Source organism: Amblyraja radiata, chromosome 29 (assembly GCF_010909765.2).
Source record: "Amblyraja radiata isolate CabotCenter1 chromosome 29, sAmbRad1.1.pri, whole genome shotgun sequence".
In the NCBI taxonomy this organism is placed as follows: Eukaryota; Metazoa; Chordata; class Chondrichthyes; order Rajiformes; family Rajidae; genus Amblyraja; species Amblyraja radiata.
In genome coordinates, this window is record NC_045984.1 from 16,843,270 (window position 1) to 17,131,627 (window position 288,358).

At 42.2% G+C, this 288,358-nt stretch overlaps 3 protein-coding genes and 3 long non-coding RNA genes across 8 annotated transcripts; 4 read left to right on the forward strand and 2 right to left on the reverse strand.

Annotated features, from left to right (window-relative positions):
• Positions 1 to 14,211: 14,211 nt before the first annotated feature.
• On the reverse strand, positions 14,212 to 162,347 carry zbtb7a (zinc finger and BTB domain containing 7A). Of its 2 annotated transcripts, XM_033046695.1 has the most exons (4): positions 162,216 to 162,347; positions 123,780 to 123,918; positions 33,810 to 34,952; positions 14,212 to 23,050 (listed from the first exon to the last, which is right to left on the reverse strand). In XM_033046695.1, the coding sequence occupies exons 2-4, from the start codon at positions 123,869 to 123,871 to the stop codon at positions 22,570 to 22,572; spliced, it is 1,716 nt and encodes a 571-aa protein (XP_032902586.1). In that variant the 5' UTR covers positions 123,872 to 123,918; positions 162,216 to 162,347; the 3' UTR covers positions 14,212 to 22,569. The 2 variants fall into 2 exon arrangements, with proteins under 2 accessions (XP_032902586.1, XP_032902587.1); XM_033046696.1 differs by lacking the exon at positions 123,780 to 123,918.
• On the forward strand, positions 45,083 to 50,451 carry LOC116989370. The gene is made up of 3 exons (XR_004416229.1): positions 45,083 to 45,118; positions 45,653 to 45,655; positions 50,439 to 50,451. It is a non-coding gene; the product is annotated as an uncharacterized LOC116989370 (long non-coding RNA).
• LOC116989369 lies at positions 156,599 to 170,208 on the forward strand. The gene is made up of 3 exons (XR_004416228.1): positions 156,599 to 156,745; positions 163,370 to 163,374; positions 170,197 to 170,208. It is a non-coding gene; the product is annotated as an uncharacterized LOC116989369 (long non-coding RNA).
• Positions 170,209 to 185,997: 15,789 nt separating this feature from the next.
• Positions 185,998 to 235,372, reverse strand: map2k2 (mitogen-activated protein kinase kinase 2). Its single transcript, XM_033046700.1, has 11 exons — positions 235,104 to 235,372; positions 221,692 to 221,902; positions 219,484 to 219,630; positions 211,588 to 211,665; positions 208,950 to 209,001; positions 201,249 to 201,373; positions 199,779 to 199,992; positions 198,727 to 198,791; positions 193,934 to 193,995; positions 190,058 to 190,103; positions 185,998 to 189,407 (listed from the first exon to the last, which is right to left on the reverse strand). Exons 1-11 carry the CDS (start codon positions 235,193 to 235,195, stop codon positions 189,297 to 189,299), a joined length of 1,203 nt encoding a protein of 400 aa, XP_032902591.1. The 5' UTR covers positions 235,196 to 235,372; the 3' UTR covers positions 185,998 to 189,296.
• A 270-nt stretch (positions 235,373 to 235,642) lies between these two features.
• LOC116989373 lies at positions 235,643 to 239,432 on the forward strand. Its single transcript, XR_004416230.1, has 2 exons — positions 235,643 to 235,732; positions 239,276 to 239,432. It is a non-coding gene; the product is annotated as an uncharacterized LOC116989373 (long non-coding RNA).
• Positions 239,433 to 241,991: 2,559 nt separating this feature from the next.
• On the forward strand, positions 241,992 to 287,126 carry creb3l3 (cAMP responsive element binding protein 3 like 3). Of its 2 annotated transcripts, none has more exons than XM_033046697.1 (10): positions 241,992 to 242,522; positions 267,358 to 267,504; positions 268,855 to 269,137; positions 271,070 to 271,188; positions 272,185 to 272,292; positions 276,040 to 276,146; positions 277,909 to 277,977; positions 280,450 to 280,534; positions 283,853 to 283,949; positions 285,365 to 287,126. In XM_033046697.1, exons 1-10 carry the CDS (start codon positions 242,493 to 242,495, stop codon positions 285,718 to 285,720), a joined length of 1,401 nt encoding a protein of 466 aa, XP_032902588.1. In that variant the 5' UTR covers positions 241,992 to 242,492; the 3' UTR covers positions 285,721 to 287,126. The 2 variants fall into 2 exon arrangements, with proteins under 2 accessions (XP_032902588.1, XP_032902589.1); XM_033046698.1 differs by lacking the exon at positions 241,992 to 242,522 and adding an exon at positions 254,659 to 254,798.
• The last annotated feature ends 1,232 nt before the right edge of the window (positions 287,127 to 288,358 follow it).

The window sequence follows — 288,358 nt, forward strand, 5'->3', positions numbered from 1 at the left end:
GAAGCATATAAGATTATTTAGGATTTGGACACGTTAGAGGCAGGAAACATGTTCCCGATGTTGGGGGAGTCCAGAACCAGGGGCCACAGTTTCAGAATAATGGGTAAGCCATTTAGAACGGAGACGAGGAAACACTTTTTCTCACAGAGAGTTGTGAGTCTGTGGAATTCTCTGCCTCAGTAGGCCGGTTCTCCGGATACTTTCAAGAGAGAGCTTGATAGCAGAGTCAGGGGATATGGGGAGAAGGCAGGAACGGGGTACTGATTGGGGAAGATCAGCCATGATCACATTAAATGGCAGTGCTGGCTCGAACGGCCAAATGGCCTACTCCTGCACCTATTGTCTATTGTCTATTGCCATGCTGTGTGACTATGACTCCACATCTTGGAAGATGCCAAATTATTCCTTCCACACATTGCACTAATTATGACTCCAGAATCATAAGATATTTTAATTAAAAAATGCCAATGACAAGATGTAAATGTACTTACTGTCCAATATTAATTATTATTCACCCTGGCATTTCTCATTCTGAATAGATTTCAAATATGCTTATGGGTTTTATTATTTCCGAGTAAGTTCCTCACTGTGGTTTCATCCAGCATGACGACAGCTCTTCTTTTTAGGTTGGGCGGACAGGAGATAGCTACAGACAGTTCTGGCCCAGGAAGAGTTGCTTGGCAACTGCAGTATCTCAGGCTGTGGGACATGGATAATCTTTAAGACAACACTGAGCAATCCATTTGCATCTATACATTTGCACTCTGATTGTAATCAAATATGAGGTCAGTCAACAGCTGGATGGGAAGGGTGGATTTAATGAGGACTGGTGCGCCAAGTACTGCGCTACTAGTCAGTTGTTTGTTCTTTATAGGGCCATGGTATGTTTGCTCATGTAGCTGCAATTAATGTAACTCGTTACTGCAATATACTCTGTCCACAATATGTTACATGGTTCTCTCCCTCCAAACCCATGACCACTACCAGCTAGAAGGACAAGGGCATAGGAAATCGCTACCTTGGAGTTGCACTTCAAGATGCACACCGTCCTGACTTGGAAATAAATCTCCATAGTTGGATCAAAATCCTGGAACTCTCTCCCCAACAGCATGTGGGTATATCCCGGTCCAAGGATTGTGGCAGTTCAAGAAGACCTCCCCATCACCTTCTCAAGGGCAACAAGGAATGGGCAATTAAATGCTGGTTTAGCCCACATGTTTTTTAAAAAAATCATTGGTCAAGGAGAAAAGAAAATATGTAGGAAATGTAATTGGCAGAGGCATTCAAGTTCCCACAGTTACGTGCTGCTTTAAAGAATACTCATAACGACTCTGAGTATCACATTTGAGCAGAAATCAAACTGCTGGAGGACTTCGGTGAGTCAGATAGCATCTGTGAAAGGAATTAGAGTACATTTCTGAAAAAAGGCATGAGTTACTCAGCAGGTCAGGCAGCATCTCTGGAGAACATGGATAAGTGACATTTCGGGGGACCCTTTTTCAGACTGATTGTAGGTTTGGGGGGGGGGGGGGGAAGCTGGAAGAGAGCCGCATTTCTACGCACAGATTACGTTTCAGACCCTTCTTCGGACCTCTTCAGGGTGTAAAGTTTATTGATGCAGTTTGTTGGTATATACACATGCATTGGATGGTCTTTGGATGTTTCGAAAACCTTGGGCTGGCCATGACCCATAAATTGGAATTAGCCACCCTATTTATTCAAAATGTTCTCACTCGTCATAGATGTTCAGTGCATTGGCATTTCCAAATTAAAGAATGTATTACTCTTTCCTGCTGTATAAGGGAGGGCAAAGCAGGCACTCATTATCCCAGTTTGCATGGTTACCGTGCGGGGAGGCAGGCCACCTCTACAGGGACTGCCCTAAAAGAGCCTGCATCTACGCACAGAAGAGGGGCAGTTGACAAAATCCCCAGTGCCTTGAACTTGAAGTTGCCTCCTACCACTGCCAAGACCCCAGCAAAAAGAGAGAACAGGAGTGACGACAGCCCGGCCACTTCGAGCCCCCAACCCCGGACAGTGACCTCCAGGCCCCTATCAAGAGGGAGAGTCGATGGAAGAGGGGGAACAGGAGGAGGCATGGCAGGTGGTGAAAAGGAACAGCAAAGAACCAAGGCTGGTGGGAACGGGCAAATCCAAGAGTCCTCTCCCAGACCGACACCAGCAACCTCTCCTCGGAGGATGAGTCGACATTGAGGACCCGACGACAGAGGAAGAAAACGGATGAGGAGATTGGAAAGGGAAAGGACACGCCTGTGGTTCCCCAGCACCAGGAGACCGGGAGAAGAGCAGCCAACAATGGGCCCCAGCTCCGTGAGACAGGGAGCAATGAATCAGCCACCGTACATCAGCTACAGGAGACAGAGGGGGGAGGGGGGGGGGGGGGGTGCGCCCAGAAGAGGGAGGAACAAGGAGGGTCCCTCCGACAACATCTCCAGCTATGCCAGAGGAGGACCCCCCCCCCCCTCCTTGAGGAAGCCAGCACCCAATACCTGAGCCCTGAAACGGTGCTGCAATTCACCAACGCAGTGGGCATGAGAGGACAGGATGATGGTCAGTGACTCCAAAAGACAATGGAGATAAAACTGGCATCTCTAAACGTGCGCAGTGTGAAGAACTCTGCGTGATGTGCAAACGCCTTGCAGTACCTGCCCAAGGTCAAGGCAGACGTGGCTTTTCTGCAGGAGTATGGGCTGCCACACCTCCATTGCTATCGGAGGTGGTCGCGATGATGGCCCCAGGGACTGTCGGTATGGTGGGGGGGCAATGACTATCGCACTTCCAGTCTGGCGATCTTGCTGCGGGGAGTGAGCTTCGCCATCACTGAGGTCAGGGAGGTGGTTGGGGGGCGTCTCCTGGTGGTGGACGTAATGTACCGTGGCTCTCCGCTCCGGCTGATTGATGTGTACGCCTCACCTGTGCGGAGCGAGCGGCTAGCCGTTCTCCAGCAGCTCCCACCGCTGCTAGCCATGTCCCGACTGCTCGTTCTGGCCGGTGACATCAACTGCATCATCAATGTGGCTGGACGATCTGGCTGTGCCGACAACAGACTGGACAACATTTCCAAGCTCCTGATGGAGACGGTCAAAGACGCAAAGCTGCGCGACGTCTTCAGCAACCCCGCAGGCGGGTCCCAGTCGCGGTTGAGACCGGACGGTTCAGCCTGGTCCCGGATAGACTTCCTCCTCACGTTGAAGGCCATCACGGTCAGACACACTGACCACTTCTCGGACCACTGCCTCCTTCAGGCTTTCTGTCACCCACAGGAGGACCGGAAGGCAGGCAGAGGGACGTGGAAGTTCAATGTGAAGCTGTTGACCCCAGAGAACATTTAGGAGCCAAAGAGGGACTATGCATGTTGGAGAACTGTGAGGCCCCTCTTTGACTCCCTGACACACTGGTGGGAAGCAACCATCAAGAGGTTCTTCATATTTAAAGAGAGATAGGTTCTCTCTCTCTAGAGAGCAAGACAGAGTCATTTGTCCAGACAGATTTACAGAAACTGCTCCTTCTGCAATCGAGAGGAGTGGATGCGAGTGAGGAACTTAGAGAGTTGAAGGGCCAGCAAGCTCGGCTCTTTACATCCGAATCCTCCAAGAACATCTTCCGATCTAGGGTCTGCCACGTGGAGCAGGATGAGACGTGCTCACGCTTCTTCTTCCATCAGGTTCACAGGGGTAACTCTGTGATTAACAACCTTGGGAGGAGGGCGGCTCGGTAACATCCTTGCAGACGGAGATGCTGAGGATCTGCAGATCCTTTTTATACGGGTTTGTATGACAGAAAGGCCACAGACAGCACCGCCTCCCAGAACTTCTTGTCCCCTATCACGGAAGTCTTGGAAGACAGCAAGCAGGAGAGTCTGGACCAACCACTGACCCTGGAGGAGTTGACTGGCTCCATCTGTTCCTTTGACTCGAATAAAACTCCCGGAAGCGATGGCTTACCAGCCGAGTTGTAATTGGCTCTTTGGGACTGGGTCGGCCCGGACCTGCTGGAAGTGTACATTGACATGCTTCTAGCCGGCAGCATGTCAGACACTATGAGGAAGGGCAGCATCACCATAATCTATAAGCAGAAGGGGGAGATGAATGATATAAGACCCATCACATTGTTTAATGTAGATTACAAGATCCTGTCTAAAGCCATCGCCAACCAAGTCAAGTCTGCTCTGGGACGGGTGATCCACCCGGATGTCAGACAGACAGCTCGGCACTACCGAGAGATAACATTGCCTAAGTGCAGGACGGATGGGTGGATGCCTGCCTGGTCAGCTTGGACCAGGAGAAGGCCTTTGACAGGATATCGCAGACGTACATGAGGGACGTGCTCTCCAAAATGGGCTTTGGGGAAGGAATCAGGAATTGGATCCAACTGCTCTACACCGATATCTGTCGTCATCGTGGCTATCCCTCGAGGTCGAGGATGATGGTCTACGTTCTGTTGTTTTTATGGACTCTCAGGTGGCTTATGAGTCCAATCCTGGCTTTGCAGCTCACAGAACGAAGGCGCCTGTGCGTGTGTTTGTTTAACGTGTACTTGATGTTGCACTCCAAGAAGCACACGGTCCTTCACAAATCAATCAACTAATTCCAATAGTAAGGGAACCAAGACGATTGGAGCTGATAGATCTGTTGCAGCCTTCATCCGCCTTCACAGCCGTTGAGTTCAAGAAAACTTCATCCGCCAGCTCTGCCCTTGAGGTCTTGTAGGTTGGATTGTTCTTAGTCTGGACCCTCATCCTCGACCTTACCGCCATGGGAAGCTGGTGCTTCCGACGGCATCGCTCTTGGAATCATGGGGTCACGTAAGCCTCTTCACCACGACCAGGTAAACTATCCAAAGAGGTCGATATCTGTAGTGCAGTCCAAATCAATAGGTGGGAATCAGACAGCTTCCCTGTCAGGTCTGGAGTCAGGCAGGGTTGCCTTCTCTCCCCCGTCTTGTTCGTCTGTTGCATAGAACCTTTTGCCGAGCATCAGGAAGGATGTGAGCATAAGAGGAGTGACATTGACAGGCAGTGGGGGCATTCCCTTTACATGGACGATGTCGCCATCTTCTGCTCGGATCCAGGGTCGGTCCGCAGATTGATTAGCGTCTGTGACCAGTTTGAGTTGGCCACGGGAGCCAGGGTGAACTGCAGGAAGAGCCCTTCACCATCAAGCCCGACTTCTTGAAGGTGCTGGGGAACTGGTTCGGAAGGGCTTGAGGCGTGTGACAAGAATTGGCTGGAGGAGACAGCCAAGGTGGGGAAGGAATGGGAGCTGTGGAAGCAATGCTCCTTCTCTAGAACAAGGAAAAAATTTGGTCATCTGGTGTGAGGTGCTCTCAGGGCTACTGTACTTGGCGCAAGTGTGATCCATACCCCCCTCGTACGCCACAGGGATCACCCAGGCCGTCCGGTGATCATGGATGGACGGTGCGACGGGCCACAATGCACAAGTCGGCAGACAACGGGGGTAAAAGCGTGCCCAACGTCGCCCTCACCCTGATGGATGGCCACCTTCATGTGTGGCTGCATCTGGCGGAGCGTAGAGCCAAAGCATGTGGGCACCAAGTGTCATTACCTGCTGAGGTTCTACCTGTTCCCGGTGTTGCGAAGGATGGGCCTGGCGCAGTTGCCACGCAATGTGCCAGTCAGCTGGACATAGCCGCACCATCTGTCGTTAGTGGAAAGGTTCTTTGGACCAACACCTTTGACCACAAGTCCATCAGGCGGTGGTCAGCACGGAATGTCGGAAATGCCTCCATGGATCCCGTGACATGGTTCCCAGAGCAGACAGCCCAGCTTCTCTGGCGAAATGCCTCATCGCCAGAACTCACCAACAAGCACCAAGACCTGACTTGGCTGGCGGTGAGGGGAGCACCTCCCAGTCAGATCCTTCCTGCACTGTCAGATCCTCATTACCACCGCACACTGCCCTCAGGATGGCTGCTATGGAGAGGAGATGGTTGCCCACCTCTTCTCAGAGTGTGGATTTGCAAAGAGAGTCTGGAGTTGTTTGCCAGGGTCCCTGTCACGATTTATTCTGAACTGCTCCGTCACGGAGGACTCTGTGATTTACGGACTGTTACCAGGGACGCATTCAGAGACTGAGACCAAGTGCTGCTGGAAGGTCTTCGACTGAATCGGTGAATGACATTCTTTGGTCTGCCCGAGCTTTGTTGACCTTAAGCGGAGCTCGGAGAAGCAGCAAGCGGAAGCAGAGAAAATAGACTATTGGCTTGAAAGTCCATGAGAAAGGTGAGTGACAGGGAAAGACAGTTTAAAAAGAGCGCCAAGACCCGGTCCTAGTCGGCAGCGGAGCGGCAGGTGAAGGAGGGCAGGGATTGGCTGTGGAATTTAATTAGCCAATTGGTAAATTGGCGAATTAGGCAATTAATCAGTCAATATAAGCACGTTTTGCTCTAGGGGAGCGGCCTTTGGGTAGTGGCCTTGTCGAGGGAAGTGCCTTGAGAGTTAAGTGCGAATTTTTAGCTCAAGTCTTCGGCGAGGAGGCTGAGGCAAGGAGGCTACACTTGATCGAAATTTGTGATTTTTGTCCACTGAAGAAATGGCAGGCATGTTGGTGCAGTGTGCTTGCTGCAGGATGTGGGAAGTCAGGGACACAGCTGGAGCTTCTGGAGACTGCACCTGCAGCAATTGTGTCCAGGTGAAGCTCCTGAATGAATGTGTTGGGGAACTGGAAAAGCAGCTGGATGACCTCCGGGAAAACGTGAGTTTTGTGAACAGGACCAACAGTGAGGTAGTCACGCCAAGGATACAGGAAGAGCGAAAGTGGGTGACTGGGAGAAAGGGGAGTAACCGTGGGATGCAGGAGACCCCAGTGGCTGTGCCAAATGAAAACAGGTACACCCTTTGGGAGCTGTCGGAGCAGACGACACCTCCAGTCAAGTTCAAGTTCAAAGTTCAAATTTTATTTGGTCACATACACCTTTAGGTGTAGTGAAATTCTTTTTGCCATGCAGCACATAAAAAAGAATACAACATGACAGTAATAGATAGTTTCAACATCAAAACATCCCCCCACAATGGTTCCCATTGTGGGGAAAGGCACAAAGTCCAGTCCCATCCCCATGTCCACCCATAGTCTGGCCTCCTTACTCGAGACCGTGGCTTCCAGAGCCGACAGGGCCGCGCCGAATGGAGCTCAACTGGCGATCTCATCAGGAGATCCCAGGCTCCCGATGGAAAGTTCAGCGCCGCCGCCCGCAGCCGCTCCACAGACCCGCAGCTCCGCAACGGACCCAGCTCGTTACCGGAGTTTCAGCGAAGTCACTGCCAGCCCCGCAATGGCGCTCCAGCGCTGCACCGCCGTCCTCCGACCCGCAGCTCCGCCGCCGCCGAGCCGGTACCGCTGCCGCCGGTGCCGCCGCCGCTGCTGAGCTGGTGCCGCCGCCGCCCCCGATGCCTAAGCCCCAGACGGTCCCCTCAGGAGATGCCGCTCCAGGCCCGCTGGTAGGCCGCGGGGACGGGTCGAAGCTGCAGCCCGGAGAAAAGCTGCATCTCCGACCAGGTAGGAACCCTGAAAATTCCACCATCAACCAGTCCAAGCGGCGCACAGGTTGATGGCTACAATCCTAGCGATGAGGCTCGTCTGGCGAGACCGACGTCAGGCACAGCTATAGTGATGGGTGACTCCACTGTCCGAGGTGTGGACTGGAGATTCTGTAGCGGCAGGCGAGACTCAAGGATGGTCTGTTGCCTCCCTGGTGTCAGGGTTCAAGATATCACGAACCAACTTCAAAACATCCTCGAGAGGGAAGGTGAACAGCCAGAAGTAGTTGTGCAGATGGGGCACAAATGACATCAGGAAGAAGTGGAAGGAGGTTCTACAACGTGAGTTTAGAGAGTTATGCCCCTGTTCCACTTAGGAAACCTGAACGGAATCCTCTGGAGACTTTGCGCCCCACCCAAGGTTTCCGTGCGGTTCCCGGAGGTTGTAGGTAGTGGAAGCAGGTAGGGAGACTGACAAAAACCTCCGGGAACTGCACGGAAACCTTGGGTGGGGCGCAAAGTATCCAGAGGTTTCCGTTCAGGTTTCCTAAGTGGGACAGGGGCATAAGGAAGAAGACTGAAAAGCAGGACTTCTAGGATTGCCAGATTGGATACAGGACTTCTAGATTGCTTCCAGTACCTTGTGCTAGTGAGGGCAGGAACAAGGACGAATGTGTGGCTGGGGGGGGGGGGGGGGCTTGACAAATTGGGAGTATAAAGATGGAGTTAAAGGGGAAGTGAGTACAGGAAAAGTTACAAAAGACACCCGAATTATTGGGAAGGAAAGTTCGAGAAGGGATAAGAGAGTCAGGTCAGGGCCAATAGTGACCGATGTGAGAGGGGAGGTGAATACCAAAGTTAAAGTGTTGTATATGAATGCATGAAATATAAGAAATAAAGTGGATGAGCTTGAGGCTCAGTTAGAAATTGGCAAGTATGATGTTGTGGGAATTACAGAGACATGGCTGCAAGAGGACCAGGGCTGGGAACTGAATATTCAATGGTATACGTCCTATCGGAAAGACAGACAGGTGGGCAGAGGGGGTGGCGTAGCTCAGTTGGTGTGGAATGAAATTCAGGCCCTTGCGCTGGGGGACGTAGAATTAGGAGATGTAGAGTCAGTATGGATAGAGCAGGAATTGTAAGGGTATAAAGACCCTTATGGGAGTTATCTACAGCCCCCCAAACAGTAACCTGGATATAGGGTGCAAGTTGAATCAAGAGTTAAAATTGGCATGTCGCAAAGGTAATGCTACGGTTGTTATGGGAAATTTCAACATGCAGGTAGACTGGGAAAATCAGGTTGGTACTGGACCCCAAGAAAGGGAGTTTGTGGAGTGCCTCCGTGATGGATTCTTAGAGCAGCTTTTACTGGAGCCTACCAGGGAGAAGGCAATTCTGGATTTAGTGTTGTGTAATGAACCTGATTTGATAAGGGAACTCAAGGTAAAGGAGCCATTAGGAGGTAGTGACCATAATATAATAAGTTTTAATCTACAATTTGAGAGGGAGAAGAGAAAATCGGAAGTGTCAGTATTACAATTGAACAAAGGGGTCTATGAAACCACGAGGGAGGAGCTGGCCAAAGTTTACTGGAAAGAGACCCTAGTAGGGATGACAGTGGCAGGTATTTCTGGGAATAAATCAGAAAGTGCAGGATCAGTTCATTCCAAAGAGGAAGAAAGATTCCAAGGGGAGTAAGGGGTGACCGTGGCTGACAAGGGAAGTCAGGGACAGTATAAAAATAAAAGAGAAGTATAACATAGCAAAGATGAGCAACAAAGATGAAACTTTTAAAGAGCAACAGAAGATAACTGAGAAGGCAATACGGGGAGAAAAGTTGAGGTACGAAGGTAAGCTAACCAAGAATATAAAGGAGGATAGTAAAAGCTTCTTTAGGTATGTAAAGAGGAAAAAATTAGTTAAGACCAAATTTGGACCCTTGAAGACTGAAAAAGTTGCGGGGGTGGCATTGGGGGTGTGGGGTGGCATTGGTGGGAGTAGGGTATCGTTGGGGTGGCATTTGGGGGGTAGGGTGGCATTGGTGTGTCGTTGGGGTGGCATTTGGGGGGTAGGGTGGCGTTGTAGGGAGCTGGGGTGGCGTTGGGGCGGTGTTTGGGGAGGGGGGGAGGTGAGAAGGGGAGGGGGGGTTTGCAGGGGAAGGGGGGAAGACTCCACTCAGCGGCCACCGGCCGCGGCACCACACAGCGACTTTCCCGACACCACACAGCACATCCCGACCACACAGCGGCTTACCTGACTCCACACAGCGACTTTCCCGACACAATACAGCACCTCCCGACCGACCACACAGCGACTTTCCAGACTCCACTCTTGCGGACTCAATCAGCACTTGTGGACTCAGCCCCGCCTCCGGGACTTTATTCTCCAGCGGGTGCCGGAAGGGGCGTTACCTGCATGGTGACTGACAGGCGAGAATACCAATCTGCTGATCTCACGATTTTTTAAACCTTCATAACCTTTGTAATCTTCCACCGATCGGAATAAAACTTGGTGTGCTTGGAGGAGAGGAGAATGGTGAGTAAGGTGGCGAAAAAATCCTAGCGATAAAGGGCACCGTTTTTGTGCAGATTTTTTTCAAAAGCAAACTTTTCAAAAGTGGTCAATATGAGAGTTTTAGTAATAGTATAGAAGATGTATGGTATATATTTATTTCTAGAATAAAGTCTATTTTTAAATTTTTTTAAAAGTTTGCATGGTTGCTAATGATCTGTGTCCACTGACTAGCAAAATCCTTGCTGATTTCTTGGATATTGCTGTAAATGTTGGGAGAATGTGCTGGAAGCAGAGTGGTGCTGCGGCACTGCAGTTAGTGCTGCTGCTTTACAGCTCCAGCGATCTGATATCAGTTGTTATCTTACAGGAATTTGCACCATGCACTTCCCTGGGTGCTCCACTTTCATCTACATCCCAAAGTTATGTCGGTCACTGCAACCTATCGCATAGTAGGTCAGTGACAAAAGAATCAATGAGAGTTGATGAGAAAGCAAGGAAGTATTAACTGCAGGCTTCCAGGGAAGTAAGGGGAGAGGGAATAGAGTTGATGGGATTGTATTGTCGGGAGCTGGCCTGGACAATGGGTTGAATGTCCCTCGTGTTGTAATATGTAATATTCAATCACACAAGGACGACAGGAAAAGCAGATTAACCCAATTACTTCAGCACAATCTGGAACATTTCAAAACATGAACTAAAAGTGGGAGCCACACAAGATCAAAAACATTTTTTTTTAAATCACACAAACACAGCTTGAGGAAACTCAAGTCATCTATTAGTGCAAAAAAAACATTTCATTTAACAAGTTACAGTACAATCTTCAAAAAGTAACATTGAGCCTTGATTGCTTTGCAAAACTAACCCTGAAGAGGAGTGAAAACATTATATTTCTTTATGAATGGGTTTGAAATCTGCTCGGTGCCTGTTAATGAGCCTTTGACCCTGTCTGCAGGGATTCAGTTTCCTCTGTTACACCCTCGGCACCTTGATGGCTTGGAGTCAATCAGACAGGAACCACTGAACTGGGGAGCACTGAATGCCAGCAAAAGCGACTAGGAATTAAACATTTTAAGGAAGAATTCAAAATATACATAAAAACTTGTCGGCCTCATGACGGAAATTTAAAAAAATGCCAATGTTCATTCATTCTAATTGCCTTCACAAATCTGTATTAGATTTCTTTGAAGGATTACATAAAATGTTTCTTGAGAGTTTATGATTGTCTGAGATATTCAGTTCTCGCTCCCACCCGAATCATTGACATCAGCTTTTGGGAGACATAATTTCACATTTTCCATTGGGTACAGGAAAGCTGGACAAGCCCCCACGTCCCCTCCCTCCCTCCCTCCCTCCCTCCCTCAATGGCTGCTGCTGGCCCGTTTGCACACGTAGATGTTGGCCCGTGATCAAACATCCGGGCTAGACTCGTTATGTGCCCCACCAGTAGTATCAAGCCCCATTCAGCAGTATCAAGATGAAGGCAATCCATTAATTGAAGGAAAGCAAATGTTTAAACAGCAAAGTGACTGTGAAATCCACTGCAAATCAGGACCATGCACTTTGTTTTTTCTTTGTCTCTACTGTCCCATGTAGATTCATGCTCGACAAGGGAATTTAACTAGAGAGACACTGCAAGTCCCAATTCAACTCTATGCCTGTGCAGTTAGTACTTGAAGCCTGGGCAATGGGATGATTAATGTTAGCACCAATGGATCAGGAAGAGGCAGTGATCTGTGCTGAAGTTTGTGGGTGTAATGGAATGTCAGATGGGGGTAGCTGTAAGTCTGATTTTCATGTTTCTCATAGTGATAGTGACGGCAGCTTGGGAATAAGATGATGTGCTGCTGGTGGTTTATTTCAGGGTGTAAAGTTTATTCATGCAGTTTGCAGTCTACCCATTCGAAAGACAAGCTTTGGTTGGAATTACAACGGAGTGACGGTCATTCATGCGGCACACTGAAAATGTGACCAGGCATTTCCTGGCATGAGTTGTGCCTGCCTCTCTGATGCAATGTCAGAGTCAGATGTACATTGAGTGATGGCACATCTAGTGCGACGCTCCTTGGAGGAAGTCTCCAGGGAGATTGGATCATGTTGCTTAAGGGTGACTATCTTTGCTGTTTCCAGGATGTTTTCATTGTTTAATGCTGGATTGGGATCACAACAAATCTCACACTTCCATCCTCCAATTGGCCCAGAATCTATTCCCTGCATTCAACTGAACCCTCATTGACTCAATTTTGCCTTAAACTGCCAGAAGCCCCAAGAAAGCCTTGGTCCCTGCACCCAAGTAAGCTTCTGATCATTTACTCTAATTCAAGTCTCCCAAAAGCCCAGACTGACAGCCCCTTCACCTAATCAGTGACAGCACTCACCCCCACCCACACCAACTCCGATCCTGTGCTTCTATCATCAATGCTCCCCTTAAATCCCAGACTCAATCACCAACCTGACCCACCACAACCTCGCAGTCTCCATTAAAGAACCCACCTTTCCTTTCTGTCTTCCATTCCCACCTTGGTCCAGGAAGAACTTAGGATGTAAATGAGTTCCTGGCTCAGGGGATGGCTGCTTTACCATACAGCCACCATATAACATGCCAATAAAAGACTACTTTTATCAGCACTCACTGCTCAATATAAGTCTGTAGGAACTGCAGATGCTGGTTTAAACCGAAGATAGACACAAAATGCTGGAGTAACTCAGTGGGACAGGCAGCATCTCTGGCGAGAAGGAATGGGTGACGTTTCAGGTTGAGACCCTTCTTCAGACTGAGAGTCAGGGGAGGGGGGGGGGGGGGTGTATCTGCTGGGATACTGGTGAATCAACTTAAATCTGCAAATTAGCCACAAGAGGGGAGTAGAGTGCAGTTACTGTTTACATAACTAAGGGCAACACAGGCCTACAATGTCTGTGCTGAACACAAACCCAAATTAAACTAATCCCTTATGTCTGTCCTCCAGAGACAGTAAGTGAAAACTAGGGGGTGAAACAGATATTGCAATAAATTAATGAATAATCGAGTGAAACTGGTAAAAAATAGGAACATTTCAATGGATTGTAGGTAACTGAAAAACTGTACATTTGCATATCTTCAGACTGGTGTTAACATTCTCCTGTGTGAACAGATGAACGATCATGTGGCTGCCTCATCGAACCAATGTCCCAGCAGATAGACACCTCCATTTACAACAGGGGATCTTGATCAGCTTGGGTCCATGACTTCCAGCATCCGTGTCACTGTTCGCTCCATTATGCTGATGCCATCAGCCCGGCACCAACACATCACTTGCTAAATGAGAAGAGATGGGAAATTTACAGCAAGTTGGCTGAGCTAATTGAATGGGAACCCCCCACGTTTCAATGCTATTGTGATGCCAACAATCAGCAAAGAAACAATGGCTCAGAGTCCACATTGGCTGCTCTGCTGGTGGTGAGGAATTTGGCGAGGAAGTGTCAGGAAGGCAGAGATGTAGAGAACCTAATTTACAGCAAGTAGTTCCCTCATTATGAATAGAATTAGACTGGGACTTAATGACCACCCAAAGGTTACATCAAGGCTCTAATGCAGGGCACGGACATGTACACAGTTAATCCAGAAGGAGACAATAGTACAAACAGGAGGCAGGAAGAACCAAGGGAAGGGGTCTTAATATGTATTTCCAGTCTTCAGGGACTGATCACTGTAGGTTGTGAATGGAAAGTATCAGATTCACCAGGCAGAAGGAAAAATGTTTTTAATCATGCAGTGTTCACATTTGAACTCAAAGTGCAGCAAATTTTGCTGTGTGATTCTAGCAACTAGAAATGTGAAACGTGTTACGAGAGAGAGAGAGAGAGAGAGAGAGAGAGAGGGAGAGAGGAGAGGGGAGAGAGGGGAGAGAGGGGAGAGAGGGGAGAGAGAGGGGAGAGAGGGGAGAGAGGGGGAGAGAGAGAGGGGAGAGAGGGGAGAGAGGGGAGAGAGAGAGGGGAGAGAGGGGAGAGAGGGGAAGAGAGAGAGAGGGGGGGGAGAGAGGGGAGAGAGAGAGAGGAGAGAGAGAGGGGAGAGAGAGAGGGCCGAGAGAGAGGGGAGAGAGAGAGAGAGAGAGAGAGAGAGAGAGAGAGAGAAAGAGAGAATGGCCTGGAGCAACATCCCAAACAAATCAGAAAAAGTAATTACACAGTTCGTACTCATATTATCACAATATACAGAATACAGCTTTTATTTTCATACTAAATTTGGAGTAACTTAAAAAAAGACATTCAACGTATTTAAATAAAAAACTTTACACTTTCAGGCTACACCCAAGGAATATTTCTTTAAGCTCTATGACAGAATTATTATTTTTTTTAAATCATATATTTTTTTTAAAAGATGAGATGCAGGTTTGGTAATCGAAGTAACCAAATTAATAAAATAAATATAGTTGCAGACAGTTCTTGTCGTGCAGGAGTTATTTTGATGGGCGGTTTTAGGGAGGGTGGTGGAGGAGAGGGCGATAATTGAATGCTCATCAAAATTTCTCGAGCAAATTTCAAACCTTGGATCCCACCCTATGATAGAACCTGAGAAAATACCCATCGTCCATTACAGTACAGCATGTCATTACACAATGATAACAGTAAGGCATTGCATCATTCAGCCACAGCAAGCAAACACAAGGCTTTGGGATCTACTTGACCTGGTTTCCTTTCCAGTACTTGAGCTCCAAATGACATTGGAGAAACAAAATAGAAAGGGCAGATACAGTCTCTAGAATCTAGCATGTTGAAGAGTTTAAAAATAATTTTAAAATCCCAGTTATTTAATTTCAAATTCAGAACTTTGTTGTTTTATATTTGATACTTGAACAATAAAGGTATTTATGCAGACAATCAGGGCAGCAGGTAGCAATGCCAGAGAGGGCAACTATGACTATAGAATGGGAATTAGATTCTTGGGGACAAAGATTTTATGCATTCATACATCACTCCTTTCTTCTATGTCTTTAGCAGAGGCGTTAATCCATTTGTAGTAATTTAACATAGGCCCATGTTAAAATAGGAAAGAAACAGGAATGTCAAACATATTCAGCATCTGATCACTAACACTGACATCACAGATCACATAAAATGCCAAAAAGTTGCTTCTTAAACAGCTTGGGATATATGTTGGATTGTGGACAGGCATTCTCAAACAGACTCATACTCAGAGCCAGGATCCACCCTTCCTCCTGCATAACTACAAAGGGTAGTGGTGCTGACAGAACTGCTGGGTCATATGTCTGTTTCCAGTCTCCAAACAGACGCTGTACCACACACTCCCTTTTCTTATACATGTCTACAAGGTATTTCAAGAGATTTAAGAAAATTTCACAGCTGCCAACACAAGAACCAGGTCAGCATTATCCAGCCATGCTTGTGAATTTCTTTCTAGCTTTAAATTAATTGCCTTTAAGGTAATTCTTACAGACTTCAACAGACTTCTGTTGGTGGTTTTTCTGTTCCACATAGAAGCCTTCTGAGATATTCCGTGGTCTTGCTAGGTATAAGCTATTGGGAGCCACAGAACAGTGCGGTCAGATCATGGGATTCTGTCCAAGGTTGTGTGTCCAGTTTTGTTAATCCTGCTGCATTATTTTAGGGAGGGGGGAGTGGGAAGTTGGCAGAGAGATTGGGGAATTTATGTTGGGAGGAGGGGAAGATAAGATGCAGGAGGGTCCCCCACAGAGGAAACGCAGAAAGTCCAACATAAACGCAATGTTCTGCTTTTGAAAGGATTAAATATTATGCTAATGAATATGGTAAATAACATCATTCATCAAGGTAAAAAAAAAACTTTAAAATCAAAAATATATTACAGATAATTCAGAATTTCACTCATCAGAATGATTCTCACAAAATTAGCTTCAAGAACTGACAGAAACAGTTTCCACAGATTCCCAAAGCCCTGCTTTTATTCCAAAGCGCATTATTATAAATACAAGTCTCCAAACATTCCCAAGCTGCCAATTGTGTAGAGTAAAATCCTGTAATCTTCACATGCTCCCTATTTTGCTTGTGTGTTTTATAATTTAAATGTTGCCTGTTGGATTTCTTTGTTGTAAAATTTATAAGGTTGTGCAGCAGTCAAATGAAAGATATGAAACTTAAAACTGGAAAAAAAAAATAATGGGCAGGAAATTTCAAAGTGTACAATAGATGCATAACAGTTCTCAATTTCTTTGGATTTTTCAGTATAAAAAAAACTATGTATTTTGGACTATGCTGATTAATTTAGTGGTTTTATTTACAACATGATTTACCAATAGCCCAAAGTGCAATTTTTATATTATCTTTTTCCCTATACCCAGCTTCAGATTCGATGCACACAAAGTATGGAATGTTCCCTCGGTGCTTTGGCAATGTATTACGCACAACATGCCACCTTACAACTAAGCTCCTTTGCTTGGATTTTGGAATAAAGAAGGGAAACTCATGAAACACAACAGTTAATTTTTTTTTAATCCCGTGTAGCTTCCACACTTTCTCAGATGTTAAATAATAATTAGGAAGGCTGAGAAACTTTAAACACAGGAGGTGCAGCAATGCCATCAATCCCAATAAAGATCATTTTCCAAATACATTGACTCTCCTGGTGTTGCATCCAACTGTATCTCAAAATCTCTCAGTAGTTTCTACCTCTCACATTGCTTCAGACAGGATCTTACAAAACATTGTCATTCTGAGCTAATAGCTTTATTTTCTGGTCAAAAATAAAATGACGACTCATCAGTTTCTACTGCTAAATGATGAAATTGTTCTGACGATGGGTCCTGGATCTGAAACATTAACTGTTTCCATGGATGTTGTCTGACCTGCAGGATGTTTTCAGCATTTTCTATTTAGTGATTTATTTATTATGCATTTTATTGTGACTTTAGGCTGCAAACACTAAGATTTTCTAATCATTCCTAATAGCCTGTCCACTTTTCACGTGTAGTCAGTTTTGTTGCACCCCCTGCAAAATGCCCATTTGGTTTTTTCAGATCATTCAAGCTGATTTTTCAGTGAAACTTCCAAATGATAAACTGTCAATGTGAATTAAATGTATTCATTGTAAAATATGATATAAATACACTAGACAGTATTTCTTGTGATCGCAAATTCTCATGTCACTGTATGCCAGAGAAAACATTTCAGGCTGGAGGGAGATTCTAAATGAACGTGATAAGGAATAAGATATTAATTTTAAACTGTGGTAGCATTTCGAACGTTTGATTACATTGGGATATGAAGTGGAGGGGCAAGATTCAATTCCCAGGATTGGGTAAAATGTACAACATTTTAAAAGGTTAGACTATTTTCAGAATTGAAACAGAAATTAATTATATTAATTGCTATTTTGTGATCAAATCAACCTCATTCTTTCACTTGGTGTTAGGGAGTATGAAGCAACACTTGGTGCTTTTAGTGACCAACAGGGGGAGATCAACCCTATAATATTTCCAATGTATTGTGCCAATGTTAGTATAAAATACTTGGAAATAGCTTGTAATGTTTCAGTTTCTGGATTCTAACAAATCAAACATTGTTAAAGGTTATTAAATGTCAGTCATTATCAGTGCACATTATGGTAAACCAGGATTGGGAAAAGGTTAGCTTAACAGTGTGCAAAAAAATGTTTTCGCTAATCCATCTAAAACTCATTAGAAATAATAAAAATTCCTCAACAGAAATGTTTTCTGAATTACTATTCATGTGGCGCCAGTAAATAAAACCTAGCAACTACTTACAACTGCTAAACGGGTTCATTAGTGATCTTCCAAGGAACCACAGCTGAAACTATGCCAAAACAGAGGCTTTTAATAGTTATGGAGCATGTTTACACTACAGCTTAATTTTAAAGGTGAAATATAACTCTGGAGTTGGAGCCAATCTGATTCTGGAGAGAAACATTCAAATACCCTGGAGGAGGCAATCTCCCATCTGATGCTGATCAAATATAAAGTGACATCAAACTCAGTTTCCCCAAAGCCTGGGCAAGCCTTGTTCAGCCTTCTGATCAAATGAATTGGCATAGATTTAAAATGTTTAAACCGAAAGCGGCTGCATGTGCTGGTAAAGCAATCCTGACCACATTTAGCTGAAGGGGATGTATTCAGGATCATGTGATATTAGCACTGGTGGATACCACATGATCATCATTCGTCACTTCCTCCAGCACAGACTTGTGGGTTCCAGCCCCCGGGAGCCCAATTGTAATTGGCACTGCCCTGACTTGTATCCACCCATTTTTGAAATAGGGCCGTCAACTTTTCAAAACTATTCTTACGTCTCATGGGATTAACGATAAAAAGTGTGCATTTTTCATTTTCTTGAGTAATTTTATTTATTGTTATCATTGAGCATTATGATGTATCTCCGCCTTTATCACATCCTTAAAATGTTCAAGGAGTCAGAGAGCAAAACTGAACATATTAGTCAAGCTTTGTTCATGTATCCTAATGTCTTAGTATCCTAACATCTCTTCAAATAATTTACAATCAAATTTTGTCTGGTTACAAAACGCATGGATGTGCTGGGGTGGGGATAGATTACCACATGAAAGGTGCTATACAATGCAAGTTGAGATGATCTGTTTGGCCAGTTTGTGGTAGTTGGTATGAAGAAACTCTCCAAAGCATGCTTGGCCAATTTGGTGACCCTATACCCAAAGAAGCACCATGACAGACTGAGGCAGTTACCTGTCACAGCATCTGCTACAAGTGCGGTGCTGGCTGATCAACAGAAATCTGAAAGTTCATCTCATGGTCTGCAAATCAAATGAGTTGGCTGGGGTAAATGTGATTTCATGATAGATACTTGGATGAAATAGCTCCTGCAATGTATAGGTGAATCTAATTATTTATTACATATTTAGGGAGAGGAGGAAGTAGAATCTGCAGCCACCAGAGCCGCTGCCTCAATTCGTTTTTTTCAGCTGCCCTGGTTCAAATCTGACCTTAGGTGCTGTCTGCAGGGAGTTTGCATGTTCTCCCTGTCACCACGTGGGTGTCTCCAAGGCGTTCTTGTTTCCTTGCACAGTACAAAGATGAGCGGAGTGCTAGGTTAATTGGTTGCTGCAAGTTGTCCCTAGCGTATTGGCGACTGTTAGAATCTGGGGCTGAGAAATAGTGGGAATGTGAGGTGAATAAGATGAGACTCATGTAGGATCCGGGTATATGGTTGTTTGGTGGTCAGTGTGGATTCCACACAGTGGCTAAAGAGCCTTTTTCAGTCTGTACGATTCCATTTCTCTAAATAAATCTTTTGGTCATTACCATCACTTTTAGTTGCCAGAACTTTCTGTTTATGTTAAGTCTATGCAGTTACAGTGTTTGACGTGAGACCCATGTTCCAACTAATGAAAGATGGTTTTGTTTTGGGACTGAGATTGGCGGAGTCTTCCTCAACACACTGGAATCCATCACCACACACTGTGGAGAAGGTAAACACCCCAACTTCATTTAAGCAAAAGTGGATGCAACAGCTAGGTGTCTGGTATATGTAGATCTTCCTCAGGATACACGTCTTGTGCTTAAAGAGAAAAAGCCATTCACAACCTGGGATCCAACAGCACCAGAAACCCAATTTTTAGTTTCCTTCCGTTATCAAGAAACAAAAAGTTCAACCGACAATTTAAATGTTAGTGTATGGCTTCAGTAGGTTGAACGCACCAAGGGGGTGGTTATGATAGGAGAGCATAATAAAATCAAGATCAAATAAAACAAATTGCCAGAACAGGAAGGAAAGCAGGCGGAACAGTTTATAATAATCCAGTGATTTGACATAGCTCCACAGGGATAGAGATTGGATGGATTAGGTCAAGGGAAGTAGAAAAGGAGAGGTTTAATATATTATATGTACATTTGTAATTAATTACCCCCATTTATGTGGCTATCCACGAAACTCTCTGCTCATTTAAAATCTACTAAGGCCAAGGGGCACAAGTATTTCCAAAGGATATGCCTCTCATCCTGACTTCAAGTTATAGCTACTCAGCAAGTCCAGTTTAATGGTGCATACATTTCTAGACCTCCACAAGTACAAAAGAAAGAAAAACTGATGCTGTGTTTCATGAGAATTCCAAATACAATGTTAGTCTATGATTTATATGACAATTCATCACTGCTCATTGGGATAAAAGGAAGATTACAATTACCTAACGGGCCTTTTAATTTGAACACCCTCAAATGTACCACATTCCTGCATAAAATATGCATCTATTTTTTTGAAAAAATTCCAAAGTAGTTTCCCTATAACTGAGAAACCATATTTTAAAACAAAAATTTAAATATAAAGAGAGCTACCAACCCCTTTCATAGCACACACCTTGTTCAAACACATTTTATACAACTCCCAAAGATAGCTTATTGGAGAGCGTCTATGCCGTGTATGAAAATGACAAAATGTTCTGAACCCAACATAAAATTGAGCTTTGACTTGGTATTTTGACCTTGCTGACTATTCACTAACCAGAAATGCATGCAGAAGGCATATTCTGCAGCTAGCTGTGCCTGCTACTGCACACTGAAATCTGTTTTAGTGCAAAAGGAAGGAATGTGGTAAAGATTGCCTGTAGTGGTGTCTAACACTCTTTTCCCTCTAAGCTCTAACACCTCCTTTTTCATACAGTGCTGAAATACACAACCTGCCCCACAAGTTCACTATCAAAAAGTAAAGGTCAATCCATTAAATAAAATCTCATTAAGTGAAATACATATTATTTACAAACCCACACTAGGACTTGGTAGCCAGAACGATACACCCAATGTTGCTTCAGTTCGCCGTATGAGACTAGATATGATTCGGAGGGAAATAGCCCTACTACAGCAGGTTTTGTGCCACAGCTAAACAATCAAAATACCAGGCAGATGAAGAGGTCATTCAGTTGATTACTCAATAGAGATTGTGAGCTTTCCTCCCATTATAAGCTCTATTATTGAAAGTTAAGGGTTTAATTACAATATAATTGTAAAAATCTTGTTCGAACTCTCCCCTTCTAAACGCCCACTTATCGTTAAAACTCAACTTTCAATAAAGGGTCAGTAAACTCTCCTAATCCAACTGTGCTAGGATGATATGAAATACTTTTGTAGGGTGTGTTTGGCTACCTTTGGCATTGTACTTGGTAGTAATTGTTTTACGAGAATTTGAGTAGTCATTACAGAAATATGTTTCATCTTGGAGGGTCACAATCAAACTTCAACAATGGTCTTCACCTTTTCTTGGCTGGGTGCATTCTGACAAAACCAAAATTGTTTGAGGGATGTCAGTCCAGGCAAGTGTATTGTGTGGCTAACTTTAGTTAGTTGAAAGCAAAATCCATGTGAATATTAATGATGAATTGGGATCAAATATATTTTTTCATAACACATTAGGCCTTTAGGATTTCTCAGTATCTCATGATTTTAAAGAGGGAAAACCATAAAATTTACATTTTCTGCCTTAAACTTAAATAAAACCTGATTTCTTAAAGTCACTTTGCAATCTCACTATTGTTTCCTCCTTTCTCATATGGACCAAACTGATCAACACTGGGCGAGGGCTTTGTATGACCCAGCCCAAATTAAGCTCTCGGCTATAAGTGCAATGAGCTTAGAGGGTCTATATAATTATTATGTTACAAAATAGAATTAGTAGTTTTCTCACCCTTTCCCTTTCTCCATATTTGATTGATTAGGGATATCTCTTGTAAACATTTTTACAAAGGGTCCTGATCCATGTATGGTGGAACCCTCTGTATAAAAGTGCTAGGCCTTCCAAATTTATTGCTCACCTGAAAAGGTATAAGCCCTTCCCATACCATCTCACTCCCGAATCCTTTCAAATTCGCTACTGTCACACACACCATACATTCAGTAAACGCTCTTTTAAAAATGACTAAATTCTTAGATTTCAAACAGTTTGCAAAATTAGCAAAAGGTTTTTGTTTTAAAAATAAAAATGACTTGGAACCTGACTTTTGAAACAAAAAGCTACATTTTCTTTTAAAAATTCTTAAGAAACTTATTTCACCATCATTGTTCTCGTTACTGCTGTTCCTGTCCTGTGTTTGTACTGTATAGTCATACATTTGAACATTAAAAAGAGTTACTTACACCAAACTATGAATTTTTTCAAAATCATAATTTAACGTTACTTTCTAGTTGATTAATATTAGAAGTTGACCAATGCTAATACTGGGAACCTATGGCATTGTCGAGATAAGTACCTGTATTAGCCTTCGTCGCTGATACATTTATCAATTAACAGAATTTGCACTGACAGTCAGCAAGCATCTCACTTTGTACCATGGATCAATACTCAGCAGTAACCAGTGCTTGAAGAGTGTAGCATAGATCAACTCCCACTTAAGATTCTAGCAGTGATTTCCTTTGTCTAAACTGTAAAACAAGAGGTCTAGCACTGTTCTACTAAGCTATTTCTGAATTAAAGTAAAAAAAAATCCTTCTTGCCCATTTTCGTTTAAAAAGGATGAGGAACTACTAATAGAAGAAGATTTGTGCCCCTTTACCTTGCCCGTCCCACCCATCTTCCTGTTACCATCATTTGGTTTAGCTTTCACACAATTGGCTTTTGCTTTCCGCAAATAAATCCTCATTTACATTCAGCCTCTCAGACTCTTCATTCACCAAAACCTTGGAACAATTTTCTTCAGGTTGGTCGTCAAAGTGCGGCGGGTTGCTGTTTTCTTCCAACTCCATGCTTGTGTTGGCGCCCTCTTCCAGGTTGCCCTCTCCGCAACCAGGATCGTTTGATCCTTCGGACACAAGGCCGCTGGTGTCCCTCACCCGAGGCTTGCGCCCTCGTGTGGAGGGGGTGCCATTGCAGCCATCCTTTTTAAGGTGCCTGTGCAGGTGGTCTGAGCGCACGAAGGTCTTGAAGCAGGAGTCGCACTGGTAGGGGCGGAGGCCTGTGTGGACGCGCATGTGATTCTTCAGGTCGTAGTTATGCGCAAATGCAGCCCCGCACTCAATACACAAGTAGGGCTTCTCTCCCGTGTGCTTCCTCATGTGAACTTTCAACTTGTCCTGTCTGTGTAACAAAACAGAAAGGTTAGAAAAGCAAAGAGTTTTCAACACAAACCTAAAAGAAAGTGATCAAATCTCTGGACTATCTATTTGACAAGTTTCATTTGATCCATTTACTCCTACTTTACACCATGAAGATGGGCTTCAGTCTTCCCTTTAACCCAATTCCGCAGACTCAGCATCAGAGTTGAGGCATGTTACATGAGATGATTAAATTCTGCGGCTTTTCTAAACAATAAAGTTTGTTGGGCCTGTTAAAGGATGACATCACATTAATAAAAGTTTGATAAAATACCAGAAATTCCAGATAATAATGATTTAAGAAAATTATTTTAATAGACAATAACTAATATTCAGAGTAGAAGGGCAAAGTTGAGATGGGACCACCATCTCAATGTGTGAATGGGGAGAGGTATTCTGACAACAGGTTCACACAGAACATTACAGTGGTGCAGCTGATAGAGCTGTTGCCTCACAGCACCAAAGATCCAGGTTCAAACCAGACCTTGGGTGCTGTTGTGCCGATTTTGCACATTTTACCTATGACACATGCGATTCCTCCCACATCCCAAAGATGTACGGGATTGTAGGTTAATTAGCCTCTGTAAAATTGCCCCTAATGTGTAAGGTAGAACTAGCGTCAATGGGTGATCGATGGTTGGCTTGGACTTAGTGGGCCGAACAGCCTATTTCCATGCTCTATCTCTAAAAACTAAATTACTGAAACTACAATTGACTGCTTGTGCAAAGCCTCCAACGGCACAGTAAGCAAGATCTCTGCCCATATTTCTTCCACTTGACCTGAATATTCTTGATCTCAGGCTTTTAAGTTTTATCTGGCCCTTTAAAAATGTTTGCCAGTTTGAGAATTACTGAAGCTGCTGCCTCACAGCTCCAGTGACCAGTGTTCAATCCTGACTCGGGTCCTCTCTGTATGGAGTCAGCCCAATTTCCCGGCTTTCCTCCCACATCCCAATAAACATGTGGGTTGGTTAGATTAATTAGTCACTTTCATTTCCCTGCAGTGTGCAGATGGCTAATAGAATTTGAGGGAAGGGAGGCATTAATGGGAATGTGAGGAGAATAAAACAGGTCGGGGTAGAATTTGTGGAAAAGTGGGTGTTTAATGGTTGGTGGAGACTATGTGGGCTGAAGATTTTTTTAAGCAACGTAAAGTCTCCTGGAGAAATGCAGGATGCAGTCAGCTACCAGTTCACAGGCAACACACTGGCAGATCAGCACAGTTAAGTCAGGAATTCTCTTCACGTGTAAATGAAAACTCAAGCTATCAGAATAAATAGAAGCTGCAGTTCCAAATGAATTTCTGGAGACGCCTATGGGTAGAGATAATTAATCTAAGTAATTTGTACATAGCCCATTCTCAGTAACATTTTACAGTTGACTGTATTCCAATGACTTCTGCAAACATGGTTGAACAATACAATGGCTTGTTCCTCGTCTCCACCCGCTCTACCCTCTAATAGGCACGTTTTCTCAACACATGGGAGTAAACATTGCGTTATGTTACCAAACCGGTCACACATTCCTGCCTAAGATCCTTACTCCCACATTGTCTTGACTCAAAAATTCAGTTGTTGATGTGACAACACTAGAAATATTCTTTAGATCATTTCTTTCATTTTGCTGGATTTCTGGTTCTGGGCATCATGTTGAATAAACAATTGAGTCTCCAGAAGGGGGAGGAGTTGTACAGTTTGTCTTCAATAAAGCTCCAGAAAAAAAACTATTTAATTCATTAAATTTTATTGCTCAACTTGTTTGGTGAAATCGGTGCCCACGAAAATGTTCTAAATTACCAGTAAATGGCGGTTCGGTGGTGCAGCTGGTAGAGCTGCCAACTCACAGTGCCAGAGACCTGTGTCCGATCCTGATCTTGGGTGCTGTCTATGTGGAGTTTGCACTTTCTTCCTGTGATACGTGGGTTTCCCCTGAGTGCTCCAGTTTCCTCCTATAGAATTAATGATCGAAGGTCGGCATGGACTCGGTGGGCAAAGGGCCTGTTTCCATGCTCTCTCTCTATGTACAACACTGCTAAATCTCAGATGGACCCAAAAAGCTGGAGTAACTCAGCGGGGACAGGCAGCATCTCTGGAGACAAGGAATGGGTGACGTTACTGCTTACTCTTGGCTACGTGTCTTACGATAAGATACAACTTTATTCATCCCAGGAGGGAAATTGATCTGCCAACAGTCATAAAAAACACAAAATACATAAAGATGAAATTAAAGTGACGAGTGGAAAGGATTGGGATGTGCAAAGATTGGGGTCAGGGGGAGGGGAGTCAGTCTCAGTCTACCCCACGACAGAAGGGGGAGGAGTTGTACAGTTTGTCTTCAATGGGACCTTTAGGAAAAAATTTATCTTGTGAAGTACCAGTTCTCTTCAAACCATACTCGAATTCCCTCCAGTATGAGCAGTAGAATGCAACATAATCCCTTGATCAGTGTAGGACAACACACCATAAAACCAACTGCTCCAAATCCATCTCCACTCCGACTGCTGGTTATAAACACTAACGGGAATCAGCAACTTCTCTGGGGTTGTGTGAGACAGTTTTCTGATTGTTGGCACTTTCGCTAGACCTCACGCAGCTAATGTTTACCACAACAAATCTGACAAGAAGCACGCCAATAAGAGCAAATCTATTCATCAGATGAAGACCACACTATACAAAATAATACAAGCATGAGAAAACATGACTTATTCCACTCATTCCATAATAATCTGAATACCGTTATTGCCTGCATATTACAGCTAAAAATCTTGAATTGAACTGAATGGGACCGTCACTCAGAGTAGAGATTGAAGCAATGGAGATAGCAATGCTCTCTATCCGCCCCCCCCCCCCCCCAGGTATGTTAAAGATCATGTAATTTTCATTCAAAGATTAAATTAAATCAAAGTTTAGGCATGATTGTAAGAATTCTAAAATATTCCGATAATATGACACATGCTTCACTGATTTATGAAAATAAGATGAAGTTTAGAGAAAGAGCGGAAACAGGCCCTTCGACCCACCGAGTCCGCACCGACCAGCAATCTCCACACACTGACGCTATCCTACGCACACTAGGGACAATTTACTATTATACCAAGCCAATTAATCTACAAATTTGTACATCTTTGGAGTGTGGGTGGGAACCGGAGATCCCGGAGAAAACCAATGCAGGTCACGGGAAGAATGTACAAACTCCGTACAGACATGCAACTATCACCCGTGGTCAGGATCGAATTCGGGTCTCTGGTGCTGTAAGGCAGCAGCTTTACTGGCATGCCTCCGTGCCAGTTAAAGTTTATTTTCGGTAGAATGCTAATACTAGTAATGATATTCTCATTCAGTTCTGCACCCAATTAATGCATTGAACGAGCAATTCCCCAGAAAGTCTTGACTGTGAATCCTCCATTGCGACTCATATCAATATGATTCAATAAAAACAGAAAATGCTGGAAACACTCAGCAAGTCAGTCAGCAATTGTGGAGAGAGAAATAGAGTTAACATTCAGGTTGAAGACCCTTTGTCAAAACTGACATTTTGTTCCTCTCTCCCCAGAAGCATCCCAACCCACTGAGAATTTCCAGCATTTTCTTCAGGTTTCTAGCATCTGCAGCATTTTGATTTTCAATAGTACACAATATTTGGATGAATGAGAAGGTCCGTCCGGTCCACAACATTGGCAATAATTGTCCTTCCACAACGGAAGCTTCTTAAACAACATGGACACAGTACAGGCCACATAATGGTGAATCACAAGACAAGTCACCCGCTAACCCATTCGTAGTCTAGAGAGCCAAGGTCAGACATTAGGCAAGGGAATAACAGAAAGGTCCCAATACAGGATGGAGTTAAGATTGAAAGAACAATGTTAGTGGAGTCGTTTTCTGCAGACATTTCAATAATTCTGGGATGACTGAAAAGGCACAAATTCTGAAGACCTCATCCATTTTCACTTTAAGCAAAGAGGAGAAATCAATTCATGTTGCCCGATGGGAAACGACTCAACAGGTATTTCACTTTTGGTCTTGGACTAATCTGTTGCAGAAAGCACACTCAACATGGCATCCACATGAACCATAAGAGATAAGGTCAAAATGGTGTGATGAATCCAGGAAATAGGCAGGGAACATAACATGAACATGCACAGAACATCATATTCACCGTAACAAATAAAGGAGGGGTCTTAAAAAGTGGCCCAAAGAAGTAAATTATGCGTACTTGAAGCAAAAGACAAGGCTGATTCCATTGTAAATATTCTCAGCCAAAGATCCGAGTTGCTGCTTTATCTCAGCTTCCCCCTGAAGTACCCATCATCATAGTTTGAGAGATCATTTTTAATCCACAGCCGTTAATATCAGTTCTGATCTGAAAGTGGAAACTTGCCAACAAAAAGCAAACAAACAGAGTGCTGGGGTAACTCAACAGATCAGGCAGCATCTCTGGAGAATGTGGATTGACGACATTTCAGACTGAAATCCAAGGAGGGCAGAGGTATCTGCTGATCGAAAGACAACGGATTTTGTGCCAGGTTTAAGGACTGGATCTTCAAAAAATATATTCCTCAGTTAACCAAAAGCTGTGCTGCCTTCACTTGTAAGTGTCTTCTGAGGTATAGACGATGATCCTCATCTTCCACGATCTGGCCACGAACATTTGCGGTCGGAGGGTAGGATGTAGGATGTTAGCGGGGCTGGAGGGCTTGAGTTATGAGGAGAGACTGGTAGGCCGGGAGTATTTTCTTTGAAGCTAAGGAGGCTGAGTGATGACCTTATAGAGGTGTACAAAATCATGAGCAGCTTAGATAAGATGAATAGTCAGAGGCTTTTCCCCAGGCTTTGTCCTGCCCCATCTCTCTTCCAGGTTTCTTTACCCGTCCCCCACCTCTCCCACTCAACCACAATCATTTTTAAGAAGGGTCCAACCTGAAACATCACATCCACATTCACCAGAGATATTGCCTGATCTGATGAGTTACTCTAGCACTTTGTGTCTTTTTTTGTAAACCAGCATCTGCAGTTAAATGTCTTTCATTTTCTTTTAATCCACTAGTTACTAAAGGTGTAGTAATGACAGTCAGTGGAGTGATATGCTTCCCCTGTGAAATGTGGGGGATGAGGGAGGGTCAAGTGTTGCTGATGACTACATTTGTAGGAAATGTGTCCAGCTCCAGCTCCTCTTGGACCACATGGATCTGTTGGAGTGGCAATTGGACTCACTGAAGAGCATACAGGTGGCAGAGAGTGTCTTACCAAGGAAAAGGACATGGATGAAGATGAGATCAGGGACGGGTATGTTGCTAGTCTAAGGCATATTGATGACGGAGGTGTTGAGTCTAGAAGGTGGATAAGTCCCCAGGGCTAATGGAATGCATCCCATGATGTTGAGCGCAAAGGAGGATATTGCTTGGTTGGGGGGGGGGGGGGGGGGGGGGGGGGTGACCAAGATCCCACAGGCAAGGTCCAAAAAGATTGGAGAATGCCAATTCTGTTCTTTTGTTTAAGAGGGGTTCATGGTAGGCCGGTCCTGATGATTACACCTATGGCGAGTTGATGTTGGATTTAAGATTGACTTGGTCATAGAAAACAGAGGGTAGTTGTGGAGAGGCATTTCTCTGATTAGAGGTCTGTGACTTATTCCTCAAGGATCGGTGCTGGGACCTGTGTTATAAATGATCTGGATAATAATGTGAAATAAACAAAGTGCCAGATGAACTCAGCAGGTCAGGCAGCACGTGTGAAAGGAATGAATGGATCAGGATCCTTCTTCCTTCCCTCCACAGATGCTGCCTGACCCACAGAGTTCCTCCAGTACTTTGTTCGGGATTTGAGGCACTGGTGACCATGGGGATAGTGGATGTACTATCAACGGTGGAACAGGCCGAGGATGATGGCTGACTTTGGTGGAGCGTCACAACGACTGGGAAGGCGGATGAAGGCTGCAGCAGAAACGGGTCCCCGGTCATCTTGGACTCCATGCCACTGGAATCTAAACCAGATCTGTCAAGGACCGTGTGGTGGCTGTCTGTGCACCAGTCTCCCCACGTTAAACAAAGTCACGCACAGGCGTCCTCCATGAGAGGACAGTCATACTCGTTTCAAGTGATGATGATGAGTGGATGAATCCTTTCAAAATTCCATAGATCCCATAAGATTAGAAGGGCAGCAAATGTAACTATTATTTAAGAAAGGAGAGCAGAAACAGGGAACTATGGATCAGTTAGCCTGACATCAGTTGCAGGAAGATGCTGTAATCCATTATTAAACAGGTGGTAACAAGATACTTGGGAAAGATTAGTGCAGTGCAAATTAATGAAAGGGATACCATCTTTGACAAATCTGGTAGAGTTTTGTGAGGTTGTATCTAGTGGGGTAGATAAGAGCTAATAATTTATATTGCGTTTGTGGATTTGTATAAGGCCTTTGAAATGGTGCCATGAGAGATTATAGACAATATCCAGGATAATTCTCAACAACAGTGCTCTGCAGTGATGTGTTCTCAGTCCCTTACTATGCTCCCTATGCACTGATGACCAAGCAGCCAAATTCTGTTCCGCTCTGCTTCTGACTCCGCTCTTAAAGATAGCAGAGTCAGGGGATATGGGGAGAAGGCAGGAACGGGATACTGATTGGGGATGATCAGCCATGATCACATTAAATGGCGGTGCTGGCTCGAAGGGCCGAATGGCCTACTCCTGAATCCATTATCTATTGTCTATAACTCCTACATATTCACAGATAACACCACAGTCGTGGTCCAGATCTTGAACAATGAGAGGACTGATACAGGAAGGTATTAGAGTACTTAGTAACATGGTGTCAACACATCAATGACTCCCTCAAGGTCAGCAAGATGAAGGTGCAAGTTAATTGGCCCTAATCAACAGTGATGAAATAGAAGGTACACAAAATTGCTGGGGAAACTCAGCGGGTGCAGCAGCATCTATGGAGCGAAGGAAATAGGCGACGTTTCGGGCCGAAACCCTTCTTCAGACTCCACATACCTTGACTCCATCCTATCCCCCTTGGTCAAATCCCTCCCCACCTATGTTCTAGACACCTCAGACACTCTCCGCCGCCTCCATGCATTCCACTCTCTGGGCCCTCACCCCCTCATCTTCACCATGGATGTCCGGTCACTCTACACCTCCATCCCCCACCAGGATGGCCTCGGAGCCCTCCGGTTCTTCCTCGACCAGAGGAGCAACCTATACCCAGCCACTGACACTCTCCTCCGCTTAGCGGAGTTGGTCCTCACCCTCAACAACTTTACTCCGGAGACAGTGATGAAATAGAGCTGGTTTGGAACTTCAGGGTCCTAGGCCTAAATATCACCAACAACTTGTCCACACACATTGAATCTACCACGATGATATCAAACCACTGCCTCTACTTCCTCAGAAGGCTTTGGAAGTTCGGCATGTGGAGTCATAGAGTGATAGTGTGGAAACAGGCCCTTCATCCCACTTGCCCACACTGGCCAGCATGTCCCAGCTGTACTAATCCCACCTGTCTGCGCCTGGTCCATATACCTGTCCAACTGCTTCTTAAACGATGGGATAGTTCCAGCCTCAACTACCTCTTCTGGCAGCTTGTTCCATACACCCACCGTGTATACACTGTGTGAAAAAGTGACCCCTCGGATTCCGACTAAATCTTTTCCCCTTCACCTTGAACCTATGTGCTCCGGTCTTCGATTTCCCTGCTCTGGGCAAGAGACTCTGTGCGTCTTCCCGATCTATTCCTCACATGATTTTGTACACCTCTCTAAGGTCACCCCTCATCCTCCAAGTAATAGAGACCCAGCCTACTCAACCACTCCCTATAGTTCGCACCATTTAGTCCTGGCAACATCCTCATAAACCTTTTCTGAACCTTTTCAAGCTTGACAATATCTTTCCTATAACATGGTTCCCAGAACTGAACACAATATTCTAAATGTGGTCTCACCATTGTCTTATACAACTGCAACATGACCTCCCAACGTCTATACTCAATACTCTGACTGATGAAGGCCAATTTGCCAAAAGCCTTTTTGACCGCCTTATCTACCTGCAATGACCTTCAAGGAACCATGCACCTGTACTCCTAGATCCCTCTGCTCTACAACACTCCCCAGAGGCCTACCATTTATTGTGTAGGTCCTGCCCTTGTTAGACGTCCCAAAATGCAACACCTCACCAATTAAATTTCATCAACCATTCCTCAGCCCACCTGGCCAATCAATCCAGATTCTGCTGCAATCTTTCGCAACCATCTTCACTATCTGCAAAACCACTCACTTTTGTATCATCAGCAAACTTGCTAATCTTGCCCTGTATGTTCTCATCCCAATCATTGATGTAGATAAGATGACAAACTAACGGGCCCAGTACCGAACCCTGAGGCACACCCCTAGTCACAGGCTTCCAATCCAAGAAGCAACCTTCCACCATCACCCTCTGCTTCCTTCCATGGAACCAATTTGCTATCCATTCAGCTATCTCTCCTTGGATCCCAGGCGATCTAACCTTCCAGAGCAACCTACCATGCAGAACCTTGTCGAATGCCTCACTGAAATCCATGTACACAACATCTACAGCTCTGCCTTCATCGACTTTTATGGTCACATCTTCAAAAAAATCAATCAAATTTATGAGATTCGACCTCCCATGTACAAAACCATGCTGACTATCCCTAATCAGCCGTTGTCCATCCAAATGTCTGTATAACCTATCCCTCAGAACACTCTCTAATAACTTTCCGACTACAGATGTTTCCAATAACTCTTGCCAACTTCTACAGATGTCTCATAGAAAGCATCACAGCCTGGTTTGGCAACATTTCTGCCCAAGACTGTAAGAAATAGCAGATTGTTATGGATGTGACCCAGTCCATCACATAAACCAGCCTCCCAACCATCCAGTCCATGTACCCTTCAAGCTGCCTTGGGGAAAGCCAGCATAATCAAGGACCATATTCACCACGGTCATTCCCTCGTCCCCTATCTCTCGTTGGGCAGAAGATACAAATGCTTGAAAGCACGTTCTAACAGATTCAAAAACAGCTTCTTCCTTGCTGTTATCGGACAATGGAAGGTTCTCCCCTAACCTAGTGTGTAGTCCCGATCATCTAACCCATCTGTGTGGACCTCGGACATTTTCTCTGTAACTTTAACACAAACTGCTTTAACATTATGTTCTGCACTCTGGGTTTTTTTCTGTGTTAGTCATGTTGTACATGTTTGTACTCATGCATAGTATCATTTGTTTTGGCTGGATAACATGTAAACACATTTTTTTAAAGTATATACGTGAGAATAATAAATCAATTTCATTGCACAAAATTAAAGCATATACGTATTTGTGGGTATAGACTGCGGATTGATTATTTCTACAGGAAATCGAGTGTGTAACTGGATCATTTTCGAATTGGGAGGCTGTGACTAGTTGGGTGCGAATGTTCATAAGCTATATCAGTGACTTGGATGCGATCAAGTGTAATATATCCAAGTTTGCTAAGAGCATGAAATGGGATGGAATGTCAGTCATGAGCAGCTTTGGGTTTAGGGGGAGGTGGGGGATATTGACCGATTAAGTAAATGGGCAAGAATATGACAGAAGGAATACAGTGTGGAAATCTGAGAGATCATTAAGAGTGCAAAGTTTAGTTTAGTTTAAAGACACAGCATGGAAACAGCCCCCCCCCCCCCCCCCCCCCCCCCGACCAGCAATGACCCGTTCACTAGTTCTATCCTACACACGAGGGACAATTTACAGTAGCCAGTTAACCTGCATCTTTGGGATGTGGAAGGAAAGAAAGAAAGAGCACCCGGAGAAAACCCATGCGGTCACAGGGAGAACGTACAAACTCCGTACACAAAGCACCCATAGTGAGGATTAAACCTGGGTCTCCAGTACTGTAAAATAGCAACTCTACCGCTGTGCCAGCGTGTCGCTCCAAAGACTTGCAATAGAAGGAATGCAGTAGTTCTCCAGATTAATTGATTATTTCCTGGGATAACAGGATTGTCGTACGGGAAAAGGATTAAGCAAACTGGACCTACAGAGTCATATACCATGGAAAACATGTTCTTCAATCCAACTCATCCAGGCCAATCAAGCTAGTCCCATTTGTCCACACCTTCTCCCTACTCTTCTGAGTTTAGATGAATGAGAGGTGATCTCATTGAAACAATCAAACTTCCTGTTGGACTCAACAGGATAGATATGAAGTTGACGTTTCTTCTGGCTGGAATGTAGAAAGCAAACTTTTAATGCATAATTGGAAAATAAGGGATTGGTCATCCAGGATGTAGGTGAGAAGTTTCTTCACGAGAGTGTGATGAATCTTTGAAATGTACTATGCAGGAGTGCTATGGATGGTCTGTCACTGAGCATATTCAAAACTAAGATCAAGCCACATTTAGGCATTAAGGGACTCAAAGGATATAGTGTCAATGCGGGATATTGGCGCTGAGGTAAAAGATCTTATTGAATAGCACAGCGGGCCTAAGGGGCCAAATGACCCCCCTCCTGCTTCTGTTTTTAATGCTCTTACTAAGCTGACCCAGTGATCAGCTTCCCATTGAAGTAGTGAAGTGTGTAACCTCAGCCAGTTAGTCTGGGAAATTGTCTCGATGTTTAGATTAACGAGAGATTAAAAGTGGCAAGGTTCCTGCTTTCAATTATCATAAACCACACGAGGAAATGAAGGGATAAAAAACACCAAGTTTAGGAACACAATACTTAAAGCAATACATTGCTCTACCTTGTGAAGCGGACACTGCATATGTTACACTCGTATGGTTTTTCTCCTGTGTGAGTCCTGATGTGACGTGGCAGTTTCCCAGCTCCCTGAATCACCTTCTCACAGATCGGACACTTCTGGAATGCCTTTGCTCTCACTTTCTTCTCGCCTTTTTTAGACCAGGAGGAGTAGCCTTCAACCGCGAGGGAATAATTCAAGTATGATTCAAGTTCATTCTCATCTTTTGGCAAGTTCTTGGTGTCGTATGTTTCATCAACCGAGTTTATGATCTGCTCGAGGATGGCTCTGGAGGAAAGGGCCTCGTCGTCTTCGTTGATGAGCTCCGGTTTTACCTCTTCAGCAGGCGTGAAGTTTGGATGCATAGCTGGGTGATCCAGAAGCCCTTCTTCTTCCGGAACATGGAACTCACCATAGTCTCCATTCTGTGAGGGGGAAAATGAAGGGCCGGTGACATCCTCTCTCTTGAGCCACGCCACCGGTTTGTCCACCATTTCCGTTGGCTGCTCATTTTCCGTCATTTCATCGTAGGCCCCTTCAGGCTTATGCCCCAGCTCCTCACTAACTCCGTTTTTAAAGTGCACTCTTGGAAAGTCTTTCAGTTCTAGACCTGCCCATTGGCCGTCAACATGTCCATTTGCTGGACTGCTTTGGAAGTACTCTAGATATTCTTTTGCTCGAAGGAGGTTTTGCTGATCAATTTGATCTACGTAATCTGCCATCTCCTTGCTGGTCAGGGCATTCGATACAAGGAGATCATGGCAGACGTTGCTCACACATTGGATCTCCAGTAGTCTTGCTGCATTTAAAATCTCATTTACATTCGAAGTGCTTATAGTCAGGGTTGCCGTGTACGCAAATTCCAAGAGTGCGGAAAGCGCTTCTGCCGAGACAAAGTCTATTTCGTAAATATTCTGTTGGTCCACAATAGCTCCCAGTGTGAAAAGCTTCTTGAAGTACTGACTGCAGGCCGCAAGGACCGATCGATGGGTCCGAAATTCCTGACCGTCCACGATGATGATAACGTCACAGAGATAACCATAGTTCCTCTGCTCATTAAGACAACTGAGAATCTCACTGCTGTGATCAGGGAATGGGATACCTATAGGGCCATCTACTCCATTGGCCATTTTCATGGACAAAAGTCTGGAAGAGAGAGAAATTAGAAAAAAAATTAGCAGCAGAATTGTGATCATATGCAATGTTACAAACATTAATAAAGTATTAATATCTATATAAGACATGCAATCATACAGTGCTTTTAACATAAAATGTCAACATGTTTAACAGATAATGAATTAATTGTGGAGTGAACACATGGTTGTGAAGAATTCGGCTCCTCTGCACAGAAGTTGGTCACACAAACAGCACTGTGATAAAAAACAAATAATGTTCCTTTTCCCAAATTATGTTGGCCTGGTAACCAGGAAGAACTTCCCTACTCTTGTAACTTTTGGGATCTTTTACATCACCTGGGAAAGCAGGTTAATATTTCCAGATCAAAGATGGCAACCTGCACATTTCTAAATTAAGAACATGGCCTCTTCCATGGCCAGAGTGAGGACCACCGTAAATTGGAGGAGCAGCACCTCATATTTCGCTTGGGCAGTTTGCACCCCAGCGGTATGAACATTGACTTCTCTAATTTCAGGTAGTCCTTACTTTCTCCTCCCCTTCTCAGCTCTCCCTCAGTCCACTGGCTCCTCCTCTTCCTTTCTTCTTCCCGCCCCTCCCACCCTCACATCAGTCTGAAGAAGGGTTTCGGCCCGAAACGTTGCCTATTTCCTTCGCTCCATAGATGCTGCCTCACCCGCTGAGTTTCTCCAGCATTTTTGTCTACCTTCTCAATCAAGTGCTCTATTGCTATGAACCGAGCCTTGTCTGAAACCTAGATAGCAGACCTTTGGCATGCTACAGTGCTGCACCTGTTCCAAAGAGCCCAACTTCATAGAAATAATACCAGATAAAGCAGAAGGCTGAGATAGATAACATCATTCTGGGAACTGTTGAGGTGCCTCTCGAGAGCTGTTATTGCAAATAACTACCACCAGGATTGCTCCTTCAAATTCTTCAGAACCTGTGAGCTTCAAATGACACTGACATGTTCATATGTGTCACAAAACACAGTACTGAAGAATAAAAAGCTTTAGAGCAGATACCAGCACTAAGGAGTTGCAATCACTGAATCAAGTTAACATGCACACCTTAAAGAAGCAAGAGATTAGAGGAATCTGGAACCATAGCCCACCTGAAACACTCTGGAGCCTTGCAGCTGATGCCAATGGTGCATTTGATTTCAATCCTGCCGCATGCCTCCTCACCCCACCCCTCAAACCTGCCAGTCGGTTAAGGCAGTTACCTGGCTAGATTGTGATGGTTATGATTCCTGTGTTAGAAAATAATCGTCCTTCCACTGGGGACGACCAGTCATATGGTTTATCTGCCTGCTGAGACAAGACACAGTGAGAGGCTATTCAGCCCATCGTGTCTGTGTTGATCAAGGCAGAGCTGTGCAATCTACTCTCACAACTTGGTCTGTAGCCCTGTATGGGTCTTTAATTAAACATCCAAGTCCTTTTTAAGGTGGTGAGGGTTTGTATTCCTACCACTTTCTGCATGAAAACAATCTTCCCTCTAATTTTTCCACAAATTATTTTCACTCTGTGTCCCTGGTTTTTGACTCTTCTCCTACAGGAAACAGGGTGTTCCTCGTTACTCTCTCTCTAAGCACTCTTCATTTTATATACCTCAGTTAATTTTTTTCCAGCTTCCACCATTCTAACGGAAACCAACTAGCCGGCAATCTACGCTCACTGCCACAGTTTTGCAATGATGGCAACATTCAAGCAGATCTCTGCTCTCCTCTTCCACCATAATCACCTCCCATGTGCAACCTGGTGACTAAAGCTGTGCAGTAGTGGGCATTTTGAAAATTCTGCTAAACATTTCATTTTGTGACCTTAAAATGGACCAATGATTACACAAATCTTCTTTTGTTGTTCTTTAGCGCACAATATACTGCATTTAACAGCCTCAACGAGTTGTTTATGTATCCACAATAGTGCAGAGGGTCTTCAGAAAGTTGCTCCACAGAGTCACCTCATGGTCAAATCTTACTACTACATCATGGTAGTTGATAGAGCAACAACAATGAGTAAAGACACACAGTGCTGGTCTCAGAGCCTCAGCGGGTCAGGCAGCATCTCAGGAGGACATGAATGGGAGACATATTGTGACAGAACCCCTCACTCGCAACAATGAGTGGTCAGTTATGGTGCAGCCATTTGGTAAACCTGAACAAGTACAATCATAGAGAGATATAGCAAAGGAGAAGCTTATTCCGTCAAATGGGCCCACATCAGCAATCTATCCCCATTACAATGCAATTTGCCCTTCCAATATTTATTCAATTCTCTTTCAATGATTCTATCACCATTTCAAACAATGCATTCACAATAACCCATTGTTCTAAGAACAAAATAACAAATTGCTGGAGGAACTTAATGGGCCAGACAGCATCCGTGGAGGATTGGCCTTCTGAAGAAGGGTTGCAACCCGACATGCAGATGTAGAAACAAGGACCTGCAGATACTGGTTTACCAAGGAAAGACCCAGAACATTGTCCATTTTCCAAAATAGATGCTGTCTAACCTGCTGAGTTCCTCCAACAGTTTGTTGAAGATTCCAGCTTCTGCTGTCTCGTGTGTCTTCACTGTAAGAAGAAATTTCTTCACATTATATCTGGAAATTTGCTAATCACATTAAATTGCACAAAAGCTAGAAATCTGCTGGGAATCTGAAATGAAACATAAAATGCTGGACCTATTCCCCAGGGGCCATGCAGCCTCGGCAATGAGAGAAACAGAGCTATGTTTAAGGTCAATGACCTTTCATCAGAGCCGGGAAGACCTAAGGATAATACAAGTTTTGATATGAAGATGCAAGGGGGGGGGGGGGGGGGAAGAGGGAGCACAAAAGAAGGTCTGTGATAGCATGGAAAACAGGGAGAGATTAAATGGCAATAGGACGATTGTGCAGAGAGAAGGAGGGTGGTAAAGGGATTTTGTGAATAACAAAAGGTTGATTGACCCAGAGGAGGCATAAACCATTGAAACAGAATAATTCTGTGAAATTATCTGACAAAAAAAACCTGGATTGTGGAAATGTAAAAAGCAAAAACTGGAAAGGCTGATTATCTAAAATGGTTGATCTCAATGTGGGATCTGGAAGGCTGTGGATGCCAGGTCAGAAGACAAGGCGCCACTCCTCAAGTTCGGAAAAAAACCCCAAAGCTGAAGGCAGAGAGATCAGAGAGGGAGTGGATGAAGCATTAAAATGATAGAGAACTGTAATTCGGGATTCGCACTTACAACTGAAAGGTGGTGTTGCACAACGCATCCACCCAATCTGCATAGTTTCCCCAACGAAGACATGGTGGATTGAAGGTGAAGACAAGGTTACTACAAAGAAGACTACAAGGTTAATTCCCGGGATGGCGGGACTGTCATATGCTGAGAGAATGGAGCAGCTGGCCTTGTACACTCTGGAGTTTAGAAGGATGAGAGGGTATCTCATTGAAACATATATAGAAACATAGAAATTAGGTGCAGGAGTAGGCCATTCGGCCCTTCGAGCCTGCACCGCCATTCAATATGATCATGGCTGATCATCCAACTCAGTATCCCGTACCTGCCTTCTCTCCATACCCTCTGATCCCCTTAGCCACAAGGGCCACATCTAACTCCCTCTTAAATATAGCCAATGAACTGGCCTCAACTACCCTCTGTGGCAGAGAGTTCCAGAGATTCACCACTCTGTGTGAAAAAAGTTTTTCTCATCTCGGTTTTAAAGGATTTCCCCCTTATCCTTAAGCTGTGACCCCTTGTCCTGGACTTCCCCAACATCGGGAACAATCTTCCTGCATCTAGCCTGTCCAACCCCTTAAGAATTTTGTAAGTTTCTATAAGATCCCCTCTCAATCTCCTAAATTCTAGAGAGTATAAACCAAGTCTATCCAGTCTTTCTTCATAAGACAGTCCTGACATCCCAGGAATCAGTCTGGTGAACCTTCTCTGCACTCCTTCTATGGCAATAATGTCCTTCCTCAGATTTGGAGACCAAAACTGTACGCAATACTCCAGGTGTGGTCTCACCAAGACCCTGTACAACTGCAGTAGAACCTCCCTGCTCCTATACTCAAATCCTTTTGCTATGAAAGCTAACATACCATTCGCTTTCTTCACTGCCTGCTGCACCTGCATGCCTACTTTCAATGACTGGTGTACCATGACACCCATATGATTGTTAAGGGCTTGGACACGCTAGAGGCAGGAAACATGTTCCCGATGTTGGGGGAGTCCAGAACCAGGGGCCACAGTTTAAGAATAAGGAGTAAGCCATTTAGAACGGAGACGAGGAAACACTTTTTCCCACAAGAGAGTGGTGAGTCTGTAGAATTCTCTGCCTCAGAGGGTGGTGGAGGCAGGTTCTCTGGATGCTTTCAAGAGAGAGCTAGATAGGGCTCTTAAAAATAGCGGAGTCAGAGGATATGGGGAGAAGGCAGGAACGGGGTACTGATTGGGGATGATCAGCCATGATCACATTGGTTCGAAGGGCCGAATGGCCTACTCCTGCACCTATTGTCTATTGAAGGTGAAGACAAGGGAACCCTTTGCTTGTTCTGGGTGAAATGAGATGGGAAGAGATAGAAGCATGGGAAATGTTTACTACGTTGGAGGGAAAGACGCAGCTGAGGACTGAAGACATATCAGAAGCACCGTTGTGAATGGTGGCATCATCAGAGCAGATGTGACAATATAAAGACATAGAAAAGATGCAAAGTGACAGGGATTTATCTTGTCACAGGCGTGTTGGGGTTTGTAGCTTTTTTGGTGAAAACAGGAACCAGAAGAACCTGCTTCTCTGGTTCAGCAGTGAAAGCTAAACTCTGACCATTTCAGAGAAAGCTTCTCTGAACTAAAAGTTCATTTTAGTCACACAAAATGAAGATGGGCAAGTCAAGGAAGTGATGGATTGTAGACAGTGGAAACATCGAATTGCAGATGCCGCCTTACAAATAAATACCCAAAGTGCTGGAGTAACTCAGCCGGTCAGGAGAACACGGATGGGTGACTTTTCAGGTTGGGACCCTTCTGCAGATTGATGGCCAGGATGCAGAAAACAAGGTGGAAATTTGTAGTAAAACTTTGTATCCTTTGATCAGAAATCCATTGCACAATAACAAGTTTCTCCTTACTTGCTTGAATGAAACCATTCCAGCTTTGACAAATCTCCTCTGGATTTTTTTTAACTCAAATTAAAATATCACATTCTTAAATGAAAAGCCTCATTACGATCCAATCTCATAAATCAATTCTGGATTCTCTCCAAAGCACCAAAGCCTTTTCTAAACTTAAGAGCCAGAACACTATATTCCTGCTTAGGCCTAACTATTGTTTTCTAAAGATTTAGCATAACTTCCCTGTTCTTGTACCTAGCGCTTCTAAAAAGTCAGTCTACCTCATGGCAAAAGGGGGAGGAGTTGTAATGTTTGATAACCACATTGATATCAGAGTCAGCTTAAGGTCCCAGTTGAAGGCGACTTCAATTGCCCTTCCCATTGCCAGAACAACCTGTCTGTCTGTCTTCTGTTTCCTCCATTGCTAGAATGAGGTCATATGCAAACTGGAAGAACAGCACCTCATGTTCCACTAAGGTAGCCTACAAACTAACGGCATGAACGATACGATATGATACAATCCAGATAACAACCGCCCCAACCCCCACCCCTAGTTCTGATCTCCCGGCTCCTTCTACACACCCCTTATTTTACCATTCCCCCGCCCCGCCATTCCACCCAGTTCCTTTCTCCTTCTCCTTCTGCTCATCACTCACTCCTACCTCCTCGCAGTGTCCTATTTTACCCCATTCCCATCTATCCACCATCCTTCCCTCTGGTTCTATATTTCACTCCCCACCTTCCTTTCTGAACAGATTACATTAGAAGGGTTTCGGCCCGAAACGTTGCCTATTTCCTTCGCTCCATAGATGCTGCTGCACCCGCTGAGTTTCTCCAGCACTTTTGTCTACATTACTGTAGCCTTTGTTTTCTCCACTGGTCACCTCCCACCAATGTGACTATCTCCACCCTTCTCTCCTCCAGCTGACTCATCTGTCAATGAACCACTCCTTAAATGGACCCACCCATCGCTTGCCGGCTTTGCCCCACCGCTTCCCCTCACATCCTTCTACCAGCTATCTCCTCTTGACTCCATCAGTTTGAAGAAGTTTATTTTTTGCTTAAGATTCTAGCATCTCGTGACTTTCATCCATCTATCTCCCTGAAATTTCTCCAAAGGCATGGATACAAAGTTTCATTATTGAGTCGAGAGTGTTTTATTGTCATATGTCCCAGATAGAACAATAAAATTCTTACTTGCACAATAGAATGTGTGAACATATTACACTGTAAACAATATAATAAACTAAAGAGAAAAAAAAAGTTCAGTGTGTGTGTACATATACACGTACTTGCAAATACACATATATATCAATCATAAAGATAGACATAAAATACTGGAGTGACTCAGCGGGACAGGCAGCATCTCTGGGGAGAAGGAATGGGTGACGTTTTAGGTCGAGACCCTTCTTCAGACTTAATATATATATATACGCACACACACACACCCAAAAACAAACAATAATGGTGCAATAATAGCAATAATAGTCCATGTAGTTCAAAGCTTATTGGAGGTTGTAGTGGTTGCAGCGAGATGTGATTACAGCCGTTAAAAAAAGTGTGCTTTATGTGTGAAGATAACAAAGGATGTCCGTCCGGGTTTGTGCCCTGAAAGAGCAGCTTTAACTGTTCTCTGCTCCTATACTGTGCCATCGGCACCATGTCAATTATCACATCATTTAGTTACTTGACAGCAGTGGCACAGCATGTTTCAAAACAACCAGACCATAATGGATGGTACACAAAATTGCTGGGGAAACTCAGCGGGTGCAGCAGCATCTATGGAGCGAAGGAAATAGGCGACGTTTCGGGCCGAAACCCTTCTTCAGACTGATGGGGGGTGGGGAAAGAAAGAAGGAAAAGGGGAGGAGGAGGAGGAGCCCGAGGGCGGGCGGATGGGAGGGTGGGAGGAGACAGCTAGAGGGTTAAGGAAGGGGAGGAGACAGCACGGGCTAGCCAAATTGGGAGAATTCAATGTTAATGCCATAAGGACGCAAGGACCCCAGAAGGAATATGAGGTGCTGTTCCTCCAATTTCCGCTGTTGCTCACTCTGGCAATGGAGGAGACCCAGGACAGAGAGGTCGGATTGGGAATGGGAGGGGGAGTTGAAGTGCTGAGCCACCGGGAGGTCAGGTAGGTTATTGCGGACTGAGCGGAGGTGTTCGGCGAAACGATCGCCCAACCTACGCTTGGTCTCACCGATGTAAATCAGCTGACAACTAGAGCAGCGGATGCAGTAGATGAGGTTGGAGGAGATACAGGTGAACCTTTGTCGCACCTGGAACGACTGCTTGGGACCTTGAATGGAGTCGAGGGGGGAGGTGAAGGGACAGGTGTTGCATTTCTTGCGGTTGCAACGGAAAGTGCCCGTGGAGGGGGTGGTGCGGGAGGGAAGGGAAGAATTGACGAGGGAGTTGCGGAGGGAGCGGTCTTTGCGGAAGGCAGACATGGGGGGAGATGGGAAGATGTGGCGAGTGGTGGGGTCACGTTGGAGGTGGCGGAAATGGCGGAGGATTATGTGTTGTATTTGCCGGCTGGTGGGGTGAAAGGTGAGGACCAGAGGGACTCTGCCCTTGTTGCGTGTGCGGGGATGGGGAGAGAGAGCAGTGTTACGGGGTATGGATGAGACCCTGGTGTGAGCCTCATCTATGTTGGCGGAGGGGAATCCCCGTTCCCTGAAGAACGAGGACATTTCCGATGCCCTGGTATGAAATGTCTCATCCTGGGAACAGATGCGGCGTAGGCGGAGGAATTGGGAGTAGGGGATGGAGTCTTTACAGGGGGCAGGGTGGGAAGACGTGTAGTCCAGATAGCCATGTGAATCAGTGGGTTTGTAATGTATGTCGGTCAGGAGTCTGTCCCCTGCGATGGAGATGGTGAGGTCAAGGAATGGTAGGGAAGTGTCGGAAATCATCCAGGTGTATTGGAGTGCCGGATGGAAGTTGGTGGTGAAGTGGATGAAGTCAGTCAGTTGTGTGTGGGTGCAGGAGGTGGCACCAAAGCAGTCGTCAATGTAACGGAGGTAGAGGTCGGGGATGGGGCCCTGGTACGTCTCGAACAAGGATTGTTCAACGTGCCCGACAAAGAGGCAGGCGTAGCTGGGGCCCATGCGTGTGCCCATAGCTACGCCTTGTGTTTGGAGGAAATGGGAGGAGTCAAATGTAAAGTTATTGAGGGTGAGGACCAACTCCGTTAAGCGGAGGAGAGTGTCAGTGAGCTGGGTATAGGTTGCTCCTCTGGTCGAGGAAGAACCGGAGGGCTCTGAGGCCATCCTGGTGGGGGATGGAGGTGTAGAGTGACCGGACATCCATGGTGAAGATGAGGGGGTGAGGGCCCAGAGAGTGGAATGCGTGGAGGCGGCGGAGAGTGTCTGAGGTGTCTAGAACATAGGTGGGGAGGGATTTGACCAAGGGGGATAGGATGGAGTCAAGGTATGTGGAGATGAGTTCGGTGGGGCACGAACACGCAGAGACAATGGGTCTGCCGGGAGAGCCGGGTTTGTGGATTTTGGGGAGAAGGTAAAAACGGGCCGTGCGGGGCTGGGGAACGATGAGTTTGGAGGCTTGGTCAGGTAGGGCGTGGGAATTGATGAAGTCGGTGATGGTGCTAGAAATGGTGGCCTGGTGCTCGTCAGTGGGGTCATGGTCCAAGGGTAAGTAGGAGGAGGTGTCCGAGAGTTGGCGCGTGGCCTCAGCTTTGTAGAGATCGGCGCGCCAGACTACCACGGCACCTCCCTTGTCGCCACAATGGATGATGACTTTACTCTGCACACTGCCAGGGGGCATTCTGGTGAGGTGAATTCCTGACTTCAGTCACTCCTACGTGGGTCTCTTAATATCAGTCGCTTGTTCGTAATTTAAAGTAGCTCCCATGTTGAAATTATTTGATAAGCGAATCGGTCAGATGAATGATCCTGACCTGAAACATCATCTGTCCATTCTCCTCCACAGATGCAGCCTGATCCGCTGAGTTCCTCCAGCACTTTGGGGTTTTTTTGTTACTCCTGCTATTCTGAAACGCCGCTTCAAACAGTCGAACAGCCAGTCATTGGGATACAAACCGTACTCTCCTTCAGGTTTAGCACTGCACTGTTGCAGCATCCAAGCTACTTGTACTGTACCTCAAGGTATGTTTAAAATGCTTCATAGAGTCATAGAGTAATACAGCGTGGAAACAGGCCCTTTGGCCCAACTTGCCCACAGCGGCCAACATGTCCCAGCTACACTAGTCCCGCCTGCCAGCATTTGTTCCATATCCCTCCAAACCTGTCCTATCTATGTATCTTCAGTTTAAATAACTAAATTAAGACAACGTGAGGCAGGTTACTTACGCGGGAAACTGCATTTACGCAGCCTCCCAAACAATACTAAAACCTCTCAAGCCTTGAAATGTACCAAGGAAGAAGAAGGAGCGTTTTTTATTGATGTAGTACCTGGTGTCCTTTTAGAGTTAACCCAGATTTAGAAAATCAAAAGACTACAGATGCTGGAAATTAAAAATAAAACACAACATAGTGGAAATGCTCAGCGGGTCAGGCAGTGGAAAGTGAAACACAAATAATGTTTCAGGTCAAAGTCTTCGACCTAAATCTTTGACTGTTTCTTTCCCCATAGATGCTGCCGGACCTGCTGAGTATTTCTCGCATTGGCGGTTTTTATTAAGCTACATTTAGGCCCATGGCAGGTTGTCCAGATGGTTCCACAAACCTTTGCACATCCAGAACCGAACAGGGAAATATGATAATTGGGACAATCTTTCCACCTTTTCCCCAGAAATGTAAAGTACATTTAGTACAGGTCCACCACAGATTTTCCAGTACCTTTGCTTCTAGAGCCTTTCTGAATTATCCATTTTGTTAGACCAACAGAGGTCACAACCTCTGATAGGAGTCAAACGGTACCTGCCCTGGACGCCGAGTTATCGTCATGCAAAGTCGGCCTCAGAAGTCGTCTATGCAAATGCAGCTGCCGGCTCTGGCAGATCCAGACCCCCAACTACAGGGGGCAAATTTCACCCACCGATCGGCCACGGAAGTCCCGATGAGGTAGAGATCAGCTGCCTCACCCGGCCTCGGTGGCACATTTTCAGTGGGACTTCCAGGGGGGATTTCACGTCTCATAATTTTATCCGGGTTAAAAGGAGGTGCCGCAAAATCAGTGGTGGACCTGTATACTATTTGAATTGAACTGAAGAACAGAGACGAGAAAAAAAAATTTCCATTCAAAGGAGAAATATAACACATAATCATTATTGAAATGTTTCTTTCCGATGCTCTAATGTATTGAGCTTTGCTTTAAACTTGACTATGGGGGATTGCAAGTGCAGGCCTGCCCCAACTTGCCAATATACTTTGGCCACTTTATTTCCTAGGCCCCAAGAGGTTGAGCCAGATCTCGGCCGAATCCATCAGGAATAATGCAGAGAAAATGTGTAGGAAGGAGTTGCAGATGTTGGTTTACACCAAAGATGGACACAAAATGCTGGAGTAACTCAGCGGGACAGGCAGCATCTCTGGTGTGAAGGAATGGGTGACGTTTCAGGTCGAGGCCTTTCTTCAGAGACAGGCAAGCCTGGAAGCCATTGGAAGTCTGGTGGAGTCAGGTCCAGGCAGTGAATGGACAATTATGCTTCCCCTGACCACAAAGAAACCTTTCTGAACAAAAAACAAATTTCTTTAGTTTACTGTTGTTCCTTGGCACTGACTGATCTTGGCTAGTCTGACATTAAACAAAGATGCAAAGTTAAAATAGAAGCTGGTTTGAATGATATCATTAGACTGGTGATTTAAGCATCTAAATGGGGCTCTTAGTTGCTCAGGGGTAACCAACTCAAATACCTTCTACCTAGCAAGTAGAATGTTACTGTCATTTTAACAGACAACACCACTGCCACGGCTCCATCTAGATTGATAAAATCAGATTTTATATATTTTGATATGAGGATTATATCAGAGAATGATTCTGGGCAGGTCACCTGTTTCTCCTTAGGTCAAACTAATGTTATCAATGATTTGAGAAAATGACAGCAAGAAATGATTATAATTTCCCATGGTTGGAAATGCTGGTTCCTAATTAGCTGAAGCACTGAACCTAAGCAAGCCTGAAAGCCACTGTCATTGTTACTGTAGTAACAACCTTGCACCTGTCGGTCAAATGTTCCGCCACAATCGATTGAAGGACATGAGGAGAGAAGGACAACTGAGCTTGCTCACTTACGGCATGTGTTAAGATGCGGCCTATGAAGCGTCTGGTTACCTGCCTAAATTTAGTTTTAGTTTTTTAGTTTTACAAATCCAGCGCGGAAACAGGCCTTTCGGCCCAAGGAGTCCGCACCGACCAGCGATCCCTGCACACTAGCACTATCCTACACACACACTAAGGACAATTTACACTTATGCCAAGCCAATTTATCTACAAACTTGTATGTCTTTGGAGTGTGGGAGGAAACCGAAGATCTCGGAGAAAACCCACGTGGTCACGGGGTGAAGGCACAAACTTTGTATTCTTAACAATGCAAATATGTTTGATTTCCACACTGCATATCATGGGTTTATGACGTGACCAGAGCCCACAAACTTAGTTGAGGATTTATGTTGTTGTTTACAAGATCTTGCACTTCAAAATAAACCAGTGAAAATAACTGTGAAGCAGCCTGGATGTCCTCAGGACTGTCACATTTTCAAGTAAGTGTAAACTAGCTTGTTTTTCTCAACTACAGATGCTGGAAAAATCAAATGTAGATAAAAATGCTGGAGAAACTCAGCGGGTGAGGCAGCATCCATGGAGCGAAGGAATAGGTAACGATTCAGGTCGAGACTCTTCTTCAGACTGATGTGGGAGTGGGGGGGGGGGGGGGGGGGGGCGGGAAGAAGAAAGGAAGAGGCGGAGGCAGTGGGAGAGCTGGGAAGGGGAGGGGAAAGACGGAGAAAGCAAGGACTACCTGAAATTGGAGAAGTCCATTTTCATACCACTGGGGTGTAGACTGCTCAAGTGAAATATGAGGTGCTGCTCCTCCAATTTACGGTGGGACTCACTCTGGCCATGGTGGAGGCCCAGGTCAGATAGGTCGGATTCGGAATGGGAAGGGGAGTTGAAGTGCTGAGCCACCGGGAGATCAGGTTGGTTATTGCGAACTGAGCGGAGGTGTTGGGCGAAGCGATCGCCAAGCCTGGAGCAAATCACTGATGTAGAGCAGCTGACACCTAGAGCAGCGAATGCAATAGATTAGGTTGGAGGAGGCGCAGGTGAACCTCTGTCGCACCTGGAAAGACTGTTTAGGATGGAGTCAAGGGGGGAGGTAATGCGACAAGTGTAGCATTTGATGTGGTTGCAAGGGAAAGTACTAGGGGAGGGGTGGTTTGGGTGGGAAGGGGCGCATTGATCAGGGAGTTACGGAGGGAGCGGTCTCTGCGGAAAGCCGAAAGGGGAGGAGATGGGAAGATGTGGCCAGTGGTGGGGATCCCGTTGGAGGTGGTGAAAATGTCGGAGGATTATGTGTTGTATGCGATGGCTGGTAGGGCGGAAGGTGAGGACAGGCGGGACTCTGCCCTTGTTATGAGTGGGGGGATGGGGAGTGAGAGCGGAGCTGCGGGATATAGAAGAGACCCTGGTGAGAGCCTCATCTATAGTCAAAGAGGGGAACCCCCATTCCCTAAAGAATGAGGACATCTCCAATGCCCTGGTTTGGAACACCTCATCCTGGGTGCAGATGCGGCGTAGACGGTGGAATTGGGAGTAGGGGGATAGAGTCCTTACAGGAAGCAGGGTGGTAAGAAGTGTAGTCTAGATAGCCATGGGAGTCAGTGGGTTTGTAGTAGATGTCGGTCAGTAGTCTGTTACCTGCGATGGAGATAGTGAGGTCTAGAAACGGTAGGGAGATGTCGGAAATTATCCAGATGAATTTGAGTACCGGATGGAAGTTAGTGGTGAACTGGATGAAGTGAGTGAGTTCTGCATGGGTGCAGGAGGTAGCACCAATGCAGTCGTCGATGTAGCGGAGGTTGTGTTCGGGGATAGGGCCACGGTACGCCTCGAACATGGATTGTTCGACGTACCCTACAAAGAGGCAGGCATAGCTGGGGCCCATGCGCGTGCCCATAGCTACGCCTTGGATTTGGAGGAAATGGGAGGAGTCAAACGAAAGGTTATTGAGGGGAAGGACCAGCTCCGCTAGGCCGAGGATAGTATCGGTAGAGGGGGATTGGTTAGTTCTGCGGTCGAGGAAGAAACGGAAGGATTTAAGACCCTCCTGGTGGGGGATGGAAGTGTCGAGTGACTGGACATCCATGGTGAAGATGAGGGAATGGGGGCCTGGAAAATGGAAGTTATGGAGGAGACGAAGAGCGTGTGAGGTGTCTTGGACATAGGTAGGGAGGGATTTAACCAGGGGGGGATAGGATAGAGTCGAGGCATGTGGAAACAAGTTCGGTAGGACACGAACAAGCAGAAACAATGGGTCTGCCAGGACAGTCAGGTTTGCGGATTTTGGTCTCTGTTGGCCAAGCTTGGAGTTCATTACTGCTGGTGTAGGAGTCAAGTTGTTGCTCCACCTCTGATAGCCTACCTTTTGTTGTCCACATACTCGTTTTGTCATTTCCTCCTTAAATCTTTCTTCTTCCCTCTACAGAGCTGCCTATTATAATATTTTATGACATTTGATTGATCACATGCAACTTTGGATAATGCAAGAAACCCTTAACCCAAAATGGCTGGCCCTCAATTAGATGTTTAAATCATTTTCTGATGGCACCTTAGGCTCTCTCTTCAATTGCCTGTTCTAATATTAACCTCTTCGATTGGTGTCAACCTCTGTTTAAAAAAGCCCTGATGTGTAGAGTCATGGAAAGTTTGATGACATTAAACACCACTAAGAAGGTGTTCTTCTTCACTGCTGACTAATTTTCACCAATGCCTGGTCACTGATCTGTGGTCTCTGAGTAGCTGATGGAGCAGCAAGGGAATGGAAAGTTTTCACTCAAGGTGATTTTGTGGTCCCATCCCCTGGGTATGTCGTCACCAGTGACAGGAAGTTGCAGAGTAGGTTTGAAGGCTGCCGGAGGATGGGGGCTTTCATCCTCTCCTCTAGGCTGCTTTAAACCCAAGCAGTGTTAATGTAGCATTGTAGACGTCCCTTTCCATTAAATTAAATCTGCTATATGCATTTATCAATCCAAAACTAAGATGGACACAAAATACTGGAGCAAATCAGCTGGACAGGCAGCATCTCAGGAGAGAAGGAATGGGCGACGTTTCGGGTCGAGACTCTTTTTCGGGTCTGAAGTAGGGTCTCGACCCAAAACGTCACCCATTCCTTTTCTGAGTTACTCCAGCATTCTGTGTCTATCTTCGGAGTAAACCAGCATCTGCAGTTCCTTCGTACACAATCCAAAACTAAATTGGGACAAGAGGTAACTGCAAATAATTTCATTTTTGATCTCTTTCCATGCTGGGGAAGGTGGTGGTGTGGAATGGATTCATCAGCCATGGGTCCTGCCTGGGTCACTATCCAGTAAGTGCATGCCCTTGGTGGATGAAATTCCTTATGAATGCCTCTTTACAAAATTCACCATCTTGCTGAATTTATAATAGAGAGAACCCTAGGTAACAATGGACTTTGGTCAGTGCTATAACATATGCTCATGCACAAGTCGATTCTACTCAGCGAGCTCCCACAAAGGGCAAATGACAATCAGATATCTGCCCTTTGATTTTGAAAGTGGTTTTGCCACAGAGATATCACACCAGGGGTAATGCATCAACTCTTCCTCAAATTATTGCCTAGAAGATAAGTTATTTACATTTCAAAATAGACTTTATTCAATTAATAAATATATACAATACAGGAACCGTGCAAAAAAATGTGTCCAACACACACTGTTTAGCTAAATCACAATTTTACCCAACACCCTTGCCACTCATGTGGCCCACTGGCGTGAAATGCCTTCCCTTATTTTGAGTACTGTCTCCACCACATCCTGCCCCCCATATCCAGCAACGGAAGGACCCTAGACTGTCACCCTCCCCCATAGAGTCTTGGTGTAGAAGATAAGTTATGTCCATCTGAGAACACCTTGGTTTAACACCTGAAGTAAAAATTTCCTCAGTAATGCACTACGTCATCCTTCCAACAAGCTTCTGACTAGGGTGAGAGTGCAAGCACTGAGCCATAGCTGATGTCCACCATGCACAACCCATAGTCTAAAGGAGAAGGGCTCGATTTGCCTGCTGTTCCTTCTCTTCCTAAGATATTAAAATCTTGCCTCCCCTGCCCTTTTGAATTCAGAAGATAAGGTACTCATTATTTGCTAATCACAGTTTGGCAGATTGAGATGTGGCTTAATGCTGTTAGTGCTGTAAGCAAGCTTTCACAGGTAGATGGCATCCAACACCAAGAGCCACAGTCTCAGGCCAGGGGTGGGGAACCTTTACATTGTGGAAGGCCACATTAAGTTCGCTGTAATCTAATAAGGCCGCATCCAAGAAACTTCAATTAGATATGCTTCAAAATGTACATTATTTTGTTAAAATACCCCTCATGACTTACTAATGTTTTAATTGTGGCCGTCAGTCGGGGAGGATTATTTAGTTGAATCTTCTTTTACTCTTTGGTATTTTAAATACGTTCATTTTAAGATTAAAATAAAAATAATAAAATGAACAAAAACACATTAATAATAATAAAAAGATTTATTCGACAAAATTTGGATTCATTCAAAAGGCCGCACTTAATGGCTTAGAAGGCCGCATACAGCCTTAAGGCCGCAGTTTCCCCACCCCTGGGCCAGGCATTTAATTCGGAAATGATGAGAGAATTATTCTCTTGGAGAAGATTGTGAACGTTTGGAATTCTCTAGCCTACAGTAAATTGGATACTGACTCAATTATATTTTATGTCACATTGTACCTTGGTGCAGTGAAATATAACTCAGTCAGTACATTCAGGGTTGTGGTAGATCTTTGAGTTATGAGGGACATCAAGGGGCATGGGGATCTGGCAGGAAAATTGAGGCCAAAGATCAGCCATGATCCCATTGAATAGCTACAGGAAATATGGAAACAGGCCCTTCAGCCCACCAATCTGTACCGATCATCAAGCAGCACCCATCTTCACTAAACCCACTTTACTCTGCCTACTTTCCCCTCTGCTTCGGACCTCCTGATTGTTCACTCACCTCCACACAGTGGGCAATTCACAGTGGAAGTGATGTTTATAGTACTGAACACTGTGGAATAATGTAGCTTGGGCTTGCCTTGGATCAGTGAAAGTGTGACATAACAAAGTCAGAAAGTATTCACATTCATTAACAGCACGCAGTATATTTCTGTGAAGGCCACTTTTGAAAGAAATTCTCAACAAGAACTTGCATTTATATGATGCAGTGTAAACAACTCACGGTGTTTCAAGGATTGTACATAAAGTCTGAAGAAGGGTCTCGACCCGAAACATCACCTATTCCTTCGCTCCATAGATGCTGCCTCACCCGCTGAGTTTCTCCAGCATTTTTGTCTATCTAAACAAAAACCAAGGAGATTCGGAGGGGTGCGAATAGACAGGAATGCATGCAACATTGAAAGATGTAGCCAGAAGGTTAGCCGAAGAAGAAATCTATTTTAAGCACGTAAATTGCCTCAAAATTCGAGTGCATACACAATGGTGCGTAGTATTGGTGACGAATGCTAATGATGATCTTGTTGGAGGGACCTCCATTGCTAATTCTGGGGGAGCCGAATGGCTGTTACAAATTAGTTTACTTCAGTTTAGAGACACACCGTGGAAACAGGCCCTTCGGCCTACCAAGTTTGCACCGACTAGCAATCCCCACCCACTACACTATTTTCCACACGTTGGGGACAATTTTACTGAAGCCAATTAACCTACAAACCTGCACGTACCAGAGATCTCAGAGAAAACCCATGCAGGACATGGGGAGGACGTACTAACTCCATATAGACAGCACCCTTAGTCAGGATCGAACTGGGGTCTATGGTGCTGTAAGGCAGCAACTCACCCGCGACACCCAAATTGTTGTGTATGAGAATGATCCAACCGAGACAGAGGGCAGATTCAGGGAGGGAGGGGGTGGGTGGGGGTTTTGTTGAGGATGGGGATCCATAGGCATGCTTGCCAGTTGGGTTAGGAGTCAGCGGGTGAGGAATGGAAGCCATATTGGAGAGGGGAAATTGGGAGGTGACTTGTTTAGAGGACAAGCTAGCAGAATCGGAGAGGCAGCAGCAACATTGTGAAAATGAGACGAACAATTGGTGCAGAGGTGGGGGGGTGTCAGTCGAAAGGTGAAAGGTAAATTAAGGGACTCATTAGTACTAATCCAGTACCATGGCACAATAATTTAGTGGTAATAGAATCAATCAGCATGGAAACAGGCCTTTCAGTCCACCGAGTCCATCCTAACCATCAACAGAAATGTTATACTAATCTTACGGTAATCCCTTTTTTTTTTAACGTTGCACGACATGTTCCAGAAATGGTGGTTATTGCTTTCACCCTGACAATAAAAAAAGTCAATTTTTAATCCCATAATGCTGAAAAATACAGTGACATGAAATTTAATTTCAAGGCAATTATGTATGCATGCCTGCTGCAAAATATCAGCAGCAACTGCTCAGCAAGTGGACTGTTTTTTAAATCCAATCAACTCTCGCTAACATTTGTGTAGGAAGGAAGTGCAGCTGCTGGTTTAAACCGAAGATAGAATCAAAAACCTGGAGTAACTCAGCGGGTCAGACAGCATCTCTGGAGAAAAGGAATACGTGACGTTTCAGGTCGAGACCCTTCTGAAGGGTTCTTTTTCTCCAGATATGCTGTCTGTTTTGTGTCTCGCTAACACATTTCTCACTTCTGCAGGTGGATTTCAATTACAGGCGACCTTCCTTTCATCCGGTGGACAAAAAATGGGTTGAAAGGATTTCTCTCTGTGTTGTAAATTTTCTATGATTCTAAAAAAAAAATCTAAAGCCATCATTTCTTTTACTGGCGTATACAGGCCAGACTGTTATAATCTTATATAACCAAATTTAAAAACATTTCTATACTATGGTTTCCTATATCTCAGTAAAGTCCTGAATACCTTCAGAACTGAATTACTTTGACCCAATTACTTAAGTGGAAGTAAACAACACAGCTATTTTTTTTCTCCACACAACAGCATCCCACAAGTATGACAAACACTATGACAAATGATTAATCTCTTGCTTGGTCAAGCCAGGAAAAAGACCGTCTGATCATCTTGCTAAGGTCTGTGTAAATCATCATGACCCCACATGTCACATCTGAAGAAAAGAGAAATCCTCAGTGCATTGAAAATCTGCAGCTTGAAGATGGAACTTGAGTCATTTCTACTTCTCCTGCTCACAAGTGCCAAGATGGGTGGAGATGGTTCTGAGATTACTGGTTTAGGTTTATTATCGTCACATGTATCGAGGTACAGTGAAAAGCTTTGATTTGCATGCAGTTCAAACAGATCAGATATGCCATACATAAATACAAACAGTTCAAATTCCAATACAATAGAGCGAAGGGGAAGACACAGAGTGCAGAATATATTTCTCAGCAGTGTAGCACATTGTAGCGCATTCATTTCCTCAGACCAATGTCCTTAATGGGATAGAGGTGAATTGGACAGAGCCTTAGCTTGTGGAAGGACTGTTCGGAGGCTTGGTAATGGAGGGGAAGAAACTGAACAGGGGCATAAAATATGGTTCAAAATAAGACATCTTTAGAGGCCTTTTGCCCCAGTGATTTAACTCAGGAAATCTCCGCTAATACTGTTCATGCTTTAAGATCGCAAGTTGCAAATCACAACTGCTGCAAAAAATATTCTGATGATTTACTCCGAGATTGTCGTTGGCAGTTTTTCCACATTGTTAGGAATGCCAAGATGTAAAATATTTAAGAATGCAACCCATTAACGTGTCAACTACACTGTTAATCTTTGCAATAAAGCGAGCAATGTAACATGAGCTGAGGGAATGGCATTACAAAATTAAGTGTAATATAAACAAGAGAGGGACAGGTTCTGTACTGCGTCGAGCCTGCCCTTGTCAGGAGATCGAACCCACACAGGTTTGGGTATGTGGATGAGGGGCGAGGTAACAGCTCAACGTCCCTGCTCGATTGGCAGCGACACTTAACCTTGTTATACATCACTTTAATAGACGGATTAAATTGCAGGGTGAAGTTGAGAGAAATGTTGGATTTTTTTTTTGTCTCTTCCCATAAGTTTCAGGAAAATATTTGCCTGCAGTGTCAGAGATTAAGGCTGAGCCTGGCCACATTCTCCTCCCAATGAAAAAATATGCATTCATTGCTCCCAGTCATAGTCATAGAATAATACAGTGTGGAACCAGGCCCTTCGGCCCAACTCGCCTACACCGGCCAACAATGTCCCAGCTACCCTAGTCCCACTTGCCTGTGCTTGTCCATAACCCTCCAAACCTGTCCTACCCATGTACCTGTCCACCTGTTTCTTAAACGATGGGATAGTCCCAGCCTCAACTACCTCCTCTGGCAGCTTGTTCCATACACCCACCACCCTTTGTATGAAAAAGTTACCCCTCTGATTCCTATTAAATCTTTTCCCCTTCACCTTGAACCTATGTCTTCTGGACCTCGATTCCCCTACTCTGGGCAAAAGACTCTGGGCATCTACCCGATATATTCCTCTCATGATTTTGTATACTTCTATAAGATCTCCCCTCATCCTCCCACGCTCCATGGAATAGAGACACAGCCTACTCAACCTCTCCCCATAGCTCACACCCTTCAGTCCTGGCAACATCCTCGTAAATCTTTTCAATATCTTTCCTATAACATGGTGCCCAGAACTGAACACAATATTCTAAATGCGGTCTCACCAATGTATGGACATTATGGACTGTCATTACAGACTCCCCAAAAATACACAGGACACCAATGTGATTTGATTAATCAATTAGCAAATACTAATCACAGCAGATTTGTAAAATGTAATTGTTAATGTTTTGGCTGTACGTCAAAATTCTGCCAGAGTCCAAACTACCAAAATACCAGTCTTACCTTTCACTTTCCAGACATTATTCCTCATTCCTATTATTGTCTCATTCCTACATTATATTTCAGATTTCCAGCATCTAAAAGTTTGTTTATCATTTCTAGTTGTTCCAATTAATTTTTGTCCTTGTGGGAAAATGTATGTTTGCACTGGATGGCAGTGTGCACCATCTACAACATTCACTGCCTACCTGCCTAGATTACTCTGAGAGCACTTCTCAATCTTGGGTGTCCAGCACCATGGGGAACAAAGCCTTCAGATGCTAAGGAACTCACCATCTGCAGGTTTCCCTCCATGTCATGGACAATCCTGACCTGGAAATGTATAGGAAGGAACAACTGCAGATGCTGGTTTAAACCAAAGATAGACACAAAATGTTGGAGTAACTCAGCAGGACAGGCAACATCTCTGGAGAGAAGGACTGGGTGACGTTTCGTGGAGAAGGGTCTCGACCCGAAACGTCACCCATTCCTTCTTTCCAGAGATGCTGCCTATCCTGCTGCGTTTCTCCTGGAAATATATTGTCAGGCTTTCATTGTCACTACCTGTCATTCCTGGAACTCCCAACCCTGCACCATGGTGAACTACATTCACCATAAGAATGACAATAAAACCTGGTGTTACCAGCAACACCCACAGTTTAAAAAAAAAAGGATATACCGGTACTTTTAAAATATCTAAATACCTAATGGCTGCAGAGGTAAAATGTATTATTTTGTGCAATGTTGCATGATGTAATAAAAAGTACTTTCAGCAGAATGAGAAATGGGGAACAAGATTTTAATAATTGACTAATACTTTTTACTGAAGTTATTTGGTGAGTTTAGTGGCTTTTTCTGAGTGGAAGATAATGGACAGATTTTGTAAAACTCCTGAGCTTTTAATAACCAACATGCTCTCATATTATCTATTTCTCTCACATTTTCCTGTGACATAGGAGGCTATTAAGTCCATTGTGCTGGATCCCAAAGCAATCCATCAACCACCGTCCCTCATTTATTTGCCTGCAATCCATTCTCTTTCAAACACTCATCACCCCACCTTAAATCTCCTACCACTTAGAGGACAGGTACTTAACCCTAACGCCCAGTACATCTTAGGAAAGAGGAAGGAAACTGGTGCTTCTGGGGGGAAACTATGTGGTTCGGGAGAGCATGCAAATGGTAGTACGTGCTGAGGGACGCACTGAAGCTCGGTGCAGCCAACGCCAAGGCTCGGTGGGGGAGGGCCACAGTCTAGGGTCCTTCCGCTGCTGGACATGGGAGGCACGGTATGGTGGAGACGCCCCTCAAAATAAGGGAAGGTATCCCATGCCAGGGGGCCACATGAGTGGCACGGGTGGGGGACAGATTTGTGAAATTTGAAAAATGTATAGACTGTATTGAACAATTTGTATAGCCTCCGAAAATGTTGGATTAATTTTTCGCACGGTTCACGTATTGTATATATTTATTACTTGAATAAAGTCTATTTTGAAATATTTAAAATTTTTTTTTTAAATGCAGACTGCCCAGAAACACTGAAGGGGGCAGGGTCGAACCCTGATCACCAGAGCTACAAGACAGCGCCAATGTTTCTTTAACATGGCTAAATGTCCATTGGAAGTTTAACAAGCACAACCTGAAACCCAGCCAAGACTAGGAGAGCAAAGGCTTGGCAAAGATGTTCATTGTGTTCAATGATGCCCATCATTATATCACATTAAAAAGTGAAATGACAAAGGGAAAGGTGGTGAGGTTTGGAGAACAATTTCCACAGATGCAGACACAGCCTCCCAGGCTGACTGATTAAATTCAAGGACTGGAGGAATGCAGGCATTTAGTGGTAGTTACAGGGATGGAGATAATTACAAAAGGTACAAGTGATACTTTCCAAAACTTGGGGGGGGGGGGGGGGAAATAAAATGAGAATGTTAAATTTGAAGGTGAACATATAAATGGATTAGAGTGAATTGGGACGCAAGTACTGGTGTTTTGGATAGCCTCGAGTCTGCTGAGAGTAGAATGAGGATGGAGTCAAATGAGGAGGTAGAATGAGGAGGTCGGCCTGCCAAGAAGGTAACCTGTTTCCAAAGCACTAGATCAGGAAGACTGGAGGATCATTCCAAAGCCATGCTTCTCCATGGAAGGTTTTACTGCAATATCTTCTAAAGTTATTTACAACTGTGCTAATCAGGGTCCACTGGCGCCCTGGTTATTTTCTCTTCTCCCGCTCAATATATGGCAGAAAAAAATAAAACTTGAAATCAAGTATCACCATATTCACCACCAGTTTCTGTCCCCGCCATTATCAGACACTTGTACGGACCTTTCATATACTAAAGATGAATTCCTGATCTCTCAGTCTACTTTATTGTGGCTCTTACATTGCTTTTATCTACACTTTCTCTGTAGCTGTAACACTATATTCTGCACTCTGCTTATTTTGCTCTCTTGCATGACCTTTGCTGTGTGGTATAACTTGCCTGGAAAGCACACAAACAAAGTTTTCACTGTATCTCAGGAAACGTGACAATAATAAATCAGTAAAAGGATATAGTTACTTATTACCCTGGTACAGATTCCTTTTTGTCATACTTTGCTACCTTATTTCTCCAATATAGTGTTGCAGTTGTTGATCTTTGCCCGGCATCACCTTGGTAACCAGAGTGCGAAATTTGGGGCGGAGGTCTTGGCAACAAAAACTAGTCTTCATTTATTACAACCCAAAGTACTTCAGTTGGTTTTACTATTGCGTGCATTTGATTAGACAGGTTTGAGTGATTCTCGTAGTGATTGGGAAATTATGTGCGGGAAATCATAGATGACTCTCACTGTGGTCCAGTGGTATTCAACACGTTGCAAATAAATTAGCTGGCTGTGGAGTTCAAATGAGCTGCAGTCACAATGTAGAAGTTAAAACAAAAAGCTGAGCAGTGCCACTTCTTTCTAATCAATGTCTAATGGTCGATCATCTAAACTTTGGTGGCCACTCTTCTTTCCTAATTTTAGGCATCCATTGTCAACAGCTAAAGGGCCTGTCCCACAAGCAGCGACTGCATGCGGCAAGCGCGACCAAACCGGAAGCGGGGGTCGCGCGGAGGTCGAGTGATCCCCGTACAGGGCCGCTCCCACCAGCATGCGACTGCATGTGGCGAGCGCGACCAAACCAGAAGCTGGGGCTGCGCGGAGGTCGAGTGAGTGATGTGAAGTTCGAGCGAAGTCCGTGGGAAGTTTGCGCATGACGTATGGCGTCAAGGCGCTGCGTACGGCGTCAAGACGCTGCGTATGCCCGTTGAAGCGGTGCATACGGCCTTAATGTGGCTGTGGGCCGGCAGGCCGTTGTCGAGCGGAATTTTTGAACACTGTCAGTTTTCCGGAGCCCCGCGCGATGTCGGGACCAGCTCCGCACAACTCCATACGGCTCCGGCGATCGAAATGAGACTGGCCCCGCGAGGCCGTACGGCTCAAAAGGCCACATTAGGTCGCGCTTGCCGCATGCAGTCGCATGCTCGTGGGACAGGCCCTTAACTCTCCAAAAATCATGCCTCAGTTCCAACCTTGGAAGGCATCCCCTATTTCCTCTGTGAAGGTTTTGTTATTGCTCATGCTTGCCATCCCGTGAAATATTGGTGATCTTTGGTACAAATGAACCTAGGTCCAAAGAGCTAGTATTTATTCCATCATCATGTTCATTGCAATACTTCCTTCTATAATAAGAAAATATAAGCACACGCACTCGCTCAGTGTTGAATCAAGCTGAAGTGCGACATTTTCCAATATATGGCCAAATATTATTACCCAGGTTCCAAACAAGGACAAGAAGGTAATAGAGGTTTGACAACTTCCCTGGAAACATGTCCGAGCAAGATGTAGATCTGCCTGGAACATAGAACAGCAACTGCGGATAACACTAACCTATAATAATAATAATAATAAATTTTATTTAATGGGCGCCTTTCAGACATCGCAAGGACACCTTACATAGTAATCAGAATAAAAACATATAATCGGAATAGAACAAGTAAAAAAGACATCACAGAGACACAAATTAAAAACAGAATTCAATCCAAAAACAGAAAATCAAAAACACAGTGTGAAGAGAGAGCAGCGGCAGCCAAAGCGCGCCAGCGTCCACTCCCTCTTCACGGCAGCCATCTTGGACACAGACCTACAGGACTACAATTATGGAATGCTTGGAACACCATTAAGTCAACAAGTATAGTATAAACGGCAATGTTATCAATTATCTAAAAAACATAGGAAATTAATCCAATACGCTGCCAGGGAGCTGTAGTCCAGGATATTACTGCTGGAGTTCATCTGGGCAGTGCCTGTGAATCATATAACAAGCAGTCTCAGGCAACAAGATCTTGTCAACACTTTCTCATGAGGCAATGAGTAACAAACAACTTCCAGCACATAAATTCCAGGCAATGAGCGTTTCCAAATCAAGGTCCAACTCTTCACCCAGATAATATTGCGCCTAATGGCCCTGTCCCACGTTACGAGTTCATTTCAAGAGCTCTCCTGAGTTTGCCCTGATTCGAACTCGGAGATTTACGGTAATGGTCACTCGTCGGTACTCGGGGCTCTCGTGGACATTTTTCAACATGTTGAAAAATCTTCACGTGTCTTCCCGAGCTTATCTGCCGTTAGCGAGTTTTCCTGAGTACCTGCCGTTAGCATTACGAGCCGCTAAGAGATGTCCCCAAGCTCCGAAGTACCCGCTACGTTCATTTTCCGTGCTTACCATGAGTTTGATTTTTTTTAAACTCGGGAGAGCTCTTGGAATGAACTCGTACCGTGGGACAGGGCCATAAAGCTCCCCAGGGGTTTGGCCCAATGTAGGGTTTGCTGATTCTGCTGCTTCAGAGCTTCATTTGATTTCACTCTCTGTCTGAAGACATGGCAGCAGCTCACACTCTGGTATTAGGCTAAAAAATCCACATTGCAAGTTTCCTCCCACATCGCAAGGATGTGCGGATTTGGTTGGTTAAATGACCACTGTAAATTGCTGCCCCTTGTCCAGTTGGCTGGTAGACTCTAGGGAGATTTGATGGGAACATGGGGAGAATAAGCATCGGATTGTTGTAAAAGGGTGCCATAGGCCTGTTTCTGTGATGCATGACTCTACAAGTTGCACTTCAGCTAACCCATCCCTGAGGGAAGCCAGGCCAGCATAAATTGTGCAGTGTACATTATTGCATTATATCATGGGATAGAAACATGTCTGGGCTAAATGGGTCTGAAGAAGGATCTTGACCCGAAACGCCACCTATTCCTACTCTCCAGATATGCTGCATGTCCTGCTGAGTTACTCGAGCATTTTATATCTCTCTTGGGCTAAATGCATGATGTGGTAACATGTGCAGAAGAACATCTTGTGCTATGCATACACTGATGGTGGAGGATGAATTTCCATTCACAGGAGGAGGCCATATTTTAGCCCATGATAATTATGTGATGTCCGGTTCATTGCCCACTGATGAAGTTCATTGTGCTGTATAGACACTGACATAAGCCACTCAAAGAATAGTGTGCGAATCTTCATTGGAATACTCTATACAACCTTTTATTGCTTGGAGAGCAGTTGCTCACTTGACACAATCTTTAATGAGCCTTAGAGCAACAGACCCTGTAGTTACTATACTATACTGCTTTTTTTACCAAACAAAAAAGGGGACATAAAACTGATTTAACATATGTCCAAATGTAGGTAATGATTTTATCTTGAACACTAGCTTGGATTACAAAGACAATCCCCTGTGGGTAGTTTGGTCATGCAGTGTTGACTTTCTTCGTCAACATTAAACTGGACATAGCTTAAGTGGACTTAATTGAATGAAAACCTTCACCCTTTCCAATTGAGTGTATAAATCGTAAATCAATTTAATTGGGGTTACTTTCAATCTCGAGCAAAAAAACAAACTGGTGGAAGAACTCAGGGGGGTCAGGCAGCATCTATGGAGGGAATGGACAGACAACGTTTCGGGTCGGGACTCTTCTTCAGATTTTATTATCTCCACAAAGATGGATAGTTTTATCACTCCTGGGTATCACCAGAATTCTATCGCCAATCACTCTGTGATTCTTTCTCCAGTACCTTGTCACCAGTTCTGCACTATTCTGTTACCTATACCTTCATTGCACAAGGTATAAATCTCAACTTATAATAGATTGGTTTGGCATCTAATTTTCTGCATGGGCTTTTTCATTTTTATCCCTGTGAATAAATCATTACGCAGCCAGACATTCCTCCAGTTAGCATGATGTATTCTTATTAAATATATTTTTCCAACACATTTTTAAACCCCTCCACCCATGTCTTCCCCATTAGAACCAGGTTGTTCACACAATCAAATATGCATGGGGCAAAGGACTTCTTCTATACCATATACCTCTAATCACCAAAAGTGGCAGCCTTGCCTTGTGACCCTAAGACCATAAACTCCAACAGAATTAATATTCCCAAGTCTTGCCAGAATATGTTCTCAACTTTAAGGTCTATATTATTAACAACTCTTTCCTAAACTTCTTATCATATGTGTCCTTCCCTTAATGGAGCAGCTTGTCTCATAATAGCATCTTGATTATTATATTTTATTTAACCTTGAAATCGTTGTTTAATTTAGTAGCATTTTTGATATTTAAAATGCACTCCTCAGATTGCTATGGGTTTTCCACTCTAATTGATTTTCTTCCTTAGGGAGGCAGCTTGACTAACATTACTTCAGCCATTATTCTGTCTTGCCCTGCGTATACTGGTTATGTGTCATTCTTTCTCCAGTTGCAACATCTTGTAAGCTGGTGTTGACTCTCATTACAATAGTAGCAGTGCTACTACCTGGCCTAGGTTTTTCTGAGATGAGTTGATTGTTAACCTATAGAAACCAGGGGGTCAGGAGGTGAATACAACCCTGTCCTCATCAACTGCGCTGCTGCTCAGATGGTTGACAACTTCAAGTTCCTTGGCATTCATATCCTCAGCAAATTTACTGGGTCCATGCAGTGGTGAAGAAAATGTATTCAGCGTATTTAGTTTCCTCGGCATCTGAGAAGATTCTCTCCAACTTCTACAGATATGCTACAGAAGGTATTCTAATGTGTGCATCTTAGCCTGGTATGGTATCTGCTCTGCTCTTGACCACCTAAAGAGAGTGCCTTCAGAGAGTGGTGAACACAGCCCAATCCATTAGGCTCATCACTTCCCTCCATGCAGTTTATCTTCATGTTGCATTGAATTAGGAAAGCTGGAAGTATCTTTGAGGATAACTGCCACCCTGGTCATTCCTTTTTCTCTTTTTTACCTTCTGGGAGAAAATCCAGAAGCTTGAAAGCCTGGACATCTAGACTTAAGAACCGGTTCTTCCCCATTGCTGTCAGACTCCCAAACTAATCACCTTTCACACTGTCTTCCCAGGGGTGCTGCCATGTACTTTACCTCATTTGGTTATTCCATTACAGTATTTTAGTATTCTTTTGCACAACTTGCACTACGATCTATGTATCATTCTGCTGCTTGAGCTCATTATCATATTTATCATTATTGTTCACATACTGCTTACTCTGTGAGCTTCATGCAAACAAGGAATGTCATTGCACCTTGGTGTACACGGCAATAAATCTAACCTACATGATCTGGTCTCGACATTGGAGTTCCTATCGTTGATCAGTATGCTGTGTTTGTCCTAATATTCTATGTTGATTAAAATGCCTCAGTAATTTGGGGCCATTTCCATTGTATGTCTGTTTATGTTGGAATGACCCTACTGAGAAACTTGAACTAAATATGTTCAGCTGGTAGACTACACACAATCTTATCTTACAGCGTGCCATTCAAGAATGTGCTGAAGTTGTCATGTTATTACAGATTTTTTTTTTAAATGACTATGTAATTATAAATTATCTCTTTTGATCTCAGAATATAGGTTTCAACTTATGACTTAATTTCCCATGGCAAGGTTTGAAATGGTTTTGTAGCTTGTCTATTACATTACTAAATGAGACATGACAAACTTACTTGCACTGTGGGACTAGTAATCTAGCCTTATTCATCAATGTACATACTCCAAGTATTCTTTTCACACACATACCTGTCACGATAACACTGTTTTGACAGGATATAACTATCTTATGGTAACTCAATATCTTTGTTCATTGTTGATTTTGATGTTTCCTCGAAGCCACTATAAAGGTTTTAACCTTTAATAAAGTCTGTTGCTCTATGTATTTACAAACTGACATACAGGAGACCCAAGAAACTCCAAAATGTTTGGTGTAGTTTATTCCAAGCATCGTTGTCCACTGCTTCTGGAATTTTCTATTTCCATATCGCAAATGAGAGGGCAGATGATAACAAACACAAACCTTAAAAGATGACGGCGTTAAAGCAACACGATTGGCTGAACCATACCACATTGTTTGATCTTTGAGGAACTTTCAATGAGTTCCGTTCTCCTTGTTCTTTTCCCATAGTCCTACAATACATTCCATAGTCCTAAAATACAATACATAGTCCTAAGACTCTAACCGATGTGCACGGGGGAAGCAGAGCATTATTCAGGAATGTAATGGTTTTATCTTGTAGTGGAATCTGGAGACATTTGAGCTACACTTTCTTGATACATTTTCAATGGCAAAGTTCTTTTGCTTTAAAGAGTCATCAAAAGATACTGCACGGAAATACTTTGATCCACGAAGCCTGCATCGACCATCTATTTGCATTAATCCCATTTTTATATTCTCCCCATAACTTCATCAACATCCCAGATTCTATCACCCAACAGCAGAACAGAGGCCAATTGAGTTTTGGGGGAACTCACACTGTTGTGGGGAGAACACACAAACTCTACAGACAACACCCAATGTCAGGATTAAATCTAGGTCGCTGGCACGGTGACTCTAACTAACTGCATCACTGTGCTGTGCCGCTCACACATTCTCTGGGGATTTATATATTGTACCCAAGCATTTGATAAATATTAAAAAAGATAACCTTGAAATTGCATCAGTGCCTGGGATATCCTCCAATAGTAAAATAATAGCAATATACTAAGAATATTTAGTTCACAAACATGATTTTTATATGTCTAGTGTAATTTGAGAGTGTTTCTTGCAGTAAAAATCTCATGTTCGTATCAATGTACTTTGTATATAATCATCAAGAATCATCTTGCTGCATCACCTGCCATGAGATGCTGCTACTGTTCAGATGAATCCTGGGGTGGGAGATTGCAACCTTCACGTGGTCTGCCCTGTTTCGACGAATGCAATCAACCTGGCGTGCACAATCAAGTAAGATCAAATAGAACAAGTTGTCCTACAACTTTAGGCTGTGCATGCCATACACAAGAAGAAGAAGATGAATCCTGAGCCTGCATCAAGACGACTCCCTAGACAATCGGCACTAGTCCCAGATGAAAATAGTTTTTTTTTTAAAATAAAATGCATTAAAAGTAAAATATCATGGACTTATTTAATAGTTGCAATGATCTCGTTCTTCTTTGTCCATAATTGATTTTCAAATCTTTTTTTCATTTCTGATAGTTTGCAACAGGTCAGTTTAATAATAATAATAATAATAATAATAAATACTTTATTGATCCCCTCAGGGAAATTCAGATGTCCAGAAGCTCCCAATCAACAAACCCACAGATTCAAAACGAACGCAGACAGAAAATACATAAAATACAATGTGGACACTACCTGAGAGCAATAAATACTTAAAAAGACCAATAATTAACAGTTAAAAATTAATAATTGCAAAATGCATCCCCCTACAGCCTAGCGGTCCGAATTATAAAATCTAATGGCTGCAGGGGTGAAGGATCTCCTGAACCGCTCCGTTCTACAGGGCAGGGAGAGGAGCCGGTTGTTGTTCCGAGTGCTCTTTTGACTCTCCAGAATGATATGGAGGGGATGCCCGGGGTTTTTCAGGATGACCTGCACCTTGTGCCTCATACGCCTCTCAAGCACCTCCATCCCAGAGTCTACTCTCCCCTCCAGCACTGAGCCAGCTCGATTAACCAGTTTGACCAGCTTCCTATTGTTTTTTGCACTAATGCTGTTGCCCCAGCAGACAACAGCGTAGAAAATAACGCTTGCAACCACTGTGTTGTAAAACATGTGCAGCATATCCTTACACACATTGAAGGATTTGAGCCTTCTGAGGAAAAAGAGTCTGCTCTGGCCTTTTTTGTAGAGGGAGTCAGAGTTGACAGACCAGTCCAGTTTGTTGTCAAGGTTTACCAAGGCCTCCATCTTCCTTGAGAAACCCCAGGCAATTAGACGCTGGGATTTCTCTTGTAAATGTCACCATTTAGTCTCCTGTTCCAAATCAAAAGGTATACACCAAAAATAAGCCCGTGTCACACATCAGAGGAGCCCGGAACTGCCCACCCTTTGATTTTGTGGTGCGTGGTATCATCCAATGCCCTCCAATGTACTAAAGCTTCCTGGCCATACGCTCCCACCTGCCGCCACACGCACCTGATGATGTGGTGCTTTAGGGACCAACTTGTTTTTGCACTGCTGGCAATTAAGAAATACAAACTCCTGTGCTTAAAAAACCACTGCAACGTTTCCTCGACACCTGGGAATGCTCATATTATGCATCAGGACACAGGCAGATTAAATGGCAGAAGCAGCTCACAGTGTATCCCCTTGCCTTCTCGAACAGTCAGTTTTCCTGTGGCTTTCTGACAGCCAGGCAGGTGGCTTCTAAACAGAGACACTGAGACCAATCCAGTGACAACTTCTTATTGGAAAAGCAAACAAGGATGTCAGTGCACAGACAGTGAGTGTCTCAGGTAGCTTATATAGTAGATCAGAACTCAGCTTTCCTAGATGTTCAGCTTATTAAAGTTGTATCATAAATAAATATAATACAGTAGCCGACAACATAAACCATTAAAAAAAAAGATATTCATTTTCCGCAATGTGGCTACAGATTATTTTCCCCATAGGCTTCAAATGGGAATAAATATACGAGGTGTGGAATTTTCAGTGATTATACTCATCACCTCACTACAATACAAGTTTAGGCCTGTAATAGAGAAATGGGTTTCATTCTAAAGTTAATCTTTAACAGTCGAACCTTCTCAGCTACCCTAGGATCATAGACCCTCAGGGAGCTTCATTTTAACAGTCAATAACCATCCAGAGTGGAAACAGGCCTTTCGGCCCTCCTAGTCTGTACCAAACAGCAATCACCCAGACACTAGTTCTGTCCAATACACTAGGGATAATTTACAGAAGTCAATTAAAAACCTGCATATCTTTGGAATGTGGGAGGAAACCAGAGAACCTGGAGAAAACCCACACGGTCGTAGGGAGAATGTACAAACTCTGTACAGACAGCACCCGTAGTCAGGATCGAACTCGGGTCTCTTGCACGGTAAGGCAGCAACTCTACCGCTACGCCACTGTGCTGCCCCTATACCTTGCCAGAGTCTGGGCAAGAGAAACTTTGGATGGAAACCAGACCATCAACAAATCAGAAACCTAATTTTTTAGCCAGGTACTTATTCTACTTAACTCTGGAAACTCTCCTGGTGAAGCCTGTCAAAAATTGTCCATTTCTTGAAGGCTAATGGGTGCATTCCATGATGGGAGTGAGTCCACTGATCTTTGATTTGGTGGTACAATGGTGAAGCTAGTAGAGCTAGTGCCTCACAGCATCAGACAGCCTCATCCAAAAGACATGCAGGTGACTGGGTTATTTGGCTTTGGTTATTCGCACTCAGCAACCCAGTGCACACAACTGGAAACAAAACGCGGGTTCAATCTATTAAATGTTACACCGTTTAAGCTCAGTCACAGAAGGAGATTGACAGGTGGACAGAAGGACACACAAACATATATGTATATAAATATAAATATATATATATATGTGTATGTGTGTGTGTGTGTGTGTATAGATGTGTGTGTGTGTGTGTGTGTACGTGTGTGTGTGTGTACATGTGTGTGTGTGTGTGTGTGTGTGTGTGTGTGTGTGTGTGTGTATAAGCTCACATGTATGTATGCATATATTTGATACATTTCAAGTCTGCAACATTTTGTGAGGTATTACTTTAAAGATACACATCACAATGAGCATCGATGTCCTAACGCTGGCTGCTTATTTTAAGACCCCGTGTCGTCAACCCAACTTTGTAAGACATTTTCTGACACATTCCATCACCAACAGGGAAGAAGATGAGGTATGAGATTGCTTCTCTGGGTACTGGCAGGGATCCAATGTGTATTTATAAGATATCCATCTCATCGCATCTCGAAGGAGGATAGATGGTGGATTGCAACAAACAGATCGCTGAAGCGAGGTGCCATTCCTAGCAGCAACAGTCCACCAGCTGCACGTCCTGCATCATGGCACCCTTTGTGCTAGAAGCTGCCAGACTGGTCCACCCTCTGTGGTGTGACGTCTGGCTGCGTTGCAACAGTAATCAGTTCTTTGCCAAACACCCTAGTGTTTGCCAACCTATCACATCATCATTAGACACTTTTTTTGATTACTTCTGAACTGTACTGTCAACAAATACATTCAGATGTCAGGGATAATCCACTTATAGCTGTAGTGCAGAACAAATAATATACTTTGGTTTAGTTTTGTCTAGTTTAGAGACTCAGCGTGGAAACAGGCACTTCCTCCCACTGAACGTGCCAACCAATGATCTAGTTCTATCCTATTTGCCACTGCGCCACCCTACCTCAGGTGTATGAGTGGGTTCTGCCAGCTTCATTTGGTCACAAAGAATGTCGCTTGGTTTACAATACGTGCAAATACATAATAATTAGATGGTAGTATTTTCATTGGAGTCATAATGTACAAATACAAATCGAGACACTGGGGTGGATTTAAGGTGCAATTTATATTCTCCAAGATATCCGTTTCTGACGGACCTGTACCAACTACAGCCATCACTGTCCTTTTTATTTTACAAAAATAAATGTAATCAATTACTGCAAGAATAATACATACAATACAAAACAATACCAAACAAACCCACCGCCATAATACACAAACACCCAATTATCTAAACAAATATACTTAAATATCAAATATCAAAATATCAAACACTCTTCAACAACTATTTCACCATCCTTATTAACGATGCATTCCACACCCCGCAGTGCCCAGCGGACCCGCAAATCTCCCAGGGCATCACCGTCCTCTTGGGTCGACACACAAGAAAGTTACGTGGCAATTTTTGAACATGAGCAAGGAATCTTCCTTTGGCTCTGAATTCCATTCATTTCTCAACCAAACCTCTAACAGATAACTTGATTGTTCATTTCATTGCTACCTTGGAGAGCTCATGCACAAATCGATCCACTTCTTGCATTACATCAGCCATTGCTCTCAAGACCACCTTTTTGCCAAGACAATTTGGATGCCAAAGTGCTAAAGATAATGCAGCATCATCAAAATATGGACAATGCCCATCAGTCCAATTCCAGTTGTGAGGAGCTCCTCCCTGTTGCATTTACATTAATTACACCCAACTCAGTTGTGGGTCAAAAATAACTTCGGTGACAAAGTTGGTAAATCCACGTTGGGGGCACACGTAGCTTTTCCTCTTGGGGTGCAGCTGAAGTTTATTTGGTACACAAGTGCTGCGGGGTAGCCCTTTTAAATCACAAAACTCAACCTGTGTCAATCCGGGAGGTTCTCCTCATGACCCAGTTGTCCAGCATGGAACTGAATCCTGCAAGCCAAGATCGTCATGACTTTATTTAGTCAGTTCCTCTGGGTCCTGGGCTGCGCCACTGGTTGGCAGAACTAAACAAACAAATATCCCTCTGGAGAGGCCAGAATGCAGATTGCTTTCTTTCAGCTGGAAGAACGTTTCAGTTTAACTAAGACAGAAAATTGCTGACTTTCAAAATAAATATACCATTGAGCCTACTCTGAAGCAGCTTTTGCTTTTAGCTACAGTAATGGAAATCATAAAAGCCCCCTAATTATGTCCATTAGAGCCTACTAAATATTTCATGCTATATATCCTTTAATGGCAGTTTGTGTCTGTGATCAGCCTTTAATGTCCTACTGACAGAGGCTTTACTGTTTGATTGTGGTGTTCTCTCCAGGGACCACCTCACTACAGCACACATTATAACTGGTGAGCAGCATGCACTCAAGAGTCAGGAACAGGCTGGCGGTGTGTAATAAGTAGTTTGCCACAGGGATCGGTGCTGAGTCCATTAGCCATATTAACAATTTTGATGTGAATGTGGGTGGCATGGTTAGTTTGTGGATGAATCTAAAGTCGTAGTGCTGTAGTGGATAGTGAAGGTGGTTGTCTAAGATTATAATGGTATCTCGTTCAACTGAGCTAGTTGGCCAAGCGATGGCAGAGGAATCAGATAAATTCATTTTGGCAGAGGAATCAGATAAATGCATTTTGGCAAGACAAACCAGGGCAGGACTTGTACAGTAACTTATAGGGCCTTGCTTAGTGTGGAACAGACAGACCTGGGCGGATGGAGTGGGGTGTGGGGGATAGGTAAATAGTTCTTTGAAAATGGTGACACAAGTGGACAGTGTGGTGAAGAAGGTGTTTAGTACAGAAGTCTGAAGAAGGGTTTCGGTCCGAGACGTTGCCTATTTCCTTCGCTCCATAGATGCTGCTGCACCCGCTGAGTTTCTCCAGCACTTTTGTCTACCTTAAGATTTTCCAGCATCTGCAGTTCCTTCTTAAACAAGGTGTTTAGCATGCTTGCCTTCATCGGCCAGGTTAAAGAGATCAGGAGTTTGGACATTGTGTTACAGCTGTACAAGTTGTTGTTATGACCATATTTGAAGTCCTGTGTACAGTTCTTGTTGCCCTTCTATGGAAAGGATGTCATTAACTGCTTTAAAAAGGGACCTGAACAGCATCTTTATCACACAGTAGGCGATGCTTATCTGGAATTAGCCACCATAGAAAATGATAGAGGTAGAATTATAACATTTATAAGACACTTGGACAGGTACATGGATAGGAAAAGTTTGGAGGGATATGGGCCAGGCATAGGAAGGTGGGACTAGCTTGGTTAAGGAACTTGGTTAGCATTAACTAGTTGGGCTGAAGAGCCCATTTCCATTTTCTCTCGCTCCATGACGCTATTTTGCAAACAATGATTTGAACTGTGCTACCGCTGTGTGTGTGTAGAACAATCATATCCGATGCAGACTCTTCAGAAATCCCATTTTCCAACAGTTATGCGTGTGATATTCAGTCAAAGGCCTACTTCTGCCTAACTAAGCAAATATACATGCTCCTGTTTTGTGAATATAATCAGCTTGTGTTCTACATCCAAGACGTAGCAAATGATAGTGAGTCACAATTCTAGTGGGTTAAATATAATGCCAGAGTGGTGTAAACGCACGCTTCCAGTAAAATAGTTATTGTGCCGACTTGATTAGCGATTGTTACTATAACGTGCATTTAGATGGCACTTTTCTTTACCATTTTGTCAAACATCCTGACTCACAGTCAAGTCAAAGATACTTGTACAAAGTCAAGATACTGTACAAATATTAGGAGAGATGACTAAAAGATTGCCATCTGTTCTCTCAATATCACATTCCAGCTATGGCTGAGTGGAGAAATCCCGCTGAATCAGAAAGCTACAGTTTTTTAAGTATGGCTGTATGGTAAATCAAATATCACTGTACCTTAATTGGTACATGACAATAAAAGACCTTGAACCTTGAGAGTTGCAGGCAAACACGAGTGTAGCATTGTGAGACTGATTCTCACTCAGTGACAGATCTTCAGATAAAAAATTAAGATAAGGTCCTATTTTTGATGGTGAATATTAACAAAATCCAACAGTATGATTTCATATGATTTCAAAGAAGATTCTGTGAGCTCGCCCTGATCTCTGGCCAGTCACCGCCATTAAAAGCCATTATCACACCTCTTTGTGGAAGCTTGTTCTGCATAAATATTTTCTGCATTTCAACAGCAACTGGACTTAAGAAGTACTTTGTTGGTTGTGAATGCTTTGAAACATCAAGATCTCGGAAGATGTTTTTTATTAAATGAAAGGGGAAAGAAAGCAACACGAGTTTCTGATGAGAGATCAGCAAACTTAATGGGGCTTTTTCACGGGGCGACTTGACGCAAGAGTTAACCAGAGTTTAACATCGTGGGAACCTCGTGCGATAACAGTACGGCATTCGTGGACCACCGTGGACCACCGTGGCGCTAACGGCAGGTAATCGTGTAACTTGGTGACTCGGGAGAAAATTCAAGCAATTTTGAATTTCTCCAAGAGTGACTTGTACACTTGTGGTTGAGCATTGCAACATTATATGAACGTAGTGGCCAGTGCGATATCCGTGCGATATCCGTAATAACTCTTGCGGTTACCGTGGGAACTCCTGCGAACGGTGAACCCGGAAGCTGGACAGAGGGGACAGAAGGTGAGTAAAAATTGTCTTCTGTGGGATTGAATTTAAAAAATAAAGATTTGCATCCGCATATGGACATCAACTTATTCATGAGTTATGTTAATGAGATTCAAGAAAATAACTATAATCTTTAAAAGGGACTTTAAAAGGGACTTTACTGAAAGGTCCCGCATTTTTATGGTCTGTGAGAAATTTTTCACATGTACTTCTTTGAGAGATACAGCTCGGAGTCCTCGCCGACTAGCGATCGATGCCTTTCCGAAGCAGGGTCCGGAACGCTACCAATCAATGTTCTCCAGAGACTCGTGTAAGGAGTGAACTGCACATGCTGGTTTAAACCGAAGACAGACACAAAAAGCTGGAATAACTCAGCGAGTCAAGCAGCATCTCTGGAGAAAAATAGCTGATGTTTCGGGACGAGACACATCTTCAGACTCAATTCCGATTAGGATGTCTGAAGAAGGGTTCCGATTCGAATCGCCACCTATTCTTTTTCTCCAGAGATGCTGCCTGACCCGCTGACTTACTCCAGCTTTTTATGTTTTTCTTCCCAGATCTGACTTACCTGCTGAGTTACACCAACATTTTGTGTCCTTTTATGCGTATTAACCAGCATCTGCAGTTCCTTTAGACATTACCTAACTTCAGATTTTAGAGATATAGCGCGGAAACAGGCCCTTCGGCCCACCGAGTCCGCGCCGACCACCTATTCTTATCCGGCTTCAGAACGGTTCTTCCTTCCATTCGTTTGGGCACTGACCCGACCTACCAACCTACCTCAATGCGGACATTGGACTTTTTCCCCCTGGAACTGTCCTGGAAACATATATTCTGAACTCTGGTATTTTCCTCTTCGCTCTACCTGGTGTTCTTGTGCATGTGTCGGAAGGAACAGCAGATGCCGGTTTAAAGAGAATGCTGGAGTAACTCGACGGTTCAAAATGCTGGAGTAACTCAACGGGACATGCAGCATCTCTAAAGAGAAGGAACGGGTGACGTTTCGGGTCGAGGCCCTTCTTCAGACTGTACGTGGCTTGGTTATATTCATGTATAGAATTATCTGATATGATTGTATAGCACGCAAACAAAAGTTTATTCCCTGCATAGAATCATACAGCGTAGAAACAGGCCCTTCGACCCAACTTGCCCACACCGACCAATATGTCCCATCTACACTAGTCCCACTTGCCCGCGTTTGGCCCATAACCATCTACACCTATCCTATCCATGCTTCAGTCTAATGCGTCTTAAACATTGCGACAGTACCTGCCTCAACTACCTTAACGGATAGCTCATTCCATACACCCACCACCCTTTGCGTAAAATAGTTACCCCTTAGGCTCTCATTAAATCATTCCCCCCGAACCTAAACCTGTATCTGCTGGTTCTCGATATGAGACAATAATAACAAACCAAAGCGAGTTAGGACATCAACGGGGAGATCCTGGATAAAACCAAGGTAGCCACAAAATGGAGGAACTCAGCGCACCAGGCAGCATCTCTGGGGAGAAGGAATGGGTGTCATTTCGGGTCCAGACCCTTCTGATATGCTGCCTGTCCCGCTGAGCTACATGTTGTGTCTATCTTTGTTTTAATCCAGCATCTGCAGTTCCTTCCTGGCCGAACCCGATTGAAAGATGAGAGGCTGGGCGATAGAGCACTGGGTGTGACAAGGGTCAGGCTTCAGTAAGCAAAGTAAAGAGAGGTGGCAACGTTATGGAAATGAAGCGGGTAATCCGAGTGATGGCGAGACGGTATCCTCTAATGTGTCGGAAAGAACTGTAGATGTTGGTTTGCGCCGATGATAGACACAGTAATACTGGAGACAGACATAAAATACTGGACGGGCAGCATCTGGATAAAAGGAATGGGTGACGTTTCGGGACGAGACTCTGAAGAAGGGTCTCGAACCGAAACGTCACACATTCCTTCTCTCCAGAGATGCTGCCCGTCCCGCTGTGTTACTCCAGCATTTCGTGTCTATCTTCCGTATGCTCTGTGATGGTCATCTCGGAGTCAAGTGACAACTCTGGTCTGTAGACACGAGGAACTGCAGATGCAGGAATCACGAGCAAAACACAGAGCGTTGGACGAGCCTGACCCTTTGAGTTCCTCCATCACTTTGTGTTGAAGTCAGGTCTGGACATTGCTTGGCTCAGTCTCAGGCGCCGGCTAACTAGGAAGGTCGAGTCAAAGTCCAGCACTAACACTCAAGAAATAACGTTTGCGGCCTGATGTTCCCAATATTTAATTGAAATCATTAATAAAGTAAATAAATAGATACCGGTCTAATCAGTATCTACGGGATTGGACAGGCTAGATGCAGGAAGAATATTCCCGATGTTGGGGGAGTCCAGAACCAGGGTCCCAGTTTTACAGTCTACCGTGGGAACTCTTTAACTCAGTAAAGTAAAGTAAAGTAGCCTTTATTGTCATATCAGCGCACAGGCAGCAGTTGATTGTTGCTCTATTCAGTTTCCCAGGGGGTCGGACCGGGACTGGAGTTGGGAGGGAAAGGTGGGGGAGTCGAGGGAGGGAGGGGGAGACAGATGGGGGTGTCTTCATTTACTGGCGGCGGGTGTCTGCCACTGAAACAGGCAGGTGAGATTTCACATCCACCTTGTGTGTGCCTCTCTCTCTCTCTCCCTCCCTCTTACACAGGCTGAGAGACTCTGCCTCTGTGAGTGTACGTCTCTTTCTCCCCCTCTCCCACACACAGTAAGACCGAGGTACTGTGCTCAGTCCATCTGTGTCTCCCACATACACAGTAAAACATGTCTCCAAATGAGCCAATTCAACCAAGGGAGGATATTTATAGTGTGTGAAAAAAAAGTGACATCAATTGTGCCACGTGATGATTTACCAACACTTCACAATGTTCATTCAAGATTTAACGGGAAAGCTCGGGAGACGGACAAGTCACTCGCACAAATAACAGAAATGCCGAGTACCGTGGGAACTCTTTATCTACCCCCCGTTATATCGTGTGATATCGTGCTAGACCACGACCACTTCACTCTGGTTACATCTTGCGTCAAGTCGCCCCGTGAAAAAGCCGCTTTACTCTTTCTCTCTCCTCAGTTGCTGCTTGACTTGCTGAAAAATTGTAGCAATTTCTCTTTCAAATTTCAGATTTACTGCATCTGCTGTTTTATTTCCGTGAATAAAGTAAATACATTTCTAGGATGTGAACATCATTTGCATGGCTAGTGTTATAGTCCATCCCTAATTGTCTTTAAGGTAATGGTGAGTCACTTTCTGGAATTGTTGCATTTCTTCTGGTGAAGGTATTTCCATCATCAAGGGTGTTGGGTTGTTCCAGGAATTCTACTCAATGACGAAAGTGCAATTTATTTCTAAGTCAGAATAGGGGAGGAACCTGCAGGCACTTCCATGCACCTGCCACCCTCGTCTTATTTGATGGTAAATGTCACAAGTTTGTTATCGTTGTCAAAGAAACTTAAGGAAGAGCCAGGGTGCATTCATCAGTGAACAACCTCACTTGAGAACTTACGAATGGAAGGCCTTTCATTGATGGAACAGGTGAAGATGGTTGGACAAGGCTTTGAGAAACTCCTGGGGCAAGGGCAATTTTCGACCAAGATACTTGATGCAAAATCAACTTCAATGCCGCCTTAAATATCAAGGGCAGTCACTATTGCCTCGTTTCTAGAATTCAGCTCTTTGGCCCATGTTTGGATAAAGACTGTGATGAGATAAAATCCAAACTGGCCATCGGTGGTTGGGTTAGTAAGTTGCTTGATTGCATTGCCATTGATATCTTATCACTTGGTAACTGAGGTAGACTGATTGGGATTAATTAACCAATTTGAAATTATCGATTTTTATTGTTTGGTAAAGGGGATTTATATGAGCAATTTTCCACATTCTAGGTATATGCTCGTGCTGTATTTGTGCTGGAACTGACTGGCTAGAATTTCACTGGTACTGGGAATCATGCATTCAGTGTTGGTATATTCTTATCATGTGCACAGAGATACAGTGGAAACATTTGTTTGCATGCTATCCAGTCAAATCACATTAAACACAAGCATAATCAAGCCATTAAACAAGTACAAGTAGTGCAAAGAGAAATATACCAGAGTGCAATATATAGTGTTACAGTGTTATACCGTTACAATTACAGAGAAATTGTAGGGAAAAAAAGGGCAAAGGCTACGATGAGGTAGGGTGGGAGATTGTGACTACACCGTGAGTTTATGGGAGATCCTTTCAGTTGTCTGATAACAGCGGGGAAGAAGCTGTCCCTGTTTTCAAGCTTTTATATCTTCAGCCTGATGGGGAGATGGAAAAAGGGGGAAAGGCTGGAGTGTAAATAATCCTTAATTACGCTGGCTGCTTTTCCAAGTTAGGGCAGTTTAGATGGAGTTGATGGTGGGGGAGGGGGGGCGGGTAGGGGGTGAGGCTGGTTTGTGTGATGGCCTGGGCTACATCCATACTCTAGGCAGTTTCTTATGGTCTTGGACAGAGCATTTACAACCTATTATAACCAGGGTGTTGTTACCGTATGATAACATTTAGTACATTCAGGGTTCCCAGTTGTTTATTGACAGCACATGAAGTGAGTAGGTGGAAGACTGGTATCTCGTCTCATGGGCATTCAGGAAAAAAATGAGGTGGACTATCCACTCTACATGATAGGCCCAACATGGTTGCAGAATCTTCAGCCTTATCTTCAGCCCTTATGTATTGGGCTTCACCATTGTTGAGGTTCTTTTTAAAAGATCATACCTTGACATTTGATTAGCAGCATTGGCCAATCGTGATTTTGGCTGAAAATGCAAACTCAGGCTTTTTTAAATTACTCTCTGAAAATCATTCCTTTAATGGACAAAAGTGGTCCTGAACCAAAATCGCATCTGATTATAGGGTGGGAGTAGTTCTGAATCACAGCCCATGAACGGATAGATCTTGCTACTCACCACACCATTTTCTCAAACATTATGGACTGGGCTGTTCGAGGCCACCTTTTTTAGTTACTCACTGCACATGAAGTACACACTCATTGACAAGATTATTTGCGGAGCAACACAAGTTGTCTCCAGTGACCCAGAACAGAATATTCTTTTGGATTTGCTCCATTATTTTGCACTTTCCTCCGTACTCTTTCTGTTACTTTCTTCCAATAGTAAAGGGCAAGATTGAATTTTGCTGAGATTACTTCAGTGGGCACCGAGGTGAACACGTTCCATAACTTATTAGCAACAGTGCAACAATGCATATTACAAGTTATTATTTTTCCTAGATAGCAGCATTGCTCTGGCATGTGGAATTTAAGTATTGAATTGACCTTGGGGAAATTGATTGGAGTTTCCCAATTGCATGAAAGCTACATTTTTTTCAAAACTGTTAACACTGGAACTTTACAGAATCATTTTACTGCCTTTTGGATGAGACATTAAATGGAGGCCCCATTAACTCCTGGATACGTCCCTTTGAACTATTGAAAAAGTTAAGTAAATAAATCTCCTGGATTCACAAGAGACTGCAGATGCTGGAATCTGGAGCCAAAAAAAACCGCTAAAAAATAAAACAAAAAATAACATCAATCTGGGCTGCCCTGATGAAGGATCTCAACCCGAAGCCTTGACTTCCCATTTCCCTCCACAGGTACTTCCAGGCCTGCTGAGTTCCTCCAGCAGATTGTGTTTTTTTAAACATCTCCTGGTGTCCTTCCCAACACTAATCTAAGCCAACATCCCTTGAACCAACCATCTGATCATCTCGTGTTTAAGAAGGAACTGCAGATGCTGGAAAATCGAAGGTACACAAAAAAGCTGGAGAAACTCAGCGGGTGCAGCAGCATCTATGGAGCGAAGGAAATAGGCAACGATTCGGGCCGAAACCCTTCTTCAGACTGATCCGATCTGATCATCTCGCTGAGGCTGTTCAGGAGAGCTTATTGTGAACATATTTAGTAGCACTAAAAAAGATACAACTGGATGGTTTGAAATATTTGGAAGTCACAAAATGCATGTTATTATTGCAAATTGATTGTTCAATCTCATTGACCCAAAGATGGCAGGAGAATGTTCAATCCCAAACAAACGCAAATGTATAATGTGAAGCTAACATTAAATCCAACACGAGTGAAATATTTAAAATACGTGATGGGATGCTATGCTCAGGGCTGGGCCACTGAAGTGCACAGATCTCTCAACCTATCACAGACGCTCTGGAATTCTCCCAAGTGCTAATACTTTCTTCCTGCTAAAACTATCCTAAAATGTTTTGCAGAATACCCTTTGTGTAGATCAAATATTAACAACCAATTATAGCATTAATTGGCCAATAATCCTATAAGATTTCTTGAGTATCCTCTACAAACTGGGTTCACAGCATTAATATTTATGATAATATTCATAAATGTCATCAATTTTCATCCATTAGACACAGTTTGAAGCACAAAATTCAGTATGTTCCTTAAAAACTGGGTTTATAACAGCAACAGTATGATGTAAAATGCTGAGAGGAACTAAACCTCAGGAGGTTGTTCACTAGCCAACGTCATCCATGTGGAAATCCAAAGTATTGATACCTAATCTGATTATTACCAGGCGGATTGGAATACATGGTGATTTGCTTATGTAGCTGATGCATCACATTAAAATTATCTTGTAATTGTGAAGCTAATCAAAATATATAAACCAACACATTCCCACGTGGATGTTTTGGTGAGGTCGCCAAAATTAGTTACTTGCATTTTTGAAGTTTGCATGTTGAACTGCTGCAAGTTATAAACTTTCAAAAGTGACTCTCCCTAACCGCCAATCAATTTTTTCTCTTCACCGGTGGTTGGTGACCATTGAGAGGAGAGAGGAGGCCATTGTTCTTTCCCTTTTAAAAGGGTATCTTCACAACAGCACTTTCCATTGGAAGTTTTCAACCGGTCCTAAAGTGTCGATCTCTACTTCTGAAGCTCAATGCCAGCATACAAACGAAAAAAGGATTGCTCCTGCAGAGAATGTTATTAATAATGTAAAATATCATTTGAATGAGATATGGTACTGTTTTTTTTAAACCAGAAATGTTACCTATCCATCTTCTCCAGAGATGCTGTGTGACCTGCTGAGTTACTCTAGCACTTTGTCTCTTTTCATATAATTAAGGCCTAACTTTTCACAATGCCCTCTTAGGGATAGTACCGTGGCGATTTTACCTGGTCTGTCCTATTGGTACACAGCTCAGGTAAACAATTCTAACTTGAACTGAACCCAAGGACTTCTCTTTTTTTTCTCCCCAGTGCTTGCCACGGGGCAACTATCATAGAATCCTATCCCAGGCATGCAGCATGCAGCATGCAGCATGCAGTACTCCTCCCTGCATGTAGAGAAAAAAGACTTGCTGAGATGTAGTTGCTGTTTTTAAGCATGATAAAGTACAGAGCCAGCTGTGCTCGACCTGAACCAAGCACCATTTTCGTGCCCAATCTGACTCAAAATTTGGGGCTCATCCAGCAAGTCAGCCTTCTGTGGCCAATTCTTCATTGCCTTTTGAACTGATCAAATAAGTCATACAACCGAGGGACAGACCTGAAACATCAGACTTGCTTGCGGCACGTTAGCCCAACAATTAATTGTGAAAGTGCGTGTTGGCTCCTGGTAATTAGAAGAGCTACCTTTAAAGATGAGGCTTGGAAACAGGGTCTTCGGCCCACTGGCCACCCATTCACGCTAGTTCTATGTTATCCCAATTTCTCATCCACTCCGCAAACATAAGGGGCAATTTTACAGAGGCCAATTAACTTACAAACCCGCACATCTTTGGGACATGGGAGAAACCGGAGCAAATCCACACAGGAAATCCACAGTCACAGGGAGACTGTGAGATATAGTATATCTTTTAATAAAACTCAACTGACAAGTATTTAAAGATGAGCATCTATGGGATGCAACAGGAAAACTGAGGGGCGGGGGTGATCAGTTATGCCCCCAATGTTTGCTGTTTACAACTACAGGATCAAAAGAGAGAATGAAGATCATGTTGATTTTAAATTGAATGTTAGCTGTGGCAGTATAGATATTTCCACTTCTTTTTAGTTTTACTTTAGAATGCAGCACACAATGAGTCAACTTCCACCCTCGGGGTGGTACACTGTATAATTTCAGGCCTCTGCCTCTGGGGTTCTTCCTGCCATTGTTTCAGTGTGCGATTTTGGAGGATAATATCTGCGGTCTGTTTTCAGTCACTCACACAACAAAATGCAGACTCAATGTTTCAGTTTTTTCATGAGCCGACAAGTCTTGTCAACCTGAATACGGGAGCAGAATTTACCAATGAGAATAGAAAACTGGTATCACCAAAAGTGACCAAACTGTCCCCAGCTATGCCTGCCTTTATGTCGATTGCGTTGAACAGTCTTTGTTTCAGGCGTACACTGGCCCTATCCCCCAAATCTTTCTCCGCCACATAGACAGCTGCATCTAGGTGGCCTCCTGCATCTGTGTATAACTCATGGATTTCATTAACTTCATCACTAACTTTCACCCTGCCCTCAAATTCTCCTCGCCTATCTCGGACACCTCGCTCACCTTTCATGATCTCTCTGTCTCCATAACAGGTAACAGACTATCGACTGATGGCTATCATAAAACTACCGACACCCACAGTTTAACTGGACTACACTTCCTCCCACCCAGCCTCTTGCTGACACTGTTCTCTACTGTCAATATCTCCATCTCCATTGCATCAGCTCCCAAGACGAGGCTTTCCATTCTAGGACATGCAAGATGTCCTCTTTCTTTAGTAACTGTGGTTTTCCCCTTTAGTAACTGTGGATTCCTCACACGCATCTCCTCTGTGTCCCGTAGTTCTGCTTTTGTTCCCCCAGACGGAACAAGGAGAGAGTTACCCTGGTCCTCATCTTTCACCCCACATGGCTCTGCATTCAAAACATCATCCTCTGACATTCCGTCACCTCCAACTGATCTCACCACCAGTCACATCTTCCCATCTCCACCCCTTCCCGCAGAGACCACTCCCTTAACTCCTGGGTTCACTCATTCCTTCCCACCCAAACCACCCCCTGCAACTGCAGAAGTAACACCTGTCCCTATATCTCCTCCCTCACCTCCATCCAGGACGTTCCAGGTGAGACAAAAGTTTGCGTGCATACCTTCTAACCTCATCTACTGCATCCGGTGTTCCTGACGTGGCCTCCTGTACATCGGTGAAACCAAACATAGCCTCGGCGACCATTTCGCTGAAAACACTTGTGTTTGGACAATCAAGTCCTACTGGATCCCCCGGTTGCTAACCATTTTAACTCTCCTTTCCATTTGCACACTCACATTTCTGTCCTGGGCCTCACTATTGCCAGAGTAAGGCCACAGGGAAACCGGAGGAACTGCACCTCGTATTCTGCTTGGGTACCATACAACCCCGTGGTATGAATGCTGAATTCTCCAGGTTTAGATAACCTCTAACTAAAGCATTCCCCCCCTTTCTCCCCCACCCCTTCCCTCTCAGGCCCCATCTGGGCTCCCACCTATTTCTTCCCACTCCCTGCTACTTTCCGCCCCTTCACAATCTGCAACTCCTCAAACCTGTGTCACACATACTGTTCTTATCTCTCGCATTTGTTCCAACCATCTGCCCGTCAAAGAACACCCCTCGCCTGTGTTGATTACAGGCCACACTTAGACCTGACTCTTTCCTTTTCCAGCTTTCTTCCTCCCACCCCTCCTTTCACAGAATTAGCCTGAAAAAGAATCTCGACCCAAAATGACACCTATTCATCTTCTCCAGAGATGCTGCCTGGCCTGCTGAGTTAGAGTTACTCCAGCACTCTGTGTCTTTTTGCATAGATCAGGTCTAACTGGTTCACTAATACCCTCAAGTAAGTAAACTATGCTCATTAGTAAACTGCTCGGGTAAACAATCATAACCTGATCTCAACCCAAGGACCTCTCCCCCCCCCCCAGTTCTTGCCACAAGGGCAACTATCCAGAGAATCCTGGCCCAGGCAGGCAGCTTTCCTCTCTGCATTGTAGAGAAAAAAGACTTACTAAAATGTAGTTTTAGTCTGAAGAAGGGTCTCGACCCAAAACATCGCCTATTGCCTACGCTCCATAGATGCTGCCTCACCCGCTGAGTTTCTCCAGCATTTTTGTCTACCTTCGATTTTCCAGCATCTGCAGTTCCTTCTTAAACATACTAAAATGTAGTCGGTGTTTTTAAGCATGATAAAGAGCAAGCTGTGCTTGACCTGAACCAAGCACCATTTCCGTGTCCAATCTGACAAAGCTCTGGAGCTCATTCAACAAGTCAGCCCTCTATAGCCAACTCTTCACTTTCTTTTAAATTGATCAAGAAAGTCATACACCCGAGGGATAGACCCTAAACGTCAGCCTTGCTTGTGGCACTTTACCCCAAGAATTAATTTTAAAAGTATGTATTCGCTTCTTGGAATTGGAAGCTTTGGAGATACAGCTTGGAAACAGGGTCTTCGGCCCACTGAGTTCACGCCGACCAACGATCGCCATTCGTGCTAGTTTATGTTATCCACCTCATCATCCATTCCGCACATATAAGGGGCAATTTTACAGAGGTCAATTAACTTACAAACCCACACATCCTTGGGACATGTGAGGAAACAGGAGCACCCGGAGGTAATCCACGCAGTCACAGGGAGACTGGGCAAATTCCACCCGAGGTCAGGATCGATCTTGCGTCTCTGGCACTGCGAGGCAGCAAAGTACAAGGGTTTGTGATATTAAAGAAGGCTTTAAGTCACTTGTCTTCAACTCACTCTGGTGAGTAAAGGTTTGGATTTTCCCAGCACAGCTCCAAAATCTAGGAAACATCCCAACAAGGCCAATGAAGCACTTTCCGTAATGTAGAAAATGGGAATTTGAAAACAGCACTGGAATCATGACCACATTTTCCAAAGAGAGTATGTTGCTTGCAAGGTTTGGCAGGAAAGCAGCATTAACCCGGTCTTGTAGTGGAGAAAGGAGCAAGTTATACAAAAGTGTTAGCTGTATATGGCTAAGAATTAGTATGCCAGAGTCCTTGACTGATAATTCATTGATAGGAGATCTATCCCCACCATGGATGCAGGGGATTTTAAATTCAGTTCATTAAATTTCTGATTATTTAAGATAAAAGCTTGCGTCAATATCGATACCACGAAACTACAGAATTATCAGGCAAATCTAACAGTGGTGGTTGGGCAGTGGTGAAGAGAATGTGCAGGCCTGTTTGCCTCAGAGTCCCATGAAGTCATGTGGTAGCACGTCATACAAGCACCATGCAGACAAATTTGCAGACACCATTTTAACATTGAGAATCCCCTCCCATGTGTTGTGTGACTTTGCCATGATGTTAAGTGGGATTAATTCAGTAGGATCTGAAAGCCCGAGACTAGGCATCCACGAGGCATCCACGAGGCATGGCGGCCATCAGCAGCAGATGAATTGTATCCCACCATTGCCTGACGTACCCTTCTCTCCGCTGGTACCAATCAAGCAATGGGAACAGACCTGGTTTAATTAGTGTATGCAGGGATGGCATTAGCAGTACCTCCTTGTAGATATTATCCTGGTAAAGCTGCACAACAGCATGCATTGGATGAAGCCGTGCTAACCCTCAACCAACAGATCAGATTGAAGCTCTGCAATCTTGCCACAGCTATTCATCAGTAATGGTGGATGATGAAACAAACAGCAAATGAAGGCGCCAAAATTATACCAATCTTCAATGATGCTAACACCTAGAATGGCACTGCTAAAAGATTTGCAGTCATCACCAGTCAAAGTAGTAATTTCCACCTGTAATTCCTTTGGGAAACCAAAAAAAAAAAATCACAGAAGCCAATGTTCAAAGAGTATGATTTATTCTTGGTGACCAAGAAGTATGGTAGCTGAGCTCATTGGATACAATGAATGCAATGGGACCACGTCCTTGTGTTCAAGACTTGTATCCAAGACACATGCAATCTATTCCAGTAAGGTTAAAATACTGGCATCTAGCCAACTCTGCATAAGACTGTTCCCATACATCCTGTTCGTGGAAAGCAGAACAAATCTCAATCAGCCACAAAGTAAGGAAGGTATTGTTGTCTGCGCAATTGAGTGACACAACCAAACACATGCTCAGTTTGGGTATTGTCATGAGCACATGCCTTAATGAGCCATGCCACATGGCTACAGAACTGTGCCTTGACATGGTCGTGAGCAACACAGGGGCCCCACAGGGGACGGTCCTCTCTCCCTTCCTGTTCACCATATACACCTCGGACTTGGACTCCTGCCACCTGCAGAGGTTTTCAAATGACTCTGCAATTGTGGGCTGCATCAGTGAGGGGAGGGTAGCTGAATACAGCGGTGTAGTCAACGACTTTGTTAAGTGGTGTGGGCTGAATCACCTGCAACTCAACACCGACAAGTCTAAGGAGTTAATGGTGGGCTTTAGGAGGAGAGGAACACCCCTGTCTCCATCAATGGTGTGGATGTGCTGTTTACCAGGAGTTACAAATACCTTGGGGTGAACTTGGACAGTAAACTGGACTGGTCCAGGAACGCTGAGGCCCTGAACAAGAAGGGACAGAGCCGGCTGTAGTTTATGAGAAGGCCCCGTTCCGTCAACATCTGTAGTAAGATGCTGCAGGTGTTCTACCAATCGGTGGTAGCCAGCGCCATCTTCTTCGCTGCCATGTGCTGGAGCAGCAGGGCAAAGGCCTCGCTCGCCAATGGGATTAACAAACTCCTAAGGCAGGCTGGTGGACGGAGTTGGATTCATGGGAGATGGCCTTGGAGGGGAGGATGCTCCTCAAACTGCAGAGCATTCTGGACAATGCAACTCACCCCCTCCATGACACACTGGTCAACCTGAGGAGTACCTTCAGCAACAGACTGGTTCCACCAAGATGCAGGACAGAACGCCACAGGAGATCCTTCTTCCCTGTGGCTATCAAACTGTACAACTCTCCCTTCCCCCCCTTCTGTCGTGGGGTAGACCGAGACTGACTCCCCCCCCACCCTTTATTAAAAATAAAGTTCTATTGTGTCGTAATAAAGTTATAGAGCAAAAAGCCAAATCTTAGGGACAAAGTGGGAGACTGCCCTTGAGGTCAACAACATTTGACTGAATGTGGTATCTTGGTAAAACTGAAGTCAGTGGGAATCAAAAAGGATACTCTCCTCGCTGGCTGAGCATTTTCACAAGCTTGGACAGATGGTAGTGGCTTTAAAAATCATCTGACTCAAGGGACCTTTAGTTCCTCAGGGCAATGGCTTGGACCCAATTAACATCAGCTGCTTCATCAACTAACCAACTTTCATCGTCAAATTAGTTTGCTTTTGATTACACAACGCTTAATTGCGTTTACGACTCAACAAATGAAGCAGACCCAATATGAGGCAAGTAATATTGAAGTTACCAAAGTTCCAGATAATGACCATCTCCCATAAGAGAGTCAGACCATCTAAGCTTGACTTCCAGTAGCATTACCTTTGCAGCATCCCCATCATCAATATTGGGGGTCACTGCAAAAACTTAACTGGAGCAGCCAAACATTCTGTGATTACAAGACAGACCATTCACAAGTGGGTCGCCTCTGTCCAAAGTCTTTCCACCATCTACACACAAATATGTTTTGCAACTTTATAATAACTTGAACATTTTGTATTTAAGTGTTTTTACAAGTAAGAACGTCACATTTTGTGCAGTAAGTAAAGCTGCCGTTTGTGATTGTGACTTCTTTTTATTTAGGAAAATGACACCAGAAGGCATTGCTTTTGAGTTGCAGAGTATCCACATATCTTGCTTTTATCAGGCGAGGAAAGAAGTTGAGAAGCACTAAGGTAGATAATTTGTACTCAGTAATGCTGATTTTATGGATAAATAAAGACTAGCCATAGCAAAGAGCCTATTTCCATCACAGCGTTGTTGCAATGTTTCATCAGAAAGAAAAACATTGCAGCACTTCTTCAAATGGAGCAGGAGAGTTGGCTGAGGATTTGGTGCTCAATACTTTGTATAATAGCTGCAAACTTCTGCCTTTTTTACTTTATTACTTTACTATATATTGTATGTTGGAGGAAAGAGGCGCCTTGTTCTTGTGTCATATCAGGAGCACTGCTGCTGTTTGCCAACTGTAGAAAAAGTATAAAACATCCCCTGCTGATTTTTGCGAGATTCAACTGTCAGTGAAAATCCTCCCCAATATTATGTGAGTATGTGCGCTTGGTGTTTTAGGATATAATTTATTGCACGAGTTACCTTTCTGGCTTGTTTCTATGACTAAGGCAGAAGGCACTCTCATTCAGGCAGTAACCTCTTAATTTTACCATGACACCCACAAGCTTCATCTGCCCAATGCAGATTACTGACAGATTAATCATCATTACATTCTCAGTCATTTTTAGTTCCTTGATCAAAGACATGCAGGTTTTAAATCAAAAATCAGCTCCTTCTTGGAAATGAGTGGGCTCTTGTTGGAAAAACAAGCCTCTATCAGAACTTCAATTCTTTGAATGAAATCGTGCTTTTTCCATTATAAATCAGGATGGATTAATACAGGGCTGCAGTTGCCAGAAATATAGTTAACAGGAACTTGACCCATTTTTAGGTTTCACCTCTGTTCCCACAAGGGGAGTTACCCATCTCAGGTGGACAGGAAAGAGTGGGTGGATTCCAGGCGTCCTGCAAGTCATTTGGTTTCAGCTGATCCTCAAGTGAAAAGAGCACACGAGGTTGGTGTCTGATGCCAGATAGACAACTGGTAAAGCAAGCCACATTTTTTTTTGTATAATTTGCTCAAAATTTTATTTGTGTCCTCAGCACGATGATGCACGCTGAAAGGAGCATCAAGTTGAAAGGTTTGTTGGAAAGAAGGAAGGCAGCAGTAGAAGGAACATAGTGGAGGCCTTGCTGGTACCTACACGGATAAGCACATCATATAATTTTTGCCATATAATTAATACCGTATTTCAAATCGATTTGGATCACATGTTACATAAATGATTAATAAATGTCAGATGCTCCTTAACAAACACCCCAATTACATACGGCCTGCTGTAAATGGCAGTCCATGAGTAGATCACCAAACAGTGCACCCAATCATCATATCCAAGAAGTCAACCAAGTGTTGGTTCAGCCGGCTGCTAGCAACTCTGTGGACTTGCCTTCATAGATTGGAGAAAGATTAGCTCCAACAATCCTTGAATCGTTGCAAGTATCCTTGCAGCATTAAACAAGTGGAATCACTTTGGGAGTCTGGACCAGTCATCCAAGAAACCAAATTCAAATCTCACCATGGCAGCTTGAGTTGAGAACTCAATTAAAATGTTTAGGGAAAGAAATATATAGAAAGCTGGAGTCAATAAGTGACCACATCAATGTTATGTTGTCGTAAAAGATCCACATGATCCATGGACGTTGTTTTGGGGAAGGAGACGTGCCATGTTGGCTCACACAAGGCTTCAATAAAACTAAGTGATGCTGGATACTGAACAGAATTACCTGGCAAACACCGTGTTATATCCAAATGCTTGGGCAATTTGGCATGGACAAGGAGCCTTATTTTGCTAACTCACCTTGAATTTTAAAAGAAATCAATGCTCACTACCTCAGTCATTGAGTCACTCAGCGAGAACCACACGACTACTCCAGCTCAAAATAAATACATACAATAGAGAAGAATTCACAGAAAACACCAAAAGTCTTCAACAGGCTAGGCAGCATTTATCATAAGGTCACGTGACAGGAGCAGAATTAGGCCAGCCGGCCCATCGAGTCTACTCCGCCATTCAATCATGGCTGATCTATCTCCCCATCCTAACCTCATTCTCCTGCTTTCTCCCCATTACACCTGACACCAGTACTAATCAAGAATCTATCGATCTCTCCCTTAAAAATATCCATTGACCTGGCCTCCACACCTTTATGGTGAGAAAAATAGAATGTGTCATGTTGACGATTCTTCATCAAAACCAGCAACATTTGATGAAGGGTTATGGAATTGGAACATTAATATTTTTTGTTTTATTTCAGATATTGGTATCTACAATTTTTGGATTTTTTTCCAAACCCATAATATAGAAAATGCAATTCAGGGATATAATTCTCTTTTTGCTTGGGTAATCGCACAATGCAATGAGTCGGGAAAATTACCAAAAACAACCTGCCATATCACTTTAAACATTAACTTACTTACAATTACCATGAAAGGTCATCTTATTTCTCGCTCCTTGAGTATTTCAAGCATTTCTGTTTTAATAGCACCAATTTCCTGTGAACTAACTTGAGGCTCCTCTGAATGAGCAGAGGGAAGTTACTCTCATTCAAGAAATGTTCCTTTGAATTTCTACAGCCGCACGGCAGAGAGCATATTGACTGTTTCCACCACGACCTGGTTCAGTAACTTGAACGCCCAGGAACGTAGGAGATTATATAAAGTGGTGAACATGCCCAGTCCATCACAGGTATTGACCTTCCCACCACTGGAGAAACAGTCTCAAAAAGGCAGTCAGCATCATCAAGGACCCACAGCCATGCTTTCATTTTACGTCTTCTTCGCCATTGGGAAGAAGGTTCAGGAGTCTGAAAACTGCAACGTCCAGGTTCAGTTACATGGGAGTTTTGGGGGATGTAATTTACAAGCTGTAATGATGAATTGTGATGTTGGTGTCAATGTATACTTGCTACCTGTGTGGAAATAGGGATGAACAGGAACAGGAGATGGGGAGAGAACAAAGGAAATACTACAAATTGATGAATTGTTGGTGGGAAAATGGCATAACAACCATCAGGCCATTGAACGCTACATCCGAACTATGAGCTGCCTTGATTGCACTAGGGACTTTGGGCTTTTGTTTTTTTTTTGCATAATATAGTTTTTTTATCCATCGAATATTTTGTTGTGTTTGTCTATTATATTATCTATTGAGTGCCGTGTTTACAAACCTGTGGTGCTGCTGCAAGTAAGAATTTAAATGTTCTGTTTCTGTACACATGACAATAAAACACTCTTGGAATTTATATTGACAACTGCCGTGCTATCTTTGGACCAGTTGTCAGTATTCTTGCCTCCTATTGTGTGTTTAAATCTCAATCTCTGAATTGGAGTGGCAAAATAATTTTGCCACCACCGCCATCAATTTTGTAGCGTTTCCTTTGATCTTTCCTCAGTTCCTTCTCCTGTTCGTCCCTATTTCCACACAGTTAGCAGGCATACATTGATAACTGCACCACAGTTGATGCAGTGTGTAAACTACATCCCCCAAACCCCCCATGCACACTCATACTGTGGGCTGACATTATACTTTACGATAGAACCTTATTTAACCCAGGAGGGAAATTGATTTGCCAAGTCATAAAACACAAGATGCACGAAACAAGATTCATGAAACACACACGGTCCATGAAACACCACAAGATACATGAAACAACATTGTATGTGATGTATGACATCGGGATGTTTCACAGAGGAAGAGGACTTAACTTTCTGGTGCCTTTCCCCCGCAGTGGAAATGTTTTGATTCTGCTGTGGGGGGATGTTTGTGTTGAACCCTGTAATATGTTGTGTCCATTTTTATTCATTTTAAAAAAAAAACCTTTTTCTATGGTTTGCAATGGAACTTATTATTATTTAAATTATGTAAAGCGCTTTGGGGTCAATGCAAATTGGCTTAAAATGCGCTATATAAATAAAGTTTACTTACTTACTTACTTACTTACTATGACTAAGTTGCCGTGGCATTTTTTGAAAAACAGGGACTCTATTTATCCCTCAATTGATATTAAGAGAACAAATTATTCATGAAATAGTATTTGTCGGATCTTGCACAATGAAAAGTTGGCACTTTTGACTACATTTTTTTTTGTTTTTTTTGTCTAATTGTAATCCTGTAAGTCTGTGTCCTAGATGGCTGCCGTGAAGAGAGAGTGGACGCTGGTGCGCTTTGGCTGCCGCTGCTCTCTCTTCACATTGTGTTTTTGATTTTCTGTTTTTGGATTGAACTATGTTTTTAATTTGTGTCTCTGTGATGTCTTTATTACTTATTTTATTTTATTCCGATTATATGTTTTTATTCCGATTATCTATGTAAGGTGTCCTTGAGATGTCTGAAAGGCGCCCATTAAATAAAATGTATTATTATTATTATTATTATTATTATAAACAATGCTGACATTTTAATGAGTACTTCATTGGCTGGTAAACTCTTTGAAATGTCCGGTATTGTAGATAGTGAAGATGGTTACAGAAATTACAGCAGGATCTTGATCGCTGGGCAGTGGGCTGATGATGGAGCTTACTTCAGATGAGTGCAAGGTGCTGCATTTTTGGAAGTCAAACTAGGATAGGGCCTTCATAATGAATGGTCGGACCTTGGGGAGTGTTGTAGGACAAGGGATCTAGGTGTACTGGCGCATAGTTCCCTGAAAGTGGTCTCACTCGTACAGAGGGTGCTGAAGAAGGCTTTTGACACGTTGACCTTCATCAGTTGGAGAGTGAAGTAGAGAAGTTGGGATATTAAGATGTAGCTGTACAAGATGTTAGTGAGACTGCACTTGGAGTACTGTGTTCAGTATTGGTCACCCTGCTGTAGGAAAGCTACAAAGAGTGCAGAGAAGGTTTACAAGGATGTTGCCAAGACTCGAGGACCTGAACTATAGTGAGAGGTTGGGCAAACTAAGCCTTTTCCTTGGAGCGCAGGAGACCGAGGGTGATCTTATAAAGGTGTATAAAATCATGAGGGGAATAGAAAGGGCAAATGCAGTCTTTTTCCCAGGTTAGGGGTAATCGAATACTAGGGGCCATATTTCAGCTGAAATTGGAGAAATTTAATTTCCACCACAAGGGAAATGTTTTGACACAGGCGGCAGTGGGTACATGGAACAAGTTGCCAGATGAAGTAGATGAGGCAGGTACAATAACAACATGTAAAAATACATTTGGATAGATACATGGATAGAAGAGTGAGAGTGATATGGGCCAGGCATGGATGGGGCATCTTGGTCGGCATGGACAAGTTGGCTGAAGACCTATTTCTGTGCTAATTGATCCCAAAGAACGTTCATTTTAAACATCACAATTTCCCAGATTACTTCATTTTGTTCAATTAAGTATTTTAATCACAGGCACAGTTGTAAAGCAGGAAATCTGACAGCCACATTTTATAGAGTAAGATGCTCTAATGTGCTGAAATAACCAGGTGTTGTGTTTCAGAGATGGATATTGGGATATCCTAAATTCATGCAAGACTTTACACAAACATTTGGACAGTGTATGGACAGGAAATATATAGAGAGATACAAGTCAAATGCTGCAATTGGGACACGCTTACTTGGGTACCAGATTGGACGAGTTGGGCCAAAGGGTCTTTATTCATGATGTATGACTCTGTGACAAATGGTTGCTTCCCAAAGTCCTGCCTACTTCATAAACTAGGGAATGGGCCAGGGTTAGCAAGCTCAATCCTTTGCCTTTGACGACTTTACCCACATTTCTGTATGTAATTTGTCATAAACATAATGAGCAAGATGTACCCATGACAATAGCACATATATAGGTTTTCATTTAGAAATTGTGCCTCAGGGGAATTAAAGGGTGGTGTCTAAATTCAGGACTGTTCGAGCAGGCCCCACTCCCATCACATCTGCCAGGGGAGTGAATCAGGCAGTTGTGCTGCATGCTGGGCCATGTTCTGTTCTAATGTCTCCCAGTAAAAGCATCCTGAATAACAAGGAAAAGTCTCCTTCACTATCTCAATTACACATCCCTGCAGGACAGAATGAGGCCATTCCATGCATTGCATGTGTTAGCTCTTTGAAAGAGCCACTGATTAGCTCCACTCCCCTGCTGTTTACCCAAAGCCATTCAACATGTTGCTTTTGCTTTTAAGTGCTGCTGACTTCGTTTCTGCCAACTTTTCAGGCAGCGGATTCCAGATCGTAACTGAATGTACAAATTAAGATTTTCTGATCTATCACAACTTTTTTGCCAATTACCGAGGACGCAATAATTGACACTTCTGCCTGAAGAAACAGCCTTTCCTCATTTACTGTATCAATGTGGATTTTCAATATCCATTAGGTTTCTGCACGATCGCTTCAACATAAAGTACATCCCCAGCAACCTCGTTACTCCCAATAATTATATAGAATAAACATTTGCGGTGGAATGCAAAACAGTATGCTTCACAATATGGCTCAGCAATCAGTGTACAAGCAGGCATGCGTGAAAGTCTGCAGAAGGATGGATCGTTTTACCCCATAGGATCGCTGGAGCACCAAACCCACACATCCAGTGGCGTGATCAGAGAGGTGACTGGACTGTGGGTGAGCAGGTGCAGTGATTCCCCCAGTGTAATCCAAAGCTAGAGGTGGGGCTTTATCAGCGAAGCATCTTCAGAAAAATAAAAAATAATAATTCAAAGAATTTAAAGTTAATTAAAAGCACTTGCAAAAGAAATAGTACACTGAGGCAACATAATTTAAAATATGTTTACCTTCTGTTTGCTTTTTACAACAGGTCTAGAAATCATGGTTTTGTGGACTCTGGGCCAAGTTTGACCTGGTATAGGATCAAAATGGCAATTTCCTTACATATCACTGCTGGTCTCAGATAATAAGCTGTTATTGACGAAGGCCTAAACTTGTGCACTTAAAAGCCACTTCAAGTGTAGTGCACTGACAGTTTCTGAACTCAATTTTTGCCCCCACAGAAACTGTCTGATCAGAGGGTTTCCAGCACAAGCTTTTATTAAAAAGCAAACATAGACACAAAATGCTGGTGTAACTCAGCGGGACAGACAGCATCCCTGGACAGAAGGAATGAGTGACATTTCGGATCGAGACCCTTCTTCAGACTGATGTCAGGGGGGAGGGAGATAGATAGATAAGGAAGTGTGTAGGTGTGAAAACAGGGCAAAGGGAATGGAGATCAAGGAAAATGTAGAATTGATCATTTTTAGCTGGGAGAAGGCAACAAGAAAGCAGAGAGAACGTAGTCAGAGATAGTAAGACGGGTCGGAGAACCGGGAAGGGGGATGGATGGAGAGAGAGGGAAAGCAAGGGTTACTTGAAGTTAGAGAAGTCAATGTTCATACCGCTGGGGTGTAAGCTGCCCAAGCGAAATAAGCCTCCTCCCTTTTTTTTCTTTCCTTCTTCCTGCCACCCCCTATCAGTCTGAAGAAGGGTTTCGGCCCAAAACGTTACCTATTTCCTTCGCTCCATAGATGCTGCTGCACCCGCTGCGTTTCTCCAGCATTTTTGTGTACCAAGCGAAATAAGAGTTGTGCTGGGTCTCACTCTGACAATGGAGGAGACCCAGGACAGAAAGGCCAGTGTGGGAATGGGAGGGGGAGCTGAAGTGTCCAGCAACCGGGAGATCAGATAGGTTCAGGTAGACTGAGCGGAGGTGTTCAGCAAAACGATCGCCTAACCTGTGCTTGGTCTCACCAATTATTAAAAACCAATGTTGGGCAGAACGATCTTAGTAATGTGGCCTGTATAAATTCTTAAGTTTATCCTATTGCATAAAGTTTTTAGCCCACTCTGCATTAGTTTCGTACCCTTTCTAATCTTCAATGCAGATTCACAATGAGATACAAATAAGAAATTCAGACTAATATTTTTCCATTTGATTAACACAAACTATGAGCAGACATTTAGAAGCCTTTAAACTACTTCTGATTAGTACGGGTGTCAGGGTTATGGGGAAAAGGCAGGAGAATGTGGTTGAGAGGGAAAGATAGATCAGCCATGATTGAATGGCGGAGTAGACTTGATAGGCCAAATTCCCTAATTCTGCTCCTATAACTAATTAACATGAAAATTAAGATATCATGGAACAGGCAAATTGAAGGAAATACCATAGATGCTGAAAATGTTAGCCAAAAGAAATACTGGAAGTACATCGCAGAGAGAATCAGAGTTCATGTTTCAGATCGAAGAGACACAAAAAGCTGGAGTAACTCAGCAGGACTGGCAGCATCTCTGGAGAGAAGGAATGGATGACTTTTCGGGTTGAGACCCTTCAGACTTAAATCAATTCAATGCTGCTCATCAGAACTCAGTCAGCAACCTTAAATAGTAACTTAGTTCATTAACCCCACAAATGCTGTCAGAGCGGTTATGCAGATGGAAATTACCATTTCCGGTAGAAATGGAATCTAGCTCCAGATCTAGAATGGGCGTGGATGGTTTGGAGAGGGTGCGGAAGAGGTTTACCACAATGCTGCTTGGATTAGAGGGAGGTTGGACGGACTTGGATTGTTTTCTTGGGAACACCAGAGGTTGAGGGGAGATCTGTGAGGTTGATAAAATTATGAGAGGCATAGATAGAATAGACAGTACAAACCTTTTTCCCCAGGGTAGAAATATCAAAGATTAGAGAGCATAGCTTTGTGGAAGGGGCAAAGTTTAAAGGAGAAATGCGTGGCCATTTTCATTTTACACAGAGGGTAGTTGGTGCCAGGATCGCGTTTCCAGGGATGGTGGTGGGCGCAAATTCACAAATGATCCATATCTCTCAATTCTCTGCATATTCATGTGTTTACCTGAAAGCCTCTCTTGTGAATATTGGCTGCATGAATCTGAATCTTCATTTACTAGGCAAAAAAAGTGCTATAAGAAAAGCATGCTTATGAAGGAAATCAGGAAACAAATTTTCACACAAACTATAATGGAAAACTGGAAATCTTTTCCAAATATTTCAGCAGTGGATAATCTGTGATCATTAGAATTTTGTTTGTCTGAGGTATTAAGCGATATCCAACAAAGGTGGACAAATTGATTTATGGAGCAGATCATGATCTGGTTAAATGATTGAGCACACTGAAGGAGCTGAATGGCTTTCTGATTTAAATTGCAAAATGAATTAAGATTCCTTTCAAAGGTACACAAAAATGGATGTCAGTCAGGAGTCTATCACCTGCGATGGAGATGGTGAGGTCAAGGAATGGTAGGGAAGTGTCGGAAATAGTCCAGGTGTATTTCAGTGCCGGATGGAAGTTGGTGGTGAAGTGGATGAAGTCAGTCAGTTGTGTGTGGGTGCAGGAGGTGGCCCCAAAGCAATCGTCGATGTAACGGAGGTAGAGGTCGGGGATGGGGCCCTGGTACGTATTGAACAAAGATTGTTCGACGTGCCCGACAAAGAGGCAGGCGTAGCTGGGGCCCATGCGTGTGCCCATAGCTACGCCTTGTGTTTGGAGGAAATGGGAGGAGTCAAACGTGAAGTTATTGAGGGTAAGGACCAGCTCCGCTAGTCGGAGGAGAATGTCAATGGCTGGGTATAGGTTGCTCCTCTGGTCGAGGAAGAACCGGAGGGCTTTGAGGCCATCCTGGTGGGGGATGGAGGTGTAGAGTGACTGGACGTCCATGGTGAAGATGAGGGGGTGAGGGCCTAGAGAATGGACTGCGCGGAGGCGGCATGGAATTATCTGAGGTGTCTTGAACATAGGTAGGAAGGGGTTTGACCAAGGGGGATAGTATGGAGTCAAGGGATGTCGGTCAGGAGTCTATCACCTGCGATGGAGATGATGAGGTCAAGGAAGGATGTCGGTCAGGATGTCGGTCAGGAGATTCCTTTCAATCAGTTTTGAGACCTTCTGCAGGGTTTGCATCCAGAGAGACTGGGTTGGGCATTTAGTAATGCAACCTTCAGTAGTTTGTCATTGCTTACTGTGACAGCTCGTGGGTTTTGTGGTACTGTACCCCAAGACTGGAGATCAAATTGGGAGCTATTGGGTGTAGAAGACAAGGGACCTTCCAAGAGAAATGAGATTAACTCGAGTTATCTAAGCTTACAAATTGAACTATCCTTACAGCAAATAATTGAGAAGGGAATAATAGCTTGTGTTTCTGGTACTCCTTTCTGTTACTCACACAACCTTCTGTTGCTCGATGAAAGAATCCGTTCTACTTGCACTAAGATCATGAGTAAAGCTTCCTCTGCATAATAAGATCAATGCAAATTCTGCAGATGTATAAAGAAAATATAAAGAAAAGAATGTAAAGAACAAATATACTTTTCTAGTGAGCTTCCACGCCCTCTTGCTACAGCTAGGCCAAACTTTCCATTGACAGAACGGCGAGCAACTGGAGGACATAGAAACAAAATACTTGGCAACATAACTAGAATTCACTTGTCTGAAATGGTGGTGGGAGCAGATTCAATAGTAACTTACAAGCACACATCCAATTCCCCCATGAAAAGCAGCAGTTTGTCTGGTTATGGGAAGCATGGTTACAGTAGTCTAAATATTATTTAAGCAAATTAATAATGTGGAGATGTGTTCAAGTATAACTCTGACAACTAGGGAATTTTAATTCAATTAACTGACCAAAACAGCAAGAAAAATCTAGATTAAAGTCACGGGTCAATTAAACGGATGGATTGTTGTAAAAAGAATACTTCATTCTTTTGATGGAAGTAAAGAGGGAGAGGAGTAAAGTGGCAGGACTGTGGATCCATAGTGATGTGCTGGATACTTAACCTATTTATTGAAGTGACCAGTTCAACCACACAGCAATTGGGGATGGGCAATATATGTTGGGCTTATCAGTGATGTAGATACTGTGAAGGAATTGGCCTGATCTTTCAAAAGACAGCACAATCTTGATGGGCCACATGACTTTCTCTGCTGGATATTACTTTTGTACGATACCAGGTTCTTGAACCAACCTGCACAACCCTACTCCTACCTCGACATTGGAAAACTAGTCCCCCAGATTTCACAGTGGAGCAGACAAAATCCATCATTTTGTGTATCTTCGGGGTAAACCAGCTTCTGCAATTCCTTCCTACACATTTCGTCTGCTCCATTACAAGATCTCCTCAAGGTATGCCTCCTCCTCTCTCCGACAAACGTTCTGAGAAACATCTTCTCTCACTGCTCCCCTCCAGCTCAACAACCAGGTTTAAGCCCAGAGTTGCTGTCATTTTTGCACACCTAACCATTCGATATCTCAAATTTCCCTCTCCCCTGACTCTGTCTGAAGAAGGGTCTCGACCTGAAACGTCATCCGTTCCTTCTCTCAGAGATGCTGCCTGTCCTCCTGACAATAAACTTGACTTGACTATTCAAAGGCTGGTTTGTGCTGGGATATATCCACATCCATCAATCGTTTCCAATATCATTGTTTGTAGTTTTATTAGGCTGTATATATTCCTGTGACCTCAGTTTCCATTGAGGGTAGGAAACTAACGGATCAACAGGAATTGGGGCTTTGTCTTTATTCCTCAATGGTCCAAATGAAATCCAGGCTTTTGGGCAACCATAAGTTTTCCCTATTCCAACATTAATGGCCATATCATTAGCTGAAAAGGCCTTGAATTCAGTAATTCCTTCCTTAAACCTATAAGAGTGTCACATGCGCCAATTGGTACAGTGAGATTTGAATTACCATACAGCCATACAAATAAAAAGAACACAATACATGATATAATTTAACATGACATAACGCACATTCCTTTTTAAAAATACTCCCCAAATCTCTCAAAGCTTTTGGTCACCTATTCAATTGGTATTAGATGGCGCCTGGAACGTTGTGTTGTTTAAATTAATATTGAGGGGATGGTATCCAAATCGAGACTCTAAGATGAGTGAAAACCAGTGGCGGACTGGGTCTAAAAATATTGGTTGCTAGGAGACAGAGGGGGCCCATTTCATCAGGGGCCCACTTGATATAGGGGGCCCACTTCATCAGGGGCCCACTTGATATAGGGGGCCCACTTCATCAGGGGCCCACTTGCCATCGGGCAAGCTGACACCCTGGCCAGTCCGCCACTGGTGAAAACCATTTGAGTGGTTAATTTACTTTTTCTGTAAAAAATGCTTAGTGGCGCATGTTTAAAGATTTAAGGCAGGCTCAATTCAAAAAGCAAAACTGCTCAGATCCTTTGGATGCAGCTTTGTGAAATGCTCCTTACAAATCTGCATGACACCAGCCCCCTTCTTGAATTTATGTAATCTGGTTTCCTGATTCTAGGTCACATTAATACAAAATGTAGCACTTATTCATGAATATAATAAGTTGCTGTTCTGACTTATGCCCTTGAGCCTCTGATAGCAAATGTCCATTGGGGATGTAGCATTTTGGAAATGGATGGAAAAAAAAGTCCTGTCAGTGATTCCAGATTTTGTTTTACACCTAAAATTTATACTAAAATGGTTGGGATGACTGGAGTTTCAAATTTCATTTTTTTCTTGAATTCAAGGTGTTGAGCTCTCCACAGATATAGTTAGGGGCATTGACATCATTGTTACAAGCTTTTATTTAGAAGCTGAATTTAATCTCTGGAGGCTTTTGGAATTGTTACAGTTTTCATTTGTATACCATATTTAATGTGAAAAGATATCTCAACGGAGGAATATTTACCAAATATAGTACCGATTCTTTGAAGAACATAGAGTACATTGTTCGTGGTATTGGTGTCAGTGCGCTGAGATGTAGCATCTGATTTACAGCCTAGTCCCAGAGTCTTACAAGATAGGAGGACATTCAGTCCATCATGTCTGTCCCAAAACTTTAAAAGATCAATTTGCCCCACTCTTTGTCAGTGGGGGTAAAGTCAGTGAATATATTTAAGGCAGAGTTAGATAGATTCGTGATTAGTACGGGTGTCAGAGTTTATGAGAAGAAGGCAGGAGAATGGGGTTATGAGGGAGAGATAGATCAGCCATGAGTGCATGGCAGAGTAGGCTTGATGGGCCAAATGGCCTAATTCTACTCCTATTACATAATCTTACGAGATCCAACACACTTTGGAATCAGTTTCCAAACAAATCTAACTCCACTTTCCTTTCAGGCAGGATCTTCCAGGTCATCATACCCCTTGGAGTGAAGAAAGATGGTCTGCCAGCCACAGAAAATATATGTCTCTCAATTTGCTTTGTCAATACACTTCATAATTTTGAACAGCTTTAAAATTTTCTCTGAACCTTTCAACTATAGATTTGTTAAAATGTTTAAGAAGGAACTGCAGATGCTGAAAAATCAAAGGTAGACAAAAATGCTGGAGAAGCTCCATAGATGCTGCCTCACCCGCTGAGTTTCTCCAGCATTTTTGTCTACCTATGTATCCTTAGTGTTTTGCCCAAAGATCCTATAGCGAGCAAGATAGTCCACGACGAAAAAGATGTAGTACGGTCATGGGCGGATTCATGGGTAATTTTCGGCCCCGTTTCCGTAACCGGCTTCCGTCTCCGCACCAAAGATCCATTGGATAATAATGCAGAGACAGAAGCCGGTTACGGAAACATCCTCGTAAAAATAAAAGTTATTTGGTAAAAATCTTCTCTTCATTTTCAGAATTTTAATTTATTAACACAAACTGTTCCCCCACAACGTTGATTACACTGCGAGTCGGGTCGGGTCGGGTCTGGTTACGGAATTGGATGAAATAAATGCTCACCTTCCGTTGCGTACTACACGTCAGCCCATTGCATTTAGCAGGAGTGGTCTATCTTGCTCCGTTATAGGATCTTTGGTTTTGCCCAGGTTTGGGCATTGTTTCAGCTAAAATCTAATTATTGATTATTTCAACGATACCGATGAGCGGGCTGAGGGGCAACCTGCTGGAGTTACATAAATTTACAGAGCATTCAATGTGCAAACAGCTAGAGTCTTTTTCGCCAGAATGCCCTCAAATGCTAGAGGGCATAGCTTAATGGAGAGGAGAGGGGAAAGTTCAAATAATATTTATAAGGCCAGTTTTCTTTTACACGGAAGTTGGTGGGTGCTGGACACCTTGCCAGAGGAAGTAGCTAAACCAGATATAATAGCTAAGTTTAAGAAGCGTTTAGACAGACACATGGATCGGCAGCGAGTAGGCATACCTTGTGCAGGAAGATGGGATAGTTTAGATGGGCATCTTGGTTAGTGCGGACATGGTGGGCAGAAGGCCTTGTTCCTGTGCTGTATTGTTCAAATGTTTTATGTCCAATATGCAGGTTCAGTAGGTAACAATCTCTGAGACAGAAGAGTGTGAATTCTAATTTAATTTCGGAGACTTGATTGGTTTGATGTTCCAGAACGGCAGAAGGATGGCACAGTGGCACAGCGGTAGAGATGCTGCCTTACAGCCCCAAAGAAAAGGGTTCGATCCTGACTGTAGGTGCTGTCTGTTTGGAGTTTGTACGTTCTACCCGTGACCTGTGTGGGTTTTATCCGGGATCTCTAGTTTCCTCCCACACTCCAAAGACGTGCAGGTTTGTAGGTTAATTGGCTTTGTTAAAACTGTAAATTGTCCCTAGTGTGTGCAGGACAGTGTGAGCATGCGAGGACTGCTGGTCGGTGTGGACTCGATAAGCCGAAGGGCCCGTTTCCACACTTTATCACTAAACTAAAACTAATAGTGGTGGACATTCATTGAACTAAGGCAAACTAATGAGACAAAGGAATGTCATATTCCAAAACATTAAGATCCAAAGTGTAAGGTTCCGCATGGATGGTTCCTGCACAGTTGAAGTGGTACTTTGCATGACCATGATCTCACCTCTGAAATTCAGTTCTGTGATTCCAATGCTGAGCCGAAGTCTGGAGCCAAGTGGTCATGGCAAAACCCAAACTGGGCATTGGTCAGCAAGTGCCACTTAAGAGCACTATTAACAACATCTACCTTCACTTTGCTGATGAATGAGAGTAGGCTGGTTTGGTGATAAATAGTGAATTTGTCCATTGTGTGAACTAGACATGTCTGGGCAATTTCCCACATTATTGGGGACATCTCAGTTTAGTTTAGTAACTGTTCTGGAATAGCTAGGCTGGATTTGTAGTCTGCTCTACAGCGCATGTCAAAGCCTTTTGTGTATCCAGTGCTTCCAGTTCTTCCTTGGTTTCATGTAAATGAATCAAATTGTCTGAAGACAATTTTTTCCAGGTGTAATAGCTGTAAAGCATCTTTGGATTAGCAAAGGCTACAATGTAAATGTGTAGGAAGGAACTGCAGATGCTGGTTTAAACAGAAGATAGACACAAAAAGCTTGAATAACACAGCGGGACAAGCAGCATCTCTGGAAAGGAGGAGCTGTTACGTTTCGGGTCGAGACCGAAGTCTCGAGTCAGAAGGAGGATTTCAACCCGAAAAACGTCACCCATTCCTTCTCTCCAGAGATGCTACCTGTCCTGCTGAGTTACTCCAGCTTCTTGTGTCTATCTTCGGTGCTATATAAATCATTGCTTAGATGACAATACATAAAAAAAGAGATGGTAAAAGTTTTTATTCTCAGTCTTTTAACATAAATAATATCTTCTTATATTTAATATAAACACATGCTGGTTTAAGAAAAGTGCCAGTTGAAATACCAAAGGAGCTGCTTTTCCAGTTTGTGCTAATCATCCACGCCCTGGTGCTGTGATCCCAATGCTAACCATTGAAATACGTAATGAGACTTGGCATATAATGAACTGAGAAGCCACCAGCATATTTTAACCCTCCCACTTCCCCGTAGCCTGCACAACTTTCAGAGAACTCGTGAAAAGTTTGTTCAGTAACCAACCAAAAAAAAAATCACTTCCTTACGCACCTCAATAATCTCACTATAAAAATAAGCACAAAGCAGGATTTTTTTTTAACACTGCCACATTAAATAAACACTGCACTGGCTATGATCTCCATTATCCTGCCCACTTTACTGCTTCTCAATATCTATCATGGCGACTGGCAACGTTCTGGTTCAATCAAATCTTCTCAGATGAATAACAATCTAATTTGGGTTCACAAGCCCAATTCAGGACCCTCAGATCAGTGTGCAAACTTAATGCAAGTTCCCTAATTTACAGTTTAATTCAGCTTTCACATCCTCCTTCCTTCTCTTCCCCACTCCCCCTGCCCCACCCCCACTTCAGAACATTTTAATTGCTCAGAACTTCATGTCCTGGGAGACAGGTTAAGGCAGATTTTTTGATCAATGTAAAAATAAAACTGCTTCTTTAAAGTTGAATTTGATCCAGTCATGGAGTAGCCACAGAAATAAAGTGTACAAATGGTAGGGACTTGGACAACCAGGTCTACACAGCCTCTAGTGCCTTGTCTATGGTGGGTTCTCCAAGACCAACTTTGATTTTGGAACGTACACCGATTACTTGCCTCTCATGTTACTGCTTTCTGTAATTCCTTCAAGAAATGCATTTTGTGACAGATATCATTTATGTTGTGGAGTAAACGTCCTGTGGCAGAATTAGGATATTACAGCCAAAATGTTGTCAAATTTTGCCAGACCATGTGCACCCAAATTTTTTGTCAACTTCAGCCGAATTCTACAAAAAATGGTCGTAAACAAAAGCAGAAATCAAAAGCCCGAGGAAAGTGCTGGTAATAGGTGAATGCAGCCGGGTGGGTGGGGGGAGGGGGTGGGGTGTTGATAGGTTGGACAAAGACCTGATTTTTTTGTAAAGTGCAAGCCAAAGGATTGAAGAGTTGCAAATCGTGAAGCTAGAGGAAGGAATGTCAGTGGAGGGGGAGTCGAGTCTATGTGTGGTACAGGTCAGTGATGTGTGGTGAGGTCAATGGCTGGGGAGGCACTGGCTAGTATCAGTGGCCCGGCCCTCCCTGTATTGATCACCGCGTCTCCCCGGGGGGAGAGAGGGGTGGAGCCGGGGCTGTGTGCATGAAACACGGCGATTGGAGGGGAGGGAGCGTTGCCCCGGGACCGTGAAGGAACAACCCACCTCCCCCTCTCCCCCTTCTCCATTCCCCCTCCCCGTCTACCCCTTGCTTCCCCCTCCACCCCTCTACTCTCTCTCCACCCCTCTCTCTCCCCTCCACCCGGGGTAGATCTACCCGAGCCGAGAGTACATTATTCCAGCACGGGAGCCACTTAGGCGCGGGGCCCAATTGGGGCCCAGAGCCTCCGAATCGGCCGCTACAAATCAGCGAATCAACGAATCAACCTACCAGTCAACGCCGCCTGTGGCTGGAAAGTCAGCGCTGCCAGCGGTGGAATCCAGTGCTGCACCGCCGCTGCTGAAGCTAGCTAACGTGGAGGGAGAGTGAGGTAGAGTCAATTACGTGGGCCGAGCCTACGCAATTGACGCTCGCTTTCCCTCCACTGGGCTCAAGACACGCCCCCTCAGTGAGGCAGATGTGATCGCTGCCTCACCTGGTGCTTTTTCATTGCAGTTTTATGATGAGACCAGCGAGCCTAAATTTAATATATTTATAAGTGAAATAAGCTGCCTGGACTATGGAAGGCGGACATGTGATGAAGGGGTTTACAAACATTACATTGGTGACATACAGAGAGATAGTAACAGGCACACGCTTATTGCTCGCGCTCCATCCAGTTTCTGAGGGGTTGCGCAGAGGGGAGGCTCAGCTCGTTGCTGCCTCACCTCTCATCTCTTCCTGTATTTGAAGCGGAGCTGTGCAAATTTGGCGATTTTGACTATAAAAAATGATTAGATTCATATAGAAATGACATTTATAACACAGATCAGTGGAAAAATCTTTATATTTATTTTTATTTTATTATTATTATTCTTTACTTTTCTTAACAGTTATTTTCATTGGGAGTATGACAGGCGAGGCTCTGCCTCCCCTGCCTCTCCTGACCACACGTCCCTGGTACAGGTGGAAAGAAGGTTGTTGGGGGTTACCCTAACATATCAAAAACACCCATAAAACAATGGGAACATGGGTCTAATTTTTGCTATGCCTAAAAAAAATTAATGTGATTACTGAATAATTGTAATTTGAACATTGGACTCTTTCCCCTGAATCAAAGCAATTATAATGAGGATGTTTATTCAACAAATTTGTTAAATAGAGACAAAATGAAATAAAAAAAAGCTGAGTGCAATTATCAACGTAACATTTTGTGTCAGAACTTCCTAGGCTTTATGTCAGTGTTTATATTTATGCGTGCAAATACAAAAGGAAATAAGTTACATTCCAGGAATTTGGGCAGCTCTGAGGTGTGCTAATATTATTAGAGTGCATCGATTTCCCATCCACCGTTATTCTCTCCAACCCACAACAGCAGCAGAAAGCTCAGCAAGTAATTCAGTAAAAGCTGTTCAAAGTCATATCTGATCCAGTCTGCAACACATAAATAGAAACACAGACAAAATAGGTGCAAGAGTAGGCCATTTGGCCCTTCAAGCCAGCACCACCATTCAATATGATCATGGCTGATCATCTAAAATCAATACCCTGCTCCTGTTTTCCCCCCATATCCCTTGATTCCTTTAGCCCTAAGAGCCAAATCTAACCCTCTTGAAAACATCCAGTGAATTGGCCTCCACTGCCTTCTGTGGCAGAGAATTCCACAGATTCACAACTCTCTGGGTGAAGAAAGTTTGTCATCATCTCAGTCCTAAATGGCCTACCCCTTATTCCTAAACTGTGACCCCTGGTTCTGGACTCCCCCAACATCGGGAACATTTTTCCTGCATCTAGCCTGTCCAATCCTTTAAGAATGTTATGTGTATCTATAAGATTCCCTCTCATCCTTCTAAATACCAGTGAATACAAACCCAGTCAACCCATTCTTTCATCATATGTCAGTCCTGCCATCCTGGGAATTAACCTGGTGAACCCACGCTGCACCCCCTCAATAGCAATAATGTCCTTCCTCAAATTAGGAGACCAAAATTGCACATAATACTCCAGGAGCAGTCTCACCAGGGCCCTGCACAACTGCAGTATGACCTCCTTGCACCTAAACTCAAACCCTCTCGCAATGAAGGCCAACATGCCATTAGCTTTCTTCACTGCCTGCTGTACCTTCCTGCTTGACTGATGTACAAGCACACCCAGGTCTTGTTGCACCTACCCTTTTCCTAATCTGGCACCATTCAGATAATAATCTGCTTTCCTGTTCTTGCCACCAAAGTGGATAACCTCACATTTATCCACATTATACTGCATCTGCCATCTCACCCAACCTATCCAAGTCACCCTGCAGCCTCCTCGCTGCTCACACTGGCACCCAGCTTTGTGTCATCCGCAAACTTGGAGATGTTACATTTAATTCTCTCGTCTAAATCGTTAATATATATAACTGGGGTCCCAGCACCGAGTCTTGTGGCATCCCACTACTCACTACCTGCCATTCTGAAAAGGACCCGTGAATTCCTACTCTTTGTTTGCTGTCTGCCAACAAGTTCTCTATCCATGTCAATACCCTACTCCCAATACCATGTGCTCTAATTTTGCACACTAATCGCTTGTGTGGGACCTTGTCAAAGGCTTTTTGAAAGTCCAGATACACCACATCCACTGGCTCTCCCTTATTCATTCTGCTTGTCATATCCTCAAAAAATTCCAGAAGATTAGTCAAGCAGCATGATTTCCCCTTCAAAAATCCTTGCGATTCTGTCTCTACTTTCCAAAAAGTGGAGTTACATTACCTACCCTCCAGTCCACAGGAACTGATCCAGAATCGAGAGAACATTGGAAAATAATCACCAATGCATCCACGATATCTTGGGTCACTTCCTTGAGTACTCTGGGATGCAGGCCATCAGGCCCTGGGGATGTATCTGCCTTTAGTCCCACCACCATTTCCTGACTAATGTAGATTCCCTTCAGTTCCTCCCTCCCACTAGATCCTCGGTCCCCTAGTATTTCTGGGAGATTGTTTGTGTCATCCTTAGTGAAGACAGAACCAAAGTACTCGTTTAACTCTTCTGCCATTTCCTTGTTTTCCCATTATAAATTCAGCTGTCTGATTATAAGGGGCCTACATTTGTCTTCACTAATCTTTTCCTTTTTACATACCTAAAGAAGCTTTCCCCGCAGTTTTTATATTCCCCGCAAACTTTCTTTCATGATCTTTTTCCCCCCCTCTTAATTAACCCCTTTGGCCCCCTCTGTTGAATTCCAAATTTCTCCCAGTACTCCGGCTTGCTGCTTCCTCCGGCCAATTTATATGCCTCTTCCTTGGATTTAACACTATCCTTGATTCCCCTCGTTAGCCACGGTTGAGCCGCCTTACCAGACAGGGATGAACAATTTTTGGATTTCATCCATGCGGTCTTTAAATCTTTGCTATTGCATCTCCACCGTCAACCCTTTAAATATAATTTGCCAGTCTATCCTAGCCAATTCCCGTCTCATATCTTCAGTCTTCTTTCTTTGTTCAGGACCCTAGTCTCTGAATTAACCGTGACACTCTCCATCCTAATGCAGAATTCCACCATATTATGGTCAGTTACCCAGGGGGCTCTGCACATCAAGATCGCTAACTAATCCTTCCTCATCACATAATACCCAGTCTAGGATGGTCTGCCCTCTAGTCGGTTCCTCTACATATTGGCATAAAAAAACATCCTGTATACAGTCCAGGAAATCCTCCTCCTCACGCTGTTACCAATTTGGTTGGCCCAATCTATATGTAGATTAAATTCACCCATGATAACTGCTGTATCTTTGCTACATTCATCCCTAATTTCCTGCTTGATGCTAACCCCAACCTCTCTACTGCTGTTTGGTAGTCTGTAACAAGCGTTTTCTGCCCTTGGCTATTTTGCAAATCTACCCATACCGATTCTACCGCATCCTAGCTAATGTCTGTCCTTACTGCTGCATTAAATTCCTGAATATTGAATACCGCTACATGTTTAGCTCCCAGCCTTGGTCACCCTGGAGCCATGTCTCTGTAATTCCAACTATATCATATCCCTTAACTACTAATGGCTCATTCAATTCATCCGCCTTATTACAAATGCTCCACGCATTAAGGCACAAAGCTTTCAGGTTTGTTTTTCTTTATATGTGATGACGTACAGTCTGCTGAAAGAGAGCTGAAAATCCCAACTCAAGTGATCCAGCTCTTAATTCCACAAATATTTTCCGACTTCAATTCCTCTCATGGGCTATGTGCAGAAATCCTTCCACCATATTTTGTCATAAAAATTTCATCCTACAGTTTCAGAACAGATGTGGTATCGGTGAGGAAGCTTGTGGCACATCATATTGCCCTTTGTTCTCAGAACTTGAAAGAACTTTCTTTAGTAACTAATTTCTACAGCAACTCGGCCTTGGGATCCCCAAGGGGTTGACAACCGATGAGAACATCTATGTCTACTTTGAAGAAGTTCTCCTCCTCTCTCCGACGAGAGTTCTGCAACATCTTCTCTCACTGCTCTGAAGAAGGGTCTCGACCCGAAACATCACCCATTCCTTCTCTCCAGAGATGCTGCCTGTCCCGCTGAGTTACTCCAGCTTTTTGCGTCTATCTTCGGTTTAAACCAGCATCTGGAGTTCCTTCTTGCACAGAACATATTTTAATGTGATCACTATGGTGATGTAGGAAATGTAAATAACCAATATTTGTATGCTCATATATAGCAGTCTGATTAGTGACAGATAATATATTTTGTTAAGTAATTCAGGACATTGGGGTGATTTCTTTGTTCTTGGCAGCACAGTGGTACAACAGTGTAATCGATTATGATCTTCAATGTTGTCTTTGTGGAGTCTGCACGTTATCTCTGTGACTTCTTGGGGTTTCCCCAAGTGTTCTGATTTTTCCCGACATCCGAAAAACATGCTGGTTGCTTGGTTAAATGACTACTGTAAATTACTCCTGGTGGTAGCTGCGTGGTAGCAGATTCAGGGTGGAATTTCTGGACATGTTAAAGAAAATAGGTTGCAAGTAAATAAGTGGGAGAATGGGAATGATGGGACTATTCCGAGAGTCGGCATAGACTCAATAGGACAAAAGAACTCCTATGTTGCATAAGAATATATGAATAATGGTGCCATGTTATTTTATACCTTCACCTGTTTCCATTTCAATGTCACAAATGATTGATATATAAAAATTTGTTTTGAAATTAATTTTGAAATATCGTATGATCATAAATAGAAATGACATATGAAAGGTCTAGAGGCTGTAACAGCGCTCAAGTTTATGGAATATTAAAGTAAACAACTTACTGAGAAGTTCACCCTTTGCCCTTAACTACAAATCTGAGCTCTCTGGAACTTTTGTTTCAACTATAACAGTGCAACCCCCATACTGCCAACGCTTCCACTAAATAGGAACTAAATGGCAGAAAGATAATAATAATAGAGCAGCCTCAGTGCAAGAGTCCCGAGCATCAGAGGCGTCGGAAGCATTGCGCCGCTACCGTGAGAGTCTCTGCGCCGAATTCGCCCAGGCATGGATGTGGCTCGGTGCATCCTGGAGGACAACTAGTGGCTGCTGGAAATAGGTACCAAGCACTGGGTAGAGGCGGTGGAAGATAATGGCCTTCAAATGGGGGTGGCTGGAGAAAGCATCCTGCTTGCCTGCTAGATTTTCACTTACTGTAACTGCAGGAAAAATATTTCCAATGTTGGGGGAGTCCAGAACTAGGGGTCACAATTTAAGAATAAGGGGTAGGCCATTTAGGACTGAGATGAGGACAAACTTTCTTCACCCAGAGTTGTGAAACTGTGGAATTCTCTGCCATAGAAGATAGTGGAGGCCAATTCATTGGATGTTTTCAAGAGAGTTACATTTAGCTCTAGGGGCTAGCGAAATCAAGGGATATGGGGAAAAAAAACAGGAAAGGGGTACTGATTTTAGATAAATAGCCATGATCATATTGAACGGCAGCGCTGGCTCGAAGGGGCGAATGGCCTATTCCTGCACCTATTTTCTATGTTTCCATGCTTTAGTATATGGCATTAAAACTCGACCACTTGATTTTGAATCATTCATGCATGGTGGAGGTATAATGTTGTCATAGAGTGATACAGTGTGAAAACTGTCCCTTCGGCCCAACTTGCCCACACCCGCCAACATGTCCCAGCTATACTAACTGCTTTTGGTCCATATCCTTCCAAACCTGTCATATCCATGTATCAGTCTAACTGTTTCTTAAATGTTGGGATAGTCCCTGCCTCAACCACCTCCTCTGGCAGCTTGTTCCATACACCCACCACCCTTTGTGTGGAAAAAGTTATGAAATCTTTTCCCCTTCACCTTAAATCTGTCCTCTGGTCCTCGATTCACCTACTCTGGGCAAGAGACTCAGTGATTTCTCGAAAGTCTTACTTTAAAAAAAGTAAAGTTTCCACAAACATACACCCCCTTTATTAATGTCATGGTTTGATGATTCTAAATTCAAATCAAAATGAAATATACATCAAAAGGAGAACGCATACTTTGAAAATACTCTGATTTGTTTCCCTCGAGCAAAACATAATTTGTATGACTTTGCAAAATCAGTAAAAGTTATGATTATTTCTTGTCCCTTTTTCCAAATACAAACAAAAAAAATAGTACTTGAAATTATAACACATTCAAACGTTTTTTTTGTCAAATGTTCTGTACCGTGGAAGGCACAAGCGTCGATCGGGGGGGGGGGGGGGGGGGGGGGGATGGGGGATATATCCCCCACTTTTTGAGGTGGGGCATGGCCTGTATTATTATCCCCCAGTTTTTGGAGGTCGAGCAATAACAAAAATAATAATCACCTGCTCCTATCTCTCATGTAGGCCCTACATTATCTTAAAAATACTTCAAACAAAAAACATTAAAATCATACTTCTACAATGCACTAAAACATGATTTGAATACATCAAATTTTAAAAAGTCCCTGCCAAATTTCAAAAAGTCCTAGTGATCAGTGATCACTCAGCCCCCCACCCTCCCACTTTCAAAAACGCTCTACGGCCCCTGATAGTACCCTCCCCCCAACCTCCATCCTCCAATTTTCCCTGCTGCTCTTCCAAAGGTGATAACTTCAAGCACAGCTCAGTGTCTTAAGTCTCAATACAACATCATCTATGTTATCTGATGCCGTTATAGTAACCACATGGTGTACATCCAATCATCCTCACCTATTCAACAAAATAAGCATGTATACATTAGTGCGAGAAGCAAGAGTCATAAGGTGGGAATAAGGAGTGGGAACACTCTGATTCTCACTAGCTCCCCTTCCAGAACTTCCTTAAATCGGAATCATTGCGACTAAAAGCAATAATATAGAATGGTCACACAGGCCAAGATTGGCCAGCTTCATTGGGAGGGGATCTGACACTGTCGGCTCCAAATAGTCATAGGTTTAAGTGATGCTCTACAGGAAAGATGATTGATAACACAATGTGCCTGCCTTTTTCTCTGTCTGCTAAAGATGCTTTTATTTGCAGATAACTGCTAGTACAATTTATGGCAACTTCATACAATGATTCATTAGTTCACTCCAGGTTTACATACATATTTAATTGCTACAGGAAGGCTATCAAAATTCTCAAAGGGCTGCAATTCCACTGAAGTTACATGCTGTGGTGACAGTGTTTAATGAAAACATTCCACTGTTGCCGATTTCAATAATAATCCTTTGACAGTTTAAGGAAAATCAAAGCTTATACAGTGTTTTGCAAACGAATTTTCCTTTGCCAATTAGAAATAGGTTATTTTATGTTTTGGTTCATGAAAAAAAAATATGACAAAGCAAAATTCTATTTATCAAGAAATAAAGGCTTACATTTATGTAGCATCTTTGCAAGCACAGACCAAGTATGAGTTCCAGATAGGATACAAAGTAATGGAGTAACTCAGTCAGTCAGGCAGCATTTCTGGAGAATGTGGTGCTGTTTCGAGTCGAGAACTTTCTTCAAACAGATTGTGTAAGAACGAACTGCAGATGCTGGTTAAAATCGATGGTAGACACAAAATGCTGGAGTAACTCAGCAGGTGAGGCAGCATCTCTGCAGAAAAGGGTCTCGACCCGAAGCGTCGCCCATTTCTTTTCTCCGGGGATGCTGCCTTACCTGCTGAGTTACTCCAGCATTTTGTGTCTACCTTCTTCAAACAGCTGTCTGGTTTATTGAATCCTTTATTTGTCATTCAGACCTTTCGGTCTGAACGAAATGTCGTTGCCTGCAGCCATACATGTAATAATAAACAACACACAATAAACACAAATTAACATCCACCACAGTGAGTTCACCAAGCACCTCCTCACTGTGATGGAGGCAAAAGTCTTAGGGTTGCTGTCTCTTCCCTCCTCTTCTCCCTCTGCGCTGAGGCGATACCCCACTGGGCGATGGTAAGTCAGTCCCGCGGTTCGAGCTCCGCGGTCCAGGGGTGGTCGAAGCTGCCGCCCTCCAGTCCAGCGGACGCAGTTGTTGCCACGGGAGCTCCGGAAAACAGGCATCAACCTGTGACCCGCGAGCTCCCGACGATGTCATCCACTGGCCCGCGGCCGAGCCCCGGATTCAGGTCGCCGCCGCCAGAACGCCGCCTCAGCCACCGGAGCACCGTCTCCGCCCCGCACCGGGCCGCCCACACGGGAGCGTCTCAGCCCCGCACCGGGCCGCCCCCACGGGAGCGCCTTCCAGCCGGGAGCTGGGCCGCCCACACGGGGGCGCCTTCCAGCCGGGAGCCGGGCCGCCCTCACAGGAGTGTCTCAGCCCCGCGCCGTCCACCCTCACCGGAGCGCCGAGTCGAGCCGCTGCCCGAACGCCGCCACAGCTCGAAGACGGCCAGCCTCGCGTTGGTAAGTCCTGGCTGGCTCTACCTCCGGATCTTCGAGGTCGGTCGCAGGTTGGAGGCCACCAGCTCCGCCATTAGGCCTCAGCTCAGACGGGGGAAGAGAAGGGGGATACGACAAGAAAGTCGCATTCCCCTGAAGGGAGTGACAGAAAGCCCTGTTTCACCCCCCCCCCCACACATAACACAACCTAATAACCAAAAGTTTAACTGAACAAAACACAAAAAACAACACAAAAAAGTAAAAACAGGCAGACTGCAGGCGAGCCGCAGCCGTTTCACAGCGCCGCCACTTCCGGATTCTCTTTATTGTCGTCAACAATGTTATATTTGCTCACTATTACAATAGTTACATCCAATGTAACAAAACGTTCAAGAAATTTCACCAGAGCATAAACAGAGTACAAGGACAATAAATCGCAACAGAAGACACTGGAAGGGGCTAAATGAAAGAGAGAGGTTTTAAGCAATGTCCTCCAAGAGGGGAGGAAGGAGGATGGGAGAGAGTTGGGGTAGTTGAATAGCAAGGCTTACACCACATGGTACGGCAATCAGCACTGTTGCCTCAGGCTCCAGGATCTTAGTTCCCACCTGGACTGGCATCGGCACAGAGCATGCACGCTCTGCATTTGGCCACGTAGAATTTCGCTGAGTGCTCTGGTTCCTTTCTACATCCCAAAGTTGTATTAGTGAGTTTATTGCCTACTGTAAATAGCTCCTTAATGTAAATTAGTGGCAAAAGAATCAAAAGGGAGTTGTTGGGCATCAGAGAGAGAATTTCCAGGGCTCCACGAAATAAAGAGGGGCAATAGGACTAGTGGGATTGCTCCACTGAGAAATGGCATGGACTTAATGGGGTAAATGGCCTCCTCCTCGAGTTGAGTTTAGTTTATTGTCATGTGTACCGAGGTACAGTGAAAAGCTTTCAAGCCTGCATCGTAATCACAAACTGATTTGGAAACTGAATGTAGGAGTGACAAAGGTGGCCTGATTGCAGAGTTCTGTGGTAAGTTGTGAAGCTGAAGATGGTCACAAAGATAGCAAGAAATGGGTCCAATCCTGAACAATACGATAAGGATTTCAAATGGGAGGTTTTGATAGAGTGGGACCCAGTGAACCCATGGGCACTGGTGTGATTGTTGAAAGTGACTTCGCAGAGACAGTGGCATTTGGGCTTGTGGGATACATGCTCTCACACACTTGCCAAACTTAAGATGCATTATTTCAGGCAATGCCACATGGGTATCACTTTGCATTATTATCCTACATCTCTGTCATCTCATTCAAGTGTGAATCACTGATCCCTTTCAAATAAAAGAGGCATTCCCAGCTGAATCTGATCTTGTCACATGCAGGGATTTTATAGTGCGCACTGGATATGATCTCAATCAAGCATTATGACCTATCAGTGACCACTGTAGACCACCAATCTGACTTTAATCAGCAGACCGAATTGTGAACTATTGTGACTTGGTCTCATGTTGTGCAATTTAAAAAGACGGACATTAAAATAAATAATTTCAATTTTTGTTTAATGAGAAAAACAACAAAAACAACCAGGTCCCTTCACCTGATTGTTATCTAGAATGTTAAGTAGAGAGACATGGGCGAGTTTGGCTATGGTACAGGTAAACTGCGAACAGAAGGCATGCATTTTTGGGCGAGGTGCTGAAAGACTACTGTTACCATGGAGACCATACTCCAGGTGTGTAAGACCACAAAATATGTTTGACCATGCTTGGGTTCGAGCCCAGAGTTTGCAAAATCAGTGGCTCATGGAGAAAAGATATTACAGAGAAAATAAAACTGACTCAGTGAATGACACCAGACCCTGAACACTGGGTGGGGTGCGGCAATCAAATATTTTTAAAGAGGGATTGGCATCCGACACACCCTGACTGGGCCATTTGGCACGGACTCTGCTACACCCCCGATTCAGCTACATCTTTACTAACATGTATAAATCTCCTGTTACCATTTTCCAAATATATTTTACGTCAAAAATGCAAAGGAGTTTCTTCTTTTAACCTTCTGAGATACTTATCAAAGATTTCTTCATTTTTGTAAAATACTCAATTTCTCAACTGTGGAAATTCTTTAATTGAACTTTCCCCAAAGATAGGCCTTGCATTAAACATCTCGGGTACTGAAGGCCGTTTGATTTTTTCTTAAATGAACCAAGCCACCTTCATGCTAAAAAAAGGACACAAAGTGCTAGAGTACCTCAGGATATCAGGCAGCATCTCTGGAGAACATGGATGTTCTGGGTCCCGACCTGTTACGATTCTATGTTTTATCAATGTTAAATACAGCAAATAAATCAAAATCATTAAGCGAAGTGCCAAGTCTTCAAAGAGGATGTTGCTGTTTTCAACCTGCACCTGCATTACCTAATATAACCCTCCCCCTTTCCATTTAACGTCCCCTCCCTCCTCATGCCCCACCTGGACCCACACCCAATTCTCGCCTCCCACCTACATCCCTTCCTTTAGTTTCACAACTGTCAACTCTTCAATCCTGTTGTCTCACACCTTCTGTTTTTTCATCTCTGGTTTTTGTCCAACCATCTGCCTACCAAATAACTCTCCTCACCTATGTCGGCCTATTACTTGCCAGGATTTGTCCTGCCCCTCCTCTCTTCCAGCATCCCGCCCCCCCCCCCCCCCCCCCCCACTTTCCAATCAGTCTGACGAATGGTCAAAACATGAAACATTGCCTCTCCATGTTCTCCTGAAGATGCTGCGTGACCCGTTGAGCTGGTCCAGCACACTGTGTGTTCAGCTGCATTAACCTTTTTCATAAAACGGAATTAACGTAAACATTTTTTTTTACACAACACTCGATATACAATTCAGAGTTGGAGCCTATTTTCATAGCAATAAAACAATCTTGTGTAGGCTATGCATAGACTTTCACACATAGCCCAACATGGGCTGTGCTGTTGAACTAAAAATCACTTAATTCTCTAAGTGAAAAGGATGGTGCAATTTATTCACTGTGTTCTGGATACTTTCATCAGGCTCAGCAGAACTTTTGAGAGTCAAATTCAAAAGCTTAATATTCTTACAATTTTTTGATTGCATGAGAATTCCGGATGTAAAATGTCGGATAAAGGAGAATTTACTTCATCTTGATGCTGACATCCAAGAATGAAGGGGTGATTGCACAGAAAATCTCTGGTTCAGAACAACACAGAAGTTCCATCAGTGGCAAAGGAAGGAGAGAGGTCTGGGGAAGAGCTTGAGAGGCTGGGGAAGAGCGATGATATTAGTATAACAGAGGAACAGTTCTGCATACATTTGTCATGTTGCCAAACTGATGCGATTTATTGAACATTACATGTTTAGTTCACGCTGCCTTTGGGATCATCAGTTGGCCTACTCATTGAAATTACTAGAAACCAAGAAAATAGCAAGGGTAGGTCACCAGGCCTGTCAAACCAGCCTTGCCTTACAATATGATCATGGCTGATCTATGCTGACCATTGAAGCACATTTGGCGATAAAATTAGATAGGTTGTAGTTACAGTGTCCTCCATAATGTTTGGGACATTATGCATAAATTTAAACAAAATGTATAAAAATGGCCTTTATTAAAATGTGACAATGTGCACTTTAACCACATGTGATTTTTTTCTATTACAAACCTCAAATTGTGGAGTAGAGAGGCAAATAAATAAATGATGGGTCTTTGTCCAAAACAATATGGAGGGCACTCCATGTAAAAAGTCATACTTCTGCACAAGGGTACACATCTCTGTACAGGCAATCAATTATTCTATTGTTTGCTCGACTGCACAAAACATCTGAGATTTTCCTTGGCACATTCAGAAACACAAGTACCCATTTCGGTAGTTCATTCCTTCCCCCAAAATTAACTATACCCATAAATAAAGAAACTATAATTTTTACAGTTGTCTTTCAATCCAGTTCATGAAATGCTCATACGTTTTGTCTAAATCTCCACCAAACCCATTTGTGAGAAATCCTTTACTATCCATGAATCTGTGCCCAAACTGCACTAGCGTCCCTGGCTGCACCTCTACAAGGTCCCCCTTCAGCTCCAGTGAAAAGAGTTCCAGTCTATCTACTCTTCTTACAACTCAAGCCCTCCAATACCGCCAACATCCTTGTGAATCTTGTGGGCTTTGGGGAGTATCGTAGAGCAGAGGGACCACAATGTACAAGCACATACTTCCCTGAAAGTGGTGTCACAGGTAAACTGGGTAGTGAAGGTGGTGGCAGGCTGGTATTCATCAGTAGTGGAATCTAGTACAGGAGCTGGGACATTATGTTTCAGTTGTATGACATTGATGAGCTAGTACTCGGAAATACGTCATTAAACTGAAAAGGGAGTAAAGAAGATTTACAAAAGCACTACCAGGACACGAAGACATAGAAAATAGATGCAGGAGTAGGCCATTTGGCCCTTTGGGCCAGCACCGCCATTCAATATGATCATGGTTGATCATCTAAAATTAGTACCATGTTCTTAAGAGCCATATAGCCTTAAGAGCTCTATCTGACTCTCTCTTGAAAACATCCAGTGAATTGGCCTACACTGCCTTCTGTGGCAGAGAATGCCACACTCACAACTCTGTGTGAAAAAGTTTTTCTTCATCTCCGTTATAAATGGCCGACCCCTTATTCGTAAACTGTGACCCCTGGTTCTGGACTCTCCCAACATCGTGAACATGTTTCCTGCCTTTATCGTATCCAAACCCTTAATAATCTTATATGTTTTAATAAGATACCCTCTCATCCTTCTAAATTCCAGAGTATACAAGCCCAGCTGCTCCATTCTATCAACATATGACAGTCCCACCATCCCGGGAATTAACCTTGTGAACATACGCTGCCCTCCCTCAATAGCAAGAATGTCCTTCCTCAGATTTGGAGGCCAAAACTGCACACAATACTCCAGGTGTGGTCTCACTAGGGCCCTGTACAACTGCAGAAGGACCTCTTTGCTCCTATACTCAACTCCTCATGTTATGAAGGCCCACATGCCATTTGCATTCTTCACTGCCTGCTGTACCTGCATGCTTACTTTCAATGACTGATGTACAAGGACACCGAGGTCTCGTTGCACCTCCCCTTTTCCTAATCTGATGAGTTATCAGCCACGTTGGGCAGGTTAGGTGTTTATTCCTTGGAGCACGGGAGACCAAGGGGTAACCTTATAGAGGTGTACAAAATCATGAGGGGCTACACACTGTAAATGGCTCAATTGTAATCATGCTTTGTGTTTCTGTTGACTGGCAACAAAAGCTTTTCACTGTGCCTCAATACACGTGACAATAAACTAAACTAAACATAGATAATGCAGTCTTTTTACCCCCAGGGAAGGTATCAAAAATGAGAGTGCATAGATTTGAAGTGAGAGGGGAATAATTTTAAAGCGTCCAGAGGGGCACCTTCTTCAGAGAATGCCATACATATGGAGCAAGCTGCTAGAGAAAGTAATTGACGCAAGTACAATAATAACATTAAAAGGCATTTAGACTGATACAGAGAGGGGAAAGGGTTAGAAGGAAATAGGCCTAAAGTGGGCAAATGGGACTAGCTTAGATGGGCATATTGGTCAGCATGGAAGAGTTGGGGCATTTTATAACATTATGTCTCCAAGGGTGGAAAGTGTTTTCACTATAATGCAGAGAAAATCCCCCCAAACCCTCCAACTGCAATACCCCCTAATTGCTTAATACCAAAAACGAGTCAATATATGGACTTCAAGATGATTGAATAGAGATTTTTGCGTTTTTTTAAGCCTGATTTGGTAGTTTACATCTCCTGTCCCAATTTAATGGTTAATGAGAACTTATCAGTGGTGCTTTCGTTCCTAACTTTTAACTTGACCATGTGTCCCAAATGGCCACAAGTATCCTTTCACTTTGCAGCCCTGCACCTGTAATATTTTACAGGATGTCCCCAGCTAACGACAGGGTTCCATTCCTGAGAACTCTTTGTTCCCAAGTCAGAAACGAGCATGTCGGGTTACAAGCAGTGGGAGGGGATCAGAGACATAGCTGTGATGGGAGAGTGAGTGGGCGTGGGAAGATTAACCGCCAGCCTGCCTCACTGACTCATTGAGTGAAAGAGTCTGTTCAGTGCTGCTCAACCTGACCCCCAGTCCTTGAAAATGTGGCTCAGCTGTGGGATAGTGGTGAGCCAGCTAGAAAATCCATCCACATTCACCCCACTGGTCTCCAAAATGCTAGTTCGCATGTATGGGCTATATATTAGTCCAACACTCAAAAGTGGGGGAGGACCTGAAATAAACTAAAGCTTTTGACAAAAACACATTTTTTTGCTTCTGATTTTGTTTCTGGCTTACTTTCTGCAGTTTTCAAGAGATAAATCTTTAATTTCTCGACCTCTAGGGCTGGTGCAACTAATAATCATCCCTATCTTTCCACAGCACCATGGCAATGCCCTTTGACCAGAGTTGGAGAAACATTGCACAGCTTCCTGGTTTGACGTCACATTGCTTGAAATACCTTTTGCTTATAAGACACAAACACCAGGCCAAAATATTTCAAAAATCAAGAGAAAATGTCACCTGGAAGTAAGCTATTACTCAAAAAATATTCTACAACAGTAGCAGAACAATATTTATACATAGCAAAATGCCCCATACAAGGAGATGTTAGGGGAAATAACAAATAATCAAAGACTTAACTTTTAAGGAAGGCCTTAAAAAGTTGATAAGCATTGGATTTGACCATAGGAATCCTATGGGACCCAGAAACCTGACTCAGAATGATTAATGTTAGAACACCATAGAATAGGGATGCACAATAGTCCTGACCTGTAACAGTGCAGAGATCCAAACTTGGTGGGGCAGGAAAGTCACAGTGATAGCAAGGGGGGAAAATAATAAGGCGATCGAAGAAGATCATTCTAAAATTATGACATTGCTTGGTGTTTAGATTCAGTCACTTATTCCACCAACGACCTTACGAAATGATCCTCTGTGACTTCTATCCAAACCTCTGAAAATTACCATTGAATCTGTTTCCATCATACTTCCCGACTGTACATTACAATCCATTACACACAAATACAAGTCTTACAGCATGGAAACAGGCCATTTGGCCCAACTTGCCCACACCGGCCAACATGTCCCTTCTATACTAGTCCCATCTACGTGTATTTGGCCCATTTCCCTCTAAATCCGTCCATGTAACTGTCTAAATGTTTTGTAAATGTTTGATTTAATTGTGGTTGTCCTGTAACTGCAAAGCTATTGGATTATAATCTTTTTGCCTCATTGTTAGAGGTCACACCTGCAAGGATGCCATATGGTTTTCAGTTTGTGGCATTTTAGCACAGTTTGCCCCTAGTTCACTGACTAGTTTCACTGTCCTCCTGATTAATTTTACTATTTGTATGCCTCAATATCACCTTCCCCTCAACCAACAATGAATCATTCTATATTTCCTTGATCATCGTCTGCTTTGATCTATTGTTTTCACATTTTACATTCTCTTTGAAACCCTTCCATATCTCTAGTTTCCCTCTCACCTGACTGACCGAAGAAGGGTCTTGACCCAAAACGTCACCCATTCCTTCTCTCCAGAGATGCTGTCTGTTCCACTGAGTTTCTCCAGCATTTTGTGTCTAACTTGCCCAATTATATGATATGAGCCCATTACCTCCCAATGATTATTTTAAATTGAACCGCAGGAAATGGACAACAATTAAGAATTGAATTACGTATCTTCTTAACATGACGTTTGGAGTGTTTTTACTATATTTTTTTTTTAAACACTTTTATCCTAATCATAGTAGTTCAGCTTAACCATTCATGAGTCAAGTTGTGTGGTTCACTGTAAATCGCTGAAATGCGGTGCCTCCTCCCCCCACCAATCCAGTTGTTAGGAAAACAAGGTGCACTCCAGACTCACAACAGGTTTATAAACCTGTTGTGCTGCTGCAATTAAGAATTGTATTGTTCCGTTTCGTTACATATGACAATAAAACATTCTTGACTCAAATGGTTCTATCTATGACATAAAGAGTAAACAAACACCAGCCTTGAATGCTGCAGCAATAGAATATCATTAACATTAATGTTCGGACCAATCTCATTTTATGAGAAGTGCTACATTGAAAACAACCAAGACAAACCTGGCGGCAGGTGTGAGAAATAAAGCAAGATTTACATTTATACAATGCTTTTCATGATTTACAGATAGATTTAGCATCTACCCATGAAATAATAAAGTATAGTCACTTTTGTAATGTGGGAAATTCTGCACTCATTTGTGCAAAATAAGCTCACACTATCATAGATAATTTCATAATTACATAATCTATTTTAATAATGCTGGTGGAGGGGTTCATATTATCCAGGATATTGGGGAGAATTATCCTGTTCTTAATAATGGTGCAATGGAATATTTTGTCTACCTCAGAAGCAGCCCAAACCTTGGACCAACATCTCATCCAAGGTGTAAGTCAGAATTATGCAATCTCTCAGGTGAAACACAAACCTTCAGCCTTCTGAATCATGGGGCAGGTGATGAAGCACATTTCATTAGATCCCTGATAAAATCTTACTGCACTTGGTTAATATAGCAGATGCAAGTCTACAATTGCCCTCCTATGAAAGTATTTTCTCAATTTATGTCAGGAATGCATCCAGGAAAATGTTTTGCCAAGCGAAATGTCATGACTCAAAAAGGCTGGGTGAATGGCATTGGAGGTATTTTTCTTCATTGTACATCGTCCTAATCACAGAGAGTGGCGCACTGCTAGTAAAACTGAACCAGATGCCTACCCAGAGTCAATGGTTCAAAGAGTTACAAATTGATAAAGCAAATCTTCATAATTTGAAGAATTACTGTACACAAGAGGCACTCATTCCATTGGCGAATGCATTGGCTGGAAGGCTCCAGGTAACAGCACAGATTTCAAAGAAATGTGAAGACATTTGAAGACAATCTTGAACACGGGTAAATGTATGAGTGTGCAGTTATTAATAGTGTGCGTTGAATCTTTACTGTCTCTATGGTTTGAAGACGGCAAAATGCTTGGAGTTTAGAATAATAGGCAAAGTATCTGTTTTTTTCAGAAAGATTTTTGTCAAACTATGTATGGTACATATTGATTACTAATAAAGATGCCTGGACTCATAATCCAGAGAATAGGAGGATGGTTTGAATATTGAATTTTGCTATTTGAATTTGGTTTAAAATGCCTAGAGGCAGAAAGCTTGTTTAACATGTCAGATTGTTGTTAACGAAAATTCCACGTGGTTCATTCTTAATAGAAGTCCTTATTCAGCCTGGCCCATATAGGGCCTCATCCTCACATTAGCATGGGAGCTCCCTCAACTGTGCAGCAATGTGGCACAACTAGAAGAGTTCTTGCCTGGAGATCCAGTTCAATCCTGAGCTCAGGTGCTATCTGTGTGGAGTTTGCACATTCACCCCGTGACTGTCGGTTTCCTCCAAGTGTTCCCACATCCCATAGATTATTGGCCACTACAAATTGCTCATAGTACAAGGGTGAATTGTAGAATACGTGGTGAGTAAATGACAATGAGCGGAGAATTAAACATGGGATGGGATTGATGTAGGAACTGATGTGCTACAATGCTGAGAACTATATTCTGCACTCTCTCTTTGCCCTACCTATTGTACTGGAGTTTGACTTGGCAGTATTTATGTATAGTATTACCTGATATGATTGGACAGCATGCAAAACAAAGCTTTTCACTGTACCTCGGTTTAGTTTAGTTTAGAGATACAGCATGGAAACAGGCCCTTTGGCCCACCATCCACAGCCACCATCAATCACCCATTCACAGTAGTTCCACTTTTTCATCCACTCACTACAAACTATTTACATGAGGGTAATTTACAGAGGCCAATTAACCTACAAACCGCACGTCTTTGAGATGTGGGGGGAAACCAGAGCACCCGGAGGAAACCCATGCAGTTACAGGCAGAGCATGCAAACTCCACACAGTCAGCACAGAGTTCAGGATTGAACCTGTGTCTCTGGTGGCGAGGCAGCAGCTCTTATAGCTGACAATACTAAAACTACATGGGACAATAGCAAACCTGAACCTAATGCACGTGCATGGTTGATAGTCGGCAGGGACTCTGTGGACTGAAGTGTCTCTTTCTGCTGAATGTCTCCATGATTCTATGGCCAGTCACGTGGTCTAATAAGCCATGCTGGTTCTCCAAAACCACTCTTATTGTTCCCAACAATTATGTGATCCAAGACTGAGGCCCACCACCATCTTCCCGAAGACAACTAAGAATGCGTAATATAGCCCTACCCGTGTCCCAGCAATTTCATTGACTTAGTGGGCGAAGATCAGATGTGCATGTAGTTAATTGGCAGGTCAAGCATTATGCAGGAGGGGATTGCCAGAACTCCAGCAAGTGAGTGGGCGGTGGGGGAGGGGAGAGAATTCACAGAAACAAATGAGAATGCACCCAATGCTGTAAAAAGCAAATGAAGCCAAGCTGAAAAACAAATAGGTTCATAAAACTGAAGTAAATCAGTCTGAGCATAGTCATTTAAATGCTGATATTTATGGTTGCTATGGAAACGGGCCACCAATACGCTGTGGCAAAAAATCTGGAATGGCACATCAGGTAGCTCAAGGTAACACAATTCTGAAAGCACATTGCAAGTTATATCAGGTGGTTGTCTCCCATTCTTGCCCTCCTCAGTTGCACAAAATAATTGCCCCCACTTCTTCAGGACAGGATGACCTTTCTGGACAGTTAAACTTCTCATACCTAATCACAAAATAGAAGAATTTATGCTACTGAGATATTGATGGCCCAGCAGGATACTGGATGAGTACAGAATTGATTTGGCCCACATTGTAGTAGAAAATTAAACAATATTTTTTCCTCCCCAATTCAAAATAAGAGAAGCTCACTGCACCAAAATAGGCAAACAACGTTAAAAAATCAACTGATATTCAGTGCCTCTCGTCTCTCCAGGTTTCAAAAGTAGTCGAGTCCAATCACTTGAGACTTCAGTACATAGTTGAAGCTGACATTTTCAGTGCAATACTAAGGGAGTGCCACGTTGCCTTTCACGTATGATAACTTGGAAAGGCAAGTGTGCTCTCTCCAGTGGAAGTAAAAGATGCTCAGGTGCATTTCAGATGAGTAGTACACGATTTGAGCAGGGGAATTTTTTTTTAAACATTCCGGACGATATTTACTTCGCACTTAACAATTAATTGACTTCATTGGCATTTGCGGAATTTTGCAGCGTGCAAATTAACCAGAAGGGTACAACATCATCGTGGCAACTGTTCGTCACAGTTCCAATTGATGGTGAAAAATTTGGTGACATCTACAAAGTACATTTTTTCAAGATTGTAAATATGGTTGATTTACCATCTTTAAAAGTAGTTACAGTTTTGTTCTTTTAAAACAGACCAAAATGGAGAGATGATCATTAGCATCTGGCAGACTTACTGTAGAAAACAATAATTGCCATGCAATGCAAGTCTGAATGCTCAAAACAAAACACACGGAGGTCAGACTTACTTTACAAGCCATACTGTTTTAGGAATATATCAAGGGATAAAGTACACTGTGTTTATAATGAGTTGATAACACAAAAGAATGCAAATGCATTAGTGTTGCAATATGCCATAATTCAGCATTGCGTGTCAATGGTATCACCCCTTAGTATCTGTAACCCCACCCTATCAGCCACATTGCTTTTAATCCATACATTTATTCACTGCCTTCTCTATATTTAACTTGTCATTTCTACTTGGGTCTTTTGCATTAAGTGGCAGTTGCTGTACTGTTTCTGAAAAGGGGTGTGTTTCAGTTTTTTCTGGCAGATGAAGTTCCTGGTTTAACTGCCTGGTGTAGTCAAATTATCCGTGTGGGGGTGGGGGAAGAAGGAGGTGAAAGAAAAGTTTGGAGCCTGTACTGCAGTTAACATGGTTGCTCAACAGTACTCTGAAGTAACAGCAATAACTTTAAACCATTTTCACTGGAGCAACCCATGCTCTACGACCAATATGAGTATTGTCCATCCTTTAGCAGACTTGCTGTGGGGGAGATATTAGAAAGATGCCTTCACCCAAATCCACAGTCAGTCAGTAAATGAACATCTAGAGAGGGGATCCTAATGATTCCTCTTCTTCAACCGTGTGGTTTTGGCTTAGTTCCACACCAATTATTCACTGGATCTCTTTGCAATTTAATGACAATTTAATTAAAAGCTCAGGAAAAAATACACCAGCACCAAACATGCTCACCAAAACCACTGTCACACTGCCAGTAAGGTCACGGTGCCCTGTTCTGTGTAGAAACAGGATTAATGCGTTTGTAAGACATCTTTTGCTGTTAAAAACGAGTTCCATTTGAAAAAAAGCCAACCATACAAGGTCAATAATCAACACATCAAGAAGATTCCTCTAAACTGATGGCAAGTTCAACATTATGTTTAACATATTATGATGCTGAAAGAAAAATCTTTTCAGTCCAGTGTATGCATAATCCAAACAAAACATATCCACCTGCTATATAAACATGCACATTTATAGCTCCATGACAAAAGCTAGTTAACAGCGGCTCAAAGTTTTTGAAATGTTCAAGTGTACGAAAATATTACGACACAATAGTAGAAAATGGGCAGGACTGGGGCACCAATGTGAGGGAATGGCTCATCATGATCAGTGGAAAGGATCATGAACAGGAAACTCTCACCGTGGTGCTCCTTCAAATAGTCGGCTGAGAGGGACGGAACAGAAATGCAAAGTCAAAACACGAATTGCAGACCTATTCTTGGTTGATTCGAGAGCAACACTGAGAAACTGTCTAGAATCGGTCACCTGACGTGATTGGAGTAGGAAGTAACATTCGAGAGCAAAGAAATGTAAAAACAGAACTACTCACATTTTACGACTGACATTTCGTTTTCCCTGCTGGCTTTTGCAGTGGTATTTTTTGTAATATTTCTGTTTCAACAACATGGACGAAGACATCATCGTGAACCAGCCAGAGGAGTTTAATTTTACCTGGCAGTGCGAGGAAGCTAAATTAACAGACACAAATTGACATTAACCAAAAACATCACAAAACTTCTCAGGCATCCAAGAGGAAAAAGGACGACCTTTTTTTCTGGTGCCAGTTCAGGTTCCTTGCACTACAAGGTTCAGTAACTCCTCCCAGCCAGCACCTTGCGTGTTAATGATTGTATCTCCACTGGGGTTAATTTAGGATTATTTTACTGACAAAGCTCAGTGACTCCTCCCAGTCAAGCACACAGAAACACCCTTCAGCACAAGGAAGCCTTCCTTCTCTTTCACAACTAAAACTAAACAAAACTACAATCCCATGCTGAAGTCCAAAACATTTTTTCAAAAAACATAGAGAGCCCCATTCTGTCTCAACTGGAAGTTTTTTTTTTTAAGATGTGTATAATCTTGTGAGTAGTTGTGGGAAGGCAGACAGTTTACTCAAAAATTGCACCGTGGGTTAAAGTGGCAAGCACGAGCTTGCTGCTGGCTGCCAAGGCTGTTATTGATCGGTGGGCTGGTTCAAAATCATCCAGAAACATTGCTATAGTTACAACATGACCTGAAGCGCAAAGATGATCAAGTGTATGACCAGATTTGTCAGAGTAGAAACACTGGCGCCGAATAATGACGATGCTCAGGGTTTAAAAATATATATTTCCTCAGCAACAAGTAGGGTGGGCTCATGCCCAAAAATAAACCAGAATATATAAGCAATTGGTGCTACTTAACTTAGCCCCTCCTTGCAATTCCCTCACCGCTGTGGTTAAAGTGTGAGAAAGCTCAACTGTCTTTTTCCGACCGCCCCCATCTTTTAAAGGAGAAGTGTCACCGCAATGAGGACTTTTCCGGCAAGCTCAGTTCTTGGATCAACCTGCTTTGAGAACTACGGCACCATGTTGCCGGTTGTATGCTGCAGGCAGTTGTCCTACACTTCCTTCTTTACCATAGCCATCTTCGTCGAGATGAGAAAAACATTTTTCACACAGAGAGTGGTGAATCTCTGGAACTCTCTGCCACAGAAGGTAGTTGTGGCCAGTACATTGGCTATATTTAAGAGGGAGTTAGATGTGGCCCTTGTGGCTAAAGGGATCAGTGGGTATGGAGAGAAGGCAGGTACAGGATACTGAGTCGGATGATCAGCCATGATCATATTGAATGGCGGTGCAGGCTCGAAGGGCCGAATGGCCTACTCCTGCACCTATTTTCTATGTTTCTATGTTTCATATTCCGTAAATTGTGAAGAGAAAAATCATTGTTTCCTGCATATACATCATGCATAAAAGTGCTTTAAACATTTGGAGACTTGGGAATGGGATTGGGGGAATATCGTTTTCCTTTCTGATCCAACACAGCTCCTTTTTCCACTCCACCTCTACCCCCCTTTATTGCGATCCAAACAGATACAACACGTTGTCAGGAGGATGTTCATGTTATAAATTACCAGCCTGTAATTTTGTTGCACCGCTGCCATAAATTTCACACCTGACATAATAATCATTCTAATCCAGGACACATCACAAAATAACAAAACTAAAATTGCAGGAATAATAGTGTTAGATCACTGACCAGATTGCATAATCTAAACTGACTCTTTAATTAAATTCTGAGGGAGTTCTAAACCATTGAAAACTGGTGTTTCATGAGACATTAAACTAATGCTGTGCCAGGTGGATGCAAGAAATCCAATGGTGCACTTTCACAAAGGAGCAGAATTCTCCAATTTATTGTTCTATCACTAAAACTGATCAGCTGGTATTATTAATACATTGATGTTTGTGTACAAAGCAACTGACATATTTGTTACACTACGGTTACTTTAAAAGTATCTCATAGTTTGTAAAGGTGAAAAAAATCCAGAAATTGTAAACGGCTTTATATGAATAGAAGTCATAGAGTGATACAGTGTGGAAACAGGCCTTTCTGCTCAACTTGCCCATATCGGCCAACACATCCCAGCTATACTTGTCCCACCTGCCTACGCTTGGTCCATATCCCTCCAAACCTGTCCTATCCATGTACCCGTCTGTTTCTTAAGCATTGGGATAATCCCAGCCTCAACTCCTCTGGCAGCTTGTTCCATACACCCACCACCCTTGCGTTAAAAAGTCACCCCTCAGATTCCTATTAAATCTTTTCCCCTTCACCATGTACCAAAGTCCACTGGTCCTCGATTCCCTTACTCTGGGCAAGAGATTGTGTGCATCTACCCGATCTATTCCTCTCATGATTTTATACACCTCTACAAGATCACCCCTCATCCTCCTGTGCTCCAAGGAATAGAGACCCAGCCTACTCAATCTCCCCCTATAGCTCAAATCTTCTCTGCATCCTTTCAAGCTTGGCAATATCTTTCCTATAACATGGTGCCCAGAACTGAACACAATACACTAAATGCGGTCTTACCAACGTCTTATAAAACTGCAACATGACCTCCCAACCGATACTCAATGCTCTGACTGATGAAGGCCAAAAGCCTTTTTGACCACCATATCTACCTGCAACTCGACCTTCAAGGAACCATGCACCTGCACCCCTGGATCTCTCTGCTCTACAACACTCCCCAGATGCCTACTATTCACCGTGTAGGTCCTTCCCTTGTTAGACGTCCCAAAATGGAACACCGCACATTTCTCTATTTTAAATTCCATTAATCATTCCTCAGCCCACCTGGCCAATCGATCGAGATCCTGCTGCAATCTTTCACAACCATCTTCACTATCTGCAAAACCACCCACTTTTGTATCATCAGCAAACATGCTAATCTTGTCCTGTATGGTTCTCATCCAAATCATTGATGCAGATGACAAACAGTAATGGGCCCAGCACCGAACACTGAGGCACACCACTAGTCACAGGCCTCCAGTCCGAGAAGCAACCTTCCACCATCATCCTCTGCTTCCTTCCATGAAGCCAATTTGTTATCCATCCAGCTCTCTCTCCTTGGATCCAAAGCGATCTAACTTTCCAGAGCAGCCTATCATGTGAAACCTTGTCGACTGAAATCCATGCATACATCATCTACAGCTCTGCCCTCATCGAACCTTTTGGTCACATCTTCAAAAAACTCAGATTTGTGAGACACGACCTCCCATGTACAAAGCGATGCTGATTATCTCTAATCAGCCTTTGCCCATCCAAATGCTAGTATAACCCATCCCTTAGAATACTCTCTAGTAACTTTCCAACCACAGGTGTTAAGCCTATAGTTCCCAGCAATTTCCCTGCAGTCCTTTTTGAATAGAGGCAAAAACATTTGCCACCCTCCAGTCTTTCAGCACCTCTCCTGTATTTAAGGACGACTTGTAAATTTCCTCTCTAGTTTCCCACAATGTCCTTGGATATGTCTGATCAGGGCCTGGCGATTTGTCTACCTTCATACACGATAGTACCTTCAGTACTTTTTCGACGGTAACACTGACGTCTTTTATGTTAAGTCTTCTAACTTTTCAAAATCATTGTTCAAACCTATTAAATTAATACAAATAAAGTATTTATGGTACTTTTTTCTCCATTAAACAGGAATTCTTAAACATTGTAAATAAGTTGCAACAGAAGGAACAAATTAGTTATTTGCATTATATTCATATTGCATTAAACACAGTGGGTGTGAAATTTGTCGATCAGTAACATAAAATTGACAAATAAATTGGTGGTTTGTTTTACACCCTATTGAAGTCAGCCTACTTCCAATTCTCTTTGAGAATTAGAAAGATCTTTGACCGTTCTGTGCAAACACTGAATACCAGTTTCATCAAACATTTCTGGATTTGAGAGTGAAGTGGTGAAGCAGGGATATCAGTTACATTTTCTCCTCATTCTTTTCACGATTGAAATAGTGAAAGATAAAGCTGAAACTCATTTTGTGCAACAGCTATAGCACTGAATGTTATAAAGGACAAGTCATAAAATACAAGTTAGAGGAACTTGTGATCAAACAATATTATGTTTGGTTAAATTAATATTTGATTCCATTTCCACTTCTTATGCAAGTCACATGGGAGACACAAAAACCCCCAAAGGCAAGGCAGCACCACAACTCAAACTCAGCCATAAGAAGAAACACAAGAGAAACATATGTCCTTCATCAGAGACGGGATTTCCCAGGAAATATATAGACAAACAATGTGCGTTTGAAAAGCAAAGTTAATTTATTAAAATCTGTTCTAAAATGGAGAGGGACATAAATACAACTATCAAAGGTTTCTCGGTTTACTGTTGGATAAGGGGAACATCTTGAGGCATTAAAATTATTTGGCATTTAGAAAATAACCAGTGAAAACAAATCAAAGCTGGAAAAGAATTGTGAAGAGCAAATTGTTCGAGAGATTCATTTGTTCTCAAAGAGGAACTTTAAAAGTGCTTTAAAAAAAAATCTCATTGGTAAATGGCTTGTCCTAGAAAAAGATCACCAATTGAATTTTGTTATATCAGAGTTCCAGAACTTAATGTGACTGCAATACAAATATATCACCACTGATGGTGATATTGCAGGGTTGGGTTCTGCTGCACCACTTGTCCTTTGTGGAAACATTCCTGCAGAAAACAACACAAGTCTACCAGGCAGTAATTGGCATGGCATATTCTAGAGGCCCTGTGGCAAAGGAGATGGTGGATCCTGTGTGATGAATCTCAGAGCAGACTGTCAATGTCATTTGACAGAATGCTTCATCACCAGAACTCAGTGTCAAAAAAGTATTTAAGAACTTGCTTGGCTGGCAGTGAGATGGTCAAATCCACCATGCAAATTTGAGGCCTCAACCCTGTCTAATGCTGCCCTTGAAGAGGATGTGGTACAGATGGGACAATTAACCATCACCTTGCAGATTGTGCCTTTGCCAAGGTCCAGAGGGAGAAGCAGTGGCCCTTATAGTTCTCCTCAAGCAACTGTACAACACAGGGTTGTGTGCTCTATGGGCAGTTCCCAGGCATGCATCTCATCACACAGAACAGCCTCCCCCTCATCGATTCCATCTACACTTTACACTGCCTCGGGGAAGCAGCCAACATAATCAAAGGCCATTTTCACCTTGGTCATTCCCTCTTCTCTTATGTCCGGCAGAAAATACAAAAGCTTGAATCCACGCACCACCAGATTCAGAAAAAAATTATTCTCCACTGTTACCAGACCACTGAATGGCCCTCCCATAAGCTAGGGTGTAGTCCCGATCATCCAACCTATCTCATTGCAGACATTGCACTTTTTCTTTGTAACTGCAATGCTATGATGCCGTAACACTATATCCCACACACTGGTATTTTTCTCTTTACATTTCCTGTTGTAGTTGTGTGTGGTTTGATTATATTCTTATATAGGATGAGTTGACTGGACAGCCACGTATCTCGATCTGCGTGACAATAATGAACCAATACCAACACCAATAACAAGACTAAAGGGGGTTCAGAATGCCTTCAATGACTCTTTCTAACTTCTACTGATGTACCATAGAAAGCATCCTTTCCGAATGCATCCGAGCTTGGTTTGGCAAAAGCACTATCTGCAGAAAATTGCAGAAATTAGTGCATGTAGCCCAGTCCATCACCCGTACCCTATAGCTAGTTGCACACGGCAGCAACCTTCCTGCTGGAAAGTAGAAATCGGAAGCTGATCATTCCAAGTGAGGAGCTCACAATGTGAGATGAGCCTGGATGTCAGCTTCCACCGCCTGAGGGCCAGGAAGGGATCTCCATTCCAGCTGCCTGGTGAAACCACAGGAGAAACATGGTGTAGTGGTAGAGAGTTAAAGACATGGAATATACATACAATGAGGAATCATTAAGTGTTACATAAGCTTCTTTCACAAATTACCATTGTGTTAAATTTTTCCTAAAATTAATGGGTATTTGTGTTGAAATCTCTGTATTTTATTTGACTTTCACTGTTTAATAAAGCACTTCAATTTAACCTTGAAATCAGAAGTGATGTAAGGGGACTGTTCAGACAATTGAATGGCCGTGCAAAGAGAGGGACGACTTGATGGAGGCGACAACTGCAACGGGTCTTTATGGCCAGCTGCAGCAGGAACTGTAAAATGGATTTTGCATATATACTCAGTGGGCAGTTCTGTGCATACTGTACTGACTGCGGTGAATGTGCTTATGTACGGGGATAGTCTAGCTGATCTGAATGCAAAAATGCACTGTACCTGGTACACATGACAATAGAGAAACCATTGAACCATTGATCATGTGCAACAGAAATGCACTAAACTGTAGTTCCTCATTGTAATGCAAAGCACTAGATTCAATCCTGTCAATGTGGAGAGACATCCCAATTCTTTGAGGCAAAATTTCCCAAAGGTACACGAACAGTAAAGTCATTAATTTTGGGAGAAAGAATGATACAAGACTAAATAATATAATTTGAAAGAGGATTCATTTCAGGATATGCTTACAAAACATCTTCTGTAAGTGACTGAATATCCAGAAAGCTGTGAAAAAGGCTTATGGAATCCAAAGAAACAAATTTATAACAACTTTGTTTACCCTTGGCTATCCAGTTCAGAGGATCGTGGGAAGAAAAAGGTCAATGCTTTAGAATGAATGAAAGAGATATACCAGGTCACCAGTGTTGAGAATTTCAGTGAAATTGAGAGGTCAAATATTCTCCTCGTAGAAGAGATGCTGAGGGAAGATTTAATGGAAAAGTGCAAGATTTTGAAATGTTTTGTTATCCAGTGAGAAACAGATCAATAACCACAGATTGCAGAATATGAAGGGGAAAAACATTTTTACTGAGAGCATTATGATCCTGGATTAATTTTCTGAAAATGTGGTAAAACAAATAATTAGTTACAAAGAGGAATCGAACAAATGCTTGCAAAAGAAATAAGTTACTTTAAGGAAACAATGAGAGTTTTTTTACATTTCTTTAGAAGAGGATGTTGGCTACATTGCCCTCCACAATGTATCTGCAGCTGATCCCTACCAGTTGATAATGTCTTCAGGAGAAAGATGAGAATGGGAGACAGGTGGACACTGTAAAAATTATAAATGGAACAAGCCATTCAATATCGTGAAGATCCCCAATTAGATCATTGTTTAGCTCCATCTAAATTCATTTCACTAGTCTAGGTTTCTTAGACTCTTATTTAACAATGATCTATCGATCTCGATGTTTAAAACTTTTCCAGTTGGTCTTAGCATTTGGAAAGAGTTATTAAATCCCATTATTCTGTGTGAAAAAGTTGTTGTCACCCCGGCATATTGTTAAGGCAGCACAGGATTGGCCAAATCACAATACAAAAACAGAAAGATCTAAGAAACTACAGTTAGGCTGCAACTAGAGTGCATTCCCGCTCTACAGAGGGTTCAAAGAAGATCGACATGTTGTTAGGGCTGGAGAAGTTTGGTTACGAGGTAGGATTTACCAGGGTGGCATTGTTTGTTTTCGTGAAATAGAGGAGCTAGAGAGGAATTTAATTGATGGGTATAAAATTATGAGAGGTCTCAAAGTGCAAAGGACGGTTCTACTTTCCTTGGCAGCAAAGTTAAAAAACAAGGATGAATGGATTTAGAGGCATTAGATATTTTCATCCAATGAGTAGTGAGGTCTAACACTCTTAAAAACAAGCACACACAGAAGTATTTGTAAGGTACTTGGATAATAAGCACATGACCTGGGGACAAACAGTGGGATTAGTTTCAATAGCTTTTACTTTAGCTGGCATAGGCACAACAGGTGAAATAGTATAGATTTCCATGATTCCATCAATGAACAGTTTTGTTTTATTTTGAGATTATTCTCCTTGTTCTGGACTATCCCACCAGAAGAAATCGTTTCTCATTATCTAGAATATCAAGTCATTTAATTATTTTGGATCACTCTTCATTCAAGTGTATACAAATATGATTTATGTAACAAGTCAACGTGATTGAATCCTTGTAGTTTTTGTACTATTCTGGTCCATCTTCTCCAAGGTCAATTTATTCTTCCCGAGGTGTGTGGCTCAGAGCTGTTTACAATATCAACATAGATGGGGTCCAACTGGAAATCTGCATAACTGCAATATAACCTTGTACTATAGCTCCTCTGAAGAAGGGTTTCGGCCCGAAACGTTGGCTCTTTCCTTCGCTCCATAGACGCTGCGCTCCATAAACGCTGAGTTTCTCCAGCATTTTTGTCTACCTTGGACTTTATGATAATTGTGTACAATAAATCCAAATTAGCATTATTTTAAAGGTTCCACATAAATTGGGAACTGCCTCCTCTTAGTCAAGTTCATATTTCCAATTTTTATTGCAGCTATTCCAAGATCAAGCAGACACTTTAATATTTTCTCTACAGCTCAAAATCATTTATATATAGCACTCCTCAAACATTGAAGACCTTGAGGAAGATGACATGCATGGGGGAGGTAAGAAAGCCGGACAAAGAACCTTCAGTAGAAAACTCCAGAGGGCTGGGTAGAAATCAGTAAAATAACAGTCCCTTGTGAAACAGGAAACAAGCAGCAACAAATTTGCATGTAACATGTTCAGAATGTAGCATGGGGAAAAAGACCCAACAATGTTTTCTATGTGGGGTAAAGGGGACCTAAATCTGATATGATGAGATACAAAATGCCAATAGAGGCTCAAGGTATTGCCGCAGCTTATAAAAACTGTAAATAGTCAGGCATACAAGCATACATTTGCGTTCATTATGTATGACAAGCATGGTCGGAGGAATAAAGGAAGAGCTGAAATTGACAACATTTCAAAAGTGGAAACACACCATTTGGAGATGCATTTTAGTTCAGACAAAATATCTATAATCAATGTGTAATCACAATGTGTAATCACATTGATTTATGCAAAGCTTGAACAGGATTTGTGAAAATAGTTTTTTTCCCTTGCATGGAGTCTGGAATAAAGGATATGGGCTCAGGAGAAAGTTTTTTCTTCACTCAGAATCTTCTTTCTTTGCTTCCAGCAATGTGAGATGATGTGCAATCATATCATATCATATATCTATTAAAGTGTGTGTGTGTGTGTGTGTGTGTGTGTGTGTGTGTGTGTGTGTGTGTGTGTGTGTGTGTGTGCGTGTGTGCGTGCGTGTGTGTGTGTGTGTGTGTGTGTGTGTCATTTTGCATGTGAAACGTATCTCCTCGAAAACCAGACGCCGAAACGGGAAAATGTTTACATATTTCAGTAGAGATTTTCCTTGCGAGTTTAGAAATCCACTCCTCTGTACCTTTGGTACATTATTTTCCTGACTTTTCTATTAAAATTGTTGACCAATTTGACCTTTTTTTTAAAATTTGACCGCGGCCCAGCTGCTGACGTTACAATAATAGTGAAATGTTTACATCTTCTGGTAGAAATTTTCCTTATGATTTCAAAAATCCAATCATCTATAAATTTGGTCGATTATTTCCCGAGATATTTACTAAAATTTATCACCAAACTGACATTTAAAAAAAAATATTAAGGTTGCCCAAGTTGATAACGTCACAACGGCTCCTCTCCTCGCGGCCACCTGCGCCGAGTTTAATGCGCAACCTGCTGGCCACTGTTTTCCACGAGCGGCGAGTTACGTAACCCCCCACCCCTACCCCCCCCACTTGCACTCGGCCGGTTGTCCGCAGCGCCCCGCCCGCAGCACTGCCGCCCTCCCCCCCAGGGCTCTGGATTGAAGCCGCTGAACACGCAGTAATTTGGTTGGGCTTCCGAGGGCTTCACAGGTCCCGAGAACCGCCGAGTTCAAGTCTGCCCTCTCCCTCTCTCTCCCCCTCCTCTCTCCCCCACACGCTCTCCACCTTCCCCCCCTCTCCTCTCCTCCCCCCCTCCCTCCCTCTCCACCTTCCCCCCTCTCCTCCCCATCTCCCCCCCTCTCCACCTTCCCCCCTCTCCTCCCCATCTCCCTCTCTCTCTCTCTGCCCCTCGAGATAGGGCAGGGATGGGGTAAAAGGAGCCAATGAGTAATATTAATATAATATCAAGGGGTATGTGGGGGTGGTTAGTGTGCGTGGGGAGGTGGTTAGTGTGTGTGTGACGCCGCAGGCCGGCCCCCACCCCGCAACCGCACGTTGAAGGGACGGGACCCAACGGGTCCCCCCTGGTCTAGTATATATTAAAAAGGTCCTGTTTGAAAGGGTCACAGAGGGACTTGAAAAGAAAAGGAAGAAGCTCATTGCAACAGCTCTGAGAAAGTGTTCAGAGTTTGTATATGAACACTTTGTGGAACTTGTATAATCCAACAAAAGATAGTTAATGTAGAATCAGAATTCAAAAATGGTTCAAATTAATTTAGTGATGGCCTCAGTGTCTGCTCCAACATTGCTTTGTAACATTGTTCACTTTAAAGATAATATGGTGTAATTATTGCAATGACTGGAATGATTTATCGATGTCAATGACCAGCCAACTATGGAAGGAACACAAGTAAGCCATTTATCTCAGGTGCAGTCACTCATTTATCCACCTTTTCACTACAACCCTTGATACTCCTGTCTCGTATGTATGTTTGTGCATTGTGTGCCACATACCTGGACACTTTACAGAAAAGCTTCTTCCTTTTGGCATTTTGTCTGAAGATGGTATTTAGTGAAGGAATAAATATCAGATGATATTTGATCCTGGTAAAAAGGGGGCATAATGGAAACCTATCTCAACGAAATTACAACCTAATACAATATTAGCTGGAGATAGACACTAAAAGCTGGAGTAACTCAGCGGGACAGGCAGCATCTTTGGAGAGGAGGAAAGGGTGTCTATCTTTGGTTTAAACCAGCATCTGCAGTTCATTCTTACACAATATTAGCTGGAGTCATGTTCACCAATTTGAAGAATTTTAGGTGTTTTTTTTTGTTTAATCTGATTTGGGCAGGAGGATCAAATCATAGCTACCATCACTTTGATTATAAAACTCAAAGTATCCTAGGGATCTAACAATGGAGCCTTTGCTCAATAATTTTATTGACATCACAATTTTCAAGCAATCAAATATGAAAATCTCTATTCCAAACAAATAATATGTCTATATCTAGTTGAATACCAATTATAACCTGGCAAAAAATTCACAGAACATTTGCTTTGTTCGAATTAATTAATTAGTCAGTGATTTGATTTTCTAACGGTGATTATTGAAAAATGTAATACAAGACACAAATGTGCTTGGCAGACGGGCTATGTCCCCAGCAGGAGCAGACTATACGGTGTCACAGACTATAAACTTTCTGTACTGCAGCAAAAAGAGGATCTAGGTTCACCAATATTTGAGGTTATACAAAAATGTGAACCATGACAGATGGGAGTCTGTGCAGAGTTTGCACATTCACCATATGGGCTTCCGTCAAATTAGAGAATTGATAAGAGAATCAAATGGGTTAAAGTAGAGCCAGTGTTAAAATAAATGCCGAATGGTCAGATGGATCGAAGAGCCTATTCCCATCTGTATTGCTCTATGATTCTAACTTCATACTTCTCCAAAATTGTGCTTGGGACTGATGGTTTTAAGACTAACATCATATTGACAAGACATTATAAGTGCAATGTTCCTTTAGTATTGCACTTACATTCCAGTCTGAGGTATATCTTTTAAGTGTTGACAGTAGAACATAATTGACAATCTTCCAACTCAAACACAGATGCCATACCTACCTATTGGTCACATTGTAGAAGGATTGTGCAAGGTTGTCGATGAGTCGCGTGTATGTGCTTTACACGTGGACTAGTTCCATCATAGGCCCGATGGGCCAAAATGGCACATGTCCTTAGGAAGTATGCAAATTCTATCTATTGTTTGTCAAGTTTTTTTTTATTAGAAAAGATAGGCTCATAACTTTAGTAAATCAGCAATAATCAGTTAATGAGTGTTGAGGGGTGGGTAGGTTAAGATTGTTGCAGTCTGACAATTATAGAAAACACACCACTCTACATTACAATGAGAACCGGAAAATCAGACAGGTTTGACCGCCCTGCTTTCACAGCATTTCTCACTTTTTGTACTGTAGGTGGTTTGGGTTTTAGACTGTCAGATCCACCTAACTTTATTGGAATGCTTCCAAATCCAATACTGGTTATGAATTACCTGAATCATTAAATGGCTTAGTTACAACACCACTCGCATTATCCAAAATCATGGAGGGCTTTCATCTCCGACATTTATTTTATCGTCAGTACTAATGCTTTGACCATGGTAGCTCATGTCTTATGAACAATTGAATTTTTTGTGGAGGTGACAAAGGTGTTCGACGAGGGTAGAGCAGTGGAAGTTGTCTAGATGGGTTTTAAGGCACTTGATAAAGTACCTCATGGTTGGCTGATCCAGAAGATTAAGATTCATGGGATCCATGGCGATTTGGTCATTTAGATTCAGAACTGGCTTACTGACTGAAGACAGAGGATTTTGATGGGAGGGTATTATTCTAGCTGGAGGTCTGTGACCCAGTGAAGTTACGCATCTTTGCCAAGACCTCTGTTGTTCTTGATACATCTAAACGACGTGAATGCAAATGTGGGTTAGTTGGTAAGGGTTGAATTGGTTAATCAATTTCCAGGCAACAAAGTTGGCGGAATTGGACAAAGTTGGAGAGTGAGGAAGATTTTCAGTGGGATATACGTCAGCCACATGTAATGGAAAAATAAATGGCAAATGGAGTTTAATCTGAACAAGTACAAGGTGTTAAACTTTGGGAGGTCAAATGCAAGGGGCAAGTATATATTTAAGAGCTTAACAGCAATGATGAACAGAGGGATCTTGGGGTCCGAGTCCACAGTTCCCTATAAGTGGCATCACAAGTAGATAGAGTGGTGAAGAAGGCATATGGTACATCTGCCCTTATCAGTCAGGGCATTGAGTGGCATTTAAGAGGTTTTAGGATAGGCACATGGATATATGGAGGGATATGAATCACATGCTAAAAGAAGAGATTAGTTTAAGTTATATTCGGCACGGACATTGTGCGTCAAAAGGTCTGTTCCTGTGCTGTGGTTCTGGGTAGCACATCTGTCTCTCATGACATTTCAATGTACAACCTATTTGCACTGCAACACTGCTGGTTCCAATGTAATGGCTCCTTATGGCCCAGTTGTAATACTTCGGGATCGTATATATACCCATAAATTTTATAATTCGTTAATTAACCCGTGTTGGTGCTTCTGCAATGGTGTTGGATGGGAAACTCCTGGCCAGAGACTCAACAACAGCAAAGTTACAACAATAATTGCCTAAGTATGGAAATAATGACTTTCAAGGAAACTTAGACTCACCGATGCCCCAGAACACTGCAGCTCATCTTTATGATAAGAGGTGTGGAACAAGAAGGGCTATAAAAATTAAGTTTGCTCTAGAAATCCTACTAGAAAAGGTCAAGGGTTCTACACTGACAGTGAGTGTGGAATCAGGAAAATATTTCAGCCCTTATGTGCACGCACATGGCCAAAAGCACTCTAATTTTTCAGGAGATGATACTTACTGCACAACATTAGTTGTTGCAATGCAGCTGGTTCATTTAAGCTTCTCTTAAATTGTGACCAGATGTTACCTGTTCTGACCTTGATGGCAGTTGTGACAACAGGATCTGCATGTATCCTCATATACAAATAGAAAGGGAAGTGTTTATTTTATTTGAAGAACAAAGATGATCAAGACATTTTGAAGAGCAGGGAGTCCCAACATCAGAATTCCCTCTTGAAATAAATAACTTATTCACCTCAATGTGTTTTTGTGGGACCTGGATAATCTAAAGAAAGTATGTCTACTTGTCCTTTGGAAATACGAGATGTTTTAAAAAAATGTCACAATGCTGTCAATAAAACAGGCGCAGATCAAACTTTGCCCAACTGTCTGCAAATCCCCTTGACTCAGTGTCAGACAGAGTCATGGTATTGACAGACATAAAGTTCTGGAGTAACCTGGCAGGCAAGCCAGCATCTCAGGAAAAAAGGATAGATAAGATTTTGGATCGGGACCCTTCTTCAAACTGAAAGTAGGAGGTGGGAAGATGAGGAAGTGAAGCGAAGAGCTCGAGGCGAGAAAAAAACAGGACCAATCAGGGCAGGCCACAAATTACCTCAGGCAGGGTGGTGCCTTGGCAAGCCCATTGTTGGCTAGGGAAGGTGTGATCTAAATCGGGATACAATGTGGTGAACTGCAGAACTGGTTAAACAACTAGTGTGGAGGGAGGGGACTTGGGAGGAGGGGGAAAAGGTAGGTAGCAGTTACTTGAAATGAGATAATTCAACATTCATACCACTCGTCTATAAGCTACTCAAGCGAGATATGAGGTGCTGTACCTCCAAGGAGGGCTCCTCCAATTTGCGTATGGCCTCACTATGGCAATGAGGAGGCCCAGGACACAAAGGTCAGTTTGTGAATGGGAAGGGGAGTTGAAATGTTTGGCAATCGGGAGATCCCGTAGGCCTCAGCGGACCAAGAATAAGTGTCCAGCAAAATGGTTGCCAAGTCTACGCTTGGTCTCGCTGTTGTACAGGAGCCCACATTGGGAACACGGGATGCAGTAGATGAAATTAGAGGTGGTACATGTGAACCACCAGGGCAGGCGAGCTGACCAGGGCAGGCGAGCTGACCAGGGCGCTACAGCTAGTCCCAGGGCACGCAGGCGACCTGGGCGTTACAGCCAGGCCTGGGGCAAGTGAGCCGACCTGGCCGCTACAGCCAGTCCCAGGCAGTCGAGCCGACCTAGGAACTGCAGCTAGTCCCGGGCTGCTAGATTCTAGGAGCTGGCGGCCTCCAACAGGAATCGGCCCCTTGAGGGCTCTGATCGCAGAGCCTGTGGACATACCATCATGGAGCTGGCTGACTTCAGAGGCTGTGGTGGCGTTGTGGCTACGACTCGACTTTGGTTTTGCTGCAACATGTTTCACACATCATGGGGGGGAGGGGGGGGATTGTCCCCCTCCTCTCAAAACATGGGGATGACAGCCCCCCCCCCCGTCCCCTCCAGGATTTCTGCCCATGCCCTTGTTACCATCAAACAAATAACCGTTGCCTATTTGGTAGCTAGATTTACACAATACTTTATAAAGGGTATCTGCCAGTTAGCACGCAAGTGTAAAGTAAACAGCCTAAATAGGAAAAATAGTTTACCTCTCGAGAATGACGAGTTGCTTAGTATCTAATTTAAAAACAAGCTGATCTAGTGCCAAGAGGGACAGTGTATGGCTGTCAATGAGAATCACATACAAATGCTTTTACCTATGGGACCTGAGCCCAAACCAGGCCCAGGCTGAGAGTCTCTAGCCCAGCCTAACTCAAACAGTGGTGGGCCCAGCTGACACAGTAAATAAACAGTTCTATTAGCATCAGCTTTAACAGGGTGTAGACCCTTCATGTGGTTAGAAAGATAAACAAGTCTCTTTATAGAACAGAACAAAATAGAGAGCAGTAGGGAGAGAAAAACAAGCAAAGATCAATGTATCTAAAATGTTGCCTCCTCACTGTGAGGCAGTAAAATAAATGTAATGGGGTGGGGGAGCAGGGGGTAGGGTGTCGAAAACAGGTTTTATCACAGTTGAAGGACCAGGTTATACAGAGCAAAAAAAATCAGAAAATAAAAAGCACTAAAGAATAAAATGGCACAGATAAACTAAAGAAGCAAAAATGAATGAGAAAACTGCCTCAATTTTCCACTGGGAAAATAACATGGTAAGTCTTCAAAATAGAAGAGATTATACTGTCAGTTCACAGAAAGAATTGAGAAGAAAATAGAAGAAATAACAAGTTAAAGTCAACAATCACACAGTGGGCTGCTTTGAGGAAAATTATGAGATGTGTTTGTTAAGACTCCAATAAAAAATATGGTCTACTCAGAAGGAGAGAGAAAAAAGTCCGAGTGGGAATAATTATTTGGGAAATCACAACCATCAGAAAATAAATATGCAATGCAGATGATGCAAAAGACGGTGATGGAATCATGTGCAAAATCAAAACGCTGAGGAACTTAATGGGTTAGGCAGCATCTGTTGAGGGATATACACAGACGACATTTTGGGTTAGAAGCCTTGTTCAAGAATTGCCTGGCCCACTGAGCTCCAGTAGCTTATATAACAAATATTTAACAAAAAAGGCTGGAGTAACTCAGCAGGACAGGAAGCATCTCTGGAGAGAAGGAATGGGTGACGTTTCGGGTTGAGACCCTTCCTACACAAAAATGTACGCGACTTCGTAGGCGACTACAGAAGACTATTAGGTCGCCGCAAGGTCGCCGGAGGTTGCCGAGATGTCGCCTGCATGGTGGTGATTAATTCCCGCATTCTCAGAATGAGTCGCGGCTTCATTCTGGTTGCCGCTAATTTTTCAACATGTTGAAAAATTAGCGGCGACCAGAATTTCGATGCCATGGAGAGTAGCGAGAATTCTCGTGCCGTAGGTGCAGCGGTAGTGGGTCGCCAGGAGGTCGTAGGTTCTCGTAGGTTGTAGCCAGTGCTGACCGGTGAATTTCATTGGCTCATTGGGGAAAAAAAACAAAAACAGTAGTTTTCAGAACCAGGGATAACTGACCGGTAATGATAATGTCCACCGAGCTTCACAGCCATGTATCTCTGGCTTCTTAAAAGTTGTTTCCATTCCTTCTCCCTCCCCTCTTTTAAAGGACTTGAGACCCTTCTCATACACTGTGCTTTCACCGTCTTAATTGCAGCGCCAACCTTCCTGTTCATCGTGGTGTGTGTCTGTATCACATTGGCTTTGCACTATGTGAATTTCATTCAGACAGCTCTCCACTCGCTTGCCCTGTCCACCTCCTGCATAACTGGCTGGTGAAGGAAGCGATGTGTGTATGTGTGCGCGTGACAGTCGCTGTTCCAGTCGCCGGTTTTTCAGCGACCTGCTACGACTTGACAATCGCCGGCAGTCGCCTGAAAATCGCCTAACTGGGACATGCCTATTGCTTTTAAATAAGTAAAGTTTAGTGATTTGATATCAAGATCCTACTTGAATTCTTGGGGAACAATTGGATGCTTAAAATTAAAAGGACTCATTTTGAAATCATACTCCTGTTCTTTATTCTACTCATAAATTTAATTAGATATCACAAAACTTGGATTATATCAATGCCCATAAAAATCATTGGCAACATGCACCAAGCATACAGTTAACAAGCACCGAGCTATTTTAACAAAATATAAAGCTAAGAAAGGTGGGAAACGGCTTTTCCATAATAACTGAAAATACAATACAATACAATACAATTCAATTTATTGTCATTTGGACCCCTTGAGGTCCAAACGAAATGTCGTTTCTGCAGCCATACATTACAAAACAAAAAGACCCGAGACACAACACAGTTTACACAAACATCCATCACATCGTTGTGATGGAAGGCAAAAAAAACTTTCTGAGCTTGAAGTAGTCAGTCAATTGGTGCTCTGCATAAGCTGGTGGAAGTTTGTGGACAGCCAAGCCAAGCAAAGCCAAGCCAAGCAAAGACTTTAGTTGCTTCTTAAGGTCCAAAAGACAACTGGTCACCCACCAAACTTATCGCCTGATTCACAGTTCCAAAACATTCAAATTGCTGATTAACCCATAGAATACTGTCCATTCAAATGGCAGCAATGGGTAACAACATTAATAAATCATCTATCCAGGAATAGAACGTCCACATAATCAGCAGCCTATTCATCACCTAATAATCATTACACCTTCAATGTGCACATCTGTAGACTGTACGCTCTATCATGTACTGATCCAATTCCCACAAATGAGAAACAAAAAGTGCAGATGATGGTTAATACACAAATGAACACAAAGTGTTTGAGTAACTCAGTGGGTCAGGCAGCATCTTTGGAGAACATGGATGGTCAGGCAGCAGGTCTGGAGAACATGCTCTCCAGAGATGTTGCCTGACCCGCCGAGTTACTCCAGCACCATGTGTCCCATAAATGAGAACCTTAATGCCTCAAATAAAATTGAATCTAAATGCTCATAAAGTTTATTCTGTCCCCAGTTTTGAATTTTAAAAAGATAAAATGTAAGCTTGTATTATGCACATACAGAATGTCCCTGCGTGACACAGCTACCAGCTGCAACTCATTTTGTCCGCATAGCATCAAGTTCCAAAACCAACATTGTTTATGAAGATCCAACAGCTGATATCACACAGGGAAATTGCTGCTATCAACATCGGGCATTTTTGTCTTTACTAAAAAAAGTTGGGAGACTCCATAAAAACAACCTTCCAGTGGTAATTAAATGGAGCATGTTATGTATAACATCTATTCGTTGCTTAAAGCAAAATAAGAGCTCTTTAATTAACTCAGATGCCGTCAACCAACAGTGACATCATCATATGGTGACTACTGGCTGGTAATGATTACTCCAATTGACTGTTGGATGTTCGCAATTAAAAGCACTATATTTTGAAACTAACTTTTCTGGGTAGCCAAATTATAAATTGGAAACTAAATATTAGTTATCTGCATTTTAAATTGTCAACATTTATTACGGGGACAAGACGGCCATGAATAAGCCCACATATATTGTCTGCTCCTAGTTGCTGTGAATTAAAAAATTGAAGGTCTTCTTATCTTTCATCATGTCTAGAGCCACTAGACACTTTCCTCAAGGCTTTCTCATCTGTGCATACCAAAAAAAAGACTTGCATAATACTCGGGGGAAAACAAAGAGGCAAAAAAAAAAAACCTATCCATTCATCAGAAAGCAATTGCTTCCAAGCAAATTGCATGAACAGCAAGGGCAAATAAAAACAAAAGGATACTATGATATACGGTGAGGGAGATTATACCACTCAGCAGCTTTTTGCCAGTGCGTTTTTCCAATTCTACCATCTAAAGGGACATTCTATGGAAATTGAGTGATTAACATGCAGTATGGTTGGGATCCTCTATTCTTCAAAAGCTGTCTCCCTTTTATATCCATTTCTGTAGACAGCTAATCAATTAAAATATTTTGAGTAATATTAGATTAAAGATGTACAATAAGGGCTTGTGCAGCAAGACTCCAAAGTCATGAACTTAAAGTAAATACCTCAAATGGATTGAAGAGGCAATAGGGTGTACTTTGGCACAAAGAGTGGACTGAGCAATACACTATAGCAATGTTACAAAATTTTGAGATTTTAAAAATCAAGTCTGTAATTTATCCCATCAGATAAAGCATAAAAATAAGTTTAATTTGACACCTAATTCACTTTCATATCTCAAGTATTTAAAAAGTTATGGCCATTTTCATACTGGGAAATGAGCATCTTGTTCCCTATTGATTTTCTATGGACATAACAAAAAAGTTGTGATCGTGAACAGTCAAAAGCCCATAACTTTCTTAAAAATTAAGAGAACTGAATGAAATTTTCAGTTATCATAGATTGAAGCATTCTGAAACAAATATAAAATAATCTTACTTGGATGACCTGAAATTAAAGCATATAATTAGTTAGTTACCTAATTGTAGCTAATTTCAGACTTCAATTACTAGATCTAAACATCTATCCATTTCTTAATAAATGATTAACATTTTTAAATAGCCTAAATGTCCAAATAATATTCACAAATAATTCACAATAAAACATGATTTTTAAATCTCATTTACATTAATTTATAGGCCAAATGGAAGGAATTCAGTGTTCAATTGCTGTAAATAAATGCCCATTTAAATCAGCTTTCCAGTGGGTCCCTGTGGAACGCGCTGGTTTAGAACGTTCACATTGCGGTAGATTTGTGCCCCAAATGCCCAGAAAAATACTGCGCGATATAGTGGGCCCAAATTGAGCTACTCGCAATATTAAACTTTGTATAAAGGGATCTTTAGAAGCCCTTTTTAATGTAAAAATATACAGCCCACCTTCTGCTATCTGCTTTATGAGACCCTGCGGTTGCTGGCGGTGCGGGTTTAGAGATTGATTTTTAAACTACTATAACTATTATTCAAGGCCTTTAAACCTAATAATAGCTTTTGCGACGGGGTCTTCCAGCGATTTTTCGTTAATAATTAACTAGGCTGAACATCTTCGATTTGAACAGCCTAGAGAAAATCGCGTTTTAAACCCGCCCCCTCTAAACGGCGCCAAAATCGCGCACACCCTCAGCGGCAGATTTTCAAAGACGCTTCAGGTAGGCTTTGTAACATACCTATACACTAATATCAAAAAGGAATGGCCTTGTTGGGTCTGCAGTCTTATTCCTGTGGTGAGAAATATATTTGCTTTTCTATGAATTTATAGGTGGCAGCAAGTTCAGGCCAATGGAAGCATTCAAAACATTTGGGAGGGGGGTGTGGCCTATTCTAGAACAAAAGTTGACTGGAAATTTACAGTCGTGAGAACATCTAGAGTAATTACATATCAGTTTTATCAGATGCAGCTTATTTCCTATTGGCATTTATAGGTTTGTGCAATTGCATGGTTTGTTACAAAAAGAAATTGGATAGACATTTTGCACAAAAGATTTTTAAAAATAGTAGACTTTTTTGATTTTTCAAATAAAACCAGCAAAGATTCACAGGATCTGCTGTCTTGTGACATTTCAAAATCTGATTCCACCTCATCCACAACAGTTTAACAAGAACTGGTCCACTGTACGAGAGAGCAACTTAATATTCATGAATGGTGAGAAGGAGGAAGGAGTTATAGGAGATGACTCAGCTACCAGGGAACCTGTGCAAGAGAGATATTGCACATCTATGAAATGTCTCCAACTTTCTATTAATCAAAATCTGAAAAAAGACTGAATCTGGTGTTGTATACATTATAGAATTATTACTGTGAATTATTATGAGAATGCAGGGTAAATGAGCAGCAAGCTTCAGCCTTTGGTTTGCAAAATCTTTCTACATTCTTCCCGACCTTTTAAGACCTTGCTTCGGACACAATTGCATGTTGATAAGTAACAAGCATAATTCATGTTTTGTGTGCCAAGCTTTTCCAACAAGAAAATGTAACCACTGCCTATTGACACTCAATGGCTTTGCCATTCACATAACCATACCCTGCTGCTCTGCCACAACAACCAATATGACAGCGCTCCCCTTTGACCAAGCATATTAAAACTGTGGCTAACTGATCTGGTCGGAGGCTGGATATCCTGTGGTGAAGAACCACCTAATGACTTCCAAGGCTACATGATTAATTAAAGGCATCAGTCAGGAAAGTGATAGATGTCTCATCATTTCTTGACTGCAACTGTTATCCAAATGGAGTGAAGCTCCAGCATCACTTAAGAAGCTGAATTCCATCTACGATGAAACAGTCTAGTTAACTCTGTCATCCACTACCTTTATACTGTGACTACAAGTTGCGCCTTTGATAGTACCTCCCTCACGCAGTTTTTATAATCTATGGCACTGTTCTTTCACCACACAGATTCAAAATCCTGAGATGCCCTACAATAGAAGCACTTTGGGAGAACCTTCACCAATAAAGCCTATATAGGATTAAGTAAACAGCTGTCAATCACTTTCATAAAGAAGAACTGGGGATGGGAATTAAATTAAGGAATATGGGCATTGCTGGCCATGGATACGAAAAAGAATAATTGATTCCACAGTGAACCTCAGTTCATTCTTGCAACTTGTGAAATTATGCAATCTCCCATTTGCTGTACAACAAATCAGCTGCTTGTCACAGTGCAGTGTCCCATAAATAGCAAAGTGATTATCATAGTTTTTAAGTGCTGATTGAGGGATAGAATTTGTCCAGAATAATTAGAGAACACCCTTCCCCCACATAGCATCTGGGTTTTTTTTACATTTACCCACAAGGGCACAGAGGACTTCAATTGAACGTTTATCCAATCTGGTATATCAATACGCTTTAAATGCCTTCTGCAACTGAATTTGAAGACCAGTCTAGCTTGTGAGTTACTGCTTCAAAAGAAGCAGCGTGATCTTTTAACAAAGATTATACGTCAATTGTTTCCCTTTTAGGGTTGAAGAGGAGAGGGCACTGGACTAATCTGCTTTTAAAAGCAGGTATCTAATTCTTTACAGTATGTTATTTCTAATACATTAAGTGAATAGGCCATTCGGGATAAGGATATCCATTATACAGACTGCAGTCCCTGAGTAAGAGGCTGCAAGAACTGAAATATTAGTGGAGAAAAAATGTAGCTCAAATTCTTGTTAATGATTATCAAACGTTCAAGGTATTTCCATAGGCCACAAGTAGAATGCAGTGGTGCTAACTATTTCTACAAGTGGTACGATAGTCTTACATTTAGATATTCAATTACATAGTACAGGGGTGCTATTCAGCCCATCACTGGGCTAGCAATTCAATTGGCCACACTCACTTGCTTCTTCCCTATAACAAATGTTAGCAATTGTTGAATAAGTGAAGGTTTGAGCATCATCAAATTCAACCTAACAGGGAGGCAACAAAATTGCAAACATATACATTTTGCTTGCCATTGATCAACCTGCGTTTGTGTCTCAAGTAGAGTTTTTGAAGTTTGGGAACCGCGTCAAATAATATGGTTTGGATCGTTCCAAAAGAACATTTTAGCTCATTTGCCCGAAATTGTAAAGATGGATGCTCTCTCTTTCCAAATTGAATTGATTCCAGTTCCATTAACAATAGAGGGTAAAGAAAAAAAAAAAAATCAGCCTTTTAATAATAATCCTTAAATGGATTAGTCCCTGTAGTCTCTGAGCACAGATCTTCTGAAGGGTGACTTGGGTGTGCTTAAACAATGCTTATTTCACCATTATAGTTGAAAGGTTAGATTGTACTAAAATTAATAGGAGTCACTAATTCAGCCAGACACAAGTGAGACTTGCATAGATTGTGTGGTTTTGACATTTGATGATTTTTCCCCTGCCGTTAATATTTATCTTTTGTAAATGTGGTGCATCAGACAATTATGGTTTCAATCCACTTGCACTATCTATTCCATCTCACACACAACTTTCTTTTCTTAATTTCAATTCTTCTATCCTTGTAAAATCATGAATCCACCTCACATCCACCTCAGTGTTGAGTTTCTTGGAATAAAACTCTAAGAAAACAATACTCTTAAAAAGGTAAGTAGCAATTATAGTTGCCTGAAAACATTTATAGGAAGACATAATCTTACAATTATTGATCAAATTTGTAGAACACTATCATGACTATGTAATCATTGACTCTTAAATTAGCCCAGATATCTGATGTAACTAGAAAGATGTATAAAATGACTTCAGGATCAGAGATTAATTATTATTATTTCTAAATTACTACAGGCTTGGTTTCTCTCATTGTCTTAGCAATGACCTTCAGTTATCCCAAGAACAGTTTTAAGTACAAGGAAACGTTCATTTATACATCTTTATAAATACAATAAATTTTAACAAGGAAAAAAAAATGAATGGCATGAAAGATTAAGGATGCTGTGACATAACTCACTGCAACACGGAGACAATATGATGTTTCACTCGGACAGGAGCATATATGTAGGAAATCCAAAATCTATAATTCTACTGTTGATGTAGGACTATACTCAAACTTTCTTAAGTATGCAAAACCTCAAGATATTCAGAATTAAGTGATTTGTCAAATGCAAAGATGGCAATTTTCAAAGCACAGGTCAGGATCATACAGCATTGTTTAGCCTTCATAATCTAAAATGTACAGTGTCCTCCATAATGTTTGGGACAACGACCCATCATTTATTTATTTATTTGCCTCTGTACTCCACAATTTGAGATTTATAATAGAAAAAAGGTCACATGTGACCTTTGTAACATGTAACATGTGTGGTTAAAGTGCACATTGTCAGATTTTAATAAAGGCTATTTTTATACCTTTTGGTTTCACCATGTAGAAATTACAGCTGTGTTTATGCCTCTTTTCAGGGCACCATAATGTTTGGAATACATGGCTTCACAGGTGTTTGTAATTGTTCAGGTGTGTTTAATTGCCTCCTTAATGCAGGTATAAGAGAGCTCTCAGCACCTAGTCTTTTCTCCAGTCTTTCCATCACCTTTGGAAACTTTCATTGCTGTTTATCAACAAGAGGACCGGGGTCAAGGAAAGACCATTCACGTCGCGGCTCTGTTTTCACCAATCTTTCCACCACCACGCACAAGAAGTGAAAGACAGACACCATTGTATGCAGATGCCGAGAAGTGTGTTCAGCTCTGGGGCTGAACAACTTCCAATCTTGTGTGTGGACTCGATAAGAAGAAGAACATGAGGACCAAAGTTGTCCCAATGAAGTCAAAGAAGCCATTATGAGACTGAGAAACAAGAATAAAACTGTTAGAGACATCAGCCAAACCTAAGGCTTACCAAAATCAACCGTTTGGAACATCATTAAAAAGAAAGTGCACTGGTCAGCTTACTAATCACAAAGGGACTGGCAGGCCAAGGAAGACCTCCACAGCGGATGAAAGAAGAATTCTCTCTATAATAAAGAAAAATCCCCAAACACCTGTCTGACAGATCAGAAACACTCTTCAGGAGTCAGGTGTGGATTTATCAATGACCACAGTTCACAGAAGACTTCATGAACAGAAATACAGAGGCTACACTGCAAGATGCAAACCACTGGTTAGCCGCAAAAATAGGATGGCCAGGTTACAGTTTGCTAAGAAGTACTTAAAAGAGCAACAACAGTTCTGGAAAAAGGTTTGTGGACAGATAAGACGAAGATCATCTTATATCACAATGATGGCAAGAGCAAAGTATGGAGGAGAGAAGGAACTACCCAAGATCCAAAGCATACCACCACACTATGGAGGGGGGTTTATGGCCTGGGCATGTATGGCTGCTGAAGAACAGGCTCACTTATCTTCATTGACGATACAACTGCTGATGGTAGTAGCATAATGAATTCTGAAGTATATAGACACATCCTATCTGCTAAAGTTCAAACAAATGCCTCAAAACTCATTGGCCGATGGTTCATTCCACAGCAAGACTGTGATCCCAAACATACTGCTAAAGCAACAGAGTTTTTCACAGCTTAAAAAAATGGTCAATTCTTGAGTGGCCAAGTCAATCGCCTGATCTGAACCCAATTGAGCATGCCTTTTATATGCTGAATAGAAAACTGAAGGGGACTAGCCCCCAAAACATACATAAGCTAAGATGGCTGCAATACAGGCCTGGCAGAGCATCACCAGAGAAGACACCCAGCAACTGGTGATGTCCATGAATCACAGACTTCAAGCAGTCATTGCATGTACAGGATATGCAACAAAATACTAAACATGACTACATTCATGTACATGACATTGCTGTGTCCCAAAGATTATGGTGCCCTGAAATGAGGGGGACTATGTATAAACACTGCTGTAATTTTTACATGGTGAAATCAAAATGTATAAAAATGGTCTTTATTAAAATCTGACAATGTGCATTTTAACCACATGTGATTTTTTTTCTATTACAAATCTCAGATTGTGGAGTACAGAGGTAAATAAATAAATGATGGGTCTTTGTCCCAAACATTATGGAGGGCACTGTATATGAATATAAAATGAAGTGTGATTTCTTGCAATTATTATATGAAACCTATCAGTATCTTAAAATAGATTGCTCTAATCCACATAATGACGTTCGATTGACAAATTTTGAGAAATGAAATGCTTTGGTATTTTCTTAGTACCCGTTATTTTGCAGGACTGGGGTTAACATTTAACAAGTATGACCAGACTTTTCGCTGATGATTGTTTGCTGTACCATCCAATTAAGTCAGCTGATGATGAAGATGCTCTCCAAAAGGATCTCGATACTATGGTTGAGTGGGGCATGCAGTTCAACCCTTCCAAATGTGAAACTATGCGTGTCACCAGAAAGAGGAATCCAGGCGAAACATCTTACAATGTACTTGGTACCACCCTTGAAGAATCTAAACAAACCAAGTATCTTGGCATCAAATTGCAGAATGATCTGCGTTGGAATGGTCAGACTCATCATGCAACGGTGAAAGCAACAGGTGTCCTAAACTTTCTGAGGTGCAACTTTCATCATTGTTCAACTTCTGTCAAGGAGAAGCTATACTTCACCCTCATTAGACCTCATTTGGACTACGCAGTTGCAGCATGGGACCCATACACAAAAAAAAAAAATTCTTCCATCGAACGTGTCCAAAGACAGGCAGCTCTATTTGTTACTAACACCTATGAGAGAGAAGCGAGTGTCACCAAACTTCTGAATTCTCTGGGGTGGAACCCTCTCCAAGACAGACGTGAAGCTCACCGTTTGACCTGTTTTTACAACATGTTAAATGGTCAGCTCGACATAGACTACAAGACCTACACCAAACCCAAACCAATTAGGAGCAGACGAGGGTATTCGATCCAATTTGTGATCCCAGCTACAAAGACAGATGTATACAGCAATTCGTTCTTCCCCCGCACAATTAAAGCATGGAATAATCTCCACCCAACTATAGTCACCCAACCAGATGCAACTAAATTTAAAGTAGCTCTTTCTTCCCAATAACCCTTTCTGGCTTAAGCCCTCCCTTCACCACCTCCAGTTTAAATTCCATTTGGAATATTTTGGAGGACCAAGAAACCAAGAAACATTTTGTATCATTTCTTTCCCAGGTACTATTATTGCTACTAGTTTTGGGAAAATGGTATAGCTTAAATTTGAATCATTAACAAATCTTTGCACATTTGGCTCTTCAAAAAGATAATCAGTCCCACATTCTCAAGGAAGACTGCTATCAGGTTATTGAAAGTCAGTTCTTAGCCCTGACTTTCATTTCATATTGCATTCCCCTTAACTTTCAAATCATCATCTTTGTTTTTATGTCTTTCCAGGTATATTTGATTCATTGGAAAATCAGGTTTCTTTAGGCAGGTTGTTTGGTTTCCACAGCAGTTACAGGAGAAAGGTTAACTCATCTGTTTTTGTGGATCATTTCATCTGACATTGGTTTACTTAAATTATGTATTAAATTATTTCTATACCTTCCACAATTGTGGCAAAGTTGGTAGGGGGGTGGGAAATGGGAGCTGCCGTGCTTTGCTTTTGTTCATCACTCTTTATATTGGATGTTAATCATGCACAGTGCGTCCATGGGTGCTTGAATGCATTTTATCCCCTCCCCAGTCCTGGGTCACTGCAGCCAAGTGTAGTACTCTAGATGGGATATATCACTCCCTGTTGGCTAGCAATTGAATCTGGGGCATTCGCATAGCTTAATCCTACACAAAACATTACAATTAACCACAAGGCCAATTTCTCAATAATAACTCTCAAAAATAGAAATATTTGCTAATTGTAATTTTCATGATTCTACTGATAGCTGCACAGGGGGTTGATCTGAGGCACACCAACAATAATCCCCATGGTGCTCAGATTATACCTACGGACAAGTTACAGCTGCTTGTTGCTAGGGCTAAAATAAAATGAAGTGCATAACATTTAGTGAAACTCTCCATTGTTGGGGAATGCAGACAATTTGCATTGTGATTTCCAGAGGACATTCCGAGACAAGACCTAATAATGATGGAACATTGGTGGAATGACTCAATATCTAATATTAGCATAATTCCTTCTTTGGGCGGAACATAAAGATTTACCTTGAATAATTGGCTTTTTGCATTTACTATACATCTCCAAAGCCAAAGTCAATTGTATTCGTCACATGCACGCGAAGGTGCAGTAAAATGAATTCCACATCACTTAGTTAACCAAAAATGCTATCTTTTTTTTAAACATCAGTGCTAATTTTCATAATATCTTCCAACCACTTATATCCTTTCCAAGATTTAAATCGGACAACTTAAGCTCCGTGTTTTGAAATGAAACCTGATTAGCCTATGAGACCTCACCTGTTGTCATCTTAACCTCATTCCCAGACAGTTGATGTCCAAATATCCCTTCCCGGCCTCACACAAACTGAAACCTACGTAATCTATCCCACAAGTCAGTGGTAGCTTCTTTCTTTGCCAAGTTGGTTTAACTACTAGCCCGGTCTTTGATTTTGATGCTGTATTTCTTATTTCCACTCTTCAATATTTGACACCATTCTCTCCGCTACTGTGTTCAGGGGGGCTGCCATTACTTGGTTCCATTCTTACATAAAAGTAGGCAGTAATTCATCAGGCAATAGCTTGCTACTTCCATTCCCATCCAAACATCATTATCCAAAATATTCTCTCATGATACATCCTCAGCTTCCACTTTATGCTGTCTACTGGCATCTCATCCAATCATTGGTTCATGCTCAACAGCTTTAACTCACCCAATGTTTCTATCCAGTCAGACTGGTCATTGGAGTCACATTTTCTTCCAATTAAGTATTAGGAAGACTAATATTTGGCCTCAACCACAATCTTGATAACGCTACCACTGCTTTAATCTCCTCGCCATTCATTGTCAAATATCAACACTTTATTCAACCACATTTCATCATCCAATCCCATTGAATCTTTAGCAAAAACATACACATCCTCCTCAACCCCAGCCCCTTTGTAAGTGTTCACTATTATCTGTCACCTTGAGACTCAACTATCCAATGCTCTGCTAAATTAACTTTCCATACACAAATAATCTAACACAATATGATGTGTTAGTCCCATATCATATTACTGATCCGCTATTCTTTTTTATTGACTAAGATAAGTTGACACCTGGTTCACCAATGAACTTAGTGTCTCATTTGCAGTTAACCTTTTCAACGGGGAAATGGCAGAAAATAAATAATTTTGCGTGTTTATACGGGGGAAAAGAATAGGTGAATGTGACATTGCTTAATGAGTTAATACAGTACAGGTGCACAACCTTTTATCCAGAGTTCCGGAAACCGAAAAACTCCGAAAACCGGCCATTTTTTCCAGGATGTCGTCTGCACACCAAAGCTCGCGTTTGGCGCCAAACTTGACCCGAAACGACCCACGGTCAACCCAGGTCTGTACTACTGTAGCGGCTGCCTCCACCCTGGAGACCGGGGAGACACTTAAACATCTGCAAATCATTGCTTAAATGTTAGTCAGTTAGTTTGGAGGGCTTTTATGTGAAGGGGGAAACTTTAATTCTTAGTCCCCTACCTGGTCGGAGAGGCGGGGAGCGGTCAATGCCTTACCGGGTCGCCGTGCAGTAAACTCTGGAGTGCTGTGGCCGCCGATTCCCAGCTGGGGCTGCGGGCGTCCGGCCGCGGGCGGCGCCGGTTGTAGCTCCGAGCCCGGCAACTCTACCCCTGGCTGCGCGACGCTCCAAATCCAGCGCGGCCCGCGGCCGGACGCCCGCAGCCCCAGCACCGCTGTGGCCGCCGACATGTTGTGTGTCGGCAGCCACAGCGCTCCGGAGCTTACCGCACGGCGACCCGGTAAGGCATTGCCCGCTCCCCGCTGGTATCCCAGCGCTGCGACGCCGCCGACTCCCAACATCGCGGCGCTGGGGCTGCGGGCGTCCGGCCGCGGGCCGCGCTGGATTTGGAGCGCCGCGCAGCCAGGGGTAGAGTTGCCGGGGTCGGAGCTCCAACCGCGGCCGGACGCCCGCAGCCCCCAGCTCCGCGATGTTGGGAGTCGGCGGCCACAGCACTCCGTAGCTTACTGCACGGCGACCCGGTAAGGCATTGCCCGCTCCCCGCCTCTCCGACCAGGTAGGGGACTAAGAATTAAAGTTTCCCCCTTCACCCCCCCCCCCCACCACATAAAATCCCATCAAACTAACTGACTAACATTTATGCAATGATTCCCCGGTCTCCGGGGAGGAGGCAGCCGCTCCAGACTTTTCAAGCCGCCCGCGCTACCTACCTAATCTACGCTAAAAATCTTCCATTCGGAAATCCGAAAAATTCCGAAATCCGACAAGTGTCTGGTCCCAAGGCATTCGGATAAAAGGTTGTGCACCTGTATTGAAATTACTGTATTTAAAGTAGATGGGGAAACCTTAGATTGGTCTAATCAGACTTCAAATGGATAAAACCACTGGTTCAAATGGACCTGAACCATGATTTTTACAAGAATTGAAGGGAGACAGTGGAGGCACTGCTAAACACATGTAATACTTTTTTAGAAAAAGATGAGGCACCAGACAACTGGCAGAGAGTCATTTTAAAAATTATATTTAAGAAAGGACACAGAATGTGCCTAGGGAATTACCGACCCACCATCATATTTACATTCATGGTAAGAAAATAGAAACCTTGGTTAAGGAAAGCAAATCATGGAATCAACATACGGCTGGAACAAATGTTATTAATATGGGAATTGATAAACCATCTATAATAACAAGGAATAGAGAGTACAAATCTATGAATAAATTAGCAAAGTTAGAGGTTACGAAATAATGAAAGCAATTTTCCCTGTAACATACATAATGAAAGGTGTTCTAACACAGCACTTAGAAAAAAATTAAGGTCATTAGATAGTCAACATGGGTTTATGAAAAATAAATCATGATTGAATAATTGTAGGTTATTTGAAGAAATAACAAACCATTGATAAAGAGGAACCAGTGAATGTATCAGACTTAAGATTTCCAGAAGGCATTTGATGTGATGCCACATCAGAGATTATTGCAGAAGATAAAGTTCAAGGGACGAATTATATTGGTGAGTTGCAAGAATGCCTTGTAGTTGGGGAGATGTCACAAATGGTCTGCCAGAGGGATCAAATTTATATAAATGAATCGAATGAAGGCACGAAGGTACAAATGCTATATATGCTGATGACACAAAGGTAAGTATTATGTTGTGAAGAGATCATAAGGAAGCTGCAAAAAGATTTAGATAGATCCGCTGAGCAGTCATAGATCTGGAAAATTGAATGTTCTATGGGAACATGCAAAATTAACCACTTGGCACCTATTTTAAAATATAAAATTGTGAATGAATGCAGAAGGATCTAATTATGCTAGTGTGATTTGCAAAAGACGTATTCACTGAAGTTTGAAAGACTGAAAGCTGACTATCTTTGGGGGTTTGATGGTCTTGATGTTTCATCTTGTGGGAATATTTCGAACTGGAGGACACCATTTGATAAGGCATCACTCAATTACGACAGAGAATGGATTTCCTCTGAGGGTTAAGCGTTTTTGAAACACTATTCCTCAAGAAAAATGGAAGCAGAATCTTTGAATATTTTTAATGCAATGTTAAATTGGATCTCAATAAGCAAGGGTGTTTAAGATTACTGGGGGTAGGCAGGAATGCATAATTTGACAATTAGGTTGTCTGTTATCTTATTGAATGGCAGTGCTAGCTCAAGGGGCCAATTCTGTTCCTGTGTCTTTGTTCCCTTTCGCCATAGTTTCATTTTACCTTTGGCATATATGGCTTCTACCATGTGAGCTTGAAATCCCACTACCTATCTTAGCTTCTTAAAACATATCCTTTTAAATAAAATTTTGATTATCCTACCTAATAGAAACATAGAAAATAGGTGCAGATGTAAGCCATTCGGCCCTTTGAGCCAGCATCGCCATTCAATATGATCATGGTTGATCATCCAGAAATAGTACCCTGTTCCTGCTTTCTCCACATATTCCATGATTCCATGAGCCCTAAGAGCTATATCCAACTCTCTCTTGAATACCTGTGAATTGGCCTCCACTGCCTTCTATGGCAGAGAATTCCACAGATTCACAACTCTCTGGGTGAACAGGTTTTTCCTCATCTCAGTCCTAAATTCTTAAACTAAATTCTTAAACTGGACCCCCCCCCCAACATGGGGAACATTTGTCCTGCTTCTAGCCTGTCCAATCCCTTAATAATTTTATATGTTTCTATAAGATGCCCTCTCATCCTTCCAAATTCCAGTGAATATAAGCTCAGTCAATCCATTCTTGCATCCATTTTTGTCTGATTAAGACATAGAAGGGATGTTTCTCAATGTTAAAAAAATGCCACTAAACCTTTGTGGATGATTGGATTAGTTGGCCACTGCAAATTGAGCCTAGTGTGTAGGTGAATGGTAAAATTAATGGGAATGTGCAGACAATAATTGTTTTTATTATTTTAGGATTTGTGAAAATGGGCAATTGATACCTGGCGTAGAGGAATGGCCTGTATCTAAACTGTACCTCTTTGCTCTTATATAAATGAAGAGCCAATCACATTATTACATGTAGACACAAAATGCTGGAGTAACTCAGCGGGACAGGCAGCATCTCTGGAGAAAAGCCTCTCTGGAGAAACGCTTCTCTGGAGAAACCCGCTAAGTTACTCCGGCATTTTGTGTCTACCTTCGATTTAAACCTGTATCTGCAGTTCTTTCCTACCCATAATTGCATGTGCCTGACAGCATCTGGTCAACATTCAAAGATAGGTCGAGAAAAGTGAGAACATCTTTTAAACCAGAGGCATGTTAATAGATACTTTTGATTACCTTCTAATTTGTGCATCCTGGTTTCTCTCACACTTCTTATATTATTTCTAGCCTGAAAGTATATGTTTAGGTTTATCATTGTCACCGCTTATTATTACCTAGGTACCGTGAAACGGTTTTGCATGCTATCTAAACAGATCAGATATACTATACATACAGTGCCTCCATAATGTTTGGGACAAAAAACGATCATTTATTTATTTGCCTCTGTACTCCACAATTTGAGATTTGTAATAGAAAAAAAAAAAAATCACATGTGGTTAAAGTGCACATTGTCAGATTTTATTAAAGGCCATTTTTATACATTTTGGTTTCATCATGTAGAAATTACAGCAGTGTTTATACATAGTTCCCCCATTTCAGAGCACCATAATGTTCGGGACACAGCAATGTCATGTAAATGAAAATAGTCATGTTTAGTATTTTGTTGCATATCCTTTACATGCAATGACTGCTTGAAGTCTGTGATTCATGCACATCACCAGTTGCTGGGTGTTTTCTCTGGTGATGTTCTGCCAGGCCTGTATTGCAGCCATCTTTAGCTTATGCTTGTTTTGGGGGATAGTCCCCTTCAATTTTTTCTTCAGCATATAAAAGGCACGCTCAATTGGGTTCAGATCGGGTGATTGACTTGGCCACTCAAGAATTGACCATTGTTTAGCTTTGAAAACTCCTTTGTTACATCTTGCAATGTAGTCTCTGTGTTTCTGTTCATGAAGTCTTATGCGGACAGTGGTCATTGACAAATCCAAACCTGACTCATGATCAAAGTGTTTCTGATCTGTCAGACAGGTGTTAGGGGATTTTTCTTACTATGGAAATAATTCTTCAGTCAACAGCTGTGGAGTGCTTCCTTGGCCTGCCAGTCCCTTTGTGTTTAGTAAGATCACCGGTGCTCGCTTTCTTCTTAATGATGTTCCAAACAGTTGATTTTGGTAAGCCTAACGTTTGGCTGATGTCTAACAGTTTTATTGTTTTTCAGTCTCACAATGGCTTATTTGACTTTCATTGGCACAACCTTGGTCCTCATATTGATAAACAGCAATAAAAGTTTCCAAAGGTGATGGAAAGACTGGAGGAAAGACTGGGTGCTGAGAGCTCTCATATACCTGCATTAAGGAGGCAATTAAACACACTGGAACAACTACAAACACCTGTGAAGTCATGTGTCCCAAACATTATGGTGCCTTGAATTTGGAGGACTATGTATAAACACAGTAGTAATTTCTACATGGTGAAACCAAAATGTATAAAAATACTCTTTAATAAAATCTGGCAATATGCACTTTAACCACATGTGATTTTTTTCTACTACAAATCTCAAATTGTGGAGTACAGAGGCAAATAAATAAATGATGGGTCTTTGTCCCAAACATTATGGAGGGCATTGTGAATACAATCAAGTCAAACTCAAGTACAATAGATAGAGCAAGGGGAAGACAGAGATGACACAATATAGTTCTCAGCATTGTGACCCATCAGTTAGCATTTAATACAGACATCTACTAATGATGTTGAGAAGAACTGATGCCATTAAATTGGATCTTAATGATTTTGTTCTTCTTCATCTTGAACGAAGGCAGGTGGTTCAAAATCAGGGTTAACCTAGAGAGAGATTCCGAACAAACACGACTGCACAAATCAGCTACCATTGTGGAATATTCCAAAGATAATCCAAGGATTCAACTAAGATTGTCTAATGCAAAATATGTTTACATTTATTCAAAATTAGGTCAGAAATGTTTCAAGATTTAATGACTTAATTGAAATTTAGCAGCAATTTGGCGTTTTTTATGGTTTTAGACATCATTAGTGGAAATGGTCTGATACATTCAACAATATGTTGCAAATGAAGCTTTTTTGAATATTCCAAGAAATTTATTTATGAATGCAAAACCTAGGAAGGATTCCTCTCAACCAGGATAACATAAATAACATGCCTCCATCTGAAATAGTCAATTTTAAGATCGCCCGTTTTAAATCAGGCCCTGTAATTTTATGCAATCCCAATTTCCTTTATCCAAAATAGGCTCCTAGTTTTTCAGTTCAGAACCAATGCTTTGGAATTTCTCTAAAATCTCTACGTGTTTCTTCTCTTAGGATGCGCCTTGAAACTGGCCTCTTTGACCATTTTGGTGACCAGCCCTTGCATATTTATTTTTTGAAAAGACACAAAATGCTGGACTAACTCAGCAGGTCAAGTAGAATCTCTGGAGGACATTAATAGGTGATGTTTTGGGTTGAGACCCGTATTCAGACTGATTGCAGTAGTGAGGAACAAAGATCCTATAGCGAGGAAAAAGCTGGAAGAGGGGTAGAGGTACACTGCTCCTCCCTCTCTTCCAACTTTCCCCCCCTACTCCAATCAGGGTCAATCATCTCTAATATTAATGAAAGGGTCCCAACCTTATCTTATTCATAACCTCCAGGGATGCTGTTTGATTCCTCGAGTAATCCAGCACTTTATCTGTTTATTATATATTTTTGTAAACCAGCAGCTGTAGTCCTTTGTGTCTACCATATATTTATGTTGTTTGACCAGACTCCTTTGAAGGATCGTGGGATATTTTATTACATAAAAAGGCCCTTTATAAATATTAAATTGTCACTGAAGGACTGCAACCCAAGTTGGGAGACCAAGATGACCCATGTGTGAAATTATTTCTATTCAACTTACTTATTTCTAAATACCGGCTTCAGTCCGAGTGGATGTTACTGCTGATAAAGCAAGTAATAAATCTGTGTTTAATACTCTGTGTAGCGGTTTCTGGAGCTTATTGAAAATGTTAATGTTATACTTAAATTAAAAAGAACTATTCATTTAAATACAGGGGCAGTGATATTACACTACTTAAGATCAACTACTGACAATGTCTTCTGCTTGTAAAATACTGCAAAACTGATGTCCAAATTTTGGAATAATTAATATTAAAAGAGCCATATTTTACTGCTAATACCAACTAGTCTGCTACTGCATCCCACTTCCAGGTCAATGAGCTGTGTTTCAAACCCTGCATGTTTCTGCCAGATGATTGAGAATGTAAGCTATATATAACACCCCAGAGTACAGACTTGTGGATATTTTTTTCTCAAATATCAACTCCCCTATTGCAACATTGCGTAGATTATTTCAATATTCCCTGCTGACCAGAGTTATTGTGAATGTTTACAACACATAGTATCAATCTCTATATCTGTGGGTGGATTTGGGCGCGTCACTAAACATAAAGTTCTCAGCTGGTCAAAAGCCACAGACTGGAAGCCTCGCTCAAGTGGAACATTTTAACGTGAAGAAAAGTCTACTTGCCCTTTATCGTAGTTTAGCTTCATTAAAGATTGACAGAACCTGAAGTGGTTGACCCGGCAGCAGAGTTTTATTTTTAAGGCACAGCACAGCGTATGGTCAGTGCGCCCCTTCGTTATTACATCGTCAGCAACACGTTGGCGCCGGTATCCAAGATCAGCGGCAGCAATTTTATCACAGAACGTGGCCAGTTATCAACAGAAATGCAGCAGGAAGCCACTTCTGTCAGGGAGTCAAGGCCAAAGGTCAGGCAGCTATCGCATACAAACAGGATGCTGTCAGCTTTTCCCGATTGAACCACGGTTCAGATCGCGTTACTATGATGAGTGCTGAAGAGTAACAATCATCTCTAATATTAATGATTCGGTGGGAGTATTGACAACTATAGGTAGGATATGCTGTGGACGTCATGAAGGACGTTTTCGGGGAAATGAGTTGTTAAACCAGAGGACGAAAATTATATATACTAAAATGAGCCACTAGTTTGACTAGTCATCGTGGGAAGTGACTTCAGCAACTGGGGGCAAGTGCACCATGGGGCGAGCGCGTTAAATCATATTAAAAAAACAACCAGTTAGAAACCATGCAAGGCGTACGAGGCATGCAAAATCCGGGGTGAAAGTACAATCCAATATTCATACCCAAGAAAGATGATGGTAAATTGTATATTTGCAATTTTACAAGAAAGTCGGTTGTAAAATTATCTTGTTGCGGTATAGATCCCATCTTCCAGTTTACACGGCACACAGTTGATAAACAAAAATACCCAGCAGAGTTTATTCACAGGAGTTATAACTCCGCTATCTTGCCCACGGTATGCAAAATGTCACATGGCCTTGTGACTGAGTGAGTTGGTTACTCAAACATAATTAGTATTTTTGTTAAGCAGTATATTTAACTCCTCTCCGTCCCAATTATCCCAACCCCGCACGGAATCGCAAACAATACAAGAGCACTACGCCCATCCAAGCTAAACCAGTTTATATTTGACTTCAATTGAAATGCAAAAGAATTGGAACTATGAATATACATTTGATTTAACCTTTTTATCAATACCTTTCTTAAATGAGCAGGGATATACTCATGCCAAAAAGATGAACTATCTAAAGACACATTTCTAACCTGCTTAACAGTTTAAAGCAAGCAAAATAGTCACACATTCCAAACTATATTCAAATAATTTCTTCTTACTGCTTAAAAAACCCTCCATTTCCCAAACGTTTCACTTATTTAATATGATAATCCGCAAATTTGTAAACTCATCATTGTAAACAAAATACCCATTTAGGAATTATTCTTGTTATCTCCCCACCAGTTCCTGCTGGAATCTATGCAACTCAGTATCCTCAGTGTTTAGTTTTGTACTCTATTAGGCCAGCATTAATAAGGAATGTATTTTCTTTCATGTGGCTGTGGTTTCTCTAAGCAAATCAGTAAATTACTAATCGAACCCCACATCATCGTTTTGTAAATTCTAAAACAACATTGTACATGCTCCTCTTTCCCATAAAAGATTGATACAATTATTCACAAATCATCACACTTTAAAAAAAAAATGAAGGTAACTACAACACTAATAGCAGCATACCAAACAGGTATTCACTCAGACATACTGATTAGAAAATACAACACATTTGGTGCCATTTATTAGTTTGCAAAATTTTCTTTTTTTAATCCAAAATCTTGAATTTTCTCTTGAATTTCACTTGGAATAAGTCTCTCAATATACACCAAAGTTTTGTTGTAGATCAATTCTTCATAAATGTGTTCATGTTAAACACAGAAGTCAGCAAACTACACCACTGCAATTTCAACATCTCAAACCAGGAAGCAAGTATTCAATAAATAGGTTCTCTCTGGCCTGCAGCAAGCGTGAACTAATCTGCACCTGAAATTTAAACAGCCAGGGAATATTACATAAGGTTCCATTTTAGTTGGTGTTTCCTGACAACCCCAATAAACACACCGACCAGTTGACATTAGCCCAAGGAATTTTTTGAATAAATAATACTTTGAATAAATGTAATTATTTATATCTGGGAATAAAATTGGTCCCTCCTTGAGATGTCACCTTGGCTGACAAGGACATCGCCTGCATTCAGTGCCAAACGTTTACGGTGTTAATGAAAAGTGGAGCAAATTATCGGCAAGATTTGATGACACCATGACCGTGGACACGAGGAGGTCGGGGAGGCTGAGAAAGACCCAGAAGCTTCTTCCTTTTTTGACTTTCATTATATTGCTGCCATCTGAAGGCAAAAAAAAAAAGTGGCCCAACAACACACCAATCAGCCAATCATTAAAAAAAAAGGAAAATTAACGCCATTTAACTCGTAAAGGTACAGGAACTTGCGTTGTTGAGCGATTGTTACAGCGTCATGTAGTCTAAGCCCACCTTCCCTTTAACATTAGGGTCTTTGAAGGCGCTCGCCCTCTTGCTGACTCAACCACACTTCATTGGACACTTGTCCCGCCTCTTCCCACCTACGTCGCATTCAATCCGATCCTTGGCTTCTCATTGGCCAATCGCCCTGTCGCACGCGCAACCCTGGCCGGCTAATAGGTTTGGTTGCACCGCGTCGCGTGCGCGCCTCCCATCACTTCCTCTCGGCGCTTTGGATTGTGGGGGCTGCAGTCCATTGCTCCGCGCTGCCAGGCAACCGTACGGCAGCCGCAGAACTACAGCTCCCGGCAACCGCCGCGTCGCGCCTGCGCGCTCCCCCACCACGGTCAGTCGGGGGGCGAAACGTAAGCAAATGTACAGTATAGAGTACAGTAGGTAGCGAGAAGCCGGCTGGTGCGCCGATTTCCGCATCACAACACGCTTTAAACGTCGTTATTACCTCGGGTCTGAGGCGTTCAGGCGGCCTTGGTAAGGTAGAAGCGAAGGCTGAGCAGGTACCTGGTGGTCTCGAGTCTGGTTGTGTTCAGGCCCAGGTTAGATGTGTCACCCACACTCACTCCCTCCCTCTCACTGTTACTATCTGCCAATAGCCCGTATGTAACTCACTCCCTTCCTGGTTCCCCAGGCCCTCCCCCCTCTTAAAGCGGTCTTGTGCCCTCCCTCCGAGTCTCAGGGTCCTACTTCCTCAGCATGATGTTCTCTTTACAAAACAAAATGCAGTGAACCAATAAACTGAACAGCTTCGCATCCCAAATCATTACTATCTCCTTTTTTCTATTATAAGGGTCTCAAGTGTCCCCCCTCACCCTCCCCCCCTCAACACCCACCCTCACTCTTAAAGCTGTAAAGTATCCTTCCCGTTGTCGTGGTCCTAGCCTCTCCCTTCACTAAGTAAACCAGAATCAATTTATCTCAAAATACATTTGATTTTCTTGTGTGTTGTTGCAGGTGCAATAATGGGTCTCCCTGCTGTGTCCCACAGCTTTCCCAACATCTAAAATGTCATGGCTCCCTTCTTGGGGCTAGACTGTGATATTTGGTAAAATATCATTTTAAACAAAGGGGTAACCAGTGGGACATTGTGTTGGCTGCAAGGTTTATTATTGGGGTTGTCCAATTGCATCTAACAGATTTTAATCAGAAGATTCAAAATGATACATGAATTATACCATTATTAAATGGGTGGTTGTAGTTTTTGTTTGAACATGCTGAAGCAAGAACAAAAGGTCTTGCTCTTCACAAGATACTTGCATGAAATCACAACTCATCCATCTAGATAAACAGTTCACACCTATAATTGCTGAATCTTAAATTATTCTGTGATTTTATTTCCACTATTCTGCACAGTCCTTTCCAAATTTTTGCATCAGAAAATTCTACTTTATATTACATTTCTGTGAATCATCTGTTCAATTTTGTAAATGCAAGTTATGGTTGATACCAGTACACTAGTCTCATTTCAGCTATATTGCTTTGTAATTTAATGGATATTAACCTATTGCGTCCCACAAACTATCGTACATGAGATGTTTTCTATTCAGATTAATAAAAAACCCATAGATCTCCAGTCATAACCCAAATCTTGGACTCCAGGCATTGTTTTTGATCAAGGATCTTTGACCTGAAATGTTATCACTGTTTCTCTTTCCACAGATGCTGTCTAGCTTGCTGAGTGTTTCTAGCACTTTCTGTTTTTACTTTGACATTGGACATCCGTTTCTAATTGATTGCTTGAGTCTTAGCGGATAGAGCTGACAACAATACTCCAGATACCATTTGGCCGAAACACCATATGGATAAGTTAAACCTGCTTTGGCCCAACAGCTCCAGACTCTTCCCTTTGTTAAGCCAGGCTCGGCATTGTTAGATATGCTAACTATTACACCATAGAAATTGGATCTGTTATTGCACACTTTACATGTACAGATCTTGCGGAAAGTTAGATTGCTCGTCCAACTTAATGAAGGCAAGCGCGCCAAACACCTTTTCACCACACTGTCCACTTGACTCACAACCTTTAGTGAAACATGCACCTAATCTCCCAGATCTCTGTTCTGCAACAATTTGCAATGCTCCATCATTTACTGTTTAAGTCCTATCCTGGTTTGACATACTAAAAGAGCAACAACTCATATTCCATTTGCCATTACTTGTCCCACTTTCCCAACTGATCTAGAGCATATCGTAAACTTAGATAACCTTTCTCACTGTCTACTATGCCGTATATTTTGGTGTCATTTGCAAATTTACTAAGAATGTTAATTACATTATCACCCAAATCGTTAATGTATGTAACAAATAGCATGGGACCCAACACCGGCCCCTATGGCATATCATTAGTCACAGGCCTCAAATTGGGAAAACAACCCTCTACAACTACCCATTGACTCTTTCTTTGTTAATTTTCAATCCAATTGGCTAGCTCAAGGGGCTGTCCCACTGTATGAGCTAATTCAAGAGCTCTCCCGAGTTAAAAAATATATATAATCAAATTCGTGGTAAGCACGTAGAATGTACGGAGCGGGTACGTCGGAGGTAGAGTTCGGGGATAAGGCTACGGTACGCCTCGAACAAGGATTGTTCAACATACCCTACAAAGAGGCAGGCATAGCTGGGGCCCTTGCACGTGCTTATAGCTACGCCTTGAATTTAGGAACAGAATGAGGAACAGTTATGCAGCCAATTTGAGTTTACGATTGAACGCCTTACTAGGAAATTGGCTGCAGGTCTGCTCCTCAATCCAATCACTGCTCACTGTCCTGCAACTCCTGATCTTCAGTACTGGTGAACAATGAAACAATAGACGCGCAATAACTGTTTATTAGTTAAATAAATGTTCTTAGGATTTTATTTTGAAAAGGGACTTTGCTGCTTTATATTGAGTACTTTTCAATTTGATTGAATCATATTAGATATAGAGACCCATTGTTTCTGCTTGTTTGTGTCGAACCTATTTCCACATACCTCAACTCTATCCTATCCCCCCTGGTTAAATCCCTCCCTACCTATGTCCAAGACACCTCACACGCTCTTCGTCTCCTCCATGACTTCCATTTTCTAGGCCCCCATTCCCTCATCTTCACCATGGATGTCCAGTCACTCTACATCTCCACCCCCCACCAGGAGGGTCTTAAAGCCCTCCGTTTCTTCCTCGACCGCAGAACCAACCAATCCCCGTCTACCGATACTCTTCTCCACCTAGCGGAGCTGGTCCTTACCCTCAAGAACTTTTTGTTTGATGCCTCCCATTTTCTCCAAATCCAAGGCGTAGCTATAAGCACGTGCAAGGGCCCCAGCTATGCCTGCCTCTTTGTAGGGTATGTTGAACAATCCTTGTTCGAGGCGTACCGTAGCCTTATCCCCGAACTCTACCTCCGCTACATTGACGACTGCATTGGTGCTACCTCCAGCACCCATACAGAACTCACTGACTTCATCCATCTCACCACTAACTTCCATCCGGCACTCAAATTCACCTGGACCATTTCCGACATCTCCCTACCGTTTCTAGACCTCACTATCTCCATCGCAGGTAACAGACTACTGACCAACATCTATAAACCCACTGACTCCCATGGCTATCTGGACTACACTTCTTCCCACCCTGCTTCCTGCAAGGACTCCATCCCCTACTCCCAATTCCCCCGTCTAGCTGCATCTGCACCCAGGATGAGGTGTTCCAAACCAGGGCATCGGAGATGTCCTCATTCTTTAGGGAATGTAGATGAGGCTACATTCGATTGTAGATGAGGCTCTCACCAGGGTCTCTTCTATACCCCGTAACTCTGCTCTCATTCCCCATCCCCCCCCCCCCCCACTCGTAACAAGGGCAGAGTCCCGCTTGTCCTTAACTTCCACCCTACCAGCCGTCACATACAACAGATAATCTTCCGACACTTTCACCACCTCCAACGGGATCCCACCACTGGCCAAATCTTCCCATCTCCTATTTCGGCTTTCCACAGAGACCGCTCCCTCCGTAACTCCCTGATCAATGCGCCCCTTCCCACCCAAACCACCCCCCTCCCCTGGTACTTTCCCTTGCAACCACAGGAAATGCTACACTTGTCGCTTTACCTCCCCCCTTGACTCCATCGAAGGACCTAAGCAGTCTTTCCAGGTGCGACAGAGGTTCACCTGCACCTCCTCCAACCTCATCTATTGCATCTACTGATCTAGGTGTCTGCTGCTCTACATCGGTGAGACCAAGCGTAGGCTTGGCGATCGCTTCGCCCAACACCTTCGCTCAGTTCGCAATAACCAACCTGATCTCCCGGTGGCTCAGCACTTCAACTCCCCCTCCCATTCCGAATCCGACCTTTCTATCCTGGGCCTCCTCCATGGCCAGAGTGAGGCCCACTGTAAATTGGAGGAGCAGCACCTCATATTTCGTTTGGGTAGTTTACACCCCAGCCGTATGAACATTGACTTCTCCAATTTCAAGTAGTCCTTGCTTTCTCCCTCTTTCCCCTCCCCTTCCCAGCTCTCCCACAGCCTATGTTTCCGCCTCTTCTTCCCGCCCCCACATCAGTCTGAAGAAGGGTCTCGACCCAAAACGTCACCTTTTCCTTCGCTCCATAGATGCTGCCTCACCCACTGAGTTTCTCCAGCATTTCTATCTACCTTAGATTATTATGCATGGTGTATTTAAAATAAATTGCATGGCTCTAAATTATTTTGGAAGATATTGGAACAACTTGGTATCACCATTAACTGTCACATTACAATAAATAAACCATTCATCCTTGGTTGTCTCCGAGGTACAAAGTTATGGGGTCCAGGGTCTTGAGCATTAAAGCTAGGCTGACACTCCACTACAGGAGCAAAATAGTTCTGTCCCATTCTATTAGAAATATTGTCATGTGGATGAGATGTTAAAGCACAGAGCAGTTTACTATCTCAGCCGGCATGAATGATCTCATGGGATCATGGCACAAAGAAATTGATTTCTGTAATTCAGCAAAACGTTACTTCAATTGGTAGAAAACACTTTTGGGATGCCATGTCTTTATAGTAACAAGGTAAACATAGGACTTTTATTTTATCAAGGGAAAAAAAAACATATAAATAATTTGCAATGTGAGTTTTCTGTGTGTGTGCGCTTCTGAGTCATATCAGGATATTAAAATTAAGAATAGGTCACCTGGCCATTTGAACCGCTCTACAATTCAGTACGAATATGGTGAATTTACTGCAACTCTAATGTGCTCAACTATCCCCATTTCCTCTCATTTCTAGTTTAATCTATCTCAGTTTTCAATATATGCCATAATCAAGCCTTCACTGCCTCTGGGATCTCTTCATCCTATGAGTGAAGACATTTATTTTCAACTCAGTCAAAAATTGGTGACCCCTTATTCTGAATCTGCGACGACCCAAGAAGCTGAAGGTGCTGGTATTTTGAAGAAAATAAAGTGCTGGAGTCTGAGGAAGGGTTCTCCAACGCTTTGTGTTTTGCTCTGAGTCTGCGACCCCTGGCTCTAGGCTACCCCTGGCTCTAGACTACCCAACGAGGCGCGCCCTCCTTGCATCCTGAAAAAGCCGACAAGAAATTTGAATATTTCAATAAGATCATCATCCATTCTAATAAATTCTAAACACTATATGCTTAGTCTACTGACTCTTTTCTCATACAGAAAACTCAAATGGATTTGGAAGACTTTTCAATCTTAACTCAGTGTTAAGTTTATCTATGTGTAAGGTCATAGAGTCATAGAGTGATACAGTGTGGAAACAGGCCAACAAGTCCCAGCTACACTAGTCCGACCTGCGTTTGGTCCATATCCCTCCAAACCTGTCCTATCCATGTACTATTTCATAAATGTTGGGATAGTCCTAGCCTCAACTACCTCCTCTGGCAACTTTGTGTGAAAAGGTTACCCCTCAGATTTCTATTAAATCTTTTCCCCTTCACCTTAAACTTATGTCCTCTGGTCCTCGATTCACCTATTCTGGGCAAGAGACTCTGTGGATCTACCCAATCTATTCCTCTCATGATCTTATACACTTAAAAAATTGCAACATTTAGTTTAATTTAGAGATACAGTGCGGAAACAGGCCCTTCGACGCACTGAGTCCGCACCGACCAGCGATCCCCGCACATTAACACTATCTTACACACACTAGGGACAATTTACATTTCTACCAAGCCAATTAACCTACAAACCCGTACATCCCGAGTGTGGGAGGAAACCGAAGATCTTGGAGAAAACCCACGCGGTCACGGGAAGAACGAACCAACTCCGTCCAGACAGCACCCGTAGTCGAAATAACCTCAAAAGACATGAAAGATGCTAAATAAAATCAAGACATTTCTGTTTAAAGTTTTGCTATGTGATTCTGAAAATACAAATATAATGGGGGAAAAAATCACCATAATAAACAATCACTGGCACTTTCAGATTTTCACAACAACACCATGGACTTTGATGAATGACAGGCTAACAGATTGCTATGTGTGTCGGACTGAAATTTTATTCAGATGAAAGCAGTATTGCTATGCAATAGTTGGTTTGAGGGAATAATTACCTTACAGTACTAACTGCTGTGATATTTTCTGCAGCTATCTTCACTTATCTATTGCTGAATTTATGTGAAGCATTCTCACTCCCACATTCGAACCCATTCTTTAGGAACTACTGTATATAGAGAATGCATCCACTTTCTTTACTATTTTATGCTATCAGCTGATTCCTGATTCCAACATAAATGGGATGTTCAGTTTGGGTTGTTTTGCTGGATTGCTGAAAGTACAGGTCAGTGATAACCAGCAGAGCTGGGAAAAGATTGAGCTGATCTGCATGTTATTAATAAATTAAAAAATACATGCATCTTTAAATCAAATGCAAGTTTATGGAGAGCTATCAAAGCAGATATGTGCCTGCTGTGTTTGTCCTAGGTGCAAATAATGCTTTTGAAGCCGCCATTGAGTTACTGCAGTGTATTGTCTAAATGGTACGTACTGCAGCCATGCTATCTTGCTGGTGGCAGGAGTGATTGCTTACAGTAGTGAGTAAGGTGGTAATCAAGTGACGATTGTGTTGAGAGGTTCTTCTTTCTCATTGCTTAATTTAGTGAAGAATTGCTTTGTGCATACACATTTGAAATCTCCCAATCCTTCATCAATGCAACTTGAAAAGGATTAGTAGCATTGCATTTCCATAGGATGGAATTTGCAGGATTAATACAAGCTTATCTAATCAGCACGAGGGAGTGTTTTTGCAAGCATAACTCTGACCCCTGGCTTAGACTATACTCATTTCAGTTAACATCATTTCATTGATATACTGGTCTCTGGAGATGCACCTGTCCCAACTCAGTCAATTGTCAGAAATTGCAAGCATAAAATGTCCTTGGCCCTTGTGAAAGGGCAAAGTGAGCCTGAAATGCTGAGAATGTCTGATGCCCAGTGCATAAAATATTTATCTTTAAATTGTATTATCTAAGTCACATATTTTAATTATTTATATCTTATCAGGGAAATTATACACAAAATACAACCAATATACCTGTTAATATATAACCAAAGTGTACGTTGTTAAAAATGATAACCCCAAATGGTGTCATTCGCATGTACCCATGGCGATAAATGAAAAGATACTACCATTTTGTTAATTATTTTTCAGGATGTGGTGTCGCTGACAGGGCCTGTGTTAATTGCCCATTCTGAATTGCCTTTGCAAAGAGCATTTTCTTAAACCACTACAGTCCTTCTGGTGAAGCAACACCCACGACACAGGGAGATTCAGAGTTATGTACCAGTGAGGATGAATGGCCGTTGTGCAACATACAAGTAAAAATGTTTCCATGCATTTGCTGCCTTTGTTTTGGTGGCTGGTAGAGGTTGTGAGAATCCTAGGTGAATCATGGCAACTGATTTTGTATATGGTGCTATGCCATGACCCTATAGCATCACTGATGGTGGATAGAATGAATAGTCAGGGTGTTGGATCAATTGTGAAACAAGCAGGCTTTATTATCAGAGCTTCTTGAGTGTTGTTAGTGCTCCTTTTATTCTGGCAGCATTTCATCACATGCCTGAAATGTCTTGTAGATGATGGAAAGCCTTTGAGGAGATGAGACAATCGCCTTCAAATACCTGGCTATGATCTGCTATTGTTGCCACAGTATTTATGCTTGGTCTAGTCGCGTTTCTGGAGAGCATAGGCCCCCAGAATGTCGATGGGAGGGAAATTAGCGATGATATTGCCATTGTATGTCAAAGGTAGTCAAATAGAGCAAAAAGCAGACTGCCGAGAGAATTTGTGGGTCAAACAGCATCTGTGGAGGCAAATACAAGGTAAACATTTCACTTTGGATCCCTGCATCAGCACTGAGAGTATTAAAGGATGATAGCTGGTATAAAGAGGAGAGAGGGAGGGGTGAGACAGGCTGGTAGCTCATTGATGAAGCAACTGAAGATGGTTGGGATCGGCACTTTGCCTCATGGATCTCCTTGAAAGATGTCTTGGTTTATTCTACAACATTTACATTTAAAATTTGAAAGCGTTACATAGTCCTGTTATAAGGAAAATCTTATCTCTGTTGCCTCATATATTTGATTAATGTGAAGGTAAACAGTACTTTCCCCCACCATAGTAAAATAACTGAGAGGACTTGCATTTCTAAATAATATTTTGTGACCATAGGATGTTGCAAAACACATTTTTGACAATAAATTACTTTTGAATTCTAGGCCCTTCTTTGATGTAGTTTATGTGACAACCAATTTGCACAAATAGCTATACGACAATAACAATGCAGGGCTAAAAATTACTTATGACACCAACTCCACCTATTTTTCCAAAATAGTTCCATTTGATCTTAATACCCAGCTTTGACTATCTTTGGAACACCCTACTAATATCACTAGTGTAGCACACCCTTATATGAGGCATCGTGCCAGATTTTATGCTCAAGCCTCTGCAGTAGTTCTTGTTCACATAATCTTCTGATACGAGTGCCATCACTGAATCAAGACTGACATCTGCAGGCCATGCATGGCTAAATTATTTTGGAGTTTGCAAAAGTGTACAGATAAGTCAGATTTAATGGCAATATCTGCTGCTAATTATTTTTGCCCTGAGAGACTAACATATTTCTGTGGTAATATTTCAAATGGCAATGTTAAAAACCTAAATGGATAGCGTGCAAACCAAAGTTTTTCACTGTTTTTCTGTACATGTGACTATAGTACCAAATCAAGGAACATAAACTGAAATAGATTTTTTTTAAATTCCAACACTGGCCGATTTTCTTTTTTTGCTAGCTTAGAGCTGAACGAAAGAAGAAAAGTTTTTTTTAAAAACACATGTCTAAAATGGAGAGGCCAAAGATGTACACTGGGCATAGGAAAAGGAGGAAAAGGCATGTTGAAAATCGTCCATTTTTAAAATTAGAAATGCATATCGATTGTGTAAAGGTTTTAGGTTTTATAAGACAACATTCAAATACATACACACTCTACATAAATTCAGGACCCAAAATCAACATTTCTTGAAAAAACGAAATAGCTACATATTTGTTGTAGGGAATTCAGCTATTTAGCTATTACTAAAGATTTTAAAGAAATTAAAACTGATCAGGGTGAGTCAACATTGCTTTCTGATAGGGAAAACATGTGTTGTCAGCTTAATAAAGTATTTATCTATCTATCTATCTATCTATCTATCTATCTATCTATCTATCTATCTATCTATTGCAGTTCTTTTAAAAAGGTAATGTGCATGTAAAAGGATGAAATAAAGCAGAATTGGTGGATGTACCGTAAGATTCTCAGAAGGCATTTGATAAGATACCACATCAAAGATGATTGGGGAAAAGAAAACATCTGAGTCTCGGACGTGTTTTTTTCTGGTGGAAAACAATGCTGATGACACAAAAGTGGAAGAATAAGTTGTGAAGTAGACATAAAAAGGACATAAAAAGCTCTAGATTAAGTGAGTGTGCAAAGATCTGCCAAAAGGAGATAATATGCAAAATGTAGAGTTAGCAATTTTGCATCGAAAAAAAATTTGCATATAAAATAAAAAATGATCTTATCTAAGTGGTGAGATGTTGCTGTGGGATCCTTTACACCCAGGTGACCTGGCGTCGATTTGCTAAGGCTGGATTATAGATAGAAACATAGAAAATAGGTGCAGGAGTAGGCCATTCGGCCCTTCGAGCCTGCACCGCCATTCAATATGATCATGGCTGATCATCCAACTCAGTATCCTGTACCTGCCTTCTCTCCATACCCCCTGATCCCTTTAGCCACAAGGGCCACATCTACCTCCCTCTTAAATATAGCCAATGAACTGGCCTCAACTACCTTCTGTGGCAGAGAATTCCAGAGATTCACCACTCTCTGTGTAAAAAATGTTTTTCTCATCTCTGTCCTAAAAGATTTCCCCCTTATCCTTAAACTGTGACCCCTTGTTCTGGACTTCCCCAACATCGGGAACAATCTTCTTGCATCTAGCCTGTCCAACCCCTTAAGAATTTTGTAAGTTTCTACAAGATCCCCCCTCAATCTTCTAAATTCTAGCGAGTACAAGCCGAGTCTATCCAGTCTTTCTTCATATGAAAGTCCTGACATCCCAGGAATCAGTCTGGTGAACCTTCTCTGTACTCCCTCTATGGCAACAATGTCTTTCCTCAGATTAGGAGACCAAAAGATACAGCAAGAAATTCTAAAAGCTCTCAGAATATTATTATTCATTTCAAGGAGAATCGAGTACAAGAGGAGGGTGGTTATGCTTCCTTTTAGGGCATTAGTGAGAGGGGTAGTAAGGTACTGTGTAGGTCTTATTTACGGAGGAATATAACTGCATTGGAAACATTCAATTGATATCTGGAATGAGTCGATTGTCTTATGTCAAAAGGTTGGATAGGATAGGCTCGTATCCGCAGGAGTTAGGAGAGGCAACCTGATTGAAACGCAAGATTCTGACCAGTCTTATAGGATGATGTGAAAAGGGTGTTTCCACGTGTGCAAAAAACCAGAAGTTAGGGGTCACTGGTTAAAAGAAAGGGGTCTATAATTTAAGACAATTAAAGTAAAAAAATTTCTGAGGTTTGCAAGACTAGAATCTCTTCCTCAAAAGTGTTGGAACCAGAGCATTTGAATTTTTTTTAAGACAGCCATAACAGGTTCTTGATAAGTAAGTGGGTGAAAGATTACTGGGGATAGGCAGGAGTGTAGACATTAGGTTGCAATCAGATCAGCCTTGACCCAATTGGATGGCAAAGCAGGCTCAAAGGGTCTGTAGGCCTTTTGTTTCTCTGCTTTCATATGCTATGTGTAAAGAATAGCTTTCATATGCTATGTGTGTAAAGAATACTTCATTATTTTCAGATTATAAAGTTGTTCAGTAGCCATGTTATAAATGTGATATATTCCTTAAGATTTTGTTAGAAAGTAGATGGAATGTGGAAATTGTTGTTGTGTGGTACAGTTAAGACAAACAGCGTTTGAGAAAGCTACAGTAGATAAGTACATAGGGGAAAGGAACAGAAGAATTTGCTGAACTGGCGATTTGAAATGGGGTGAGAGTATAAAGAATGTGTGGAGTATAAACAACACCCTGTGCTGTATCAATGAAGCCAAATTGTGTATAGTTTATTAACCACTTTCATAACCAGTCTCCCACTTGCCCAGCCTCAGGGGTCCTCCTTTTCTCCTGCATTCTTTTCCGACTGGTATCTTTCATTCGACATTGCCTCCCTTTATTCTTCCTGCCATTTTTTTCTTTATTCTTCCTTCCTTTCACCCTACAAACAGCTTACTTTTTTTGCATATCTTTCATTCCTTTGGTCTTTCATCTCTCCACATCACCGTCTATATCCCTCGTTTCCCTTATCCCTAACCAGTCTGAAGAAGGGTCTCGACCCAAAATGTTACCTATTCCTTCTCTCCCAAGACGCTGCCTGTCCCGCTGAGTTATTCCAGCTTTTTGTGTCTATCTTCTGGGTAATCATGTTCGATATTCTCCAATGCTTTTCTGGATACTTCTGTTAAATATATTTGTTCGTGCACAGTTTATTAATAGCATTGAACACACATCCAATATCAGGATTTCACAGTGCAACACTTGCTTTAGTGTAACTTACAGAAATGCCTAACCAGCACAAAGACAATCGATAGACTTATAAATTTACCTCACCATATTTCCTTGCCCCAGTCCAACCCCCACCATCCCACCCATCACCTGATTGACACTTGTGGCATCGGTAGACCTGGTTAGGAGGGTGGAACATGCTCACCATAACACCATAACAATGGTGGCCGACTAGGAAAAGGGGAGATGCAGCGAGACCTGGGTGTCATGGTACACCAGTCATTGAAAGTGGGCATGCAGGTGCAGCAGGCAGTGAAGAAAGCGAATGGTATGTTAGCTTTCATAGCAAAAGGATTTGAGTATAGGAGCAGGGAGGTTCTACTGCAGTTGTACAGGGTCTTGGTGAGACCACACCTGGAGTATTGCGTACAGTTTTGGTCTCCAAATCTGAGGAAGGACATTATTGCCATAGAGGGAGTGCAGAGAAGGTTCACCAGACTGATTCCTGGGATGTCAGGACTGTCTTATGAAGAAAGACTGGATAGACTTGGTTTATACTCTCTAGAATTTAGGAGATTGAGAGGGGATCTTATAGAAACTTACAAAATTCTTAAGGGGTTGGACAGGCTAGATGCAGGAAGATTGCTCCCGATGTTGGGGAAGTCCAGGACAAGGGGTCACAGCTTAAGGATAAGGGGGAAATCCTTTAAAACCGAGATGAGAAGAACTTTTTTCACACAGAGAGTGGTGAATCTCTGGAACTCCCTGCCACAGAGGGTAGTCGAGGCCAGTTCATTGGCTATATTTAAGAGGGAGTTAGATGTGGCCCTTGTGGCTAAGGGGATCAGAGGGTATGGAGAGAAGGCAGGTACGGGATACTGAGTTGGATGATCAGCCATGATCATATTGAATGGCGGTGCAGGCTCGAAGGGCCGAATGGCCTACTCCTGCACCTAATTTCTATGTTTCTATGTTTCTAATGTGAACATTTGTAATAAGAGATGAGATAGATGGCTTATGTCTGGCCCATTTCCCACAATACCTGTGTTACAATCAACCATATTATTTTCACTTGGCCAGAAGGTCACAAGTAGAACATTACAATAAATTAATTTTCTCTTGAAATTTGTTGATCATTGCTTGACAGCTTTGTGGTCAAGGACCTGAACTTCAACAGCTTTTGCACCTGGGAGAGATGGGTAGAGGGAGATGATCCAGTATTCTGCAGTATCCGAAATCAGCTTACCCAGCTTACTGGCCAAACTCAGATATACCAGAGAAGGGAACAAATAAAACCTCAGCAAGCAGTAACACTCTTTGATATACCTACTAGACCAGGTGCGGACCCATTGGGTCTGTCACCAAGGCAATATTCCACCACTGACCATAGCCCCCAACTGTGCAGGCACGGCTGACGGGTTCCCGTTGTGACGCTAGAAATCCCCGTTGTCATGCGAGTCACGGCAACCTTCCCTCAACTGTGCAGGAGCGGCCGGCAAGTGGGAGTGCGACTACGACGTTTTTAAAGTTCAAAATGGCAATAACATGTGAAATATATGATCAATGTGAACACATCTCACTCTTCAGTCCCCTATTCCCCTCCTCCTTTATCCTCCCACTCCCCACCCTCCACCAACCCTCCTCTACTTCCTTCCCTCACCCCCTCCTTCCCCTCTTCGCCCTCCCCTCCTCCATTACCTCGCCATCCCTCTTCCTACCCCATCCTCCATTCACCCTCAGCACTCCCTCCCCCTCCTCTTCAGCCTCCCTCTTGCCTCCTCCCCTCCCCCACTCCCTCCCTTACCTCTCCCTCCCTCTCCTTCTCTCCACCCTCAGTCATTCCCTCCCTCCCTCCATAACCCCTCTCCCCTCACTACCCCCTCCATGCCCCCTACCATCCCTCTATCCCCCTGCTCCCCCACTCCTCACCTCCCCCTATTCCACCCCCACTCTCCCTCCTCACCTCCCCCACTGCCCTCCTCTCCCTCTATCCCCAACTCCCTACCTCCCCCACTCCTCTGCATCTATCCCCGCCTTATCCCCTCTCCCTCCTCACCTCCCGCACTTCCCCCTCCCTACCCCCCCACTTTCCCCTCCCCACCCCCCTCTCCCCTCCCCCCCCCCCACTTTCCCCTCCCCACCCCCCTCCTCTCCATCCCCCTGCTACCCCATTCCTCACCTACCCCCTATCCCACCCCCCACAACGAAAATCGCGATGTTTATTTTAATGAAACTTCCCCCCCATCCTACCACCCCACAATGAAAATCGCGAAGTTTTTAAAAAATGGAACCTCCCCCCTATCCCACGCCCCCACAATGAAAATCGCGATTTAAAAAAAAGAATTCTCAATTAAAATTGCGTTTTCTCTTTAAAATAACCTAAACACAATGTTAGCTGTTAATGAAAACTGAAGCATTTTGAAAATCGCGATTTTTTAATGTAAATGAGATTCAGAATCCCACTGTGATGTAATTTAATGTGGCTGACGGGCAGGGCAAGTGGAACTGTTTTTTGTAAAGTTTAAAATGTCAATAACTTGTAAAATATAACATCAATCTGAATGAAACTTGGCGATAGATAGATAGATAGATAGATAGATAGATAGATAGATAGATAGATAGATAGATAGATATGAGGAAGTATATTTGAAAACGCTGTAGGAATGCGTGGATGTTTGTGGCTAACTTGTCCTCAGGGATGAAGGCAGAGAGATCTAGAAAGCAAGGGGAAGTGTCATGGATCTACCATGTGAAGGTGAGGGCAAGGGAAAAATGGCAGCAGAAGTGATGAAATCTTTGTGTCCTGTATGTGCAGAAAGAAGCTCAATGAAGTAATTGATGTACTGGGAAAAAGAGTCTAGTTTAGAGATACAGCGTGGAAACATGTCCTTCGGTCCACTGAGTCCGCACCGACCAGCGATCCCCGCACATTAACATTATCCTACAGTAGGGACAATTTTTACATTTATATCCAGCCAATTAACCTACAAGCCTGTACGTCTTTGGAGTGTGGGAGGAAACCAAATTTTTCTTCTGTTCCGGACTTCTGTTCAAGAAAGAAACTGAAGGCCTTCAGACTTTTTTGATGTGAGATGGATGTAGAGAGATTGTATATCCACAGTGAAGAGGAAGCGGTTATGACCAGGGAATTAGAAACTGTTGATGTAGCAGAGGGCATCCAAAGTCTCACAGATGTAGGTGGCAGGAGTCTGGACTGGTGAAAGAAAGGATTGAAAACATTTACCAATGCATGAAATATTTGTGGGGCAAAGGCAGGCTGAACCAAAGGCACTGCAGATTCCTTGCATTCTACTTGCAGCTAGTTTTCCCACCAATCATCACCATATTTGCCTACAATGCATGTATTCCCTTCTATCTAAATCTAAACTACTAATAAAGATGAGACCCCAACATTGATCCATATAAATGATCCTTTATCCTTTGATTTCTACCATTCCTCTATCTATACCCATATAATTCCCTCAAAAAGATGTATAGTATCTCTAAAGTGGCACCTTGTCAAATGCCTTTGAGAAATCCAGACACCGCATCCATTATCAAGTTGCTCATTAAATTGTAGAGTTATGAGCACAGCGCAGTGCAGTGCATTACAGAAACCCAGAAACCACCACCCCCGCCCCCCCACGAACTTTATCCACGCTTCACGCTGCCTCGGCAAAGCAGCCAACATAATTAAGGACCGCTCAAACCCCAATCTCATCTCTCCTCTATAAAAGAATGTACCACCAGATTCAAGTACAGCTTCTTCCTCATTATTATCAAACTCTTGATTTGACGTCTCAAGTGCTAGGGATGAATTCCCAATCTACCTCATTGTGGCTCTTGCACATTTTTAATCTTCACATTCTCTGTAGCAGTAAAACTATGTTCTGAACTCATTATCTACTCTTTTGTGCTACCTGTTGTACTCATGTATGGTAAGATTTCCCTGGATAGTATGCAAAACAAAGCTTCTCAGTGTAATTTGATACATGTAACAATAACAAACAAATACCAATAGTGATGATGTATGATTAAAGTCTTGCCTGTTGCCTCTGGCCATTTTGAATAAGCGCAAAAGAGATCTGAGAGATGAGTATAACAAACCTGAGTACCATGGCGACCTGGGGAATTGGAGTTGAAAGCAGGACAGTTATCACAAGCCATGCACCAAGAGGCTTTAATGACCCCTTGAGAGAAGGCAGGTACAGGATACTGAGTTGGATGATCAGCCCTGATCATATTGAATGCGGTGCAGGCTCGAAGGGCCGAATGGCCTACTCCTACACCTATTTTCTATGTTCCAATCAGTGCAGTCAAAGCAGGACTGTAGGTTTTCAATGCCCTCACTTGTCCACCTTTTCATTGTTCTGACCACAGGCTTAGCAGATTTTTGTTTCTGCCAGTGGGTCGGAATGAGGTTAAACAATGATCAGAGAGACCCAGAGCCATCCAGGGAACCGAGTGATATGCGTTCTTGATTGAAGTGTAACAGTGATCGAGTGTTCTCTGCCCTCTGGTGGGGCAGGTAACATGAAGTCTGTACTTTGGAAGATCGCGGCTGAGGTTAGCCTTGTTAAAGTCCCCCAAAACAATGACCATGGAGTCCGGGAAGTCACTCTCTACCCTCATTACCTGTTCAGCGAGTTGCGTTTGCCCCTCACGTACATAGGCTTGGGGGGGGGGGGGGGGGGCGGAATGTAAACTGCAGCGAGAATAAAAGAGGTATCAACCTGAATGCAGGTGAAGACTTTTACCTCTTTTTGCCAGGAGACATTTGCATTAAAATTCTAGATCGCAAATAGTTTCACTTTAAACCGTTCTTGCCTTGCTGTCAATTTTAGTTTAGTTAGTTACTTTTTAGTCCAAGGTCTTCGGTTGGATCAGATTTCAATGATGTTACCCATCCTGAAGTAAATATGTCTCTCACACAGTGTTCTTTGTTGAGATTCGTGGTGGATAACCGCACCATGAAAGACAGGATGGGTACGAGTTTCTGCTGAGAATCCTTCCCTTCTTGAACTTCTCCATCCAACTCTTTCCCTCAACTCTCTACTAGTTATTCTGGGCTTTATGGCTCAGATTTACTGTCTGGGAATACAAACTTACTTGTGAAGAAATATTCTTTCGAACTTGCCACATCATACTTTATTCCTTGGAGTGCAGCAGGCCAAGGGGTGATCTTATAGAGGTGTATAACATCATGAGGGGAATATATAGGGGTGTCAAGGGGAATCAAGAACCCAGAGGACATACGTTTAAGGTGAGAGGGGAATGATTTAATAGGAAGCCAAGGGCCAACTTTTTCCACACAAAGGTTGGTGGATATAGGGAATGTGCTGCCAGCCGAGATAGTTAAGGCAGGTTCTTTAACAACATTTAAAATACATTTGAACAGGAACATGGATAGGAAAGGTTTAGAGGGATATTGGCCAAAAACGGGGATGTGGGACAAGCTTGGATGGGACGTCTTGGTCGGCATGGGCAAGTCGGGCTGAGGTGCCTGTTACCATGCTGCATTACTCTATCACTCGTTGCAGACTTCAATAATTTTAAAGAACAATAGAAAGCACCACGCCTTTGTGGAATCATCAGTGACCAACTTGAAAATATGTTAACCATCCCTTTACATAGAGCTAGCAAAGAATCTTTCCAACAGTTTAACGTGGTTAAGAGATGGTATAAACTTGAATGCTGAGCCCAGTAGTAGCATCACATCAGCATTGTATATTGATTAACCACTATCTGCAAATGTATGTGTCTGGCAGCTTTCACACCCACAAACATATGCGTCAGATGCCACGTCACTATCACACACTGTAGTGCTGGATTTTATGGGCTTCTGTCTTATGGTGTTCAATCACACTGTAATCTATTTACTGAGCAAAATATGTCATATTAACAGTAATATTAAGACTTCTACAATTTAAGTTAAGTGGAATTGGCATAGAGCAGGTTCATGGGCGACTGGGTACAATCTCCAGGCCCTCACGAGGATATTGCTCCGTAGCAACCAAGGTCGGCAAGCAGATCTTCAAGGGCACGTCATGAAACATAAACATAGAAAATATGTGCAGGAGGAGGCCATTTGGCCCTTCGAGCCAGCACCACCATTCAATGTGATCATGGCTGATCATCCACAATCAGTAACCCGTGCCTGCCTTCTCCCCATATCCCTCAATCTAACTCTCTTTTAAATTGATCCAGTGAATTGGCTCTACTGCCTTCTGAGGCAGAGAATTCCACAAATTCCCAACTCTCTGGGTGAAAACGTTTCTCATCTCAGTTTTAAATGGCCTCGTCTTTATTCTTAGACTGTGGCCCCAGCTTCTGGACTCCCCCAACATTGGGAACATTTTTCCTGCATCCAGCTTGTTCAGTCCTTTTATAATTTTATGTTTCTAGAAGATCCCCTCTCATCCTTCTAAATTCCAGTGAATACAAGCCCAGTCTTTCCAATCTTTCCTCATATGACGGTGCAGGCTCGAAGGGCCGAATGGCCTACTCCTGCACCTAATTTCTATGTTTCTATGTTTCTATGACAGTCCCGCCATCCCAGGGATTAACCTTGTGAACCTACGCTGCAATGCCTCAATAGCAAGGATGTCCTCCCTCAAATTAGGAGACCAAAACTGCACACAATACTCCAAATGTGGTCTCACCAGGGCCCTGTACAACTGCAGAAGGACCTCTTTACTCCTATACTCAAATCCTCTTGTTATGAAGGCCAACATGCCATTAGCTTTCTTCACTGCTTACTGTGCCTGCATGTTTACTTTCAATAAGCATGCAGGTACAAGATGTTAGAAGATGTTGGAGAAATGGAAAAAAGGCAATGGTGCCCGTGGAAACAAGGAACTGCAGATGCTGGTTAACACAAAAGGACACAAAGTGCCAGAGAAACTCAGCGGGTCAGGCAGCATCAACGGAGAACCTGGAAAGGTGATGTTTCAGGCCGGGACCTTTCTTCAAAATGTCACCTATCCATGTTCTCTGGAGATGTTGCCTCACCTGTTGAGTTATTCCAGCACTTGGTCCTTTAATTGTACCTGTGATACTGAATGGAGAAAGGACATTAGCTCAGAAAAGCAAACATAGAATTTATAGAGAGAAGCAAATATTAGATTTTGTTTAAATGGAGAGAAGTGTTGGTATTCAGAGGGACCTGGGTGTCCTGGACACTAGAAGTTAACATGCAGGTTGCATAGACAATTAGAAGAAAATTAATGCATGGATTTTATTACCTTATATTATAAGTGAATTTGACATTTAGTTTCAATTATACAGAGCTTTAACAAGACCGATATCTGATGGAATACTTGCCTGGAAATATGTGTTGCAATCTTGTTCGCCAATCGTCTAAGTGAGACCTTTTCAATGCCTCTCATAGTCCAAATACACCACATCCACCGGAACCCCCTGATCTACTGCACTAGATAAATCTTCAAAGAACTCCAATAGATCACAAATGTGATTTCAATTTCATGCATTGATGCTGATTCTGCTCAGTCATGCCATTGTTTTCTAAGTGCTTCTGTAAACAAAACATTTTTGTTTACAGAATTACGTCTTTTCTCCAGTACTGATGCAGGAATAAAAGCAGGTAGCTTCCTGTGTTCTCTTTCCCTTCCTCGTTAAATAAGTTTGATCACATTAGTTGCCCTCCAATTGCAGGAACTGTTCAAGAATTATTGAAATTATGGAAGACTATAAGCAGAGTTCACTATGTCAATACTCACCTCTTCAAACACTGGAGATAAATCATGAAGTTCTTCTAATGTTTTCATCTTTTAGTTTAGTTTCGTTTATTGTCACGTGTGCCGAGGTACAGTGAAAATCTTTTTGTAATCTTAATTACTACTTTTTACACCATACTATTTTTTAAGGTGCCTCTTTCAATACTTCAGTGATATCCACACATCAATTGGAACACAAAATAATTGCTGCAGCTCTGTGTCTCTCCAGTAGGGGAGTTATAGTCTGTTTTACTGAAAGTTGTGCTACTAGGAAGCAGCAAAGATCTTATATATAGGATCTTTGGGAAGCAGTAGCTATTTGTGAGTGTAGTCTTGTGTTCATCAGAAACAACAGCTAGTTTAAGAAAGAGAAAGGTGTTCAAATATCGCTTGTTTGTCTTAACTTCTGTCGTCTTATTAGGACTGAAAGCATTTTGTTTAGCATTTAGCATTAAAAGCATTTAGTCCCCACCACCTCACCTGTGCACCCTTCCCCCTTCAAGTACTAGATGAAATGAAAACATTTTGTGTGGACAAATTCTACAGGCGTGAAAGGATTCTATGCACGTGTTCAATCTATCAGTTTCAGAGGATCGGTGTTAAATTACAACCAAATGTTTTGCAAATACAATATTTCCCTCATAGTTCAAACACAGATGGTAGATGCTCATGGCTGACTTAACAGTGCCTTGGCAACAAAAAACAAAATCTGCAAATGCTCAGCCTTGCCACCAAGCACGAGTCCATTCAGCCCACTGTGCCCATGTCTGCATCTGAAAGTGACACAAATTAGTATTAATCCTGCCATATTCCCCCAATGCCATGCATATTTTTAGTGTTTTTCCATTGAAAGGGTACATCCAAATCCCTGCTGAATCTACATCCAGTGATTTTACAAGCAATGAATTCCAGATCATGACAACGTGTCTCGTAAAATTACTTCTCCTCAGCCCTTTGGTTCTTTTTGGCCAATTATCTTCTGTCTGTGTCCTTTAGTTACTCTCCAGCAAACAGCTTCTATCTATTGACTGTTGAGAGATCTGAGGGGCAAGTTTTCACACTGTGGTTGGTAAATATATTTGGAACAAATTGCAAGAGATGACAGATATTTTGTGTCTGCCTGCAGATAAAATTACAATTTTTGGAAAGCATTTGGACAAGTGCTTGGATGGGAAATGCAAGGAAAAAATAGAAAGCAAGGTTGGAAATGTCATTTTTTAAATTAGGTCAAGACAAGAGCGAGTGAAATAACATTGTTTCGTAGACCAGTTGCACTGCTAAACAAACCACAGACACTTAACTTCACTCAATCCTGTTAATTTAAGTTTTGAAAAACAAGGAGCAAATTTCCTCTTCGACTTCTCTTATTCTGCAATAGATTAAGCAAGTTTCCTGCGTGAAGAAATGACGGTCAAAAACAGGAACCCCACAAAGAAGTGCCACAATGACATTTCAGAACCACAGACTGGAGTAACTCAGCAGAACAGGCAGCAGCTCTGGAGAAGGAATGGTGACATTTCGGGTCGAGACCCTACTTCAGCTTACTTTTCAAAACCACATGGTTGACTTTGTACTTAATTGGGTTGTCCAGGCCTGAAGTATTATGCAAATGCAATCTCTTTTTGTCCCTGTATTTAAGTGAAAACGCTAATATGTAGGTTAGCAAAATCCTACTGATGATGGAAATCTGAATTATGAACAGAAAATGCAGATTATCCAGCTGCATCTGAGAATACCTGTTCATTAGAACAGTTGCATTATGACATCATGGCGCACAGACTTATCAAGCACCTGAAATTTTGGGTCTGGACCTTTCAGGGTCCGGCAGGGGTGAACCGCTGGGACAAAAGGAGCCGGCGTGCTTTGTAACTTTGTCAACGCCATAGGTGGCCGCTATTTGTATACAATGTGCATGCAAGCAAAGAATATCACTGTGCCTAGTCACATGTGACAATAAAGTATTCGCCCTATTGCTATCCTTCAGACTGAAGAAGGGTCTTGCCTCGAAACACTCCTCCCCAGATGCTGCCTGACTTGCTGGATTCCTCCAGCACTTTGTTTTTCTACAAGGTGGGATAGGTAGTCAGAATCTATTTCCTGGTAAGGGTATCAAAAGCAAGGTGGCATTGTTTTAAGTGTAAAGGGAGGAATTTAAAAATGGCACAGAAATTGGCTAATAGCCAAAATGTGGCGTAGGAATTTGATACAATTATTATGTTTCAGAGACATTTAGACAAATACTTAAACAGGCAAGCCTGAAGAAGGGTCTCGACCCGAAACGTCACCCATTCCTTCTCTGCGGATTGGTGGTTGGCGCAGACTTTGTGGGCCAAATGGCCTGTTTCCGTGCTGTATCTCTAAACTAAACTAAAGGGAGCATTTCAGATAAGTGACAACAGACTCGGAACTGCTGCATCAAAATGTTGCCTGTCCCACTGAGTTACTCCAGCTTTTTGTGTCTATCCAAGGCATAGAAGGATATGATCCTAAAATGAGAAAATGGGATTGCTGTGAATGACAAGGTTGGCACAGACATGGTCAGCTGAGGGGATTGTTTCCAAGCTTTAGAAACTTTAACCCCAGCCAGCAAACAGTGATGCTGTGCATTCCTTCAGCCTGGTTGGAATCCATGGCCATTATGACAGTCACTAATGATGTGGTCAATCTTGCATGCTGCTACTTGGATCTCAAAGCATTAGCGGGATATTAAACCACATGTAGAATGAGTTCTTGCTGAAAACTCTTCTTCTACCTCTCCTTGATCTTCCAAAAGTTTGCCCTCTGCCAGTTTTCCCAGTCATTATTAATTATACAGTTTTGTCTGAGAATGACTGATTTGTGCAGAAGTCACAGTTTGAACCAAACCTTACCACAACTACCATATTACCACCAAATATTCTGTGAAGCATTTTAAAGCCCTCATATAATTATAGCAATGGGAGGCAGAAATTAACTATTTGGAATGTGGTTGACGATCTCGCTACAAAGCACCAAAGGTGGCTTCTTCCTGCTGCTGAACACATCTCGAGTTGTGTGACAATAAAGAACAGAGTTCTAAAATAATTCAGCCAATTTTGTCAATTTTGCACGTTCTGAACATCACAAGCTGTACAATTCCACGGCATTACAATTGTAGCACACAATATATGCTACTAGTTGTGAAGTTAGTAATCTGGAGCAGTGACAAACTAGAAAAAGGTCAAATTTAATGATCACAACTACAGATTCCAAATCACGGGAGCAGTTGAAATTCTGACACAATGTTTGGATTTTTTTTTAATCACTTAGAAAACATTGATGGGATTCTACCAGTCCCCATTCATTTTGATTGGAGGATTCTTAGAATATTATGGCTTTACCCAAATGCATGATATGTTTTGCCACATAAAATAGATTTGGATTAAAATTTGAAAATAAGCTCTTCCCCTCCAGTAAGGAATGTGGGTTTGATTCCAATTCCAGCAAGTGAGATAACAGTCTGTACTGTTAGAGCTGCTGCTGCTGCTGCCTTAAGATTAGTATTCATAACCTTGAAACAAAATCATAAACCAAGCATTAAAAAGACAAGTTGTATTTATTTGGGAAAAGGTTAAAATAAAAGGATTATTTTTTGATTGCAAAGGATTGAAAAGTAATATTTAAGGTTTCCTGCCTACAGGTAGTTCTCCTATTATTCGTGTTTCCACAGGCGGAAACTTGATATCATGCAAGTGATGAATTGGTTATCGTCTTCCTGCAGTAATTGGACACCATTATCTCTGAAAAACACAACTGCATCTTTCACCACAGTAGGCCATTGAAATCGACAAGCAATCACTTCCATTTACACTTGATGCTATCAAACAACATATTATACAGTCTTTAGTATTTTAGCTTGCAGTAACAAAAATAAGCTTAGTTATTAAAAAGCCTTTATTTTTTTGAAAATCCTGTAGGGAAAAAGAACTGTTATTGCAAGTCAAACTCTAATCCGTAACCACCCCCTTTCCCCCTATGATGCAATTGTTTTTATAACCCTATTTTCTCTCACATTAGGTTTTGTAGGAATGCAACTATTACATTATAGCTGAACTACCTGTACTAAAGAAATTCAGAGAGCATATTTAGAATCCCACATATCCTTTCAATGGAACTTGAGCACATGATAATTACTCCTTAACTCATCCACAACATTCAAATTTCAGTTTGTGGGAGGTGCAGGATTGCTTACCAAACTGTCCTAAGAACAGTGCGGGTCGGGCAATCTGGAATTATAATATAGTGTATTCTCTCAAGGGACAGGTTAGGATCTCTTCCCGTCTCTTCTCTGGAAATCTTAACACCTCACTTAGATAATAAAGTGCAGTGTGGAAAGATGTAACAATTAAAAGCTTGAGTGCAAGTTTAACTAGAATGGCTGCTAACCATTGTTACTCAGGATTTTGTACAATAGAACAATTAAATGTATTATAAAGTGCCATTTATTTACAATGTTTTCTTTCCGAGTTAAAAATATGCGCCGACAGAATATTTTAAGTGAACATGCCACTTTCATTTTACGATCAAGCACATCAGTTCCAGCAAACCCGGCTATTCTCATTGGAAGCAGTCCATTATAAAACAAAGTCTGTGCTGGTCTTCAGTAAAAGGGAAAGGCTCTTTCTCCTTGGTACACATAATTCAGACAAAATGGTACATTGGTGCTAATTCACACAAAACAATTGCCACTTCAGTTTTAATAAGTTTTTGCAACAGTTGATTAAATTATACATTCAGTTCACAATTTATTTTGCAATTTAAAAAAAAAAGCTCAAAACAATCAGTACAGTCCTTGTGCTATTGGTGATTTTTCTTGTAATAAGCCAGATCTATTTTACACATTGCAAAATTACTTTCTTTGTTGAAGAGTGTAACACAACCAGTAGCACAAAATGCCGGCAGGCTTCACAAAAGGGAACAAGTGCATCAGACCAACATCATAAACCTGATATAGTGACATACACCAATATGCACAAGTGCCTTAACAACAACAGCTTACATGTATTTTTATTTATTTAAAGGCATAGGCATATACAATCCATTGACAATACAGGAGCACAACACAGACAACTGAGATCCCAACACAAAAAATCGACTCCATCATTCTAATCACAGTGCGTTTCTTTTACCTTCGACGCCTCAGTGTAATAAACTGGTTTCACATGTATTTTCTTAAATTAAATTTATTTTTATTCCCCCAGGCACTTAAAATGGATTCGCATTCCCTTAGAAGTACATTCGGGGTGCAGTTTGTGTCAAAAACATGGCTGCTATATAGTTCAGTGTCAAAAATATTAAGCAAGCCAGAGGCAAAAAAACCTCTGAATCCTCACCTAATTATTTCAATAGTTGTTTTTAGTATGTAAAATACAACACCAACTTTGCTCTTTTTGTCTCATAACGTCCTCATTATATTTCATGATTCTGAACTGGATGTGTTCTAATGGAAACAACGAAAGAATCAGACTGGCCGTATATTACCTTCAGTGGAAGGTGCAATCCAGAAAACAAATGGGTTTTGGGAATCATGGCATGATTATTCAGGGAAATACTTCATCGATATTTATCATTTAACTTTTCCTGTAGATGTTGACAATCACGTGCGTTGCTTTGATTGGTAGACTGGCTGTTGGAATGGTTAGATGGTGAAGTTGAAGGCTTAGTTGCTATGCAGAGGCTTATATCGTAACCACAATAATAGGTTAGTTAATAGGCCATGGAGTTGTGAATAACATCCTTGAACCAAACTCCACAACCACAACCCAACTCTAAGCTGCAATAAACTCTACCAAAAGCATACCTCACATATGAACTAGATTTCGTCATTACAGAACGTTTCACTGAATACAGTGACTGAAACTGTAAGACTCCATGAAGCTTGATAACAAAAGGACAGGATAATCTCTCAGGAACTTATGAATATTATTGGGTATGGGGAGGGGGGGGAGCATTGTGAACATATTTTACCTGCAATATTAAGAATATTTAGAAAGCCAATGCTTGCAAAGACCAAACCATTATTCATCAGAAACAGGCTCTTACCCAGCAAACAAGCCATGTCTAGCAGAGAAGCAGCAAAATTAAACATTTAATAAACATGAACTAAAGAGTGGACCTGAGAAAGGAAATAAAAGTAAAATCTTTTGCTTTAAAACAAAACAAACTAAGACATTACAATTTACACCTCAGAGGTCAAGCTGGATTTAAAAAGAAAAGTGTGTCTTCCTTTAGATGATTAATTTAAACATCATTCCCTCAAAGTAACAAATCTTAATATTGATGTATGGTCTGAAGGACAGTGCCCATTTAAAGACCGAGGAAGTTGTTAAGCTGTACCTATTTTATTCCAAAATGTTATTTCCTTTGGGAATATTTTTCAACCAATTCTTCATATTACTCAAGCTCATTGATAGTGTTTCGAAACCTTTTGTATCATATGTGGGCAAGCCTTCATTTGTTGAAACAATTCCAATTCAAACACAAGTACATTTCTCTGCCCTTTAGTTTGAGTTGCGAATACATTTCCTAGCCCTGTTGGCATTTTGAAAGGTATCAAAAATGCTAAATGTTCTTATAATGAAATATGTAATCTGAATGCAACACCTTCAATTTATAACATGCAGAATTAAGTCTTCTACGCTACACCTCGAACTAAACAAATAAAAGGACTTGCCCTCCATCTCGCCTGGTTCATTACTTTGAGGCATCTGCACTCGTAAAGACTTTAAAAAACATACTGTCACCTACCTATAACCAACAAGGATCTATAACTAAATTTAAAGAATATTAATTGTATATTATTAGTCAGGACAGGATTTTGGCAAATCATTTAAATTGGCTCTCAAAACATACATTTGTTCCAGTGAAACACCACTAATCTGTACAGGAAATCTGATTAATTCTGCTTTTATTTGTAAAGTATAAACACCTTTAACATATTATATGCAAGTATTGGTTGTTTGTAAAGGATAAGCCCCTAATTCTAGTTAACTTAAACTATCTTTGGAAGAAATGCAAGGAAAAACATAATAGGGATTTAAATCACTTGCTTGATCACTGGCTGAATGCTATAATAAATATTGTATAAGAAAAATGACCATAATTGAAAACTTCAACTAGTTTAAGATACCATTCAGTTTTAAAATGTAATTCAGAAGCTCTGGGACATCATATATAAGAACACCCGGAATAAATCTGTTCATGAATACTCCTACCTTGTCTGGCAACCTAGCCAATACCCAAGAGCTATATCCTGAAAAAATTCTGAATATGCTGCTTCAAGCTGCATTCCACTATGAAGACAATTCCACATGGCACTACTGTGATTAAGAAAAAAAACTATCAAACACACTCGATTCCATTAAAATCATTCAATGATAGGTGCAGTGATGCAATATTTTGAAATTAGCTGATTTGAGAACTAATGGAACTCATTGACGAAGAATTTTGTACTTTGGATGACAGATTTCTATTAAGTTGCGAGCAGGTATAAATCACCGTCACCATTAATATCAACACCCATGACCAACTAAGAATTAACCAGCTAAAGAAAGACAAAGGTTCTTTTGAAAGAAGTGCCAATGCTGCCTGAATGCAAACCTCCTCATGCGGTTTCTGAGTGCAGGGAGAGTCCTTTTTACGCCACAGGCACGACAGTAGTGGTTGACATCAGCAGAGATGAATGGGAGTTCTGGGGGAAGGAGGGCGGCGGCTCTCTGTTGCTGCTCACGCTGCGATGCGTGTCGGGGTGCTGGGCTGGTTCAGCCCCATGGTTTTACACATCCAGCCAGCAAAATCCACCTCCTCTACCTCAGATCGCTTAATGAACATGTGGCTCTGTGAATAAGCAAGAAAATGTCAAGCTTTAATGAAATAAAAGAATTATAGCAAGTAGAGTGATGCGATAAGGGCAACTATAGAAAAAGGATGTTCTCAGGAGCAGAACCTTGATCTGTGAAGTGCTTGTGTTGATGAAATGAGCAATACATGTCTTTGTAAACTCATCGTACATGATTCATCACAGAAGTGAAGATAGGCCATGATTGCATCTTAACTGTATGAAAGACTACCACCCATTTAACACAGAAATAGAACCCGATCAAATGCGGCATAACTGATTTTAAAAGCAACACTGAATTAGACCTTGCACACAATAACTGCATAGCCCCAAAATGTTTACTAATAGGTTAGGAAATGTGGCCATCATTTACATCAATAGAAAATCCTGCATGAAAGCAGTAACAGTGGAACACAATCAAAAACTTCCCTCGCCAAACTTTTTGCAGTCAATATTTATCCCCCCACCCCATACTACATGTTATAACCCATCTCCAAAACGAGACATCATGATGCAAGTTGCTATCGTTTTTAGCTCGTGACATCTTTAATTGAATAATGACAGGTGCCATTGCAACCATGTTAAAAGACCCCAATGAGTCCATAAATAAATGAATTTGGAGTAAATGAAGGTGCTGATGCCGACATACCGTAAGTAGTTTCAAATCTGCTCGTTCTGCTGGATTCTTGAATAAACTACAATTAAACATAAAATAACACATTTAATTCATTATTCGGCAGCAAGAAAACATAGACTCCAAGCTATGACCATTCTGATGAAAAGTCAGCAACCTGAAACAGCAGCTAGTTTAACATAAGCCTGACCCGCTAAATATTTCCAGCTTTTATATCTCGGTGACCAGTTGTACACTTGCACTGTAATAACTGAAAGCATACAGTTAATTACATTCACCAAAGTTTTCTTTTGATGTAACAACTTCAAAACTTGCATGACAGTATGCTTATAAACAAAATGGCATTCAAAATGAAAACTATGTAACAGATTTCGCAAATTACTTATTTAAAAGTATGAATGTCAATATTAAAATGATAATTACACAATAGTTAAATGTTTCCAAAGAGCTGTTTAAAACTACCAATTTCTTAATACACTGAATAGAAGCCAGGAAATTCTTATTAAATATATCCGGCAGCAATCTTGAAGAGCCACCGTGTTTGCAACATGCGCAAAGTGATCATTTACAGAGTGGGGATGTGGGGGTAGGGTGGTGGTGGTGAGGAAAAAAAACTTATTAAATTAACTCCAATCCACCCCTCCAATTTAACTCTAATCATGAAGATGCGCAATCAGCATAGAGTTGATGAGCGGGGGAAGACACAAAATGTTGGAGTTACTTAGCTGGTCGGGCAGCCTCTCTGGAGAAGGAATGGGTGACGTTTTGGGTCGAGACCCTACCCTGGACAGGCTAGATGCAGGAAGATTGTTCCCGATGTTGGGGAAGTCCAGAACAAGGGGTCACAGTTTAAGGATAAGGGGGAAATCTTTTAGGACCGAGGTGAGGAAAACATTTTTTACACAGAGAGTGGTGAATCTCTGGAATTCTCTGCCACAGAAGGTAGTTGAGGCCAGTTCATTGGCTATATTTAAGAGGGAGTTAGATGTGGCCCTTGTGACTAAAGGGATCAGTGGGTACGGAGATAAGGCAGGTACAGGATACTGAGTTGGATGATCAGCCATGATCATATTGAATGGCGGTGCAGGCTCGAAGGGCCGAATGGCCTACTCCTGCACCTATTTTCTATGTTTCTATGTTTCAGACCTTCTAGAGTTGATGAGCTGCAGATTTCTTACATTGTTAAAAAAAATGAGGCGATTCAAGTCCCTAAATTAGTAAACTGCTGGGGATGCTAGCAACAAATAAAAAGTGGCCCCTAGCAGGAAACAAAATAGGTCCATTGCTTGGTGTGGGTGAAATGGGTTGCAATTCATGGGCATGGCAGCTGCAGGAACGGTTCCTTTGGCGTGGGCTTCACCATGTGGAGACCAATGTTCTGGAGAACTACACAATCGGGGTTATAGTGCCTTGGGTTCTAGTGATGTAGAGTTTAATCAATCATTACTAAATGAGAGAGAGAGACAAACAAAATGAAAATCCAAATGTGTCAAGACGAGCAGAAAGTAAACTTTGAAGTAATAATTAGCGTAAAAACTAAAAAAAAAAAGTATCTTTATCTGAATGCTCATACTGCATTTGTAACAAGATAGATGACTGAACAACACAAACAGTAACATACAAGCATGATCTATTAGCTGTTAGAGGCATGGTTGCAGGGCAATGTGCGCTGGGAACTCAATATTCCAGAACAATTTACAATTTTAGAAGAATAAGCAAAAAGGAATAGATGGCATATTAGATTTGTTAATCACAAGGCGAGGTACCAAGTTGCGATGTAGATACAATGGACAGCAACGTGAAATAGGTTTGATTGAAAATAATGAATAGCAAGGGTGAAGACAACACTAGTGTGAAAAGTCTATAAGTCTAAGATGTTGCTTCTTCATTGGGCAAAACATAAATGGAGACATTTCAAAGGCATACAAGATGGGAACTGCAATTATCTTGAATAACCAGCAGCGAGAGACTAAGATAGCCAAGGCAAGTGTAGGATTCGGAGGCCAAGAATGGAAAATTACACACAAGAAAATGGCAGATAAGTTAAATCGCAGCTTGCACCTTATAATAATTTTCCTTTTAAATATTTATTTTTAAAAAGTGGTTATGACTTAGCAGTTGTTTAAGAATGAACTGCAGATGCTGGAAAATCGAAGGTAGACAAAAATGCTGGAGAAACTCAGCGGGTGAGGCAACATCCATGGAGCGAAGGAAATAGGCAACGTTTCGGGTCTGAAGAAGGGATTCGACCCGAAACGTTGCCTATTTCCTTTGCTCCATAGATGCTGCCTCACCTGCTGAGTTTCTCCAGCATTTTTGTCTACCTATGACTTAGCAGGTTTTCTTGGGAGGCATTTGCTGTGCTAACAGTCTTCCTTTCAAAAAAAATTGCCCTCTAGCTTCAAGCACTTCTCTTTCAGATAAATGCCCTCTGGCTTATGATCAACAATTTATTAACCAAAAATAATAGTTATGCCTCATTCACCTCATCGAAGCCCCATATAATTTTGAGCATTTCCATGAAATCTCAATACTAAAAGTGCACGTACGCTCATTGAATTTAATCAAACAACCAACATTATTAACGTGTTATGGAGAAAATGAAAGTCCAATTTAATAGCGGCTTAAACTAGAAAATTTCAGCCACAAATATCAGGTCGACAAAATATTTTGTAATAGGTGGCCCGAACATAATGCCCAGATTTAACTCCTTGGTAACACATGTTCCCAAAAAATCAGTGATGAAAACATCATTCACATGATTTTAAATGGAAAAAGCCAAAGCAAGATTATATTAGGCTATGGAAACATCAAGGTTGTCCTAACTGTATCTAATAACAGTCAAGAGTAATTTATATATCTAAGGCAATTGAGAGCTTACAAAAAAAATGCCTGTCATCCTACACTGTACATCTAAAAAACAAAATTGCTCCCAGAACAACTCTCATGTGAAATATGGCGAATGGAAACTCTAAATTACAGAGCTTTGCCATGCTAGGTGGCTTTTTTTTTTTTAAATGGAAAAAAACATAGTAATAACTGTTGGTTATAAAAGCACCATTAAACCTTTCACCGAGCACCAATATTCACATCATACTGTCTGTATAACCTTCCCACCTTTGAATGAATACAAATATTATAAGTTCATCATAAACTTAAAACCACCTCAAAACTTCATAAAGTATCTCACTTATAAGTTCCCCATCAGACTCAGACATCCCAAATTCCCTTAAATATTTGAGGCCCAACACTGTTTAGTCAGCTCATTGCCATAAAAACAACCTTGTAAAGTTGACCATGGTTTTTCTTTTGATAAATTATGCCCTCTTACCGACTCAGTCAACAAAGATAATTAATCCCCTATTCACCTCATCAAGTCCCATGCAATTCTGAACAGCTCCACAAAGCCCAAACACTGAGAAATTGCAATGTACTAAAATTAATCAAACTGCCATATGCTGCATTCCCAGGTGGCAGTTCTGATAAGCTAGCTGGTAAGCAGGAATGGTTAAATCATGTCTATCTAAGCAGGAATGGATATCAGGTTGGTGACACCTTAAAGTGCCTTCCATAGCTGCGAAGTCCTGAGCACAGACAGAAAGTACCATCCATTTTACGTTTGTCCTTTGTGAAAACAAGTTTAGATGTTAAACATGGCCAACTTACTAAGTTAATTCCGAGTCAATCATCAGACCTAGCAATTTTTACAATTAAATTGTTGCAAGCTGGTTTTTAATGAATTGAATTGAATCTAGTGCACAAGACACTGGGGTGGGACCTCCGTAAGGAATTGTACCTTTTGCAATTTGTACATTTAGGAGACCCACTAGCTTTGTTAGCCACTTTCTGCCCGATAATTTAAAAACACAGGCTTGTGATGCAGTTACTTACCATTTATTTACAAACTCCTGAAATTCCTGTGAAAATACACCAATGGGGAGTTTAGGAGGAGGCTGGAAGAAAAAGTAGCGAAGTGTGAGCAGCTTCAGCCATTTCCACTCTATACACTTAGCAATCAAATAGACAAAAACCTGCAGTTTAGCAAATTAGTTAATGTCTGAATCGCACCAGTACTCACTCAAGTCATATTTTTAAGTGGCCTTGTTCCCCTCTAGACCCTGTTACTTTGGACAACCTCTAAATTGTTGGTGAAAAGCAATATTTGCATTCCGTCTCAACTTATAGCTTTGAATTAACAATCACGCAGAAACAGTTTTAAATAGACATTTCCAGATTTTTATTCACTGGGTTATAATCTTAGAATAAGAATAATGGAGTATGTTACAAACAAATGAAATGAGGCAGGAGTGGCTATTTGCCCCCTTACACCCACTCTACCAGTGAATAAGACCACGACTGATCTGAATGTATCCGAAACACCACATTCCCATCTTCCCCAATGACCTTTCGCCCCTTATCAAGAATGGCTAGCTCTGCCTTAAAAACATTGAAAAAGTTTGGATGTGTTTACATGGACTTAACACCTCGAGTTTACTACATGAATTGAACACTAGCTGTTCCCCGTGTTTAACTGTTTGTAGGCACGTGGATCCCAGACCTCTATCACCTTGTCCAGAACCAGCTAAGTAATAGTTGCTGGCAATCCACTGTTGGATGCCACATGGAATTCAGTATTGCCAGTTGTGCCAGGATTTCTCAGCATTATTGAGGGTGCAAGGAAGAGAGAAGAGGAATCCAAATCCTAAAGGCACTGGGAAATTTAACGGAGCCAATTCAAGATAGATAGTGAATAGTGAATAGGAGACAATAGTGAAAGGTGATGGGGAAGGTCAGCGGCTGTGAATTGCTCACAAATCCCACATCCTCTGAGTGGGCGCTAAAGATTCTATTCTATTCTATTCATGAATAGATTGGGACTTGGAGCATGGTGGCTGTAATACACGGAAGTGGAGGGGCGATTGCTGATGGCGTATTTGCAGTGTGATTGGTGGCTGAGGTGGCTCTGGGAAGCCCTGCAGCAGCCGTGAGAGAAAGTGGATCGAGTGCAGCCTGTGACAGTTGTACGGAGTGGCGGTAGAACAAGCCAACTGCATCTCGCAATGTCTGGCTGACCTCCAATTCATCGATCCAGTGCCGCCAGGGCACTAGGTCATAAGATGAGAATATAAGAAATCGCATATCGTCTCAGACTTTGTGAATTGGACTTTTTAGAGACTTGGAAGTTGCAAGATGGTGCTGGAACATGGGAACTCTGTGTGCTGTTCTAGAGGAGATTCTATTGTACTCATGAATTGTGTGATTTGACTGGACAACAAACAGAACAAGCTTTTTATGGTATTTGATCACGTGACAATAATATCAAACTAAATCTAGCTATTTACAAAAATGTTAATTTTCTGCCAAGATTTGCTCTGTTCAAGTTGCTAATCTGCAGAACTGCAAGATATCAGCTTTGGCAGTAAAGGCAAATGATGTTTCATACCTGGAATGTTTCTAATTATGCAGTGGGAAAGATCTCTAATTCTCCAAATATATCACCATATGGCTACGTCAGGCAGGGTATGAAAGCAGAATTCTAACCTGGCACATCTATATTACTAAAAGTCTGTTCTTGACCGGTTTTGGCCATCTGTGCTGCGATTTCCGAGAGAACGCCGCCACCTACGGCCGTCATTTTTGGCCACCTTGCTCAGAGCCCCCCTCCGCCGCATGTGTGCCGAGGATTTTTCCCGTCGATTAGAAATTACAGAGATATTAATGTTTTTACAAAATTCCCCATTCTCTCTGCTGCCCCTGCTGGCGGCAGGGAGGAGGGACTATAAAACCAGGTAGAGGTGTACCACACAGTCTCTTCAAGATGGAGGAAGGCAGAGGGTCACGTTTCTCTGAGCTGTGAATAACACTGAACACATGTTTACTCAAATGTAAGTGCCCTTAGTGGTTCTAAAATGCTTGCAGAATGTGTCTATTGGTTCTAAAGCTTGCAAAAAAATGTCTATTGGTTCTAAAGCTTTCAAAAAATGTCTATTGGTTCTAAAGCTTGCAAAAAGTGTCTCTATTGGTTCTAAAGCTTGCAAAAAAATGACTATTGGTTTCAAAGCTTGCAAAAAAATGACTATTGGTTCTAAAATGCTTGCAAAAGAATGTCTATTGGTTCTAAAGCTTGCAAAATAAATGCCCATTGGTTCTAAAGCTTGCACACAAAAAAAAGCCCCCCTCCCCCCCTTGAAGTTGAAAGGCACTATTACTGCAAATGGTGGCTTGGGTGTGGCTTGAAGTTGAAAGACACCACTTACTGCAAATGGTGGCTTGGGAGCTTTGAAGTTGAAAGGCACTACTTACTGCAAATGATGGCTTGGGTGTGGCTTGAAGTTGAAATACACCACTTACTGCAAATTATGGCTTGGGTGTGGCTTGAAGTTGAAAGACACCACTTACTGCAAATGGTGGCATGAAGTTGAAAGGCACTACTTACTGCAAATGGTGGCTTGGGAGCTTTGACTTGAAGTTGAAAGGCACTACTTACTGCAAATGGAGGCTTGGGAGCTTTGGCTTGAAGTTGAAAGGCACTATTACTGTGAATGGTGGCTTGGGTGCAATGGCTTGAAGTTAAAATGCATTACTTACTGCAAATGGGGGTGTGGGTGCATTGGCTTGAAGTTGAAAGGCACTACTTACTGCAAATTGTGGCTTGAAGTTGAAAGGCACTACTTACTGCAAGTGGTGGCTTGGGTGCTTTGGCTTGAAGTTGAAAGGCACTACTTACTGCAAATGGTGGCATGAGGTTGACAGGCACTACTTACTGCAAATGGTGGCATGAGGTTGACAGGCACTACTTACTGCAAATGGTGGCTTGGGTGCATTGGCTTGAAGTTGAAAGGCACTATTTACTGCTAATGGTAGCATGAAGTTGAAAGGCACTACTTACTGCAAATGGCGGCTTGGGAGCTTTGAAGTTGAAAGGCACTACTTCCTGCAAATGATGGCTTGGGTGTGGCATGAAGTTGAAATGCACTACTTACTGCAAATGGTGGCTTGGGTGCTTTGGCTTGAAGTTAAAATGCATTACTTACTGCAAATGGGGGTGTGGGTGCATTGGCTTGAAGTTGAAAGGCACTACTTACTGCAAATTGTGGCTTGAAGTTGAAAGGCACTACTTCCTGCAAATGATGGCTTGGGTGTGGCATGAAGTTGAAATGCACTACTTACTGCAAATGGTGGCTTGGGTGCTTTGGCTTGAAGTTAAAATGCATTACTTACTGCAAATGGGGGTGTGGGTGCATTGGCTTGAAGTTGAAAGGCACTACTTCCTGCAAATGATGGCTTGGGTGTGGCATGAAGTTGAAAGGCACTATTACTGTGAATGGTGGCTTGGGTGCAATGGCTTGAAGTTAAAATGCATTACTTACTGCAAATGGGGGTGTGGGTGCATTGGCTTGAAGTTGAAAGGCACTACTTACTGCAAATTGTGGCTTGAAGTTGAAAGGCACTACTTACTGCAAGTGGTGGCTTGGGTGCTTTGGCTTGAAGTTGAAAGGCACTACTTACTGCAAATGGTGGCATGAGGTTGACAGGCACTACTTACTGCAAATGGTGGCATGAGGTTGACAGGCACTACTTACTGCAAATGGTGGCTTGGGTGCATTGGCTTGAAGTTGAAAGGCACTATTTACTGCTAATGGTAGCATGAAGTTGAAAGGCACTACTTACTGCAAATGGCGGCTTGGGAGCTTTGAAGTTGAAAGGCACTACTTCCTGCAAATGATGGCTTGGGTGTGGCATGAAGTTGAAATGCACTACTTACTGCAAATGGTGGCTTGGGTGCTTTGGCTTGAAGTTAAAAGGCACTACTGTAAATGCACTTACTTCCTGTTTGCACTGTATATTGATTTTAGATAAAACGCTACCACATACGGTTGTGATTTTTTGGCCATCTTACTCAGTCCCCCTCCGCTGAGCAGGTGCAGAGAATTCTTCTCATCAATGAAAAATAAGTGTTATTAATTTTTTTTAAAATGTTGAGAATCTCTCTCCTGTCAATCACTCCATGAAAGCCACACCTTTTCCGGTGGTGGGGGGGGGGGGAGGGGTTATAAAACCCGGAAATGTGGGTGTGGCTCAGTCTCTGCAAGATGGAGGAGGGAGAGGTCACGACTCGCTGTCTTTAGTGGCTTTGCACCCTACTTCAAATGGTATGAAACTGCACTTGAATTTGGTAGCCTTGCACCCTGTTAGAAGTGGTAAGAAACTGCACTTGAATTTGGTGGCATTATACCCTGCTTGAAATAGAATTTCAAGGATTAGCCGCGAGTCAACTACCAGCCCACCAGCCGTGAGTGAGTTGCCAGCACAACAGGCTTGATTGACTGAGACGCCAGCCCAAGAATCCATTTGGCGCACAATTTGCATACTAGCCCTCTGGAAACCAGTCCCTTCAGCCCACAACACCCATACTAACGCTCCAGAAAGCCCCTCCCCCCCCAACTGGCCACCAATATTAGAATTGGTGGAGAGGTGGAATATTGCGTTGGATGACCAGCTCTCCTGTGTGATGCTGGGACCCAACGGGTCCCACTTAGTCTAGTTTTTTAATAGATTTTTTTTCCCCCATATATAAAAGGGAATGATGTTTCATATAAATTATTGATCATGCAATATTTATCCTTTATTTTACAAATTTGATAAGATTTGACAAAATGTCATTACTAAAAACAAGTACAAACCTCATTAACGATATAATCCAGAAGTTCAAAAATAGCCATAGCTGGTCGACTGTCCATTCCATGCCCTGCATAATAGAAAGGGAACAAATCAGTCCAAATACCAATGATTCTATTTTGCAAGAGCAGATCTGTGAACCAATTACTACAGCTGTTCCTAGGCAAATCCTGGACACCTACAAAAACAGAATATGAAGTAAATACTTCGCAGGTTAGGCAGCATTTGTAGGGAGAGAGGCTGATACAAAAATGTGTTTCATATCAATGATCTGAATTGTGATTGACGATCCTACTGCCAGATTCCTTTCTCCATATCCGTATCACCACTCTTTGAATATGTGGCCCAATTGTCCTTGTTTTCTAGACCTGTTGAGCATATCAGCATTTACCTTTCAACGTTTTTCTTTAAAAAGTAGCTACATACTTGGACAACGACATCAAAGTAGAAGATGGGAATAAAGCCTGGAAAGCGAATAAGCGTTTTCTTTCTTGCATTTTCACGCAACTCAAAGGTTGCTGTACTGTATCGACAGTTTCCTATAATGAGGCTACCTGCAATATTGTCTGTTTCTGGCACTGGAAAGCCAGCAAAACAAAACAGTTAGGGGAAGAAAATGGCTTTTCCTCAAAAAAAAAAAAACGATACATTAACGATAACTTACCTTCCTGACACAAGTCAGAATGCAGGTAACCAGTGAAGGGGTTGGGAAGTTTCTATGTTCTCTGCAAGGGCACGGTGAACAGAAAAACTACCTCCAAATCCTAAAATGAAGAACTTTCTTTGGGATTGCTAAACATAGCACAGCAATCAAAGAGATTATTGTGAAGGCTTATTATAGCAATTGCACAAAGCAAAGAACAACATTTTAACAAGCAAAACACAGGTGCCGGGGTAACTCAGTCAACCACTGAGTTACTCCAGCACTGTTTTGCTCAAACTTCCAGCATTTGCAGTTCCTTGTATTAACATTTTAACAAATGTGCACAAACCAATCAACAAATGGAATTATATTGTGGAAACCATTATTTAAGCAGTAGAGTTGACTGGTACTTACCACTGACAGGTCGTCCTTGAGCCCTTGATCTGGGTGATGTGCTATGCTGCTCTCGTCCTGCTCCTTCCATTAATTGGCACTGAAAGATGGCCTCCAGCTCCCTCATATCAGGTGGGGGTATAGGATATCTTCCAATTGCCATCTCCACCAAGGATAGGCCCATACTCCAGATATCAGACTGCACAGAATAATGGGTACCTTGGAGTCTCTCTGGCTGCAAGTAACAGGAAACAAAGTGTATAGTAGAGCTATTTATATCATAAATAGATAACCAACTTAAACCTTTCTAACTGTGTTCATGGATGCGGACATTTTTAACAAGACCAGCAATTGTTATTAAATCAGAAATGCCCCCAAACAGAATGGCTTTCCAATCCATTCCCAAGGTTGATTAAGCATTAGCCACATTGTTCTAGGTCCCGACTGGTCAAGGATAAAAATTATCCTTTTTAAAATGAACCACTGATAAGTTTTAACTAAGATGTATTCATTTCAAACATGTTTTCTAAATCAAAGAAAGAAAAAGTATATAGTTATCATAACTGAATTACATAATGGGCCAAAATATAAATACGTCTATTATTTAAGAGGCGCAATCTAAGAGGAGGAAGGTGATTTAGTACAAAGGCCAAACAATTTAATGTTAGAGGGCCATCATTATTTCCCCCCCCATTTCATCACTGCACCGTCACAGCCAAAACATTTTAGAAAAAGTTTGAATGTGCTTTAAAGTGATATGTTTTAGCAATATGTTTCTTTAGAAGAGGGTAACAAGATGATTTAGCTTCCTGTAAATTAGCATTCAGACTCAATGTTGGTCGTGTGTTGGGACACATGAAACTACAGATCCTGGAACCCTGAACAAAAAAATAAAGTGCTGGAGGAACTCAACGGAGCAGCAGTAACTGTGGAGAGAATGGACAGATGACATTTCGGGTCGGGATCTTCTTCAGGCTAATAATACGTTGAGGAATGGTTACACATAGACTATTTCTGGGCCACCAGTGAGCTTTGATTGCAAAGAACATGATGAGAACCAGTACTATTACCTTTGATTCATTATGAAGGTTACGGCTGTGTTGAGAGCAAATGATCAATAAAATTCAGTCCACAGAGAACTCCCGTGGCCTCATAGTAAGAATTAAACTGAAATTTAAAATAGCTCAGAACCTATTGGTTGGTACCATGTTTTCCTGTCTAAAAAAACATGAAGAATGTAAACAAACTAGTTCTCTTGGCAAAGCAATTCTAAAATAAGAGACCACAACCTTGCTACACTGCTAACCTAGCTAGAATACAGCTTGAATAACCACAGCATTTTAGGAGGATACAAGTTTCTTATACATGCATCACACAAATGGCCACATCTTAAGCAGGAGTTTGAAATTATCAGTTAGTTTCCCTTGTTCATAAATGGCTAGTCATTTAAAAAAAATTGTGCAAAGCTTGAAAAATGAACAAAAGACTTACAGACATGTAAGATCGAGTCCCCACAAAGGAGTTTGCCATCGAGTCAATAAGCTGACCACTTACTCCAAAATCACAGAGCTTTATCTCACCACGAGAATTAACCAAAATGTTGGATGGTTTCACATCTGAAATAGATCACAACATAATTCAGGGAATACAAACGGTGCAAGCATTTCGATACACTGCAACCTCCTCAGTGCCCATTTTTTTAATTGATCATTCATTTATTTATTTTAACTTATAGGAAACCTCACCTTTGAGCATATTAATATTAGGTAAAAAGTTAAATCCTCTGAATATCTTACTTACTACATTGCTACTTACACACAGACGTCCCTTTGCTCATGATTGAGCAATCACTTCACTTGTGAAAACTAATGCAACAGATAAAAATTGAGCCAGGAAAAAAAATATTAGGTCGATCAAGTCTGTTTTACATGAAGCACCATAACTGTATGACTCACTTGTAGCCATACAATGTTCTAAAAAAGCTTTAAATGTATTGGAGGGAAAAAATTCTGCTCATAGGAAATGATCATAAAGAACATATTAACTATTCTTGTATTGTCTGATACTTCTGCCACCTTTCACAGATGTATAAGACATTAACAAAAGGGAAAACTAGCTGCTTATTAGATGGTTGTTGGAAGATGCAAGGCCTTGTTGCCAAGATTAATCTCTTCTGCCTTCAATGGTTTGCTGAAAATATTTTTACATTTGCTAGAAATACTGTGAGACCCACCTAGATTATTTTGTAGTAGTTAGTTGGTTTCCGCATGATGAGAGAGTTTCATTTAGAGTTTCTGTTGTACTTTAGTATTTCTTAAAGCACCCTCTCTGCAGTGTCACTTGTACATGCTGGCTGTGGTCAAACACACATCCTGCCACTTTTCATATGTGTCTCGATATAGAGTTGTAAACTATTTAATGTTAGGTGCATCAAAAATGCTTCCTAATATCAATTCAGCTCAGACGACAATTTTAATTTGATAAATCTTACCTTGACCTGCATTTACTTTTTCATGCATTTTAAATTGTCAGCTGATACTTCTTAAAGATTGTAGAGAGTTACAATGATCGAATCGAAGTGGAAATTGCAATGGATTATTGCAAAATATATGGAAACTTTAACACTCACAAAAAATTGGTTTGATGCAATTCCAGGAAAATCTTTTGTGATAAGACAAATGCAGTAAAAGTAAACAGTATGATCCGGTGAAGTACAGAAGGGCTCTTGAAAAGAGTTCCAATAACTTAAGCTTCACAAACACTGAATTTATGGTATGCAAAGCATAAAGGAGACAGTGTATTTATGCACATATATTTATCAATTATGGAGTGCCCTCCATAATGTTTGGGACAAAGACCCGACATTTATTTATTTGCTTCTGTAGTCCACAATTTGAGATCTGAAATAGGAAAAAAAAAAATCACATGTGGTTAAAGTGCACATTGTCAGATTTTAATAAAGGCCATTTTTATACATTTTGGTTTCACCATGTAGAAATTACAGCAGTGTTTATACATAGTCCCCCCATTTCAGGGCACCATAATGTTTGGGACACAGCAATGTAATGTAAATGAAAGTAGTCATGTTTAGTATTTTGTTGCATATCCTTTGTATGCAATGATTGCTTGAAGTCTGTGATTCATGGACATCACCAGTTGCTGGGTGTCTTCTCTGGTGATGCACTGCCAGGCCTGTATTGCAGCCATATTTAACTTATGCTTGTTTTGGGGGCTAGTCCTCTTCAGTTTTCTCTTCAGCATATAAAAGGCATGCTCAATTGGGTTCAGATCGGGTGATTGACTTGGCCACTGAAGAATTGACCAATTTTTAAGCTTTGAAAAACTCCTTTGTTGCTTCAGCAGTATGTTTGGGATCATTGTCTTGCTGTAGAATGAATCGCCAGCCAATTAGTTTTGACCTTGAGCAGATAGGATGTGTCTATACACTTCCAAATTCAATATGTTACTATTATCAGCAGTTGTATCATCAATGAACATAAGTACGCTAGTTCCTACAGCAGCCATACATGCCCAGCCCATAACACCCCCACCACCGTGTTTCACAGATGAGGTGGTATGCTTTGGATCTTGGGCAGTTCCTTCTCTTCTCCATACTTTGCTCTTGCCATAACATACAAGTTAATCCGTCTCATCTGTCCACAAGACATTTTTCCAGACTGTGGTTGCTCTATTAAGTACTTCTTGGCAAACTGTAACCTGGCCATCCTATTTTTGCAACTAACCAGTGGTTTACATCTTGCAGTGTAGCCTCTGTATGTCTGTTCATGAAGTCTTCTGCAGACAGTGGTCATTGACAAATCCATACCGGATTCCTGAAGAGTGTTTCTGATCTGTCGGACAGGTGTTTGGGGATTTTTCTATATTATAGAGAGAATTCTTCTGTCATCAGCTGTGGAGATCTTCCTTGGGCTGCCAGTCCCTTTGCGATTAGCAAGATCATCAGTGCTCTATTTTATCTTAATGATGTTCCAAACAGTTGATTTTGGTAAACCTAAGGTTTGGCTGATGTATCTAACAGTTTTATTCGTGTTTCTCAGTCTCATAATGGCTTCTTTGACTTTCAATGGCACAACTTTGGTCCTCATGTTGGTAAACAGCAATATAAGTTTCCAAAGGTGATGGAATACCTGCATTAAGGAGGCAATTAAACACACCTGAGCAATTACAAACACCTGTGAAGTCATGTGTCCCAAACATTATGGTGCCCTGAAATGGGGGACTATGTATAAACACTGCTGTAATTTCTACATGGTGAAACCAAAATGTATAAAAATGGCCTTTATTAAAATCTGACAATGTGCACTTTAACCAGATGTGATTTTTTTCTATTACAAATCTCAAATTGTGGAATACAGAGGCAAAGAAATAAATGATGAGTCTTTGTCCCAAACATTATGGAGGGCATTGTACATATCTGGTTAAGAACATGTTGCCAAAGAGAACCTGTTTGCATAAGTGCATAGAAAAATAAGTACTCTTTCTCCTGCGCTCTAAATACTAGAATCAAGATAACCCAACTTAGTCTATATTAATAGGGAGTACCACACAGCAGTGAGTCCAGTGACCGATTACAGGTAATAATGGTCACCATCACACACAGACCTAAACGCTAGCAAACAGTTTTAAAATGTCCTTAGAACTTATTCTGCATTCTGTGAGGATGTGCTTTATCTTTCCCTCCTCCATCAAACCAGATTGTTTTCCAGGAATAATCTTGTTTTAAATCACAATTTCAGAGTAAAGGCACATTAACACAAGTTTAATTATAAAAAATCAGTTCAGTTGTAATCAGTTTTGTAACAGCATGTTCTCAACTATTCATGGGAGGATACAAAGTATAGAAAAGCTCTGCTTTCCCTGCCCCTTTCTTCTCTCTCTCTCTCTCTCACACATCAATAGCAAAATTTAGGAAGAGCCTCCATCCAGAAACACGATCCTGGCGATTTGCAATTGTTTTTTAGCTTTCCCCCCCCCAAAAGCATCTATCACTCCAATCATGTAGGTGTGGCCATTGCTTCAGAATCACAAAGGATCAAATATTTAACCTCCTGAAATATTTCACCACCAGCCTTATGAATATGACAGAGTGGTAGACCTTTACTAAACAAAATGTGGCACAATTTTTACATTTGTGCCAGCTCCCAAAGTTATTTACCTAATCTCATCTCACAGTGCTTCTCCCTTGTTTGAAAATACTTATTTGCCTTCCATTGTCCATCTGTGGTAAGATGTTCAATCTTAACAACCAGATGATTCTCCAAAACTCACTTTTTGTTTTGACAAATCTCAGATGTAATTGTAGATTCATTTAATTTATGGTTAAAAACTTTCCAATTTCCCTTTCCCCCCCCCCCCCTCCCAGTCAAGAGACAGTAATTTAACCAGAGAGCAAGTGCTTTGCAGCAGGATGTTGAAATTCAAAGGGAAAAATGTGCTCCTGTGCAAAGCTGCTGACAGCATCAAGAAACTCTCCCATGGGAGAGATAAGTTTCAATTAAAAATTGGTTATTAAAATGAATTTAACAGTACTGAGTGCCAGGGTGTACTTGTTTCTGAGTTCCATGAAACTTGTCTTTGAAACTAATGCAGGAGCAGAATGGAGCTGAACATCAACTGAGTTGATAATCCAACCTGACAAACACTGCAGTTTCATGGTTAATATCTGGATCGAGTCCAAGAAAGATTTACTGCACAGCAGTATTGCATCTTCATTTGGCTAAGTTTTCAGAGAATTAGTGCAAACATCAACTTTGTTATGTAGTTACAAGATTTTTGAACCTGTCCACATCTTCTGCAGTTAGTTTGATGCTCATGGAGCAACACCGCAAGATCCAGAGGTGGAAGGGGAAGATCAAGCACAGGAGCTGCATGCACAGTGCGGCACAGTGGTGCAGCGGAGAGTTGCTGCCTTAGACTCGGGTTAGATCCCAACAATGGGTGCAATACTGTATGGAGTTTGTACGTTCTCTCCGTGACCGCTTGAGTTTTGACATCTCCATGCCCACCTGCAACTGCACGGAAGCATCTCATGATAGAGAGATACGAGGACATAGCCTGTGCATGGAGTGTACAAGAAATGGGATGGCTAGTTCACTACGCTGAAATGTCAGTTTCATAGGCGGAATTAGGCTATCAGCAGCTGGTGGAGTGAACGCCATCTTAAGTACTGTACTTTAGTGGAGAAATTTGTGGGATTTTATCGTCTCACACAGATGACCACCACTTGTTTAAGGGCTGGCATTATAATCAATTATCCACCTTTTAGGCACTCGGAAACAAGGGTCTTTCAGGTGTGTGACCAGTTCCCGAGGTGGGTGGAAGGGAGTTGCCACTGATTTCACTCATGGCAATAAAGAAAACCTGGAGGGGCTTGTCCTGGAGGGGTTTTGAATTGGAAAGGGTTCCATCAATATTCAGCTGGTTTCCAACCACAAGATTGCGGTGCAATCAGAACGATACCTTTATCCTGCAGCTCTTCACTCTTTCTGATACATTAAATCTTCTGAAAAAGGGTCTCCGACCTAAAATGTTGTTCATTTTCCTGCTGCTGACCCATTGAGTTCTTCCAGCAGTTTATTTTTTAGTGGTAACTTAGCCTTTCTTACTAGAGGGTTTGTATACAAGGAAGTGTTTTTGCAATTACATAGAGCCTTGGCAAGACTACACCTGTACAGTTTTGGTCTCCTTAAATAAAAAATGGACTTGCCAGAGAGGGAGCACAATAGTTTTTCTGTATGGAGAAACAGACTGGGACTGAATTCTTAAATTACAAGAATGTGAGAACTCACTAAAAAAATACAAAATTAGTAAAGCTAAGCTAAGTGCAGGGCTTGCATTTTTACTGGCTGAGGAATCTAGGATGGATGGACCGGGAGGAGGGGGGAGATTTTAGAATTATAGGGATAGGTCAGTATCGGCAGAGATGGGAGACATTTCTTCACTTAGAGGATGGCAAACCTTTGAATGTTTACCTCAGAGCCATGGAGACTTATTGTGCTTATTGAAAATACAGTCAGATAGGTATCTGGACATTAAGGCAAATCCGAGATATGGAGATAGATCAGACATGATCTTAAGAGATAAAAGCCAGGTTAGGCCATTACACTCTTCCAGCTAGCTCTGCCATTCATTACATTTACTCAGAGGTACAACGTTCAAACAAATTGGAGCAATATGTACAACCTGGAATAGCAATGAATACCCCATTCTGTAGCTTGAACAGAGGGAGGTTGCTCAGATCCGTGCTACAATTGAAGAAATGCTTGACACGTCTTCTGCACTTTGGTGCCGTGGGGAGCCACAATGTATGTAGTTATGTTGCTTCATTTGCAGTGGTATAAAAGCAGAATTGCTCATTGGAATATTGGTCAGCATGCAGGTCCCTGACTGGTTTTGCAGATGGTTTGGGTGATGGGGAAGAGGGGAAAACAAAGGAGGAAGCTTTTTGATTGCAGCTCCCTTTTCCACATGCCCTCAATCCAATCCCTTTCTTGGCATTTCTGCATTATACTGCTGTCAATGTACTACCAAGCATATAACTGCCCACCTATGTTGTTGGAGGCCTTATGATATTTGAAATGTTAGTCATAATCTGTAACTTGGGGAACAGCCTAAATGCACATGTTGGATTGCCACACTTTCATACTCCATGCAGTTGGGCTCCATAAACATGGGCCAAGCCATCTTTGTAAAGTGCTTGTGTATTTTGGTCGCCACTTCTGGTGTTGCTCAGTTGGATAAAATATGGCTCACACTGCAGCAGCACAGTACATAATTCTTTGCATTCCTACTAGCGGTAACCTGTTGGACCTCAGCTTCCTCTTATACAGCATGGAGGATTCTCCATCACAGACTTGCAACATCTCCACATGTTTGTTCTTGTTCAAGTGATGAGAGAGATGCACATAATAGTCATTCATCTGTCTTATCAGCCCTACTCATGTCCAAGGAATTTTACTGCTGAATTCCAGTACAGGTATGTGCCATGTGGCGGTGAGTATGTGACTTCCTATTAAGGAATTATCATCCTGCCGTAAATTTTGCACGAATGCGGAGAGTAACGATTCTGGGCTTGCAAAGTTAAGGTTTCCATTATGCACAATCATTTTCCACTTGATACTAATATCCACAGCAGATGAGCTGAATATTGTATGCAACATTGCTAGACAAAGTAGATTTTTTTCCAGAGAGCCGAGAGTCTGAACATAAATTGGCCATGATTTCAGAGATAGCCACAACCATCTCGCCTGCAGGTGTTATTTGGCTGGTCGCTGGAGAGCCACCTCTGGTTCTCTGTCTTCATCCCTTTGTGGGCGAAGAGATCAGAGTGAGAAAGTACTGGCATAGAGTTCATTAGGCTGATGGATTGGTGGAGGATATTGATAATTTTAAATATGAGGGACAAAAATGATATTGCATACAAGGTTGAATGTCGGTGGTGGTTTGACAGATAACTGAGGATATGGATAAATAGGGAGGAGCTGAGGGACCTTGATTAACAATGTCAAGATGAAGGTTAATGTTTTCTCTTTCTGCATTGAAAAAAATTATTAAACCAACCAAGGCATTGAATCATTCTGCTACCCTATGCAGCTGCGGTAATCTAAGTGTTCTTTGTATCATCTGTTAGCTTCTTCAACATCAAATGGATCCTCCTGGCCCTTAGCATGACATGCAGAGTCTAAAGATCAGAGGGCAGCTCTGACCGCCCACCATTCAGGCTGAATCCATCAAATTTCTATGTGCCAGAAATATAGAATTAATAGGTCAAGGGAGAGACAACGGTTACATTCAATGCTTCCCATCTACACTTGGGGGGAAAAAAAAAACGTTTCCGTGACAAACTCCCCCACCCACCATCTGGGCTCTCAATGGAACTGTTTTAAAACTTCTCCCTCAGCTGTTCCTACAGGCATTTAAAATGTCTACCAGAGTACAAGCACCAAAAAATAAAAAATAATTAAGGAACCAGTCAGCTGGTGTGCTTTATCCCCGCATTATTGAATATCTCACATAGTGGATTACACAATGATGGTTGTGACATGCCTGAATTCTAGAGGTTTACTACATCTGTTAAAACTTGCACCGTACTTTGCTCCCAATTTCATAAAGTAACATGAACAAACATGAAAAAAATTAAGCCATCTGTTTCCGATCTCATCTCCGTCTCACCTCTGTGCATGATTTGATGCTTCTCTCTTAAATATGCCAACCCTCTTAGGACCTGCAGAACAAAATGTCATTAAAAGCAACTGTAAATATCAGTTCACATTCCTACCATCTTGGTTAAAGTACTACAGAAGTATCTAAAACTACATGTTTTTATTTGGTCTAAAAACATGAGAACTTTTGAAGCCCTTTTAGTTTAGTACAATCAATCAATCAGTTTTATTCGTCAATTGCACATAAAGTACAAGTGAAATGAATTTGCCAGCAGCGGTACAATAAAGAACACAAAAACAAAATAAAAATTGAACACAAACATCCACCACAGCATTCATCACTGTGGTGGAAGACACAAAATTTGGCCAGTCCTCCTCTATTTCCCCCTTGAAACCAACCCGGTAGCAGATATGAACAACATTTCTTCCATGACAAGCAACAGTGATGACTGATAATCAGTCCTTAATCCACAGTCACTTTTCCCCTTATATTATTCATATGTTCTCCTTTTCAGGAGAGACCAAGGCAAACCAGCTCCCCATAAAGGTCCATCAGATCTGGTTGCTGGAGTTAGGAGGAGCATTTCAGTCTCCCTTTGGTCAGCTTCTGCCACCATCACTCCCCTCGACTTTATTTACCCTCCCTTTCAGTCATGCAAAATACCAGCTAATGCTGGTGCAAATTATAACTAGGAAAGTATAAGAGATATCCATGTAACAATAAAACATGGGAATTAAAAAGAGAAAAGTGTTCAATTACCAATCTTCAGAAATATTCCAAAGTTCACATTTTTTGCAGGAGGACGACAACATGTTATTATTATAATTTTCAAAGTTTTTTTAATCATGGCTATAGTACAATAAACCATTTAACTGAATGACAAAACAAGGGAATGTATTCCAAAAAATAAAAATATTAAATCCAGTGTTCAGAGTGAGGATAGACTCAATGTTTCATGAACTACGAGCATTAGAATGGGGGATTACATCGTAGAGTTTCTGTCATGCATATTTATGTTTTTTTTCCACAAACCTGATAGCTTGGTACTTTAAAAAAAAAAATGGCATTCACACAGATTTCATATTGGGACACTGAACAAGTTTGATGATGGGTCTATTCGGGTGGTTTATTATTTTAGTAATAAGATATTTTCCTGGAAATTCATGATAATGTAAATTCTTCACATTTTAACTTGGATGAAACTCGATTATTACTAAGACAGTTGTAAATAATAGATGTAGGATTAAATTTGGTATTCATTCTTTGTTGCAAAAGAATATTTACTTCCACGCATAACTATCAGGAAATCTGTATTCTGGAATTTATCCTAAAACATAAAAGCTCTGAAGTACAAACTCTTTAACATTTTAGCGATTGCAGCCCTTTTCTGGGAACACAAGTGGTCTTTGGATACAAGGCCACAGAATTGTTTACCACAAATTCTAGCCAGTCACCAGTTTATTCCACATTCTGTAGGTTACACTCAACTCATTGTAACTGTATTCAAGTTGTTAAACCAGGATGAAATCAGAAAATGCAATATTTCAATGTTTAAACCATTGTTCAAGAAGACAGTAGCTTAAGCTAGCAGGTGCATTAAGAAGGGACAGTGCAAGGAATAGATAGCAACCCCCAGCACCCACCATAACATGTATTATTACCAGTTATCCTCATTTCAAAGCTGTAAAAGACCCAACTGCATGTACCACAGTAGAGTGTATACTAAAGCAAATTAAGCAACTTTAATGTGTAACGAACAAGAAATGCTTGCTACAGATCTGAAGATAAGCACAACATCAAAATATTATACCGAGTTACTTATTTCAAAATCAAATTTATAATTCTGATCACGTTGTCTAAATATAGTCAGCAGTGTGGAACTGAGTCACTGTGACACTGAGTGTTAACAATTTATACTGGTTTAAATTTACTTTAGTTAGTTCCTGAAGTACGTAAGAAAGGTTGGAGCAGCTCCATGTAAACTGGTTGGAAATAGAAGCTATAGATAGATAGCCCTTAGCGACACAAGGAACTGCAGATCCTGGAATCTTGCGCAGAACACAGTGTTAGAGTAACTCAGCGGGTCAGGTAGCAACAGGACATGGATAGGAGACGTTCCAGTCGGGACCTTTCTTCAGCCAGGTTGCCTATCCATGTCCTTCAGGGATGCTGCCCGACCAGTTGAAAAAAATCAGGAACCTGCTGATGTCCACAAAACAGATAGCATCCATTAAATGGTCCATACTCAGGTGACAAGATAGAAATACACCACAGCAAAATACCTATCTCATCATCTCCAAGTGGAGCAGGTGCTCCACTCTGGTCAGAGGTGAAGAATTCTATATATAAAGCTTCATTCATCTCACGCTCCAGAGGTTTGTTTAAAAGGTGCATAGGATTACAGAGAAAGGTCTATAGCGCAGAAGAATGAAGGGCAACAAAATAACTTGTATTTTCAGAGAAATCTTAAACCAGCTTATATTACGTAAAGGGAAAGTTGTTTATTTGGAAGCTAATCATTAGACAAAATGTCAATTTTTACATGTCAAAGAAAGCAAATTTCAATGTATTATAGATTAGAATTAGATAGTTTCTCACTTTAAATAAATATCAGGTCATATCATACTTCTAACTCCATATTACTTACTGCTATGCTGACTTTTCCTAGGATTTCCTCTGGAATTCTCCTCGCTTCTTTCAGCACCTGGTCCAGAGAACCACCATCCTGAACAAGACATGGAAAGAAGAAAAATCAAATGATTTAGAAAACAGCTTTCCCTTGCCTTACTAAATACTGAGAAACTATCAACTGTCTGATCCCTCCAGTCTAATTTTACTGCAATAAACTTAAGGATATAAGGGCAGCACAGTGGTGCAGCTGGCAGAGCTGGTGCCTCACAGCAGCCGAGACAGGTTTTGATCCTAACTTCTTGTGCTAAGTGTGTGGAGTTTGCACGTTTGCCCAGTGATCACGTGGTCTTTTTTTCCCCAGGCGCTATGGTTGCCTTCGGATGCTCTGGTTTCCTCCAACATTCCAAAGAAGTGCAGGTTTGTAGGTTAATTGGCCTCTGTAAATTCCCCCACTCGTATGTAGGGAGCAGATGAGAAAGCCAGACAACATAGAACTAGTGTGAGCAGATGATCGATGGTCAGCGTGGATTCAGTGGGCCAAAAGGCCTGTTCCCATGCTCCCTCTCTAAACTAAAATCAAAGTCGCTTTTAGCGAGTGTTCATCTCTCAGTTTCAGAATGATGCCAGGAATATCAGAAGGTTCGCAGCCTTGGTCTCATATTTGACCACACATTGTGTTTTGGACCTCATATCTTCATACCCTCAATCTTGTCCAACTCTTCCCTTGCCCAAGTTCATCTATCGGTGAAACACTAATCATATATTCTGAGCCTCCAGATTATTAAAAGCCCTCCACATTGATCACCTAATTCTAATGCAATAAACTTAAGGTTATCCAACATTCTGCTGGTTTTCAAATTGACACCGAAGCCCAGTCACCCATCTGCCATCCTCGCTGACCCATGTTAGTTCCCAATCATGCAATGCTTCAATGTTAATTTTCCACTTGTCTTTACTATTTGTGCAACTCCCTGGAACACCACAAGCGACAATAGGTGCAGGAGTAGGCCATTCGGCCCTACGAGCCAGCACCGCCATTCAATGTGATCATGGCTGATCATCCCCAATCAGTACCCCGTTCCTGCCTTCTCCCCATATCCCCTGACTCCGCTATCTTTAAGAGCCCTATCTAGCTCACTCCTGTAAGTATCCAGAGAACCGGCCTCCACTGCCCTCTGAGGCAGAGAATTCCACAGACTCACAACTCTGCGTGTGAAAAAGTGTTTCCTCATCTCCATTCTAAATGGCTTACCCCTTATTCTTAAACTGTGGCCACTGGTTCTGGACTCCCCCAACATCGGGAACATATTTCCTGCCTCTAGCATGTCCAAACCCATTATAATCTTATATGTTTCAATAAGATATCCTCTCATCCTTCTAAATTCCAGAGTATACAAGCCCAGCCGCTCTATTCTCTCAGCTTATGACAGTCCCGCCATCCCGGGAATTAACCTTGTAAACCTATGCTGCACTCCCTCAATAGCAACAATGTCCTTCCTCAAATTAGGGGACCAAAACTGCACACAATACTCGAGGTGCAGTCTCACTAGGGTCCTGTCCAACTGCAGAATGACCTCTTTGCTCCTATACTCAACTCCTCTTGTTATGAAGGCCAACATGCCATTCGCTTTCTTCACTGCCTGCTGTACCTGCATGCTTACTTTCATTGACTGATGAACAAGGACCCCCCAGATCCCATTGTACTTCCCCTTTTCCCAGCTTGACACCATTTAATAAAGGCCATTTTCATACATTTTGGTTTTACCATGTAGATTAATAGATACTGAAAACTGGATTGAAAATGGAGAGCTATAAAAGATTTGTTAAAGACAAAGTGCACTTAAGTAAAAGGGACTATGGCGATTATTCTGTAAAGAAATCTAATGAATTCAAAGGGTTAAAATGGCAAATTGTTAGAAAACTGATATTGGTTCTTTCTAATTGCTATTAATAATCTACATATCTAAATTAAATTAACCAGGAAGAATGCTCATTCTAAACAACTTAAACAGCATTCAGCTTGACAAACTGGGGTTTGCCAAGTATGTACAGTAATGTTATTCTTTATTGGAAAAGATGTTACCTAGTGCTGATATTATCCTTGTAAAGAAAAGGTTACTTTATATGCTGAGACCTTGTTGAGATGGCGAGTTCTACAAGAATATTCACATACAATGCTACATTTGTTTCATGTGCAACTCAAATGTTAATTCAACAATGCAATGTCACGTTCCAACCCTTAGAGCAGAGATACTCAGATTTCTGCTCAAGCAGTACGTGGCTATTTAATATACAGCTTATGGCTCTTAAAGAACTAATTTCTGTATTGGAATGAAACATTTACTGTCTGCACACTCTGATCGTGTCGTTTCTTCGAGGTGCTCCACTTCCCGCCCACACCACAAAATCATGTGGATTGGTAGTTTAATCTGCCACTGTAAATTGCTCCCTGGATGTAGGTATTGGATAAAATCTGTGCATGGGTGGGGAGTTGATGGGAATGCAAGGAAAATAGGCTTGGGCAGAATAGTGCAAACATACGAGATTGATGGTCAGTGGGGACTCGGCGGGATTATTTCCGCGCTGTTTGTGATTAGAGCATTTATACTACATTTCCCATTATACACTGCCAACATCAGGGCATCAATTCAAATAACAATTATAATTCTACTACATTCAGGTACATTCCAAGTGGGTGGGTGTTACCATTCAACAGGTATGTACAAATTCAAGCATACCGAACGCAAAGTAAAATATGAAATGCAAAGAAAAAAGCGGATCTTTAAAGAGGGATGGAAACTATTTTCTTCTGAGTTCAGTAGTGGAGGCAAACATATTTGGTGATAATTCAATTACCTAATTTGAAAAAATCAAGGATTAAAAGCAACTGACAAAATCTACTTTTCTCCACACAACAAATCTTTTCAAATTGCTATCTCAAGCATAGAATCCAAGTTAATGGAGCTTGTGTTTTAGAAAGTTAGCTATACATCAAAATGACGGCAAAGTTATAAAATACATCCTATAAATCAATTAACAAAGGTGTGCACACGTGGCTCTCTCTCTTTCGGTTTAGTTTCACAAATCGTGAGCACCACTGACTTAGTTGTTAGTAGCCTCATATGGAATAATGCTACTTTGCAAAATAATTCTAAGGGAGGAAAAAAAGATTCTATATTTCAAATCATTGCTTAAAATTGCCTTGACAACAATTGTAAGCTTAAAATAAATGTAAGGTAGAACTCCAATCTTGGTTTGCAATATTTAAAAACAAAAAACAAATAACAGCAAGGAAAACAGAGACAGGACCAGAGATCAGTACAACTAACTATGTAGCATAACAGTCCACCAGGATAAATGTGACAAAGGTTCATGGGATTCCTATGACAAAAGTACACAAAAAGATCAACCTCTCCCTCAATTGACACAAAAAGTTGGAGTAACTCCACAGGACAGGCAGCATCTCTAGAGAGAAGGAATGGGTGACGTTTCGGGTTGAGACCCTTCTTCAGACTAGTTAGGGAAAAGGGAAACGAGAGATATAGACAATGATGTAGAGAGATAGAGAACAATTAATGAAAGATATGGAAAAAAGTAACAATGATAAAGGAAACAGGCCATTGTTAGCTGTTTGTTGGGTGAAAACGAGAAGCTGGTGTAACTTGGGTGGGGAGGGTTTGAGAGAGAGAGGGAATGCCGGGGTTACTTGGTTAGAGAAATCAATATTCATACCACTGGGCTGTAAGCCGCTCAAGCGAAATATGAGATACTGTTCCTCCAATTTGTGTTTCGCCTCAGTGACAATGGAGGAGACCTAGGTCAGAGTGGGAATGGGAAGGAGAATTAAAGTGTTTAGCAACCGGGAGATCAGGTAGGTTCAGGCGGACTGAGCAAAGGTGTTTAGCGAAACGATCGCCCAATCTACGTTTGGTCTCACCGATATACAAGAGTCCGCATCTTGGATGCTGCCTATCCCGCTGAGTTACTCCAGCTTTTTGTGTCTATCTTTGGTTTAAACCAGCATCTGTAATTCCTTCCTGCACAACCTCTCCCACAATATCTGATCGTGAAAAAATGCTGCTTTACATGCTTATACACCTCTAGATGGCAGCCTCTCCAATTATGTAATCTTGACAGAACTGGCTTTCAGTCTTTTCTATTTTACGGCCTTTTTTAAGCATGAAAATGCAATCTTACACCAAGAATAAATGTGGATTTAAACCCTTTTCACTCTTCTTTCCTTTAGGCAAATACCTCCCCTTGTGATAACCACTATCAACATCTGGGATCAGGCACTTATTACATCAAGCAGCAAAGGCTTGTAGACATTACTCTAATTTCTCTGTACGTGTTAGGATAATGGCAAGTATGCCACGGAGTTGAATTCTGACCTGAGAATTTCAGCACAATGTTGTATGTGACTGTTAAGAATGTATTTCTGAATATATTGTAATATATATATACTGAATGTATAATGTACTGAAGAGCTTGGCAATAGGAACAGCTAGTTCTGGATTGAAAGTCTTTAGCCAGGATATTGTCTGATCCTATAAACTTTGTGTCCAATGCTCCCCTGATATCAGAGTGAAAAGAATTAGCCAAGGACAAGGCTCCGAGTTGTGGATCACAAGGGTAACAGGCCCTTTGTCCCAACTCATCCATACCAACCAAAATGCCCCATCTAAATTAGTCCAATTTACCCACTTTTGGCCCATATCCCTCTAAACCTTTCCTGTACATGTTCTGCTTCTAACAGAACATGGTTGACAGAGCTTCAGCATTTTATAACTGAAATGCTGTGTGTTGCCATCTCCAATGCTGACATTCTTGGAAAAACAGCAGCAGAGAGATACCAGACAACTAGAGTATTAGAAAACTGAAAGAACATAAGGTATAGATGCAGTGCTGCTTCCCAATCTATGCCTAATACTTTTTTATACTCTGGCGACCCAGAGGAAAAAAAAATCCCAAAATATCCAACCTCTCCTTGTAGCTAATACCCTCTAGGCAATAGACAATAGGTGCAGGAGTAGGCCATTCGGCCCTTTGAGCCAAAACCGCCATTTAATGTGATCATGGCTGATCATCCACAATCTAAATCATGCATTATTCTGGTAAACCTCCGCTGCACCCTTTCCAGTCTCCATATTCTTCCTGTATTGGGATTACCAGAACTGCGTGCAATACTCAAAAGGCGGCCTAACGAAAGTCTTATCGATCAGCCATGATCACAATGAATGGCGGTGCTGGCTCGAAGGGCCAAATGGCCTCCTCCTGCACCTATTTTCTATGTTTATAACGCTGCACCACGACTTCCTGACTCTTATACTCAATGCTTCGACCAATGAAGGCAAGCATTCCATATGCTTTCAGCAAATTATGGACTTGAATCCCAAGATGTTTGGCTGCCCAACAGGACGCTTAGGGAAGGCAATCCTTATGGGGGAGGAGCCATCTTGGTGAACGGCTGCTAGCCAGCAGCCGTCCGTTTTAAATCCGTTCTTTTTATAGTTTTTACTTAGTCTTGTTTTTTGTTTGTAGGGGATATGGTCTATTTAATGTGGGGGGTAGGTGTAAACCTAATTTCTAGGTCCCTACCTGGTCGGTGTGGCAGCTTCTTCTCCGGGCTGCCCGTCGATCCGTCCTCGTGGCCTACCTGCGGGCTTGGAGCGCCGTTTCCTGGCGGGAACCGCCCAGCACCTCGGCCTCGGTGGCGGCACAGCATTGGAGCGCTGGAGCGGAGCGGAGCGGGCGATGCCTTGCCTGGGTCGCCGCGCTGGAGCGACGCGCTGGAGCTCTGGCGAGCTGGACCGCCGAGAGCAACAACTCCGGGCTGCGGGCTGCGGAGAGGCGGTGCCGACTTTGTCATCTGGAGCCTGGGAGCTCCAAACCGGCGCGGCCTTGTCGGCTTCGGCAGCTGCGGGCTCCAACCAGAAAGCGGCCGTTCCAAGTGGCCCAGCCGCCGAAAGGACTCTCCCGACGCCGGGGCAAGACCACCCGGTGAGAACGGCCAGGGACATCGGGCCTCCGTAGAGGCAATTGCGGTGGCCTCAATAGGCCTGACTTTGGGGTGAACATGGGGTGGGGACTGGACATTGTGCCTTCCCCCATAGTGCTATCCACTGTGGGGGGATGATTTTTTTTGTCTAATTGTAGTCCTGTAGGTCTGTGTCCAAGATGGCTGCCGTGAAGGGAGAGTGGACGCTGGCACGAATTGGTTGCCGCTGCTCTCTCTTCACACTGTGTTTTTGATTTTCTGTTTTTGGATTGAATTCTGTTTTTAATTTGTGTCTCTGTGATGTCTTTATTATTTGTTATATTCCGATTATATGTTATTCCGATTAAATGTCTATTATTGTTATGTCTGTATTCTTTCTTTATGTACTGCACGGAGAGGACGCTGGCGCTGTTTGTTCGCCGCTTCTCCGTTTGCTATTGTCTGTTACTATTGTAAAGCGACTTTGAGTCTTAGAAAAGCGCTATAAAAATAAAATTTATTATTATTATTATAACAAGTCTTTTTTCTGGATGCAAAATGTTGTGAGTCGATCAGTACATGTATGAACTGGTGATCGATAATCAGCATGGACTCAGTATGCTGAAGGGCCTGTTTCCCTGGTGTATTTTTAAACTGACTGGGATCTCTTCACCGCAATCTCACACACCTAATCTATGTTTACTAGGATACATTCAGTGTACTGAATCATCAAACTCAAAAATCAGATCTAAAAAAGAAACAAAAAAACAGTATCCACAGAGAGAGAAACAGAATTGCCATTTCACATCATAAACTTTTTGAAAACAGAGTATTAACAGCACCTTTAGGTTTTATTTCAAATTTCCAGCCTTTGCAGCTATTTTCACTTGGACTAATCAGCACATTACATTGTCCACAACAGAACTGCCAGATATCAAAATAAACTACGGGATTATGTCATCCATATCATAAGATCCCCAGGAAAAAGCTTATAGCAACAGGGGGGCAAACTGTGAAAAGTTGATGTCTGCAGGCAGACAGGAATCTTTCATTGGATAAATGGTTTGTCTCACACATTATTGGGTTAAATGCCCTTTATAGTGCAATTAGGATTGATGAATCACACGTAGAGAATACAGAGATTGAAAAAAGAGTCTGAAGAAGCGTCCCAACCCAAAACATCACCAATCCATTTTCTCTAGAGATGTTGCTCGACCCGCTGAGTTAATCCAGCATTTTATGTCTATCATTGAAAATAAGACTTGATCCACAAGAAAAAGAAACACAAGATGAAAACCAACATAGATTGAACAGTCATAACATTGACAATACGTTAAGATTTTCATATACATTTAAGTATAAGCATCCATTACCTTGATAAAGAATTGATTTAAACAGAATAATAAGCCTTTATATTTAAGCAGAATAAAAAATGTTTATATTTAGTTTACACAGAAGCAGGTCAGAGACTGCATATCCTACAAACTGACTCACCTCGTACTTTACACCTCTCTACCATTGTAAATCAGGAGGCATTATTTATCATCAAAGCATAAATCAGGAGCACAAAATAATATTCTCCACCTGTTTGATTGCATGCAGCTCCAGCAACACTCTATAACCTCAAATCCGTACAAATAAGGTGGCCCACTTAATTGCAAACTGTCTGTAAAATGTGCAGGAATTACTTGTCTAGGCCACTTCAACAGGATTTCCTAAATCCATAACCTACCCACTACCCACATCCTGGAAAGTGAATTAAATAAATATACAAGCTGGGTTTATAAGCATTCTTCCATCCCCTACCCCCTCCCTTTTCAAAAAGCCTTTAAATAGCTCTCTGGTTTATACCCTGAAAAGGCCAATACATTTACGCCAATATTGAAACTTTAAATGGAACAATCCACCAAGACTATTTACCCATTTAACACTTACCATGTGCTCCATGCATATACTGATTTCACCATCACTGTAAAATGCCCCATAGAAACCCACAATATACGGAGAGTTACATTCGTGAAGGACCTGGAGTTCTCTGATGATCTGATTGCGAATGGCAGGCTTTATTTCCAAGTGAATCAGCTAGAGAAATGGAAAATAAGATTCTGATGATCACCTGAATTTATAGATTTTTAAAGGTTTCTATAATATTTTGCATTTGAATCATACTGACTTTTACAATTTTTCTAAAAACCAGATTCCTGGCTATATTTCACATTTTTTCAGATTTCTGATCTACAGTGCTCTCCATAATGTTTGGGACAAAGACTCATCTTTTATTTATTTGCATCTGTACTCACAATTTGAGATATGGATTAGAAAAAAGTCACATGTGGTTAAAGTGCACATTGTCAGATTTTATTAAAGGCCATTTTATACATTTTGGTTTCATCATGTAGAAATTACAGCTGTGCATAGTGCCCCCCATTTCGGGACACCATAATGTTTGGGACACATGTCTTTACAGGCGTATGTAATTAATCAGGCGTGTTTAATTGCCTCCTTAATACAGGTATAAGAGAGCTCCCAGCACCTAGTCTTTCCTGCAGTATTTCCATCACCTTTGGAAACTTTTTTTGCTGTTGATCAACATGAGGACCGAAGTTGTGCCAATGAAAGACAAATAAGAGATTATGAGACTGAGAAACAGGAATAAAACAGTTCGAGACAAACCTTAGGCTTACCAAAATCAACAGTTGGAACATCATTAAGAAGAAAGAGAGCACTGGTGAGCTTACCTAATCGCAAAGGGACTGGCAGGCCAAGGAAGACCTCCACAGCTGATGACAGAAGAATTCTCGCTATAATAAAGAAAACTCCCCAAACGCCTGTCCGACAGACCAGGTGGATTTGTCAATGACCACTGTCCGCAGAATACCCCATAAACTGATATACAGAGGTTACACTGCAAGATGTAAACCAGTAGTTAGCCACAAAAATAGGATGGCCAGGTTACAGTTTGCCAAGAAGTACCTAAAAGAGCAACCACAGTTCTGGAACAAGATCTTGTGGACAGATGATACGAACATTAACTTATATCAGAGTGATACAAGAGCAAAGTATGGAGGAGAGAGGGAACTGCCCAAGATCCAAAGCATACCACCTCATTTGTGAAACACGGTGGTGGGGGTGTTATGGCCTGGGCATGTATGGCTGCTGAGGGTACTGGCTCACTTATCTTCATTGATGATAAAATTGCTGATGGTAGTAGCATAATGAATTCTGAAGTGTATAGACACATCCTATCTGCTCAAGTTCAAACAAATGCCTTAAAACTCATTGGCCGGTGGTTCATTCTACAGCAAGACAATGATCCCAAACATACCGCTAAAGCAACAAAGGAGTTTTTCAAAGCTAAAAAATGGTAAATTCTTGAGTGGCCAAGTCAATCACACGATCTGAACCCAACTCAACATGCCTTTTATATGCTGAAGAGAAAACTGAAGGGGACTAGCTCCCAAAAGAAGCATAAGCTGAAGATGGCTGCAATACAGGCCTGGCAGAGCATCACCAGAGAAGACACCCAGCAACTGGTGATGTCCATGTATCGCAGACTTCAAGCAGTCATTGCATGCAGATATGCAACATTGTACTTTCATTTACATGACATTGCTGTCCCAAACAAATGAGGGGGAAGTATGTATCAACACTACTGTAATTTCTACATGGAGGAACTAAAATGTATAAAAATGACCTTTATTAAAACCTGACAATGTGCACTTTAACCACATGTGATTTTTTTCTATTACAAATCTCAAATTGTGGAGCACAGAGGCAAATAAATAAATGTTGGGTCTTTGTCCCAAACATTTAAGAGGGCACTTTATTTTCCATTTGTGGCAAAACACTCACTGGCTTGCATTCCATTTTCCCCAACTCTGGTGCAGCGTGCAATATAGTGAGCCGCTTAAAGAATATTTGCTGGGATAATGTAAATGGCACTATATTGTTTCCGATACAATTATTTCATTAGACAGAGAACAAGATTCATTCAAATAATTTGTTGAGGTCAATGTTATCAAATAACTTAATTTGTGCCAGTTTTGAAACTTCCTTCTGTGCTTAGGCATGGCAATGCTTGATTTTTTTGTCAAAGTTCTGAATTCTAAGTTGCAGCTACATATTCTGCTAATAATAGCTTACCTTTCTTGCCATGATAAGTCCCGATGGCTTATGACGTACTTTGGTGACAACACCACCGTTACCAGCACCCAACTCACAGATCTTATCAAAGTCATCATCTTTCAATTCACCAACTTTGGCCTTCTGTGTAAGAAAGGCTTCAAGTCTATTTTTCTGCTGCTCATCAAGTTCAAGTTCTTCCAACTTCTTTTGTAGGGCTTCTAGGTTAGCTCTAGAACACAAAATAACTTTGTCCATTAAAATAATGATCCTGCTTGGTCCGGAGTAGCCGACAAATTTCACATATCCACTCTTCAAATCATTACCAAAATTTGCCTCAACCCACCCACTGGTTATAGAATTCAATCATGATTTAGATTTAACTCCTCAAACAAGGGAGAATGCTTGTTTTATATGGTCAAGAGCTTGTTTGCCATGGAGGAAAGTGATTCATTTCATCTTTTCATGTTCAGTCCTATACTTTCAAGATGATAATTCAAAGCTGGAATTGTTTCTTCTGGGACCAATAAATTCCATCATAGACCCCGAGGTAAATATATGTTGTAGTGCAGGACGACATCAAGTTATAACCAAAGCCATACTCGGGTGCCTTTGAAGTGGCCAATTTATTCCATTGGTCACTTAACAAGCCACTGTATTTACTGAACTTCCCTTTTCTGAAACCAATTTTTTAGATCTACATTAGCCATAGTTCATTCTGAGTCTACTCTTCAAACCGTATTGCACGTCAGTGTTATCTTACCAGTACACACTAGGCACAGGAAATTGCTATCTTGTTAAAGGCAAACAAGTTAAGCACATTTATATTTATCGACAAGCCTGTTTGCTGAAAAGGAAAATTTGTGCACACCTTTTTGTGGCAATTGTAATTTTAGAAAATTGCTTACCTTCTCTGCAAACAGCTCAATACCCTATTCCCCATAATGTTCAGCTCTCAAACCCATTTAAAATATTTCTCAATTGTAGTTTCACAAGGCAATCTCCAAAATATTCAACCAGTGTTTTGTCAAAAGGTACACTGGTTTACTTTGTTAACAAATAAATTCACAGGATAAAGGTATCATTAGTGATGTTGGTATTTATTGTCCATGCCAATTTGTGTATGAACTTTTTTTTTCTCCTCATTTATCATTGAACAACCTTCTGGCTTGCACACTTGTTTAATTTGGTCATTTGTTTATACGGTCATTTGAAATCAATAATCTTTTAAAATAGGAATTTTTGATGCTCATATTAATGTAGATGTAGAGTTAAGTAGTCTTGTAATAGCAATGCTCTTTTGTACAATTGCAGCACTTCCTTTCTTAAAACAGTATTGGCCATTTGTGGTTATACAACATATAATTAGTAATAATCTGATAGCAAGTTTCTGGGTGAGGATTTCTTTTTAAAAAACAATTTCCTCCTACATTTATCAAAGCCAGCATGATGTTGAGATTATGATGGGTGAGTTTTAACTAAATGATGAAACATTAAACCTCAATGAGTGAAAAGTGAAAATTTAAACCAAGGTTCATGTACTGGATTTTGGGAGAACTTCAAATTGCAAAATACTATACTAAGTTATTAAAGGAAAAAAGGCTGGTGAATTTATGGCTGTCCATGGATAGATGTATTATTGTGCAGTGAGAGAATAGTTAACAATCTATTATGAAGTGTTTAATTTGAATACACCATATTACATATCTGACCTGAAACAAAAACATTTTCTCTTTCCAGAGATATTGCCTGACTTGATGGGTGTTTCCAATATAGTTTTTAAAATATTATTTGCAACTGCTTTTTGCTTTCTAATAAAATTGACATTCATTCAGTTGAGGTTCCTACTTGCATTTATTTAGTACTTAAAATGCTTGATTGAGTAGGCATGTTTAGAATTTGCCATAGATTCAGCCACACCTATGGGATCACCACGGAGAGGCGGCAGTGCGGAGAGGCGGCAGTGCGGAGAGGCGGCGCCGACTTTTTCATCGGGAGCCTGGGAGCTCCAAACCGGCGCGGCCTTGTCGGCTTCGGCAGCCGCGGGCTCCAACCAGGAAGCGGCCGTTCCAGGTGGCCCAGCCGCCGAAAGGACTCTCCCGACGCCGGGGCAAGACCACCCGGTGAGAACGGCCAGGGACATCGGGCCTCCGTAGAGGCAATTGCGGTGGCCTCAATAGGCCTGACTTTGGGGTGAACATGGGGTGGGGACTGGACATTGTGCCTTCCCCCACAGTGCTATCCACTGTGGGGGGATGATTTTTTTGTCTAATTGTAGTCCTGTAGGTCTGTGTCCAAGATGGCTGCCGTGAAGAGAGAGTGGACGCTGGCGCGCTTTGGCTGCCGCTGCTCTCTCTTCACACTGTGTTTTTGATTTTCTGTTTTTGGATTGAATTCTGTTTTTAATTTGTGATGTCTTTATTACTTGTTATATTCCGATTATATGTTATTCCGATTACTATGTAAGGTGTCCTTGAGATGTCTGAAAGGCGCCCATTAAATAAAATTTATTATTATTATTATGGTAGTTTCCTCACTGCTCCTTTTATTGAGAGGCAGTGGAGCCTATTTGACACAAACGTAATAGTATCCCAACTGTGAATCACAAATCAAACACTGAAGAAATTTAAGACCATCTAAGCATATGGAATCTACTGCAGACAAGGGAGCTGGGCAAGTATGTTGAAGATAATTTGCAGGGCTCTGGGAAAAGGTGGGGGTGGGGGGGAGAAGAATTGTGACGCTTCACAGACAAAATAACTTTCCTGTGTTTTGACCACTGATGAACACGCTTCTCAGAAATTGGTCTGGTATAATCACCAGATGACTGATTCATATCATCTTGTTGAATATCTTTCTCTGTATCAGCATTTGCAACCGTGGCTACAAAAGGACTGAGAATAACATGGTCAAAGAGAGCCAAAGCCAAGGCAACATTTCACAAATAATTTGGAGCAAACAAAATATCATTTGGTTTGTCACATAGGTTGCAACTTATGTAAGATAGTGAGACATCACTGGTCAATTGAGAAGCATTTGCATTAATCTTTCCAAGACTGAACTTAATCTTTCTAAGACTGAACCAGGTCGGCTCGCCTGCCCCACACTCCAAAGACATGCAGGTTTGTAGGTTAAGTGCTTCGGTAAATTGTAAATTGTCCCTAGTGTGTCGGATGGTGCTAGTGTGTGGGGTGATTGCTGGTCGACGCGGACATGGTGAGCCAAAGGACCTGTAGTTCCCAGGTCGTTTGCACGCCCAGGTCGGGTCGCCTGCCCCGGGTCGGCTCGCTTTCTTGCACGCCCAGGTCGGCTCGCTTTCCCCAGGTCTGGCTGTAGTTCCCTGGTCGGCTCGCTTGATCCAGGTCTGGCTGTAGCGCCCAGGTCGCCTACGTGCCCCGGAACTGGCTGCAGTTCGCGAAAACGAATTGAAAAAGAAGCCTGCGGACCGGATGATTTCGGGTTACGGGCTGGATCCGGCCCGTGGGCTGTAGGTTGCCGACCCCTGTCCAAGATGTCAGGCCTCATTGTGTGTTCCCCCCCCCCCCCCCCATGATTTAAAAGTGATTTCCGCCCATGCAGGCAACATCCTTCACATACCTGACATCAGAATTTTGAAACAGATATTTTATTCCAAGCTTTGACAGAACAAATGATTTACAGGCGAAGAAAGGAAATAGTTTAGTTTAGAGATACAGTGTTGAAACAGGCCCTTCAAACGATCCAGTCCGCACTGACCAATGATCATCCGTACACTAGTTCTATATTATCCCAGTTTCACATCCTACACACTACGGGCAATTTACACAAGTCAATTAACCTACAAACCTGCTTGTCTTTGGAATGTGGGTGGAAACTGGAGCACCTGGAGAAAACCCAAGCCGGCACATGGAGAACATACAAACCCTGTATAGACAGTACTTGTAGTCAGGATCAAACCTGGGTCTCTGGCTCAGTAATGCAGCAACTCTACAGTGGTGCCAAAGTCATCATGAAAAATCCCACTGTCTCTAGCTAATGACTGCTCAAAACATTCAGCACTGGAAAACCCCATGCATTGGGTAAACAGGGGAATTCAGTGTAAATGTCAGTAGGAGATTACCATCTCACAGTCAATGACTCGCCTGCCCTGCACTGTATTGTTTGAGACGAGTTACCATTAATTGGTCATTTAGATCAGCACTCGAGTATAATCTTAGCACAGAACTCATTAAAAGTTGGTAACTGACAAAAAACAAAAATAACTGAACTGCAAATTCTCTTTGAACATTTTCTCCTTCCACGCATACAAATTCGAGCTCATAGGCGATTCGACCAAAAAGTTCTGACTCTGCTCATAGATTAACATTTTATCTCCCATTATATTCTCTTCAAGCTCATTTTATTCACAAGACCCACCTCCTACTTTATTAATCCTATCTCGACGATCTTTAACTCTTTCCCTCTAGTCATTCACGTTGTTATTGTCGAGTCCACATTAATTGTTAGAGTTGTTTCTTCTAAAATACTGCTTCCTCTCCTTCGCATCAACTCTCCTCGTACCTCAAAGATACAACACTTGACCAAGTCTTTGCACACAAATATCCATCTTCAATATTCCATTCCTCGCTAGAATCCTCAAACCTGCTATGATATGCCAGTGCTGATTTTACACAGAAACCCAAACCTTTTAGGTTTCCATCCCTGCCATGTTATTAACATAACTCTGATCCAAAGTCACCAAATACAAATCTATCCTTCTTCGTCGGTAATAAAATGATGTGCAGTCTTTGACATGGCTGACTCCCTCACTTTCCTCCAATGATAGGCAGGGGCCAGCAGAAAAATGAACTTACTGATTCAGTCTGCCTACAGGCTGCACTGTTGTGATTGACTAAACTAAGGCTGTACTGCTTGGTACCCAAGCTCTGTACTTAATAGGAGGGAATGGACTCAGACAAATCTAACTTCTATCTGTGAGGATATTTTAATCGTTAGATGACCGAAGCATGGTGTTAAGATTCCATGTCAGAAAAGTTTTTAAAAGATCGAATGAAGAATATTGGAGAATGGAGAGAATATTTGTGTCACCTGACCTTTTCTTGGACAATTTATGGTCCTGCATTACTCCAGTGTCACATTGGATACGTGATTGGCAAATGACAATATAGCAACAGATGTACAGAGAATAGATGGAACAACTCATCATCTGTCAAAAGATTAATTTAGACTGAAAAAGTTAAATTACGTTTTACTTTTTGCATTTACCCCAAATACATGAAAGTGATCCAGTTCCTTCCTCCTTCCCTCACATAGCCTCAGTGGTGAGTAATCTATTGGCAACTTCAATCAAAATCACAGATCATGCTATTTTCTCTCCTGCAATTTCACTTCTCTCCTATCCTCAATATGAATTCTGAATAATCATGGGCACTTGAGTTTTGTTTATAGTGTTGGCTTTCCACACAATGTCTCAAACAAAGCCATTTCAAACATCTTCCTTACATTCCTCATCCAGTCACAACATCAAAATCTCTTCCAATTCTTATCCTAATATACATCCGAAGTCCTTTGTAGCAGAAAGTCAGAGAGATATAGAAAGGAAACAAGCCTTGCTGTCCAGTGAGTATGTGCTGACCTTCAAGCATACATTTTAGCTAACTATACTCAAAGCCATTTTAATGTTCCCATATAAACAACCCCCAGATCCTACCACTCATCTATACACTAGGAGCAATTTACAGTGACGAAGTGAGGGGCCAGAATTGGTGTTGGGGTTTGGAAGGTGGGTAGGTTTGTAACCAGGATTGGGAGTGCTCTTATGCTTCCTATAATTTTAAAATTCACTGGAAAATACTATTGTGTAAAACAAATGCAAAGTAAAATTGCCCATTTGTGTAATGAAACAAGTAACATCCAATACTCTGGAAAATCTACGCCCAGTATTAATAATGTCCCGATGGTGCCAGATTATCAGCTTTTTATTGTAGCAGCTTTAACAACAAAACGTTCCAAGAGCTTTCAGGTTTCATCAAGCTAAAAGTGAAGGTGACCCAGAACAAGAGGAGTGACAACAAACTTAAAGTATAATCAAAATAAGAACCAAATAGATAAGACGGAAGGGACATCATGTTATTACTTTACAAAACATTGGTTTGGCAGCACACAAAGTATTGTGTACAGTTCTGGTCACTATTTCAAGGGAAGGATTTAATTCTGCTGGAGAGATTCATCAGGATTTTGCCTAGATTGGATAGCTTTAATGATAAGGCAAGATTTAATAGGCTGGGCTTATTGGAGGGAAGGGGATCGAGGGGTAACCCGAGAAGCATATAAGATTATGAGAGGAATAGATAGGGTTGATAGCATAATTTTTCCTCCCATATTCAAGATAAGAGGTTGAATGGCATAAGTTTAAGGCGAGAGAGAGAGGATGTTCAGATGGAAAAGTAAAAAAAAAAATGAAGTGGTTGATATCTGGAGTGCACTGCCAAATGTGCACTTAAGGCATCTAGACAGATATTTATCTTTTCATGGCATTGAAAGCTACTGACCTAATGTGGATAGGTGCAATTGGTATAGGTAGGTAAAATGTTTGGTATGGATATGGTGTGCTAAAGGGCCCATTTCTGTACTGCATAACTTTAATCTGAGAATAAATCATTTTGTCCAATGAATTAATTTTGATTTTTGCAGTTGCTAATGTAATGAAAAAAGTCAAATTCTACAGAGTTAGCACCCACAGTGATGTGATGATGACCAAGATTACCTGAAGTAGAAGCACTAATTGAGGATAAACACTGACCAAGGATAGAAGCTAACTACCCTGCTGAGTTGGAGCCTTTTATATTCAGTCATAAAAGTTTTTTTTTAAATTTCCAAACTGTATTTGTGTTACAAAATCAAAAGGAGGAACTAGCATTTAGACATTGATGGTCAACGCCCAGACCAGGTAAATGCATAAAACTAAAACAATTTTAATTTGAAATGTTCACTGTTTACAGACTTCAATAAATCACTGCTCAAAGCAACAAAGGGAATGTAACATACTGGGGAGTACGATAAGGCTGACAAAAAAGGACGAATTTCTTTGTTTATAAACATTCACGAGAAACAAAAAAATCTTGGAAAACGTGTGGATCAGCGTGACAAGAATTGGCAGGCTGGTATCAACTGCACATGCAGCAAAAACTGTTGCTAAGCATTAACAAAAATAGCTTTGCACAAAAAACCGTCTGAAAAATAATGAAAAAACTTCAATATGGCCAATATAAATACAAAAATAGTTGTACGACATAGGAACGTATTCAGCCCATCAAGTCTTTAACGGCCATAAAAAACTATTCAGACTAACCATGCTTCCACATGCATCTGTAGCCTTGCAGAGAATCATATATCAAATGTTTATTATGTACTTTTAAATATGAAGTTTTCTATCTTCACTGAGTTACAGATTCCCGATGCTCTTTGAAAAGACAGGGACAGATTCCCGATGCTCTTTGAAAAGACAGGGAACAAATAAATGAAATGGAGGCAAATGATTATAAACCCAGTTTTCATGAAAGAATACAGATAAAGATCGGGATTATCCAGGCGAAGACTTCCAAATGCACAAAGTCTTAGACACATCAGAGAGCATGAGAATATTACTGCACACAAACCAGCCTTTCGGCCCATTGAGTCCATGCTAATCATCAATAAACTTTTTTTAAACAAATACTAATCCTACAGATACAGTAAAATGTCAAAGGATAAGATGATAGAATAAGATTGAAACATTAACTGTTTCTCTTCCCACAAATGCTGCCCGACTTCCTGGACGGTTCCAGCATTTTTTGTTTTTAATTCCAGTTTCGTAGCATCTGCAGATTTTTGATTTTCTTTATAATTCAAATAGGTTAGCTCAAATAGAAAGTGGAAATCATATTCCTCCAAGTGCTTCTAGATGACAGCAGCAGCATCAAGTCATTTAATGTACGTATACTTTGCAGCTCAGTGACAAAGCCACCAAAACAATTTTTGACCTACAGTAATAAGTGAAAAGAAGGACGTTGAATTTACACAACTCTTTAGAGGACATCCGAAAGGATTGTGTAAGCCTTGCTTCAGAACTGTCAGTCTATGGGTAAACACTAAACAATTTAACAATTGGATATCACATATAATGATATGATTGCACAATTAAGTCTGATTTTGGTCCGCAGATATTTATTATAGTATCTTGCAATTGTCTGATCACTTCAGAATAGTGTCAAAAATAGGAAAAGATCTGCTAGCATCCCATATTGTGCTTGAGTAGCTTATAACCCGATAATATGAACAGCTGAATTCTCCAATTTTAGGTAACCTCTAACCCCCTCCCCCATTCACTTCCCTCTCTTCCACCCTTCCCTTTCCCTCTCGTGTGCTCCACCTGGACTCCCAGCTATTTCTCCTCTCCAACCACCCCCACCCCTCTCCGCATACCCTACTTTCCTTCCCCTGGCTTCACAATCCATAACTCTTGAAACATGCCTCACACCTACTGTTATCATCTTTGTTTTTTTGCTCCAACCATCTGCCCGTCAAAAAAAAGTCTTGCCTGTGTCGACCCAATACCTGCCACGTTTTGTCCTGCCTTTCCTCTTTTCCAGGTTTTTTCTCCCCCACCCCCATCCCCCTCCCATCAGTCTGAAGAAGGGTCTTGACCCAAAACATCACCCATCGATATTCTTCACGGATACTGCCTGATCTGTTGAGTTACTCCAGGACTTTGTGTCCTTATTTGCTATTAACTTCTCACTTGTGTGGCAGCATACATGTCAAACGCACTGCACTGAAATGTCGTCCACTGTGCACTGGCCAAGGTCTGGAAAAGCACTTGAACCTGCAACATTCTGTCTTTGAGGCAAGAATGCAATCACTAAACCAATCTGAAACAATGCTGTAATGCTTCTATTGCTGTAATACTTCTATTGAGGTGGAGGAAGGTTTTGCCTCACTTCTTCAAAACTACAATATTTCAACAGACTGTTCAATAACAATGAACCATTCCTCAACTAACATCGGCCAATGCAAATGCTAATACGATTGAACTCAAAATGTTGAGAAGAATAATTTCATATTTATTTCTTGTCTGCATAAGCGATGTAAAAACAACAAGCCTAGTTGCAGTTTTTAAAAAAAGACACAAAGTGCAAGATTAACTCAGCGGGCCGGGCAGCATCTCTGGAGAACATGGCTAGGTGCTTTTTTGGGTGGGGACCCTTCTTCATACGGGTCTGAAGAAGGGTTCTGACCCAAAACGTCGCTTATCGATATTCTCCAGAGATACTGCCTGACCCACTGTTAATCCACCATTGTGCCTTTTTTTGTAAACCAGCACCTGCAGTTCCTTGTATCTACTTGCTGCAATTAGATGTCTCACCAAGTGATAACAGTTCAAGATTAACAAAGATGTAGTCAAACCTCGGAATGTACTGTTTCTTCATGTTAAGGCATTCAAAGATCATCCCAGTAAAAACCTTCGCTCCAGTATTGGTTACTTTTAATCACAGATTATCTAGTTTCATCATGTTTCTACTTTTCAGGAACACTTTTGGTTACATTGAAGTTCATTCAAATGGACAAACAACAGAACTAAAACATTTCTGTTCTTGGCCCAGAATCAAAACCTCTCTCATCAAGATTACTTATGGGATCCTGTACAATTGTGACAAAGGCAACCAACTTCTCCTAAACCTTATCAACCAGTCCGCAGTCTTTGACAAAGCCGCCGACATCTTCCCACCACTGTTAATCAACTGAATAGGATTACACTCACCTCTACCATTCATATCACCATTTATTTTCAAGTAGATCCCCTTAGTCTCTTTCTATTTCACACAAAAGCATGTCACTTTACACATGGCACTAGTATTCGGTGGTCAAGAGATCATCTCTCTCAGCTCCTTAATTATTTTTAAGTTGTCAGATTCTCAGAGAGGAAAATTATAGAAATTTTCACGAATTAAACAAAATTGCCATTTTTGATTCCCATCACAAACTCCATTCCCTAGTCACTGACTCCATGCCTCCCCCAGCTCAAAGCAAAATACAGTGCCCTCCATAATGTTTGGGACAAAGACCCATCATTTATTTATTCGCCTCTGTACTCCACAATTTGAGATTTGTAATAGAAATAAAATCACATGTGGTTAAAGTACACATTGTCAGATTTTAATAAAGGCCATTTTTAAACATTTTGGTTTCCCCATGTAGAAATTACAGCAGTGTTTATACATAGACCCCCATTTAAGGGCACCATAATGTTTGGGACAGAGCAATGTCATGTAAATGAAAGTAGTCATGTTTAGTATTTTGTTGCATATCATTTGCATGCAATGATTGCTTGAAGTCTGTAATTCATGGACATCACCAGTTGCTGGATGTCTTCTCTGGTGATGGTCTGCCAGGCCTGTATTGCAACCATCTTTAGCTTATGCTTGTTTTGGGGGCTAGGACCCTTCAGTTTTCTCTTCAGCATATAAAAGACATGCTCAATTAGGTTCAGATCGTATGATTGACTTGGCTACTCAAGAATTGACAATTTTTTAGCTTTGAAAAACTCCTTTGTTGCTTTAGCAGTAAGTTTGGGATCATTGTCTTGCTGTAGAATGAACCGCCGGCCAATGCATTTTGAGGCATTTGTTTGAACTTGGGCAGATAGGATGTGTCTATACACTTCAGAATTCATTATGCTAATACCATCAGCTGATGTATCATCAATGAAGATAAGTAAGCCAGTACCTTCAGCAGCCATACCCCGTTTCACAGATGAGGTGGTACGTCTTGGATCTTGGGCGGTTCCTTCTCTCCTCCGTACTTTGGTCTTGCCATCTCTCTGATATGTTAATCTTCGTCTCATGTGTCCACAAGACCTTTTTCCAGAACTGTGCTTTCCCTTTTAAGTACTTCTTGGCAAACTGTAACCTGGCTGTCCTATTTTTGCGGCTATCCAGTGGTTTGCATCTTGCAGTGTAGCCTCTATATTTTTGTTCATGAAGTCTTCTGCGGACAGTGGTCTTTGAAAAATCCACATCTCACTCCTGAAGAGTGTTTCTGATCTGTCGGACATGTGTTTGGGGATTTTTATTATATTTCTTTAGTATAGAGCTAATTTTTCTGTCATATGCTGTGGAGGTCTTCTTTGGCCTGCTAGTTTCTTTGCGATTAGTAAGCTCACCAGATCTCTCTTTCTTCTTAATGATGTTCCAAACAGTTAATTTTGGTAAGCCTAAGGTTCGGCTGATGTCTCTAACAGTTTTATTCTTGTTTCTCAGTCTCATAATGGCTTCTTTGACTTTAATGGGCACAACTTTGGTCCTCATGTTGATAAACAACAATAAAAGTTTCCAAAGGTGATGGAAAGACTGGAGGAAAGACTAGGTGCTGAGAGCTCTCTTATACATCTTAAATACATCTGAGCAATTACAAATGCCTGTGAAGCCATGTGTCCCAAACATTATGATGCCCTGAAATGGGGAGGACTATGTATAAACACAGTTGTAATTTTTACATGGTGAAACCAAAATGTATAAAAATGGTCTTTAATAAAATCTGACAATGTGCACTTTAACCACATGTGTTTTTTTCTATTGCAAATCTCACATGGTGGAGTACAGAGGAAAATAAATAAATGATGGGTCTTTGTCTCAAACATTATGGAGGGCACTGTATCTACTATGGATATGTCACCCATACCTTTGTTTTACATTACCAATGCACAGCCATTGACAAACACCTGTCAGCACTTACATAACATCACTCAATTCATCCGCATGTTAGTTCTAATCTCTTAAACGGGGGGGGGGGGGGGGGGGGGGAGGCTTCATTCAAAACTCTGCTGCCTACATCCTACTTTACGAATCCAAATCACCAAAACCCCTACATTCAATGACCAGAATATGCTCATGCCTCAGTTTTAACATTTGCATATTTTCAAATCTATTCATAATCTCACCCTTCCTTACCATTGTACCTATCCTGAAACTACAATGCTCCAAAATATATTTGCTTACCGCTATATTCTCGATCCAGCACAAGCAAGATTTTAATAACTCCATCCCCGAGCTGTGCCTTTCACTAAGTAAGTAAGTTTATTGGCCAAGTATTCACATACAAGGAATTTGCCTTGGTGCTCCGCCCACAAGTAACAACATGACATACAGTGACAGTTACGAATGACTCAGAAAGCACTAAACATTAATAATAATAAGACATTAATGATAAAACACCATTGATCAAGCATGTGAACCAACAAAATACCAGATCAAAGGGAGGCTACAGATTTTTGGCTGTTGAGTAGAGCAACTACTCGTGGATAAAACTGTTTTTATGTCTGGCTGTGGCAGCTTTGACAATCCAGAGTCGCCTTCCAGAGGGAAGCGATTCAAAGAGTCCAAGGTCCAAAGCTCTGAAATTCCCTCCATAAACAACCTTTCCACTTTATCCTCCAAGAATACATTATTGGCCTCTTTCAATTTCTCACCAAATGGCAGCCATCAGCAATATGAGTCTCTCCTGTAAGCTTTTACTCATCTGCGCCACAAATATGATTCAATGCCAATGTTTATTTGTTTGAAAACACTGCTGCAAAGTTAATGGGCCCACATAAACACAATTTGCATGGGTCTCTTTGGAGAAACTTCTATGAAATTTAGAGGTAAGAATCAAGGAAAATTCACATACTGCTGAATTGACTCAAACTGCATGGAGTGCAGGCAGCAGGGAGATCGCCCAATTGCAATGCCCGGTCCTTGGGCCCCCTCCATCCTTTGATCTCTAGTTTCCCCCCCCAAACCCTCCTGGTTCTCACCCTCCCCTTCCTACCCCCTCCTGTTCTCTGATCCCCTCCCCACCACACTCAGACCCCTCCAGTTCGTCCTCCCTTCCCACCCAGATCCCACTGGTTCTTCCCCCCCTCCCCCAGAGTCCTCCGCTTCCCACCCTCACCTCAACCCCTCCAGTTGCTCCTCTCTAACCCTAACCCCTCCCATTCCACCCCTCTGACCCCAAACTCCCCTCTCTCACCCCAACCCCTCGCCCTCCCCTATTACCTTCACCCCCCCCTCTCACCCCAACCCCTCACCCCCCTCTTTCACCCCAACCCCTCGCCCCCCCCTCACTCACCCAACCCTTCAACTTCCTTCGCTCTAACCCCAACCCCTCAAGTCCCCCCCCCCCCAATAACCAATCCAGTTCCCCCCACCCCACAACCCCTCCTGTCCCCCCTCTCTCACCACAATCCCGCCAGTCCTCGCCTCTCACCCCAACCCCTCCAAACAACCCCCCTCACCCTTTCATCCCAACCCCCTCCGGTCCCCTCACCCCTCCCCACCCCCATTCGCTTAAAAATTCCCTACCCCACTCGCTCTCCAGGTCTCCCCTTCCTCCCTCGCTCGCTCGCTCTCCAGTCACCCGTCCCGGCCCCCACTTACTCTGCAGTGTCCTCTCTGGTGGGGGACAGTCCTTCCCCGACCGTGGTGGTGATGGTCAGAGCGGGCAACACTGCCTTCCGCTTGGCGAACATGTTCGCTGTGTGCTCTCAGCCTTCTCTGCTCGTCCCCTGTTCGATCCGCCGGCCGTCTCACTCACTCACATTTGAATCTCACTGGCGGTAGCGACTCCGACACACGGAGGGAAGATCAGGATCAGCGCCGTCAACTGCTTCCGGGGCGACGGGGCTTTCATAGCGGCCTGTCAAGGCAGGCGAAGAGCCCAGACCGCTGTTGCCATGGGAGACGACTGGGCGGAGCATGAGCCTGGTTGCTGCGGGAAATTGATAGGCAAAGGAGATTCTGGTTTCCATGGGAGGGGGTGGTACCTGGTTACCATGGGAGGGGTGGTGTCTAGTTACTATGGTAGAGATTGTACCTAGTTGCTATGGGTAGGGTTGGTGTGGTTACCATGGGAGGGAGTGGTGTCTAGTTTGCTGTGTTACAGGTGGTGCCTGGTTGCTATTGGAGGGGGTGGTGTCTTGTTACTATGGGAGGGGGAGTACTTTGTTACCATGAAAGGATTGGTGCCTAATGTTTAAGAAGGAACTGCAGATGCTGGAAAATCGATGGTAGGCAAAAATGCTGGAGAAACTCAGCGGGTGAGGCAGCATCTACGGAGCGTAGGAAATAGGCAACGTTTTGGGTCGAAACCCTTCTTCAGACTGATGTGAGGGTGGGGGCGGGAGGATGAAAGGAAGAGGTGGAGTCAGAGGGCTGAGGGAGAGCTGCGAAGGGGAGGGAGAAAGTAAGGACTGCCTTAAATTAGAGAAGTCAATGTTCATACCGCTGGGGTGCAAACTGCCCAAGCGAAATATGAGGTGCTGCTCCTCCAGTGGTCCTCACTCTGGCCATGGAGGAGGCCCAAGCCAGAAAGGTCGGATTCGGAATGGGAGGGGGAGTTGAAGTGCTGAGCCACCGGGAGATCAGGTTGGTTATTGCAAACCGAGCGGAAGCGTTCGGCGAAGCGATCGCCAAGCCTACGCTTGGTCTCACTGATGTAGCGCAGCTGACATCTAGAGCAGCGGATGCAATAGATGAGATTGGAAGAGGTGCAGGTGAACCTCTGCCGCACCTGGAAAGACTGCTTGGTTCCTTGAATGTAGTCAAGGGGGGAGGTAAAGCGGAAAATGTAGCATTTCGTGCGGTTGCAAGGGAAAGTGCCCGTAGAGGGGGTGGTTCGGGTGGGAAGGGACAAATTGACCAGGGAGTTACGGAGGGAGCGGTCTCTGCGGAAAGCAGACAGGGGAGGAGATGGGAAGATGTGGCAAGTGGTGGGATCATGGAGGTGGCGAAAATGTCAGAGGATTATTTGTTGTATGTGACTGGTTGCTATGGCAGAGGAGATGTCTGAATGCTATCGTAGCGAAGGTGTCTGATCGCTATGAGAAGAGTGGTGCTGTTAGGATAAGGGCAAGGTCCTGCTTGCTGTGGAAGTAACAGGGGAGGGTCAGTTACTATGGCAGAGATGGTGCCTGAATACTATGGGAAGGGTTGGTGCTTGGTTGCTGTGGGAGGAGGTGGTGACTGGTTGCTATGTTAAAGGTTATGCCTCGTTATGGGTAGGGTGATGGCTGTTTGGGAGATGGGAGAGATTTGGGTTTTCTGTGGACGTGAGGAGGAGGGCCAGTAACTGTGGGAGCTGGGAATGGGGTCTCAGCGGTCAGAGAAAGCAAGGTGGAGACACAAGAGATTGCAGATGCTGGAATTATGTGCAATAAACAAGGTCCTCCAGTATCTTATTTTTGGAGAAAAGATGTTTGGCTGAAATAGGAATAGAAAATTTGATTCAGTAATTCAATATGTACTATTATTGTTTCCCCTATCTAGATGCAGTGAAATGTTTCGTACATAATCCAGTAAAATCATACTAAACATAAGTACAATTATACATAAATAAGAGTGTAATCATTGTAGTGTAAAATATACTTCTGAGGCTGCACACAATGACTCGCCTTGTTTCCGGCACCATCTGCTATCAAGTATCAAGTTGTTAAAAAATATTGAGTCTTATCTTCACCTTATACAGTCGGTCTGTTTGCCCTGGCAGCGGCACTACATGTTTTGGGTTGAGATTTGGATCTGTCTTGTATTGATCTTTCACCTGGTGAAATATCTCTAGTGCTGCAATCTATGAAGGGTTTGTCCTTCTCCAGCTCAGTGTGATGTTGCTTTCAGTTAGGTAGCACTTTAGAGGGCAACTCTTTCAAAACATCTTATGTTCTTCATGGACTTTCATTCAGATGCCACTACTAAAAGCAAAAAAAAAAACCGATCAATCCCCATTCTTGGCAACAGCATCGAACCTAACAGCGGGCATAAGAGAGGCCAGTACATCCAGAGATGAAGTCTGAATGCTTCAGGGAAGGGATTGCTTCATGGAAGGGATTGGGGTTCTTAGATTTGCAAGCAGGTTACTGGAGCAAATGAGTAAGTATTGTTTTGCTATAGTATTGTTTGAGTATTGTTTTGGAATGTGATGGGGAAATGCTTTGGAAGATGACTGAAGGTGTTGGTTGCTGTGGAAGATGGGTAGGATACAGGAAAAGGATTTGTAATATTTCCTCTGAGATATCCTTTGCTATGGCCAAAGTGCTAGAGGAACTCTGTACGCTAGGCAGCATCCACGGAGTGAAAAAGACAGATAACGCCTTGGGTTATACCTCTTTTTCAGACTAGAGGGAGAGACAGTGAACATTACTCAGAAACAGGGAGATGAGGAGGAGTTTCTTACTGAAGGTTGACAGTCTTTGAAGGTTGACATTCTACTGAAGGTTGACAGACATTTTGTACCTTAGAAGCCTGTGGAAGCATAATAGAATATATTCAAGACAGAAGTGAAGAGACATTTATACTAGAAGGGCTATGGGGATAGAACTAAATCTGGGGCAGCACAGTGGTGCAGCTGGTAGAGCTGTTGCCTCACAGTGCCAGAGACCCAGGTTCAATCCTCACCTTGGTTGCTATCTGTGTGGAATTTTCATGTTCTCCCTGTAACCGCGTGGGTTTCTTCTGAGTGATCTGGTTTCCTTCCACGAAGACGTGCGAGTTGTAGGTTAATTGATCTCTGCAAATTTGCCCTAGTGTGTAAGGAGTGGATGAGAAAGTAAGATAACATGGAACTAGCTTGAACGGGTGTGATTGATGGTTGGAGTGGACTCGGTAGGCCGAAAGGCTGGTTTGCCTGTTGTGTCTCTAATTTAATCTAAACTAAACTAATCTAAAATTGAAGGTGGGGGGAGGTGCAGGCTCCAGGAAGTAAGTGGCCTACTCCAGATCTTTTTTTTTTCTGGCCTGTAAGGAATGCAAACAAATTCGGCCCATTCTTAGTCACATGTGTGACCAAAAATATGAAAAATTGTGGAATACATCTCTTTTAATTCTTAAAGCATTACAGGTATATTGTTTTGTACTGTATATATAATTCATATGTTTTTCAAAGTTTATCAAGTTAAATTTTTATGTTATGCTGACAATGTTTGTTTAGGGTCAGAGATCATATATGGCCGGTCACGTGTGTGACCTCACACTGAAACATTTTTTTCATAACTCAGTTTTATCTTACAAACTCATGATGTTCATATCTTTAGCAGACATGCCTTATGGTTTGATAGGTAGGAAAATAGCAATTAATAAGATTAATCTCTTACAATAAATTTTTAATGTATTACTTTATGACGTGACGACATCTGGTCACGTGTGTGAAATTTGGTTCACTTTCCAAAGAATGGCCCTTACAAACTTTGTGAATTAAAAAAAAATTGAATGTTCTTATCTTTAGCAGACATGCATTATAGTTTTGTAGGTAGGAAAATAGCAATGAATAAGATTAACCTCTCACAATAATTATTTAATGTATTGCTTTATGTGATGCCATCTGGTCACGTGTGTAACATTTTGGTTCATTTTCCAAAGAATAGCCCATTAAAAGAATATCAAAAATTGAATACCTTTCAAACTTCAGAACTAAAACACTTGCATTGTGGTTCATTGGCTCATTGGGAGCTTTTTGCCAAGGATGAAACCAAAGGTTTGTTGCTGGGGAAATTAATTTAGAGGAATGCGTTATTGTGCACTTGATCATGTGACATTTAACCCAAACTTCTTCTTTCCAGCTGTCAAAGTGCACATGCAAGAGAGGTTGACTGGAGAAGACTCAATAGTACCATCTGGTGGCCAGTTTTGAAAGCACAGGATGACCCTTGAAGCTGTGAATCCAATTGAAAGTAAATGGATGGGGATCTACAGTGGAATAAAGTGTAATGAACGTTGTACAGATTGATAGGCCTGTATTGTTTTAAATGGGACATGGATAGAATGGGAATTTTGATTAACATATAAACATTCAAATGATTAAAGCTCTATGGTGGGAAAAAATCTGATTCCACAATCCTATTCCTGACTGCTGCTCTCCTTTCTTGTAAATCTCCTCTCCAAAGCTTTGTGGAATTAGGTGACCAATATTGGACAAAATACTCTACATGAGGATGGTTTGGTCCAGTTCTATAAAGTTTCAGCATCACATCCTTGCTTTTATACTCCATGGCTTCATGTATGTTGTCCTCTTCCTAAATGTTTAAAATGGTATTCCAAATTAATTAATACCATATAATTTATTAACAATTATTGAAGGCAATTCTCTGGCTTATATCCTTAAATTATGCAGTACCTGCACATAAAATATACTTCAGGTGTCAAAAGTTGTTAAGTGGGTGCACTTTATTCATAAAGGTCAGCCCTCAGACTTTACTGGAATAGCTTGCATTTTGGCTCTGTTTTCCCCATTCAAACCCCTTGCTCAGCTGCTCTCTGTACTGCCTCTCGCACTTGAATGTTCCCCTTGTTTATGATATTTGAAATAGGACGCTGTATTTAAAATATCATCTGACCAGTGCAGTGTTGACCAGCTCAGCCATCCTCAGACTTGTACTCTCTTGATAAACAAAACTTTAAATTCTTTTAAAGTTTCCTAGCCATATTTTCCCATTATAAAGGACATGGGAATTTTATGGCTCCTAATAGCCAGCATAATTAAAATGTTCAAATGAGATGGAAAATGTTACTTACATCTCATGTGTAAATGACTCTTATAAAAAGGAACTGGGGGCTTATGGAAAGGATAACACCTTGCAGAGTTTTCTGGCAATCAATGAATGAGCTTGGATGTAAAATTAGAATATAGGAAATAGAAGTAGAAAGAGGTCTTCCAAGCCCTTTGAACAGTTCCATAATTCAGTGAGATCATGGGTGGTCTTCTTTACTTTCTGGCTTGTTTCAATATCGTCTGATCTCCTTAAGTGCCCAAAAACCTAGTTATCTCAGCATTCAACATTCTTAACCAATGTAACAGACGGGTTTTACTATTTTTAGCTTGCAGTAACAAACATAAACTTACGGCTATTTATAGCTTTATTTTTGAAAATCCTGCAGGAAAGTGAAAGCCCTGTCCCACAGTACGAGTTCATTCCAAGAGCTCTCCCGAGTTTACCCTGATTCGAACTCGGAGATTTACAGTAATGGCCACTCGTCGGTACTCGGGGCTCTCATGGACATTTTTCAACATGTTGAAAAATCTTTACGAGTCTTCCCGTGCTTACCTGCCATTAGCGCGTCTTCCCGAGTACCTGCTGTTAGCGTTACGAGACGCTAAGAGACGTCCCCTAGCTCTGACCTACTCGCTACGTTCATTCTCCGTGCTTACCACAAGTTTGATTTTTTTAAACTCGGGAGAGCTCTTGGAATGAACTCGTACCGTGGGACAGGGCTATCAATTTGCTATTGCAAGTCTGAACCTTTCCAGCCCCTAACCCCTTTTTCCCATTGACATAATTGTTTTTATAATGCAATTTTCTATTACACGAGATGACTTAGGATTGCAACTATCTCAATGATCGCATTATAATAAGACTACATGTCCTTCATGATTAAACATTGACAGCCCACTGAGGTAGAAAATTCCAAAGACTCTTGAGTTAAAGAAAACAGGGTTTGAGCATCTACCCTGTCTATCCCTCTCAGATTCATTACTCAGTAAGATCATAGCCCATTTTTCTAAGTTACATTAAGTATACTTAAACACCATCTGAGGATGAACCCTTCATTCCAGGAATCAATTGAGTAAACTTACAGTGTACTAACTCCAACGCAACCATATCTTCCTTTACATATGGAGACTATTTTACATGGTGTTCCAATGAAGTCTTACCAATTCCCTTCTATGAGACTTCCATATGTTGGTACTCATGGCTCATTGCAGGAAAGGTCATGATTGCTTTCCCAATTGCTTGCTACTATCTGGATATTTATTTTTTTAATTTAATGAACTAGTGCACCAACGTTGTTCCATACATTTACATTCATATATCAAATTATGAGAGGCAAGTATTATGTTTTACTCTTGTTTGCTGTGGCAAACAAACAAAGTGCTTCATTAAATCCTATTGTCGATTTTCTGTTCATTAATATTTTCTCCACCAATTCAACCCCATGAGCTCTTTGTATCCATGCTTCATAAGATTACTGGCTGTAAAGGTCATTTTTGGGTTGGGTGGCTATATCTGATTAAGAGTTGCAGGGATCACTGCTGGGTCCCAAGTTGTTCATTATCAATATCAATGATTTAGATAAGGGGACAAGTCTAACATATAAATACAATAAAATATACTATAGATCAGGCAGTGTCTGCAGAAAGAGAAATGGGGTTAATAATTCAGGTTGAAAATCTTTTGTCAGTTCTAGATTGAATGGCTTTACTCACCCTGAGAAATTTGTTTGAAGTTAAACCAACATTTTTCTTTCTGGCAAAATTAAAAAAAAAATGTTTAACATTTTAATACCAGGTTTGGCATTCTTTGGACAGTTTTAGAATGACATCATCCTCAGGTTGGTTAATCATAAACAACTAGTTTACAGCCTCTGTTGACTTTATTGAGCTGCTTTTTGGACATTGGACCTTTTTTTTCCAAAACTTCCAACTCTCACTGCTGTGTCGCTCAAATTACCCAGCCTGTGGGATGGGCCAGTCGAGGACACTGCAGGGAGTTTGTGTTATTCTCAGTTCTGAACTCCCTTATGATGGTAGGCAGAGCCTACCATTAGACATACGATACTAACTGATGATGCAATTTTCCCAGGACTCTTGCTTCTTAAGGCCCTTTAGATAGATTATGGTCCTTGCTGATGGTGAGAATTGGAAAACGTTGTCTCCACAATTTTCAGGGAAGTATTACCTAATTGTGTCAACAGGAATCCTCAAATAGTATCCCCAACATGTTGCTCGCAGTTGGGGAATGGATCAACATAAAGTCTTAGGTGTTAGATAATTTAGTGACAATGACGTTCACTAGTTTACGGCGATTTAAGGTAAAATCATTTACATGGTTTTATGATTATTCTTGATGTTTCATTCAATTTTAGTGATTCTATTCGCTGCTTTATAAATGGTGGTGCAGCCAACAGTGCTGTCTGTGTGGAGTTTGCACATTCTTCCTGTGACTACGTGGGGTTCCTCAGCAGGGAGAATTCTTCTTCTTTGCTTTGATTAGTTCCACAAGGTCGTTTATACAGTGCCCTACATAATGTTTGGGACAAAGACCAATCATTTATTTATTTGCCTCTGTACTCCACAATTTGAGATTTGTAATAGAAAAAAAATCACATGTGGTTGAAGTGCACATTGTCAGATTTAAATAAGGCAATTTTTATACATTTTCGTTTCACCATGTAGAAATTACAGCAGTGTTTATATATCGACCCCCCATTTCAGGGCACCATAATGTTTGGGACACAACAATGTCATGTCAATGAAAATAGTAATGTTTAGTACTTTGTTGCATATCCTTTGCATGCAATGACAACTTGAAGTCTGCGATTCATGAACATCACCAGTTGCTGGGTGTCCTCTCTGGTGATGCTCTGCCAGGCCTGTATTGCGGCCATCTTTAGCTTATGCTTGTTTTGGGGGCTAGTCCCCTTCAGTTTTCTCTTCCTTATATAAAAGGCATGCTCAATTGGGTTCAGATCGGGTGGTTGACTTGGCCACTCAAGAATTAACCATTTTTTAGCTTTGAGAAATTCCTTTGTTGCTTTAGCAGTATGTTTGGGATCATTGTCTTGCTGTAGAATGAACCGCCGGCCAATGAGTTTTGAGGCATTTGTTTGAATGTGAGCAGATAGGGTGTGTTTATACACTTCAGAATTCATTATGCTACTACCATCAGCAGTTGTATCATCTCATATATTGCAAAACATACTTGGCTAATAAAGTGTGATTATGATTATGAAACCAAAACATTGTCTGTCCATTTTGCTCAACAGTTGCTCTTGTGTCGCTTATACTTGTAGTGTAACTGTTCCATTTTGAAAGACATTTATATTTTCAGCTGGTAACTATACTTTTCAGCTATTGGATATGCAGGGCCCTCCAAACATGAATCAGCTTTAGCAGCAGACAGTGTTTGATGCAATGTCTGTTCCAAGCGAGCGAATGGAAGAGTTTGAATTATTTCTTGTCATGTGCCTGGTGATGATCTCTTCTTATTGAGTGAATGAAGCAAGTATAGCTCAGTTATCCTACAATTTGTTCTTGGGGAATTACTAACGGTTACAATTAAGGATAGGATGTTTGACCATCTCGAATGTTTTAATCAGAGACAGCAGATGTTTGTAAAGATGAAGTGACTAAATTGATATGTCCATGGGTTTCTAGAAGTCATTCAATGTAGACCCTCATCCGGTCTCATGGGTTTACAGTGTCCTCCATAATGTTTGGGACAAAGACCCTTCATTTATTTATTTGCCTCTGTACTCCACAATTTGAGATTTGTGATAGAAAAAAATCACATGTGGTTAAAGTGCACATTGTCAGATTTTAATAAAGGCTATTTTTATACATAAAAAGAAAGAGAACACTGGTGAGCTTACTAATCGCAAAGGGACTGGCAGGCCAAGGAAGACCTCCACAGCTGATAACAGAAGAATTCTCTCTATAATAAAGAAAAATCCCCAAACACCTGTCCGACAGATCAGAAACACTCTTCAGAGTAAGGTGTGGATTTGTCAATGACCATTGTCTGCAGAAGACCTCATGAACAGAAATACAGAGGCTACACTGCAAGATGCAAACCACTGGTTAGCCGCAAAAATAGGATGGCCAGCTTAGTTTGCCAAGAAGTACTTAAAAGAGCAACCACAGTCTGGAAAAAGGTCTTGTGGACAGATGAGAGGATATGCAAGAAAATACTAAACATGACTACTTTCATTTACATGACATTGCTGTGTCCCAAACATTATGGTGCCCTGAAATGGGAGACTATGTATAAACATTGCTGTAATTTCTACATGGGGAATCCGAAATGTATAAAAATGGCCTTTATTAAAATCTGACAATGCACTTTAACCACATGTGATTTTTTTCTATTACAAATGTCAAATTATGGAGTACAGAGGCAAATAAATAAATCTGAAGAGGGGTTTCGGCCCGAAACGTTGCCTATTTCCTTCGCTCCATAGATGCTGCTGCACCCGCTGAGTTTCTCCAGCATTTTTGTGTACTCGATTTTCCAGCATCTGCAGTTCCTTCTTTAACAAATAAATAAATGATGGGTCTTTATCCCAAACATTATGGGGGGCACTGTAGCGTGCAATATTGACCTGACTTGGGTGATTGTGTGAACAACTGAAGGTAAAGAATGGGGTTAATGGGCAGGTACTCACATTGGCAGTATATTATGAAGGTGGCCCTCTGGGGGTTGTATTGGGTTCAACTATTCACTGCTTTCACTAGTGGATCGAGAGCCATATATTCAAACCTGTCAAAGACTTGAAAGTTTGATGGCATTGTAAATATTGAGGTTGAAAGTATTAAATCAAAATAGATTCAGAAAATAGGGAAAAATGTGGTAAACATATTTCAACATAGACAAGAGAATGATCATTCGTTTTACTTAGAACTGTGGAAATGCAAAGAAAAATTAATGGTCCAGCTACATAATTCATTAAAATGTTAGGTTAATATTAATACTACTTAATATTTTGGCTGGAAGGCAATAAACCTCTTCAGTTTTCAACAGGCAAGTGAAGAGCTGTGAGAATTAAAAAAATGAATTTAGTGTAGGATTAGTGTAATTAGTTGTTTTTAACATGGTTGGTGCATAATATTAGTAAAGCTGTTTTGTGATTTGACAGAAACCATGGCTTGCACCAGAACAGAGGCTACAAGTTCATTCACATAACAACATAAAATGTGCTTTGTGGTTTAATATCAGGTTAATCTGTAGTAGATTAATTTTGCATTAATGTCTGTGCCATAAATCCAAGGTATGCAAATTCCATGCTTGAGGAGAGATTTCACCTAGTTTTCTTCAGCCACAGGACTGAACAAAGTGGGCTCAGGCATTTATCTGCATTGCATGTTTTTCCAAGTACAGACTGCACTCAAGTCCTGAAAGAAGTCAAGCAACAAAAGATTTAAGGGCCTGTCCCACTTGGGCGTCATTTAGGTGACATCATTTACGTGTCACGACGCACGCGTCATGACGTGCACGTGATGCGCGCATGGTGCGTGGTGACGTAGGCAGTGACGCGCGGTTGCGCGCGGTGCCCCGGGATTTTGAGATGTACAAAATCTTCGCGCGCCATCTGCGTGACGCGCAAATGAGGCACAAGTGGAACAGGCCTTTAACACTCTACCTCAGTACATTTGACAATAAACTCAACTAAACTAAACTAAAGTCAATGTCGCTTGCCTCCTGTGCGCAATATTCTTCACCAGCCTGTGCAGATCTCTCTAACCCCTTGAGAGACTCAAACTCCTCCACCATTATCCATTAATTCAGCAACAACGCAACCCCTATAGGGGAATTTTACTTGTGTTGTGCTTTGTTCCGTTAAGTTTGTACCTGCTGAAAGCATCAAGAATGTACAAGCACTCAATGGGGAAAATCACACAGAAACCAACAATATCAGTTCCATAGCATTATGGAGGGAAACTGACAAATCTGTTCTGTGATTCTCAGAATTGTGATTGCTCTTTCAATGAACCAATCGCAAACAATAATGGGGTGACCCACATTGAAAGAAAATAATGTGGGACAATTTCTAAGCTTAGTAGTTAGGTGAGAAGCTTAGTTCCCTTAAATTAAAGGCACCTGCTTGCAGGGCCGGCCCTAGGAGGTGCAACAAACAAAATGTGCAGATTACCTCTGAAAAGTACATAGTTACAATACCACTTGTTCTATTGACTGTGAAATGAAAAAAAAGTAATTTAATTAACTAGATCCTGGAAAACCAATAAAAATTGGCGAAAAACCAGTCCAGGCATTACATTTTGGACTTCAGCCCCATCCTACCCTTTCGGGGTTTGATTACTGCAGACCTTTTTGAGTGGAAGACTTGCTATAAAACCACGGATTTTACGATTTAACTACTTGGTTTCCCTCCCAAGTTGACTCTCTCCAACTTTCCCCACGAGAGCTCGCTTAAACCAAATATAATTATTTTTACATTTGGCCGTTTCTCTCCAGAAGCTGGTAAATCCAAATCCAGACATATATTGAAAGTTGAGTGGTGTTTATGAGCAACAGCTCAGTTTCAACTGTTTAGTGCCCTCCCATCCTCCCATACTGTGAAATGATTTATTAAAAATATTAATTTATTTTATTTTCAGAAAAGAAAATTCAGAATTTAAGTGCATTGTTGGAAACAAATGATCTTTTTTGGATTTCTATTAACATTCATAAATTATAAATGAGTCATATTATTATTGCCTTTTATTATGAGAAAGTTATCTTTCTTGCTTTTTTCTCTGCAAAGTCTTTAAGAATTGTGTCTAAGTTTAAACTCATGCTAATTTCAGATTCAATGGACATAATTGCGTTCAAACCGTGGCTCAAGTGTTTGCAGTGCTCTATCTACCACTTGATTAAAACATTGTACTCTGAAGGCTGTTTTTGGATCTGGCAAAGGTTCATCTGCAGATTCATAATCAAATAATTTTCTATTTTCGCATAATCGCTTACTCTGAGTCTTGAATACAGGCTCAGCATCTAGGTCTTTGGCAAATTCACTAACGTCAATCAAGGCTTCATCAAAACCTTTTTTCCTGTATGTCTTTAACCAGTTACAAAGCTTTTGAAATGAAGAAAGCCCTGTAGCAACATCCAAGGTATCACTCTGAAGTTCCTTACTCACAAAATTTACTTGAAAGAGTAAGGAGTGCCAGAAAACTAGTGAGGCCAGAAACTTGTAATATCTCATTTGACTGACTAACGATTCAGCATCGCTATTTGCTTGAGCATCATCAGTGTTTTCTGCTAACTCTTCTAGTGCATTACAAACTTCAGCAGCTTGGTACCGTACATCTTTGGCACTTTCTACATTCCCATCGTGTTTCATAGAGAGGTTTTACAGACAGATCTGTCACATGTTTTCTAAAAACAGTCCATCTTTTAGTAGATGATGCAAAAAGGGTGTAAATACACTGCAGAGTTCCAAAGAAAGTCATTGCATCTGGACATTTCTTGGCCATGTCTCCCAGAACTAGGTTATAGTTGTGACATGCGCATGGTGTAAAGAAAGCTCTTGAATTCTTCTGTAGAAGTCGTGCCTGCACACCTGAGGTGTGTCGCTTCATATTGGCACCATTATCATACCCTTGTCCACGGATATTTTCAACATCCAGCCCTAATGTTTCAAGTTCATGTAGAAGGGTATTGTACACATTTTCACCTGTGTCTTTCCACCACTAAAAACTTGATGAAATTTTCATATACTCCTGCTGGAGCATTTGATTGTACACCATCAGCTACATATCTAACTACCATCGACATTTGATCCTGATGACTGATGTCAGGAGTACAGTCGAGAATTACTGCAAAGTACTTAGCAGCCTTGATTCGTAAAATGATTTCCTGTAGAACAGCTTGACCCATTATCTTAAAAAGCCCATTCTGGATTCTTTTTCCTAAATAATGATCATGTATTTCCATATTCTGGATTTTTCACAGATCTTGCATTACTGGAGCAAACTTTCCTAGCAACTCAATAACACCAAGTAAATTTCCATTATGTGGTGTTCCTATGTGTTCCTCAGATCCCCGGAATGGCAAGTTTCTTTCTGCCAGGAATTGTACAGTGGTTACCAGTCGCTCAAAAACTTGATGCCAGCGTTTTGGTTCTTGTCTGATTAGTTTTTCTACCACTTCATCAATAGTTTTTTCAGCAGATAATCTTTGCTGCAGTTCACAGCAACTGAGCATAGCTTGCAAATGCTTTTTTGAGTTCTCATGCTCAGCTAGTCTTGGATGAATGTTCGGCCAGTTATTAAAACCACAATTTGCAAGTGCACTTGCTGCGTTATTATCAAAAAGCTTGCAGTAGTAACAAGATTTTATCACTTGATACAGAGTATATTAGCCATGGACGATCTACAATTTCACCATTTGACAGTTTTCTTTTGCAGTGAAATTTTGAAAAACGTGATCCACTCTCTTGGGGAAAAAATCTACTATAATTGTAGGTGGTCCTTTTTTCACTAAATAGTCCCTGACTTATCACTCTGACTTATCATTTCTGGCCTTGTTGCAGGATCATCTGTTAATTCTACAAAACTGGCAAGTTTTGAATTCCCGTTCTCCCTTGCCTCAGAGGCACCAGCAGTCATATCAACAGGCGAGTTTCCTTGTTTGTCAAATTCAACACTTTCGAAATGGCCGATCTCACTTTCAGTAAATAAATTCCCACTTTGATTGCCTTGCATAACTTCTTCAGACTGGCTTCCTTCGGTGTCATCATCTTCACTGTGTTTTGGTTCTACTTGCTCTTCTGCATTTTCTGAGATAGTGTTGCTGAAATACTTATCTAATGCACCTTTCTCCTTTTCTGCTTCGGCTTTCTTTGCCTTGGCTACACTCCTCTTCTTACTGCCACTCAAATATGTTCTGCCGATGTGCCTTAGTCTTTTACTCATATTTACAGAATTTTGGTAGAACCTGCAATGTGGTGTTACATATATATTGCTATGTGTTGTAGGTGTGTACAACACATGTGTGTACTTGATAAGCAGAGAGTAGATTACTCTTCTAGCGCGGGGCCCCCTTAGGCACGGGGCCTAATTGGGAGCAATTGGTCCAATTGGCTTAAGGCCAGCTCTGCCTGCCTGGTGATCTTGTGTTCATAATTCATTGTGGTATGTAGGATTGCAACAGCAGGTGACATAGAAGATGATACATTGAGAGTTGATATTTAATTTAAATTATGATTATTAAATGTAGATAATAAGCAGCCCCCCTTTAACAACGGCAGACTTCCCAGTGAGTCAGATGTTTGTAGATTCATTGTGAGTAGGCACATGATCTTGACTGATCATTTAATCTAGCAGGGTTTGAGAGTGTCATACATTATAACAGGCAGCCTTTGGGTAGGATGCTAATGGGCCTGTCCCCATGGGCGATTTTTCAGGTGACTGCTGGCGACTGTCATGTTGCCGGCAGTCGCATGAAAAACTGGCAACTGGAATGGCGACTGTCAGAGTGGAACACACACACACACACATCGCTATCTTCACCAGCCTGTTACACAGGCGAGGGACAGGGCAAGCAGGGGGAGCGCTGTCTGAGTGAAATTCGCACGATGCAAAGCCAAGGTGATACAAACACACATATATGGTAAGTCCTTTAAAAGAGGGGTGGGGGGAGAAGGGGGGAGAAGAAGGGAGAATGGAGGAGAAGGAGGTAGAAGGGGTGGAGACAACTTTTAAGAAACCAAAGATACACGGCTGTGAAGTTCGGCGGACATTTAACATTACCGGTCGATAACTACAGCATACGTTTTTTTCCCCAGTGTACGGTAAATCCTTTAAAAGAGGGGATGGAGGGGGGAGGGGGGAGGGGGGAAGGGGAGAAGGGGGGGGGGAAGAAGGGGGGGGGTGGAGTGGAGACAACATTTAAGAAGCCAGAGATACACGGCTGTGAAGCTCGGCAGACATTAACATTACCGGTCGGTTATCTGTGGTTCTGAAAACTACTGCTTACGGTTTTTTTCCCCCAATGAGCCAATGAAATTCACCGGTCAGCACTGGCTACAACCTACGAGAACGTTTGACCTCCTGGCAACCCACTAGGACCTCCTGGCGACCCACCTACGGCACGAGAATTCTCACTACTCTCCATGGCGACTTCATTCTTGTTGTCGCTAATTTTTCAACATGTTGGACCATAATGAGGCCGCAACTAGTTCCCAGAATGCGGGAACTCCTCGCGACCATGAAGGCGACTCCCCGGCAACTACCACGAACATGTGGCGACCATGTGGCGACTGCATAGTCTCCTGCAGTCGCCTAAAAAGTCACCTAAGTGGGACAGGTCCATAAAGCTCTTGCTCATTCAAGTAAATGCCTGAAATCCCATGCAGCAATCTGAAGAAGAACAGTTGGGTTGTTTCTGAATTCCTTCCTAATATTCTTCTCTCATCCACCATAACAAACTCCTTGGTTATTTATTTCATTGGTATGCATGAGTACTTGCTGTGAGTATATTGGTTGCCATCTTTTTCTTCATTAAGCAGTGACGACAATTTAAAAAAAAAATGTTTTAGGGTGTTTGAAATTACCAAGGATGAAATAAGGAGTAATTGTGAGGAACGGCTTAAGCAAAATTCATTGATAGATACAATTTATTTTGTACTTCAAAATCTTGCTGTTGCAGCAATTAAATTTAATTATCTACCATTCTAAACAAAGCAAATTAAGTAACATAGCAAAAGAGAAAATCTAATAAAGGAACTATCAATTGAAGTAAGCAGATTTTGAATTAATAGAGAAAGGGTATTTCCTCAATATTGTGGAAAACTAAGATGAGATTTCATTGTATTTTTAAGAAACTATGAGACCAGGTGCGGACCCGTTGGGCCTGTCCCCCAAGGCAATATTCCACCACTGATCCATAGCCCCAACTGCGCAGGCACGGCTAACAGGTTCCCATTGTGACGCCAGAGATCCCCGTTGTGATGCGAGCAACGGCAACCCTCCCCCAACTGCGCCTCGCCATCCCTATTCCTACCCATATCCTCCATTTCCCCTCAATCCCCAGCACTCCCTCCCTCTCCTCTTCACCCTCCCTCTTCTTTCTTCTCTCCTTCTCCCCTCCCCACTCCCTTCCTCACTTCTCCCTCCCTCTCCTTTCCCCTACCCTTAGTCATTCCCACCCTCCCTCCATAACCCTTCTCCCCTCCCTACACCCCTCCTCTCTATCTCCCAGCTCCCCCACTCCTCACCTCCCCCCATCCCACTCTCCCTCCTCACCTCCCCCACTGCCTCCTCTCCCTCTATCCCCCTCTCCTCCCCCACTATCCCATCTCACCTCCCCCACATTCCCCTCCCTCCCTCCCCACTCCCCTCCTCTCCCTCTATCCCCTGCTCCCACATTCCTCAACTCCCCCCTGTCACACCCCCCACAATGAAAATCACAATGTTTTTTTTTTAATGAAACCTCCCCACCTATTCCAACCCCAACAATGAAAATCGTTTTAAAAAAATTAAATTCTCAATGAAAAGCGCGCTTTTTCTTTAAAATGTTAGCTGTTAATGAAAACGGAAGAATTTGATTAAAACTGAGATTTTCTGAAAATCGCAATTTTTTAATGAGATTCGGGATTCCATTGTGACATCATTGTGATGTCGAACGCGGCTGATGGGCAGGTCAAGTGGAAAAGTGCTTTGAAAAGTAATGTTTAAAATGTCAATAAGTTTAAAATATACCATCTGAACGAAACTTGTTTGATTTACATCACAGGACAATGGTGAGTAAGGTGGGCCAAAACATGTAGTGCCATCGTGTACCAGTTTGGCGGGGTTTTGGGATCTCATGCGCACGCATACAAACAAACAAACAGGATGACAGTTTTAGTAAGATGGATGGATGGATGGATAGATGGATAGATAGATAGATGAACTCTGACAGAATCAGGGTAATTCCACTGATTGGGGAAATCAGTTGAAGGGATCATTCATTTAAAACCAAGGGTGGTTGGTAGGGGTCTTTGTGCAGGGAGTCAATCGAACATAGAACAGTTTGTCCTGGACACAGATTGAGACACAGCTCATTACATCTTTTAAGATTAGAGTAAATAAACTTTTGAAGATAACAGGGCAATGTTGAAAGAGCTGGTCAGAGAGGATGGCTTTGAATTTCCAAGGATTGATTTAAATGCACATTTCCTTTTAAACTAAAATGAATGACCCAACCATTGATCCAACGTAAGAATTTTTTAAGGTGAGGGGGAAAGATTTTATAGGAATCTGAGGAGTAACCTTTTCACACTAAGAGGGTGGGTGTATGGAACAAGCAGCCAGAGGAGGTAGTTGAGGCATGTTGGTTGATGTGGGCAAGTTGGGCCGACGAGCTTATTTCCATACTGTATGACTCTATGACGTTAACTATTGAGAAGGATTCCCAGATCCTTTGACTCCATTTTTCTATTCCTTGGTTTGGTGCAAATTTTATTAAAGATACTTCTGATGACAAATACCTATTCAAAATCCCTTTGACATTGATTGGCCCTTGTGCACTACTAGCTTCATTTTAAATCTTCCCCTTATTTTTCACATTGATACTGTGGATTCTTGAGTCGTTCAGTATCCTATTCATTCACCTCCTGACTTCCTCAAACCTTTCTATCACCAACAAGGCACTTCAAGAATTTACTGAAATATTTGATTAAAAGGTTGAAATCACTCAGAAGGTCAGGCAGCATTGTGACAAGAGAAACAGAATTAATCTTTCAGATCAATGATTTGTATCAGAATTTGAAAAGGTTGGAGGTGTAGCAGGTTTAAAACAGTCTGAGAGGATGAGGGTATCTTGGGAGAGGAGAAAAGAACAAAAGGAATGATCTGTGATAATTTTGTATTTGTCTGCATATGCTCTCCAACGGCACACGAGAGACTCAGCCTCAGTCAAGATAAAATAACCCACTTGTTTTGCATTTCATCCATCACTTGAACCATTCATTTGCCCCTCAGTGGTGCAACATGGCTGTGGGGTGTTTCATTCACAATTTGCACTGCAAGAACTTAGTAAGATTCTTTACAAATATTTCCCAAACCTGCAACCTCTTTCATCTCAAAAGACGGAAGAAGCAGGCATATTGGAATAACATCACTTCAAGTTTTTCTTGGAGATTCATTGCTCTTCTTTCATTGTCATATGGATGGCTTACTGAAGCTCTCAAGCCTTCAGCAATGTTGGGGGGCTGGGGGGTACTATCTCATAGACTGCAACAGTTCAGGCAGATGACTCATCGCCTTCTCAAATGATCTAAATTATGGCATTCACAGTGACTTTACTGCTGTGAATGAGTACTTGAAGATTACCAATGTTGCACCATGTATTAAACAGCAAGAAAGTACAGACTGATCAGTCCAATATCAGTGGTATAAATATTATTGAAAAAATTCTGAGGCAGTAAAGCCAGCTTGGGTTAGCTAGTATCGAACCTGATTGTTCATCATCTTCATCAGTTTATCACCAAATCCCTCACCCACTGAAATCCAAATCCACTTCTCTTCCAATTGCCACCCCATTCAGAGGATCTACTTCCTCCATGGTCTCAGCCCTCATGCCTTGCATCATTATCTGACACTCAGCTGTGTTCCCCAATCTGTTGGAAAGGACTTTGTACATGTTTATCTGCGAAAAGCTGGTTTTATTGCACACAATAAAGCTACTTCACAGCACCTGAGACCTGGGCTCGATCCTGACTTTGGGTTCTGTCTGTGTGGAGCTCACATGTTCTCCCTGTGACCGCAAGGTTTCCTCCAGGTGCTCCGGTTTCCTCCTCCGGTTTCCTCCCATATCACAAAGACATACTGGTTTGTTGTTAATTGGCCCTATTGTTTAGTAAGTGGATAAGAAAGTGGGATACATAGAATTAGTGTGAATGAGTAATCGATGCTGATGTGCACTCGGTGGGCCAAAGCAACTATTTCTATGCTGTATCTCTAAAACTAAAAACAACACAAAAAGAATGCCTCAGACTTTATCCGTAATCAATTTTTTTATTGATATGGCCATGTGCAAAATACACATTGGTCTGTTCTACTTCTCGAGTTTAACAAGATATTTCCATTGCTAAAGAATTTGAGAGTCCTCATACCTACAATTATCTAATAAAACATGCTTGTGTGGTGCTGTAGTGATCAAGCAATTAATGAAACATGCACTTTTTTCAGTGAGTTGAGATCATGGTCTAAAGTTCATCTCAGATTACTATATGGTACTTTGATTTATGTAAAAGCATAGCTTTGTGAGCCCCTTTTCTCCTCCCCTATTTATTGGGTAATTAGCACTTACTGCGTGACACCCTGGCATTCTCAACAATCTGTGTGATATCCAGCAATCAATCACTGCCTTCCCATGACACTCGGTTCAGATAACAGTCCCTTTCCAGCCAATCGTAAGGGCAGCTGATGTTGCAATACTTGGAGCTATTTTTCCCTGGTTGGACTTCAACTTAGTCACAGCTCAAATCAAAGGAAGAGTGAGGGTGAATCGGTGAGTGGAGGGGAAAAAACTTCCAAAACGCAGAAGGACCGAGGAACTCCATATTATTACATTTCCGAAAATGACACTCGTCACAGGGAGGGTAAGTTTATTTCAATTTAAATACCTTTTGAAATTAAAAGATCTGATTTTATCATTCGTTTATCAGATCTGTTCCAACACTAAACGCTAAAGCAGGCCAAAGTTCACACCGAGATTAAAGCACAGAGTTCAGGGTGGTGGATTGAAACCTTTTATATACCCTGACATTTTAAAGTGTATTTATTCATAAAATGTATTCTTTTGAGATCATTTTTTGTTTTAATTTAAGACTTAACAATCTCAACATGAGACAAAGTGTTCACAGTAAATGAAATATGATATATTTTTTGGAAAACATGGCAGGTAATTTACAAACAGCCAAGTCCTTTAGGCACCAGTATGATAATAGCATGGTAATCTTATATAGTCACAGAGGGGAGGGAGGAGAGGGGGGGGGGGGGGGGGGGGGGGGGGGGGAGATACATGTTAACCAAAACATAAGGGGAATACTTCCCTTTTCAGATTCTTTAAGTGGATTTTTTACATTTAGGGAAAGCATTGAATTTATTTGTAATATTGGACTGATATCCCCATTTTAGAAGGATGAGGGGAAACATTGAGACCTACCGAGTAGTGAAAGGCCTAGTGAAAGGTTTGAGTGGATGTGGAGAGGATGTTTTCACGACCAGAGGTCACAGGCTCAGAATAATAGGGCGTTCCTTTAGGAAGGAGATGAGGAGGAATTTATTCAGTCAGAGGGTGACGAATGATTATTCTGAAGAAGTGTCTCGACCCAAAATGTCACCCATTCCTTCTCTCCAGAGATGCTGTCTGCCCCGCTGAGTTACTCCAGATTTTTATGTCTATCTTCGGTTTAAATCAGGATCTGCAGTTCCTTCGTACACCTCAGTGTTTGTAACCTGGGTTTATTTTTGAAAGATCTAGGGATTGTGAACTGGTGCAGAGGATGAGTTGAGGCCTGAGGTAGGTCAGCCATGATCATATTGAAATTTGAGGTTTGATGGGTCGAGCATCCTACTCCTGTCCCTATTATCCTGTGTTCTTAGTACAGCACTGGAGCATCTGCATTGCGCTAGGTGCTTGTGTCCAGACACCGGAGGGGTTGAACTCCCAACATCTGTTTGAGGCAAGCAAGCTTCTTCTGAACTGGTGCAAAAACCTCTAACATACTGTGGTATAGTTGTATATAAGCATCAAAAGAATCCAGCTTTATTCTCAGAAATAAATGCAGAAAAGAGATGCATAAGGCCAATCCATTCAGGTATCCAAATACCTTCCACCAAGGCCTGCTGGATCTCCCGGTTGCTAATCATTATAACTTTCCTTCCCATTCCCATAATAACTTTTGTGTCCTGGGCCTCCTTCATTGCCAGAGTGAGGCCACACACAGATTGGAGGAACAGCACCTGTATTCTGCTTGGATAGCTTGCTGTCTGACGGTATGAACATTGGATTCTCCAATTTTAGCTGAACAACAACCTCTGTCCACACTTCCTTCCCACCCTCTTTCCCTCCCCTCTTCCCTGTGCCCCACCTGGACTCACACCCATTACCCCTCCCCTTCCTCTGGTTTCACAATTTGCATCTCTTCTACCTTTACCTCACATGTGTTCTTACCTAAGGTTGTAAGCTGCCCCAGCTGAATATGAGGTGCTATCCTTCAGTTTGTGTGTGGCCTCACTCTGGCAATGGAGGGAGCCTAGGACATAAAGCTCGTTATTGGAATGTGGATTTAAAATGATCAGCATCTGGGAGATCCAGCATGGTATGAGCATTGAATTCTCCAGTTTTAGGTAACTAACCTAGAAAGAATATCCCCCTTCTTACACCCCCTGCCCCCCCTTTTCTTTCTCACCTAAGCACGTAATATGGTTGGGGATTTATATCATAGATTGCTTCCAAAATTCAGTCTCGCTGATTAAACTATGGCATACTACTGCTGCTGCTAAATCATCAATCAACTCGTTTTCACCAAGCACACAGCTAACAATGGCCAGTTTCCTTTGTAGCGACGCAGTGGTGCTGGTTTCCGACGGGCACGGTGACGGACGCACCACACATCTCTGTCCTCCATTCAGCTGGAAAGCTCCTCTTTTGTCTCTACACATGCGTCTTCCATCAACATCTTCAGCATCGTCTTCATAAGCCGTTCCAGGTCGCGTCTTCCATGGGTGGGTTCCCACAGCACAACCTTGTTTGCTGGCATATCCGGGTGGCGGTGGCAGTGACCAGTGCCATTGCTGCTACTCTGGTGCAAGTGAGCAAAAGGATCAGTTTCTACTTTCAATACTTTGGGTTTATTCTCACATTATTCCCAGTCTTTTGCATCTAACTGATAAAAGATTGATAGCTACAATTAGTCAATGGTTCCATTGGCATTGTATAATGGTCTTTGGTCTATTGTTGTCTGACAATTGACTTAATCTGTAGGCTGCTTTTCACCGGTAGACACAAAATGCTGGAGTAACTCACCCACTGAGTAACTCACCCACTGAGTTACTCCAGCATTTTGTGTCTACCTTCGATTTACGAGCATCTACAGTTTTTTCTTAAACAAACCTGCTTTTCACCTGCAGATGGTAAATTCCACTAACCAGACTGTATTTAGAAACATCAGAATTTTACTTGCATCAAACCTTGTTTCTCCATTCCTTTGGAAATTCTCAGTGCTCTCTTATCATTAGCTTATTTCTCCTATGAACTGCACCCCACTAACTGATCCTTTGTCTCTCCCACAGTTCTCCACCAACTCCACAGTTATTAGGTCCCCTATTGATAGGTTCTCAGCACTATGTAGATGTAGATGTGGCACTGTGAGTGCAGCTTTTACAGCCAGCTGGTTAAAGAACATGCCATCATGTAGAAAACACTCCGGCCACTGGGAAATGTTGCTATGATATGAATGGATGCTGCATTGATGGGAGGGAAGTGGGAGAATGCTAAAGGGGTTACAAGGACCCGGACAGGCTGATGAAGAAAATGGCCGAAGGAGGCATATTCTTAGTTTGAGGGCTCAAAGAGACCTTTCCGGGTTACAGCGGTGGTGGCTGTTGGAAGACAAAGAATACCTGTATTTTGAAGAAGTTTAGACTTTAGGCAAGTACCATGCCTTACCCACTTGCTCCGATGGATTGAAGGATAAGTATGTGGTCTTTTCTACTTGAGTATAGAGTTCGTGACCCCCCCAATGAGCAGCTGAGAGGGAAAAGTAATCCTGATTTCATTGGGCAAAGCAGCCAACACACACAGATTCAGCCAATAGACAATAGGTGTAGGAGTAGGCCATTCGGCCCTTCGAGCCAGCACTGCCATTCAATGTGATCATCCCCAATCAACACCCCATTCCTTCCTTCCCCCATATCCCCTGACTCCGCTATCTTTAAGCGCCCTATCTAGCTCTCTCTTGAAAGTATCCAGAGAACCGGCCTCCACCGCCCTCGGAGGAAGAGAATTCCACAGATTCACAACTCTCTGTGAGAAAAAGTATTTCCTCATCTCTGTTCTAAATTGCTTAACCCTTATTCTTAAACTGTGGCCTCTGGTTCTGGACTCCCCCAACTTCGGGAACATGTTTCCTGCCTCTAGCGTGTCCAAACCCTTAATAATCTGATATGTTCCAATAAGGTACCCTCTCATCCTTCGAAACTCCAGAGTATATAAGCCCAGCTGCTCCATTCTCTCAGCATATGACAGTCCCGCCATCCCGGGAATTAACCTTGTAAACCTACGCTGCACTCCCTCAATAGCAAGAATGTACTTCCTCAAATTAGGGGACCAAAATTGCACACAATATTCCAGGTGTGGTCTCACTAGGGCTCTATACAACTGCAGAAGGACCTCTTTGCTCCTATACTCAACTCCTCTTGTTATAAATGAATGAATCAATGAATGAATAAGTTTACTGGCCAAGTATTCACATACAATGAATTTGCCTTGGTGCTCCGCCCGCAAGTAACAACGACATTGTGACAGTTAGCAATGAGACATAAAACATTAAACAGTAATAATAAAACACTATTGATTAAAGGCCAACATGCCATTTGCTTTCTTCACTGCCTGCTGTACCTGCATGCTTACTTTTATTAACTGATGAACAAGGACCCCCCAGATCCCGTTGTACTTCCCCTTTTCGCAACTTGACACCATTTAGATAGTAATCTGCCTTCCTGTTACTTTGAAAAATAATATTACTTTGAATCCCTTCATCTAAATCATTGATGTATATTGTAAATAGCTGCGGTCCCAGCACCGAGCCTTGTGGTACCCCACTAATCACTGCCTGCCATTCTGAAAGGGACCCATTAATCCCCACTCCTTGTTTCCTGTCTGCCAACCAATTTTCTATCTATGTCAGCACTCTACCCCCAATACCATGTGCCCTAATTTTGCCCTCTATTTCCTATGTGGGACATTATCAAATGCTTTCTGAAAGTCCAGGTACACTACATCCACTGGCTCTCCCTTGTCCATTTTCCTAGTTACATCCTTAAAAAATTCCAGATAAATTCTAGCATGATTTCCCCTTCGTAAATCCATGCTGACTCGGACCGATCCTATTACTGCTATCCAAATGTGCCGCTATTTCATCCTTTACGATTGACTTCAGCATCTTCCCCACCACCGATGTCAGGCTAACTGGTCTATAATTTCCTGTTTTACTGTTGCACTGTTCCCTCAATGAAATCAGACCACGGATTGCATTGGGGACCATGAATGCACTTTGCTTGTTGACGCTTAAAGTGGCACAGTTTTAGGAGAACCCGAGTTAGTGAAACTTGATTGTTCTGGGAGAGAATAAGAATCCTGTTTCTCAGATGAATTAGGTGATTTCTGCTGAGAATTTTCAGATTGGTAAAAAGACACCCAGAAGTTTTTATTCTTGGTTCTTCAATAACTTTTCCTGAAGCTTTGTGAATGAATTTCAATGCAAGATGTCACGGAGCCTGTGGAGCTGTGGAGCTGCGCACCTACCTCCGTGGAGCTGTGATGGATGTTTATGTGAATTGAATTGTGTTGGTGTGTGTCTTGGTTCTTTTGGTTCTTTTTTTGTATGGCTGCAGAACCAAATTTCGTTTGAACCTCATGTGAGGTTCAAATGATAAATAAAAGGTATTGTATTGTATTGTATTGTAAACCAAGACTCAATCTAGCCTTTGAGGATACAAAAGATTTCATAGAATTACTTTAAAATAGAGCAGGGAATTATCCTAGCCAGTGTTTATCTTCCAACAAGAACATAACTCGGAGGCACAAGAAATTGCAGATGTTGACATCTTGAGGAAAGCAGAAAGTGCTGGAGGAACTTAGCGGGTCAGGCAATGTTTGTGAATGTTTGTGTGCAGACAAATGTTTTGGTTCGGGATCCATCTTCAGACCATCATTTAGTAATTATTGACTGTTTATGGGGTTTTGCTGTACAAAATACCATTGACTACACACCAAAAGTAGGCAATCGGCTGGGACATGCTTTGTCCACACAATGAGAAATATACAAGAGAAATACATCTTGTCTCTTAATTCAAATTTAATATGGGTTGGCTCTTCTTGAAGAGTTCCTCATGTTGTCGGAACCAACACTTACATTGTTTTTCTCTTCATCAATCATTGTGTCCCAAGACCTTAAACTGTTCTTTTCTCTGTCTGCTTTTCAGATCAGAATGCTTGAAACATTGTTATGATTATTAGGCAACTGCATCGGCACAATACGCCTTTTCTCCATTTTGTAACAAAATAAACGTAAAAAGAAAAACAATTACATATTTGAAGATTAATTTAGTACTTAAGCTTTTTTATTAGTGGCTTTCATCGGTACATTTTTTATTTAACATCCTGTTCTATTTGAATATCTTTCCCTAATTTATGTTTAGCCAGAATAATTTTGACTGGAATGATAACTGAGTATATCCAGGTACCACCAGGTACCACCAGGGGCACCGCGCGATTGGCAGCCCCACCAACAATCTGTCTGTTTTTGAGGCTAGATGTATTTCTCTTGTATATTTCTCATTATCTGGACTTAACAAAGCATGTCTGTTTTGTCTTTTTCTGTTATTTTTAGTGTGTTTTAAAAGTTTGTGTAAATGTTCTCTGGTTTGTTTTATGTGGGGGGAGGGAGTCGGGGGAAACTTTTTTTCAAGTCTCAAACCTTGCCGGAAATGCAATTGTTATCCGGGTCGTATCTCCGGTCACTCTGCGGCCTAACATCGTGGAGCCAGAGGCCTTCTCGGGACTGACTTTGAGCCCCACTGCGGGGCGTGGACTACCATCAGAACCGATCCCTTGCCTGGGGTCGCTTCAACCGCCGCCTGCAGATTGTACCATTGAGAGCTCGCAGACTCGGGAGAAGCAGAGTCGGGAGCTCCAATGACGCAGAGGTTCGACCAGCCCCGACCCGGGGTCCGATCGCTCAACACGGGAGGGGCTGAGATCACATCACAGTGGGGAGTGTGGAGAAGTCACTTTGGTGGATGTTTATATTAAAATGTCTTTTATGTTCTGTTGCTTTCTATTTGTACGACTGACTTGGCAATTGAAATTCCTCACATGTTGCAATACGTACCTGGCTAATAAAGTCTTATTGTATTGTAATTTACAAATATTTTGTGTCATCAACAATTACTGCAACACATTTTCTATCATGCTTCTCTGAATTGGTTAGGTTGCATGCTTAGTCACACATACTGTAAATCTATTCTAATCGGACACAAATATATTCAGATTTATGCAAATTTCTCCGTCTTTTGGTTTGGCTGATTTTAGCATGGTTAATTTAAGTCTGGTCTTTCACTCCCCAGTATTATAATTTTCTATTAACGCATTTAAAAGACTAAATATGCCTTTCAGGGAAATATAATTGTTATAATAATAATAATGGAACTTGGACAAAAAAAATTAATCTGAATTATATTGAAAAAGGCATTCACATTAAATAAAAAATATACACATTCCACAAAATGCTCTGTGCAATGCTGTATAAAAATCCTGTTTTGTGTGACATAGTCCAACCTGTTACCACAGATGATTTTATTGGGACCATCTATGAAAATACTTAGTATGGACATCTCGAATGAAAACTATTGCAATCCTTGACCAAGCTTTAAACAAAACCACGCAATGCTGAAAGCATTCACCAGGTCAGGCAGAATTTGTGAAGAGAGAAGCAGGGTTAATGTTACAGGTCAGGGAATATTTATCAGAACTGTAAAAGTAAAAAGACAAGAGAGTTTTAAATTAGAGACAGATGGAAAGTAAAAAATAGGAAGGTCTGTAGTAGGTTCAAAGGCATGGAGCCATACCAACCTAGATATCCACTAAACTAGTCTCATTTGCATGTGTTGACCCAAATACCTCTGAACCTTTCCTATCTATGTACCTGTCCAAATCTCTTTTAAATATTGTTATTGCGCTGGCCTCAACCACTTCTTCCAGCAGCTTGTACCATATGTGTACCATCTGTTAAAAGTTGCCCAAAAGTAACAGCATGGGTTTTCCCCAGGTACACCAGTTTCCTTTTACATTCCAAAGAAATGTAGGTCACTTCAAATTGTTCCCAGACTGAAGGTAAGTGGTGGAATTGGGAAGAGTTGGTGAGAATGCAAGGATAATAAAAATTAGCTTAATCCAGTATAGGATTTATGTAATGGGGTGATTGATGGTCAGCATGGACTTAGTGGACACGACAATGCAAATGTTAGCATTTATTTCGAGAGTGCTTGTATACAAAAACAGGTATGTGATGCTGAGCCTCTATAAGGTGCTGGTCAGGACACATTGGAATATTGTGAGCAATTCTGGGCATCATATCTGAGGAAGGATGTGCTGGCTCTGGAGAGGGTCCAGAGGAGGTTTAGAAGAATGATCGCAGGAATGAGTAAGTTAACATAGGATGAGCGTTTGACAGCAATCGGCCTATATTCGCTGGAGTTTAGAAGAATGAGGGGGGACCTCATTGAAACGTATAGAATAGTGAAAGACTTAGATAGAGTGGATATGGAGTGGATGTTTTCATTAGTGGGAGAGTCTAGGACTAGAGGTCATAGCCTCAGGATTAAAGGACATTCTTTTAGAAGATGTGGAGGAATTTCTTTTGTCAGAGGGTGGTAAATCTGTGGAATTCTTTGCCACAGAGGCTGTGGAGGCAAAATCAGTGGATATATTTAAGCAGACATAGACAGATTCTTGATTAGTACAGGTGTCAGAGGTTATGGGGAGAAGGAGTGAATGGGGTTAGGAGTGAAAGATAGATCAGCCATGATTGAACGATGGAGTAGATGAGATGGGCCGAATGGCCTAATTTTGTTCCTGTCACTTATGATCTTATGACTCATTTTAAGTAATAGCAAGTAATGTGGCACTTAATTGAAGACCTTCTGAAAATCTAAATACATGGTGAGTTCTGGTCCCCTTATCTATTTTGCTAGTTACAAGGTCAAAAACATGCAGCATATTTATCAGACCACAGGGCCTGCTCCTGTGCTGTACTGTTCTATGTTCGACATTCTATGTTCTTTCATATTCTCTCAGGCCTGGTCTTATACCCCACTTCTAGAGGTTTTTGTTTCCTCTTTTATTAAGGCAGGCACAAATAGCTGTTAATTTCTTTGCCATTTCCTTGACTCCCAAATAATTTCTCCTATCTCCGTCTGCAAGAGATTGACTTTACATTTGCTAATCTTTTATTTTTAATTTAAGCATGGAAGTTTTTAAAATCTGTTCTTATGTTTCTCACTAGTTTATCCTTGAAATCTACTTGCGCTTTCATTATCAATGTCTTGGTCCTCTTTTGTTGAATTCTGATTTTTTTTTCTATCCTCAAGCGTATGGCAACATTATAAGCCCTAGTTTGACCACTTTCACTGTTTGATTTTGGCAACACAAATATATTTGCTGCAGGCTATGTATTAATTCTTGAAATGTTAGCCATTGCTTGTTTAATTTGTATCTTCTAATGTAATTTCCAAATCTACCACTACCATAACTCACACTTCAAGATTATAGCATAACAGGCTGCAGTTGTCTTCAAGCTATAGATTTTAACCACTTTTTCCAGTCAATAGTCAATCAATGGTCATTTATTTGTCACATATGCAACTACACAGTGAAATTCATTTTGCATATATTACATATGCAGGCCCCACCATTTTTGGCACCATTATTCAAAGTTCAAAGCCTGGTTGGCCCGCACGCTTGGTCTACTGGAGCAGTATGAATCAACGTTCCTCTCTTCGCCCGGCCATTTTTGTAGGCCGGGGGCGCCTCCTGCAGCCAACCTTGAAGGTGCTGGAGGCATTACCCCGTGTCGCCCTCCTATCTGCCCACTCGCGTCCGATGTCTCCAGCTCCCTTCCACCCGCTGAGCCTTCGGGCAGGTTACTGGCCCCGCTGTTCGATGAGCCTTTGCGTGGGTTACTGGTCTCATGAAGTTCGAGCCTTCTGGCAGGTCCCAGTCCCGCCGACTGATGAGCCTTTGGGCGGCCCCGATGAGCTTTTGAGCGGTCACAACAGTGTCCTCTCAACTGCGGCCTAGGTCATGCAAATAACGTTCCCTAAACCAGCAATCGCTTTATAACAACTTGCATTAGAACCAATACACGTATTATATCTGAATTACCTGCAGATGGAATAAAGTGCCACGCTACCTATTATTAAATAAAATCAGATTAATTGAATTACGGAATCAGCGAAAGGTATAGCACGGGGACAGGCCCTTTGGCCCACCGAGACTGCTAGATGCAGGAAGATTGTTCCCGATGTTGGGGAAGTCCAGAACAAGGGGTCACAGTTTAAGGATAAAGGGGAAATCTTTTAGGACCGAGATGAGGAAAACTTTTTTCACACAGAGAGTGGTGAATCTGTGGAATTCTCTCCCGCAGAAGGTAGTTGAGGCCAGTTCATTGGCTATATTAGAAGAGGGAGTTAGATGTGGCCCTTGTGGCTAAAGGGATCAGGGGGTATGGAGAGAAGGCAGGTACAGGATACTGAGTTGGATGATCAGCCATGATCATATTGAATGGCGGTGCAGGCTCGAAGGGCCGAATGGCCTACTCCTGCACCTATTTTCTATGTTTCTATGTTTCTATGAGACTGTACTGACCACAAATCACCCATTTACAGGAATCGTACATTTATTTTCTGCAATCTCAACAGCTCTATCCTAAAGTACTTTTACTTCTGAAACACATTTGCTTTGGTAAAGCAATAACTTGACTTTGTGGAGAATCCCCACAATGTCAAGTGGCCATTGCTTTGTTAGTGAAATAAAATGAGGGATAAATATTGTTCAGGACATCAGGCAGATTTCCTTGCTCTTTGTGATTAGTGCTCCCGGAACTTGTACACCTGCCAGAGAGGAATTTGTTTCAATATCTCAGCCAAAAGCTGGCACAGATGAGGGTTGAACAGTTCTTCAGTACTTCACTTGAAGTAGGGTTAAATATACAAGCCCAGAGACTTGTTAGTGAGAGAGAAATCTACCAGCTACTGCCATTATGCTATTTGAGACTTAAATCCTTGTAAATCTTTTTTACTTACTGTTGTGACTTTGAATGACCCATGTGAAGACCAGAGGTGTGGATGTAAACACTTAATTAAAAACATTTTCAGTAGTTTCAATGTCTGGTTCACCTGAATATTTTGGGTAAGGACAAATGGTTTAATTAAATTATATATTTACATTGGGAATACATCCTAACTGACAATACCAACTCTGAATATTAAAATGTCTTTTTTTTAAATTTCAGAAATAAAATGTACCCTGTATCTGTAATAAAAATACAAAACAAAAAACGTACAAAAACTCATTATATCTTTAGTATCTCTACATTCAATATTGCTGATGTCAGACTCAGTAGTGTACCTGGCTTTACAGAAAACATGCTTGCATGGTAGTTTGCATTGTTAGTCTCACTGCGGCTGAGGACAAACCACAGACTCCCAAGGTAACACTCTTGTCCCACAGCATTGTGAGTGCTAGTTCCCCAAGTAATTTCTTTGTCAGATTCCAAAGCATTTCGCTGAAATGGTCTCCTGCTGTGAGCAACAGCCTGGTCCCTTTATAGACAGAAGTGTTTATTTATGCAGCTCCTCTAATTGGCTGTGGGCCGAGCATCAAAAATGTGTCTAGAAATCCGTTTTCGTGACCCAAGTCACCAAACTACATGAAATTTCCCACAGATTTAGATGAAATATAATTGAGAAGGATGTCATAACTCGTCATTGCCGAAAGTTGCACATTAATTAATTAAACTAATTAGAAAATGAGATCGGGAAAGTAAGCGCCATCTAATGGCCAATGCCCATATTACACGATGGGCAGCCTATTTCCGTGTTGCAGTCCATTAAAACTATATATCATTATACCTATATATATTCCAGATAGTAATATAGGTATAATAATATAATATATATATAATAATATAATAATAATAATATAATAATATAATATATTATTATAACTATATCTATTCCAGATAGTAATATAGTAATATAGGTATAATAATATTATTTATTATTATACCTATATATATTCCAGATAGTAATATAGGTGTAATAATACAATAATATAATATATTATTATATAATATAATATATTATTATACCTATATATATTCCAGATAGATATATTCCTCCGTTTTCTTGGAAACGGCCGCTACAGATGGCACTATGTACAACCCCCCACCCCCCCCCCCCCCCCCCCCCCCCCCCCCCCCCCCCCCCCCCCCGCCCACGGAGAAGATCCGCGGCTCCGCATTCACGAATCGGACGCTTTTTAATTGAGACTGCGGCTTCACTATGTTAAATACATAGGCCCCGCGATCGGAGCACCTTTTCCCGGTAAATTATCGCAGGCAGCTCCGAGATTAGATGATTAAGACTTATTATTCTACAACATTAGTGAAAATGTTTAATTTAGCTTGTTATTGATACATATAGTTTAGGCCCTCAACTTCATGAATGAATGAATGAGTGAGTGAATGAATGAATGAATGAGTGAATGAGTGAGTGAGTGAGTGAGTGAGTGAGTGAATGAATGAATGAATGAATGAATGAGTGAATGAGTGAGTGAATGAGTGAGTGAGTGAGTGAATGAATGAATGGATGAAGGAATGAATGAGTGAGTGAATGAATGAATGAATGAATGAATGAATGAATGAGTAGGCAAATGAATGAGTGAATGTACAGCCTCCAAATCTAATTTCTTCACACTATAAAGGGTGCAATTAAATTAATTCCATACAGATACATTTTTCAGGTTTTTCTCTAATTTAATAAAAATGTGCAAGTCTTGTTCATGACGAGTTTCAGGGGTGATTTATATAATTTTTTTACACAATATGTGAAAATTTCATGTAATTCTGTGACTTGGGTCATGAAACACTGGAATAGCTCCTTGGCCCACAGCCTATAACTTTCAAAGCAGATTATCATCTATAAATCACATTTGGAAGCAGTTTGAGAGCTTGTTCTTATTTGTATTGATGGTTAATATAACATATCCTCTAATTATGGCTGCTATTGATCACCTATATATATTATCTTGGCCTGACGTTTGGGTCCCTACCTTCACTATGGGATTACAGTTTCTGCATTTTCCTCCACCAGGTGCCAGGAGAATGCTTGACCCCTCGACTGGACAGCGTGGAGCTCCTGGATCTACTCTTTGACCAACAGGATGGGATTCTTCGCCATGAAAACTTCCACGCAAATGGCATGGAGAGTACAGAGTGCTGGGAGATGGCACAGCCCAGTGTAAGGAGAATTGTAATGTCATATCTCCACATAGAACATTGTAACGTATATATGCAGATGCTGGTTTAAACCAAAGATAGACACAAAATGCTACAGTAACTCAGCGGGACAGGGATCATAGAAACATAGAAACATAGACAATAGGTGCAGGAGTAGGCCATTCGGCCCTTCGAGCCTGCACCGCCATTCAATATGATCATGGCTGATCATCCAACTCAGTATCCTGTACCTGCCTTCTCTCCATATCCCCTGATCCCTTTAGCCACAAGGGCCACATCTAACTCCCTCTTAAATATAGCCAATGAACTGGCCTCAACTACCTTCTGCGGCAGAGAATTCCAGAGATTCCCCACTCTCTGTGTGAAAAAGGTTTTCCTCATCTCGGTCCTAAAAGATTTCCCCCTTATCCTTAAACTGTGACCCCTTGTTCTGGACTTCGCCAACATCGGGAACAATCTTCCTGCATCTAGCCTGTCCAACCCCTTCATCTCTGGAGAGAAGGAATGGGTGACATTTTGGGTCAAGACCCTTCTTCAGACTGAGGTCAGGGGCGAATGAGATAGATAGATAAGGAGGTGTGAAAACAGGGCAAAGGGAAATTGAGATCAAGGAAAAATGTAGAATAGATAGAACATTGTTAGCTGGGAGAAGGTAACAACAAAGCAAACCAAGATAAAATGTAGTCTGAGACAGCAAGACTGGTCGGAGAAGGGGGGGGGGGGGGGGGGGGATGAAGAGAGTGGTAAAGCAAGGGTTACTTGAAGTAACATTGTAACTGCAGGTTATAGCTCCGGGTAACTGCAGTTATGCAGGTGCACCATACCTCAAGGGTCACTCCGCACACAGTACACCATAACCCAGGGTCACTCGGGTCACACAGAGCATCCTGTGCCTGGTTATCTCTCCCACACTCACATTGTAACCTGTGTTACTGCACCAATGAAGCATTCTAGTGACAATTTAAAATAAAACTGCAGATTCTGGAAATTAAAAATAAAAAGTCTTCAATGCAAAATGCTAATTCTGCTTCTCTTCTCACAGATGTGGCCTGACCTGTTGAGTATTAACAGCATTTTCTGCTTTTATATCAACAAGTGTTCTATCCTACGTCATCTCACATTCATGGAATATTATAATGTGGGTAACTTCACACACACATGCGCACGCATACACACAGCTAAGTAACCTGGTTTACCCCATACATGCAGAATATTCATACGCAGGTCATCTCCCTTTCACAAAACATAACCTGAAGCAAACCGCACATCACCACTCCACTGGTAAAATGTTAATGGACCTCTCAAGGTGACTAATCTCGTCTCTTACCTCAAGCTCCTTACTCTGCCGCAGATTCACAATGGGAGAAGTAACGAAGAGATCCTGTCCTCCATTCTGGCAGAAGCTGTCCCTGCCTCCCCGCTCTGGTCCTCGGCTGGCAGTGACAGTGGGATATCTGAAGACCAGCTGTCTGATCAGTTGGACAGCCCGCAGCAGCCATTCAACAGCCCCCGAGACTTCGAGAGTTTCCACAGGGAACTGCCTTTTCATCCTGGCCCAGTGTCCTGCTGCCCAGACCCTTGTCCAGGAGTTCCAGATGTGACATACCCAGATGTGGATTTCTCTATTAACTGTGGTAAGCTGCCTTTTAACTCCGGAAGTATCTGGGTGATTTAGTGTGAACACAACAATAAAGAACTGCACACCATCCTCCAAATGTGGTCTCACCAATAACTTGTACAGCTGCAACATGATGTGCCAATGTTTGTACTCAAACAAGGTCAAAGTGTCAAGGGGATGGAGTATTGCCTGTAGTGCATGGGAAGTGGCATTCTCCTGAGACCTATTTTTCCTTATCCAAATTGTGAGTGTCTAGATGGTCCAGAAAACTGGCACAGTTGTGGGTCATTACCAATCTTTGAAAGCACTTCATTATAATGGATGTTATAGATACTCAGAGGTAGTCATTGAGATAGTCACTTTACTCTTCTTGGGGACTGGAAGGATGGTGGTTTCCTTGAAACAGATGGGTAACGTGAGTGGGTGAAGTGAGAGATTGAAGATGTCCATGAAGGCTGTGGCCTTTTGATTGGTGCACTATTTCAGAATCCATCAAGGGATACCATCTGAGACGGTTACTTTCCAAGAATTTACCCTCAGATATGACTTCTGCTGATGAGATGTATGAGACAGAGCCAGTAGGGAATGGTAGCTGTGTCAAATGAGCAGAGGTCGACTAGATCAATTCTCGTTCCTCTGTTCTTTAGTTTCGATCAAAATTCTTAGGAAGCTCCACAGTGCAGGTGTGGAGAGGGTCTTGGTGAGACCACACCTGGAGTATTGCGTATAGTTTTGGTCTCCAAATCTGAGGTAGGACATTATTGCCATAGAGGGAGTGCAGAGAAGGTTCACCAGACTGATTCCTGGGATGTCAGGACTTTCATATGAAGAAAGACTGGATAGACTCGGCTTGTACTCGCTAGAATTTAGGAGATTGAGGGGGGATCTTATAGAAACGTACAAAATTCTTAAGGGGCTGGACAGGCTAGATGCAGGAAGATTGTTCCCGATGTTGGGGAAGTCCAGGACAAGGGGTCACAGTTCATTGGCTATATTTAAGAGGGAGTTAGATGTGGCCCTTGTGGCTAAAGGGATCAGGGGGTATGGAGAGAAGGCAAGTACGGGATACTGAGTTGGATGATCAGCCATGATTATATTGAATGGCGGTGCAGGCTCGAAGGGCCGAATGGCCTACTCCTGCACCTATTTTCTATGTATGTATCTATGTTTCCGCAGGCCGAGGAATCTTGAACTAGGGGATGAGAGAAATTCCTTCACTCAAAGGCTGGTGTATTTTTGAAATATTCTACCTGGAGAGCTGTGGGAGCTCAGTCATTCAAAACAGAGACCGAGAGGTTTTGGGATGTTAAAATAATCTGGAATTTGAGGATTGGCCTTGCTCTGTCATTCCTAACCTAACTCCTCGTGCTTCCCCACCTCCATCTCCTTTAACATCTGCCACTCTGTCAAAACCTTTAGTCAGTGCTCAATGTCATTATTTTAAAATATCTTTATATCTGGGTTTGCTGGCCAACGCAGCATTTATTGCCACCTGTAACTTTCCTTGAGAAACTGGTGGTGATCTGCCACCTTGAACTACTGCGGTACTTCTGGTGAAGGTACTCGCCCAGTGGAAGGAATGAAATCCAGTGATGATGAAAGTCCAGTGATGTATTTCCAAATCAAAATGGTGCGCAACCTGGGGGCTGGCGGCGTATCCATGAACCTGCTGTCCTTGCCCTTCTTGAGGGGAGAATAGCAGGTTTGGGAGATGTTGCTGGAGTGGTGTGTGTGAGTAATTACACTGCATTATGTAGCTGGTCCCCACTACAGCCATTGCGAACTGGTGGTGAAAGGAATGAATATTTAAAGTATAATAATGCTTCTGTGACATCCCTTGCTGCATTTAAATACTTTTTTTAGCTTGTTCTGCTGTATTTGCGTTATGCATTCACAGACACTAACTGATACTGAGATCCCAATGTAAATGCTTTATTTATTCTGTCAGGTGACTGGAATACTGAGGCGCTTGAGGAAGGATCACGTAACATTCCAACACAGCCTGCTACGAACAATTTCCTCACACTCACTGTCAAGGACCTACTGCTCTCAAACATGTCGGAGAAGGTGAGTCTGTGGGTGTCCCATGTCAACATGTTGCTTCAAATGAATGTTCTATCCTGAAGAGTGCAGTATTGCTTTACTTTGCATTACATGGCGTATTTAGTTTTAAGATGAGGTTGAGTGAGAAATTAATTTTGATGTTACAGATTTAATGTATGTCAGAATGTGTGGAATATGGCCGCGGGATTAATTTTGCATAGAATTAGCACAGGCACGATGGGCTGAATGGTCTCCTCCTGTGCTGCATGCTACTATTATAACTACACAACTTTTTCACAAACTTCACCTGCAAACCAGGCCAGTTTGAATCCAAATGTATTCTTAATCAGTACATTGTTAAATACCTGCTACATAAATATATTGATACATGTTCTAATTTAAACAGACGTGTAATTAGTGATGCAGCGAGCATTAACTCCTAATAAGATATATTGACAATGTTCCTACTCTCTTGTTAAAGCCTTTGGAAGGAGTTATCACTAGTGAACATCTCACTCTAATTCTGAGCCAATGCATTCAGTTTGAGCACATGTTTCAGGCTGATGGGACAGTGCAGTACTGTGGGACTGCTGTCAGCATGAGGTGTTATTTTTCAGATAAATTATCAAATTAAAGCTCAGGTGATAGACACAAAACGCTGGAGTAACTCAGCAGGTCATGCAGCATCTCTAGAGAAAAGAAATAGGTGACGTTTTGGGTCAGAACCCTTCTTCAGACTGAAAGAAGGAAAAAAGGCCAGAACAAAATAGGGTTGGCAACAGATGATCTCAAGAAGAGTGGTAATATTATTCCTCAGATCCATTCTTAACCTTCTGCCCTTCACCTTAAAACTATACCCTCTAGTCAGACACTCATAATTTAGCTTTCTCCAATTGAGTCACTCCACAGCTTCCTCCACTCTGAGGCAAACTAGTCATGCCTATCCAGTCCCACCTCAAAACTGAGGCACTCCATCCCTGACATCCTAGACGCCCCTTACTTTCTCCTGTTTCTTTGCAGAACCCACCACAGCCATTCCATGCCCGGGAGCTGGTGCTCAACGAAGATGAGAAGAAGTTACTAATGAAAGAAGGGACCACTCTTCCATCCCAGCTGCCGTTGACTAAGGTATATCAATACTTTGCTGTGGAGACTGAGTGGATTCCAACAAGAGCACATACGTTATTAATGGGAGTGAGTCAATGAATGAATACGTTTATTGTCATTGCACAATACTGTGCAACGAAATTCCATTACATCTCCTCCGGTTAAAAAAATACAAACACGACAACCATTGACACATATGTACACTTATTAGTAAAATAATAAATAAGTATTTAAAAAGAATTAAAAAGAATTTGGCGGCATTTCTTGGAATTACATTTTGCTTCCCCAGTGTTCTCTGTTGGAATTAAGCTCTTTTATCGCACATGGGTAGAAACTATTTTTAGTCTATTTTTACCGGTGCGAGCCTTCAGAGACCTGAAACGCCTCCCAGAGGGTAGCAGAATGAAAAGGTGGTTGGCAGGGTGGGATGTGTCCTGCTTGATATTTGTGGCCCGGCGCAAGCATCGGGCCCTATATATATCATCCAAGGAGGGCAGTTGAGCGTTTGTAATGCTCTGTGCAGTTTTTATAATTCCCTGCAGCGCCCTCCTCTCAGCCACAGTACAGCTAGCAAACCACACCAGGATTCCATAGGAGAGGATACTCTCCACGGCGCATCGGTAGAAGGACAGCAGCAGCGGCTGTGAGACGTTTGCTCTCCGCAGAGACCTCAGGAAATACAGCCGCTGATGTGACTTCTTCACGAGAGTGACGGTGTTCATTTGCCATTTGAGGTCCTGGGAGATGTTTATTCCCAGGAACTTAAAGCCAGTGACTCTCTCCACCATGTCTCCTTTGATGTATAAGGGAGCAGGTTCCTCTCTCCTCATCCTCCTGAAGTCGACGACCAGTTCTTTTGTCTTTGATGGGTTTAGTACCAGGTTGTTTTTGGTACACCAGACAGTCAGTTTTTGGACTTCATCCCTGTAGGCAGACTCGTCATCGTTGTTTATCAGTCCCACCAGTCGTGTCGTCCGCAAACTTGATGATCCTGTTTGTATTGTGTGTTGGTATACAGTCATAAGTGTATATTGTATACAAGATGGGACTCAGCACACAACCTTGTGGCGCTCCTGTGCTGAGCGTCAGGACTGGGGAGTAATTGGACCCCATCCTGACAGTCTGTGGGCGGTCTGTTAAAAAGTCCTTAATCCATCCGCATGTGTTTGCATTAACATCCAGATCAGACAGTTTGTCCACCATTCTGCTGGGGATGATGGTATTAAATGCAGAACTAAAATCTACAAATAACATCCTCACATATGAGCCAGGACGCTCCAGATGTGTCAGTGCAGAATGTAGAGCTATGTTGATGGCATCCTCCGTTGACCTATTAGCTCTATATGCAAACTGATGCTGATCCAGGGTGGGTGGGAGTGAGGACTTAATGTGGGCCAGGACCAGCCGTTCAAAACACTTCATCACCGTTGAAGTGAGAGCAACAGGTCTATAGTCATTCAAGCTGGTAATGGATGTTTTTTTGGGTACAGGCACGATGGTAGCAGTCTTAAAGCATTTAGGGACAGTGCACGTTGACAGAGAGAGGTTAAAGATGTCGCTAAAAATCTCAAGATGTCAATGCATGGCTAGTGATTCTCAAAACTCTTTCCTTTATCTCAAGGACCGAAGGGGTGGATTTATGTTGCACGTATAATTTATGTGCAGCACAACATTTAGTTCCAACACCACCTCAAGAAAGATTAGGCAGCTTTAGAAGTGGAGTTATTCGAGGCGGGATGATTATCTTGAATATTTGAGCGATTGGAGAGGTGTTGGTTGGATGAAGGAGATAAACTATTTTCTCCGGGGGTTAGAATCCAGAAGGAGATACAGAATTAAAGCTTGGCTCTTTGGTGGTGGAGCCACAAAGTGTCATGGGAATGCGGAACACTCCCAAAAGTCCTGCTGATGCTGGAGAGCTTGAACATCAAAAACTGACTATTATTGAGGTAAAATGTCAATTATGTGACCAGGAGGGCAGATGGTCTGGCATGAGTAGTATGGGCTAAATAGGGTCCATCTGCTCTTATTAACATGAATTTCCTGCCTCGGATTTGTAGCTAGCTCTGATGATTCACTGCAGATGACTAGGCAAGAGTATAAAAGAAAGTAAACCAAACTTCAATGACACATCCCCCATCATCTCGAAGGGGAAGGTGACTTCATGTTTTGGATAATGATCTGGCTTAACCAAAAATGCCTCTCCTCATTTTTCAGATGGTGACTCGATCCCCTGACTTTTCAGTATTAGTTTTAGGGAAAACTATGACTCCCTTCCACCATGGCTTTTCCAGCACTGAAAGAGGCATTGGGGAGAATGGAGGGACAAGAAGTATCAGTAGGTGTTAGAAGATGTGATTACAGGTGGAAGCAACTAAAGTATTGAAACCTGTGGGACTTGTATGATATGCGAACAACAAAGCAATCTGCGGTGAGGGATGTGGGAAGGACAGGTCAAGGTTGCCCTGGCAAGTATAGCATTTCCCTCAGTTTGTCTTTGGAAGGAAGTCTGTGCTTCTAGATGTGCCTTGAAAGCTTGCAACAGGGTGGATACCAGTTGTTTCGAGTCTGACCCTATCTGTATTTTCCTCCAGTACTGACTGTATATTTCCGAAGCATTCATTGTCCTCAAACCCCTTGGGATCCATTCTTGTGACTATTTCCTCACTATTACAATTGTATGTTTGGGGGTGAACAGGTGAAGAGAGTTTTGTTATTGGAGTGGTCTTTGTTGTTTTCTTCAGATACAGGCCTTGAAGTTGGATGACAAAGGCTGTTACATACTCAAGTATCTATTCTATCTGTTTCATTTTGCTAGATATAATTTCCTGGGGAAATGATAACAATATTGGACAATACATCATCCGTGTTAACATGCCTGATGACTTGTCAGTGGCAGTACTTGCATAATGGCCATTTCAGCTTGTACCTGCTCAATGCCACACACTGAAAACAGTCTCCTGTGAAGAAGGAGTAACCATGCTGGTTTTGTGCTACTCTGGCTATTTAAAGGGACTCTCTACTGAGACTGAGACCTTTCCGTGCAGAACTGACTGCCGGCTCTTCAGACAATTTTCATTGTGCAGCGTACGTTTAACCTGGTTGTAAATATCTTCCCTAGCATTTTTCTGCTGAGGTACTCATTGCATGATTGCCTCAGTAGTGACATCATGATCTCATGAGATATGTCAAACTGCAAACCATAAAAACTCTGCATGTACAATAGGATCTCCTTCCCTTCCCTTCAGCCTGACACAGGCAATGGAATCTCATCTTCAGGAGACCAATGACATTTTCCACCATGACCTGAATCCCAATGGAAACACCAGAGGTCTCATTGTAACTGCACTGGGTTGCCATTGTTCCATTCTGAGCATATTCTGATTCATTTTCTGAGTTGAAACTACCTGAGTCGTGATGAAGGATGGCCAGGAATAGCACGTGATGATTACTGCATAAAATAACAGCTCCTTCTAGCTGAGCCATTAGATGAGTTGCCACATTCTGGTTCAAACATTTGGAGCCGTTTTTAAAAAATCTCACTCTCATTTTCTATTTCTACCTCTCCTGCACAGTCTCTCCAGTATTCACTATTTCTCTTTCCCTCGCACATTCCTCTTTTTTACTTTATCCATCTCGTTCTCTTTCTCCCTATCTCTCTCTCTCACCCCCACCCATTTTTCATCCTCCTCTACTTCAGCTTCTGAGCTGTATTTGAATCAAGCTATGACAGACAGGTTGACAAGTTGAGCTCTTGCCCCACTCTAGCAAGAAGAACGGGTTTTGAAGAAGATCAGGAGAAAGATCCGGAATAAACAGTCTGCTCAGGAGAGTCGCAAGAAGAAAAAGCAGTATATCGATGGCTTAGAAAACAGGTGAGGGATATCATAAAGTCCTACAGCACAGAAATAAACCGTTCAGCTGACTTAAGGGCCTGTCCCACGAGCATGTGGCAAGCGCGACCTAACGTGGTCGCGTGAGCCGTACGGCCTCGCGGGGCCGGTCCCACTTCGATCGCCGGAACCGTGTGGAGTCGTGCGGAGCTGGTCCCGACATCGCGCAGGGCTCTGGAAAACCTACAGTGTTCAAAAATTCCGCGCGGCAACGGCCTGCCGGCCCGCAGCCGCATTGAGGCCGTACGCACCGCCTCGACGGGCATACGCAGCGTCTTGACGTCGTACGCAGCGTCTTGACGCCGTACGCCATGCGCGAACTTCCCGCGGACTTCGCTCGAACTTCACGTCACTCATTCGACCTCCGCGCGGCCCCCGCTTCTGGTTTGGTCGCGCCCGCCGCATGCAGTCGCATGCTGGTAGGACCGGCCCTGTACGGGGATCATTCGACCTCCGCGCGACCCCCGCTTCCGGTTTGGTCGCATGCTCGTGGGACAGGCCCTTTAGTCCATGCCAGCACCAAGCATTGAGTTGGACTAATCCTACACTAATCCCTTTCCCAAATTCCCATCAATTCCCCCAGATTCTATCACTCATCCACACACTTGGTGCAATGATAGGCAGTTAACCTACCAACCCACACTACTTTGGAATGAGTGGTAGGAATCTGGAGCATCCATGGTCAACCCACGTAGTCACAGGGAGTATGTGCAAATGCTGGTCAGGATGGAACCCTGTTTGTTGGAGCCGCGAGACAGCAACTTACCTCGGGACCTATTGCACATGTGGTGGCACAAGCGATCATCCCTGTACCAGCTTAGTGGGGCTTTAGGAGGGTGCAGGGCATGCAGAATTTAGGAACTGAGCAAACAAATTTGACTCTCGAATGTGGTTAAGTGGTTTCAGTGGGAAATAACAGGAACATTTATAGAGGTAGTTCAACGTAACTGATGAATTAGGGAACGTTGTATTATGTGGACTGAATTGGTTATGACGCAATTCGGAGCATGAACCAGAGAACCACTTAAAAGTTAATTTGGAAACTGACAAATAGAAGAAAAGCTGTCTTAGTTGTCTTGGGGAAAAAACAGTTTCCATAGAAAGCATTGTCTCTTCAGAACACAGCTGCTAGTTTCACTGCAAGTAATCATTGAAATTGACAAACAATCATTTTTAATGGCACTTGTGCAACAAACCTCAATTAAACTATTTGTATTATTAACTTGCAGTAACAAAAATAAATGTAGTTATTAAAAATCTTCAAGAAAAATAATGTTGTTATTGCGAGTTTGAATGACGCAAGACTATAACCCCCTTGCCCCATTGACACAGCAAATTTCTATAATATGAGATTTCTTAAGGAAGCAACTATTGTATTACAGCAGATTAGCTGTACAGTGTTCATATGGTGGTCATCTAGTAAAACCTTCCAAGGTCTCTCAGAGGGAGTTATCAGAGTGAAAAAGAAATACCAAGTAGGATAGGTGACAAAAGAAAACCACAGAGTGCCTTAAACCTCCCCATTTAAAGTATACCCAGCAGAAGGTTGTTTCTGAGCCAGAAGTCCCAGAGCTCAGTGTCTGAATAAGAACATTCAGTGCTCTGAGGACCTGATCCGGCATCAGGTATACAGGTGTAATTTAGAATACCCAATACCTGGTGTCTGATCAAGGAGATGGCAGTGTGTTTGAATTTGTAGACCCAGTACTACTTCGGAACCACTAAATGTTTTTTTCACCTTCAGGATGGCTGCTTGCGCGGCCCAGAACCATGAGCTACAGAGGAAGGTCATCCATTTGGAGAAGCAAAATACGTGAGTAGTCATCCTGCTAAATGTATTTTACTTTAGTCTGTGGTACATTAGCATTGATGGTTTCATCAACAAATGCATTGACGACTGTGTTCCGACCAAGGCAATTAGGGCTTATCCCAACCTCAAGCTTTGTATGACCAGAGGGATTCACTGTCTACTAAAGTCCAGATCCCCAAGACTTTCAAGAAGGATGAGCCAGTACTGTACAAGAGACCAAACAAGGCTGTCAGGGATGCTAAAAGAACATTCCAAAACAAGCTAGACACTCAATTCAATCAAGCAGATGCCAGGTGACCATGACAGGGCCTGAATATCATCACAGGCTATAAGATGAAATCGGGGACAGTCTCTGGCAAAATCTATCTCTCCCCTATTGAGCTCAATGCCTTTTACATTCCTTTTGAACAGGCAAACAGAGTTCCACAAAGGCACATAGCTCCACCCTCCACTGGCTTTGTGCGTACATGTAGGTAGCAGGTCAGATCTGTTTTCATGAGGGTAAATTCTCGGAAAGCAACTGATCCAGCTAGAGCTCGTGAATGATTTCTGAAATCAGGTGCCAATCAACTGGCGCCAGTCTTCACAGACATCTTCAACCTCTCATTTCAGCAGCCTATTGTCCTCATCTGCTTCAAGGAAACTTCCATCATTCCATTTCCCAAGAAATGTAAGGTAACCTGTTGTGCTATAGAAAGTTTTCTGATGGGATGCATCTCAGCCTGGTGTGGCAACTGCTCTGCTCTTGTGTGCCTGAACCTGCAGAGAGTGGTGAACACAGTCCTGCGCTTCACATGCACACTTCCTTCCATCCAGTCCATCTGCATGGTGCATTGTACCAGGAAGGCTGGAAGTATCGTCAAGGATGCCTGCCACCTTAGCCATTCACTTTGCTCTCTTCTACCTTATGGGAGAAGATACGGGAGCTTGGACATCCAGACATAAGAACTGCTATCAGATTACTGAACCAGTCATCTGTTTCATACCCACTTCCTGGAGGCGCTGTCACATCTATAACTCATTTGGTTATTCCATTATAGCACTTTAGTAGATTTAGTAATGCGTCTCTGCCACATTATTGAAACTACGTTCCTCTCAGCATTAATGTCTCGTACCAAGTTAAACAACAACTTTACATGCAAGCAAGGCATGACAAAGGCATCACAGTTAAAAATGGATGAGAAGTTAAAGACAATATTAGCAGGCTTGACCAAAAGCTTGAAGTTATTGGTGATAGCATCTAAAGCACGATGGCTGCCTCACCAACGATCTGTTTTCGTCTGTTTCCTTCTTTGTGTTTTTAGTTTGCTGTAAAGTGTATGTTTTAGTTTATCTTTAGTTTTGTATTTGTGGGGGGTGGTGGGTTGGGTTAAACTTTCGTATCTCCGTCCGCACTGCGGCCTAACATTGTGGAGTTGGCGGCCTCTTGTTTGGGACTTCTAGAGCTCCAAAACCGCAGAGCCTGCGGATTTTAACATCTTGGAGCGGGCGATCCCTTTGCCTGGGTTCAGCCTTTGGTGCTTCAACCTGCGGGAGCTGCGGATTTTAACATCGTGGAGCTCGTGGTCCCTGGTTAGGGACCGACTTCGGGGACTCCCAAGCTGCAGGAGTTTCGACCGCCCCGATGTGGGAGCTCGATCGACGGCTGCGGATGGTTCGACTCCCCTGACTGTGGGAGTACAGGAGGAAAGAAGATAAGACTTTATTGCCTTCCATCACCGTGGGGAATGTGGAGGAGCCACTGTGGTGGATATTTATGGCACATTTTTATGTAGTTGTGTGTCTTGTTGCTTTTTTGGTATGACTGTATGGCAAACCAAGTTCCTCGTATGTCGCAAAACATACTTGGCTAATAAATCATGATTATGATTATAAGAAGGATCTTAAAGGATATGTAAGCCTTGGGGCAATAATATTTTTGGGAGAAAACTCGACACTGTAACACATTGTGTCTAATGAAAATATCAAAGAAGTGGGTAGCATTGCTGAATTTCGAACATTTAGCGGAAGCGTTTACAGGTGGAGATGAAGGTCGGTAGGTGAGAGATTAGCAAGGGATTTAAACTGAAGGGGTGAGAATTTTAACTTGCATGTCTGCAGGATTCAGGAGTCAGTGTCACCCTCGCTAAAGTGATGTCCGAATAGAACTTAGAATACTGGGAAGTTTGTATGTTTGGAGAAATAATGGAAAAAAAATAAAAGGACTGATCACAGCAGCTTGTTAAAAATAATGTAAATATCTGGTTGTATTGTGGAGTGTGTGTCTTTACCCCAGGGGGTGTAGAAAACTCAGTGGGGTTGCGTTGTTGATTACTGGTTAAGGCACAGGTTAATCATTGCCCTTGGGCAGTACAGCAAGAGCTGATGTTGCCCTGGCATAGCATGTTCCTGAAAGTCTGAAACATTAATCATTTGTAAAAGGATTAGGATTAAATAAAGTATGCAAATATCTCAAACACTGCTTGCTTCCCACAGGACATTGCTGCAGCAGCTGAGAAAACTCCAAGCCTTGGTCATGCACTCTACAGGCAAGACTGCGCAGACAAGCACATGCATTATGGTAAATGGACAGACATATTATTTCAATAGTCCTGTTTTCACAACATGTGCACGTGAAGAGTCATCTTTTGGTGTGTTGATTATAGGGTGGGTGAAATTAGACATGGCTGGTGTAGACAGGAGGAACTGCATTGGGGACATTAATAGTTCAATATTCAGTTCCATTTATCCCAATGGAGTGAACAGTGGGCTTGTCCCATAACGCATGAGATCCCAGTTCTTTAATGTTCTGGCTTATGTTCAATTTCACCCCTGACACAACGCCTAGATACATGGAAAATAAGTGCAGGAGTCGGCCATTCGGCCCTTCGCGCCAGCCTGCTTTATGATTATTGTGGCTGATTAGTCATTAATTGTAAACTACATTTGCAATAGATGTAAGTGGATCCGCTGGGGTCAGTGAGTTGCCACACTTACCTGTAATTGACCTGCAATTTGTTAGAGGCATTGCTACTAAAAGCTCTACATGCAGCTAGATGAATCTTGCTGTAACTATATTTGGTATTTTGTGTAATTTAACCTGAAATCCCAATAATATATCAGGATCGTCTCACTGCGGGATATCTGTGTCCCAATTGAGGTAACTTCCAGACGATGATCACATGGAAGTAGAAATCTGAGTCTGGTAAAGATTAATGAGCTGCTGGGATGGAATTGGAATTGGTTTGTTGTTGTCAAGTATAAAACTCCAGCCAAACCATACCATACATGAGTATAGTAAAATAGGTACAAGTAAGATAAGAGGGATGAGCAACTGAATGTTAAATCACCACAAATGTGCGATGGCAAGGAATGTTCATCTGTAAAAACAAGTTGTCTGTTAGTGTAATTTTTAACACCCAGAATACCAAACAACAGGGCGATTAACCATATTTATAGGCGGGGATTGAATATTAAAAAAGAGGATGGCCCTTGCAGTGAGCTGCCAGCTGATGTCACTTGCATGAAAGCAGTGTAAGAAGGAAAATTCATTTGTCAAAAACTGAGGAATTAATGATGAAGACAAAGGGTGAAAGGGAGAAAGAACCAGTTGATAGAAGTCAGCGAACATGTTGCTTTATGTGGATTTGAAGATGGAAGATCTCTGTGCTGACAAAGCAAGAAAACATCAATAAGAATTAAGGAATGAAAGTGCCTTATACCTCACACTCTCTTGTGAATTCAACTTTTGGTGCGTGCATGGCAAATACAGGGCCCACGATGCATTCAATTAGTCTCTGTGTTCAATTGTATTAATTGTACACCCACGTTAACAAGCAGCATGCTTGGAAATACTGTCCCCTGCAATCGTTTTTTCCACTTACAATTATGATGGCCCATACATACATGCCTTGCAATAAGCCGAGTGGCCTTCGCTCTTAAGAGATCCCATCACCTACCTCCAAAACCTCCTCGCCCCTCAAGCCCCTAGAGCTGACTCTGCTACTGAACTTTGGGTGAAATGTCCAGCAACACTTCGTCGACAGGTCTGTACATGTAACAGTGAGATTCTGTATGTTCCAGCTCAACCCAGTCTGGTTTCTGAAGAATTTATGCCATGCGTCAGACTCATCCTTCAGAAAACCAACAAACCAAGTGTGAGCAGATTGTTAGAAAATCCCCAAAATATACTGCCCTTCACCCAAAAAAAGTCTTTTTTTTTGTAATCTAGCATCTGCTGTTCCTTGGTTCTGCATGGCTATATAGGACATTGCCTTTGTTAAGGACCAAAATTAATGAGTTCCACTTTTGTTTTTACTTTCCTCATCTAAAGGAACTAATTCCTTGATAGCTCAGTACACCGTACTTATAATCCACAAAATGCAGTGAGGATGCAATGAGGAAAATGCTGCATGCACACATGTAATATGAATAGATTTTCACACCTTGTCATGTACTGGAACACAAGCTTAAAACTATTCAATTCACAAACTAGGTGAAAGGTGGTGATCCTGATATTATTGGGATTTCAGGTTAAATCACTGGGAAACACCAAATATGCTTGCAGCAAGGTGATCTTTCTTTTATTTTTATTGTTATACATGCAACCAACAACAATATTCCTCCCCAATCCCAACCTCATACATTCTAAAAAGAATTTCCCAATTCTTTGTATCAGTTTTATGTAACATTGCTTGGTGAAATTAATATTGGTCATGACAATGGGTGAGAACTTCCCTGTTTTTTCCAAATACACTACCATGTTTTTTCCAAATACACTGTATGTCTACGAAAGGCAGGTGCAACTTTTTTTGTTTTTTTTTGTTTTTTTGTTTTTGTTTATTTTATTAGAAGTTAATACAGTACAAAACAGTACAGTGGAACCTAATTTTAGGTGCCAACTATGTCATACCATAATCCATTCTATGTACAACCTCTAGTTTTATGTTTCGAGAAGGAAGTAAGCAAGACAAGAAAAAGAAAACAATAGAAAGGGGAAAAAGAGGAAAAATAGATAGTAGAGAATAGAAAAACATGAAGTGTGTATATAAAAAAAAGAAAAAGCGGAAAGTAGAAATAGGAGAGAAGGCCCCTTAAAAGAGAGATTTTCAAATCTTTATTCGGAGATGTAGATCTATCCACGGCATGAACTGAAATCAGCAATCTTTATGGTACCGCTGCATCACATGATTCCAAAAAGTCGATGAAAGGAGACCAACTCCTTAAGAATTGGTCATATTTATCTATTAGTCGGAGTCTAATTTCTTCAAGGCGTGCTATGTCCATTGGCAGGTGCAACCTTGATACGATCTCACCTGAAAGATGGTCACCCACGGTGTACTGAGTTATCATGGAATTAACTTATTTAGCTGAGGAGAGTAAAAACAAAGTGACATTCACTAATTCTGGTCATTCTTCCTGCTCTTGTAACAAAGGCAATGTCCTTTAAAGCCAAGGAACTGCAGATTCTAGTTTATGAACAAAGATCCAAGAGCTGGAGTGACTCAGCAAGTTAGGTAGCATCTCTGGAGAATATGGATAGGTGACGTTTTGGGTTTGGACCCTTCTTCAGACTGATCGTGTTGGGGGGAGGGAGAGAAAACTGGAAGAGAGGAAGGGCAAGACAAAGTCTGGAAAGTGATAGATGGATACAGTTGAGAGGGGGGGGGGGGGGGTTGATAGGCAGATTGTTCGGACAAAGGCCAGAGTTAAAAAGGCAAAAGGTGGAAGATAAGGATAGAAAAGCTGCAAATGTTGATGCTAGAGGAAGGGATGTGGTGGATGGGAAGGGGCAGGGGAGATATTAGTGCATTCACAGTCCCCCATCCAACAAGGAATAATGAAACCATTGGGCCTTCCCCCTATGCCAACCATGAATTTGGATCTTTTCTCTCTCCAGGTGCTGGTGTTGTCCTTCAGTCTGATCATATTCCCCAGCTTCAGCTCCTTCAGCTCCAATAAGGGTGCAAATGAAGGTGACTTCACTCCGATACGAGGTGAGTAACAGTACCCACACTAAGTCAGCACTGGTTGATTTGGTTTACACTCCAACATCATGCACTGATGTTGGGCTGCAGAAAGAGTCTTCGATCAAACTTATTTATTCACTCAGCCGATGATGTGAGCATTTTAAGGTGCAGAAGGGTAGAAGGTATATCTGCAAAGTTAGGCTGAGCATTGGACAAAGGTCACAAGAAAAGAAACAATCAAAATACATTTGGGAAAGAAAGTCTTCAGACGCCAATATGGCAGAAAGCAGCACAAGATAGCGACTGGTCTTTTTGATGTTTCACAGATTTTGAAACTGCAGGAGCAATTTTACCTCATCTGTCTTCAGAAAACTGAAATCAATGCAGGTTAATTTGAACTGAAATCAAAAACTAACATTCCATCTGGCAAACGCGGTTAAATTGACCTTAGATAAGGTCCACAGATGACAAGAATGAACGCTCATACTTAAACACTCCATTCATCAGCTTTGAATGTTCTAAAGTTCTTTAGAGCCAATTAAGAATCGGTTGAAGCACAGTGATTACTGTAATAAGAAATTCTGTCAACAATGTGTGCATGGAAAAGTCCCACAGCAGTCTAATGATTTGTTCATTTAGTTGAAAAAATTGATGTGTTTTAGTGATGTTGTTTGGGGAAGTAAGTATTGGCCAGGACACTGGGGACATCTTCACTGCTCGTCCAACCACTCGGTCAATGGATCTTTTTAATGTTCATGAAGGAGCCTCAGTTAAAGCTCATCCAGAATATGGCACCACTGATATTGCAGCAGTCCCTCAATGTTGTGCAAAATTGTGTTCCAAGGGAACTAAACCAAACTTCTGGAATACAGGACCTGTCCCACGAGCATGCGACTCCATGCGGCAAGCGCGACCTAAAGAGCCGGTCCCACTAGCATGTGCCTGCATGCGGCAAGCGCGACCTAACATGGTCGCTTGAGCCATATGGCCTCGATGGAGCCGTATGGAGTTGTGCGGAGCTGGTCCCGACATCGCGCGGGGCTCCGAAAAACTGACCGTGTTTAAAAATTCCGTGCGGCAACAGCCTGCCGGCCCACAGCCGCCTCGACGCCGTACGTCACTCACTCGACCTCCACGCGGTTCCCGCTTCTGGATTGGTCGCGCTTGCCGCATGCAGGCGTATGCTAGTGGGACAGGCCCTTAAGCATTAAATCTGAACTCACCTGCGTGCTTGCTCCTAACCAAAGCAATTGCCGGTGATAGAGAATGTGGTGGCTTCTAAATAGCCAAATCACTCATCAAATTAACAATAGTGAACAGTAAACTATTTTGGAGCATTAACAAACGCCACAATCCATCCTGTCTAGTTTTCATTTGGTAATAAAACTGACTATAATTCTTCTTGCATGTACAGATAACCAAAAATTGGATTTGCCTTACAGTATTTTCTAGGTCTCTGCACAATGTGGAGTCGACCCGTGTGCTTCATATGTTGGCCAAGCCTCAGCATGACATTTCAGCAGGGAAGAAGGAGGAACGTAAAGACCAGCTCACTTTGGAGAATACTGGCATGGTCAGCGAACAGGTCCAAACTGTGAATGACAATGAACTCACTGGGGTCTTTGGAAGTCTCTCTCTTGGCGCATCTGACGCTTTGCTCAGGAATGGCACCGCTCCCAAGGACATTACCATCCTTGAAGATCTCGACCCTGAAGAGCACAGTACAGAACATGGGCATTCACTCTGGACTAAACGGAGCTCTTCTGAAAAGACCGCTAACCATGGAGATGAAATGTAGTGGGTTTTGAATTATGGGGAATGTCATATTAATTGATATTTAAATTCGGCTGATTGGGTTTTGAGATTTAAGTCTTTCCATCAGAATATATTCCAATATTTACAGCCTCACATTTTCATAATAACCATTTTGCAGTCCAAATATATGTGTTGACCTTCCATTTCTTGGTTTTGTATGGCCACAATTTATATATTTAAATTTAAAAAAAAGTAAACGTTAGTCGTAATGACATTAATGTGTCAATCTCAGCTTCATATCAGTACTATAACTAATCTCTAAGCTTATCAAGGCGATCAAATGAGCTGATCACATCTCGTGTGCGGGGTACATTGTGTGATTTTAAGTGATCTTGTAGTTGCTCATTCTTGATATAGAGACAAGATCAGCTATGTGAGAACTGTAAATCACTCTGTGACAGTGTTGCCATACTGATTGGCCTCTCTCTTGCTCTCTTTCCTCTGACCTGCAAGATTGAGCTTCATGTTTTCCTGTCCCAGCCACTTCCAGTGATTTCATTCCATCCTTAACTTTTGGTGCTTAATTCTCCACTTCCATGGTGGCCCTCTGAGTAAGGAGGGATACCACCTTCACCACTGCTTGCTCATTTTTAATACAAGCACACGGGCTGCCTCCAATGTAGTAATCGCTGATTAAGTTGTGTGATTTACTTGTAACTATCTCATTGCCCTGACTTATCTTCTCCACGGATTCATGATCATTCATGATTAAAGTATCATTCATGATCTTCCCAGCTCAGTCCGCTACCACTTCAGCTTCATCCAACATCCATACCTCTCATGGCTTAAATCACCTTCTCTCATCACCCATCCCTCATCCTCTCCCTCACTCCCCCAACTCATAGCCCCATCCTCGCATCCTACATTTTCTCTAATCCACTCCCTCCTTCCTATTCACTCTCTTGTCCCCAATTACCCCAAACCAACCCCCTATCCACCCATCCCCCCACCCACCTCCACTCCCCTATCCACCCACCTCCACTCCCCTATCCACCTCCACTCCCCTATCCACCCTCTCCATCCTATCCACCACTTCCCCCCAGATTCTTGTCAGCGTCCAATCTCAATATCCACTTCCGTATACCAACTATTCCATTCCTACCTCATAGTCCATCACCTCCCTTCATCATTCACTCCACCACCCCCACCTAACTCCTTCCCCACCATCCACTCCCAGCTCATTGATACTATCTCCCAGGCTATCGACCTGTACCTCACCATGCTTTGTCATGTGTAATTGTGACTTTTGTCACTTTGCCATAAATGTGACTTTCCAAAGAAAACAATTGATTAATTAACTTTAGAATTTACTTTTAGGCCTTCTTTAAACTATTTCAGTGTCGCAATCGGATTGAATGTAAATCATTAAAATTCCGCAGTTCTTTAAAACTATATTCATGATTCTTTTTTAAAACATTAACTTCTTCCTCCTACCAGGCGATAGAAACTGGAAAATGATATTCATCACATTTTAGCCTCAGTGCCATACATTATTTATTGGGAATTGAAGCCGAATTCCAGAGGTGAGTAAGAGTGAATGCCCTTGACCATGAGGCATTGAGTCACTCGTTAAAAATGAGTTCAAAGGCAACATGGACAAGTACAGCACTAGATCAGGCCCTTCAGCCTGCGATGTCTATGCGAAACATGATGATAAGTTAAACTAATCTCCTCTGCCTTCATATGATTCCTATCCCTCCATTCCCTGCATACTCATATGCCTATCCAAAAGACTCTTAAATGCCACCATCGTATCTAATTATAAAATGATCGGCAATGTAATGGGGAACACTCCGATGATTGGTGTTGCACAAAACAACGTGATTGTTGGAAGGCCAAGAACACCACCTTTAGACTTTCTCACTGTGGTAAGTGGTTCCCAACATTTTTGGATAACACAGACCTTTTAAACATTGAAGATTTGTGGACCACCACGTGCTGTTACTTCATAGATACACGTGTGAAAGGATTGAGATGCCCATGCATGAGGATACGTGGGCAATCGATAGGCAAGGGGAGGAGGAAGTGCATTCAAGTGATACCAACAGGAGAAGTATAGGACAGGCTAGAGTCATGGAGTCATACGGTACAGAAACGGGTCTATCGGACTAATTCATCCGTGCTGGACAGGATTTATAGCTGAGCAATGATTTAATGAAACATAATTGCACAAGTACCTAGGTACCATGAAATGCTTTGTTTTGCATACACCCGGTAAAATTGTACAGTAGACCTCACCTGGGCAGTACATGTGCACCAACAAGTTTACAAAAGTTTACAAAAGTTCACTGAACATTCTTATCTACTGCCTGCCGCTGCACTTGGCAGCAGCCCCCCCCCCCCCCCCCTCCCCCCCCCCCCCCCCCCCCCCCCCACTTTGAGAATGATTGCACTGGTACAGAAGGGATTTCCCAGGTTATTACCTGAGATCTAGCCTTGCAGTTACAAGCTGGGGATAGGCTGTGTTTCATTTTTTAGAGCAGTAATAGCTGATAGAGGGTATGTAAAAGTATGAGGGGCATAGATAGAGTAGGCAGTTAGTAACATTTATCCTTGGGAGAGGTGTCCATGACCAGAAAGAATGTTCAAGTTAAGGTACTTGAAAATAAGAAGAGATTAGT

Coding starts and splice junctions, on each gene's coding strand:
- zbtb7a (XM_033046695.1), bottom strand. CDS start 123,871: ATGATGTCTTCGTCCATGTTGTTGAAACAGAAATATTACAAAAAATAC. Junction 34,953..123,779: donor CGAAATGTCAGTCGTAAAAT/GTGAGTAGTTCT, acceptor TCTCTCTTCCAG/ACTTTTGTCCATGAAAATGG. Junction 23,051..33,809: donor TGCAGTGTCCGCTTCACAAG/GTAGAGCAATGT, acceptor TTTGTTACACAG/ACAGGACAAGTTGAAAGTTC.
- map2k2 (XM_033046700.1), bottom strand. CDS start 235,195: ATGTTCGCCAAGCGGAAGGCAGTGTTGCCCGCTCTGACCATCACCACC. Junction 209,002..211,587: donor TAGGAAAAGTCAGCATAGCA/GTAAGTAATATG, acceptor TTTGTTCTGCAG/GTCCTAAGAGGGTTGGCATA. Junction 199,993..201,248: donor GGACTCGATCTTACATGTCT/GTAAGTCTTTTG, acceptor TGTTACTTGCAG/CCAGAGAGACTCCAAGGTAC.
- creb3l3 (XM_033046697.1), top strand. CDS start 242,493: ATGACGTTCACTAGTTTACGGCGATTTAAG. Junction 242,523..267,357: donor CTAGTTTACGGCGATTTAAG/GTAAAATCATTT, acceptor TTCCTCCACCAG/GTGCCAGGAGAATGCTTGAC. Junction 272,293..276,039: donor CCCAGCTGCCGTTGACTAAG/GTATATCAATAC, acceptor GCCCCACTCTAG/CAAGAAGAACGGGTTTTGAA.